Here is a 204,753-nt window from a genome sequence, read left to right as displayed (position 1 = left end):
TGGGACTGGGCACAGTGGCTCACACCTGTAATCCTAGCACTGAGGTCAGGAGTTTGAGACCAGCCTGGCCAACCTGGTGAAACCCTGTCTCTCCTAAAAATACAGAAATTAGCTGGGCATGGGGGCGGACGCCTGTAATCCCAGCTTCTTGGGAGGCTGAGGCAGGAGAATCACTTGAACCTGGGAAGCGGAGGTTGCAGTGAGCCGAGATCACACCACTGCACTCCAGCCTGGGCGACAGAGCAAAACTCTGTCTCAAAAAAAAAAAAAAAAAGCTGGGTGTAATGGCTCATGCCTATAGTCCCAACTACTCAGGAGGCTGGGGTGGGAGAACTGCTTGAGCCCTGGAGGTTGAAGCTCCAGTGAGCCTTGATCTTGCCACTGCAATCCAGCTTGGGCAATAAAGAGATACTCTCTCTCAAAAAATAAATAAACAGGCCAGGCACGGTGGCTCAGGCCTGTAATCCCAGCTCTTTGGGAGGCCGAGGCAGGCGTATCACTTGAGGTCAGGAGTTCAAGACCAGGCTGGCCAACATGGTGAAACCCCATCTCTACTAAAAACACAAAAATTAGCTGGGCTTGCTGCCACATGCCTGTAATCCCAGCTACTTGGGTGGCTGAGGCAGAAGGATTGCTTGAAACCGGGAGGTGAAGGTTGCGGTAAGCAGAAATGATGCCACTGCACTCTGGCCTGGGCGACAGAGTGAAACTCTGTCTCAAAAAAATAATAGTAAGATGGATGGGAGGAGAGATGGAGAAACAGATGAATGAATAAATATGCAACAAAGCAAATGTAGCAAACAGTTAACAATTGTAGAATCTAGGTAATGGGTAGATGAGCATTCACTATACAGTTCTTTCAACTGCTTTATATGTTTGAAAATTTTCATAATATAGTATTGGGAGGAAATCTTGCACAAGCAAAATGCAGCCCAAGCCTGAGCAACATAGCAAGACCCTGTCTCTACTAAACTAAAATAAAAACATTAGCCAGCTGTGTTGGCAAAAGGCTGAGGGGGGAGGATCAAATGAGCCTAGGAGGTCAAGGCTACAATAAGCCATGTTCGCCCGACTGCACTCAAACCTGGGTGACAGAGTGAGACTTTGTCTCAAAAACAAACATATAAACAAAAACCCAAAAAGGCTGGGCACAGTGGCTCACGCATGTAATCCCAGTACTTTGGGAGGCCAAGGCGGGTGGATCACTTGAGGTCAGGAGTTCGAGACCAGCCTGGCCAACATGGTGAAACCTCATCTCTACTAAACATACAAAAATTAGCCGAGTGTCGGGGCATGAGCCTGTAATCCCAGCTACTCAGGAGGCTGAGGCAGGAGAATCTCTTGAATCTGTGAGGCGGAGTTTGCAGTGAGCTGAGATGACCCCATTGCACTCCAGCTTGGGTGACAGAACAAGATTCCATCTCAAAAAAAAAAAAAAATGCAGTCGATTTTCACAGATGAATTTCCAGTCCCTGATCCATTTGCAGCCAGCTCCATCTTCTATTGTTCCTCTTTTTTGGGCTACAAACTAGCATGACTTTATTTACAAAGTTCCTTTCTCCTTGCTCTTTTCCCAATATTCCTCCTAATCGGGTTCAAGTTCCCTTCCTACTATTTATTTGCCATGTGACCTTGCCTCTCTGGGCCTCTGCTGACATCTGGAAATTGAGGTCAAATGTATTTTTTTTTAAATTTATCTTGACGCAGGAGTTTGGACCATTTAATCTGGGAAGATTTCCTCCTTCCTCCCTCCCCAAACCATAAGCCTTTTTTTTTTTTTTGAGACGGAGTTTTGCTCTTGTTGCCCAGGCTGGAGTGCAATGGTGCGATCTTGGCTCACTGCAACCTCTGCCTCCCGGGTTCAAGCGATCCTCCTGCCTCTGCCTCCTGAGTAGCTGGGATTACAGGCATGCACCACCACGCCCAGCTAACTTTATATTTTTAGTAGAGAAGGGGTTTCTCCATGTTGGTCAGGCTGGTCTGGAACTCCTGACCTCAGGGGATCTGCCCACCTCAGCCTCCCAAGGTGCTGGGATTACAGGCGTGAGTCGCTGAGCCTGGACTATCCATAAGCCTTTCAAGGAGAAAGAGCCAGTCTTGTCCATACTCATGTGTCTTCTGGCACGTAGTGACACCTTAAGGGTGCTCAGGAAATGCTTGAATGAAACCTCTCTGTAAACAGAAAGGAGGAGACAAGGACATATATTGAGTGCCCATCGTGTGTTTATGAACTAGATGTGCCTTTATTCATCCCACAGCTACCCAGTGAGGTAGGAGTCACTGTGATTCCCACTTTCATAGAGGAAGAAACAGGTTCAGAAGGCTAAAGTGACTGGCCAAAATTCACAGTGAATGCAAGAAACAGATCTGAGATTGGAACTCAGGACTGTCTCTTTCAACTTCATCACAACTGCCTCTTCCTGAATCAATGATAGGAAGAGTCTCTTTTTCTGTATCCTTCAAATTTTCTATACTGAATTAGAAGTAGGAAAAAAAAAGTTACAGGCCGGGCACAGTGGCTCATGCCTGTAATCTCAACACTTTGGGAGCCTGAGGTGGATGGATCGCCTGAGGTCAGGAGTTCAAGACCAGCCTGGCCAACATGGTAAAACTCCACCTCTACTAATAATACAGAAATTACCCTGGCATACCATGCCTGTAATCCCAGCTACTCGGGAGGCTGAGACAGGAGAATCACTTGAACCTGGGAGGCAGAGGTTGCAGTGAGCCGAGATCGCGCCATTGCACTCCAGCCTGGGTGACAGAGCAAGACTTCATCTCAAAAAAAAAAGAAAGAAAGAAAGAAAGAAAGAAAGAAAGAAAGAAAGAAAGAAAGAAAGAAAGAAAAAGTCTGGGCATAGTGGCTCACGCCTATAATCCCAGCAATCTGAGAGGCTGAGGTGGGCGGATCACGAGGTTAGGAGTTTAAGACCAGCCTGACCAACATGGTGAAACGCTGTCTCTACTAAAAATACAAAAATTAGCTGGGCATGGTGGCGCGCACCTGTAATCCCAGCTGCTCAGGAGGCTGAGGCAGAAGAATCGCTTGAATCCAGGAGGCAGAGGTTGCAGTGAGCCAAGATCACGCCACTGTACTCCAGCCTGGGCAATAGAGCAAGACTCCATCTCAAAAAAAAAAAAAGTTATAAAAATAGATCACCATAAGGAGCTCTCAGCACATCCCCCTGCAATTTTGGGGAGATTTGAGCTTCAGAGGGGCAACTGCAAGACTAAAGAACAGCCTTAGATAATAATCAGCATGTCAGAGCTTCTTCTAGTCCTGCTCATTATCCTCAGTTCCTTCTTTTCTTGTTCTCAAACCTAAAGTTATCCTTCTTCCAGGAAAGCCCCATTGGCCTATCTCTACAAATTACAGACCTGAATAATGTCTTGCCTAAAGTTCTCACTGGAGATTTCAGTCTCAAAAACAAACAAACAAACTTAACCTGCCTTACTTGCTTTTCTTTTTTTTCCTTTTAAAAATTTTTATCAGGCCGGGCGCTGTGGCTCACGCCTGTAATCCCAGCACTTTGGGAGGCCGAGGCGGGCAGATCACGAAGTCAGGAGATCGAGACCATCCTGGCTAACACAATGAAACCCCATCTCTACTAAAAATACAAAAAATTAGCCGGGCGTGGTGGCGGGCGCCTGTAGTCCCAGCTACTTGGGAGGCTGAGGCAGGAGAATGGTGTGAACCCGGGAAGCGGAGCTTGTGGTTAGCAGAGATCGCGCCACTGCACTCCAGTCTGGGCGACAGAGCAACACTCTGTCTCAAAAAAAAAAAAAAAAAAAGAATCAGCCTATATCATGCTTTGATTTGTTTCCTTTTAGTCACTTGCTTCTAGTTGATTTTAAAACCTATATAGCTAAAAGTCACATAGCTAAGCAGTATATAACTAGACTTCCACAACTTCCTTATAGATAACATCTCTGATGTATAGGTCACTGTGACAGTGGTTGCTTAAGTTGTTTTTCAGGAACTCACAGTCAGTTCTTATCCAGTTCAAGATAGCTGAGCCCACCGACCCTTCACCTCGGCCTGCTTGAGTATCTGATGGGTGACCTTTCGATGTTAGAGTGCCAAAAAGCCCTAAAGTCCATCCTTAGATCGTACTAATGATGTCATTTTGTGAACATGCATCCTATGAACCATAAAGCTTAACTGTGCTTGCACAGATCACCAATGGCCCCACTTTTCTTTACCTCCAATCACCTTTCCCTACACCTTGGACCACCTTGCTTCTTTATCCCATAAACATCCCTAAACCCTGTTTTCAGAGATGCAGATTTCAGACATGTTCTCCTATCTCTTCACTGGGCTGCCTTGTGAATAATCTCTTTATTGGCTGCAAAACTTATCATCTCAGTGATTGGCTTACTGTGCAACAGGCAGAACGAACCTGGTTCGGTAATGTTGATTTTTCAGCTGAGGCAACTATCCCAGAGTGGTTAGGTGACTTCCCTGAGATCAGCTAGTAATTGATGGAATCAGGATTCACATTTGATCGGCCCGACCTAGAGCCCTCACTCTGAACCTTTAAACCAACATCTTTCAAGGGGTTGGGCAGTGACAGATGTACACAAGATGATTTTAGGTGGTGCCATAAATGGTCATTTAAAACAACTTTTGCTGGGCGCAGTGATTCACATCTGTAATCCCAGCACTTTGGGAGGCTGAGGTGGGTGAGTCACCTGAGGTCAGGAGTTCAAGAGCAGCCTGGCCAACATGGCAAAACCCTGTCTCTACTAAAAATAACAAAAATTAGCCAGGTGTGGTGGCAGGCGCCTGTAATCCTGGCTACTCGGGAGGCTAAGGCAGGAGAATCGCTTGAACCCAGGAGGCGGAAGTCTCAGTGAGCCAAGATTGTGCCATTGCACTCCAGCCTGGGCAACAAGAGTGAAACTCCATCTCAAAAAATAAATAAATAACTTTTTTTTTTTTTTTTTAAATAGAGACTGGTTTTGCCATGTTGCCCAGGCTGGTCTCAAACTCCTGGGCTCAAGTGATCTGCCAGCTTCAGCCTCCGAAAGTGCTAAGATTATAGGCATGAGCCACCGTGCCCAGCCTAAAAATATGTTTTTATTGTGAAAAATATCAGAGATAGATAAGAAAAGAGAAAACAGTATAATGAATTTCTAGTGTCATAAGCTTCAAATACCAGTAACAATAGTTTTCAGACTGGGCATGTTTGTTCACACCTGTAATCCAAGCACTTTAAGAGTCTGAGGTGAGAAGATCACTTGAAGTCAGGAGTTGGAGATCAGCCTGGGCAACATAAAGAGACCCTCATCTCTAAGAAAAGGCTGGATGCGATGGCTCATGCCTGTAATCCCAAACTTGGGGAGAATGAGGCAGGCGGATCACTTGAGGTCAGGAGTTCAAGACCAGCCTGGCCAATATAGTAAAACCCTGTCTCTACTGAAAATACAAAATTAGCCAGGCGTGGTGGCGCATGCCTGTAGTCCCAGCTACTAGGGAGGCTGAGGCAGGAGAATGGCTTGATCCTGAGAGGCGTAGGTTGCAGTGAGGTGAGATCATGCACTGCACTCCAGCCTGGTGACAGAGCAAGACTTGGTCTCAAAAAGAAAGAAAAATAGTTTCATCTACTACCTCCATTGATGGCTTATTTCAAAGCAAATCCCAGACATCATATAATTTCTTCTGTCAGTATTTCAATAGATTGTGTGGTAGCTTTTTATCTTAGCAGTTGCATTCCTTAGTAATGTATGTACTGAAGCAGTGGGTGGCTAATGCATTGAGCTGGTCATTTCACAGATATTGCTTAGGATGTGGCTAAAGTAGGATTTTAGCTATTAAAACTATGAGATGCCATGTTTTCACTATCAGATTGGTCAGGAACAAAAAATTTGCTATCTCAACAGTGTTACCAAGCAAGTGAGAAACAGCCATACTCCTGATTGGAGTATAAATTGATGTGATGCCAATTGTGTGGTGGAAGGACAATTTGGCTGTATCTATCAAAATTTTAAAAATATATGTCAGGACTGGGCACAGTGGCGTATGCCTGTAATCCCAGCACTTTGGGAGGCCGAAGTGGAAGGATTGCTTGTATCCAGGAGTTGTGGACAACCATAGGCAACATAGCAAGACCCCATCTCTACAAAAAATAAAAAATTATTTGTGCATAGTGGCGCAGGTGTGTAGTCCCAGGTACTCAGGAGGCTGAGGCAGGAGGATTGCATGAGACCAGGAGGTTGAGGCTGCAATGAGCTGTGATCCTGCCACTGTACTCCAGTCTGGGCAATAGAATGAGACCTTGTCTTAAAAAAAAAAAAAAAAAAAAAAAAAAAAAAGACATAGGAGAAAATCTTCAAGACCTTGGGTTAGGCAAAGATTTCTTAGATATGGTGGTAGATAGAGCTCCCTCTCCCCTCTCCCCTCTCCCCTCCCCCCTGTCCCCTCTCCCCTCCCCCCTGTCCCCTCTCCCCTCTCCCCTCTCCCCTCTTTCCACGGTCTCCCTCTGATGCCGAGCCGAAGCTGGACGGTACTGCTGCCATCTCAGCTCACTGCAACCTCCCTGCCCGATTCTCCTGCCTCAGCCTGCCGAGTGCCTGCGATTGCAGGTGTGCGCCGCCACGCCTGACTGGTTTTCGTATTTTTTTGGTGGAGACGGGGTTTCGATGTGTCGGCTGGGCTGGTCTCCAGCTCCTAACCGCGAGTGATCCGCCAGCCTCGGCCTCCCGAGGTGCCGGGATTGCAGACGGAGTCTCGTTAACTCAGTGCTCAATGGCGCCCAGGCTGGAGTGCAGTGGCGTGATCTCGGCTCGCTACAACCACCTCCCAGCCGCCTGCCTTGGCCTCCCTAAGTGCCGAGATTGCAGCCTCTGCCTGGCAGCCACCCCGTCTGGGAAGTGAGGAGCGTCTCCGCCTGACCGCCCATCGTCTGGGATGTGAGGAGCCCCTCTGCCTGGCTGCCCAGTCTGGAAAGTGAGGAGCGTCTCTGCCCGGCCGCCATCCCATCTAGGAAGTGAGGAGCGCCTCTTCCCGGCCGCCATCACATCTGGGAAGTGAGGAGCGTCTCTGCCCGGCCGCCCATCGTCTGAGATGTGGGGAGCACCTCTGCCCTGCCGCCCCGTCCGGGATGTGAGGAGTGTCTCTGCCCGGCCGCCCTGTCTGAGAAGTGAGGAGACCCTCCGCCCGGCAGCCACCCCGTCTGAGAAGTGAGGAGCCCCTCCGCCCCGGCAGCCACCCCGTCTGAGAAGTGAGGAGCCCCTCCGCCCGGCAGCCACCCCGTCTGAGAAGTGAGGAGCGTCCTCCCTCCTCATCTGGGAGGGAGGTGGGGGGGTCAGCCCCCCGCCCGGCCAGCCGCCCCGTCCGGGAGGTGAGGGGCACCTCTGCCCGGCCGCCCCTACTGGGAAGTGAGGAGCCCCTCTGCCCGGCCAGCCGCCTCGTCCGGGAGGGAGGTGGGGGGGTCAGCCCCCTGCCTGGCCAGCCGCCCCGTCCGGGAGGCGAGGGGTGCCTCTGCCCGGCCGCCCCTACTGGGAAGTGAGGAGCCCCTCTGCCCGGCCAGCCGCCCCGTCCGGGAGGGAGGTGGGGGGGTTAGCCCCCCGCCTGGCCAGCCGCCCCATCCGGGAGGTGAGGGGCGCCTCTGCCCGGCCGCCCCTTCTGGGAAGTGAGGAGCCCCTCTGCCCGGCCAGCCGCCCCGTCCGGGAGGGAGGTGGGGGGGTCAGCCCCCCGCCCGGCCAGCCGCCCCGTCCGGGAGGGAGGTGGGGGGTCAGCCCCCCGCCCGGCCAGCCGCCCCGTCCGGCCAGCCGCCCCGTCCGGGAGGGAGGTGGGGGGGTCAGCCCCCCGCCCGGCCAGCCGCCCTGTCCGGGAGGTGAGGGGCGCCTCTGCCCGGCCGCCCCTACCGGGAAGTGAGGAGCCCCTCTGCCCGGCCAGCCGCCCCCTCCGGGAGGGAGGTGGGGGGGTCAGTCCCCCGCCGGGCCAGCCGCCCCGTCGGGGAAGTGAGGGGCGCCTCTGCCCGGCCGCCCCTACTGGGAAGTGAGGAGCCCCTCTGCCCGGCCAGCCGCCCCGTCCGGGAGGGAGGTGGGGGGTCAGCCCCCCGCCCGGCCAGCCGCCCTGTCCGGGAGGGAGGTGGGGGGGGGTCAGCCCCCCGCCCGGCCAGCCGCCCCGTCCGGGAGGTGAGGGGTGCTTCTGCCCGGCCGCCCCTACTGGGAAGTGAGGAGCTCCTCTGCCCGGCCACCACCCCATCTGGGAGGTGTACTCAACAGCTCATTGAGAACGGGCCATGAAGACAATGGCGGTTTTGTGGAATAGAAAGGGGGGAAAGGTGGGGAAAAGATTGAGAAATCGGATGGTTGCTGTGTCTGTGTAGAAAGAGGTAGACATGGGAGACTTTTCATTTTGTTCTGTACTAAGAAAAATTCTTCTGCCTTGGGATCCTGTTGATCTGTGACCTTACCCCCAACCCTGTGCTCTCTGAAACATGTGCTGTATCCACTCAGGGTTGAATGGATTAAGGGCGGTGCAAGATGTGCTTTGTTAAACAGATGCTTGAAGGCAGCATGTTCGTTAAGAGTCATCACCACTCCTTAATCTCAAGTACCCAGGGACACAAACACTGCGGAAGGCCGCAGGGTCCTCTGCCTAGGAAAACCAGAGAACTTTGTTCACTTGTTTATCTGCTGACCTTCCCTCCACTATTGTCCTGTGACCCTGCCAAATCCCCCTCTGCGAGAAACACCCAAGAATGATCAATAAAAAAGAAAAAAAAAAAAAAAAGATTTCTTAGATATAACAACAAAAGCTTAATCTATAAAAGGAAAAATTGGTCAATGAAACCATCAAAATTCAAATTTTTCTGTATCTTAAAAGACACCATTTGCTTTCTGTGCTACCCACGGAGGGGTCCATGTGACATTGTTCTGGATTCCCATTGTAACTTCAAGGGAAACTTTCACAATGTCCAGAGCCCTTGATGTCCTGCCAATGAAGAAAGAGGATGCCTTCAAGTTCCTTGTAGCAGGATAGCAGGAACCCACTTAGGTGGCATCAGCCTTGACTTCCAAATGGAACAGCACTTTTTTTTTTTTTTTGGAGACAGTCCAGCTCTGTCACCCAGGCTGGAATGCAGTGATGCGATCTCAGCTACTGCAACCTCCGCCTCCTGGGTTCAAGCGATTCTCCTGCCTCAGCCTCCCTAGTAGCTGAGATTACAGGTGCCTGCCACCATGCCCAGCTAATTTTTGTATTTTTAGTAGAGACGGGGTTTCACTGTGTTGGCCAGGCTGGTCTCGAACTCCTGACCTCATGATCTGCCCACCTCGGTCTCCCAAGTGCTGGGATTACAGGCGTGAGCCACTGCACCCGGCCACTTTTTTTTTTTTTTTTTTTTTTTGAGACAAAGTCACACTTTTGGCCAGGCTGGAGTGCAGTGGCGCCATATCGGCTCACTGCAATCTCTGCCTCCTGGATTCAAGCGATCCTCCTGCCTCAGCCTCCTGAGTACCTGGGATTACAGGCACACGCCACCATGCCTGGCTAATTTTTGTATTTTTAGTAAAGATAGGGTTTCACCATGTTGGCCAGGCTGGTCTCAAACTCCTGACCTCAAGTGATCCGCCTGCCTCAGCCTCCCAAAGTGCTGGGATTACAGGCATGAGCCACTGCGCCTGGCCAGAATAGCACATCTATAAGAGGAAAAGTGACAGCATCTACATCGTCAATCTGAAGAGGACCTGGGAGAAGCTTCTGCTGGCACCTCTTGCCATTGTTGCCATTGAGAACCCTGCTGATGTCACTGTCCAATCTTCCAGGGACACTGTCCAGCCAGCTGTGCTGAAGTTTGCTGCTGCCACTGGAGCCACTCCAGTTGCTGGCCACTTCGCTCCTAGAACCATCACTAACCAGATCCAGGCAGACTTCTGGGAGCCACGGCTTTTTGTGCTACTGACCCCGGGCTGACCACCAGCCTCTCATAGAGGCTTCTTAGGTACACCTACCTACCGTTGATCTGCATCACACAGATTCTCCTCTGTGCTATGTGGACACTGGCATCCCATACAGCAAGAGAGCTTCCTTAGTGGGTTGAATGTGGTGGAGCCTGGCCCGGGAAGTTCTGCACATGTGTGGCATCATTTCTCGTGAACACTCGTGGGAGGTCATGCCTGATCTCTGCTTCTACAGAGATTCTGAAGAGACTAAAAATGAAGAGCAGGCTGCTGATGAGAAGGCTGTGACCAAGGAGGAATTTCAGGGTGAATGAAGACTGCTCCAGCTTCTGAGTTCACTGCTACTCAGCCTGAGGTTGCAGACTGGTCTGAAGGTGTGCAGGTGCCCCCTGTGCCTATTCAGCAGGTCCCACTGAAGACTCAGCCTGCCATGCAGGCCTGGTCTGCGGCTTCCCCTGCTCAGGCCGCTGAATCACTGAATGGGTAAAAGCAACTATCGAATGGTTTTAAGGTATTGTTGCATGGGCTCTTAAGCAACCTGGAAATAAGGTTGATAGAAAATAAACACCAGTTTCTAAAAAAAAAAAAACTAGCTAGGCACGGTGGCTCATACCTGTAATCCCAGCACTTTGGGAGGCCGAGGCGGGCAGATCACCTGAGGTCGGGAGTTTGAGGCCAGCCTGGCCAACATGGAGAAACCCCATCTCTACTAAAAATACAAAATTAGCCGGGCATGGTGGCGCATGCCTGTAATCCCAGCTACTCGGGAAGCTGAGGCAGGAGAATCGCTTGAACCTGGGAGGCGGAGGTTGCGGTGAGCCGAGATAGCGCCATTGCACTCCAGCCTGGGCAACAAGAATGAGACTCCATCTCAAAACGAAACAAAAAAAAGGACCATTAATAAGTTGTTCATAGGCTGAGTGCGGTGGCTCATGCCTGTAATCCTAGCACTTTGAGAGGTGGAGGCAGGAGAATTGCTTGAATTCAGGAGTTTGAGACCAGCCTGGGCAATATAGCAAGACCCCATCTCTAAAAAAATTTTATTTTAATTGTTCACTTAAAATGTTTATTTATTTTTTTCCTTGAGACGGAGTCTCGCTCTATTGCCTAGGCTGTAACCTCCTCCTCCCGGGTTGAAGCAATTCTCCTGCTTCAGCCCCCCGAGTAACTGGGATTACAGGCTTGCACCACCACACCCAGCAAATTTTTATATTTTTAGTAGAAATGGGGTTTCACCTTGTTGGCCAGGCTAGTCTTAAACGCCTAACCCCAAGTGATCCGCCCACCTCAGCCTCCCAGAAGGTTGGAATTACAGGCGTGAGTCACAGCGCTGAGCCCTAAAATGGTTAATTTTATGCTATGTGAATTTTACTTTAATTTTTTTAAAGTCATCATCAAGAAAATGAAAGACAAGCCACAGACTAGGAGAAAATATCTGTATAATAAGTATATGATAAAGGACTTATAGTCACAATATACAAAGAGCTCTTACAACTCCGTAATAAGACAAACTACTCATTTTAAAAATGGACAAAAGACCCGAATAGACATTTCACCAAAAAAGATCCAGAAATAGCTAATAAGCACATGAAAATATGCCCGACATCATTAGTCATTAGTGAAATTGGGGTCCCTTTCTCTAAATCATCTTTAGACAAAAGCACAGACCTGCCTCCCTGGCATGTTCTTAACCTTGGCAAAATAAACTTCTAAATTGATTGAGACCTGTCTCAGAAACTTTTTGGTCAACACCAGACACAAAATATCGCATAGTCCATGTATATGGAATGTCCACAATGGGATGCCATTTTATTATTTTATTTTATTTTTTGAGACAGAGTCTTGCTCTGTTGCCCAAGCCAGAGTGCAGTGGCAAGATCTCAGCTCACTGCAAACTCTGCCTCCTAGGTTCAAGTGATTCTCCTACCTAGGCCTCCCAAGTAGCTGGGATTACAGGCACGTGCCACCACACCCAGCTAATTTTTTTTTTTTTTTGAGATGGAGTTTCACTTTTGTTGCCCAGGCTGGAGTGCAATGGCACGATCTCGACTCATGGCAACCTCTGCCTCCTAGGTTCAAGTGATTCTCCTGTCTCAGCCTCCTGAGTAGCTGGGATTACAGGCACCCGACACCATGCCTAGTTAATTTTTGTATTTTTAGTACAGACAGGGTTTCACCATGTTGGCCAGGCTGGTCTCGAACTCCTGACCTCAGGTGATCCACCCGCCTAGGCCTCCCAAAGTGTTGGGATTACAGGCATGAGCCACTGTGCCCAGCCATATATTTTTTTTTAATTACATAGAGACAAAATCTCACTATGTCACCCAGGCTGGCCTCAAATTCCTAAGCTCCAGTGATCCTCCCGCCTCAGCCTCTGAAAGTGCAAAGATTACAGGGATGAGCCACTTCACCCAGCCTATAATTTGAAAAAAAAAAAAAAAAATTGGTACAATTTACTGACCACCCCATGAATACATAATTGACTTTTCCCCTACTAGCTTCTTTTTCTCTTGCAACATGTGGATTCAGTAATGTGACCTCACCCTTCCTCTTTCCCCTCCAAGCCTGCTTTTCCCCTTGAAATATTGAAGCCCTGAAAATCATCTTTGGAGAAAGGCACAGACCTGCCTCCCTGGCACATTCTTAACCATAGCAAAATAAACTTCTCAATTGATTGAGACCTGTCTCAGATACTTTTTGGTTTAAACCAGTCACAAAAATATCACATATTCCATGTATATGGACTGTCCAGAAAAGGCAAATCTACAGAAACAAAAAGTAGCCTGGGTGAGGTGGCTCACGCCTGTAATCCCAGCACTCTGGGAAGCTGAGGCGAACAGATGGGTTGAGCTCAGAATTCAAAGCAGGCAGATGGTTTGAGCCCAGAGTTAGAGACCAGCCTGGACAACATGGTGAAACCCCATCTCTACAAAAAATTCAAAAATTAGCTGGGCATGGTAACATGCGCCTATAGTCCCAGCTACTTGGGAGGCTGAGGTAGGAGGATTGTTTGAGCCCAGGAAATCGAGGATGCAGTGAGCCATGATCTTACCATGGCATTCCAGCCTGGGTGACACAGTGAGATTCACTCTCAAAAAAAAAAAAAAAAAAAAAGGAAGCATAGGGGCATAGGGTGTCATGAGACCATGAAGAGCTAGCTTTTTTTTTTTTTTTTTGAGACAGAATCTCACTCTGTTGCCCAGGCTGGAGTGCAGTGGCATGATCTCGGCTCACTGCAACATCAGCCTCCTGGGTTCAAGCGATTCTCCTGGCACAGCCTCCCGAGTAACTGGGACTACAGGTGCCCACCAACATGCCTGGCTAATTTTTGTATTTTTTTTTTTTTTTTCTGAGATGGAGTCTTGCTCCGTCGCCCAGGCTGGATGCGGTGGCACAATCTCGGCTCACTGCAACTTCTGCCTCCCGGGTTCAAGCAATTCTCCTGCCTCAGTCTTCTGAGTAGCTGGGACTACAGGTGCACAGCACCATGCCTGACTAATTTTTGTATTTTTAGTAGAGACGGTGTTTCACTATGCTGGCCAGGCTGGTCTCAAATTCCTGACCTCGTGATCAGCCCACTTCGGCCTCCCAAAGTGCTGAGATTGCAGGCGTGAGCCACTGAGCCCAGCAATTTTTGTATTTTTAGTAGAGATAGGTTTTACCATGTTGACCAGGCTGGTTTCCAACTCCTGACTTCAAGTGATCCACCTGCCTTGGCCTCCCAAAGTGCTGGGAATACAGGCGTGAGCCACTGAGCCCAGCCCTAGAGCTAGCATTTAATCCAACTTAGGGGATAAGGGAAGTATCTTAAGCAATAAGAATATATTTTGTTGGCTGGGCGCAGTGGCTCATGCCTGTAATCCCAGCACTTTCGGAGGCCGAGGCAGGCGGATCATGACATCAGGAGATCGAGACCAGCCTGGCAAATGTGGTGAAACCCCGTCTCTACTAAAAACACAAAAAATTAGCCAGGTGCAGTGGCATATGCCTGCAGTCCCAGCTACTCAGGAGGCTGAGGCAGGAGAATTGCTTAAACCTAGGAGGCGGAGGTTGCAGTGAGCCGAGATTGCATCACTGCACTCCAGCCTGGGCAATAGAGCGAGACTCTGTCTCAAAAAAAAAAAAAAAAAGAATCTTTTGTTAAAATATTTGGCCTTTTGTGCTAGATCCTTGAAGCCCCTCTTGGAATAGCTTCAGTGCCAGAAGGTGAAAGATAAAAATATTGTTATTTAAAACAATCCCTTTTCAAACACACTTGAGTTTATATTTTGTTTTGTTTTGAGAGGGAGTCTCGCTCTGTCACCAGGCTGGAATGCAGTGGTGCGATCTCCACTCACTGCAACCTCTGCCTCCCCGGTTAAAGAGATTCTTGTGCCTCAGCCTCCTGAGTAGCTGGGATTACAGGCACGTGCCACCATACCTGGCTAGTTTTGTGTATGTGTGTTTTTTTTTTTTTAGTAGAGACGGGTTTTCACCATGTTGGCCAGGATGGTCTCAATCTCCTCACCTCATGATCCGCCCGCCTTGGTCTCCCAAAGTGCTGAGATTACAGGTGTGAGACACAGCGCCCGGCTGAATTTATGTTAATGAGAGGATTCGGGGAAAGTTCCAAGATAACCACAGGATGGGAGAGTGGCTGCCAGAGGATCCAACCATTAGTTCAAAGGGTTGAAACTTTCAGCCCCACCCCCAACCTCCAGGGAGGGTCTCTGAGTGAAGTTAATCACCAATGGCCAATTATTTATCAATCATGCTTACCTAATGATGCTTTTTTTTTTGAGACAAGAGTCTCACTCTGTTTCCCAGGCTGGAGTGCAATGGCGTGATCTCAGCTCACTGCAATCTCCACCTCCAAGGTTCAAGCAATTCTTGTGCCTCAATCTCCCGAGTAGTTGGGACTACAGGCACCTGCCACCACAACCGGCTAATTTTTGTATTTTTAATATAGATGGGGTTTCACCGTGTTGGCCAGGCTGGTCTCGAATTCCCGACCTTAGGTGGTCTACCTGCCTAGGCCTCCCAAAGTGCTGGGATTACAGGTGTGAGCCTCTGGGCCCAGCCTGACGCTTCCATTATAAACCAAAGCGACTGGGTTCAGAGAGCTTCTAAATAGCTGAACACCCGTAGGCTTCCAGGAAGGTGAATGAGAGCACATCCACACGCAGGAGGAGGAGGCGACACCCCATCTCCATAGGGATAAAAGCTCCCGTGCTCCAGACCCTTTCAGACTTTACCCTTTGTTCTCTCCATCTGGCTGTTTATTTGTATCGTTTGTAATGTATATGTTTCCCTGAGTTCTGTAAGTCCCTCTACCAAATTAATGGAACCCAGGGAGGGAGTTGTGGGAATCCTGATTTATGGCTGGTTAGTTTGAAGTTCTGGAGGCCTGGACTTATTACTGGCATCTGAAGTGAGGACAGTCTTGGGGACTGAGCACTCAACCTATGGGACCTGGTGTTATTTTCAGGTGGATAGTATCAGAGTTTATTTGGACTAGAAAACACCCAGCTGGTGTCCACTGCAGAACTGACTGATTGCCTGATGTGTGGGGAAAACCCCTATACATCTTGTGTCAGAGGCCTGTTGTGAGTATAGCGGGAGAAACTGAGTTTGTTTTTTCTGGTCATGGTGGTTGTACAACTCAATAAATTTACTATAAATCATTCAATTATACACTAAAAGTGTGTGCATTTTATGGTATGGCAATTATACCTCTATAAAGATGTCTTCAAGGCTGGGTGCAGTGGCTCACGCCTGTAATCCCAGCACTTTGGGAGGCTAAGGCGGGGGCGGATCATGAGTTCAGGAGTTCAAGACCAGGCTGGCCAACATGGTGAAACCCCGTCTCTACTAAAAATACAAAAAAATTAGCTGGGCGTGGTGCGTGCGTGTAATCCCAGCTACCCGGGAGGCTGAGGCAGGAGAATCGCTTGAACCAGGAAGTCAGAGCTTGCAGTGAGCAGAGATTGCGCCACTGCACTCCAGCCCGGCGACAGCAAGATTCCATCTCAAAAATAAAATAAAATACATAAAATAAAATAAAGATGTCTTCAAATATAAGGCCTCGGCCAAACGCCGTGACTCACATCTGTAATCCCAGCACCTTGGGAGGCTAAGGAGGGAGGATCGCTTGAGCCCAGGAATTCAAGACCAGTTTGGGCAACATAGGGAGACCCCAGTCTCTATAAAATACACAAAAATTAACTGGGTGTGCTGGTATGTGCCTGCCGTCCCAGCTACTCTGGAGGTTGAGATGGGAGCATTGGTTGAGCCCAGGAGGTTAAGGCTGCAGTGAGCCATGATCCTGCCACTGCACTCCAGCCTGGGTGACAGAGCGACACCCTGTCTAAGAAAAAAAAAACAAAGACTTCAACCTGGGAAGGTTGATTGTCTGCCCTCCCCGCCAAAAAAAAAAAAAAAAAAAAAGAAAAGAAAAGAAAAGAAAAACCAGCCAGTGGTTCCTAGCCATTTCATCTCTAAAAATTTATCTCTTAGATAAATATGCAATGAACAAAATAACTGATGAACATGGTTATTTGTCATAACAATGTTTGTAATAGGTAAACATTGGAAATAAAGTCAATGTTCAACAGTGGAGGACTAGATAAATTATGGTACTAGAAAAACTATGCAGGAACTAAAAAAAAAAAAAAAAAAAGAAGAAGAAGGCGGCAGGTATAGTGACATAAGCCTGCAATCCCAGCTACTCAGGAGGCAAAGGTGTTGAGAACTTTGCTCCTTAGTTCAGCTAAAACCAGGTCCTTGTCACACAACCAGGAAGAATTAGGAAAGTGGAGACATTGAAGGGTGAGGAGAATGGAATTCACTGGGTGAAAAGGAAAAAAGAAAAAAACTCTCAGCAAAGCGAGAGGCGAGAGGCGATCCTGCTAACGGGCCCCTACCTAGCAAATTGATTACCAGGCCACCACACAGGAACTGGAGAGGCTAGGCTACTCTCCGGGCATCCAGCTCGAACTTCCTGTGGCTCCACCCTGTTCTTCCAGTGTACAGGCAGGCCTTCCCCTTATCTGCCTCCTGCATCTATCAGCGGGAGGAGAGTTTCAGCCCAGGAGTTCAAATCCAGCCTGGGCAACATGGCCAGATACCATCTGAAGAAAAAATTTAAAAGGCCGAGCACAGTGGCTCACACCTGTAATCCTAGCACTTTGGGAGGCTGAGGCAGACGGATCACGAGGTCAGGAGTTTCAGACCAGTCTGGCCAGCATGGTGAAACCCCGTCTTCACTAAAAATACAAAAATTAGCTGGGCATGGTGGTGGGCACCTGTAATCCCACCTACTTGAGAGGCTGAGGCAGGAGAATTGCTTGAACCTGGGAGGCGGAGGTTGCAGTGAGACAAGATGGAGCCAATGCACTCCAGAGTAGGCAAGAAAGCAAGACCCCGTCTCGGGGGAAAAAAAAAAAGAATGAGGCATATGTACGAATATGATTAGTATTCAAACTATTTTATTTAGAAAATAGGCCGGGCGCAGTGGCTTATGCCTGTAATCCCAGCACTTTGGGAGGCCGAGGCGGGCAGATCACGAGGTCAGGAGGTCGAGACCATCCTGGCTAACACGGTGAAACCCTGTCTCTACTAAAAATACAAAAACCAAAAAAAAAAAAAAAAAATTAGCCAGGCATGGTGGCAGGCGCCTATAGTCCCAGCTACTGGGGAAGCTGAGGCAGGAGAATGGCGTGAACCCGGGAGGTGGAGCTTGCAGTGAGCCGAGATTGCGGCACTGCACTCCAGCGTGGGCAACAGAGTGACACTCCATCTCAAAAAGAAAAAAGAAAATAAATAGCCTGGCAAGGTGGCTCATGCCTGTTATCCCAGCACTTTGGGAGGCTGAGGCAGGAGAATTCCTTGAGGCCAGGAGTTTGAAACCAGCCTGGGCAACATAGTGAGACCCTGTCTCTACAAAAAATAAAAACAAATTAGCTATGCATGGTAGCTCGCACATGTAGTCCCAGCTACTCAGGGGTGGGGGTGCTGAGGTAGGAGGATTGCTTGAACCTAGGACGTGGAGGCTGCAGTGAGCCATCATCATGCCACTGCACTTCCAGCCACAGAGTGAAACCATGTCCCCCCACCAAAAAACAAACAAACAAACAAAAAAAGGCCAGGTGGCTCACACCTGTAATCCCAGAGCTTTGGGAGGCCAAGGTGGGCGGATCACCCGAGGTCAGAACTTCGAGAGCAGCCTGGCCAACATGGTGAAACCCCATCTCTACTAAAAATACAAAAATTAGCTGAGCGTGGCAGTGGGCACCTGTAATTCCAGTTACTCAGGAGGCTGAGGCAGGAGAATCACTTGAACCAGGGAGGCAGAGGTTGCAGTGAGCCGAGATTGTACCACTGCACTCCAGCCTGGGTGACAGAGGGAGACTCCGTCTCAAAAATAAAATAAAATAAAATGAATAAATAAATTAAATAAAATAAATGAAGTGAGTCAATTTAAAGAAAAATATGAGGCCAGGCCTGGTGACTTACACCTGTAATCACAGCACTTTGGGAGGCTAAGGGGGGCAGATCACCTGAGGTCAGGAGTTGGAGACCAGCCTGGCCAACATGATGAAACCCCATCTCTACTAAAAATACAAAAAAAAAATTAGCCGGGCGTGGTGGTGCACGCCTGTAATCCCAGGTACACGGCAGGCTAAGGCAGGAGTATCACTTGAACCCAGGAGGCGGAGGTTGCAGTGGGCCGAGATCGTGCCATTCATTGCACTCCAGCCTGGGCAAGAAGAGCGATACTCCATCTCAAAAAAAGAAAAAAAAAGAAAAAAAAAAAAAACAAGAACAACTATTGCTACTTGCAAAAACAGGAGAATTGCAGAAACATAATGATAGTGAAAGAAGCCAGACCAAAAAAATGCATACCATAAAAAATATACTTTACAATTTTATTAATTTATTTATTTTGAAACAGGATCTCTCTTTGTCACCCAAGCTGGAGTGCAGTGTGTGATCATAGCTCACTGCACCCTTGCACTCTTGGCTTTAAGTGATCCTCCCACATCAGCCCACCCCAAGTAGCTGAGACTACAGGCGTGAGCCACCACATCTGGCTAATTTTTTAAAAAGTTTTTGTAGAGACAAGGTCTTGCTGTGTTGCCCAGGCTGGTGTTGAACTCCTGAGCTCAAGTGATCCTTCCGCCTTGTACTAAAATATACCCTACGTTGCTGGGATCACAGGCATGAGCCACTGTGCCAGGCCTACTTTGTTTAAGTGTTTTAAGAACAGGCAAAACAGGCCAGGTGCGGTGGCTCACACCTGTAATCCCAACACTTTGGGAGGCAGAGGTGGGCGGATCACCTGAGGTCAGGAGTTCAAGACCAGCCTGACCAACATGGCAAAACGTCATCTCTACTAAGAATACAAAATTAGCTGGGCGTAGTGGCACAAGCCTGTAATCCCAGCTACTTGGGAGGATGAAGCAGGAGAATCACCGAATCACTTGAACCCAGGAGGCAGAGGTTGCAGCGAGGCGAGATTGTACATTGCACTCCAACCTGGGTGACAGAGTGAGACTCCATCTCAAAAAAAAAAAAAAAAAAAAGAACAAAAGAACAGGCAAAACAAACCTAGGGTGACAGAGGTAAGAATACTGGTAACTCTCAAGTGTCAGGAATTGGCTGGGAGAGATCACAAGAGAGGCTTCTAGGGGATGGGAAATGTTTCTTTGTTTGTTTGTTTTTTGAGATGGAGTTTTGCTCTTGTTGCCCAGGCTGGAGTGCAATGGCGCGATCTCAGCTCACTGCAACCTCCGCCTCCCGGATTCAAGCAATTCTCCTGCCTCAGCCTTCTGAGTAGCTGGGATTACAGGCATGTACCAACACACCTGGCTAATTTTTTGTATTTTTAAAAGAGACAGGATTTCACTGGGTTAGCCAGGATAGTCTCAATCTCCCAACCTCAGGTGATCTGCCCGCCTCGGCCTCCCAAAGTGTTGGCGTTACAGGAGTGAGCCACTGCACCTGGCGGGAAATGTTTATATGTTGATTTGGTTACACAAAAATCTATACACACACATAAATTATTTGAATTGTACACTTAATATTTGCTCAGTTTATTATATGTATATTATATTTCAACAGAAAATTAAAAATAATATGCAACAGGGAATGATGAGCATAAGGTTCAGGAGGATGGTTACTAGGGTTGGGAAAGAGGTTGGGTGGGGAGGGAGGTATATAGTCAGATGTAGGTTATTGTTAAGGTTCTACATTTTATTTTGGGATGGTGGCTTCACAAGTGACTGTCATTACTTTAAAAAACTAATTAAATAAAAAATTATTTCAAAATAATACAAATGGTACACATACTGATAGAGTTGTTATGCAGTGTGTCAATCAAGATTCTTAGTTGCAAACAAAACAAACCAACTCACTTCAGTTTAAACAGGAAAGAGTTATTACAGGATGTTGGGTGGCTCACAGAATCTCCATGAGGGGCAAAGCCATAGTATTGGGAGCTATGCATAGGTAGGAACAACTCCTAAAATCACCCTGGGGAGTCAGGCCAGAGGAGATGCCAGGATGCAAGGCAGAGACACTACAGCTTGTTCTGCCAACCCTGAGTTCTTTCTTTTTTTTTTTTTCTTTGAAACGGAGTCTCGCTCTGTTGCCCAGGATGGAGTGCAGTGGCGTGGATCACTCAAGCCCAGGAGGTCGAGGTTGCAGTGAGCCATGATCACGCTACTGCACTCCAGCCTAGGTGACAGAGTAAGACCACTTCTCAAAAATAAATAAATAGGCCGGGCGCGGTGGCTCACGCCTGTAATCCCAGCACTTTGGGAGGCTGAGGTGGGCAGATCATGAGGTCAGGAGATCGAGACCAGCCTGGCTAACACGGTGAAACCCCGTCTCTACTAAAAATTAGCCGGGCGTGGTGGCGGGCGCCTGTAGTCTCAGCTACTCTGGAGGCTGAGGCAGGAGAATGGCGCGAACTCTGGAGGCGGAGGTTGCAGTGAGCCGAGATCGCGCCATTGCACTCCAGCCTGGGCGACAGAGTGAGATTCTATCTCAAAAAATAATAATAATAATAAATAAATAAATAAATAGGAATAAAAATAATTTATCTTAAGCTGGCCTTGGTCATAAGAAGGAGGCATTCAGTCAGGCACATATGCTAGTTACTGCTGAACCCCTGATGAAAGAGATAAAATCTCGTTAAAGTTCCCTGATTAAGCCAGGTGCTGTGGCTCACGCCTGTAATCCCAGCACTTTGGGAGGCCGAGGCGGGCGGATCACCTGAAGTCGGGAGTTCGAGACTAGTCTGACCAACATGGAGAAACCCCATCTCTACTAAAAATACAAAATTAGTCGGGCATGGTGGCACATGCCTGTAATCCCAGCTACTCCGGAGGCTGAGGCAGGAGAATTGCTTGAACCTGGGAGGCAGAGGCTGCGGTGAGCTAAGATCCCACCCTTGCACTCCAGCCTGGGCAACAAGAGCAAAACTCTGTCTCAAAAAAAAAAAAAAAAAAAAGTTCCCTGATTAAAAAACAAAGCTGCCAGGAGTGGTGGCTCATGCCTGTAATCCCAGCACTTTGGGAGGTCAAGGCGGGTGGATCACCTGAGATCAGAAGTTCGAGACCAGCCTGGCCAACGTGGCAAAACCCCGTCTCCACAAAAAATACAAAAATTAGCAGGATGCGGTGGCGCAAGCCTGTATTCCCAGCTACTCAGTAGGCTGAAGCACGAGAATCGCTTGAACCTGGGAGGTGGAGGTTACAGTGAGCTGTGATCGTGCCACTGCACTACATACAGCCTGGGTGATAGAGGGAGACTTTGTCTCAAAAAAAAAAAAAAAAAACAAACAAAAAAAACAGAGGCCTGGCCTGGTGGTTCATGCCTGTAATCTCAGCAGTTTGGGAGGCTGAGGTGGGTGGATCACTTGAGGTCAGGAGTTCAAGACCAGCTTGGCCAACATGGTAAAACCCTGTCTCTACTAAAAATACAAAAATTAGCCAGGCATGGTGGCGGGCGCCTGTAATCCCAGCTACTCAGGAGGCTGAGGCAGAAGAATTGCTTGAACCCGGGAGGTGGCGGTTGCAGTGAGCCAAGATCACACCACTGCACTTCAGCCTGTGCAACAGAGCGAGTCTCCATCTTGAAAACAAAAACAAAAACCACGAAAGTTGGTGTCAAGCCCAGCACAGGGCAGAGCCTGCATGTGAGAGCTAAGTGGCTTCCGCTGTGGGGAGAAGCTTCCTGGGGCAGGGCAGGGCGTTGAGCAGCACCTGAGAGTCCGGAGGCATTGACAATTTATTATTTCCATCCAATAAAGCATTCATACCTTGCTGTCTTGCTTCATTTTCTTCCCCCAACAACCCGGAAGCAAATATTCGCTATTTCTGCTTGGCAGACGAGGAGATGAGGCTCAAGGGGTTGAGTAACTTGACAAAGGACAAATCAGTAGCAGAGCTAAAATTTTTGTTTAGGTCTTTTTTTTTTGAGATAGGGTCTCACTCTGTTACCCATGCTAGGGTACAGCGGCGCCATCACAGCTCACTGCAATCTCCACCTCCCGGGGTCACGTGATCCTCTAACCTCAGCCTCCTGAGTAACTGGGACTACAGGCTAGTGTATCACAGGACCGGCTAATTTTTGGTAGAGACGGGGTTTCCCCATGTTGGCCAGGCTGGTCTTGAACTCCTGACCTCAAGTGATCTGCCTGCCTCATCCTCCCCAAAGCGCTGGGATTACAGGTGTGAGCCACTGTGCCCAACCCAGCAGAGCTAAAATTTAAACCTGCTTCTCAGAGATAAATTAAGGAGCAAAGGAAGGCTTTGTTGGATAGCTTCCAGAGGTTGGGAATGTCCCTGGAAAGTGCTGAGATGGAGTCAATTCTGTTGACTGGGGACTCCTAGTAGATAAGCAAGAAATTAGTTGATAAGTTCTAGTGGTGGGGATGATGAAGACTGAGCACCCCAAGGGGAATGCTTGCGGAGTGATAAATAGTCCCTACACTGCCTTCTAGGGAGATCAAGGTTCCCCACGGGGCTTCTGTCTTAGGAGGTTCTATGAAAATGTAGTCAGAGCTGAATTGCCAGGAAAATGAAGAGACTGGGGGTTGCTACTTCATCTTTCCTTTTGGCCCTTCCTCATATAGCTCTCAACCTCTCCTCTTGATTAGTGGAGACCATATAATAATACAGCAATATTGGTTCCTATCTGCTGTGCATTTGCTATGAGCCAGACTCTTCTTATTTTTATTTATTGGTTTATTTATTTTTTGAGACAGGGTCTTGTTCTGTGGCCTAGGCTGGAGTGCAGTGGTACAATCACAGCTCACTGTAGCCTCAACTTCCCAGGCTCAAGCGATCCTCCCACCTCAGCCTCCCGAGTAGCTGGGACTATAGGCGCACATCACCATGCCCAGCTAATTTTTGTATTTTTTGTAGAGACGGGGTTTCGCTGTGTTGCCCAGGCTGGTCTCAAACTCCTGGGCTGAAGCGATCCACCTACCTTGGGCTACCAAAGTGTTGGGATTACAGGCGTGAGCCACTGCACCCAGCTTAGCCAGATTCTTTTCATGTATCATATGGAATCCTCATGATTATATAAAGCAAGTCCTCCCATCATCCTCATTTTAAGGAAAAGGAGGCAAAGTGTGATTGTATTCATTGTCTGTTGCTGTGTCAGGAATTACCCCAAAACTAAAAAGCTTAAAACAGCAATAAACATTTATTACCTCAGGTATTTTCTATAGGCAAGAAATTCAGGAGCTGATTAGTTGAGTGATTCTCACCAGAAACATCTCATAAGGTTCAAGATGTTGACCAGGGCTGCAGTCATCTGGAAGCTGGACTGGGGTTGGAGGATACAGTTTCAAGCGGGCCCGTGCACACGGCTGGCAAAGCAGTTGGCTGTTGGCAAGCAGTCTCAGTTACTTCTTGCTGTGTGAGTCCCTGCATTGGCTGTGCTTATAACATAGCATATAACATTGAGTGTGCTTATAACATAGCAGCTAAGTTCCCTTAGGGCAAGTGATCCAAGAGAGCAAGATGGAAGCTGCAGTCTCTTTGTTTTTTTGTTTGGTTTTGTTTTTGAGACGGAGTCTCGCTCTGTTGCCCAGGCTGGAGTGCAATGGTGCGATCTTGGCTCACTGCAATCTCTGCCTCCCAAGTTCAAGCAATTCTCCTGCCTCAGCCTCCTGAGTAGCTGGGATTACAGGCACGTGCCACCACCCCCGGTTAATTTTTGTATTTTTAATAGAGACGGGGTTTCACCATGTTGGTCAGGGTGGTCTCGAACTCCTGACCTCGTGATCTGCCTGCCTTGGCCTCCCAAAGTGCTGGGATTGCAGGCATGAGCCACTGCGCCTGGCTGTTTTTATTTTTTGAGACAGGTTCTTGCTCTATTGCCCAGGCTGGAATGCAGTGGTGTCATCTCAGCTCACTGCAACCTTGACTTCCTGGGCTCAGGCGATTCTCTCACCTCAGCCTCCCAAGTAGGTTGAGACCACAGGTGCTAATTTTCTTTTCTCTTTTTAGTAGAGGTGAGGTCTCGTTATATGGCTATGTTGCCTGGGCTGATCTCAATCTCCTGGACTCCAGTGATCCTCCCACCTTAGCCTCCCAAAGTGCTAGGATTACAGGCATGAGACACTGTGCCCAGCCTTGCATTGTCTTTTCTGACCTGGCCTCAGAAGTCACACCTGTTTCTGCAGTAGCCTGGTGGTTATGTAGGAAGAGAGAATCATTGAGGGCCATCTTGGAGGCCACTACCACGATGATAAGTAATTTGCCCAAGGTCACATACATGGGAAGCGTTAGAGGTGAGCTTTGAAGCCAGGAAGTTACTATGTCACAGTAAATATTAGTTTGAAGGAGTAGGGGCAGGCATGCACCCACAGGTCTCCTCTATCCTGGAGGCATTCATGCTTGAGATCCTGAGCTTCTCATTCCAATGGGCAGGTGAGTCAGACACTATCTGATGTGTCAGACAGACATTTTGTACAAGCAACATAATTTGACATTTTCTTTTTTTTTTTTTTTGAGTCGGAGTCTCTCTCTGTCACGCAGGCTGGAGCGCAGTGGCGTGATCTTGGCTCACTGCAACCTCTGCCTCCCAGGTTCAAGCGATTCTCCTGCCTCAGCCTCCCGAATAGCTGGGATTATAGGCATGTACCACCACGCTGGCTAATTTTTGTATTTTTAGTAGAGACAGGGTTTCACCATGTTGGCCAGCCTGGTCTCAAACTCCTGACCTCAAATGATCCACCCACCTTGGCCTCCCAAAGTGCTGGGATTATAGGCGTGAGCCACTGCGCCCAGCCTATTTGGGCATTTTTAAAAGACAGAAACAAACAAACAACAAAAAACAGCAAAAGATCGCACAGACTTGCACTTAATGGTAGACATGCTGAATTAAAGGGAATCTGACTGTGGCTCCAGCTTTGCCACTGACTTACTGAAGGACCTTAGGCAAGCTCCAGCCCCCTTTGGGGCCTTTGTTTTCCCATCTGTACAATGGAGCAGTTTGATTCCATGGACACTGAGGTCCTCTGGTTGGGTGATTCTGGGATTCTACGTAGAGAGCTGTTCACGGAGAAAGCCCAGGGAGTTCTTTCTCCACTTTCCCTGGCTTCATCTGTCCTTTGCTGAAGGGGAGCGGACCCCTCAGGTGCAAGGGGCACTCTTCTGGACCCAGGCCAGACCCAGCCAGGCTGTTCAGCCTTGTTTCACCCGAAGCTGGCTGGCACCATTGTTCCCCCATAAAGCTGGGCCCCTTTCCAGCTGCTACTGAACTCAGGGCAGGGGAGAGGCTCAAAGGACTCAGTTGTGTGGATTTCCTCCCTCCCCCAGGGCAGGCCTGGGTCACCCAACAGGCTGATTCAGCCCTTACAGAGGAACAAAAGAGATGAGATATGGTTTAGGGACAGAATTTGACATTTACCATTTTCCCTCATAAAAGTTAAAAGTAATCATCTTGGGGAAATCCCCTTATGCTTATTTATTTTACAGTTCAGGGACATTTTAAAAAATTGGGGCAAGGGCATTGTTTCCAATTTCAGTGCTTAGGGACTCATATTTTAATGATTCTATGATGCACATTTGTTTACCTTTTAATATCTTTGAAATTGGAATGCATGTAACAGTTAATGACATAATAAGCTAATTGCAGCATTTAAAAAGTACATAGGCCGGGGGTGGTGGCTCATGCCTGTGCCACCAGCACTTTGGGAGGCCGAGGTGGGCAGATCACGAGGTCAGGAGTTTGAGACCTGCCTGGCCAACATGGTGAAACCCCGTCTCTACTAAAAATACAAAAATTAGCTGGGCATGGTAGCGCATGCCTGTAGTCCCAGCTACTCTACTCGGGAGGCTGAGGCAGGAGAATCACTTGAGCTCGGGAGGCAGAGGTTGCAGTGAGCCGAGATCGCGCCACCACTGCACTCCAGCCTGGCGACAGAGCAAAACTCTGTCTCAAAAAAAAAAGAACATAAAATAGTGGTGTATATTACAATGATGGATCTTAAATTTGATGAACTAGGATAATTAGCTTCTGTTCTTGGATTCTAGGCCTGCTGGATCTTGGACCCCCCCTCAACCCCACAACCCAGTCTTTTCCACCACCCACAGGCTTGTCTTTATCCTAGCGTCATTGTCTTAACCCTCTGTCTCCAATATAATCCTTTGCACTTTTTTTTTAACTCAAAAATCTTTTTACAGAAACTCTTAAAAGGGAGGGGAGGCCCACCCAGGAGCTGGGGGCGCTGCTCAGCCACAGCCACGTTCCGTGTGGGCTGGGTATGGTGGCTGCTTCCCTGCAGAGGGCATGATTTCCTTATTTACTTTTGACCTTTACACTTTTTTTTTTTAACAGCTTTTCCTCCGCATAAGACCCTGAAGGAATGGTGAGGGGAGACTCTCCCCAACTTCTGATCAAGACAGAGATTATTATTATTATTATTATTTTTGAGACAGAGTTTCACTCTTTTTGCCCAGGCTGGAGTGCAATGGTGCGATCTCGGCTCACTGAAACCTCTGCCTCCTGGGTTCAAGCGATTCTCCTGCCTCAGCCTCCTGAGTAGCTAGGATTACAGGCATGTGCCACCGCCTCGGCTAATTTTGTATTGTTAGTAGAGACGGGGTTTCTCCATGTTGGTCAGGCTGGTCTTGAACTCCTGACCTCAGGTGATCCACCCACCTCGGCCTCCCAAAGTGCTGGGATTACAGGTGTGAGCCACCATGCCCAGCAAGACAGAGATTATTTAGTACCATTCGTACTAAATATGTGACATGAAAAGTCACAGAAGAAGGAAAACAAATTTAATTCCAACATTGTAGCAGGCACTACTATTCATGTTTTATCATGTTTTATGTATGTTAACTCACTTAATCCTTACAACCATTTATCAAGTAACTACGAGTGTGTCCCTATTTTACAGATGGGGAGCCTGAGGCACAGAAGTGCTACAGTCTGCTCAAGATCACATAGGTAGTTAGTGACCAGAGTCCAGGGGAAAAAAAGCAACATTTCTCTTTTGGCTTTTCTGCCAATTCTGTTTTTTTGTTTTTGTTTTTTTTTTTAGACTGGGTCTTGCTCTGTCACCCATGCTGGAGTACAGTAGCACAATCTCAGCTCACTGAAGCCTCAACTTAACCAGGGCTCAAGCAATCCTCCCATCTCAGCCTCCCAAGCCTCCCAAGTAGCTGGGACTACAGGTGTGTGCCACACCTGGCTAATTTTATTTTTTTTGCAGAGACGAGGTTTCACTATGTTGCCCAGGGGGGTCTCAAACTCCTGGGTTCAAGCAATCCTCCTGCCTCAGTCTCCCAGAGTGCTAGGATTACAGGTGTGAACCACCACACTCAGCCCCTTTCTGCCAATCCTTGCCCCAGAGATAACAGGTCATAAATGTGGTTTATATCCTTCTGATGCAGGGTATTTCTCAGCCTTTTCTTTTTTTGGACTCACGGCAGGGGCGCCCTGTCTACTTGGCCTGCCGCACTCACCCCCTTACAGGAGGGAGCACGTGAGTGAGTGCGGGATCTGGCCAGCCACTCCAAGCACTGACACAGGAGCAAGCTCCATGCGGGCCCGTGGACACACCAGGTGTATTGCCTCAAGGGGGACATGGCGGCATCCAGGCAAGGATGCCTGCGACCCTGAAGCCCCAGAGAGGGTATTAGTGTGCTAATTAGCTCTTTTAGTTCCACTGTCCACAGCCCCCTGGATGGTCGGTGTGTTAGCAGCTCAGTCGGCCCCTGGCCCTGTCACTTGGGGTAGCTGCCGTCCTAGAAGGGCAGAGGGCCAGTGTGACAGCCTTTCAGGGTACCCGCACTTGGTGGGTCCCGAGCTCTTGTCCAGTGTTCAAGAAGAATGAGGTCACGTGGAGGACTGAAGGGTGATGAGGGCAGATAATTTTACGGAGTGACGGAACAGCTCACAGCGGAGAGGGGATGCGGGGGTGGGGGTGGTTTCTCTCTCCTTGTGGCTGGGTCTGGGGCTTTTTATGGCCTCAGAATGGGGACTACATGCTGATTGTGAGTATGCAAAAAAGGTTAAAGCAAAGACATCACTCAAAGGTGGGCATGGACAGTGTCAAAAACCAATTAGGAAAGGGTAGGTAAATGTAAACTAGGTGAAGGGTGGGGACCAATCAGAGGAAAGCGCACCAAATAGGAAGACAGGTTCTCAGTCTCATTCGTGGATTTGACTTGTAGCTTGGCTTTCAGGCTTCAAGCTGTCTTTGTCTTGGAGGTGGAGTTTCGCCAGGGACCTGCCCCGTCTGCCTAGGCGTTTGTCTGCCTCCTGCCGTGATCACTTCCAAATCTTATTTTTATGCATTTGTGGCATAAACATGTAGAAATACATAATTTTGCTCTACATGGGGGCCATGTTGTTCTGCAACTGGCTTTTTCTACTTAACCCCGTGACTAAGAGATTTATTTTCTCTCTTTCTCTCTCCTTTTTCTTATTTAATTAAATTAATTAATTTCTTTATTTTAAGAGACGGGGTCACACTCTGTCACCCACGCTGGAGTGCAGTGGCATGATCTTGGCTCACTGCAGCCTAGAGCTCCTGGGCTCAAGTGATCCTCCTGCCTTAGCTACCCAGTAGTGGGGACTACTACGGTGAGTGCCATCACACCCAGCTAATTTTTTTGTTTGGTATTTTTTTTGTAGAGATGGAATTTCACCATGTTGCCCAAGCTGGTCTTGAACTCTTGAGCTCAGGCAATCCGCCCACCTTGGCCTCCCAAAGTATTAGGATTACAGGCATGAGCCACCATGCCTGGCTTCTCTCTTTTTTCTTTTTTTTTAAAATAGAGACAGGGTCTTGTTATGTTTTAGCAGACTGGTCTCAAACTCCTGGCCTCAAGTGACCCTTCTACTTCCACCCGTCAAAGGGCTGGGATTACATATGTGAGCCACTGTGCCTGGCTGAGGTTTCTTTTCTATGTAGATACATATAGAGTTACTAGTTTTTTTTTTTTTAGATGGAGTTTCAGTCTTTCGCCCAGGCTGGAGTGAAGTGGCGCAATCTCGGCTCACTGCAACCTCTGTCCTCTGGGTTCAAGCGATTCTCCTGCCTCAGCCTTTCAAGTAGTTGGGATTACAGGCGCATGCCACCAAGCCCGGCTAATTTTTGTATTTTTAGTAGAGACGGAGTTTCACCATGTTGGCCAGGCTGCTCCTGAACTCTTGACCTCAGGTGATCCACCCACCTCAGCCTCCCAAAGTACTAGGATTGTAGGTGTGAGACACCTTGCCCAGCCAAGTTACTAGTTCTTTATAACAGCTGCACAGTATTCCTTAGTATGTATATTATGAAAATACACTTAATGAGGCCGGACGTGGTGGCTCACGCTTGTAATCCCAGCACTTTGGGAGGCTGAGGCGGGTGGATCACGAGGTCAGGAGTTCGAGACCAGCCTGGCCAACATAGTGAAACCCTGTCTCTACTAAAAATGTAAAAATTAGCTGGGCATGATGGCGTGCGCCTGTAGTCTCAGCTACCCGGGAGGCTGAGGCAGGAGAGTCTCTTGAACCCAGGAGGTGGAGGTTGTGGTGAGCCGAGATCGTGCCACGGCTCTCCTGCCTGGGCAACAGAGCAAGACTCCGTCTCAAAAAAAAAAAAAAAAAAAAAGCATCATTATGTAGGCATGATTGATAAATAATTGGCCTTTAGTGATTAACTTCACTTTGAGCCCCTCCCTGGAGGTTGGGGGTGGGGCTGAAACTTCCAACCCTCTGACCAAATGGTTGGATCCTCTGGAAGCCAGCCCCCGTCATCCTGTGGTTATCTTGGAACTTTCCCCAAATCCTTTCATTAACGTAAACTCAAGTGTGTTTGAAAAGGGATTGTTATAAATAACAATCTTTTTATCTTTCACCTTCTGGCACAGGAGGCGGAGGTTGCAGTGAGCAGAGATCACGCCACTGCACTCCAGCCTGGGTGACAGAGAGAGACTCCGTCTCAACAACAACAACAAAAAAAAAAAAAGAAAAGAAAATACAACCAAGGGCCTCTGTGGTACCAGCCTCCATCCTCCATCCTCTGTGCTTCACGTGTCGCATTTCCACCTTTCCACCACAGTCTGTGCTCATAAGCATTTTTCCTTTTTTTTTTTTTTTGAGACAGGGTTTTTATCTGTCACCCAGGCTGGAGTATAGTACAGTGGTAGGATCATCGATCACTGCAGTCCTGAACTCCCAAGCTCAAATGTCCCAAGTAGCTGAGACCACAGGTGTGTGACCACCACGCCCTGCTAATTTTTAAATTTTTTTTAGAGATGGGGTCTCCCTATGAAACTAGTCTTGAACTCCTGGGCTCAAGCTATCCTCCCTCCTCAGCCTTCCAAAGTGTGCTGGGATTACAGGCCTGAGCCATTGTGCCTGGCTCTCTCTCTCTCTTTTTTTAAATTAAAAATTTCAACCTGCAGATTCTCACCTTCTTGTCTTTTAAATAAGGATAATAATCTCAACTTTGTAGGGAACTGTGAGAATTAGAGGGAATGTTTTTAAGGTGCCTGGCATTCAGAAAGTGCTTAATAAACAGTGCTTAATAAATGATGCCCAGTAAATAGTTCTGATTTAATTGTGAGATATTAAACGGGAACACTCTTGGCACCTCACTCGGAGAGGCTGATCACACATTGCTCATGGAAGAATACATTCCTTGAAGCCACAAACGTGAGGAAAAGGCCAAGAGAATCACAGAGACATTGGCCGTAACACTGTTAAGCCAGTAAAATAACATGAGCAGCTCCTGGGCCGGAGTGCAGTGGCGCCATCATCACTCACTGCAGCCTCGACTTCCCGGGTCTCAGGTGATCCTCCCACCTCAGCCTCCCAAGTGGCTGGGACTACAGGCATATGCCCCCATGCCCAGGTAATTTTTTTTTTCATGAAGGGCATGATAGTTTATTTTTTAAAATTGTACCACACTGATCATGATGACCAGCGTACACATGATAATGGCTTTTCTCTTGGGTTTAACATTACAGTATTTCTGCATACTGCAATGTTTCAATAGGACCAAGAATGTTAGAGAAAAAAGATCTTAGATGAAAATGAACACTAATAATTCTAGCGTTCTCCCCCATAGAATTAATGTAAACCCCTTATGAGTCAGTGGCATTATAATGTTATGTGGTTATGAAGAATGAAAGTTCTCTTAGAAGTAGGCAGCATGAATTTATACTTGTATAATTTATACTTATGCTTCCTTGTACTTTCATCTTTAGTTTTTATAATTTAAGCTATGTCCACCCTGGTTAAAGTACAATCATACAATACACCTCAGATAATTTCCATGCTACCATTGCACAAGTTTAGTGATTTTACTATTTTAAAAAAATAATAAATTTTTTTTTTTGAGACGGAATCTTGCTGTGTCACCCAGGCTGGAGTGCAGTGGTATGATCTCAGCTTCACTGCAGCCTCTGCCTCCCAGGTTCAAGCGATTCTCCCATCTCAGCCTCCTGAGTAGCTAGGACCACAGGCACATGCCACCACGCCCAGCCAATTTTTTTTTAAATTATACTTTAAGTTCTAGGGTACATGCACACAACCTGCAGGTTTGATACATAGGTATACATGTGCTATGTTGGTTTGCTGCACCCATCAACTCATCATTTACATTAGGTATTTCTCCTAATGCTATCCCTCCCCCAGGCCGCCACCCCCTGACAGGCCCCAGTGTGTGATGTTCCCCATCCTGTGTCCAAGTGTTCTTTTTGTTCAATTCCCACCTATGAGTGAGAACATGTGGTGTTTGTTCTTCTGTCCTTGTGATAGTTTGCTGAGGATGATGGTTTCCAGCTTCATCCATGTCCCTGCAAAGGACATGAACGCGTCCTTTTTTATGGCTGCATAGTATTCCATGGTATATATGTGCCACATTTTCTTAATCAAGTCTATCATTGATGGACATTTGGGTTGGTTCCAAGTCTTTGCTATTGTGAATAGTGCCACAATAAACATGTGTGTGCATGTGTCTTTATAGTAGCATGATTTATAATCCTTTGGGTATATACCCAAAGGGGATTGCTGGGTCAAATGGTAATTCTAGTCCTAGATCCTTGAGGAATCACCACACTGTCTTCCACAATGGTTGAACTAATTTACACTCCCACCAACAGTGTAAAAGCATTCCTATTTCTCCACATCCTCTCTAGCATCTGCTGTTTCCTGACTTTTTAATGATCGCTATTCTAACTGGTGTGAGATGGTATCTCATTGTGGTTTTGATTTGCATTTCTCTGATGACCAGTGATGAGCATTTTTTCATGTGTCTGTTGGCTGCACAGATGTCTTCTTTTGAGAAGTGTCTGTTCATATCCTTTGCCCACTTTTTGATGGGGTTGTTTTTTTCTGGTAAATTTGTTTGAGTTCTTTGTAGATTCTGGATATTAGCCCTTTGTCAGATGGGTAGATTGCAAAAATTTTCTCCCATTCTGTAGGTTGCCTGTTCACTCTGATGGTAGTTTCTTCTGCCGTGCAGAAGCTCTTTAGTTTAATTAGATCCTATTTGCCTATTTTGGCTTTTGTTGCCATTGCTTTTGGTGTTTTAGTCATGAAGTCTTTGCCCATGCCTATGTCCTGAGTGGTATTGCCTAGGTTTTCTTCTAGGGTTCTTATGGTTTTAGGTCTAACATGTAAGTCTTTAATCCATCTTGAATTAATTTTTGTATAAGGTGTAAGGAAGGGATCCATTTCAGCTTTCTACATACAGTTTTTCCAGCACCATTTATTAAATAGGGAATCCTTTCCCCATTTCTTGTTTTTGTCAGGTTTGTCAAAGATCAGATGGTTGTAGGTGTGTGGTGTTATTTCTGAGGCCTCTGTATTGTTTCATTGGTCTATACATCTGTTTTGGTAGCAGTACCATGCTCTTTTGGTTACTGTAGCCTTGTGGTATAGTTTGAAGTCAGGTAACGTGATGCCTCCAGCGTTGTTCTTGTTGCTTAGGATTATCTTGGCAATGCAATGCCCAGCCAATTTTTATATTTTTAGTAGAGATGGGGCTTCACCTTGTTGGCCAGGCTGGTCTTGAAAGCCCGACCTCAAATGATCCTCTGGCCGTGGTCTCCCAAAGTGCTGGGATTACAGGTGTGAGCCACTGTGCCTGGCCCCTGGCTAATGTTTTGGGATTTTTTGTAGAAACAGGGTTTCACCACATTGCCCAGGCTGGTCCTGAACTCCTGGGCTCAGGTGATCCTCTGGCCTCCGCATCCTAAACTGCTTGATTACAGGTGTGAGCCACCATGCCTGGCCTAAGCTTATGGGTTTTTGATGATACCATGAAGCTGCCATACCAGCCCTGGATAGCCTACCCACAAGCCAACCTCCAACTGCTTTGTCCGTGAGAAGCGTTTCTTTCTTTCTTTTTTTTTTTTTTGTGAGATGGAGTCTTGCTCTGTTGCCCAGGCTGGAGTGCACTGGCACAATCTCGGCTCACTGCAACCTCTGCCTCCCAAGTTCAAGTGATCCTCCTGCCTCAGCCCCCAAGTAGCTGGGATTACAGGCACGCGCCACCATGCCCGGCTAATTTTTGTATTTTTAGTAGAGACAGGGTATCGCCATGTTGGCTAGGCTGGTCTCGAACTCCTGACCTCAGGTAATCCACCAGCCTTGGCCTCCCAAAATGCTGGGATTACAGGCGTGAGCCACTGCACCCAGCCACGTTTCTTTTTTAATACACTTTTATTTTTTCCTTTCTATTTTATGCAGCTGAATCTAGTTTTTGTTGACACATCAACATTTAGTTTAGTCAAGGTTAGGCAATGTAATTCTGGTCACTAGGGAAGTTTATTTTATTTTATTATTATTATTATTATTTTTTGAGACGGAGTCTCGCTCTGTCACCCAGGCTGGAGTGCAGTGGCATGATCTCCACTCACTGCAAGCTCCGCCTCCCAGGTTCAAGCCATTCTCCTGCCTCAGCCTCCTGAGTAGCTGGGACTACAGGTGCCTGCCACCACGCCCAGCTGATTTTTTGTATTTTTAGTAGAGACGGGGTTTCACTGTGTTAGCCAGGATGGTCTGGATCTCCTGACCTCGTGATCCGCCCACCTCGACTTCCCAAAGTGCTGGGATTACAGGTGTGAGCCACTGCGCCCGACCTAGGGAAGTTTATTGACAAGTAGTGGGAGTAGGAGGAGAAGGAGAGCACATCTGGAAAAGTTTTCCTATCTTCTGACTCTGGCCATTGTTATAAAGGGGTGATAGTTTCGTCTGGAGTAACGTGAACATGTAGGGAGCCAGTTTGATGAGAGAGTCAATACCTGAGGGCAGGAGAATAGAATGACAGCAAGAACCTGGGTCCTTGATGAAGTCCACAGAGCGTCCACTGAATTAATATACCCTTGAGCCACCCAGCCTCCAGATTCTTGTTACATGGGATAATAGCATCCACTCTGTTGTTAAACCCACTTTGAGTTGGGTTTATGTTATTTGTAGCCAAAATTGTGACTAGAGCCAGCAGTATGATACGGTCCAAAGTGTGGCCATTGCAGTGGGTGGCGGAGACAAAGTGGAGGCCAGGGCCAAGGTGTGTGATGGGTCAACCTCATGGGATGTGAAATCGCCCGAGGAGACAGCAGGCTTGGGAGGAAAGGAAGAGTTTGGGGCAGGGGCTGAAGTCCTCAGCAAACGGAGAGCGGGAGGATGGCAGGAACTGCTTTTGTCTCTCTTGACTGGAGCAGGGGAAGAACACAAAAAAGAACTGGGAAGGCACGGTGGCTCATGCCTGCAATCCCAGCACTTTGGGAGGCCAAGGCAGGGTGATCATTTGAGGTCAGGAGTTCAAGACCAGCCTGGCCAACATGGTGAAACCCTGTCTGTACTAAAAATACAAAAACTACCCAGTCATGGTGGCAGGCGCCTATAGTCCCAGCTACTTGGGAGGCCGAGGCAAAGGAATCGCTTGAATCCGGGAGGTGGAGGTTGCAGTGAGCCCTGATCGCACCACTGAACTCCAACCTGGGTGACAGAGCAAGACTCCGTCTCAAAAAAAAAAAAAGAACTGTTTTTATTCTTTTTTTGTTTTTTTTGTGTGTTTTTTTGAGACGGGGTATCTCTCTGTCTCCCAGGCTGGAGTGCAGTGGTACCATCAGGGCTCACTGCAGGCTCTACCTCCCAGGCTCAAGCAATCCTCGCACCTCTTTTGGAGTAGCTGGCAATATAGGCGCCTGCCACCACACCTGGCTAATGTTTTACTTTTATTGTAGAGTGAGGGTCTCTCACTCTGTCACAAGAGCAGAAGTTTTGATGTGAAGAGGAAGAATGTGTCAAGCAAGATCGAATTGATTGTAAGAAACAGAGAATAATCCTGCCCCTCAGAGATCCTGCTTTGTGAAATGCCTGTTCAAGTCCTCTGCCCAGTCTTTCTTCCTTTCTTCTTTTAATGAGATTTGTCTTTTTCTCATTGACCTATAGGGATCCTGGTGTCAAGAAGGAAAAGGAAAGGAAGGGGCATCATCCTCCCTGCACACAAGCTCACAGACCTCTGTCCCCTGGCTGCTTCATGACCTAATTTCCTCCCCTCTGCCCTCAGCTCACTTTACTGCTGATTCAGCAACCTCCTTGCTACTCCCGGAATGTCCCAGACACATTCTCACCTAAAGGTCTTTGTTCTTGCTGTTTCCTTTGCACAAAATGTCTTTCTCCAAACACTTACTTTGGCCCTCAGTTCTCTGCCCTGCAAAGAGGCCTCCCAACACCCCTCCCCACAGTGTCTCCTACCTCCTGGTCACTCCCATCTCTTTTAGTTTTTTTCATAGCACTCACTGCCACCTGACATTATATGGTTCATTATATATTTAGTTTTTTGGTTTTTTTAGAGACAATGTTTCACTGTGTCACCCAGGCTGCAGTGTAGTAGCACAATCATAGCTCACTGTAACCTTGAACTCCTGGGCTCAAGCAATCCTCCCACATCAGCCTTCCAAGTAGGTGGAAGTACAGGCATGCACCACCATGCTCGGCTAATTTTTACAATTTTTTGTAGAGACAAGTCTTGCTGTGTTCCCAGGCTGGTCTTGAACCCCTGGCCTCAAGCGATCCTCCCATCTTGGCCTCCCAAAGTGCTGGGATTACAGGCATGAGCCACTGAGTTCCACCATATTTGTGTATATCTATACACAAATATCTTTATGTGTGTGTAGATAGATATGTTTTCATATATATTATATATGTAATATACATTTATATATGTAATGTTTATACATATGTAGTATAACTATGTAATGTTTATGTATGTGTAGAATAACTGTGTAATGTATGTATGTGTATGTATATATATATATATATATCCCCTCTAGGACATTAGCTCCTCAAGGACAGGGCTTTGCTCACTGCTGTAGCACAGTTCCTGGCCCTTAGTAGTGTTAAAAGAAAAACTAGCTGAATTAAACGTAAAAGAGTTTAATTGAGCAAAGAATGGGCAGCCTCCCAAGCCAGTGTAGGCTCAGAGACTCCCACGCAGCTGTCACTGGAAAGGGGTCCTAATCTAGACTCCAAGAGACGGTTCTTGGACCTCACGCAACAAAGAATTCAGGGCAAGTCCATAAAGTGAAAAGTTTATTAAGAAAGTAAAGGAATAGGGCCGGGTGCGGTGGCTCACACCTGTAATCCCAGCACTTTGGGAGGCTGAGGCAGGCGGATCAAGAGGTCTGGAGATTGAGACCATCCTGGCTAACACAGCGAAAGCCCGTCTCCACTAAAAATACAAAAAATTATCCAGCCGTGGTGGCATGCACCTGTAATCACAGCTACTCAGGAGGCTGAGGCAGGAGAATTGCTTGAACCTGTGGGGCAGAGGTTGCAGTGAGCCGAGATCGCGCCACTGCACTCCAGCCTGAGTGACAGAGTAAGACTCGTCTCAACAAAAAAAAAAGAAAGTAAAGGAATAAAAGAGTGGCTACTCCATAGGCAGAGCAGCAGCATGGGCTGCTCAACTGATTATACTTATCATTATTTCTTGACCATATGCTAAACAAAGGGTGGATTATTCATGAGTTTCCTGGGAAAGGGTTGTGCAATTCCTGGAAGTGAAGGTTCCTTCCCTTATAGAGTAACTTCCAGCTGTTGCCATGCATCTGTAAACTGTCGTGGCACTGGTGAGACTGTTTCTTAGCATGCTAATACATTATAATTAGTGTATAATGAACAGTGAGGACGACCAGAGGGCACTTTCATGGTCATCTTGGTTTTTGGTGGGTTTTGGCTGGCTTCTTTACTGCATCCTGTTTTATCAGCAAGGTCTTTGTAACCTGTATCTTATGCTGACCTATCTCATCCTGTGACTTAGAATGCCTAACTTCCTGGAATGCAGCCCAGCAGGGTCTCAGCCTTATTTTACCCAGCCCCTATTCAAGATGGTGTTGCTCTGGTTCGACCTATGAGTATAGCCTATGACACAGCCACGTGGTGGAAGAAGATTTATGAACAGAAAAAGGAAAATGTTGTTTCTGTAGAAACAACCAGATTGGTTATAGCATGGCGTTTTTGTCTTATTTGAACACGGTTTGAATAGCTGGCCACACCTGATTGGCAAAACTCGGTGACTGGCACAAGAGTAGGCTGCAGTCTGTTTACAATTCCATTTAGGTTATAGTTCACCATGTACAGAGAAACCTTTAGGCTGAACTTCAAAATATGTGAGGAGTCAGGTTTAGGCTAAACTTCACTTAGAAGTCAGTACTGAGTAAATGTTTGTTGTATGAATGAACAAATTAACCACTAATTATGATGGGAATGAGGAGGAAGAAGGCCCAGATGTGCAGCTGTCATCTAAACTAAGAAGGCAACTGTGTGTGGGAAGCACTTGACCCTAATAGGGTCCCTGGCTCCTTGCCTGAGTGAGATTAGGAACTTCAGAAAAGCTTTTCTCCACACCCCTCCACCTGGCTCGCCTCATCTTCCCAGCTGGTCACAGTCCCCAGAGGTTCATTTGCTTTGAACATCTCTGTAAAGCTCTGAAAGTGTTCTTTGTTTCGACATTTTCTCATTTTTTGCAAGTATCAGGCATGGACAAGCACCTTCTGGAAAACACATAACACTCATACACACATACACACTCAATCTAACACACATGCTTGGCCATATCTCATACTCTTATAACCCTCACCAGCTAACTTACCCACACACAGTCCTAATTATGCACAGTTGTAGACACACATGCTTACACTTGACCTCAAGGTCTCACTCCTCTGTCCCACACACTCACAGACATCCATAGTGTTACAGGAAAGGGGTCCCGATCCAGACCCCAAAGAGGGTTCTTTGATCTCACGCAAGAAAAAATTCAGGGCAAGCCCATAAAGTGAAAACAAGTTTATTAGGAAAGTAAAAGAATAAAAGAATGACTACTCCATAGGCAGAGCAGCCCCAATGGCCGCTGGTTGCCCATTTTTATGGTTATTTCTTGATTATATGCTAAACAAGGGGTGGATGATTCATCCCTCCCCTTTTAGACCTTATAGGATAACCTCCTAACATTGCAAAGGCATTTGTAAACTGTCATGGCTGCAGTGGGAATGTAGCAGTGAGGACGACCAGAGGTTACTCTCGTGGCCATCTTGGCTTTGGTGGGTTTTGGTGGCTTCTTTACTGCAACCTGTTTTATTAGCAAGGTATTTATGACCTGCATTTTGTGCAGATCTCCTATGTTATTCTGTGACTTAGAATGCTTTAAACCTGCCAATCACGGTGGCTCACACCTGTAATCCCAGCACTTTGTGAGGCCAAAGCAGGCAGATCACCTGAGGTCAGGAGTTCGAGACCAGGCTGGCCAACATGGTGAGACCCCCCCCCCCCAGGTCTGTACTAAAAGTACAAAAAATTAGCCAAGCATGGTGGTGCACGCCTGTAATCCCAGTTACTCGGGAGGCTGAGGCAGGAGAATCGCTTGAACCTGGGAGGTGGAGTTGTAGTGAGCCGAGATCACGCCATTGCACTCCAGCCTGGGTGACAAAAGAGAAACTCCACCTCAAAAAAAAAAAAAAAAAAAAAAAAAGAATGCCTTAAACCATCTGGGAATGCAGCCCAGCAGGTCTCAGCCTCTCATTTTACCCATTTCCTCTTTAAGATGGAGTCCCTCTGGTTCACACGTCTCTGACAATAGCACAGCATGTGCCCTCATGTATGTAAACCCCTGCCCAAGTTTCCACTTATACACCCACTCACACTGACAAACACATACACACACTCATTCATTCCCTCAAGCTCAGCTCCCATGGCATGTGCACATGGACCCATTCGAACACATATCCTTGAACACCTCTCCAGGTTTCATAACACACATACAAACAGGCAATGGCCTGGGGCAGTGAACCACACTGCTCAGAGCTTAGTATGATGACCTGTTCCAACAACAGTGATACCCACTGAACATAGGTCATGGGCTGGATATCCTGCACTTTGGGTCTTTATCTCACTCAATTCTCACAATAATCCCCTGAAAGCAGTGCTACTATCAGTCCCATTTCATAGATGAGGAAACTGAGACTCATAGGCATTAAATAGTAAAGCTAGGATTCTAATCCAAGCATCTGACTCCAGAGCTCACCCCCTTATCTGGTACGACAAAGTATATTTTTCAGAAATGGTCACAACATCTCCCATCCCTCATGCTGTTTGTGAAAAAGCAAAATCTTGGGACCCTAAACTCACTAAGCCAAAGGGAAAAGTCAAGCTGAGAACTGGGTCACGCAAACCCATCTCCCATCTCCCATTTGGTTCCTAAGTCAGAAAGCTACAAAGACAAAAGCTACATACCTCTCTCACAATTTGCCCATCTTTACCCTAAAACAGTTCTGTTGAATTTCACTGTGGCAATGTAAATTGATCATTATATTCACAGGCTTTTGACAAAGGACAGATAGAACTCAAAGGCAGCCCTGTGCTCACCTGAGACAAACGCATATCTGATTGCTTCCTCTGCCCTATTGTTTACATTATCTTATATAAAAATGCAGATTCACTGAGCCAGACAGAGGCATAAGTTACTATTTCTCTACCCCACCTCACATGTAAATTGTGTATTCAGTGAAAGGCTGATCAAAGACTCAAAAGGATGTAATCATTTGTCTCTTATCTAGCCACATCTTCCTCTCCCCCAATATCCACCCCTTCCCCTGTAAATACTGAAGTCCTCAAAATCACCTTTCGAGAAAGGCATAAACCTGCCTCCTTGGTACACATCCTTAACTTTGGCAAAGAAACCTCCTAAAATGATTGAGACTTGGCTTGGTCATTTTCATTGATTTACATCTTTTTTTTTTTTTTTGAGACGGAGTCTTGCTCTGTCACCCAGGCTGGAGTGCAGTGACACAATCTCAGCTGACTGCAACCTCTGCCTCCCGAGTTCAAGCGATTCTCCTGACTCAGCCTCCCAAGTAGCTGGGATTACAGTCACTCACCACCACACCCAACTAATTTTTTTTTTTTTTTTTTTTTGGTGAGACGGAGTCTGGCCCTGTCGCCCAGGCTGGAGTGCAGTGGCGTGATCTCGGCTCACTGCAAGCTCCACCTCCCGGGTTCACACCATTCTCCTGCCTCAGCCTCCCGAGTAACTGGGACTACAGGCGCCTGCCACTATGCCCAGCTAAATTTTTGTATTTTTAATAGAGACGGGGTTTCACTGTGTTAGCCATGATGGTCTCAATCTCCTGACCTCGTGATCCACCCGCCTCAGCCTCCCAAAGTGCTGGGATTACAGGCTTGAGCCACCGCGCCCGGCCACACCCAACTAATTTTTATATTTTTAGTAAAGACGGGGTTTCACCATGTTGGCCAGGCTGGTCTCAAACTCTCAACCTTAAGTGATCCACCCACTTCGACCTCCCAAAGTGTTGGGATTACAGGCGTGAGCCACTGAACCTTTTTTTTTTTTTTTTTTTGTTATTGAGATAGGGTCTTATTCTGTCTCCCAAGCTGGAGTTCAGTGGCATGATCACAGCTCACAGCAGCCTTGACCTCCCGGGCTCAGGTGATCCTCCTACTTCAATTATCTTTACATTAGGTAAAGATTATCTTTACAGGTGGGTGCCACCATGCTTAGATAATTTTTGCAAAGACAAGTTTTGCCATGTTTCCCAGGCTGGTCTTAAATTCCCGGGCTCAAGCAATCTGCCAGCCTTGACCTCCTAAAGTGTTGGGATTACAGGTGTGAGCCACTGCTCCCAACCATTTATTGATTTACATCTTCTAGAACCTTGTCACTCCCCCATCAACAGCTAGTTGCTGCACTTTGGATGTTTGTCTTCTCAAACTTTATGTTGAAAGTTGATCTCCAATGTTAGAGGTGGGGCCTAATGGGAGGTATTTGGGTCATGGGGGTGGATCCCTCATGAATGGCATGTTGCCATTCTCGTGTTAATGAGGAAGTTCTCGCTGTATTAATTTCCACAAGAGCTGATTGTTAAAAGAACCTGGCACCTTCCCCCTCTCTCCTCCATCCATTCTCTCACCATGTGATGTCTGCACACGATGGCTCCCTTTTACCTTCTGCTATGAGTGGAGCAGCCTGAGGCCATCACCAATCACCAGAAGCAGATGTGGGCACCATGCTTCTTGTACAGTCTGCAGAATCATGAGCCAATAAACTGATACAGCAGGTAGAAAGAAATTATGTAGGCAGATAGTGAGGGCAAAACAGTCCTCTGCAGAGCATCCCTTTTAACAAAAAGCAGCTCAAGAAATTATTTTTTTCTAACAAAGAGAAGCCTGAAAAATTGAGCTGCAAACATAGATAAGCAAGCTGGAAGCTTGCATGGGGAAATGCTGGCAGCTGTGCCAATAAAATTGGGCTACCTAGGCACCAGGGATATCCAACAGGGAGGCTCCATCTTTCCTTTGTTATCACGTGTACAGTAAAGGAATGGGCAACATGGGTAACAGGCCAGGCAAAGAACCTACCTGCATAATAAAAGATAAGGGTGGGGGCTACCAGAAATTTGTGCCCTATGCAAATGGCATACCTGGTCCAACCAATCTTTCACACCCTATGTAAATCAGACACTGTTTCCTCACCAGGCATCTATAAACTCCCTTGCATTTCACCGTGGATCTGGCAACCCATTTCTCTGGGACCCCTCTCTCCAGCAGAAAGCTATTCCCTTTCTTCCGCCTATTAAACTTCCGCTCTTAACCTCACTCTTTGTGTGTCCATGTCCTTTATTTCCTCAGCTGTGAGACAACGAACCTCAGGTATCACCCCCCAGACAACAAGGCCGCTTCAAAACCACTTTTCTTGATAAGTTACCAAGCCTCAGGTATTCCTTTATAGCAACATAAATGAACTAAGACAATAGTGTATGGCCCCTTCTCTTGAACTTGGGTGGGTCTTTGTGACTACCTCAACTAAATATGATGGAAGTGATGCCACATGACTTCAAAGTCTAGGTCATAAATGGTGATACAACTTGTGCCTGGCTCTCTCTCTTAGGATGCTTATCCTTGGAACCCTTGGAACCCAGCTACCATGCTGTGTGGAAGCCCAGGCCACATGGAGAATCCACATATCATATCCTTGCTGGAAGCCCCATCTGAGGTCCCAGGTAGCCAGCATCAACTGGCTATCAGGAGATCTTCAAGCTGACTCCAGCCCAGCCACCACCAGACTGCAGCCATATGAGAGACCTTGAGCAAGAATGGCCTAGTTGAGTCCAATCAATGCTCTCTCCCCAAGAAACAAAAGAAATGAATAATAAATGATTGTTGTGGCCAGGCCTGGTGGCTCATGCCTGTAATCCCAACACTGCGGGAGGCCAAGGCAGGTGGATCGTGAGGTCAGGAGTTCAAGATCAGCCTGGCCAAGATGGTGAAACCCCATCCCTACTAAAAATACAAAAATTAACCAGGCACCAGTAATCCCAGCTACTTGGGAGACTGAGGCAGAGAATCACTTAAACCCGGGAGGCGGAGGTTGCAGTGACCTGACATGGCGCCACTGCACTCTAGCCTGGGTGACAGAGCGAGACTCCATCTCAGAAAATAATAAATAAATAAATAAATAAATAAATAATTGTTTTATGCCAATAAATATGGGTGGTTTGTTATGCAGCAATGAATCACTGAGGCCAGGGCAGAGAATTACCCACAATCAGCCTCAGACCACGATGGGGAGGTGATGCCAATCTTTGTCCCTTTCTGGACCCTCTGCTTTTACCTCCAAGGTCCAGGATCTCAGACCACAACTCCCCATGATGGGCTCCTTCATAGCAAGTGAACACCGGCGCAGCAATCTCCCTATATGGGCATGAGCTCTCCAGGCCCCAGGCTCTCATCCACAGTTGACTCTGTGGTACTTTAGGCAGGTGCTTATCCCTCAGTTTTCTCTTCTGTAAAATGCACTGTCTGATGATCCCAGCCCTGCCCACTCACTCAGAGGCTATGAGGAGCCATCCTTGAAGCTGAAGTTTAAGGGGTTATTGCCAATGTTTGCATTTTAAGATCCAGGTTGGCAACTAGAACCACACAATGTCCTAAAAAGACCTTTCAGGACTATCGTATGCAGCATTCTATATATTATAGAAGGGGAAACTGAAATATTAATTGTGAACACAGTCCTGGCTCTGAATAAATGCTTATGAATATGAGGAGGTGCGAGAAGGGAGAAACAGGCAGCACTGGCCGAAGGATCCAACTCTTAATTCTTGAGAAGCCTCACTACTGCCCTCCTCCTTCTCTCTGCTCCTACGGTTCCCTGCCCATCTCCCCTTCCCCTTTTGGGTTGCCCCTCTGCCCAGGCCTGGAATGGGCACCTGGTGTGAACTCCTGAACTTGGGATGCCAGCCCTGGCTGATTTGCCTCCCTAAAGGCTCACTCCACCACCCTCCCAAGAGCTGTTGCCTTAGAACACTTCCTCCATGTGCTTACAATAAAAGGCATTTGAGAAGAAACCCATGGCTCTCCAAGATGACTCATTTCCTGGGAGGCATTGGAGCCCTGGGGTGCTGGTTGGGATGACCGCCTGAGCCACTCTTGCTGTTGCCCTTAGCACTTCAGCCTTCTCCATATTCTCCACCTCCAAGGCAGGACAAGGGAAACTGAGTCACCAGAGTCACAAGATCAGGCTTCCGCCCCACCTATCTCCCCCATCTTCTCTTCCCGTTTCCATCTGTATTAGACTCCCAGAGCTGCCATTATGAAGTACCACACATTTGGTGGCTTACAACAACAGAAATTTATTCTCTCACAGTTCTGGAAGCCAGAAGTCCAAAATCAAGGCATTGGCAGGGTGGGTTCCTTCTGGAGGCTCTGAGGAGAGTCTGTTCCCTGCTTCTCTCCTGGTTTCTGGTGACTGTTGGCAATCCCAGGTTTCCTTGGCTTGTAGATGCAACACTCAATCTGCTTCTGTCTTCACCATGTGATCTTCTCTATGTCTGTCTTCTTCTCTTTCCTTGTGTTGTAAGGACACTTGATGCTGGATTTAGGGGCCACCCTAATCCAGAATTGTCTCAACTCAAAATCCTTAACTTAATTACATCCACAAAGACTTTTCTTCCAAATAAGGTCACATTCGCAGATTCTAGGTGAACATATCCTTTGGGAGGAGGACCATCATTTAACTCAGAACACCTCTTTTCCCCGTATTTCTGGAATAAGGTAGAAAACCCTCCTAGTTCCTGGAAATTGGCAATTGACAGTGTTAGTGGTTCCTGGAGTAGCCCCTTCCTGTGGATCCTACTCCTGTTTTTGGCTGGATGGGTTCAACTACATTAGGAAGAGAGCAGGGTATGTGAGGTGGCCTCATTGACATCAGCAATAGGAAGAAGACAAAAGGAGGAGATAGGTAAATCATAAGCAACACAAGAATCCTGCAACGTGAGGACATTGAATGTAGAGGAAAATGACTCAGTTGGTGCTATGCAAATGAGAACCAAGGTTATCTAATGACAACCAATGCTCATTGGGATGATCCTGGGCCACTGAGAAAACTTCAAGTCAGGGATCAACAACCGATATGGGCCAGGGATGGGGACATATGTTGGCCTCGAGAACTTATGCACCATTCAAAGAAGGCAGCTAACATTTAGCTCACCCACCCATTGCTATGACAACATAAGTCCAGTTGCTAGATAATTTTCTCAAGAGAAGCTGGAAATATGGGGCTCCATGCAAACTCCCCCAGTTTTTATATTTATTTATTTATCTGAGACAGAGTCTCGCTCTGTCGCCCAGGCTGGAGTGTAGTAGCATGATCTCTGCTCACTGAAAACTCCACCTCCCAGATACAAGTGGTTCTCCTGCCTCAGCCTCCCAAGTAGCTGGGATTACAGGTGCCTGCCACCATGCCTGGCTAATTTTCATATTTTTAGTAGAGATGGGGTTTCGCCATGTTGGCCAGGCTGGTCTTGAACTCCTGACCTCAGGTGATCCTCCTGCCTCAGCCTCCCAAAGCGCTGGGATTACAGGCGTGAGCCTCTGTGCCCAGCTATTTTGTCCCCACTTTCTTACTCTGCCATGACTTTGCAAATGTGATCCCCACACCTGCACAGTTCTCTCTCTACCTGACTCATTTTGAAGACTTTGGTGGACGCCTCTTCCTCTGAGAGGTTCCCACGGCCCCTAGGCCTAGTGAGTCACCCTCTCCCCCCACCTTGGACTCTCTGCTCTGACCTGCCCTGGCATCCATGATCTGCATCGTGAACATTGGTGAGTCTTTTTTCCCCACTGGCTAGGAAATTCCTTGAGAGCAGGGCCCAGGTCTGAGTCATCTGTGTTGCCTGCCCTGAGTGGGGAGTTAACAATGTTTGTGGGATGAATGGAAGGGAAGAGGAAGGGAGTGGTGTCACAAACAGCTCTCAGATTACTAGCTGAATCTTGGGCTCCAGGTATCTGGCAGTTAAAGCACAGGTCAATGTTATAGGGATGATCTTAGCCGGCTGTGGTGGCTCACGCCTGTAACCCCAGCACTTTGGGAGGCCAAGGTGGGAGGATCGCTTAAGCCCAGGAGTTTGAGATCAGTATTGGCAACATAGTGAGAGACCCTTACTCTACAAAAATTTTTAAAAAAATAAAAAGAGCTGATTTTTGTCTAACCTAACAGAGTGTGTGCAAAGGTGAGGGTCTGAATATGTGTGAGTACTTGAGAATGTGTGAATGTATGTATGAAGTGTATGAGTGTGGATATACATGTGTGTGTGTTTGAGACGGAGTCTCGCTGTGTCGCCCAGGCTGGAGTGCAGTGGTGCGATCTTGGCTCACGGCGACCTCTTCCGGTGGGTTCAAGCTATTCTCCTGCCTCAGCCTTCTAAGTAAGTAGCTGGGTCTACAGGTGTGTACCAGCATGCCCCGCTAATTTTTGTATTTTTAGTAGAGACGGGTTTCACCATGTTGGCCAGGCTGGTCTCGAACTCCTGACCTTCAGTGATCCACCTGCCTTGGCCTCCCAAAGTGCTGGGATTACAGGCATGAGTCACCGCACCTGGCCTTATTTCTGTACTATGTATGTACATAGGTGCATGAGCATGAGTATTCGTGTGTGATGGTGGGATGTGTGAATGAGTATGTGTTTGAAGGTTTGTATGGATGTATCTGTAGGTGTAAACATGTTCACTGAATGGAACTCCATGGGAGCAGGGACTTTGTCTTGTCCTGTTTTTTTGTCCTTGCCTCTAGCACACTCAAATGAACATGTCTGGCACGGGGGTTGCAGCAGGGAGCATGATTGCAGGAAGGGTAGCCCAGTGGTTACCAGCAGCGACCCTGGAGTCAGACAGCATTGGTGCTTCCTAACTGTGGGCAAATCAACCACTAGGAGCCTCAGTTTTTCCATGTGTTAAATGGGTACCTACCTTATAGGGTAGCACCTATAAAGTAGGGCAACATCTACCTTACAGGGAAGTTCAAAGAGCTTAGAATTGTGTGTGGAGCATAGGATATAATAAATTTGGACTAGTATCATTATCCTGGGTGTCACTGTCAACACCCAGCAGTCCCAACAATGTGGCTTATGCCTGTAGTCCCAGTACTTGGGAGGCCGAGGTGGAAGGATTGCTTGACCCCAGGAGTTTGAGACCAGCCTGAGCAACATAGTGAGACTTTGTCTCAAAAAAAAAAAAAAAAAAAAAAGCTGGATGTGGTGATGCATGCTTGTAGTCCCAGCTACTGGGGAGGCTGAAGCAGGAGGATTGCTTGAGCTCAGGAGTTTGAGGCTACAGTGATCTCTGATGGTGCCATAGCATTCTGGCCTGAACAAGAGTGACACCCTGGCTCAACAAAACAGAACAGTACAGAACAAAAACATCCCAACAGATGCTTCCAAGGGCTAAAGCCCCTTCAAAACAAGTCCAAAGACCACTTACTAGCAACATTCATTGTTCTTCTCTGAACCTCAGTTTCTTCCTATGGGAGGGAGAGATAAGCTGTACTTTGCTTTCTCCCAGGGCAGCTGGGAGGTTATCATCACAGCGCTCCAAATCCTGCCCCTGGAGGGAAGGGTTTGCACTGCAGCAGTCTGAAGCCAAAGCTGGGAGCAGGGTGCCCTCTCCTGGCACAGTGGAGTCAAGGGCGACTCCAGCTGCAGGGCACAGGCTGACCTCGGAGGTCCAGGGGTGCTATCCGCAAAGGAAGGTGGGCAAAAGGGAGCGGTCTGGGGAGGGCACCTTACAGCTCCCTACTCTTGCAGCGTGGAGCCCGTGCTCCCTTTCTGTGGACTGAGCTCCTCTGCCTTAGGTCTCGCTCCAAGGACGTCTCCCACCCTGCCCCCGCCCCGTCAGACTGGACCAACCCCCCACTCCTCCCCATTACAAGTTCTCAGAGTGTTCCTTTTGCTTTTCTATCATCTGAGAAATGAAGGGCAGGGGCAGAACCCCTGGCTGTGTGACTCCTAAGGTCCTTGGACGAGGCTCTTAGCAAATATTAGGATAAAAGGGGCGTGGAAGCTCAGACAAGGCTGGGAAGTGAACCCAGAGGCCATCCAGCCCCACTGGGGAACGATCCAGCCTCAGCGGGGGACGTCAGAGACCTGGATTAGGGGACTCCCTGGCTCCACCCTGAGGAGAGCCAGGACTGTGGGCTGAAGCCAAGGGGCACCACAGCGTGGGTTCCGGGGCAGACATCTGGGAACATTAATTCATTCCCAAATATTGTGTGCAGTCTGTGTGCCAGGCACTGAGCTGGACCCTGGGGACACAGCAGCTGGCAAAGCCATACAGGTTTCTGTCCCTCCTGGAAGTAATGGGACAGGCACATAGTCAGATGATTTCGATATAATGATATAGAACCACACCACCTCACATCCCCCTTTTGGGGTGCCTCTTAAAGCCTGTGGCTTAGAGATGGCCCGCGGCTAGGGAGGGGCGCTCTCTTGTATTCTACGAGTCTGGAGGGCTCCCCCAACGGAAGAAACCCGGGGATGGGTGGGCCGGCAGCTCCTGGGACGCCCGACTCACAGCGGAGCCGCCTGGGATGAGGATTGAGGGAGAGAGGGGGGCCCTGTCCCAGGGTCTCTAAGAAGTCCCCCACCTCTGTACTCCCCAGCCCAGCGGTGAGTTCGAGGTGGGCCCAGGGGGCCTGGAGGGAGGGGCGTGGATAGAGCGGGAAAGGAGAGACCCCTAGCGGGGTGGACAAGAAGGGAGGAACTCCACAGAACTGCTTAATCCGGCTCCATCCCCATCAGCGGGCTTTCTCAGCGCCTGCACCCCTCTCTATCCCATCTCGAAGCCTCCAATTAATCCAGAGTGAGACGCAGGACCGCCGGGAGGCGAGCGGGGAAGCTGAAGCTAGGGCAGGCTAAAGCCCCGCGGCCAAAGGGCAGGCTCGTGCGCCCTCCGCCCCCTCTCCGCCCCTCCGCGCCCAGGACCTAATTGTTTGCAAAAGCAAACACGGAAAAGGCAGGTACAAAGGTCGGGAGGAGGGACCGGGACCTGCTTCTGCCTGGGGTTTCGACCTTCCAGCCAGAAGCTCCACTGGGGCCTGGACCTGGAGAAGGGACATCAACAGTTAACGTCCAGGGCAGCTTTCAGCGGCGTGGGCGGGGATCCCCAGGGAAGCCCTGTTAGCAGTTTCTTGTACATCCAGCCTGGTATATTTTCTGCATGTATAGGCAAATACCTGTTTGTGTGTTCTTTTCTTTCTTTTACATAAATAATCACATACTAGGCGCACCGTTCTGCACTTTGCTTTTTGTCCTTCATTATATGTTTTGTTGTTGGTTTTGTTCTTGTTGTTGTTTTGTTTGTTTTTTAGACAGAGTCTCACTCTGTTGCCCAGGCTAGAGTGCAGTGGCCCAATCTCGGCTCACTGCAACCTACCGGGCTTAAGCGATTCTCCTGCCTCAGCCTACTGAGTAGCTGGGATAACAGGCGTGTGCCACCACGCCCGGCTAATTTTTGTATTTTTAGTAGAGACGGGATTTCGCCATGTTGGCCAGGCCGATCTCGAACTCCTGACCTCAGGTGACCCGCCCGAATCAGCCTTCCAAAGTGCTGGGATTACAGACATGAGCCACCACGCCCGACTGTCGTTTTTTTAAAATACGGACAGGGTCTCGCTTTGTTGCCCAGGCAGAGTGCAGTGGCGCTTAGGCCTCAGGCTTGGGCCATCGCACTGGGCCACCATATCTTGAAGATCATTCTATATTGTTAGATAAACAGCTCATTTAAACAAAAAAATGGCTATCTGCATATTCCATCATGTGGACTGTACCAATATTTATTTAACAAGTCTTCCATGGAAGGACAATCTTTTGTTCTTAACGTCATTTTGCTCATGTGTGCAAACATCTTTGGAATAAATTCCTAGAAGTGGAACTGCTTGGTCAAAGGGCATGTGGGTTTGTAATCTTGTTAGTTATTACCAGAGTGTTGTTCATTAAGGTTGTGCCAATGTACAATCCCAAAACCAAAGTATGAGGAGGCCTGTTTCCCCACACTCTTACCAATAGTATGTTATTAAACTGTAAACTTTTTATCCATGTGATAGTAAACTTAAAAATAAAATTAATCAGCCGGGCATGGTGGCTCACGCCTGTAATCCCAGCACTTTGGGAGGCCAAGGCAGGTGGATCACGAGGTCAGGCGTTCAAGACCAGCCTGGCCAACATAGTGAAACCCCATCTCTATTAAAAATAAAAATAAAAATAATTAGCCTGGCGTGGTGGCAGGCACCTGTAATCCCAGCTACTTGGGAGGCTGAGGCAGGAGAATCGCTTGAACCTGGGAGGTGGAGGTTGCAGTGAGCCAAGATCGCGCCACTGCATTCCAGCCCGGGTAACAGTGTGAGACTCTGTCTCGAAAAAAAAATTCATCATTCAATTTCCCCAAGCCACATAGGGAGCCTGGACTTTCACCCCCAACCTGGCACTAAGAAGGCACCCCTCCACCTCCATGGTTCTTCTATTGTTTCCTTCCTTCCTTTCCCTCCCTCCTTCCCTTCCTTCCTTCCTTCTTTCCTTCCTTCCTCCCTCCCTCCCTCCTTCCCTCCCTACCTCCTTTTCTCCCTCCCTCCTTCCGTCCTGCTCCTCCTCTCTCTTTTCTTTTCTCTTTTTTTCTTTCTTTAATTAATTAATTCACTTATTTATTTTGAGACAGAGTCTTGCTCTTGTAGCCCAGGCTGGAGTGCAATGGCACGATCTCGGCTCACTGCAGCCTCCCCTTCCTGGGTTCAAGCGATTCTCCTGCCTCAGCCTCCCAAGTAGCTGGGATTACAAGTGCCTGCCACCACGCCAGGCTAATTTTTGTATTTTTAGTGGAGACAGGGGTTTCCTCTTGAAATCCTGACCTTGTGATCTGCCAGCCTCGGCTTCCCAAAGTGCTGGGATCACAGGCATGAGCCACCGTGCCTGGCCTAATTTTTTATTTTAAGAGAGGAGGTCTTGCTGTTAATATATTGCTCGGGCTGGCCTTGAATTCCTGGGCTCCAGCGATCCTTCCAACTCACAAGTAGCTGAAGTTACAGGGCGCACCAAAACTCCTGGCTCATTTTCATTATTAATGATAAAAGGTCAATCAACTAAGAAAACATAGCACTCCGAAGTGTGTATGTATGGAAAACAGAGCTGCAAAATATGTGAAGCAAAAACTAATAGATAGAAATAGATAAATCCGGCCAGGCGTGGTGGCTCACGCCTGTAATCTCAACATTTTGGGAGGCCAAGGCAGGTGGATCACTTGAGGTCAGGAGTTCGAGACCAGCCTGGCCAACATGGTGAAACCCTGTCTCTACTAAAAATACAAAAATTAGCCGGGTGTGGTGGTGCATGCCTGTAATCCCACTTATTTGGGAGACTGAGGCAGGAGAATCACTTGAACTCAGGAGGTGGAGGTTGCAGTGAGCTGAGAGTGTGCCACGGTACCCTAGCTTGAGCAGCAGAGGGAGACTCCATCTCAAAAAAAAAAAAAAACAAAAAACTGGCCAGGCGCAGTGGCTCACGCCTATAATCCCAGCACTTTGGGAGGCCGAGGCAGGCAGATCACCTGGGCTCAGAAGTTCAAGACCAGCCTGACCAACATGGTGAAACCCCGTCTCTACTAAAAATATAAAAATTAGCTGGGCATCGTGGTGGGTGCTTGTAATCCCAGCTACTCAGGAGGCTGAGGCAGGAGAATCGCTTGAACCCGGGAGGTGGAGGTTGCAGTGAACAGAGATCGCACCACTGCACCCCAGCCTGGGTGACAGAGCAACTCTCTGTGTCCAAAAAAAAAAAAAAAAATTGCCAAATTAATTACCCTTCAGAAATTTGGTTCCTAGTCTTGATACTCTCCAAAATTGGGTATAATTATGGATTTCAAATACTTAAAAAAGATTTTCTTTTTCTTTAGACAGAGTCTCTCTCTGTCACCAAGTCTGGAGTGCAGTGGCATAATCTTGGCTCACTGCAACCTCCACCTCCCAGATTCAATCAACTGTCCTGCCTCAGCCTCACAAGTAACTGGGATTACAGGTGCATGCCACCATGCCCGGCTAATTTTGTATTTTTAGTAGAGATGGGGTTTTGCCATGTTGGCCAGGCTGGCCTTGAACTCCTGACCTCAAGTGATCCACCTGCCTTGGCCTCCCAAAGTGCTGGGACTATAGGCCTGAGCCACCACACCTGGCCAAATCTTTTAAAATTTAACAGGTACTATTCACAATAGCAAAGACATAGAGTCAACCTAAATACCCATTAATAGTAGACTGGATAAAGAAAACGTGGTACATATACACCATGGAATACTATGCATGCATACAAAAGAACAAGATCATGTCCTTTGCAGGAACATAGATGCAACTGGAGGCCATTATCCTTAACAAACTAACCCAGGAACAGAAAACCAAATACAGCATGTTCTCACTTATAAGTGGAAGCTAAATAATGAAAACACATCAACAGAGAGAGGGAACAATGGACATGGCCCCTATTTGAGGGATGAGGGTGAGAAAAGGGAGAGGTTTAGAAAAAAAAAAAACTTAGGTGCTGTGCTTCGTACCCAGGTGATGAAATAATCTGTACACCAAACCCCCAAGTCACCAGTTTACCTATGTACCAAACTGGCACAGGTACCCCTGAACTAAAATAAAAGTTAAAAAAATTTTTTAATTTAATGGGTGACAAAACTTTGCCATACACTCACCAACAATGAACATTATCATTTTTAATTAAACCTTTTATTTTGAGATAATTGTAGATTCATGTGCAGTTGTAAGAAAACACAGGGGGCTGGGCACGGTGGCTCACGCCTGTAATCCCAATACTTTGGGAAGCCAGGGCGGGCGGATCACCTGAGGTCAGGAGTTCGAGACCAGCCTGACCAACATGGAGAAACCCCATCTCTACTAAAAATACAAAATTAGCTGGACACGGTGGCACGTGCCTGTAATCCCAGCTGCTCAGGAGGCTGAGGCACGAGAATTGCTTGAACTCGGGAGGAGGAGGTTGCAGTGGGCCAAGATTTTGCCATTGCATTCCAGCCTGGGCAACAAGAGCGAAACTCCATCAAAAAAAAACAAAAAACAAAAAACAAAAAAACCTCAGCATGTTGGGAGGCTGAAGCAGGTGGATCATTTGAGGTTAGAGGTTCAAGACCAGCCTGGCCAACATGGCGAAAGCCCATCTCTACTAAAAATATAAATATTAGCCGCGTGGTAGCGACATGCACCTGTAATCCCAGCTACTCAGGAGGCTGAGGCAGGAGAATGGCTTGAGCCTGGGAGAGGTGGAGGTTGCGGTGAGCCTAGATAGCAGACCCTGTCTCAAAAAAAAAAAAAAAGAAAAAGAAAAAAGAAACAAAGAAAACACAGAGAAATCCCAATGCCCTTTGCTCGCTTTCTCCCAATGGTGACATCTTGCAAAACCATAATAAAACATCTCAACTAGGATACTGACAATGATAAAGCAAAATCCAGAACATTCCATCACCACAAAGTTTCCTCATGTTGCCCTTTTACAGCCACATTTACCTCTCTCTTGCTCCCGTCCCCTACCTAATACCTGGCAACCACTAATCTGTGGTTCATTTCTATAATTTGGTCATTTCAAGAATATTATAGAAATGAAATAATATACTATGTAATATATTGGAATTGGTTTTTGTCACTCAGCATAATTCTCTAAGGATTCATCCAGGTTGCTGCATTTATCAAAGGTTATTCCTTTTTATTGCTGAGTATTATTTCATAGTATGGCTGTACCAATTTGTTTAACTGTTCATCCATTAAAAGAACCTGGCTGGGCGTGGTGGCTTACACCTGTAATCCCAGCACTTTGGAAGGCCAAGGCGGGAGGATCACTTGATGTCAGAAGTTCAAGACCAGTCTGGCCAACATGGTGAAACCCCGTCTCTATTAAAAATACAAAAATTATCCGGGTGTGGGAGCGTGTGCCTGTAATCCCAGCTACTTGGGAGGCTAAGGTACGAGAATCACTTTGAACCTGGGAGACAGAGATTGCAGTGAGCCGAGATCACACCATTGCACTCCAGCCTGGGCAACAGAGCGACACTCTTTCTCAAAAAAAAAAAAAAAGAAGCTGAAATAATAGGAAATTGGCTATATCAATTGCAATATATCCATAGGCTAGAACATTCTGCTGCTAGAGAGGTTGCATAAGGCCAGACTAAGGTGCTTGGACCTTCTCCTGAGACCAGCAGTCTCCAAAGTTTTGTTCATATGAACTTAACGGTACAAATATTAGCAAATATCTCATTAGCTGATATCTCAAAGCACGATATACAGTGAGGATGAGAGTCATCATTAATTAATGAGAGGGCATGTAAATTCACATTTCTTTTCTTTTTTTTTTTTTTTGAGGCAGTCTTGTTCTGTCACCCAGGCTGGAGTGCGGTGGCGCAATCTTGGCTCAATGCAACATCCGCCTCCTGGGTTCAAACAATTCTTGTCCCTCAGCCTCCTGAGTAGCTGAGTTTACAGACGTGCACCATCACGCCCGGCTAATTTTTGTATTTTTAGTAGATACAGGGTTTCACTATGTTGGCCAGGCTGGTCTGGAACTCCTGACCCCAAGTGATCCACTCGCCCCGGCTTCCAAAGTGCTGGGATTACAGGTGTGAGTCACTGCGCCTGGTCTGTAAATTCATATTTCAAAGTGTCTTTTTCATTGTTTTTTCAAATTTTATTACATTCCTTACAACATGGCTGATAAAGACCAGCATTCATACCAGAAAGAGACCTGTCAGCTGTGTCCTTTTCTACTTGTTTGCTGTGCTGGTAATTTTCACAGTATTTGGAACTTGCCATTTCTTTGCAGGAATATTTTGAAGCCATTTTTCTGTTCTCGTAGGAAAACCTAGTAACATGATCCTACGTTTAGTTAGACTGACACGACTCACTACACACTGCAATGCACTGCAGAATGCTGAAAGGGATGCGTGAGGACCCTGCTGCCCACCTCCCAGGCGTGGACCCTCGTTCCCTCAGGAAGTCTCTGCTTGACATCGGCCCTCATGACTCTCAGACAGAGATCAGATGTACAGATCAAGTGAGACCAATACATTTACTATGTCATAGAAGACCTTAATTCTTATTTTTATTTTTTATTTTTTGAGACAAGAGTCTCCCTCCGTCGCCCAGGCCGGAGTGCAGTGGTGCGATCTCGGCTCACTGCAAGCTCGGCCTCCCGGGTTCACGCCATTCTCCTGCCTCAGCCTCGCGAGTAGCTGGGACTACAGGCTCCCGACACCACGCCCAGCTAATTTTTTTTTTTTTTTTTGTATTTTTAGTAGAGATGGGGTTTTACCCTGTTAGCCAGGATGGTCTCGATTTCCTGACCCCGTGATCCGCCCGCCTCGGCCTCCCAATGTGCTGGGATTACAGGCGTGAGCCACGCGCCCGGCCAGAAGAGTTTAATTCTTTTCTCATTTTTAGGTTAAAAAATGAGTAGAGGCCGGGCACGGTGGCTCACGCCAGTAATCCCAGCACTTTGGGAGGCAGAGGCTGGCGGATCACCTGAGGTCGGGAATTCGAGATTAGCCTGACCAATATGGAGAAACCCCGTCTCTACTAAAAATACAAAATTAGCCAGGCGTGGTGGCTTATGCCTGTAATCCCAGCTACTCGGGAGGCTGAGGCAAGAGAATCGCTTGAATCCGGGAGGCAGAGGTTGGAGTGAGCCAAGATCATGCCATTGCACTCCAGCCTGGGCAACAAGCGCCAAACTCTGTCTCAAAAAAAGAAAAAACAAAATTAGCCAGGTGTGGTGGTGCGTGCCTGTAATCCAAGCTACTCGGGAGGCTGAGGCAGGAGAATTGCTTGAACCCGGGAGGTGGAGGTTGCAGCGAGCCTAGATGGTGCCACTGCACTCCAGTGTGGGCGACAGAGTGAGACTCCATTAAAAAAAAAAAATTCAGGGGAAAAAAAGCAATTAAAAAAACATAACTATAAAAATAATACAAATTACAAAACAACTATTTACATAGCATTTACATTATATTAGTTATAAGTAATCTAGAGATGATTAAAGTGTACGGAGGAATGTGCATAGGTTATATGCCAATACTGCCTCATTTTATATGAGGGACTTGAGCATAGAAGGGTTTTGGAGTCCACAGAGGTCCTGAAACCAATTCCCCCTTCCCATGCCTAGGATGACTGAATTATACAGCAGCAAAAATGAATATACTCAAGCTATATGCATGAGTCTCATAAATATAATGCTCACAGAAAAAAGCAAGTTGCAGAAGGGTAAATACGGTTGATATATAAAGGTGCTAAACACAGAAAGAACTATTTAATGATATACGGATGCAGTAAAAGTATAAGAAATGTATGCAAACTTACTTAAATTCAGGGTGGTGGTTACTTGGAGTAAGGCGAATGTTTGGGATGTCAGTAGGTACCTGACAAATGGCAACTTAACTTTGTTTTGGTTTTTTTGAGATAGGGTCTTGCCCTTTCGCCCAGGCTCAAGTGCTGTGGTGGGATGATAGCTCACTGCAGCCTCGATCTCCAGGCTCAAAAGATCCTCCCTCCCGCCTCAGCGTCCCAAGTAGCTGGGACCACAAGCGCGCGCCACCACGCCCGGCTAATTTTTAATTTTTTTTTGTAGAGTTGAGGTCTCACTGTGTTGCCCAGGATGGTCTTGAACTCCTGGGCTCAAGCGATCCTCCCGCCTTGGCCTCCCAAAGTGCTGGGATTACAGGTGTGAGCCACCGCGCCTGGCCTGCAACTTTACTTATAATAATCTGTGTGGCAGATGTCATTTGGCCCATTTTATAGATGAGGAAATTGAGGCACAGGGAAGTGAACTGGCGGAATTTCAGTTCCGCTGGGTTTTGACACTGAATCAACTGGCTGAACCAGCGAGAGGACGGCCCGGCTGGCTCTCAGGCCTCTCCCGGCGCTCCCTTCCGGACCGGTGAGTGAGACTCCTGGGGCCACGCCTTGTGAAATTCTGAGGCTTCTTTTCAGGGATCGAAATCCCCTCCCGGCTCCGCCCTGCGCGTTGGGCCCCGCCCCAGCGTGTCATGAATATGCAAGTGCGAGGAAGATATTTAAAGGCGTCGGCGCCACGCGCATATCCCTGCCCGGCGCTGCCCGCCCAGTTCCTGTTCCCAGACTGAGGCCCAGCCCCCTTCGCCCGTTTCCATCACGAGTGCCGCCAGCATGTCTGACAAACTGCCCTACAAAGTCGGTGAGTCCCAGGACCTGCAGCCGGTTGCGGCCGCCCGGGGCTTGTTCGTGGCGGGGGCTGCAGGGCCGACTCGGGGCGCTCTGGACCCCCTGGAATCGCAGCCTCGGCGCGTTTCTGGCCGCGCGAAGCCACCTGGAAGTTGGAGTTCTCGCGCGGCCATGAGCGGGCCGTTCCGGGTGGCCGTGGACTACAAGTCCCAGCATGCCCCGCGACGCCGGGGCCGCCGCGCGGTCTGCGAGCCGCAAACTGGCGGCGTGCTCCGCGGGAGAGCACACCTGGCCACGGCCTGGTACGGCTGGCACCTGCCGGACCCTGCTCGGGGGGCCTGCGCCCGGCCTCCTAGGCCTGGACCGGACCCTGTCCAGCTGGGCGGCCCCGACGAGCGTCCACCCCTCTCTGGGCCTCCTACAGGGACGGCGAGGGCACCCCGGAGGGTGTATGAGGAGAGGCCTGGAAAGCGAGCCCCAGGCCGGCTCGGGTCCTCCTCTCCCCTGGGACTTTGGGCCAGTTACCCAACCTGTGGGGTCCCCCACCCCGCCAGCAGGGGCAGCCTTGCCGAAATCTCGAAGAAAATTTGGAGTGGTTTGAAAAATCCTGCTGTCCCACCGATTGAAGTGTAATACAGGGATAGTTAACGTTTACTTAGTGTTTCCTGTGGGATCGGCACTGCCTTCTAGCTTTATTCTAGTCTCATGGCTCTGTAGGGAAACTTCTCATTTTATGATGAGAATCCTGAGGCAGAGGTAACTTGCCCTCAGTCTTACAGCTGGTGGTGATGGAGCAAGATTGGAACGCAGGCCATCTAGATCTCTGAGCGCACCCTTTCACCACTGTGTGCAAGCGAATACACGCGGAACAATCCTAGTGAATTTTCAGCAAAAACCAGTTCAGTTTGGCTGGTAGCTTTTCAAGTAACTTTGACACTATTGGACTGGGTGTGGTGGCTCACCCCTGTAGTCCCAGCACTTTGAGAGGCCGAGGTGGGCGAATCACTTGAGGTCAAGAGTTTGAGACCAGCCTGGCCAACGTGGTGAAACGCTATCTCTACCAAAAATACAAAAACTAGCTGGGCGTGGTGGCGGGCGCCTTCATTCCCAGCTACTCGGGAGGCTGAGGCAGGAGGACTGTTTGAGCCGGGGAGACGGAGGTTGCAGTGAGCCAAGATTGCACCACCACACTCCAACCTGTGCAACAGAGCAAGACCCTGTCCCAAAAAAAAAACAAACAAAAAAAGACACTATTAAGTCTGGAGAATGCCATCCACATTTATGGAAACACTTGCTGTATATCTGGTGATTTACGTGTGTTTACACAATAATCTTCATAGAGGTGGACGTAATCCCGTTATATAGAGCATGAAACTGAGGCCCTTGGGAGGTGACTTGCAAAGATTCTGTTGAAGTAGTTCATCAAGTTGCTACCAGAGTAGACTGTCTCCATTGTGTGGATGCTGAAACTGAACCCAGAAAGGTTATGTGAAGGTCACATCAATAGTAGAGCTGGAATGGGGGCTTGTCATACTGTGGAGAGATTAGTGGGTCAGGATTGGGGCCATTGGGTTGTGTGGGTGGAGATAAAGCTGGATTTGGGAAATGGGGAGCTTAGCTGGGTGGGGCTAGAGGAAGGAGGCCCTGCTGTATGCCAGATCTTGATCATATGGCATTATCTTTACTTAAGGCGCATAGCAAGCTAGGGATGATTATCCACACTTTACAGATGAAGAAACTGATGTTTACAGGGGCTCTTGCTGTTCCTCTTGGCTTGTCCTGGGGACAGGTGTTCCTGTGACTTTTGCAAGTCCTTAGCTCCAGAGATTGCAGCATCTAGCCTCTCCTGTGCCTTTGGAGTTGAGGGTCCCAGGGAAAACTGTGGGGCTGGCACAGTGTCCTCGAGGGCACTGAAGGAGTTATTTTTAGCTGGAGGGACATGTGGTGGTGGAGGGGTGGAGCTTAGCAGCACAGGGCATAACCCATTGTCCCATACAGCCGGGCCCCTCCCAGGAGGGGCCTTGAGAGGGGCCTCTGCTCTAGCCCTGCCTGGCTGCCAGTTCTGGTTCTGCGGTTAATTGGCTATGGAACCTGCAGCAAACTCCTCTCTGGGTCATTAGTAAATGCTGGGACTCAGACTAGGTTCAGATTTGTGTTGTTTTTCTTTGCCACCCTTGTCATGTGCCAGCCCCTCTCATGGATCTTTCATTCAGTTCTGACGACAGATATGGTCAGTAAACAGTTGCTGACCCCTTCTCTGAGCCAGGTCGTGCTGGAGACACAAAGGTGACCCAGAGACAGGGGTGGCACAGACATGCATACAGATAAAGTAGTATTGTCTCCATTTTATGTGAGCAGATCTGCCACTTGTCTGTCTCCACGGTCACCACCCCAGTCTGGTCTCTCTCCTTGCAGGTCTCCCTGGATCTCTTGCTCCACAGATCCACACAGCAGCCAATGGGGTCTTTTCAAAAGACAAATCTGGTCTCTGAATGCTGGTCCCTGAAAACTGTAGGTTCCCCACTTCACTGGGACTGAAGTCCCAACTCATCTTACGCCTCTATTTGAGTCACCCTGGTGCACTCTTGGTTCCTCTAGCACGGATATAGTAGGTTCTTTCTGTTTCCAGGTTTTTTTCAGCACCTACTGTGTGCCAGGTACTGTATTAGGTGCTTGAGAGGAGCCTTCCAGGCCGAGAACTGCTTGGGTTAAAGCCCTGAGGTGGAAATGAGTGGAGCTTGCCTGAAGTCAGTCAGGAAGCCTGTGTGTTGAACAGCTAGTGATGGGGGAAAGTGGAGAGATGGAGGAGGGGCAGGCAGTCATGCAGATAGGGCCCGAAGATTGAGGGAAGCCATTGGAGGGTTTGCTTGTTTAGTTTTGTTTACTTTAGTAGAGTAATGGAGGTGATGTAACTTAAATTTTTAAGAGCCTCCCTCTTCTGGCTGCTGTGGGGAGAATGGCATGTTAGAGCATGGGACCAGTGAAGAGAGTGTGGCAGTGTCCAACTGAGAAGTGGCAGTGTATTTATTTCTTTATTGTTTTTTTTGGAGACAGAGTCTCCCTCTCACCCAGGTTGGAGTGCAGTGGTGCTATTTTAGCTCACTGCCACCTCCGCCTCCCAGGTTCAAGCAATTCTCCTGCCTCAGCCTCCTGAGTAGCTGGGATTATAAGTGCCCACCACCATGCCCAACTAATTTTTGTATTTTTAGTAGAGATGGGATTTCACCATGTTGGCCAGGCTGCTCTCGAACTTCTGACCTCGGGTGATCCGCCCGCCTTGGCCTCCCAAAGTGCTGGATTACAGGCTGTGAGCCACTGCGCCCAGCCTGAGAAGTGACAGTTTAGATGAAGGTGGTGAGATGCAATTGGATTGCTTATATATTTCACTTGTTGAGCCAAAAACGTGCTGATTGAGGTGAAAGAGGAAAAGAGGAATCAAATCTTAAGTTTTTGGGCAGAGTAGCTGGTTGAATGGTGGTTTCATTTCCTAAAATGGGAAGATTGGGAGAGTAACCAGTAGTGGGGGCAAAGGAGCCATGAGGACTCCAACATGACACATAATAGATCCAACTGGACATCCAAGTGGAGGTGCTGTGGAGGCAGTTGGATCACATCGAGTCTCAAGTTCAGGGGAGTAGTTTGGGCTGGAGATAAATACGTGGGAGTCATCCACGTAGAGAAGGTATGTAAAGCCATAAGACTGGATGAGCTTAATTGGTAAACATAAGAGAACTGGGAGATGATGGAGCCCTGAGGGCCCCCAAACCCTAAAGTCTGTTAGCTAAAGAGGAACCAGGAAGGTAGGTGGAAAAGCACAGGACAGTCACAGAAGCCAAGTAAAGAAAGGGTTTCAGGAAGGAGGGCAAGTCATTCATGCAATCTGTGCTGCTGGTAGAAACATGGTCTTAGGTAATTTTGCATCAGGTATGGAGATCAGGCTGGTCTTTGGACGAAAGAGCGTTTTAGTGGAGTATGGAAGTCCTTAAGGAGGAGAGGGGATATGGAATCAGGCCCCATGGAGCAGGGACAGTGTAGTGACCAGCCCCACAGGGTTGGTGGGTCTCTCCCTGTGTGCGGCGACGAGAGAGTGTAGAAATAAAGATACAAGACAAAGAGACAAGAGAAAAGGCAGCTGGGCCCGGGGGACCACTACCACCAATGCGCGGAGACCGGTAGTGGCCCCGAATGTTGGGCTGCGCTGTTATTTATTGGATACAAGGCAGAAGGGGCAGGGTAAAGAATGTGAGTCACCTCCAATGATAGGTAAGGTCATGTGGGTCACGTGTCCACTGGACAGGGGGCCCTTCCCTGCCTGGCAGCCGAGGCAGGGAGGGAGAGGAGACAGAGAGAAAGACAGCTTACGCCATTATTTCTGCATATCAGGGACTACTAGTATTTTTACTAATTTACTACTGCTATCTAGAAGGCATAGCCAGGTGTACAGGATGGAACATGAAGGCAGACTAGGAGTGTGACCACTGAAGCACAGCATCACAGGGAGACGGTTAGGCCTCCGGATAACTGCGGGCGAGCCTGACTGATGTCAGGCCCTCCACAAGAGGTGGAGGAGTAGAGTCTTTTCTAAACTCCCCCGGGGAAAGGGAGACCCCCCCCCCCGCCGCCACTTCCCAGTCTGCTAAGTAGTGGGTGTTGTTCCTTGACACCTTTTGCTACCGCTGGACCACGATCCGCCTGGTAACGGGCGTCTTCCCAGACGCTGGCGTCACCGCTAGACCAAGGAGCCCTCTGGTGGCCCTGTCTGGGCATAACAGAAGGCTCGCACTCTTGTCTTCTGGTCACACCTCACTATGTCCCCTCAGCTCCTATCTCTGTATGGCCTGGTTTTTCCTAGGCTATGATTATAGAGCGAGGATTATCATAATATTGGAATAAAAAGTAATTGCTACAAACTAATGATTAATGATATTCATATATAATCATATATAAGATCTATATCTAGTATAACTATTCTTGTTTTATATTTTATTATACTGGAACAGCTCGTGTCCTCTGTCTCTTGCCTCAGTGCCTGGCGCCCACAGGACAGCTCATCTATTTTATTTTATTTTTTTGAGACCGAGTCTCACTCTGTCACCCAGGCTGGAGTGCAGTGGCATGATCTTGGCTCATTGCAGCCTCTGCCTCCCAGGTTCAAGTGATTCTCCTGCCTCAGCCCCTGAGTAGCTGGGATTACAGGCACCCACCACCACACCCGGCTAATTTTTGTATTTTTAGTAGAGACGGGGTTTCACCATGTTGGTCAGGCTGGTCTTGAACTCCTGACCTCAAGTGATCTGCCCACCTTGGCCTCCCAAAGTGTTGGGATTACAGGTGTGAGCCACCGCGCCCAGCCAACTCATCTGTGGTAACAGGAAAGAGTGCCTGGTCTGAAGCTGTAGATGACTGCTATAGGTGACTAGTGGATTCCATAGGGGAAAAGTGGCCTGGTTCTGAATTCATCTCAGTGAATTGGGAAGTGAGATTGTCATTCAATGGGGAAAGGTGTTGGAGGGTTGAGGAGAGTAGAAAATGGGAGTAAATTTACTAGGAAAATGTCATAGGATTGCTGCAATGTGCTATGTGTCTTTTATGGTCTTAATAAATGTGATATCTTGGCCAGGTGTGGTGGCTCACACCTGTAATCCCAGTACTTTGGGAGGCTGAAGCAGGTGGATCACGAGGCCAGGAGTTCAAGATCAGCCTGGCCAACATGGTGAAACCCCGTCTCCTCTAAAAATACAAAAATTAGCTGGGCATGGTGGCGAGTTCCTGTAATCCCAGCTATTGGGGAGGCTGAGGCAGGAGAATTGCTTGAACCGGGACCTGAGAGGTGGAGGTTGCAGTGGGCCGAGATCGCGCCACTGCACCCCAGCCTGGTCTACAGAGCCAGACTATGTCTCCAAAATTATTAATTAATTAATTAAATATGATGTCTTGGTGGGGTTGTGATTGTCCTCCTGCTGGGTTCAGTGGGTCCGGTGCAGTGGAGGGTCGGGTTTAATTGGGCTGAGAGTTTTGCCAAGTGAGTTCTCAAAGGGAAAGGGGGTAGAAGGGACACTAGAAATTGGTAGGATGAATTGAATAGAAGTTCTCACCTGACAGGCCACAGCCTTGTTGGAGCTTGGCCTCTGGAAGGAGAAAACCAGAAAGATGAGGCGTGGCTAGAGTTGGGTGCTTGAAGTCCAGATTTCCAAGGAGAGCTATCACTGGTGATGGCCTACTAGGGTAGGAGGGCTGGGATGGGTGGCTTGAGTTGAGGCACAGCCGGAGTGGTCTCTCATGAGGGAGGCGTGTTTCATCTCTGAAATTGTTAAAATGCACTGTAGGAAGCTGACTGACAGACAATTTTATTGATTATTAAATTCTTAGATTATTAAATTCTCTACAGAGTCCTTTGCCTCCCACCGCCTACCTCTTTGGGTGTTTGGCAGGATCTCAGCTTCCCTAAAGATAAAAATCACCAGGAGTCTTAGACCTGCTGAATCAGATTTTCCAGGGGAGATTTACAAGCATGCCAGAGGAACATCCCTTATCGGGGAAGTCTGCAAACTTTGACCTAGGGACTGACCTAGGGTATGACCTTGGAAATGGACCAGTGTGGTAGGGGAGAGAGGAGGGTGAGATGATCAGAGGGAAGAGTATTGAGATAGTGAGTTAGCTCATAATAATATCCTTCTTTCCTGCCTGAGAATTTGAACAAATTCGAGACATTTTAGGTGGCAGATAGCACCTGAAATACTTTTTGTTACTAGTAACCACGAAGCCAGAGGATGTAGATTAGTATTTCAGGTGGCAACACCTGAAATATTACCTTTTATTACTAATAACCTCAAAACCAGAGGATATAGATTAATATGAAATCCAAATGATCCTGCTTATTGAACCCCCAGATTCAGCAGTTACCCAATCAGTTGCAGGCAAGGTGGGCCAGGGTAGGTTGGTCTCTGGAAAAGCAGAGAACACCAGCTTCCTGCAAGTGGGCAGGTGAGTGCTTGCTTGCAAAAAGAAGGGAGAGCTAAGCTGAGCACACCATTTTTTCCTCTCCGTTTTACTGGTCAGACAAGCTCACCCCACCTCCCCTGGGGCAGAGAGGCCAAGAGCATTCGTTATACGGATGAGTTCCTCCAGGTGGAAAGAAACATCAGGAGTGGGGAAGCATTTTTACATCTAAAAGGAGATCAAGGAACTGTCAAATCCAAAATGTTAGATAGTATTTATAAGTGTTGAATCACGGAGAGTGATGACTGAGAGAGGAAGATGGAGAACCAGCAGCTAACATCTTTAGGGAGTCTTTAGGGAGTGAGGAGTGGCCTGGAGGTTGGTAGGTGTCAGCAGAAAGGCAGGGTAGTGGGAAGTATCATGTGAGCTATTTTTCAAAGGGACGCTTCTTTATGTTGTAATTTTTGTGTCCCTGTGTGATTAAATGTGTTCTCCCACAAGTCAGAAAGGTGCAGGTAGGCAGGGACCATGTCTTTCTTGAGTACTCTGGCTTCATAAATACTTGTTGCATGAGTGAGAGAATGCGGTGACAGAGTGCTAAGCCCTAGTGTGTTGAGTCCACACGTGGATTGGGGTCCATGCAGTGACCGCCCCTCTTGGTTGGTGGGATGAGGGGACTCACGGAACTCCCACCTGTTTCCTCCCGTAGCCGACATCGGCCTGGCTGCCTGGGGACGCAAGGCCCTGGACATTGCTGAGAACGAGATGCCGGGCTTGATGCGTATGCGGGAGCGGTACTCGGCCTCCAAGCCACTGAAGGGCGCCCGCATCGCTGGCTGCCTGCACATGACCGTGGAGACGGCCGTCCTCATTGAGACCCTCGTCACCCTGGGTGCTGAGGTGAGGCCCACAGCTGTATCACCCCAGAGTCCTTGCCCTCCCTGGGTTCAGCCAGGGAAGAAGACGACTGTGCCAGGGTGGGGACCTTCCAAGTGTGGAGCTGACCGCGGGCCTGGAGGGGCTCCTCCCTCTCACTCGGTTTCCTCCGTTTCCCAGTGCTGCCACCCCTTGTGGTGAGTGTTCTGCAGATTTTCTCCCTGGCTGGGAAGGTCACTGTTGGCTACCCTCAAGGCATCCTCCTGATGGATGCTCTGGCAGGAAAAATTCAACACCCATGTCCTACTTAGTCTCGTAAGGGCCAGCTTGCCTTGGCCCTTCGGGGGTCACAGGCCTACCCTGGACCCATCATGGCTGCTGGATGATGGCAGCTCTGATTGGTTCAGCCTGGGTCATGTGTGCCAATGATTAACAGCTCTCCTAAGGTCTCAGAGAGTCAAGAAGCAAGCTGGTTTCCCAAAGCAGGGTAGGGCAATGGAGCCAAAATCCACAGAGGGGCTCAGGGCTGAGTCCTTGGACCTCTTTTTTCTTTTCAGCATTCACTCTTGGTGGTCTGATTTTATAGCTTTAGACACTAACTGGTGATGACTGTCATATTTTTGTACTAGCCTGGACTTCTCCTGGAACTCAAGACTGGCATATCCAGGAGCGGGGGCGTTGACGCTCCCTGGAGGTCTAGTACTCATCTCAGGCAGAACGCGTTCAAACAGACTCAGGATTTTCTGCCCCCTCTTCTTCCCAAAGCCTTCCCCACCTGAGTAAATGGAACCTCTGTTCCAGCCTTCTGGGTTCTCTCAATTCACGAATCTGGGAGTCATCTCCTCCCCTCCCTTTCCTCCCCACTCCCAACTCCCTTTACTCCAACAAGTCATCCCTCCGCAAATCCTGTCAGTGCAGCCTTCGGAGTAGACCCAGGATGTGACAACTTCTCATCATCTCCACTGCTACTGTCATATTTCTTGTCTGGAGTCTTCTCCAACAGTCTCTGCAGTTGTCCCCTTGCTTCCACCCTTTCCCTTCCACACAGCACTGGAGTGAGGTTTTAAAACCTGAGTTGGATCTCGCCCCTGCTCTGGCTCCCATCTGCCCACCCAGCATCCCCAGCCTGTGATCCTAGAGCTTGCTGTGCCTAGATCCCAAGCCTCTTCCCACTACCCGAAGCTCTCCCTTTTCCTCGCCCAGCGTCCCTGGTGCTTTTGAGCCATCAGTGACCAACAGCCTTGTTTTGATGGCTCTTCTAGGTGCAGTGGTCCAGCTGCAACATCTTCTCCACCCAGGACCATGCGGCGGCTGCCATTGCCAAGGCTGGCATTCCGGGTAAGTCCTGCTTGCTTCTGAGACATGTGGAATTTGTGAAGGGATTCTGCCCTCTTTGCTTCACTGACTGCTAGAGCAACAGACTTCCTTACATATCAGAAAGGGAGAGGAGTCACCGCCACAAAATCCTAGCCCAGCGACTCCACAGGAAAGAGCTGCTTTGTCCCATCATCATCTAAAATCCTGTGGAAGTTGTTTATTGACCCAGGTCAAGCCGTGTAACCAGGAAGAGCAAGATCTTATGATTGGGAACTACATGATGAAGCGGAGGGGAAGTTCATTAAAGGAAGGATGTGGATCTCTTTCCAAAGAACTGGGGAGGGCTACGGGACAGAAAAAGAGGTTCACTGCCTAGGGTATGGCGGTCTAAAGGACTGAGGAAGGACCAAGACTAACGAGAATGGAGTTTTCACAGGCTGGGCACATGTCTGCTTGGACTTGGGGAGGGGAGTGGTTAGATCTGACCCAGTGATTAGGACATTCAAGATTGCTTCTAACCAACCACAGGTGGACAGGAGGGGGTGGCACAGCACTCCTTCACAGACTGACCAGGACTGAATGGGCATGATCCCCATTCCTCAGCCTTGGCACCGTGGCTTTCTTCTTTTTTTTTTCTTTTTGAGACAGAGTCTTGCCCCGTTGCCCATACTGGAGTGCAGTGGTGCGATCTTGGCTCACTGCAATTCTTAAGACTATTGTCTGCTCCAGTTGTGGGTAGAAGCAGCTGGCTCTGCTTGGCCAGCGTCCTTTGCTCACAAGAGGCTCCTGGGAACCCCACACCTGTGCCCTAGTCATGCCACATGGGAGGAGTGTGGGCTGGTGGTCAGTAGCCCTTAGTTCTGGTGTCTATTCTGGAATTTCATGTAGAGTGGCCTAAGTGCGTCTTAGCTCCTCTCTGGGCATCTGTAAGTGATGATAATGGTCATGCCTGCCTCACAGGGTTTCTATGAGGAAGAATGAGATGGGGTTTGGAGGATTTAGAGTCATGTCTGGCAGAAAGCAAGTACCCCACACATGGTAGCTGCTCGTAGTCATTTTTTGGCCAGACTTTGCCTGAGATTCCCCCACACAGAGGCTGCTAGTGCTCCAGTCCTTTCAGTGCAGAGCAAACCCTGGATCCTGCCTTGTGGATCCTGCTGAGGGGGAGGCGTTGTGGGGCATCAAGCCCTGGTCACTCAGGGTTGATGCCTCAGTCCTTGGCGCCCAGGCAGAAGGGGATGGGAAAGGAAAGAATGATTTCCTGATATCTATATCTGGGGCGGGGTTCTGTACATGGCTTCTGTCTCACTTAATCCATACTATTGTGAGCCCTGTTTACAGAGGAGAAGACTGAGGCTCAGAGAGGTGAAGTGATTTGCCCAAGGTCACACAGCTGGCAAGTGGCAGAGCCAGGGTTTGAACTCAGATCTATCTGGCTCCAAGTTGTGTCCTGACCACTGCTGAGTTTTCAGAGGGGCTGGAGGTGGCTGGGGATGGGAGTTGGGAAGGAGGTAGTTTTGGCTCTGCCAGGGTTGTTCCCTGGAGCAGGTACCAGTTGGGAAGTGCAGGCCCTGATGTGCCACTCACCCTCCAGTGTATGCCTGGAAGGGCGAAACGGACGAGGAGTACCTGTGGTGCATTGAGCAGACCCTGTACTTCAAGGACGGGCCCCTCAACATGATTCTGGACGATGGGGGCGACCTCACCAACCTCATCCACACCAAGTACCCGCAGCTTCTGCCAGGTGAGCAGGGCGGGGCATGTGGGCTGGGTGCTGGTGGCCTGGGTGGGGCCTGTTTGCCCACGTGATGGCCGCAGGCCTGGCAGGACTCCCATCACCTCAAGCAGCAGGATCTGGAAGATGGGAGGATGGCAGGCTCTGGCATTCATGCTGGGGCCTCCTGACTTCTGAGGGTGTGAGGCTAGGGCAGCTGAGCTGATGGCCCAAGGGCAGGCACAGACAGGGCCATGGTTGGGAATAGCTGGGAGAGAGCCAGCTTTGTTCAAAGCAGGTACGCAGAGTGCAGAGGCCCTGAGGCAGGAATGGCTGGAGTGTTCAGGAAACAGAAAAGAGGCCCACAGGATAGCAGTGAGCAAAGGGAGCCTTCACTGGGGGTATGGTGTGAACTTCGTGAAGACCAGATGTGTCAGGGCCTAATAGGCCAATAGAAAAGTGTTTGACCTGATTTGCAGAGCAAGGGGAAATAACTGGAGGGCGTTGAGAAGATTTCTCTGAGAAGATACATGTTAGAAATGGCTGCTGCATGGAGGATGGGTTGTGGTAGGGAGACTGGGAAGAAGCGACAGGGTCACGGACTAGAGCAGCGGCAGTGAGAATAGAGAAGCTGGGAGTTGTTCGGAGGCAGAGTCACTAGGCCTGGTGGTGGCTTCCCTGTAGGAGGGCGTTGGGGACTCCTCCCTCACGCGGGTCTGGGTGATTGGGGGGCCTGTGGGATCAGTCACAGAGATGGGAACCCAGAAAGAGGAATGGCTTTAGGGGGTAAAGATGAGGAATTTGCATGAGCACAGGTGTGGCATCTCTGAGGCTTGTCCTGTCCCCTCTTGTTTAGGCATCCGAGGCATCTCTGAGGAGACCACGACTGGGGTCCACAACCTCTACAAGATGATGGCCAATGGGATCCTCAAGGTGCCTGCCATCAATGTCAATGACTCCGTCACCAAGGTGAGCCAAGGGGCAGTGACAGCTCCCGCTACAGTGGCTGCAGCTCAGGACGAGGCCTCTGAAGAAGAGTGCCCAGGAAGGCTGAGGTTAGGGACATGAAGCCCTCATTTGAGGGGGCAAAAGCGGTTCTAGACAGGCTAATGAGTGCGTTTAAAAGGGGTGTCAGAGCTGGGTGTTAGGAGCTTTATGGCTTTGGGAAGAAGAGCTTTCAAGTTAAGCAAGGTCTTTGACCGGGCAATCTCTCCTAGTAACTGATGCCTAGGAAGGCTCCACACTGGCAGAGAAAGATTAGAGAGAAGCTCTTTGAGCCGATCGGGGTGAAGGGCTTGTGGGGGCATTGGGTGCTGGAGGGGTTCAGCCCAGGCCGGGATGCTTGGTGGGCCCATGATGCCTGGGCTCTTCAGAATACTCTGAGGCCAAGTTGTCCTGGCCCCAGGGCCTTGCCTGCCCCTATTGTCTCCTTACCCCCTTTCCTTTCAGAGCAAGTTTGACAACCTCTATGGCTGCCGGGAGTCCCTCATAGATGGCATCAAGCGGGCCACAGATGTGATGATTGCCGGCAAGGTAGCGGTGGTAGCAGGCTATGGTGATGTGGGCAAGGGCTGTGCCCAGGCCCTGCGGGGTTTCGGAGCCCGCGTCATCATCACCGAGATTGACCCCATCAACGCACTGCAGGCTGCCATGGAGGGTAGGATAGGGCAAGGGTTGGTTGTCAGCCACTGGGGCCAGAGGGAGGGGCAAGGCCACCGTAGATGACCCACAGCCACTGTCTCTGCACAGGCTATGAGGTGACCACCATGGATGAGGCCTGTCAGGAGGGCAACATCTTTGTCACCACCACAGGCTGTATTGACATCATCCTTGGCCGGTAGGTGCCAGATGGGGGGTCCCGGGGAGTGAGGGAGGAGGGCAGAGTTGGGACAGCTTTCTGTCCCTGACAATCTCCCACGGTCTTGGGCTGCCTGACAGGCACTTTGAGCAGATGAAGGATGATGCCATTGTGTGTAACATTGGACACTTTGACGTGGAGATCGATGTCAAGTGGCTCAACGAGAATGCTGTGGAGAAGGTGAACATCAAGCCGCAGGTGAGAAGCTCCCGCCTTGCCAGTGGGCTGGGCAGATGGGAGTGCAGAGGAGTGCTGGCTGCCAGGGAGGAGAGCTGAGGAGATGGTGGCAACCTGTGCAGGGGGGTGGGGAGAAGAGGGCCTAGCATCAGAGCCAGCCAGACATGGCAACCTTATCCTGCGGGCAGCCGGCATCCCTGAAGGTATCAGGCAGATGAGCTGTATGTGGTGAGGCTGTAGTTTTAGAAAGATCACTCTAGCTACTGTGTGCAGAATAAAAGCAACAATGGCGGGTGGTGGGGAGAGAGGCTTTTAGAGGAGGCGCGTAGAATCCCTGCAGGGGATGATGGCCGCCTCGGCTTAGGGAGTGCTGGGGTGGATGGACGGCATGTGGGGTCAGGATGAAGGCAGAGTAACAAAGGACACAGCTTTGGCCGGGCATGGTGGCTCACACCTGTAATCCCAGCACTTTGGAAGGCCGAGATGGGCGGATCACCTGAGGCCAGGAGTTCGAGACTAGCCTGGCCAACATGGTTGAAACCCCGTCTCTACTAAAAATACAAAAAAATTAGCTGGGCCGGGTGCGGTAGCTCATGCCTGTAATCCCAGCACTTTGGGAGGTCGAGGCGGGCGGATCACATGAGGTCAGGGGTTCGAGACCAGCCTGACCAATATGATGAAACCCCATCTCTACTAAAAATAGAAAAATTAGCCGGGTGTGGTGGCGGGCACCTGTAATCCCAGCTATTTGGGAGGCTGAGGCAGGAGAGAATTGCTTGAAGCTGGGAGGCGGAGGTTGCAGTGAGCCGAGATCGCACCCTCGCACTCCTGCCTGGTTAATAAGAGCGAGACTCCATCTCAAAAAAAAAAAAAAAAAAAAAAGGCCAGGTACAGTGGCTCATGCCTGTAATCCCAGCACTTTGGGAGGCCTAGGTGGGCAGATCACGAGGTCAGGAGTTTGAGACCAGTCTGGCCAACATAGTGAAACCCCGTCTCTACTAAAAATACAAGAAGTTAGCCGGGTGTGGTGATGTGCACCTGCAATCCCAGCTACTTGGGAGGCTGAGGCAGGAGAATCACATGAACCCAGGAGATGGAGGTTGTAGTGAGCCGAGATTGTTCCACTGCACTCCAGCCTGGGTGACAGTGCGAGACTCTGTCTCAAAAACAAACAAACAAAAAAATGAGCTGGGCATGGTGGTGGGTGCCTGTAATCCCTGCTACTCGGGAGGCTGAGGCATGAGAATCGCTTAAACGTGGTAGGCAGAGGTTGCAGTGAGCCGAGATTGCGCCATTGCACTCCAGCCTGGGCAACAGAGCGAGACTCCATCTCAAAAACAAAACTAAAAACAAAAAACAAAAAACAAAAAGGGACACAGCTTGAATCGCTGTGTGAGGAGCAGGCCCACGCACTGAGCTGGGAAAGAACAGGTTTGCATTGGGCATTGGGGCACTGAAACTGGAAGATGAGTTCTTATAGGGGGTGTGAAGTTTTACTTGAGTTGCAATTATTATGAGTTTATTTTTTTCTCTGATTATAAAAGTAGTATGTTTCTGGAAGACATTTTGGCTTTGGATATCAACAGCTTTAAAGTTAAGCAACCTCTTTGACTGGGCAATCTCTCCTATAATTGGTCCTTAGGATAATTAAATATGTATGTAGAGATGTTCATCATTTTTTTTTTCTTTTTTTGAGATGGGCTCACTCTGTTAACCAAGCTAGAGGGCAGTGGCATGATCATGGCACACTGCAGCCTTGACCTCCTGGGCTGAAGGAGCTGATCCTCCTGCCTCAGCCTCCCAAGTACCTGGGACTACAGATGTGCACTACTACACCTGGCTAACTTTTTATTTTTTGTAGAGACGAGGCCTTGCTGTGTTCCCCAGGCTGGTCTCAAACTCCTGAGCTTAAGTTCTCTCCCAAAGTGCTGGGATTATAGGCGTGAGCTGCCATACCAGGTCCACCACATTTTTTAAAGGGAGAAAAGCCCACTTATGTGAGGTTCTTTGAGTTGGTGCTGTGCCGTGTTTGAGATATGATAAGGAAGATACAGACACAGAGTTGGCCAAAGCCCTGACACCCACCCAGTCACAGCCACACCAGAAGCCCAAGTCCCAGAGAGGCAGACAGGCAGCTCTATGAACCCACATCCCCTACACTGCTCCTCTTGGGTGCTCTGCTCCTGCGTGGGAGTTCTCCTTGGCTAGGTCCTGCGCTAGTCTAGGGTGTCAGTTCCCGGCTAGGCAGAGGGCACCTCCATCTCTGCCTAGAAGGCCTGGCACTCATCACAGTGTGGGGGTGGCCAGGGTGTGCTTCTGTGGCAGCCACACCCCTGACAGCCATCTGTCTAGACCTCCTTTTGCAAAGGCATCACAGGTGAAACCTGCTACATTGGGGTGATGGGCACCTTTCTGCCAAGCTGCCCTCCAAAGCTGGACTCTATGCCCACCCTCAACATCCTTGACAGTCTTGCCAACCTTCTGCCCAACATTATCTCTTGTCCGTCCTCTCAAGGGCCTCTGTACTCAGGCCATAATTGACCACTCCCTGAATACCCACTGCAGCTCCTACTTCTGCTCATCTGTCCAGACAGCTGCATTTGTTTGGAACAGAACACATGCCCTTCTCCTTGTTCATCTTCTCAGCCCAGCTCAAGAGACCCCCTTCCGGCCAGGCGTGGTGGCACACACCTGTAATTCCAGCACTTTGGGAGGCCGAGGCAGGCGGATCACTTGAGGTCAGGAGTTTGAGACCAGCCTGGCCAACATGGTCAAACCCTGTCTCTACTAAAAATACAAAAAATTAGCTGGGCATGGTGGCTCATGTGTATAGTCCCAGCTACTCTGGAGGCTGAGGCAGGAGAATCGCTTGAACCCAGGAGGTGGAGGTTGCAGTGAGCTGAGATCACACCACTGTACTCCAGCCTGGATGACAGAGTAAGACTCCGTCTCAGGAAAAAAAACAAAAAAAAAAAATTAATAAAATAAAAAAGAGACCCCCTTCCTGGCCAGCTCCTCTGGCAGAGGCAATGCCCACACTCTTAGTACAGACCCCTAGTGCAGCATCCATCACTGGCTTTGGTCTCTGACCCCACTGTTGTACCAGGAGGGTAGAGTCCAGGTTGATGTGTCCCTGCAAGGGGCTTAGATGGGTATCAGTGAGTGCTTATTGATTGAAGCATCAATCAATGCCTGATGGTCATCAGAGACCTTTTCTTGGATCGGTACTAGGCCTCTGGAGCAGCTTGGAACCTGGGCTTTTGGGGAAATGTTTGGGAGGCTGCCTGAGGGTGGAGGGATGGCAAGGGAAGAGCTGGGAGTGGGGAGAAAGCAAGTTTGTGTGTTCAGACAGCTGGGACAGACGGAGGACTGGGGCACTGAGGCTGGGGATTTCCATGTCACGTTCACTCACTAAACCAGGAGTTCTCAACCTTGGCAGTCACCTGGGAGCCACACTGTGGGCCACAGGAATAGGAGTCTCTGGGAATGAGGCCAAGGTATCTTTTTTTTTTTTTTTTTTTGAGACGGAGTTTCGCTCTTGTTGCCCAGGCTGGAGTGCAATGGCGCGATCTTGGCTCACCACAACCTCCGCTTCCCAGGTTCAAGCGATTCGCCTGGCTCAGCCTTCCTGAGTAGCTGGGATTACAGGCATGTGCCACCATGCCTGGCTAATTTTGTGTTTTTAGTAGAGACAGGGTTTCTCCATGTTGTTCAGGCTGGTCCCGAACTCCCGACCTCAGGTGATTCCCCCCGCCTTGGCCTCCCAAAGTGCTGGGATTACAGGCATGAGCCACCGTGTGTGGCCTGGGTATCTTCATTTTTTAAAGCTTCTGAGGTGATTCCAATGTGAGTGCCACGGCATTCAGCTTTTACTAAGCTGCATTCAAAACTATTTCATGGTTATTGAGAACATGGCATCTGTCCTCAGACCGTCCAGACTCAAATTGTAGCCTCCTCTTAGTGTGTGGCTCTGGACAAGTGACCTAACCCTTGTAAACTTCAGTTTCTGAATCTGAAATGGGGATGACAGCAGTACTGAAATCACAGGGTTGTTTCTGGGATGAAATGTGGTAGTTACCTGTAAAGGACTTAGTACAGGGCACATGACAGTGATCATAACGATAACATTAGCTGCTGCTTACTGAGTGCCTCATATGCGCCAAGCAAGTGTGAGCACATGAAGTTCTCACAGCAGAACTGTGCAGTCTGCAGCTCAGCATTTCTTTGTTGTTTTTTTTTGTTTTGTTTTTTGTTTTTTGAGACAGAGTCTCGCTCCGTCGCCCAGGCTGCAGTGCAGTGGTGCGATCTCGGCTCACTGCAAACTCCACCTCCCAGGTTCACGCCATTCTCCTGCCTCAGCCTCCCGAGTGGCTGGGACCACAGGCACCTGCTACCACGCCCGGCTAATTTTTTGTATTTTTTTTTTAGTAGAGACGGGCTTTCACTGTGTTGGCCAAGATAATCTCGATCTCCTGACCTCATGATCCGCCTGCCTCGGCCTTCCAAAGTGCTGGGATTACAGGCGTGAGCCACCGTGCCCCGGCCAGCTCAACATTTCTTAATAAATATTGGCTGTTATTTTTGTGCTAAGCCATGTGCTGGAGGTTGTTTTGGAGCAGTTCGGACGCCTCATGGGCACTGTTGGAGGCAGAGAGGCCTGCCAGATCAGAGGGTGGGCTGTGGGAGCGGGGCCCTGCCTGCCCTCACTGTTGCCCTGCCTGCGTGTAGGTGGACCGGTATCGGTTGAAGAATGGGCGCCGCATCATCCTGCTGGCCGAGGGTCGGCTGGTCAACCTGGGTTGTGCCATGGGCCACCCCAGCTTCGTGATGAGTAACTCCTTCACCAACCAGGTGATGGCGCAGATCGAGCTGTGGACCCATCCAGACAAGTACCCCGTTGGGGTTCATTTCCTGCCCAAGAAGGTGGGTTTATTCTTCTACCTCAAGCCAAGGGTCACGTGTCTAATCCTGGGATCCCCACACAGGGCTTGCCAGAGTTTATAAAGTGCTTGCCTGTCTGCCCTCTTAGAGGCCCTCATGGGGTCCTCTACAGTGCAGAAGTCATTCTCCCCATTGACAGAAGAAGAAACTGAGACCCACAGTGGGGAGTGGCTCCCTGGAGCACAGCAGAGTGGCAGGACCAGGTGGTGAGGAGAGCCTGGGCCTTGGAGCGGGACACACCCCATTTTGAATCTCAGCCCCACCACTTACAGGCTGTGTAATCCAGGCAAATTCTTTCTCTGTGTCTTCATTTTCTCATCTGTGAAATGAAGGTAATAGCAACCCCCTTCAGGATTGTAAGGATTTCCTGAGATCATGAACCCACACACCCACAGGGGCTAGGCAGGTAAATGAGTGATGCCAGCTGAACAAGGACTGGAAGAGCTGAAGGGGTAAAGGGCTGGTTGCCACCTAGGAACCCAGGTCCGTCTGACCAGGGCTTCTAACCTTTCAGGAGAGCCAGAGATACCAAGATCTCTATACAAAATGATTTTCAAATACAGGCAACTCATTAAAATTTTATTTTGATTTTGATTTTTTTGAGATAGAGTCTCACTCTGTTGCCCAGGCTAGAGTGCAGTGACATGATCTCGGCTTACTGCAACCTCCACCTGCCGGGTTCAAGCAATCCTCCCACCTCAGCCTCTTGAGTAGCTAGGATTACAGGCAGATGCCACCACACTTGGCTAATTTTTTTGTATTTTTAGTAGAGACGGGGTTTTGCCATATTGGCCAGACTGGTCTCGAACTCCTGATTTCAAGTGATCCACCCGCCTCAGCCACTGTACCTGGCCTCATTATAATTTAAAAAATAACTGGGTGGGTTAACTTGGACATGTGTATAAGCTGAGTGCAGTCTGCAGGCTGCACGTTGTGGCCTTGTAATAAGATGATACATCCCTGGCCAGGCGCGGTGGCTCACACCTGTAATCCCAGCACTTTGGGAGGCCGAGGTGGGCAGATCATTTGAGGTCAGAAGTTGGAGACCAGCCTGGCCAACATGGTGAAACCCCATCTCTACTAAAAATACAAAAAAATGAGCTGGGCATGGTGGCGCATGCCTGTAGTCCCAGGTACTTGGGAAGCTGAGGCAGGAGAATTGCTTGAACCCAGGAGGTGGAGGTTGCAGTGAGACGAGATTGTGCCACTGCACTCCAGCCTGGCAACAGAGTGAGACCCTGTCTCAAAAAAAAAAATGATACATCCCTAAGCATGGCATCTCACTATGGTCGTATGGTCTGCATAATCATGAAGATGAAGTCCTCTGACATGAAATCCAGTGCTCACCCTAACACCCCATGCAGTCCACCCTTCCCTGGGGTCAGGACAGATGTTTTAGTCCTGGCTCTTCTTGGCAGTTATACAGGTGAACTTTGCTTTGTCCCTTACCCTGTCCAATCCTCAGTCTCCTTATGAGCTAAATGGTAAGAGTAGCTCTTGCTCTTCCAGCCTTTTGCTGCTGGAGAAGCTGTGATGGGGTCTACATACCATCCCTTCATCTTTTGAAAGGCTGGTTCTACCAATTGAGGAAGACGCAGGAAGAGGCCTGGGGCATCTGCCTCCAGGGCCAGCCAACAACTAATCTCCCTGGAGCAATGTCTTGCTGGACCAAACATTTTACCCATAAGGACCTCAAGGCGTACCTTGTTCTGTGCAGCTGGTTGTGGGGTTGAAAGATTCTCACTTGATCCCTATCTAATCCCAGTTGGGAGAAATATGGCTGTGAGTTTGGTGAGAAATTGGTCAGGCCTTTGAAATGAGGGCAGGGTTGGAAGTGAAAGAGGCAAAGCTCCCGCCTCAGCACCTGACCCTGTCCTTACCACTTTTCTTCATCATTGCTAACATGTGGCTTGGGGACAGGACACTCTTGGCATCATGCCTCACATGCTGTATGCAGGCAAGGGACTAGGTACCTTGGTCAACAATGACAGAGAAGGCAGCCACCATTTATTAAGTCACCTACTGCACGAATGACTCTGAGTAGCACTGATCTTTGTAACAGCCTTGAGAGATGAGTGATCCATCCATCCTGCGAATGGGGAAAGTCAGGTGTAGAGACCGACTTGCTCTCACAGATGTTAAGTATCAGGCCAGGAATAGAACCTAGCTCTGTCTGTCCAAGGTGTTGACCTTAGGACGTGACACACACCTTCTGGTTCAGGGTGCTGGGAGAAGGAAAAGTTCTGGGCTAGTCCAGGCCAAGCAGAAGGTTGATTTCAATGTGTACTGTGGGGGTTGGAGGCCATCGTTCTACCTCTGGAACTGACGTGGACTCAGTTCTAGGCTGGGCCCTGGTCCTACTGTTGCCCGCCTCTCTGCTGAGCACATCACCTTCTGCAGGCTCTTTGCTTCATCTGAAGATACAAGGATAAACCGCACCCATCCTACTTCTTAAGGGTGTTTGGGAGGCTCTAATGAAACAGTAGATGTGAAACCACTTGGGAATGTAAAAGCTGTGGGCTGAGCTGTGGTCAGAGGCCGCCATGCCATCATGGGACAGGATGGGGTCCCTTAGGGGTAGGGAGAGGCCTACCTCATGAGAGAGTTAGAGGCTTGCTTGTATTTAACTCTTGCCTCTGTCCTCTTCGGTTTCTGCATAATCTCTTCAAAGCTGCTCTAGAGGCCATAAGCTGGGATGCTTGAGACACATTTTGGGGCTTTGAAGCCAGATAGACCTGGGTTCAAATCCTAGCTCTGTCATTCACTAGCTTGGTGACCGTGGACACGTCATTTCACGTTTCTGAACCTTGATTTCCTCATTTTATAAAAGGAGGATGGCAGTGGATTAGAATCCTTTTGGTCACAAGTGATAGAAACACTATTCAAACCAGTGTATCAGTTATCTTGCTGCATAACAATCTAACCCCTAGACTTACTGGCTTCAAATAATAAATATTTATTATTTCAGTTTCTGTGGGTCAAGAATTTGAGATCAGCTTAGCTGGCTGCTTCTGACTCAGGCTCTTTCATGAGGTTGCGGTCAAGATTTCTGCCAGGGCTGCAATCATCTGAAGGTTTGACTGGGTCTGGAAGATCCTCTTCACATCGCTGTTGACAGGAGGTCTCAATTCCTCATGCATGGGCCTCTCCAGAGGGCTGCTTATGCATCCTCAGGAGATGGCATCTGGCTTCCCCCAGAGTAAGTCATCCAGAGGAGAGCAAGGAGGAAGCCACAGGGTCTCTATGAACTTGTGTCCAAAGTCACACACCATCACTTCTGCTTTCTTCTATTCATTAGAAAGGAATCACTCGGTGGGGTGGGGGGAGGCGGTGGGGATTAGGCTCTAATTCTTAAAGGAGTATCAAAGAATTTATAGATACATTTTAATCAAAAAAAGCAACCAGTTTAATCCAAAAAAGAACTTTATTCTCGAATCTGCCAGGCGCGGTGGCTCACGCCTGTAATCCCAGCACTTTGGGAGGCTGAGGCAGGCAGATCACCTGAGGTCAGGAGTTCAAGAACAGCCTTACCAACATGGTGAAACCCCATCTCTACTAAAAACAGAAAGTTAGCTGGACGTGGTGGTGCACGCCTGTAATCCCAGCTCCTCGGGAGGCTGAGGCAGGAGAATCACTTGAACCTGGGATGTAGAAGTTGCAGTGAGCCGAGATCACGCCACTGCACTCCAGCGTGGGTGTCCGAATGAGACTTTGTCACAAAAAAAAGAACTTTATTCTCGGATCCAAACACTGGAAACCTAGGATTCCGTGTCATCATGGCTCTGTCCTTCTGTCTCTCGGATCTATCTTCATTTCACTTGTAAAATAGACTTGGAACTGGTGAGCTGAGATTGATAGATACCCTTCCCTGTTTAGGAATCCCAGTGGGGTTGGAGCACCTTGTCTCTGCCTGTCATGGAAAATATGTCCTGTGCATAGATCAATTCCAGAGAAGCGTTTTGGTTAGCTGCTTGAGTTGAAGAATGAGGAAGGAGATGTGATTGATGGTCCTGTCAAGCCACATGGAGGGGAGGGTGTGGCATGGTTCCCTTTTGAGGGGGGCTGGGCAGCCAAAACAACACATTAACTGAGGCTGGGTGTGAGGATAGAAAGAGTTAACATGAGTACCACACATGGCAGAAACCCTAACGGAACACTTCTGCCTCTATTGGCAGCCAGACGCGTGTAGGGGTCCCAGAAAATGGCACTGATTCCCGGTCTTCCTTTGTTTCTCCCCAGCTGGATGAGGCAGTGGCTGAAGCCCACCTGGGCAAGCTGAATGTGAAGTTGACCAAGCTAACTGAGAAGCAAGCCCAGTACCTGGGCATGTCCTGTGATGGCCCCTTCAAGCCGGATCACTACCGCTACTGAGAGCCAGGTCTGCGTTTCACCCTCCAGCTGCTGTCCTTGCCCAGGCCCCACCTCTCCTCCCTAAGAGCTAATGGCACCAACTTTGTGATTGGTTTGTCAGTGTCCCCCATCGACTCTCTGGGGCTGATCACTTAGTTTTTGGCCTCTGCTGCAGCCGTCATACTGTTCCAAATGTGGCAGCGGGAACAGAGGCCCCTCCTCAAGCCCCAGTCATGATGGAGGTCCCAGCCACAGGGAACCATGAGCTCAGTGGTCTTGGAACAGCTCACTAAGTCAGTCCTTCCTTAGCCTGGAAGTCAGTAGTGGAGTCACAAAGCCCATGTGTTTTGCCATCTAGGCCTTCACCTGGTCTGTGGACTTATACCTGTGTGCTTGGTTTACAGGTCCAGTGGTTCTTCAGCCCATGACAGATGAGAAGGGGCTATATTGAAGGGCAAAGAGGAACTGTTGTTTGAATTTTCCTGAGAGCCTGGCTTAGTGCTGGGCCTTCTCTTAAACCTCATTACAATGAGGTTAGTACTTTTAGTCCCTGTTTTACAGGGGTTAGAATAGACTGTTAAGGGGCAACTGAGAAAGAACAGAGAAGTGACAGCTAGGGGTTGAGAGGGGCCAGAAAAACATGAATGCAGGCAGATTTCGTGAAATCTGCCACCACTTTATAACCAGATGGTTCCTTTCACAACCCTGGGTCAAAAAGAGAATAATTTGGCCTATAATGTTAAAAGAAAGCAGGAAGGTGGGTAAATAAAAATCTTGGTGCCTGGAAGAATTTTGAGCCTTTATTTTATAGATAATCCTCTGCCAACAATGTATGCCATGAATAGGGGGTTATAGTCGTGCTGATGAAGCATTCACGGGGTACTCTGCAGTGGAACGGCTGTCTGTGGTCCTTAGGCTTGAAAGAATGGGTAAAGTGAAGAGGGAACTCTTTCGTTTTTTTTTGAGACAGAGTCTCGCTCCGTCACCCAGGCTGGAGTGCAGTGATGCAATCTCGGCTCGATGCAACCTTCGCCTCCTGGGTTCAAGCGATCCTCCTGCCTCAGCCTCCTGAGTAGCTGAGATCACACCCAGTTAATTTTTTTTGGGTATTTTTAGTAGAGACGGGGTTTTACCATGTTAGCCAGGCTGATCTTGAACTCCTGACCTCAAGTGATCTGCCTGGGATTATAGGCGTGAGCCACTGTGCCCGGCTGTTTGCAGTATTTTTAAAAGTGCACTAAGTGGGGACTCACATTAAGTTCTAAAGATACAATGTCAAGTAAAACCCTTAAGTCACACTCAATGGCCCATGATCAGTGAGGCATGAGGGGCTGAAAACTGCTCACTCTGGCTTAGATGCTCATCAGTGTGTCCTGCCTGACAATTAATTCTTACCTTTTCTTTTTCCCTGAGTGCACATAGTTTAAGTTGCATAAGTTACGTGTGTATGTGATGTGACTCTGCTGTAAATAGTGTACAGACTTTGGTACTTCAACTATTATTAGTACCGAATGACAGGGCACCCACTCCCAACTGACCACAACACAAGTGGTCAAAACAGGCTGAGATCTTGCACACTTGGGTGACAGGCATGGTGCAAGCATCTTTTAGAGTTGTTGTTTTTTTTTTTTCTAGACAGTCTCGCTCTGTTGCCCAGGCAACAGAGTGCAGTGGTGCTATCTCAGCTCACTGCAAGCTCCACCTCCCAGGTTCATGCCATTCTTCTGCCTCAGCCTCCCGAGTAGCTGGGACTACAGGCACCCGCCACCACGCCCGGCAAATTTTTTTTTGTATTTTTTTTTAGTAGAGATGGGGTTTCACCATGTTAGCCAGGATGGTCTCGATCTCCTGACCTCGTGATCCACCCGCCTCGGCCACCCAAAGTGCTGGGATTAGAAGCGTGAGCCACCGTGCCTGGCCTTTTTTTTTTTTTTTTTTGAGACAGAGTCTCACTCTCGTCGCCCAGGCTAGAGTGCAGTGGCACAATCTCAGCTCACTGCAACCTCTGCCTCATGAGTTCAAGCAATTCTCCTGCCTCAGCCTCCCAAGTAGCTGGGATTACAGATGCTCATCACCACACCTGGCTAATTTTTGTATTTGTAGTAGAGACAGGGTTTCACCATGTTGGCCAGGCTGGTCTTGAACTCCTAACCTCAGGTGATCTGCCCACCTCAGCCTCCCAAAGTGCTGGGATTACAGGCATGAGCCACCATGCCTGGCCTTAGTGCACTAAGTGGGGACTCACATTAAGTTCTAAAGATATGATGTATCTTTACATCATATGTAAAAAGGTATGGTCTTATTTATTCCTCATAGAGACTGGAATTCCCGTGTCTGAGGCTCTGAGAGGAGCCATAAGCATGAGCTGACTTTTGTATGTGGTAGGACTTAGACCAAAATCCAAGCCCCTTCCACACCAGCAAGGTCAGGTTTAGGAAGGGAGCCTGGATTCAGATTTCCCAACATTAGATCAGGAACTCTGGAACTGTAAACCAGAGGGCTACCCAGAGCCCTGCCTCAGTTCTTCTACTGGGGTGGCTGCTGGGACGATGACTTCACAGTAGAAAAAAGGAGAGGCTGCTGTTCTTCTAAGCCAGAGAGGTTGAACGCCTTCTGCTGCACAGCCGCTGCCTGTGTGTGCGCATGCTCCCTTCCCTCTAGCGTGTCTCCTCCCGGATGTGGGAAATGCTGTCAGAATGCTTCCTCCTGCCAGATCCCATGTAGCCCCCCACCTCCCTTCTTCCAGGAGTTCTGGTTTCTGTTATGCCAGCCTCTTCCTTTCCTGTTCGGAGGTGTCCTGTCAGTTCCCAGAACCTTTTGTTTCAGAAAACACAGCCCCTCTTTTCACATCTGGTCTCAGACTTACCTCTGATTTCAGGTCTGCTAATCTGTCACATGTGTGACACTGACCGGGTACCCACAATGAAAGATGATGTGTCTCCTGCTCCACCCCCAATACCCCAATACTCCACTCCTGATATCCGGGCTGCCCCCATCAAAGCTTCACGGAGAAAGAAGGAATTGGTCAAGGGTCCTGCAGTATCCAGGCCTAGCCCTGGTTGGGTTTTTTCCAGGAAAGAGATGAGAAGATGAGGCCTGTGGTTGGTGGAAAGTGGCTGTTTATGGAGCAGTGGACTGAACTTTGGAAAGAGGAGCCCTGGGTCTGCTGCTGACTCACTGTGTTCCCCGCAGGGACAGAAATACCTACTTCAGATGGCTGTCTTGACGCTCGAATGATAGAACATTAGTGAGGAGTTTTTATGCTGAGTTTTTTTTTGTTGTTTTTTTTTTTGAGACGGAGTCTTGCTCTGTCGCCCAGGCTGGAGTGCAGTGGCGCGATCTTGGCTCACTGCAAGCTCCGCCTCCCAGGTTCACGCCATTCTCCTGCCTCAGCCTCCCGAGTAGCTGAGACTACAGGCGCCCGCCACCGTGTCCGGCTAATTTTTTATATTTTTAGTAGAGATGGGGTTTCACCGTGGTCTCGATCTCCTGACCTCGTGATCTGCCTGCTTTGGCCTCCCAAAGTGCTGGGATTACAGGCATGAGCCACTGTGCCCGGCCTTTATGCTGAGTTTTAAGGACTGTATGAGACACCAGGTGGTGGGAGGGAGCTGTTTTGAGAGCAGGGAATTTAGGATACTTAGGAAATTAGAAAATTAGAGAAGTCATAGGATCTTGGAACTAAGGGAGAACCTTAGAGTCCTGTGGAGCAGAACCCAGCATTTGTATGTGGAGAAACGGAGGCCCAGAGAAGTTGTGACTTATCCGGGTCACTCTGCAGGTCTGGGTGTCCCACCCGAGTCCATGTCAGGGCTCTTTCTGCACACCAAGCCCCATGCCCACCTCTGTGTGACTGGCTGTGGTGGGAGGGGCCTCCTAGGCTAGAGGTGCTGGGATCCCTTTTCAGTCCAGAAATAATGAGCTTAGAGTGTCTGGAAGTAGCATGGACTAAAACCCAGGAAGGATCCACGGGGACTGTTGATGCCAGTGAGGACTCCAGGAAGCCGCTGTTGGGACAGCCCTGCTTTGGGAGTCTGAGGTTCCAGGAAACCCCAGGAATCCAGATTCTCATCCCTGAGACCTACTCAGGACTAGCCCAGGGGACCGAGCTAGGAAACCTGCTTGAGGTGGTAGAGGCAGCCAGGGGTGTGCAGTGGTCCGGGCGGGCTTCGATCAGTTCCAGGTTGGTTGCTTCTCCAAACTGGCTCCAAGACAGGCATGTGGCTCAAGTTGGTCTGGACTCAATCCTGGGACTTTAGGACTTTTGCTAGAAATCTGGTGTGGTGCAGGAGCGACTCCAGGATTCACTCTGTGGGCTGCTTGGACTCAGACTCCCCCAGGACTAGAGGCTGCTTCTCCCTGGTGGGAGGAGTTACAACCTTGCAAGGGTTCTAAAGACCCCCGGGTGCTGGGTGGTGGGCTTTTCCTGACAACTTCCATAAGTTATTGGAACCTAAATTCACACTGCTTAGCATCGTAATAGTCTGATCAACCCTGCTCAGTGTTCTCATACTTGCCCTATTACCAGGGAGAGAAATAGAGAGGTGGGTGCCTCCCTAGAGTATCCACCCACACTGTGTCCTGAATGCCCCTCCTCAACCTGTCTCTCGTGGGGACCTGCACCTGCTTTTCCTACTAACTGCTGGCTTGTATTTATTCCCCTAAAGCCTGTTCCGTAACCCAGTGTGGTTCTTAGACTTGAGCAAACCTCAGAAACACCTGGAGGGCTTATCCCCAGTCCTGATTCTGTAGGTCTGGGGTGAGGCCTTATAGTGTGCATTTTAACAACTTCCCCAGTGTTTCCCAATGCTGCTGGTGCACACCAAGTGTAGAATTTGCCTCTGTGCCTGTTGCACAGTAGGTGGAGGTGGCAACTGTAAAAGAGACCCAGCTATCCTAAAAACAGAAAAGGTACTGTCTTCAGTGGGGCTGCCAGGATTGGAAGGAATGTGAGCCTGTAGCTGCTCCTTTGCCCCCACGAAGGCCAGCTTGCCTTAGGATGAAGCCAACACAGACCGGGTGCAGCAGCTCACACCTGTAATCCCAGCACTTTGGGAGGCCAAGGCGGGCAGATCACCTGAGGTCAGGAGTTTGAGACCAGCCTGGCCAACATAATGAAACCCTAGCTCTACTAAAAAAAAATAGAATAAAAAAAAAATTAGCCGGGCATGGTGATGCACGCCTGTAATCCCAGCTACTCAGGAGGCTGAGACAGGAAAATCACTTGAACTGGGAGGTGGCAGTTAGAGTGAGTTGAGATCACACACTGCACTCCAGTCTGGGGGACAGAGCAAAGCCTCATCTCAAAAAAAAAAGGTATAAAGCCAACACAATTGAGAGAGAGTGACACATTCCAGAGAATATTTGAGTAGCTGAATCTAGACATGTTTTACACTAACTGGATCTAGCCCCTTTTTAGTGAAATGAACCCCCCAGAAAGTTACCTTCTTTCCCTAAACCCATCTCAATAGGTTGCTGTCTGACAATTCTGAGTCTCGCTGTAGTGGAGAAGACATTGAAGACACCAGGTTATAGAAAAACAACAGAGAAAAGAAGATAGAGGGCTGGGTGTGGTGACTCATGCCTGTAATCCCAGCACTTTGGGAGGCCGAGGCAGGCAGATCACCTGAGGTCAGGAGTTCGAGACCAGCCTGGCCAACGTGGTGAAACCCCGTCTCTACTAAAAATACAAAATTAGCCTGGCATGGTGGAGCACACCTGTAATCCCAGCTACTTGGGAGGGTGAGGTAGGAGAATCGCTTGAACCCGTGAGGCGGAGGTTGCAGTGAGCGGAGATCAAGCCACTGCACTCCAGCCTGGGTGACAGAGCGAGACTCCATCTCAAAAAAAAAAGAAAAAGAAAATAGAGAACTTGGGCCAGGTCCCCTCCCAGCTGCACCACGAAGGGACTGGATTCGCCCCCAAGACTGCCTTGTCCAATCCCTTCACGGTGCAGCTGGGAGGGAATTTTGCCCAAGGTCATACAGCAGTGAGGGGCAGTGCTGGAACAGGAATTTGTACCACCTGACTCTTTTAAAGAGACAAAGTCTCATTTTGTCATCCAGGCTGGAGTATAGTCACATTCATGGCTCACTGCAGCCTTGAACTCCCGAGCTCAAGCGATCCTCCTGCCTCAGCCTCCCAAATAGCTCAGACTACAGGCGTGTGCCACCACACCTGGCTAATTTAATTAAAAATTTTTTTTTTGTAGAGATGGGGGCTCGCCATGTTGCCCAGGCTGGTCTCAAACTCCTGGGCTTAAGCAATCCTCCTGCCTCGGCCTCCCAAAGTGCTGGAATTACAGGAGTGAGCCACCATACCCCAGCCCCTCTTGATTCTTTATCAATGCCCTATCCTGTACCTCTCATGGCCTCTTGAGTAAGTACTGACCCAAGAAAAGAAGATGCAGCTGCTTCTCTCCAGAAGCTCCACTAGTGAGACTACTCCCTGGGGTGGTGTTGACAAGGTCTCATTAGAGAGCTGGGGAGTCACATGGGGAGTCTGTTGGGTACACCTCTTGGGCCGAGTCTCTTGCAAGGTGTTGGCTCTACGCAGGCAGAGTCCCCTCTGCCTGGTTTTCAGTGGCCTGGTGTTTAAGGGCCTAGGCTCTGGAATGACATGGGCTGGATCTGAATCCCCATGCTGAGGTGTGAGGTCTATCTAGACACATTGCTTAACATCTTTGAGCCCCAGTTCTCTTATTTACAGTGATACTTAGGTCAAGACGTTAATTTGATAGTCTTGGTGTCATGCCTGGCATGAAGTAGCTGCTCAATAAATAATCACTGTTAGTATGGCACTATGATAACTGCAGACCACACAGGCCTCGAACAGTGAACAGCAGCCCAATATTTACTATTGCTCTGGTAGTCTATACAGCCATAGAGTCCACGAATTCTAAAGAGGAGCTCTGGAAAGTGTGAAAGCCTCTGGACTCCAATGAAGCTATTTGCTGGGCTCCCCAGGCAACAAGAAGGCATAATAATTGTCAACATCATCATTCTCACCATTAGAAAGTGCCACCTCCCAGACTCTACAACTCGTATATCCAGCTGGGAGAGCTTCTATTTCTCTGCAGGCAATCAATTAATAGAAACCTCCTTTCTGTAATGAACATGAAAGCATTTGACAGTTTTAAAGGATTTTACCAATTAAACAAAAGTCATTCCTTTTCCTCCTTCCTGAACCCAATACCCCCTCCCAACATACACACCTTCTACTCTTGGTACATGGAAGAAGAAAGGGTAACTCGTCTACTCTAGACTCATCTTAAATTGACTACAGATGGTTTGGCTAATTCAGTTCAAATTAAATTCTTTTCTTGCCTATCCTGTCCTCTTCGCAAATGGGAATTGGCCCTTGCAGTTAAATTTCTTTCTAAAGTTCCTACTGTATGACTGGGGTAATTTCTCAACAATGGCTGGTGATGTTAGATCTGTGGTTGCTCAAAAAGATGGAGGGGCTGGCTGCAGCGGCTCACGCCTGTTATCCCAGCACTCTGGGAAGCCGAGGTGGGTGGATCATTTGATCACCGTTCTGGGATTACAGGCTATGAGCCACCACACCCAGCCTGAACAAGTCACTTTTGATGCTACCATTTCCACGTTTACAAAGTGAGAAGTAAATCAGTCAGAGTATATTAGTTGCAAACAACAGAAACAACTCTAGCTAGCCTGAGAGAAAAAAAAGGTAGAGGGTTAGTCTCCTGGAGAGATTTGGGGACCTCAAAGGAAAGATTATACAATGTGCCTCCAAAAAAAAAAAAGGGTCACCACAAGGGCAAATGCATGATTTAATGGAGTTGGGACTTTCAGCCCCATCCCCCAACCTCTGGGGAGGAGAGAGGGACTGAAGGTCAAGTTGATCACCAATGGCCAATGGTTTAATCAATCATGCCTACGTAATGAAGCCTCCATAAAAACCCAAGAGGACAGGCTTCAGAGAACTTCCTGATAGCCAGACATGCTGGGGTTCCTAGAAGGTGGCAGGCCCAGGGAGGACGCAGAAGCTCTGCACCCCTTCCCATACCTCACCCTATGCATCTCTTCATCTGCAGCCTTTGTAATAGCCTTTATAATAAACTGGTGTGTTTCCCTGAATTCTTTTTGGTTTTTTAATTTTTGAGACACAGCCTGGAATGCAGTGGTGTGATCATGAATCACTGCAGCCTCGACCTCCTGGGCTCAGGCGATCCTCCTGCCTCAGCCTCTTGAGTAGCTGGGACTAGAGGCTTGTGCCACCATGCCTGGCTAATTTTATTATTTATAGAGATGGGGTCTCACTCTGTTGACCAAGCTGGTCTTGAACTCCTGGGCTTAAACGATCCTCCCACCTCGGCTTCCCAAAGTGCTGGGATTACAGGTATGAGCTACTGCACCTGGCCTTGCTTCCCTGTGTTCTGTGAGCCTCTCCAACAAATTAATTGAGCCCAAAGAGGGTTGTGGAAACCCCAACTTAAAGCCAGTTGTCAAAAGTTCTAGAGGCTCCACTTTTGACTGGTGTCTGAAGTGAGGGCAGTCTTGGGGACTGAGCCCTCAGACTGTGGGATCTGATGCCATCTCCAAGTAGATAGTGTTGGAATTGAATTGGAGGACACCTAGCTGGTGTCCACTGCAGAACTGATTGTTTGCCTGCTGGTGGGGGGAAATCCCCTCTCATTTTGGGGTCACACAAGTCTGTTGTGTGTTGATGACTGTTGTGGTGGTGTGAAAGCAGAGGGAAACATGGTTTGATAATTTTTTCCTGAACAATGGGACTGTCAGTCAAGGTGGACCACCCTTTCTTGGCCCCACATCAGGTGAATCAGCCTCTCCTGGGAATTACTTTGAATGGTCCAGTGCAAGGACTGAAGAGGTTGGAGCTGACATTCCTGTGGCTTTGCTTGGAAGACATTGTCCACTTGGCTCCTCTAGCACCCCTCAGGGGCTTTTTTTTTTTTTTTTTTTTTGGAGGCACGTTGTATAATCTTTCCTTTGAGGTCCCCAAATCTCTCCAGGAGACTAACCCTCTACCTTTTTTTTCTCTTAGGCTAGCTAGAGTTCTTTCTGTTGTTTGCACCTAAAATACTCTGACTGATTTACTTCTCACTTTGTAAACGTGGAAATGGTAGCATCAAAAGTGACTTGTTCAGGCTGGGTGTGGTGGCTCATAGCCTGTAATCCCAGAACTTTGGGAGGCTGAGGTGGGCAGATAGTTTGAGGTCAGGATTTTGAGACCAGCCTGGCCAACATGGTGAAACCCTGTCTCTACTAAAAATACAAAAATTAGCTGGTGTGTTGGCGCATGCCTGTAATCCGAGCTACTCGGGAGGCTGAGGCAGGAGAATCACTCGAACCTGGGAGGCAGAGGCTGTGGTGAACCCATATTGCGCCACTACACTACAGCCTGGGTGACAGAGCAAGACTCCGTCTCAAAAAAAAAAAAAAAAAAAAGGCTTGTTCAAGGCCACACTATGAGAACTTTGGGCACAAGTTTAAGGCTATGCCCTTCAGGAAGAAATGATCCTGAATCAATCAGTGGCCACAAAGGTAGGGCAAATCTTCCTAGGTCAAGTTCACCCTATGTGTGTGAGACAGAAATAGAATGAATAATGGTGTTGGAGACGGCGTTCCCAGATTCTCACAACAATCAAACCATAACTCTGAGTCACAAATGTGAGTTTCAGTTCTGGTCATTAGACCAGCAGAGTTTTGAGAGGCCCAGGACCATGCTCTTAGCACTTTAGGCTTGAGGAGGAATTCTGAAAAGGAGAAGGAGGTGGGGCGTGGTGGCTCATACCTGTAATCCCAGCACTTTGGGAGGCTGAGGTGGGTGGTTCACTTGAAGCCAGGAGTTTGAGACCAGCCTGGCCATCATGGCGAAACCCTGTCTCTACTAAAAATACAAAAATTAGCTACTTGGGAGGCTGAGGTTGGGGGATAGCTTGAGCCTGGGAGTTGGAGGCTCCAGTGAGGCAAGATTGCACCACTGCACTCCCACCTGAGTGACAGAGTGAGACTCTTTCTCAAAACAAACAAACAAACAAACAAAAGCAAGAACTGGCTGGGCCCAGTGGCTCATGTCTGTAATCTCAGCACTTTGGGAGGTTGAGGCAGGAGGATTGCTTGAGGCCAGGAGTTTGAGACCAGCTTGAGCAACATAGCAAGACCCCATCTCTAAAGAAAAACCAAAACTGATAGTCTGAGGGAATAGACCACATATGCTAACAACGGTTCTAACCTCTAACAAGAGACAATGGCCATGGGTCACTGGCCCATAAGCTCTGTAAGGAGAGGATCCATATTGGACTTCTTCACCACTATGTCCACAGCACCTGGCACACACTAGGTGCTCAATACACATTTGCTGAATGAATGAATGAATGGGTTGGTCTTCCATGTGGTTGTCTGGACCCAGCAGCCAAGTGGCTTTGTTACTAATCGACTGAGTCTTTAGCTTTGCATCCTGGCCTCACCCCTGGGGGCCAAATGGTGCCTGCTTGGTGAACAGTGTCTGGAAAACACGAGGAGTGACTGCGGTATCTTCCCAATATGACATTTACTCAGCAGCAACTGTGGTACGAGGAGTGACTGCGGTATCTTCCCAATATGACATTTACTCAGCAGCAACTGTGGTACAAGGAACAAAAGGTTCTTGCCCTGTAGGACTGCAACCTAAATAACAGAAAACAAAACAAGCATCTGGCAGCTTTCCTGTGTGGGGGTGTGTGTGTTTGTTTCTTGTGTTAAGGAACAGAGAGGGAACAGGACACTACCTTGGATTTATAACAAGAACAGGAATGATTATTTCCTTTTTTTTTTTTTTTAACCAGAGTTTCACTCTGTGGCCAAGTCTGGAGTGCAGTGGTGTGATCATAGCTCACTGCAGCCTCCAACTCCAGGGCTCAAGTGATTCTCCTGACTTAGCTGCCTGAGTAGCTGGGACTACCGGTGCACGCCACCACACCCGGCTAATTTTTAAAATTTTTTGTACAGACCGGTGGGGTGGCGGGGAGTCTCTCACTATGTAGCCCAGGCTGGTCTTGAACTTCTGGCCTCAAGTGATCGTCCAGCCTCGGATTTCTTTCTTTTTTCTTGTTTTTTTTTTTTTCTTTTTTTTTAGACAGCGTTTCGCTCTTGTTGCCCAGACTGGAGTGCAACGGCGTGATCTCAGCTCACTGCAACCTCCGCCTCCCGGGTTCAAGCGATTCTCCTGCCTCAGCCTCCCAAGTAGCTGAGATTTACCGCATGCGCCACCACACCCAAATAATTTTATATTTTTTGTAGAGACGGGGTTTCTCCATATTGGTCAGGATGGTCTCGATCTCCAGACCTCAGGAGATCCGCCCGCCTCGGCCTCCCAAAGTGCTGGGATTACAGGCGTGAGCCACCGCGCCTGGCCTCTTTCTTTCTTTCCGTTTTTTTTTCCCCCTGGGGAGAGGGGAGCACCTAGGAGGAAATGTGTGAGACTGAAAGGCTGTTCCTTTCTTCCTGGCTGGTCTGAATTTCCTGGTTTTGGAGGCAGCCTCGGGTGTTCCCAGGTTTAAAGGCAGGGGATAGCCTCGTTCCTAACCCCCAGGTCGGCAGCAGCGGTGACTGGGAGTGCAGCTGTGAGGCTGGGACGCCCGGGTTTCCTGAGCCCCGGGAGAGCAGCGCGGGACTCCGTGGCGAAGGGACCGAGAACTTTCGGGACCTTTACAGAAACAGCCGCACACCTTCGAGCAGCGTATATATATTGTATTTCGATTTTAGCCCAAGCCAGGTCTCCCTGAAGTCCCATCTCCTGGAACCTCCGCCCGCCTGCAGCCCTGGGAAGCCGCCCTGTTAGGGATCACCCGCCCGAGAAGCGCCCCGCGTCCCCGAAGCCCTGCCCGCTCGCGGCCGGGAGTGGGGGCGCTCAGCAGTTGAGGCTGAGCACGCGGCAGGAGCAGGCGCTGCGGAAGAAGCGGCACTGGCAGGAGGCGCACGGGTCGCAGCAGGCGGGTGCCGGCGGCTTGCAGCTGTTGCGGGTGGCCACGCAGGGCGCAGATAGGGGGGTCCGGGGCCGCGCCACTTTCTTCATCGAAGCCTCCTTCTGCGTGGGAAACGCCGGGGCTTTATGAGCCGGCCACGCCCACCCCTCCGGTCCTCACCTCTGCCTGGGAGCTCCTCGGGCTAGGGAGATCCCGGACCAGAGGTTTCCCCGCTGGCTTGCCCACCGCCCACCGCCCGCTCCCCCAGTCAGATTCCCTCACCTCCATCCCCATCCAGACTTACCTGGCTCTTGCCTGGCCCTGGTCGTCTTCTCCCTAGTTTGTGTTTTTTTTGTTTGTTTGTTTTTTGTTTTTTTTTTAGACAGGGTTTCACTCTGTCAGCCAGGCTGGACTGCAGTGGCGCGATCTCGGCTCACTGCAATCTCGATCTCGGGCTCAGGCGATTCTGCCACTTCAGCCTCCCAAGTAGCTGGGACCACATGTGCGCACCACCACGCTTGGCTAAATTTATTTTTATTTTATTTTCTATTTTTTTATAGACGGGGTCTCACTTATTGTCCAGGTTGGTCTCAAACTCTTGAGCTAAAGTGATCTGCCTGCCTCGGCCTCCCAAAGTGCTGGGTTTACATTACAGGCGTGAGCCACCGCGCCCGGCCTAAGTGGTTTCTCTTTGAACTTAAAATGAAACATGAACTTTCTTTTGGCCTTTGAGATTTGGCCTTTGCTTGCCTCTCCGACCCCTGTTAACTTCGCTGCCCCGCTGTGCACGGAACGCAGCAGGTGAGTTCCTGCTGCAGGAACCCAGCAGGAGCTGTCTTGGACACTGCTGCCACAGCTTGCTGCTGCTTTTCCTGGGAAGGAAATAGCCACTGGTTTTTGTACCTTCGATACAGGTAGCCACTGGTCATCTGTGGCTACTGAGTACGTGAAATGTGTCTAGTGCAACCTAGAAACTGAATTTTCAAATTTAATTTTAATTAATTTAAATTTAAAATGTAAAACTGAAGCAATATAAAAATATTCTTCCTCTTAAACACAACTTTTTAGTTAGAACTACATTTTATGCTTGTCAAAACTGAGCATTGGAATGAGATGTGCTGTAAACTATGCACCAGATTTCAAAGATTTAGCACAACAAAAAGAATAAATTATTTCAATAACTTTTTAAATTAATCACATATTGAAATGTTAACATTCTGAATACACTAGGTTAAATAAAATATTACAATTAATTGCACCTTTTTTTAAAAAAATATGGTTATCAACTGGGTGTGGTGGCTCATGCCTGTAATCCCAGCACTTTGGGAGGCCTAGGCAGGCGGATCACCTGAGGTCGGGAGTTTGAGACCAGCCCGACCGACATGGAGAAACCCGTCTCTACTAAAAATACAAAAATTAGCCCAGCATGGTGGCACATCTGTAATCCCAGCTACTCCCGGGAGGCTGAGGCAGGAGAATTGTTTGAACCGGGGAGGTGGAGGTTGCTGTGAGTAGAGATTGCGCCATTGCACTCCAGCCTGGGCAACAAGAGCAAAACTCTGTCTCAAAAAAAAAAAAAAAAAAAAAAAAAAAAGTGGCCATAAGCAAATTTAAAACTATGTAGCTCACATCACAGTTCTTTTTTTTTTTTTTTTTTTTTGAGAGCCAGTTTCACTCTTGTCGCCCTCCCAAAGTGCTGAGATTACAGATGTGAGCCACCGCGCCTGGCCTCACATTGTATTTCTATTGGACGCTGCTGCTCTAGGTTACTGAGTTTTTCACTCTATTTAAATGCTACTTCCTTACAGAGGCCTTCCCAGACCACTCTTCCCTTCAGTCTCATTACCGTGCTGTAATTTCTTTGCACTCTTTAACATCTGAATTTATTTACCTATTTATTGATTTACTTGCTGTTCACCTGTTTTCTCCACAAGAATGTAAACTCCATGAGACCAAGGATAAGATATATCTTTCTTATTCACTGCTATGTTCCCAGTGCTTAGCATATAAATATATTTGTCAGTTATATATTTTTATCTGTCAATAATCTCATCTTGCTTGTTCACTTTACAGCCAACAAAATAGGCCTAGAAAAGAGCAGGGACTTTCAAGATCACACAGTGCCAGATCCTACCTCCTAATACCTAATCCAGTGCTCCTTGCTTTGGTTACAGTTGATATGATAAACTGAGGCACACTAAGACAGGAATAAGGTGTGCATTTCAGCAATGCCTCAGTCCAGTATTTCCCAAAGTGGGAACCTGTGTTAATGGTGGTATGATTTTAGGTGGTACGTGAATGTTAAATGATCCTGAATTATACAATAAAAAAGGATTCTTTTTTCAATCTTTTTCAACTTGAAAGGGTCAGTTTGGTGCTAACGTGTCCTTAGTGCCTTTCTAACACTTTCTAATCTGCCTTTTTTGTTTGTTTGTTTGTTTTTGAGATGGAGTCTTGCTGTGTCACCCAGGCTGGAGTGTAGTGGTGCCATCTCGGCTCACTGCAACCTTCATCTCCCGGGTTCCAGTGATTCTCCTGCCTCAGTCTCCCAGGTAGCTGGGATTACAGGCGTTCACCACCACGCCCAGCTAATTTTTGTATTTTTAGTAGAGACGGGGTTTCACCATGTTGGCCAGACTGGTCTCTAACTCTTAACCTCAGGTGATCTGCCTGCCTCAGCCTCCCGAAGTGCTGGGATTACAGTTATGAGCCACCGTGCCTGGCCTAATCTGCCTTTTATTTTTTGTTTTATTTTATATTATTTTTGAGACGGAGTCTCGCTCTGTCACCCAGGCTGGAGTGTAGTGGCACGGTCTCGGCTCACTGTACTCTGCCTCCCGGGTTCACGCCATTCTCCTGCCTCAGCCTCCCAAGTAGCTGGGACTACAGGCGCCCGCCACCGTGTCCGGCTAATTTTTGTATTTTTAGTAGAGACGGGGTTTCTCCGTGTTAGCCAGGATGGTCTTGATCTCCTGACCTTGTGGTCCACCCACCTCAGCCTCCCAAAGTGCTGGGATTATAGGCGTGAGCCACCGCGTCTGGCCATTATGCCTTTTAACACAGAGATTTAGGCCTCAAATTTAGAGCCTTTGGTAGGCAATACCATCCATTCACCCAGAATTCACTAACAATGTTTTAACTTCCCCCCCCTCCGCTTTTGTTTTTTTTGAGACAGTCTTGCTCTGTCGCCCAGGCTAGGGTGCAGTGGTGTGATCTTGGCTCACTGCAACCTCTGCCTCCCAGGTTCAAGTGATTCTCCTGCCTCAGCCTCCTGAGTAGCTGGGATTACAGGCGTGCAGCACCATACCCAGCTAATTTTTGTATTTTTAGTAGAGATGGGGTTTCACCATGTTGGTCAGACTGGTCTTAAATTCCTGACCTGAGGTGATCCACCCTCCTTGGCCTCCCAAAGTGCTGGGATTACAGGTGTGAGCCACTGTGCCCGGCCAACTTTACTTATTTTTATAGTTACCTTCTATTTATGGTAAGTGATACTAGTTTTCTATCATAATTATATACAGTTGACCCTTGAACAATGCAGGGGTTAGGGGCACAAACTCTTTACACACAGTCAAAAATCCTTTTTTTCTTTGAGACAGGGTCTTATTCTGTTGCCCAGGCTGGAGTGCAGTGGTATGATCACAAGTCACTGTAGCCTCGATATCCCAGGCTCAAGCGATTCTCCTACCTCAGCCTCCTGAGTATCTGGGACTACAGGAGCACACCACCATACCCAGTTAATTTTTAAAATTTTTTGTAGAGATGAGGTTTCATCATGTTGCTCAGGCTGGTCTTGAATTCCTGGACTCAAGTGATCTGCCAACCTCAACCTCCCAAAGTGCTGGGATTATAGGTGTGAGCCACCGTGCCTGGCCCTCATATTATTTTTGACTCCTCAAAAACTTAACTACTAATAGCCTACTGTTGGCCAGAAGGAAGCCTTACTGATAACATAAACTGTGGATTAACATCTTTTTATGTTATATGTATTATATACTGTACTCTTATAATCAAGTAAACTGGCTGGGCATGGTGGCTAATGCAGGTAATCCCAGCAGTTTAGGAGACAGAAGCAGCGGATTGCCCAAACTCGGAGTTTGAGACCAGCCCGGGCAACACCGCAAAACCTCATCTCTACTAAAAATACAAAAATCTGCCAGGCATGGTGGTGCACACCCGTAGTCCTAGCTGCTTGTGGGGCTGAGGCAGGAGGATCACTTGAGCCTGGGAGGTTGAGGCTGCAATGAGCCGAGATGGTGCCACTGCACTCCAGCCTGAGTGACAGAGCGACACCCCATCTCTAAAAAAAAAAAAAAAAAAAAAAAAAAAATCAAGTAAACTAGGGAAAATAAAATATTATTAAGAAAATTATTGGATAAGTAGAGATCGATTATAAGAAAGAAAATATAAGGAAGTGAAAATACATTTACAGTACTGTACTGTATTTATTGATACCGTAAGTTTACTTCATCTGTTTACAAGATGTATTGTCTGTCTGAAATAGCAACCAAAGCTGCAGACCTCAACCTATAGTATCAATCAAGTAATTCAAGCAACTTTTTCTTGTAATGTCATGACTCTTCTTTGCTTCTTGGGAACACTTCCAGAATCACTAGTAGCACCTAGTATGGGTCCCTTGGTACTACTCAAGGTTTACAATATTGCATTAAACACATTGAAAAATACACGAGAACCTTGAGGGACCACATTTTACTGCAGTATGTGATTTCCTGGTGAGACTCCTTGTGCAGAGATGATTAGCTCACAGATCGTTGTAAGCACGTACTCGCAACACCTGAGCACGCCGCAATGGCAACAGGAGGTATCTTCACAATTATGATGGTAGTACAGTATGTACTGCAGTTGTTTACACAGTTATGATTTAGTACTACATCTTTACATTTGGTTATTTTCTTTCTATTTTGAATGGTATGTACTGTCTGTGTGTACATATGTTTTGGGAAATTTTAATTTTTTATAATAGATTTATGTATATTGTATGGTAGCAAGTGATAAAATAGACTAGTATCTACATATATTTTATGCATTAATGACATACTTTTTTTTCATTTTTAAAATATTTCTAGGTAACAAGATTCACCTGTTTTTTCTAATTGTCAATCTTCAAAAATATTTTCCAATTTAAAAAGTCAGCTGGGCAAGGTGGCTCACCCCTGTAATCCCAGCACTTTGGTAGGCTGAGGCAGGTGGATCACCTGAGGTCAGGAGTTCGAGACCAGCCTGACAAACTTGGCGAAACCCCATCTCTAATAAAAATACAAAAACATTAGCTGGGCATGGTGGCATGTGCCTGTAATTCCAGCTACTCGGGAGGCTGAGGCATGAGAATCGCTTGAACTCGCCAGGTGAAGGTTGCAGTGAGCCAAGATCACGCCACCAAACTCTGGCCTGGGCAACGAGAGTGAAAACTCCATCTCAAAAAAAAAGAAAAAAAAAAAAAAAGACATAAAATAACCGATGTATAAGTGGACCCATGAGCTCAAACACATGTGTTCAAGAGTCAACTGCATTTTTTAAGTTTTAATTTTTTGTTGTTGTTGTTTTGAGACAGAGTTTCACTCTTGTCACCAGGCTGGAGTGCAATGGCTCAAGCTCACTGCAACCTCCACCTCCCGGGTACAAGCAATTCTCCTGCCTCAGCCTCCCAAGTAGCTGGGATTACAGGCGCCCACCACCACGCCTGGCTAATTTTTGTATTTTTAGTAGAGACAGGGTTTCACCATGTTGGCCAGGCTAGTCTCGAACTCCTGACCTCAGGTGATTCACCCACCTTGGCCTCCCAAAGTGCTAGGATTACAGGCGTGAGCCACCGCATCCGGCCTAAGTTTTAATTTTAAACAAATAATGTTAAATAAATAGGTGGAACTCAGATATGGCAAAGTTATAAATGTGGTTCTGAAATGACTGAGATTTGGGAAACACCACATTCATCCAAAAGTATGAGTGATGGTGAAATTTCAGGCAGGGGCTAACTAGTAGAGGAAGTTGCTTTTCGTAACCTATTTTGCTCAGTGGACTTCAGCTCCCTGGGCTTCTGTGGGTGTCTGGCTCAGAGCTCAAGCCAGGAAGTCTTTAGTTGCTTTCAGTTTCTTTTGTTAATATAGGCCTGAAAAATCTTTCATTTAGTTCCTAGCCAGAGCCTGGGGGTCCTCCTTCTTTAAGTCCAGTCTCACCCCAACAATGAGAACTCCCAGAACTTCCCTGCCCTTACCTTAGAAGATCTTTTCTTTTCTGCTTCTTTTCTGCCGATCTGTTTGGATTTCTTGTTCAGCGCTTCAAAGAGAGACAAAAGGAGCAAAGTCAGATGTTTCTGGGGACGTTGAGCTGCAGTGAAGTGAGAGGGGCAGAGGGGGCTTGGGAAGTCACAATGTCAGGGAGAGGAGAAGAAGCGTGCTGGATGAGTCACACTGTAGGACTCAAGCCAGTAGGTTCTTGTTAGCCCGGCTGCTGATCTGGAGCCAGGCACTGATAGCAATGTGTCCTCTGAGGGAAGGCAAATGGGAAATCCAAGCAGGCACTGGGATCTGCCTGTGACGCTCTTGTGGGGCCTGGTCCCTCGACCTAGGTGAGCTTGGGCCACTCAGAGCCACCCCAGGTGCCCCTTCCTTCATCTCCATTGTGGCAGGCACAGGAACATTGTGATACCCAGAAAATGGACTCCTGTCTTTGTACACAGATGCACCTGTGTTTCCTATTTTCCATTCCTGAGAGCTCTGGAGCCAGGAGGACCTGATTTGAATCCTGACTCTGCCAATATAATGACTATGTGGCTGTGGGTAACTTACTTATCCTCCATGAGACTCAGTTTTTTCATCTGCAAAAAAGGTTCCATAATACCTGCCTTGCAGTATTGTCTTGAGGATAAATGAAGTCTGTTTATAAAGTGAAAAGTCTGTTACACTGAAGATCAATAAATGTTGATGTTCCTCCACTTCCCTGTCTGATATGTGTAGAATATCCTCTTTTCTTTCTTTCTTCTTCTTCTTTTTTTTTCTTTTGAGACAGAGTCTCACTCTGTTGCCCAGGCTGGAATACAGTGGTGCGATCTCGGCTCACTGTGACTTCTGCCTCCTGGGTTCAAGTGATTTTCCTGTCTCAGCCTCCCAAGTAGCTGGGATTACAGGCATGTACCACCACACCTGGCTAATTTTTGTATTTTTAGTAGAGATGGGGTTTTGCCATGTTGGCCAGGCTGGTCTCAAACTCTTGACCTCAGGTGATCTGCCCACCTTGGCCTCCCAAAGTGCTGGGATTCGAGGTGTGAGCCACTGCGCCTGGCCGATTATTTATTTATTAAAAAATTTCTTTTTTGAGTCAGGGTCTGTCTGTCACCCAGGCTGGAGTGCAATGGTGTGATCATAGCTCACTGCAGCATCGACCTCCTGGGCTCAAGCAATCCTCCTGCCTCAGCCTCCCAAATAGCTGGAACCATAGGCATGCACCACCATTCCCGGCTAGTTTTTGTTTGTTTGTTTTTGAGACAGGATCTCACTCTGTCACCCAGGCTGGAGTGCAGTGGCACAATCATGGCTCATTGTAGGCTCAAACTCCTGGGCTCAAGTGATCCTCCTGCCTCAGCCTCCCAAGTAGCTAGGACTACAGGCGCATGCTACCATGCCTGGTTAATTTTTGTATTTTTAATAGGGACGGGGTTTCACCCTGTTGACCAGGCTGGTCTTGAACACCTGAGCTCAAGAGATCTGCCCGCCTCAGCCTACGAAAGTGCTGGGATTACAGGTGCATGCCACGTGCCTTGCTAGTTTTTAAATTTTTCTGTTGAGACGGGGTCTCCCTATGTCGCTCAGTCTGGTCTTGAACTCCTAGGCTCAAACAATCCTCATGCCTCCAGCTTCCCAAAGTGCTGGGATTACAGGTGTGAGTCACCTCACCCAGCCTCAAATATCCTCGTTTCCTAGCAAAAGCCGAGGTAGTAAGGGATATTAGTTTTGAGCTTAGGTTCTGGAGTTAAGTACCTGATTTTGAATTCTGGCTTTGCCAGTTAAAAACTGTGTGATCCGTGCTAGTTACTTAATTCTCCTAAGCCTCAAGTTCCTCAACTGTGAAATATGAATAAAGACCATACTCACCTCACAGTGCCTACCACACGGTATGTCTATGATTATTATCAGGTGAAGTCAAACCAGATCTCCAATGCCAGGCTCCAGTGACCCTCATATTTTCCCCTGAGCCTTCATTCCCAACCCTGACATGACAGGACTGGTCCATCCCAGACTTGCATATGTTCTGGAGCATTTCCTGAAGTTTGTTACTGTTGATAGGAGTTCTGTGATTCATTAAGTTTCAGAAATGCTAAATTAAACAAAGTTCACCAAGTGTCTTAACTTCAGGCCTTTCAGAGCCTCTACCATATGCTAAGCTGCATATTAGACTGGTGGCATGCAGAGCTTTCCCAAACCAAATGAGTCAAGGGCCACCTTATTCTCCCAGGATTATTTCCTGGAACGAGCAAGAAGGAGCCGTGATCATGGCGGTGGATCCTGGTAGCACCCTGGGAAGCATGCTTGATCTCCTGCAGCCCCTCTCCTGGGCCAGAGCCCAGAGGCTAGGTGACTTACCCACAATAGAGACAGAAGGGAAATCCAGTAGGTTCACAGAGGAGTTGCTTCTCAGGCTCCTGTCATCTCGGAGCTTCTCCTCAGGTGGCAGGTGGCTGTTGGCAGTGAAGAAGCAGAGGAAGACCAGCAGGGTGGCCAGGAGTAGGCGGGTGACATCCATCCCAGGAGGCCTGAGTGGGACAGAGAAGGTGGTCAGGTGGGTGGGTCAGGGGTATGGTAAGAGGCCTTCCTGCTTTCTTTGTGCTTCTTTGGGCTGGTGTTTTGACCCTGTTAGGCAAGTGTCCTGGTGGAGCTGGAGGATTAGCAAGGCTTAGGATGGGGAAGGGGAATTGATGAGGGAAGAAGAGAGAAGAGAGATGGGAAGAGGAAGAGAGAAAGACAAGGAACAGAAGGAGATTGGAGCAAAGAGAAAAAGCAATGCATTGCACTGGTCTCTGCTGTCCAGAGGGTGGTGTGTTGGCTGCTTCTGTGTGTTTTTTTAATGTCTGTGGCCCCAGGAGACCCCAGGCCTGGGCAGAGTTGTTGAAAGGCCCCCAGTAGGGCCTCACAGTAGCAGAGATTTTATTAAGATGCACAGAATAAGGCTAATAAATTAAGTCTCAGTGAGAAAGATGAAGAGGTAAGTGGCTCCTTCAGACAAGCATATATGTTGGCTCATATCCTAGATTCCCAAACCCAGAGAGAACGAATGCAGGTATAGTTTGTGTCAGGAGGATGGACCTGTTGACATAGGCCCCCTGGATTTATGTATTTATTTATTTGCTAGCTGGATTTTTTTTTTTTTTTAGATGGAGTCTCTCTCTTGTTGCCCAGGCTGGAGTGCAGTGGCACAATCTCGGCTCACTGCAACCTCCACCTCCCAGGTACAAGTGATTCTCCTGCCTCAGTCTCCTGCCTCAGTAGCTAGGGCTACAGGTGCCCATCACTATGCCAGGCTAATTTTTGTATTTTTTGTAGAGACAGGATTTTACCACATTGGCCAGACTAAGCATTTTATATTTTCTAACTCTTTTTATTTTTTCTGAGACAGAGTCTTGCTCTGTCAGCTAGGCTGGAGTGCAGTGGCACGATCTTGGCTCTCTGCAACCTCCTCTTCCCAGGTTCAAGAGATTCTCGTGCCTCAGCCTCCAGAGTAGCTGGGATTACAGGTGCCCACCACCACACCTGGCTAATTTTTGTATTTTTAGTAAAGACGGGATTTCACCATGTTGGCCAGGCTGGTCTCGAACTCTTGTCCTCAAGTGATCCGCCAGCCACTGCCACTGCACCTGGCCTATATTTTCTAACTCAAGCTCATATAGTTTTTTTCTGTTGTCATTGTTTGTTTTGAGACAGAGTCTCACTCTGTCACCCAGGCTGGAGTGCAGTGGCACAATCTTGGGCCACTGCAGTCTCAACCTCCCAGGCTCAAGCCATCCTCCCACCTCATCCTCCTGAGTAGCTGGCACTACAGGCATGTGCAAACACACCTAGCTAATTTAAAAAAAATTTTTTTTTTTGTAGAGATGAAGGCTCACTCTATTACCCAGGTTGGTCTTGAACTCCTGGGCTCAAGTGATCCTCCCACCTAAGCCTCCCAAAGTGAGCCACCACTCAGCCATATTTGTTCATTTGTGTGTATGTGTGTGTATATATATATACACTATATATATAATACTATATATATAGTATTATATATCATATATTATATATACACACTATATATGTAATACTATATATATCATATATATAGTATATATATAGAGTATATATATAGAGTATATATATAGAGTATATATATATATATACACATATATATATATATATAGCATCCCCCTTCTAAGACATTAACTCCTCAATGAGAGGGGCTCTCCACCATCATTTCCAGCTTTATATTTTCTCACAGGAAGTAATAAATTCCAACCAAGCTTGGCTACTTCCTGGTCCCCATATGATGCTTGTCCTTGCCCACTGATCGCAGTGCTTAGCTTGCTATACAAACATTTATTTACTTATCATTTGTTAATGGTCATCAAAGCCCAAATGAGTGACTACAGTACTTATTTGCCCTTCTCACATTTCATATGGCATTTATCCAGTCTGGAGATAAGAATGGTTTTTACATTTTTAAATGATTCTATTAAAAAAAAAAAAGAATATCCAACGGAGACCCTGTGTGTTCCACAAAGCATAAAATATTTACTATCTGGCCTTTTACAGAAAAAGTTTGCCAACTCCGTCTAGATTGTAAGAATCATGATGGATTGGAACAAGAACATCATGTTTGCTCCATCAATATCTATTAACCGATAGAGCACTTAACTATTTCTTTTCTTTCTTTCTCTCTTTTTTTTTTTTAAGATGGAATCTCACTCTGTTGCCCAGGATGGAGTGCAGTGGTGTGATCTTGGCTTACTGCAACCTCTGCCTCCCAGATTCAAGCAATTCTCCTGCCTCAGCCTCCCGAGTAGCTGGGACTACAGGTGCTTGCCACCACGCCCAGCTAATTTTTGTATTTTTTGTAGAGACAAGGTTTCAACATGTTGGCCAAGCTGATCTCAAACTCCTGACCTCAAGTGATCTGCCCGCCTTGGCTTCCCAAAGTGCTGGGGTTACAGATGTGAGCCACCGCACCCAGTCCAACTATTTCTTCAGGTAAAGATATTGATGACCTTTATTAAAAGGCTAATGTGCCAATAATATTTCTCATTAATTTATCAGACTTCAGATTTGTTTTAGTACAGGACTGGGTCCTAATGAGACAAGAGCTAGGACTGGTAAACTTGGATTGTGGAGGCAGAGGAAAAATTACATCATGAATAGTTATCATAATGTTTTGAAACTTATTATTATATCATGCTGTCTAGAATTCATAAAGATTCAATATAGTAACATTTGGAATAGAAATATGAAATATTTGTAAACTAGATAATATTTTAGTTACATAAAATTAAATATATATTTAAAATTTTTATTCTGTATCATTGATCTCTTCCAAAAGCAATATTGTTTTTAATTTTTAGCTTCTGATTGTTGCTAAAAAGACCATTTTTCAAATAACAGCATCTAGCTTTAATGGGCATTAATTAGGAAGGCAAATTAGAAATAAATTCAACCCGGCTGGGCCGGCTGCTCACGCCTATAATCCCAGCACTTTGGGAGGCTGAAGCGAATGGATCACCTGGGGTCAGGAGTTCGACCTGGCCAACATGGCGAAACCCCGTTTCTACTAAAAATACAAAAATTAACCAGGTGGTGGCCTCCTGAGTAGGTGCCTATAAATCCACCTACTCAGGAGGCTGAGGCAGGAGAATCGCCTGAACCCAGGGGGAGGAAGTTGCAGTGAGCTGAGATCGTATCACTTCACTCCAGCCTGGGTGAAAGAGGGAAACTGTCTCAAAAAACAAAAAAAAAACAAAAAAAAAAAACAAAAAAAAGAGAGAAAGAAAGAAAAAGAAAGAAAGAAATTCAACTTTAAAAAACAAGGAAAGTAGTAGCCACTACCCAAGTTAAGAAATAGAACCCCCTCTCCCTCTCCCTCTCCCTCTCCCTCTCCCTCTCCCTCTCCCCCTCCCCACGGTCTCCCTCTCCCTCTCTTTCCACGGTCTCCCTCTGATGCCGAGCCGAAGCTGGACGGTACTGCTGCCATCTCAGCTCACTGCAACCTCCCTGCCGGATTCTCCTGCCTCAGCCTGCCGAGTGCCTGCGATTGCAGGCGCGTGCCGCCACGCCTGACTGGTTTTCGTATTTTTTTGGTGGAGATGGGGTTTCGATGTGTCGGCCCGGCTGGTCTCCAGCTCCTAACCGCGAGTGATCTGCCAGCCTCGGCCTCCCGAGGTGCCGGGATTGCAGACGGAGTCTCGTTAACTCAGTGCTCAATGGCGCCTAGGCTGGAGTGCAGTGGCGTGATCTTCGCTCGATACAACCACCTCCCAGCCACCTGCCTTGGCCTCCCTAAGTGCCAAGATTGCAGCCTCTGCCCGGCCGCCACCCCATCTGAGAAGTGAGGAGCGTCTCCGCCTGACCGCCCATCGTCTGGGATGTGAGGAGCCCCTCTGCCTGGCTGCCCAGTCTGGAAAGTGAGGAGCATCTCTGCCCGGCCGCCATCCCATCTAGGAAGTGAGGAGTGCCTCTTCCCGGCCGCCATCACATCTGGGAAGTGAGGAGTGTCTCTGCCCGGCCGCCCATCGTCTGAGATGTGGGGAGCACCTCTGCCCTGCAGCCCCGTCCGGGATGTGAGGAGTGTCTCTGCCCGGCCGCCCCGTCTGAGAAGTGAGGAGACCCTCTGCCTGGCAACCGCCCCATCTGAGAAGTGAGGAGCCCCTCCGCCCGGCAGCCACCCCGTCTGAGAAGTGAGGAGCGTCCTCTCTCCTCGTCCGGGAGGGAGGTGGGGGGGTCAGCCCCCCGCCCGGCCAGCCGCCCCGTCCGGGAGGGAGGTGGGGGGATCAGCCCCCCGCCGGCCAGCCGCCCTGTCCGGGAGGTGAGGGGTGCCTCTGCCCAGCTGCCCCTACTGGGAAATGAGGAGCCCCTCTGCCCGGCCAGCCGCTCCGTCTGGGAGGGAGGTGGGGGGGTCAGCCCCCCGCCCGGCCACCCGCCCCGTCCGGGAGGGAGGTGGGGGGATCAGCCCCCCGCCCGGCCAGCCGCCCTGTCCGGGAGGTGAGGGGCGCCTCTGCCCGGCCGCCCCTACTGGGAAATGAGGAGCCCCTCTGCCCGGCCAGCCGCTCCGTCTGGGAGGGAGGTGGGGGGGTCAGCCCCCCGCCTGGCCAGCCGCCCCGTCCGGGAGGTGAGGGGCACCTCTGCCCGGCCGCCCCTACCGGGAAGTGAGGAGCCCCTCTGCCCGGCCAGCTGCCCCGTCCGGGAGGGAGGTGGGGGGATCAGCCCCCCCGTCCGGCCAGCCGCCCCGTCCGGGAGGGAGGTGGGGGGGTCAGCCCCCCGCCCGGCCAGCCACCCTGTCCGGGAGGGAGGTGGGGGGGTCAGCCCCCCACCTGGCCAGCCGCCCCGTCCGGGAGGGAGGTGGGGGGATCAGCCCCCCGCCCGGCCAGCCGCCCTGTCTGGGAGGTGAGGGGCGCCTCTGCCCAGCCGCCCCTACCGGGAAGTGAGGAGCCCCTCTGCCCGGCCAGCCGCCCCGTCCGGGAGGGAGGTGGGGGGGGTCAGCCCCCCGCCCGGCCAGCCGCCCCGTCCGGGAGGGAGGTTGGGGGGTCAGCCCCCCGCCCGGCCAGCCGCCCCGTCCGGGAGGGAGGTGGGGGGGTCAGCCCCCCGCCCGGCCAGCCGCCCTGTCCGGGAGGTGAGGGGCGCCTCTGCCCGGCCGCCCCTACCGGGAAGTGAGGAGCCCCTCTGCCCGGCCAGCCGCCCCGTCCGGGAGGGAGGTGGGGGGGTCAGCCTCCTGCCCGGCCAGCTGCCCCGTCGGGGAAGTGAGGGGCGCCTCTGCCTGGCCGCCCCTACTGGGAAGTGAGGAGCCCCTCTACCCGGCCAGCCGCCCTGTCCAGGAGGGAGGTGGGGGGTCAGCGCCCCGCCCGGTCAGCCGCCCCGTCCGGGAGGGAGGTGGGGGGGGTCAGCCCCCCACCCGGCCAGCCGCCCCGTCCGGGAGGTGAGGGGCGCTTCTGCCCGGCCGCCCCTACTGGGAAGTGAGGAGCTCCTCTGCCCGGCCACCACCCCATCTGGGAGGCGTACCCAACAGCTCATTGAGAACGGGCCATGAAGACAATGGCGGTTTTGTGGAATAGAAAGGGGGGAAAGGTGGGGAAAAGATTGAGAAATCGGATGGTTGCCGTGTCTGTGTAGAAAGAGGTAGACATGGGAGACTTTTCATTTTGTTCTGTACTAAGAAAAATTCTTCTGCCTTGGAAAAAAAAAAAAAAAAACAAGGAAAGTAAAGGATGGAGATGTGGTGGAATGTGGTGGGAAGCTCTGATTAACAAAAGGCTCTTAGCAGGGAGTGGCGGCACAAGACTGTGTTCCCAGCTACTCGGGTGGCTGAGGTGGGAGAATCACCTGACCCCAGGAAGTTGAGGCTACAGTGAGCTGTGATTGTACCACTGCACTGTTACCCAGCCTGGGCAACAGAGTGAGACTCTATCTCAAAAACAAAAACAAATGAGCTCGATTAAGGCAAGTTACAAGAGGCATGTTATAAATTAGGAGGCGGTACGTGTAGTTATTTTGTGTCTTTGGGTTTTCCTTACCATAAATAATATACTCATGGGCCAAAAACTGTAATGGGAATTTCTACAAAGAAGTGAGAGTGGCCGGAAAATCTGAGTTAGAAAAAGAGGCCAGGCATGGTGGCTCACGCCTATAATCCCAGCACTGGAGGAAGCCACAGGGGGAGGATTCCTTGATCTTAGGAATTTGAGACCAGCCTGGCAACATAGAGAGACCTCATCTCTACAAAAAATTTTTAAAAAATTAGCCGGGTGTTATAGGGTCCAGCCCTACTGGGTCTGTGGGTTTTTTCTCCTCGTGTGGAGACGAGAGATCGTAGAAATAAAGACACAAGACAAAGAGACAGAATAAAATACAGCTGGGTCCGGGGGACCACTACCACCAAGGCACAGAGACCAGTAATGGCCCCGAATGCCTGGCTGTGCTGTTATTTATTGGATACAAGACAAGGGGGCAGGGTAAGGAGTGTGAGCCATCTCCAGTGATAGATAAGGTTACACAAGTCACGTGTCCACCAGACAGGAGGCCCTTCCCTGTTTGGCAGCCGAGGCGGAGAGAGAGGACAGCTTATGCCATTATTTCTTCTATGCATTTCAAAGACTTTAGTACTTTTACTAATTCTGCTACCACTCTCTAGAAGGCGGAGCCACGTGTACGGGGTGGAACATGAAAGCGGACCGGGAGCGTGACCGCTGAAGCACAGCATCACAGGGAGATGGTCAGGCCTCCGGAGGCTGCGGGTGGGCCTGACTGATGTCAGGCCTTCCACAAGAGGTGGTGGAGCAGTCTTCTCTAACTCCCCCTGGGAAAGGGAGACTCCCTTTCTCGGTCTGCTAAGTAACCGGTGCCTTCCCCGGCACTGATGCTACCACTAGACCAAGGTCCACTAGGTAATGGGTGCCTTCCCAGGTGCTGGCATTACTGCTAGGCCAGGAAGCCCTCTAGTGGCCCTGTCCGGGCGTAACAGAGGGCTCACACTCTTGTCTTCTGGTCACTTTCTCACCGTGTCCCTTCAGCTCCTATCTCTGTATGGCCTGGTTTTTCCTAGGTTATAATTGTAGAACAAAGATTATTATAATATTGGAATAAAGAGTAATGCTACAAACTAATGATTAATGATATTCATATATAATCACATCTATAATCTATTTCTAGTGTAACTATTCTTATTCTATATATTTTCTTTATTATACTGGAGCAGCTTGTGCCCTCGGTCTCTTGCCTTGGCACCTGCGTGGCTTGCCGCCCACATGTGTGATAGTACACACCTGTGGTCCCAGCCTCTTGGGAGGGTGAGGTGGGAGGGAGGATTGCTTGAACCTGGGAGGTTGAGGCTCCAGTGAGCTGTGATCATACCAAAAAAGAAAAGAAAGGAAGAAAGAAAAAGGTGGCAGGAGTTTGGGGAAGATTAACTTAGACCCAGGAACAGGATTGAGAACGAGGGGGCTGAGTCAACAGTCCAGTTCAATATTCACAAATCCAAGGGGTAGTGGGACAGCTCATGACCAGAGGCCAATATCCATGGGACTGGATGTCCGTGGACTGGCCAAAGTCCACAATGATCACTTGCTCTGAACACTTCATAATGTAGGTACAAGCTCAGTTCACCATCAGAGCAGCCACAAGCCTAATGTAAACACTAGTCACTGCACAATGGGTAGGCAAGAGATCTCACCAGGTCAAATCCCCAGCCTAACTCAGGACAAGTGAATCCTGGGGGTTAGTTTAAGACAAACAGACCAACCCCCGGCAAAACAGTTCTCCTGGTAGAACCATACAATTGGACTGAGTCTTGGATTGGTAAAGTCTCAGTGGAGTAAATCTTATTTGGGTATAATAGGGAGAGAGTTAAAGACCAGTATTCCTTACCTCAATTCTGGAGGGATATGTATATTCTAAATGTAATACAGGTCCATAATGTTTAGTTGTATTAGGATTCTTGGGGTCAGATGTTTTTTAGAATTCAGAACTTTGTGAACATTAGAAAAATAGTATCATCCATATATTATGTTAAACCACATATAATGGGTCTGGGAGAACCCTATAATGAAAATATTAATGCTTCTTTAGCAAAAAGGCATGGATCTTCATAATAGGCAGGATGAATACAGACTATGAATTGATTCACATCAATTCGGGACGGGTTTTGTTGCCAAATGTCTTCAGGTAAGTTCAGATTTTGCTGCCAAATGAGTTGCCAAAGGGGGAACAAAACCTTATACTTTTCAGGTTGTTGGGATTTTGCAATTACAGGTAAAGGTTTTTGGATCTGTACAGACCTTGTTGCTGTTATTACTCATTAGAGAAACACACTCCCTGCTATTAATACAGGACAATAATGCTAGGCCAGGCCCTGTGGCTCACGCCTATAATCCCAGCACTTTGGGAGGCCGAGGCAGGTGGATCACCTGAGGTCAGGAGTTCGAGACCAGCCTGACCAACATGGTGATAGCTCGTCTCTACTAAAAATACAAAAATTAGCTGGGCGTGGTGGCGCATGCCTGTAATCCCAACTACTTGGGAGGCTGAGGTAGAAGCATCACTTGAATCCAGGAGGCAGAGGTTGCAGTGAGCAAAGATTGTGCCACTGCACTGCAGGCTGGGTGACAGAGTAAGACTCTGTCTCAAAAAAAAAAAACAACGAAACAAAACAAAACAAAAAAACAGGACAATAATGCTGACAGCAATGAGTAGCTGTGTAACTGGGTTTCTCAACTGTCTCTCCACTCTGCAGTGATGAAGACTGTTATTTGATGTGTGATATCTCTGATGACAGTTCTCCTTTTAAATTCATCATCTGTATTTAGGACTTAAGATGAGTTTCTCTTCAGCATGGTGGATAAAAAGAAGGATCCAGACACACGAGTCAGATCACTTGGATGAACCTGTCATTTAAATGGCTGCCTGACCCTAGGTCCACCTGGGTCTCAGCTTTCTCAGTTTTAAGGGCCCGGCACTCACGCCTATAAGCCCAGCACTTTGGGAGGCTGAGGTGGGTGCATCACTTGAGGCCAGGAGTTTGAGACCAGCGTAGCCAACATGGTGAAACCCGTCTCTACTAAAAATACAAAAATTAGCCAGGCTTGGTGGTGCATGCCTATAATCCCAGCTACTTGGGAGGCTGAAGCAGAAGAATCGCTTGAACCGGGAGGCGGAGGTTGCAGTGAGCTGAGATTGTGCCATTGCACTCCGGCCTGGGCAACGGAGCAAGACTCTGTCTCTAAAAAAAAAATAAATAAATAAATAAAATAAAAATAAGAGCGTAGGGAAAAGAAAGAGAGATCAGGCTGGGCGCGGTGGCTCACGCCTGTAATCCCAGCACTTTGGGAGGCTGAGGCAGGCGGATCATGAGGTCAGGAGATCAAGACCATCCTGGCTAACATGGTGAAACCCCGTCTCTACTAAAAATACAAAAAAATTAGGCGGGCGTGGTGGCAGACACCTGTAGTCCCAGCTACTCGGGAGGCTGAGGCAGGAGAATGGTGTGAACCCAAGAGGCAGAGCTTGCAGTGAGCTGAGTGAGCCACTGCACTCCAGCCTGGGCAACAGAGCGAGACTTCATCTAAAAAAAAAAAAAAAAGAGAGATCAGGTTGTTACTGTGTCTATGTAGAAAAGGAAGACATAAAAAACTCCATTTTGATCTGTACTAAGAAAAATTGTTTCTGCTTTGAGATGCTGTTAACCTGTAACTTTAGTCCCAACCCTGTTCTCACAGAAACATGTGCTGTATTGAATCAAAGTTTAATGGATTTAGGGCTGTGCAGGATGTGCCTTGTTAACATGTTTGCAGGCAGTATGCCTGGTAAAAGTCATCGCCATTCTCCATTCTCGATTAACCAGGGACACAATGCACTGGACACAATGTCCGCAGGGACCTCTGCCCAAGAAAGCCTGGGTATTGTCCAAGGTTTCCCCCTACTGAGACAGCCTGAAATATGGCCTCGTGGGAAAGGAAAAACCTTACCGTCCCCCAACCCGACACCCATAAAGGGTCTGTGCTGAGGGGGAGTAGTGAAAGAGGGAGGCCTCTTTGCAGTTGAGATAAGAGGAAGGCATCTGTCTCCTGCTCCTCCCTGGGAATGGAATGTCTCAGTGTACAGCCGACCATTCCCATTCATTTTATTCTAAGATAGGAGAAAACCGCCCTGTGGCTAGAGGGGAAATATACTGACAACAATACTGCTCTGTTACTCTTTGCTACACTGAGATGTTTGGGTAAAGAAAAACATAAATCTAGCCTACGTGCACATCCAGGCACAGTACCTTTCCTTGAACTTACTCATGATACTAATTCCTTTGCTCACATGTTTCCCTGCTGACCTTCTCCCCACCTGTTGCCCTGCTACACTCCCCTCACTAAAATAGTAAAAATAATAATCAATAAATACTGAGGGAACTCAGAGACCGGCACCAGTGCGGGTCCTCTGTATACTGAGTGCCGGTCTCCTGGGCCCACTGTTCTTTCTCTATACTTTGTCTCTGTGTCTTATTTCTTTTCTCAGTCTCTCGTCCCACCTGACGAGAAATACCCACAGGTGTGGAGGGGCAGGCCCCCTTCATAAGAGGATAGGACTATATGACTCACTATAGAGTCTGAGGCACAGAGTGGAAACTTGACAAAAATTTGTTATATGAATGAAAGAATCTACCTTCTATCCTTAAATTCTATGAATCCTGTCTTAGTCTGTTTAGGTGACTATAACAAAATATCATAGACTGGGTGGTTTCTAAACAATGGAAATTTATTTCTCACGGTTCTGGAGGCTGGGAAGTCCAAGATCAATGTGCAGGCAGATTCGATATCTAGTGAGGGCCTATTTCTTCATAGACAACCATCATCTCTCTAATCTCACAAGGTGGAAGGGCTTTCCCTTGGGCCTCTTTTGTAAAGGCACTAGTCTCATTCATGAGGGCTCTGCCACCATGACCTAGTCACCTCCAAAAGGCCCCACCTCCTTACACTATCACCTTGGCAGTGAGGATTTCAACATCTGAATCTGAGAGGGCATAAACATTCAGAACATAGCAAATTCCTCATTTCCAATTCTTGCCTCCCTGTCATTGTGCCACTGGGCAGCTTAAATAGTTACACAGAGAAGGTCAGGCGCGGTGGCTCATGCCTGTAATCCCAGCACTTTGGGAGGCCGAGGCGGATGGATCACGAGGTCAGGAGATCAAGACCATCCTGGCTAACACGGTAAAACCCCGTCTCTATTAAAAAATACAAAAAAAAATCAGCCGGGCGTGGTGGCGGGCACCTGTAGTCCCAGCTACCTGGGAGGCTGAGGCAGGAGAATGGTGTGAACCGGGGAGGTGGAGGTTGCAGTGAGCCGACATCACGCCACTGCACTCCAGCCTGGGCGACAGAGCGAGACTCTGTCTCAAAAAAAAAAAAAGTTACACAGAGAAAGATTTATAAGGGTCACTTATTATGCTTCCTTAAGAGCTGAAGAATTTACAAATGCATAAGTGTGACTGAATCTGACTAAGTTGTGGAAAAGAGGGCATGGAAAGTCATGGAAAGTTTGTACAAGCCCACTGCAATTGTATTAATAGCAGTGAGTGTGTTCCTCATGAGTAGTAACAGCAATGAGGGTTTGTACAGGTCCAGTGCAATTGGTTGATGTAACCCAGGAGTCTTGTTGACGTGCGTGCACACATGTATGCTAATGTGCAAGATCTCTGCTTGAGGGAATATAAGAGACAACAGTGTTGAGATCATCCCTGAGTAGGGTACACTCAGCGTCCTGAGTGTGCACTGAGGGCATCCCCTTAGCGACAGCACTGGGGAGAGTATTGTATCTTAATCCTTCAGGGATAAGGCCTTGTTCCCCACAGCAAAGGAAAGGACTACAGTCTCCCAGTCATGTGGCATGGCTAAGTACCTACTGAGACAGAGGTGTAATGAGAGATGAGAATGGAAGAAGAGGCAAAGGCACCTCCACCTCCCGGGTTCAAGCGATTCTCCCATCTCAGCCTCCTGAGTAGCTGGGATTACAGGCATGCACCACTACGCCCGGCTAATTTTGTACTTTTAGTAGAGATCGGATTTCACCATGTTGACCAGGCTGGTCTCAAACTCCTGATCTCAGGTGATCCGCCCGCCTCAGCCTCCCAAAGTGCTGGGATTACAGGCGTGAGCCACCGCGCTCGGCCTTTTTAATTTTTTTGAGATGTGGTCTCACTGTGTTGCCCAGGCTGGCCTGAAACCCCTGGCCTTAGGTGATCCTCCTGCCTCAGCCACTCAAGTAGCTGGGACTATAGGGGCACCACTGCACCTGGCTCCCCTTTTAATTTTTATTTTAGCATTGTTTTAGTATTTTTTGTTTGTTTGTTTAAGTAGTCTTCTTGAAGACAGTGAACAGTGTCAGCTGCTGACCATACTAGGTGTTCATGAGGCACAACTCTGACAGCCTGCCCTGGGCTTTGCTAGTGGCACTAGTCAAGGCAGCCAGAGTGTCTGGGTAGCCAGCAAGCTGGCATTGGAGGGGAGGTGACTGGGCTCAGTTAGTCATAATAGTGGCTTCCACCAGCCCTGCCAAGCACCAATGGCCAGAGACCTGGGGGTTCTGTGTGAAGCTCATCCCTGTGAAGGACAGTGAACACAGATCAAGAAGTATCAGCTGGACCCCAGCACGGAGGAGCAACTGCAGACTTCAGCAGACTCATTCAGGTTAGTTAAGATGAAGGCAGGCTTTCCTTTGATCAGGCTTTTGGAAAAAAGCATATACTTGGGAAGAAAGGGAAATGATAGAGCAAGAGGGAATTCTTGACCTTGAAATCGTCTGTGAAACACTGTGCATATGTGATTTTTCAGGGGAGAGGGTCCGTAGCTTTCTCTGGGTCCATAATGGGTTCTCTGGGTCCATAATGGGTTCTCTGGCCCTGAAAAACTGAATCAAGTTGCTTTATGTTCTGCATATGTGAATAACGGATGCCCTACCTTTAAATGGCTTTCAGTGCTTCAGGGAAGAGAGACAAGTAACTAACAAAAGGAGGAGGGGGAAGTGTTAGAGTTGAGGCACAATTTGCCAGGCCCTGTGAAAAATGAAATGTAGGACCCCTTGTTAAAAAATTAAGAGATGGTGACAGGAGAGCATTAAACCAAGCCATTGGCCCTTTAAGCACGAGGCCTGGTGCAGCTACACAAGCTGCATGCTCATGAAGCCAGCTGTGGTTACAAGATTGAGAAAGTTGACACTGATCATATGACACAGTGGTTATGAAGAAGTTTGCGGATTAGGGGAAACACTACATTACACTCAGTAAAGTTTCAGCAGTAAGTCATATAATAATGAGACTGCTTATAGACATCACCTTCAGCTGTCTAACCAGGGCTCTGGGCATCGGATATCTCAGTGGAGGCGAGGAGATAGGGGATTGGGGGCGGGGGATGGGAATGCGTTTGGGGAGTCAAAGAATGAACCAGCATGTAAAAACCTGGGTTCTGGTCCCAGCCCTGCCACTAGCTCCCTGTGTGACTTCTGGCAAGTTACTTTCTCTCTATGGATAACTTTTTCTTCACCTGTATGAGAAAAAATTTGCATTATTAGATTTTTTTTTTTCGAGACAGGGTCTCACTCTGTCACCCAGGCTGGAGTGCAGTGGTGCCATCTCAGCTCATTGTAACCTCTGCCTTCAGGGTTCAAGCAATTCTCCCACCTCAGCCTCCCTAGTAGCTGGGACTACAGGCATGTGCCACCACACCTGGCTAATTTTTTTTTTTTTTTTTGTATTTTTGGTAGAGATGGGGTTTTACCATGTTGCCCAGGCTGATGAATTATTAGATTTTTAAGTTCTCTTCTAACGTTGACTTGCTGTTATTCCAAATGAGTGGCATCCCCTTCAGAGAGGCTACAACATATTCTGCTGAATATTTCTTTCTTTCTGTTTTTATAGATAGGGCCTTGCTCTGTCACCCAGGCTGGAAGGCAATGGCAAGACCATAGCTCACTGCAGCCTTGACCTCCTGGGCTCAAGCAATCCTCCCACATCAGCCTCCCAAGGAGCTGAGACTACAGGTGTGAGCCACCACGCCAGGCCAATTATTTTTTTAGTAGAGGTGAGGTCTCACAATGTTGCCCAGGCTGGTCTCAAACTCCTGGGCTCAAGAGACACTGCCTCCTCGGCCTCCCAAAGTGCTGGAATTACAAGCGTGAGCCATTGTGCCTGACCTGAATATTTCTTTTATGGTGAGGATTTGCCCTCTGAGAATAAATCTGACCTCTGAAAATAGACAATGATTTCCAGCTAACTCTGGTAAGAATAATAATGTTTTTGACTGAAAATGAGCTGTGGCCTAAGTAATGGGATTTTTATAACTTAAAAGTGGTTTTAGTTTTTAGCTAATATAACCAGAATTGAGACAGTCAGTAGAATGTTTTTCCCCAAAGTTGTAATATTGAGATGTCATAAGTTCATTCTAATGCTGCAAGTAGCTTAAAATATCTTTGAATTCTAGACATACCTTCAGAGGCAATTTTTTTTTTTTTAGATGGAGTCTTGCTCTGTCACCAGGCTGGAGTGCAGTGGTGCGATCTTGGCTCACTGCAACCTTCACCTCCCGGGTTCAAGCGATTCTTCTGCCTCAGCCTCCTGAGTAGCTGGGATTACAGGCGCCCATCACCATGCCAGGCTAATTTTTCTATTTTTAGTAGCGACAGTGTTTCACCATGTTGGCCAGGCTGGTCTCGAACTCTTGATCTCAGGCGATCTGCCCTCCTTGGCCTTCCAAAGTGCTGGGATTACACACATGTGCCACTGCGCCCGGCCTTCAGGGGCAATTTAAAAGTCATACAAGACAGGGCACCATGGCTCATGCCTGTAATCCCAGCACTTTGGCAGGTGGAGTCAGGAAGATTGCTTGAGACCAGGAGTTTGAGACCAGCCTGGGCAACACGGCAAGACCTCATCTCCACAAAAATTTAAAAAATTAGCTGGGCATGGTAGTTTCAGCTATCTTGGGAGGCTGAGGCAGGAGGATCACTTGAGTCTAGGAAATCAAGGCTGCAGTGAGCTGTGTTTGTGCCACTGCATTCCAGTTTGGGGAACAGAGTGAGACCATGTCTCAAAAAAAAAGTCATATAAGAAAAAGCATCGGCAGGGTACAGTGACTCATGCCTGTAGTCCTAGCACTTTGGGAGGCTGAGGTGGGTGGATCACGAGGTCAGGAGTTCAAGACAGCCTGACTAACATGATGAAACCTCGTCTCTACAAAAATACAAAAATTAGCTGGGCGTGGTGGCATGTGCCTGTAATCCCAGCTACTCGGGAGGCTGAGGCAGGAGAATCGCTTGAACCCGGGAGGCGGAGGTTGCAGTGAGCCGAGATCACACCATTGCACTCCAGCCTGGGCAACAGAAGGAGACTCTGTCTCAAAAAAAAAAAAAAAAAAAGCATCATGTAATGTAATAATCATAGCTTTCGTAATAAGATGGAAACCTGTTTCAATTGAGGACCATGTGAGGCAAATATCAATTTAAATCAGTCTTTTCTAAAAATAGCTATTTAGGAGAGAGGCATATACAATGTTAAACACAACGGGCTACATTGGCTTATGCCTGTAGTCCCAGCTACTTGAAAGCATGAGGCAGGTGGATCACCTAAGCCTGGGAGGTTGAGGCTGTGGTGAGCCATGATCATGCCACTGCACTCCAGCCTGGGTGACAGAGTGAGACCCTGTCTAAAACAAAAAACAAAAAACAAAAAACAAACAAAAACCAACAACAACGACAACTAAAACAAAAAAAACTAAAAACATAAAATGTTAAACTCACTAGATTTTTAAATTAAAGGGAGGAGTATAAAACAGGCAGAAAAGGAAAGGAGAGAGGAGAAAAGTACAGAGGAAAAGAAATAAATAGAAGAGTTGTGGGAATTGGACTTAATCAGTAAAGGGAGCTTCAAGTTTATCTGCAATTTTAAAAAATATAAAAGATGAAGGCCCGGCACAGGGGCTCACGCCTGTAATCCCAGCACTTTGGGAGGCTGAGGTGGGCAGATCACTTGAGGTCAGGAGTTCAAGACCAGCCTGGGCAACATGGCGAAACCCCATCTCTACCAAAAATACAAAAAATTAGTCAGGCATGGTGGCATGTGCCTGTGGTCCTAGGAGGCTGAGGTGGGAGGATTGCTTGAGCCCGGAGGCAGAGGTTGCAGTGAGCTGAGATTTCTGAATCCAGTGGGGCTGATTGCAAAGGAGACCCAAGGAACAGTGCCAAGTTAGATGCCAATTACCCACTTCGAGTCCTTTATTGTGGAGTCTGTTCATTACCAACAGAGTACTGTGAATATATGCCTGATGTTGCTCATTGTAGACAATGGTTAGAGAAGAATTTTCTAAATGAACTTGCAAAATTTACTGTAGAAAATTCACCCAAACAAGAAGCTGGAATTCGTGAGGGTCAAGGAACAGCAGGGGAAGAAGAGGAGAAGAAAAAACAGAAGAGAGGTGGAAGAGGCCAAATAAAACAAAAAAAGAAGACCATACCACAAAAGGTTACTAAGGCCAAAATTCCTAGAGCAAAGAAGAAATATGTGACAAGAGTGTGTGGCCTTGCAACTTTTGAAATTGATCTTAAAGAAGCACAAAGATTTTTGCTCAAAAATTCTCCTGTGCTGCCTCAGTAATGGGGAGGATGAAATTATTCGGGGAGACTTTACAGATGACATAATTCATGTCATTCAGAAAGATGGCCAGAAGTAGATGATGACAGCATCGAAGATCTTGGAGAAGTAAAGAAGTGAATTTGAAAATTTGTCTGCATTTAATGGCCTGAACTGAGAGTTGATATGGCCAAAGGGAGAGAGGCCTTTATATATACATATATATATATTTACTGTAGAATATATATATATTCTACAGTAAAACTGTAGACTGCCCTCGTCCTTGGCATTTTCACTGTTCTGTACAAGGTTGCTTGTTTTTTTAATTGCCAAAGTCAAATAAACAGGGAGACTGTCATGCTCATGCATGAATAGAATTTAGTCAAATAAAAAATTTTGGTCATTTGCTGGGCGTGGTGGCTCATGCCTGTAATCCCAGCACTTTGGGAGGCCAAGGCGGGCGGATCATGAGGTCAGGAGTTCGAGACCAGCCTGGCCAATATGGTGAAACCCCGTCTCTACCAAAAAAAATACAAAATTTAGCCAGGCACGGTGGCGCACACCTGTAGTCCCAGCTACTCAGGAGGCTGAGGCCTGAGAATCGCTGGAACCCGGGAGGTGGAGGTTGCAGTGAGCCAAGATCTGCCATTGCACTCCAACCTGGGTGACAGAGTGAGACTCTGTCTAAAAAAATAAAATAAAATTTGGTCATTTGGTACTGACTTTCTCTTTGTCTCTCTCTCTTTTTTTTTTTTTTGAGACAGAGTCTCGCACTGTCGCCCAGGCTCGAGTGCAATGGCGTGATCTCAGCTCACTGCCACCTCCGCCTCCCAGGTTCAAGCGATTCTCCTGCCTCAGTCTCCTGAGTAGCTGGGATTACAGGCGCCCGCCACCACGCCCAGCTAATTTTTGTATTTTTAGTAGCGACGGGGTTTCATCATGTTTGCCAGGCTGGTCTCGAACTCCTGACCTCGTGATTTGCCCACCTTGGCCTCCCAAAGTGCTGGGATTACAGGCATGAGCCACTGTGCCCGGCCTGACTCTCTCTTTCTGTCTTTTTAACTTTATTTTTTGAAAAACCCGGTAGACTTTTTATGTGGAGCATTTTTGTTGATTATTTTACTGATCTAAAGCTGAGTGATTTTTAAAAATAATTTGAATTTGGCTTCCTAACCAGTAATACGTCTCCTTGCTTCATTGACGTGACAGTTTTGAGATGGGTGTGAATCTAATAAATTTGTGGTTGAATTTGCTTTGTTGTTACAAAGTCCACCCTACGGGCACAATAACATACTGTTGGTAGGAGTTGTTCGAGCTATTCTGGAGATTATTTGATAAAGTATGCTAAAAGCCTTACAACCATGAATGTGCACTGTTTGAAACAGTAAGCCACTTCTTTGACATTAGAAGACGTTAGAAGAAATAACCAGCCTTGCGTAAAACTTATGGATGAAAGTATTCATCACAATATTATTTATAATGAAAAATTGCAAATGTTACAAATGAACAATTGGAAAATGATTAAACAAGTGATGGCACATTGTGTGGTAGAATATTATGCATATGTTTAAAGAATCATATTTTCTAAGATTACTTGGAAACATTTTGGTAATGTCAAAGGTGGGCACCTCAGACACATTTTAGACATTAATCATCATCACTGTTCTGAGTGGAAGGCCATTCAGAGAGGCTAGAGGTTCTTATTCTGGCTATAAATTATGTGAGTAAAATTCCGCTAACCAATGAAAAATACTGTACACCCATGCTCAAGATATAGTCCTGGAAATAGCAATTGAAACATGTCTTCTCACAAGAGAAGTTTTAATGACAAGAGAAGTAAAAATGACAGTTTTAATGATGCATTAGATGAATTTAAACTTTAAATCAGATGCTGCAAATTGGAAGGAAGACTTGCGGTGTTTGTTCTAAATTGCTGCGGACACTTCTAAGAAACTTAGAGCCCACAAAACCATTGTTTATTGTCATGCAAATTACGATCTTGAATGAGAGTTTTTTTGTTTGTTTGTTTGTTTTGAGACGGAGTCTCACTCTGTCGCCCAGGCTGGAGTGCAGTGGCGCAATCTCGGCTCACTGCAAGCTCCGCTTGCCGGGTTCACGCCATTCTCCTGCCTCAGCCTCCAGAGTAGCTGGGACTACAGGCGCCCGCTACCACGCCCGGTTAACTTTTCTGTATTTTTAGTAGAGACGGGGTTTCATCGTGTTAGCCAGGATGGTCTCGATCTCCTGACTTCATGATCCACCCGTCTCGGCCTTCCAAAGTGCTGGGATTACAGGCGTGAGCCACCGCGCCCGGCGAGAGAGTTTTTTTTTTTTTTTTTTTTTAATACAGTATTAGAAAAATGTAAAGTATTAGAAAGATGTAAAATTAAAAAATGAAATTCTGCATTAACTGTGAATTCTACTAAATAGAATTACTGGTGGAGCAAATTTATCCATCGAGACTATCTGGTATGTGTTACATATGTATTCTGTTGGTGCTGGCAGATGTCTGTGTGCCTGTATCAACATGTGCTCCATAGTTCTTAGCAAATGCAGTTTCAATCCATAGCTAGCCAGCAGTGGATGTTACCACAGGAAAATGCAGGACTAAAATTGTCCTTGTGTAAAAAAAAAATTCAGAATAATTTTTTCTCAACAACACTAAAATTATTTGATCTCTTGGGCTGTATCTACATACACGTACCGATTTCACTATTGTGACTGAATTGGCTAGTCTAATTGTTATGCCTAACAAATGCCAAATTGAATAATATTTTAATGGGTGGTTTGAATCTTCTGTAGACAACCTGCTTCAGAACTCTTCTTTGAGACCAAGAACCATATGGCAGGCCCAGACTGCCTGAGGGGTCCTGAGTTAGAACTTGAGAGAAGACTTGAGGCTGTGTCCCTTCTCAAGGGACAAAAGGACAAGACTCCTTCAGGCAGCTGTTTGTCAGTGTGAAATCTGTCTCCCTGTTCCACTGAAACAGGGGTCAGAGTCCAGGCTTCCCAGATGTTCATTCCCACAGTGTACAAGGAATACAATGCTGATAAGTGATGCTAAATGATTGTTTTAGATCTCCTGACATCATTCCCTTTAGGCTGTTTTATCTATCATTACTCAACAAAGACCTTAGTGGGTACTATATTGGTTTTGTTTATGCTCTCCAGAAATCACTTCTCTGCCTTTTCTCCTTCTCAGTAATCATGTCTTTTGATTTCTGAGTTCCTTTACCTGGGGTGCATTCTGCACCAGCACTCATTAAGCATAGCTGAAGCTGAGCTGATAGTCTGTGACATCTCTCAACAACTTTACAGCAGAAGGAGGGAAGAGGCTTTGATGTGAGATGAAATTTTCTGCAGAAGAGGATTAAGTCAGAACCAAGGAGATATAGCTGAGCAAATCTTAAGAATATGTATGCATTAGTTCTATTTGGAGAAAGTAGAAAAGGTTTTGAGACAGACATTTATGAAAGTGTTTTTCATTTGTTTTGTTTTGTTGTTTGTTTGTTTTTTGAGTGGGTCCCAGTAAGGCATCCAAAATAACCAAAGAAAACCCAAAATGAGTGGCTGGGTGCTGTGGCTCACGCCTGTAATCCCAGCACTTTGGGAGGCTGAGGTGGGCAGATCACCTGAGGCCAGGAGTTTGAGACTAGCCTGGCCAACACAGTGGAACCGTGTCTCTACTAAACATACAAAAATTAGCCAGGCGTGGTGGTGTGTGCCTGTTGTCCCAGCTACTCAGGAGCCTGAGGTGGGAGAATCGTTTGAACTCAGGAGGCAGAGGTTGCAGTGAGCCAAGATCGTGCCATTGCACTCTAGCCTGGGTGACAGTGAGACTCCGTCTCAAAAATAAATAAATAAATAAAATAAAATAAAATAAAATAAATAAAATAAAATAAAAAATTTAAAAAGGAAACCAAAAATGACTTCACTATGCCATCCCATTTAGCCTCTTTAATCTCCTCCAATGGAAACAGCAGAACAAAATGTTCCATATCACTGAAGCAGAGTGAACTCACCTACAATTGAAAACATTAACCTGAGCTTCCTTTAATGGGCATTAAAATGTGTGAATATGGATATCCATTCAGAAAAGTCAAACATTTACAAAGGAAAAGGAGAGTCTGCAATAAATGGAATTTTGGTCATCTGTTTCATCTCTAATAAATATGAAATGAACAAATGCTACACGTGCAGACTGATCCCTAAATCCTAAATTCTGCTCTGTAAGAGTTATTAGAAATCTGAAACCACAAGCAACTTTCTGAAGACATTTAAAGAAGCACTAAAGTGTGACTTTGGGGTCAGGGTCGATATTTAGGAGTACTTCTTTCTTAGATATACATATAGATATATTTATTTATTCGTTTACTGCTAGGCAATGGAAAAGGCACAGAGTAAAGAGAAAGAAGAAGCCACTAGTTAGCAAAAGATCAACTGCTTTCTTCACACTGAACTCCTCTTAACTACTCTGACCCACAAAAGTGAATCAAAAAAATCTGTTTAACTTTCCAAGAAAGGAGGGATAACTGTTAAGTCCTTTCAACTTTCCAAAGTAGCAGCAGCTTCACTCCTGAAAGCAGATTAAAGTTGCCATCTAAACTCACATCCTTTCCCGCAAAGAGCCCAGGCCAAGGAACTTCCTTTTTCACCTTGCAGCTGTGGAGATTTGCTGCTTGCTCATCTATAACTTCAAAGACAAGAACAAGAAAACAACCAATCATACTACAAAATTATTTCAAACTTCACCACATCTCGCAGGCAGGAAGGTTCTTTCAGATCCACAGTGAAAATAGGAAATGTTTCATCAGCTGAAAGGCAGCTGCAAGCAGATCAAGAGAGGTTTTACAAAAGAAGCAAAAAGTAAAGGGTATCCTTTATTTTACAGAGGAGCTCTCTAGCAACCCAGTTCATATAAAAGTTAAACTTAGAGAAGAAAATAGAATCTCTATAGGCGGCAGAAGAAAAGAAAATTGTTTCCTCCTACTTACAGTGCAAGTGACTGTGCCTCTATTAGCCCCTCTAAGGGTAGCCAAAGCAGAGCGTCTTTCCTGTCCTTGGATAGCAGAGGCAAGGCGTGTTGCTCTGAGATTTTTTAAAGATCCCAGGATCTCCCAGAGCTGGCTTCCCCACCTCATCTCTTTGCTTTCAGCCAAGCAAACGTCATGCCTTCATACTCATTCTGGTTGCCAGAAGTCTTGTGGTCTGTTCTTCCCATATTTCTCCCCATTCTTTAGAATTGGAATTGATGTTGACATTGAGGTTACAAGGGATTGGAAGGGAAGTGGTTGCATCAAGGATACTCCAAGGGCAGAGTTTAATGAAAATTTAATTCAGAATGGATCCCAAGAGAAGGAATAAAACAGTCTAATTGAGTTAACCTAGAAAAACAAGTCCTGCCAAAGAAGGGTCTAATTCAGCTTGTTTCAGAAATTCCGGGTGAGTTAAGGAGTAGTTGGTGGAGAAGCTAAACTCTTGATGGGCAGATTGCTGAGGCCGAGCCCACCTTATTAGTAAAATCTCTTTGGGACCTTTTTTTGCAGGAATATTGGTCTCATAATTTTCAGATTTCAGTCAAAGGGCTGTACTTACACGGACTCAAAAACTATGACGCTGCAGTTCTTTTCTTCTCCTTACTTAGTTGGTTTTCCTTGGACCAACTAGAATTTACAAGGTTATGTGAAAGCTGATCACACAAACTGGGTCATTCTTGTCATACCCAACTAAATCAGAGTCTAGGGACCAGGAGGGAAGAAGCACTTGGGGCACAGCACCTGCTCCATGAATTAAATTTTTCACAAGCCCAGCTGCTAAAATGGCCTGCTGTAACCCCAAGACTAGTTTAGTAGCTGCTGAAACATGACTTTAAGAATAGTTTTGCCTACCACCATCACTCACCAATCAGAGTTTGCCAGCTCCCAAATGCTTCTTTTTTCTCTTTTTTCCCCTTCTTTCCAAATGATTCTTTAGTGCCAATGAGCTTTCTTTCAAAACAGTATAGAACATTTCTCTAATAAAACTCCCAACCTTCTTTCTGTTCCTCAGACACACTGAAGACCACCTGGTTAGTGTGTATGCCTCAAACTGCAATCCTTGCTTCCAAAATAGAATGCTTTAAAGTTAGAGATTCATCGCTATGTTTTATTTTGACTTCAACAGTCACAATGTATTGCTTCCTGGATAATGTGGAGCTTAGAGGCTCTGCAGAAGAAAGTAGGTTAATATGGGGCCCTGCAATAAACATTGTCTGTTTTCGTGGTGATGGGTGCAGAAGAGTGGGATAGGGGATGGCACACCCCTACATTATCCTTATTTCTAGGAACCAATTTCTTTTGGTGATTTGTAGAGACAAGGGCAACTGGAAAGATAAGTGAATAGGGAGTCAGGAGATCTGGATTCCAGTTTAGGCTTTGTTACTTTCTCTCTGATCTTGGACAAGTCACATAAACTGTCTGAACACTGCTATCTCATCTACCAACCACACTGGGCTGAAAAGAGGATCCAATGAGATAATGTAGATGCCTTGAAAACTCTGAAGCATTCCACAAATGTGAATGTTTTCCAAATTTTAGTTCATTATATGACCCACCAAGTAAGGCTTTGGATAAAGAATTTGATTGGGAGGCCGAGGTGGGTGGATCACCTGAGGTCAGGAGTTCGAGAAGAGCCTGGCCAACATGGTGATATCCCGTCTCTACTAAAAATACAAAAAATAGCCAGGTGTGGTGGCAGGTGCCTGTAGTCCCAGCTACTTGGGGGGCTGAGGCAGGAGAATCGCTTGAACCTGGGAGGCAGAGGTTGCGGTGAGCCAAGATTGTGCCACTGCACTCCAGCCTGGGCCCGTCTCAAAAAAAAAAAAAGTATTTGAACACGGGGTTGGGAGGAGAAGAGGAACATACTGAGTCTGATGGATATTAGGTGGTGAGATGGGGGATGGGAGTGGAACTAAGTGGAAAAGAAAAAGCAGGGAAAGAAAGCAGAAAAGATATCAAGTTTCTAGAGAAAGACTTGGCCCAGGTGTCTTTGGGGGCTTAAATTATTCCCTTAGAAATAATTAGCCAGGAAAGTATTCTGGGAAGATGGCAGAGTAGGAAGCTCTAGGATTCTGTTTCCTTTCCTAACCAAAACTTGTACTGGCAGAATCTGTAACTATTTTAAAGCCATGGAGTCTATTGAAGGCTTGCAACTTCTAGGTGAAGGCTTGGATGGCAAAGTGTCCTTGGCACAGAGATAGCCTATAACAATAAAAAAGAAACAGCAACAATAACAAAAAACAGTAACAAAATAAAGTAAACCCTGAGGGAAGGGGAGAACCTGGTTTCTAGAGTTATCACATTATTAAACTAAAATGTCTAGTTTTCAACCAAAAAGTCACAAGGCATACAAAGAAAAGAAAAAATATGGCACATTCAAAGGAAAAAAGTCAACAGAAACTCTGAAAGTCCTCATGGCAGACCTACTAGACAAATATATTAAAACAATTGTCTTAGAGATGCTCAGAGAACTAAAAGAAGATGTGGAGAGTGAAAAAAACAAGTACAAGCAAAAGGGGAATATCAATAGAGATATGGAAAACCTAAAAAGAAACCAGAAAGTACAAGAACTTTTTGTAGTATTGATTAGTACAATAACCAAAATTTAAACATGCACTAGAGGGATTCAAAGGCAGATTTGATTAGACAGAAGAGAGACTCAATGAACTTGAAGATAGAACCATGAAAATTACTGAGTCTGAGGAACATAAATAAGATTGGAGAAAAGTAAACACTGCCTAAGGGACATGTGGGACACCATCAAGCAGAAAAACATATGCATTCTCTCAGAAGTCTAGCCATCCCAGAAGGAGAAGAGAGAAAAAAACCCAGAATATTTGAAGAAACATTGATTAAGACTTCCAAAGTTTGATTAAAGATATGAATATAAACATCCAAGAAGCTCAACAAACTCCAAGTAAGATGAACTCAAAGAGATCCACACAAAGATACGGTATAATCAAACTTTTGAAAGCCAAAACCAAAGATAAAATCTTGGAAACAGCAAGAGAGATGCGACTCATCACATACAATAAATCCTCAATAAAATCATTAGCAGATTTCTTATCAGAAACTTTGGAGGCCAGAGGCTGTGGGCTGACAAATTCAAAGTTCTGAAAGAAAAAACTGTCAACCAAGAATCCTATATCAGATTATCTCAATTGATGCAGGAAAAGCATTTGACAAACTCTAACATAATTTCATGATAAAAAAAAAAAAACACTCAACAAACTAGGAATAGGAGGACTGCTTCAACATAATAAAAGCCATATATGAAAAACCCACAGCCAACATCATACACAATGATGAAAGAATGAAAGATTTTCCTCCAACATCAAGAACAAGACAAAGATGCCTGCTTTCACCACCTCTACTCAAAATAGTACTGGAAGTTCTACCTAGAACAATTAGGCAAGAAAAAGAAAGCAAAGGCATCCACATTAAAAAGGAAGGAGTAAAATGATCTCTGTTCACAGATAATATGATCTTAAATGTAGAAAAGCCTAAAGATTCCACAAAACACTGTTAGAACTAATAAATCAGTTTAGCAAAGTAGCAGGATACAAAGTTATATCAGTTACATTTCTATATATTAACAATGAACAATCTGAAAAGGAAATTAAGAAAATGATTCAATCTACAAAAGCATCAAAAGAATTAGGAATTAACATAGCCAAGGGGGTGAAAGATGTGTACAATGACAACTATAGAACATTGCTGAAAGAAATTAAATAAGACATAAATATAAGCAATCTACAGATTCAATACAATTCCTAACAAAATCTCTAGGAGGTTTTTTTGGCAGAAATAGAAAAAAAAAACCCATTCTAAAATTTGTATGGAATCTCAAAGGACCCCAAATAGCCAAAATAATCTTGAAAAAGAATAAAGCTGGAGGACTCACACTTCTTGATTTCAAAACTTACTACAAAGCCACAGTAATCAAAACAGTGTGGTACTTGCATAAAGACAAATGTGTAGAAAAATGGAATAGAATAGAGAGCCCAGAAATAAACCTTTACATGTGTGGTCAAATGATTTTTGACAAAGGTGCCAAGGCCATTTAATGGGGGAAAGAAGAGTTTTTTTCAACAAATGGTACTAGGAAAACTGGATATCTACATGCAAAACAATGAAGTTAGACTCTTACCTAACACCATATACAAAAACTTACCCAGAATGAATCATAGACCTAAATGTATTAATAAGACCTGAAACTATAAAACTCAAGAAGATTTTCCCAGGCAAATACAATCACCTTATCTAGAGTTTCCCAAAATTCTTCAGCTGCCTTCGTATCAGCACTTGCATATTGCTCTCTCACATTCACATTATATAATGCATAATGACTTATTTTTAAGATGGGGGTCTCGCCATCTTGCCTAGGCTGGTTTCAAACTCCTGGGCTCAGGCAATTCTCCCACCCCAGACTCCCAAAGTGTTAGGATTACAGGCGTGAGCCACTGTGCCAGGCTGAATAATGATTCTTTTTTTTTTTTTTTGAGACAGAGTTTTCACTCTTGTTGCCCAGGCTGGAGTGCAGTGGTGCAATCTCAGCTCACTGCAACGTCCACCTCCCGGGTTCAAGCGATTCTTCTGCCTCAACCTCCCAAGTAGCTGGGATTACAGACACGCACCACCATGTCTGGCTAATTTTTTTGTGTATTTTTAGTAGAGACAGGGTTTCACCATGTTGGCCAGGCTGGTCTCAAACTCCTGACCTCAGGTTATCTGCCCGCTTCGGCCTCCCAAAGTGCTGGGATTATAGGCGTGAGCCACTGCGCCCAGCCATGGCCATGATTCTTGAATCATTTAAACCACCTAGAGCTAGCAGTAAATTCAATATCATAGTCAGGTTTAGCCTTTTCTTTCTTTCTTTCTTTCTTTTCCCTCCCTCCCTCCCTCCCTCCCTCCCTCCCTCCCTCCTTTCTCCTTTCCTCTCCTTTCCTTTCCACTTCTTTCCTTTCCTTTCTCCTTCCTTCCTTCTCTTTCTCTTTCTTTCTCTCCTTCCTTCCTTTTCTGTTTCTTTCTCTTTCTTCTTCTCTCTCTTTTCTCTCTTTCTCCTTCCTTCCTTCTTTCCTTCCTTCCTTCTTCCCTCCCTCCCTCCTCCTTCATTCTTCCCTCCCTCCCTCCTCCTTCCTTCCTTCCTTCATTCTTCCCTCCCTCCCTCCTCCTTCCTTCCTTCTTCCCTCCCTCCCCCTCCCTCCCTCCCTCCCTCCCTTCCTTTCTTTCTTTCTTTCTTTCTTTCTTTCATTCTTTCTTCTTTCTCAGAGTCTCACTCTGTCACACAGGCTGGAGTGCAGTGGCATTATCATGAGCCCACTTCAGCCACGACGTCCTGGGCTCTAGCAATCCTCCCACCTCTGCCTCCTGAGTAGTAGGGGCCACAGGCATGCGCTACCATGCCCAGCCAGACTTTTCTTTCAACATCACAAACAAACTTTTTGTTTTGGCCATGATTGTTATCGTGCTAAGAAAGATATACTTCTGTTGCCTGGTCTTCAATCTAGGTCATTAGAAGTTTCTCCATATCCCATATAGAACCTTCATGAACTTTTGTTAGTCTCATTGCCTTCAGTGAAGCAGATTCTTCTTTTTTCTTTGTTTTTGAGATGGAGTCTCACTGTGTCACCCAGGCTGGAGTGCAATGGCATGATCTTGGCTCACTGCAACCTCCGCTTCCCTGCTTCAAGCGATTGTCCTGCCTCAGCCTCCCAAGTAGCTGGGATTACAGGTGCCTGCCACCTCGCCTGGCTAATTTTTGTATTTTTAGTAGAGACGGGGTTTCACAATGTTGATCAGGCTGGTCTCAAACTCCTGACTTCATGATCTGCCCACCTCGGCCTCTCAAAGTGCTGGGATTACAGGCGTGAGCCACTGCGCCCGGCTGAAGCAGATTATTTAACAGCTTCGGTCACTTTGCTCTTGCTCTTCAAGATGGTAGCTATGGTGGAATGGGATATGCCTGACTGGTGAGCAATAATCATCACTGACTTTCTACCTTTGTAGCTCTTAATTACTTTAAATTTCATTTCCAGGTCAATCACTTGATGTGGCCTCTTACTGGCAACATTAGCCATGGATTTTGTACGCTTAGGAGCTATGATGAAAAAAACAACACAAGATTAAATCAAATGCGAGAGAAAATAATGTGCAAACAAGAGATGCGGTAAACATGAAATATATGAGGATACTGTGGGTATAACATGACATACTGTTTTACAGTAAACTGTTTGTTGTTGTTGTTGTTGTTTTTCTGAGTCTCGCTCTGTCACCCAGGCTGGAGTACAGTGGCGCAATCTCGGCTCACTGCAACCTCTGCCTCCTGGGTTCAAATGATTCTCCTGGCTCAGCCTCAGCCTCAGCCTCCCGAGTAGCTGGGATTATAGGCGCCTGCCACCACGCCCGGTGAATTTTTGTATTTTTAGTAGAGATGGGGTTTCGCCATGTTGGTCAGGCTGGTTTATAGGACCACTGTCATATATGCAGTCCGTCATATACACTTGGGCAACAGAGTGAGGAAGAAAGAAAGGAAAGAAAGGAAGGAAGGAAGGAGAAAAGAAAAGAAAAGAGAAAAGGAAAAAGAAAGAAAGAAAGCTGATAGCGCCCACTGGATGCCTGGCCTCAACCACAACTCTGGAAGACCTACTGCATTAAGGGTCAATTAGCACAATGGTCTAAAACAAAAGCTACCACCTTTCCCTTAGGACTCACTAGTTATGCTATATTTTTACTGATTCTTAGGCACTAGTGGTCTTGTCTGCTACTTAGAAGATTACAGACTGGCAGATTAAAGGCACTTCTCTGTGGGTCATGAGCCCTGGAGACAAATTGTAGCCACCAAACAGTCTGGATCACTGTTGTGGTGTACATGGTAAGGGCTCATTCTCTGATGAGACCAACTAGAATCAAGCTTTTGATCAAGCTTGTGCCACTCAGATGGCCACAGTTGCCACCTAGATCCATCATAACATTGGACATGGTGACACCATCATCAACTGGGCACAAAGTAAGGGACTCTGTGTTTCTGAATCAGAAGCTACCACTACATGCCAGATTTGTGACCTCTGCCAAAAGTTAGCCTATTTGTCTCATGGTGAAAGAGGCCATATTGCACTGAGTGTTGACTGGCTGCAGAGTGTTGACTGGCTCCTGGTAAATTGGTGACATCAGACCTTTCACCTCTTCCAAGCTATTCCACTGGTATCTCATCCCTGTTGACTTTTTCTCAGGTAATGGTTTTGCTGTTCTAGTCTGATCAGCCAACTGTGGCCACACCATTGTGGCCCTTGAAACTAATCTGTGTCATGATTTTGGCTTTCTGGATGGTGATAATACTGCATTTTTTAGTGCAAAAACTCATCAACAATGGGCTTATAGTCAAAGTATTTGGTAGCCAATTCATTCTCTTCAGACTGGTGGTACCATTGAGAGATGGAATAAACTTTTAATTAAAAAACAGCTTAATTGAGATGTAATTCACAGATCATAAAATTCACCCTTTGGAAGGTTTTTAGTTTATTCACAGAGTTGTGCAACCATCCTACAGTATGTAGTCTTTGTGGCTGGCTTCTTTCACTTAGCAAAATGTTTTCAAAGTTTATCCATGTGGGCCGGGCGCGGTGGCTCACACCTGTAATCCCAGCACTGTGGGAGGCCGAGGTGGGCAGATCATGAGGTCAGGAGATCAAGACCATCCTGGCTAACATAGTGAAACCCCATCTCTACTAAAAATACAAAAAATTAGCCGGGCATGGTGGTGGGTGCCTGTAGTCCCAGCTACTTGGGAGGCTGAGGCAGGAGAATGGCGTGAACCCAGGAGGCAGAGCTTTCAGTGAGCTGAGATCACACCATTGTGCTCCAGCCTGGGCAACAGAGCGAGACTCTGTATCAAAAAAAAAAAAAAAAAAAGCTCTTGTCCCATTCACAGTTGACTCTTCCAGATGAAAAATGTTGGTGTGAGTGGGGAAGAATTGGAGGAAAGGTGAAGTTACAGCTACTGGGTTGGGACACACTGACTTTGTAGCTGTGGAAGGAGAACAACGATCCCAGTACCTGGAGGGAGAACACGTTAAACTCCAGGAAGTGTGGAGAGGTAGGGAACAGTTAATGTTCTCTATGTCCCTTAGATCCAGCGCTGCAACCTGGCAAATAGTTACATGGTTTGTTTGAGGCACACTGTCATCAGGCTGCCAATCTCATCTGCTGCTGGGTTTGTCAAACCAGTCCATGTGCTATTAAAACAGAGAAACTCATGTGGACATGGCCTGACACTATGCCTTCTGTGCCTGGTGCTGTCAAAGGTGGACATACATCTACATACATGTACAAACACAGACTGGCACAACTATGTTTTAAGCTGACTCATACAAAATCATGTGCTTCTCCTGATGCCTGAGTGGCCTTGGTTATGCTATGTATGGTGATTACGACTGGCCTTAAACTATATACTGGATGTCTCAAATAAGACCTACAGATCCTCCTGAGACTTATTCACAGATGGTTGAATCTGGTACTCTGAGGTCAATACTGCAGGTTTGTCTCATCTTGCTGCTTGGGGATTTATTGACAGTGGTCTATGCTGTATGAGATAAATTGGACGGATTTGGTTCCAACCTCTACTAATCAGATTAATCAAAGTGGCCTACAGAATGGCATGCTCAAGTGAAAATCTCTCAAGAAGCCAAGATGATGTAGAACAGACGGTGGATGCTGTTGAGAGACATTCTGCCATGAGTCTCTTATGCTCCTCCTCATCTTATAGAGTATACCAAGAATGTAAGGTATTGACTTCTCTTTAGCCAGGCCATTTCTCAGGATTGTCTTTGCAGCAAGCAACTTTGAGCTGTGAAGTAATATCTCCCTGGGTTAAAAAGCAAGCTCACTTACTGCTTTCTATAAAACGTGGGTTCCCCAAACTCAGTGCTATTGTCATGTAACACATTTACCACATGTGTAGACCTTCATCTGGGCCTTTGTGTTGTCCCTGTTGGACTCAGGGAGCAAGAGCTGATGCAAAAGTTAATGCTCATGCTGCTTGCTGTATGGTGAATAATAAAGTTCATTGTCTCTGACCCGAGTCTCATATCTTCTGTTAGAATTCATGAAACAACAAGCTAACTTACTGGCTTATAAGTAGGGTAAAGTCAAATCCTACCCCTGACATATATGAGAGTTCCATTACTCAATGTCCTTGCCAACACTTGTTATGGTCAGTCGTTTTAATTTGAGAAATTCTAATAGGTACATAGTAGTATCTCATTGCAGTGATAATTTGTATTTCCCTAATGAGCTTATTTCCATCTGTATGAGCTTATTTCAATTTGCATATTTTTTGGTAGAGTATCTGTTCAAATCTTTTGTTCATTTAAAAAACTGGGTAGTGTTTCTTATTTTTAAAACTATATTCTGGATACAAGTTCTTTGTCAGATAAGTTATTTGTATATATTTTCTCCCAGTCAGAGGATTGAATTTTCATTGTTCTTAACAGTGTCCTTTGATAGAAGTTATTAATTTTGACAAAGCCCAATTTAATGTTTCTGTTATTGATTGTGCTTTTCTTGTCATATTTAAGAAATCTTTCCTTAACTCAAAGTCACAAAAGATTTCTTCTATGTTTTCTTTTAAAAGTTCTATAGTGTTAGATTTTACATTTATGTCTACAGTCCATTTTGAATTAATTTTTATATGGTGTGAAGTTATGAATTGAAGTTCATTTTATTGCATATGGCTAACTGTTCCAGTACCATTTGCTGAAAAGATTATATTTTGTACCTTGTGGGAAATCACTTGACCATACATGTGTGAGTCTATTCCTAGACTCTCTATTCTGAACTACTGACTTGTCTATCTTTATAGCAATACTACACTGTGTTGATTATTCTCCAAGTCTGGAAGTCAGGGAGAGTGAAGTCTTCAAACTGTTCTTTTTTGAAGTTGTGATTACTCTAAGTCCTTTGTATTTCCACATGAATTTTAGAATAAACTTGTCAACTTCTACTAAAACCTACTGGGATTTTGATTGGAGTTGTGTTGAATCTATTGATAAACATGGGGAGAACTGACATCAGAACAATATTGAGTCCTCTGATCCACGAATATGGTATATCTCTTTTTTTTTTTTTTTTGAGATGGAGTCTCACTCTGTCACCACGCTGGAGTGCAGTGGCACAATCTCGGCTCACTGCAACCTCCACCTCCTGGGTTCAAGTGATTCTCCTGCCTTAGCCTCCCGAGTAGCTGGGACTGCAGGTGTGCACCATCATGCCCAGCTAATTTTTGTATTTTTAGTAGAGATGGGGTTTCACCATGTTGGCCAGGATGGTCTCGATCTCTTGACCTCGTGATCCGCCTGACTCGGCTTCCCTAAGTACTGGGATTACAGGTGTGAGCCACTGTGCCCAGCCTGGTATATCTCTTTACTTATTTAAGTATTAATTTCTCTCATTAATGTCTTATGGTTTCAGTATATGAGTCTTGCACAGATTTATCATTAAAAATTTAATATTTTTGGTACTATTATAAATGGCATTTTTTAACACGTCAATTTGTATTGTCTTTGCTACAATATAGAAATAAACTAGTTTCTGTATATTAATCTTGTATGCTTCAAACTTGCTAAACTCATTTATTAGTTCTAGCAGAATTTTTAAGGACTTCATTGGATTTTTTACATAAACAATCATGTCTTTTGCAAATAAATAGTTTTACTGTTTCATTTACAAGCTTATTGTTTTTTATTCCTTGTTCTTGCCTTACTGAATTAACTGGAATGTCCAGTAGAGAGTTCAATAGAAGATGTGAGAGCAGACATCCTTGCCTTGTTCCTTATTGTAGAAGAAAACATTTGGTCTTTAATCAAGTATGGGGCCAGGTGCGGTGGCTCACACCTGCAATCCAAGCATTTTGGGGAGGCCAAGATGGGAGGATCACTTGAGGCCAGGAGTTCAAGACCAGCCTGGTCAACATAGCAAGACCCCATCTCTATAAAACATAAAAAAAAATTAAGTATGTAAGTTAGCTGTAGATTTTTTGTAGATGAGCTTTATCAGACTGAGGAAGTTCTTTTCTATTATTAGTTTGTTAAGACTTTTTAAAAAATCAGGCTGAGTGCAGTGGCTCATTCCTGTAATCCTAGCACTTTAGGAGGCTGAGGCTGGTGGATCACCTGAGGTCAGGAGTTTGAGACCAGTCTGGCCAACATGGCAAAACCCTGTCTCTACTAAAAAACATAAAAATTAGCCGGGCCTTGTGGTGTGCACCTGTAGTCCCAGCTACCCGGGAGGCTGAGGCAGGAGAATCGCTTGAACCCAGGAGGCAGAAGTTGCAGTGAGCCAAAGTCGTGCCACTGCACTCCAGCCTGGGTGACACAGCGAGACTCCATCTCAAAATAAAAAAGTTAAAAAAAAAATCAGAATAAATGTTGAATTTTCTCAACTTTTTAAATGTATTTATTGAAAATGTCATATAGCTTTTCTTTTTTAGTCTGTTAAAATGGCAAATTACATGGACAATAATGGTAAGCTGACATAAGAGACACCTCTAAAGAGGTACACGTCAGCTGAGCGTGTGGCTCACGCCTGTAATTCCAGCACTTTGGGAAGCCAAGGTGGGTGACCTCCTTACCTGAGGTCAGGAGTTCAAGAATAGCCTGCCCAACATGGTGAAACCCCGTCTCTACTAAAAATACAAAAATTAGCCGGGTGTGTTGGCACATGCCTGGGATCCCAGCTACTCAGGAGGCTGAGGCAGGAGAATCGCTTGAACCTGGGAGGTGGAAGCTGCAGTGAGCCAAGACTGCGCCACTACACTCCAGCCTGGGCGACACAGCAAGACTCCATTTCAAAAAAAGAAAAAAAAAAAGTAGGTGCACATCTAGTTGTTACATAAGTATTTTAAAATCAGTGGTTTTTGTATATGCCAACAAGAACCCATTAAAAATGAACAAAAACAAATCTCATTCACACCCAAAACAACAAAAATAAAATAATTAGGAATATATTCAAGCAATTATGAGAACTTATACAAAAAAAGCTATAAACTCTACTGAGAGACATGAGAAAAAACATGAATCAGCGGAGAGAGAAGCTATTTTCCTTCATGGTAAGAATTATTATTACAAAACAAGACTTCTCCAGATTAGAACATAAATTTAACATAATTTCCACCTAAATACCAATGTAATTTTAATTTCTTTTGTAAATTACATGTGAAGTTGATCTGAGAAAAACTGTGAGAATGATAAAATATTGAAAAAGAAGGATGATAAGGGGTGCACATCCTGTCAGATGTTAAAAAGTATTATAAAGCTATAATTTTAATGTATGGTACTAGAACCAGAATAGTTCAATAGAACAAAATAAAGTCTAAAAGTAGACAATAATGTTGATAAGAATTTTCTATATAACAAAGGTGCAGGCAGGGCGCAGTGGCTCACACCTATAATCCCAGCATTTTGGGAGGCCTAGGCAGGCAGATCATGGGATCAGGAGTTTGAGACCAGTCTGACCAACATGGTGAAACCCCGTCTCAATAAAAACACAAAAATTAGCGGGGGGTGGTGGCACGCACCTGTAATCCCAGCTACTCAGGAAGCTGAGGCAGGAGAATCACTTGAACCCAGGAGGCAGAGGTTGCAGTGAGCTGAGATTGTGCCATTGCACTCCAGCCTGGGTGACAGAGCGAAACTCGGTCTCAAAACAAACAAACAAACAAACAAAAACAAAGGTGCTATATTTCAGGAAGCCTAGTGGTAGGGCTGCCAAAAGTATAATGATAAAAAAAACATGCAGGATCCAATCTAGAAAGAAGGTTGAGACAAGAGCACAACTTTTAATACAAAATAAAAAGAATTAAGTGGCATATGGGACAAAAAATTAGGGAACTAAAATAATTCAAAGGAAAGAGAAAAAGTCTTGGTCATGTTTGCCAAGCTTTGAATATTAGACCTTGCTTTTTTCCCAGAGATTGTCAGTGCACCCTGGTTGTGCAATATCAACCAGGATTAGGCAGGTGTGGGAGCCACAGAAGCCACTCCACCACACTTTTAAGTCATTTCATTAGAGTCGCCTCAGAAGTCCTGGTGAGACAATCCTAGGAGTCCTCTTTGGCTGTCTTGCTTGATATTCTCAAGCAAGTCCATTCTGCTAGACGCCTGAATCTGGGTACTCCTCCCTTTTTAACTCCAGTCCCCACAGGGTCATTTAAGAAAATGTATGCATGTTTCTGATTCATTACTATATTATGATGATTATCCTTATAAACCCTTTTGACGTCTAAAAGCCTTAGAGCCACTCAACAGTCCTGTTTGGGCCAGTCTCCTGGAATATGAGATTCCTTCTGTATGGCCAGTGGTGCAGAATGGCTTTCAATGGAGAGAACAGTCTGGCAGTCTTAAGGCTTGGTGTGGTAAAGTCACTTGGATCCAGAGAAGGCATATGCACAGACACCAGCCCAGTCATCCCAAGGAGACAGCTTATCTTTCCCTAAGTATTTCTAAAAGGGTCTCCTGAGTAACTTTTGCATTACCATTACCTTAGAGCTTGTTAAAGATTCCTGGGTCCCACTTCAGATCTGCAAAGCAGGATCTTAGAATCTAAGGCCTGAAAAAAATATATATTTTACAAGTTTCTCTGCATGTTAGGCTTCTACAACGACATCTGTTCTGCATCTAGTTTCAGAGTTGCTCAATACGGCCCTCGAAGCAATGATTCTGAGTCATGGGTCCTTACTGGTTATTCAAAAGAAGCTCTGGAGCCCTAAACCACAAACGAAAACACCTAAGGCCTGGGCTACTTATTTGCTGTAGATCATAGCAGTTACAGCCTCATCCTCCTCCATCTGTAGCCTTTTTAAAAAAATTATCCTTCCTCCCTGTAGCCTACCATTGCCAACTCAAATTCTTTTAGGTTCTATGAGCTGTAACTGGGTATTTTCTATGGCAAAAACTGGTATCCTACAGCTAAAGATTCTTTATAGCCACATGCCTGGTCAATCTTTTCTTTATATTTATTTATTTATTTATTTTTGAGATAGGGTCTCACTCTGTTGCCCAGGCTGGAGTGCAGTGGCACAATTATGGCTCACTGCAGCCTCTACCTCCCAGGATCAAGCAATCCTCCCACTTCAGCCTCCCAAGTGGCTGGGACTACAGGCACATGCCACCGCACCTGGCTAATTTTTGTATTATTTGTAGGGACAAGGTTTTGCCATGTTGCCCAGACTGGTCTTGAACTCCTGAGCTCAAGCAGTCCACCACCTCGGTCTCCCAAAGTGCTGGGATTACAGGTGTGAGCCACTGTGCCTGGCCTAATCTCTTCATTACAGTGTCCTTTGCTCTTTTCTTTCTATTCCTTCCGCTATGCCCTAGAGACCTTCACTGCCAGAATTAGGCTCACACACACCTTCTTAGTCTGTATGGTTCCAGTTTTCTTTTTCTAAAATCTTTTCCACCTACTTTCTGCTCAAAAACCTAAAAGGACTCCTGGTATCATCCACATCAAGTCTAAATGTGTCTGTTTTCCAGGCCCTTTATAACCTATCCCATTTTGCTTATTAGACTTTACTTCTAACTATGCTACATATGCTTTCCATTTATTGCCCACATACGTATCCTGCTGATTTCAACCCATGGATCAGATTCATCTCAGTGTCCCTGGAACATGATAAAAAGAGGCAGGGTAGGGCCCAATAAATGCAAGCTGACTGAGTCAACATTTGCCATTTGTTTCCCTTTCTTTTTCTTTTTTTTTCTTTTTTTGAGACAGAGTCTCGCTCTGTCGCCCAGGCTGGAGTGCAGTGGCGCGATCTCGGCTCACCCTAAGCTCCGCCTCCCAGGTTCACGCCATTCTCCTGCCTCAGCCTCCCCAGTAGCTGGGACTACAGGCACCAGCCACCACGCCCGGCTAATTTTCTGTATTTTTAGTAGAGATGGGGTTTCACCGTGTTAGCCAGGATGGTCTCGATCTCCTGACCTCGTGATCCACCCGCCTCAGCCTCCCAAAAAGCTGGGATTACAGGCGTGAGCCATCGCGCCTGGCCCTGCCATTTGTTTCCCTTTCAACATCCTCTTTTTATATTCCACAAATTCTTCAAGTCCCACATTCTGCTTGAAGACCTCCTCAGTTTCTCCAGCTCTTATATTGGACTTCAAGAAAATTTATTTTTTTGCTTATCATAAGACGCCATTTTGAAAGGAATAAATAAGAAATAGACAGGAGACGGCCCCAGCCCGCGGGCTGCCGCCCGCACTCTCCATGAGACTGCTGGCGCCAGCGCCCGCCCGCGCGGCACCTGCGCGGAGAGGGCGCTTCGCGCTGACTCGGCGGCGGCGGCGGCGTTAGCTGGCCCTCGCGCTCTTTCCCTTCTTGGGGCGCTGACCCCGCCCGCTTGCTTGCTTGCTTGCCTGCCACTCAAGAGAAGGTGCCAGGGGACGCGGAGCGACGAGAGGCGTGCAGTCCCGGCCAACTCCGTCTCTGGCGTTGGCGCTGCGGTCGTGGCAGAGGACTACGGCGACAAGGACGAGGGCCGCTGTCCCAGCTCTCTGCGAGCTGCGCCGCTAGGCTCCGTTCCGCTGGCTGACCATGGAGTGCAGGCTGGGAGGCGGGCTGGAGTGATAGGGAAGATGTTTATAAATTCTTCTGTGGGATCAGAGGGCACGCCTATTATAACCAGAAAACTCCAAGTATAGCAGCAAGGATGGATAAACAGGCTCTATTAGGGCTAAATCCAAATGCTGATTCAGACTTTAGACTAAGGGCCCTGGCCTATTTTGAGCAGTTAAAGATTTCCCCAGATGCCTGGCAGGTGTGTGCAGAAGCTCTAGCCCAGAGGACATATAGTGATGATCATGTAAAGTTTTTCTGCTTTCAAGTACTGGAACATCAAGTTAAATACAAATATTCAGAACTAACCACTGTTCAACAACAACTAATTAGGGAGACGCTCATATCATGGCTGCAAGCTCAGATGCTGAATCCCCAACTAGAGAAGACCTTTATACCAAATAAAGCCGCCCAAGTCCTCGCCTTGCTTTTTGTTGCAGAATATCTCACTAAGTGGCCCAAGTTTTTTTTTTTGACATTCTCTCAGTAGTGGGCCTAAATCCAAGGGGAGTAGATCTGTACCTGCGAATCCTCATGGCTATCAATTCAGAGTTGGTGGATCGTGATGTGGTGCATACATCAGAGGAGGCTCATAGGAATACTCTCATAAAAGATACCATGAGGGAACAGTGCATTCCAAATCTGGTGGAATCATGGTACCAAATATCACAAAATTTTCAGTATACTAATTCTGAAGTGATGTGTCAGTGCCTTGAAGTAGTTGGGGCTTATGTCTCTTGGATTGACTTATCCCTTTTAGCCAATGATAGGTTTATAAATATGCTGCTAGGTCATATGTCAATAGAAGTTCTACGGGAAGAAGCATGTGACAGTTTATTTGAAGTTGTAAATAAAGGAATGGACCCTGTTGATAAAATGAAACTAGTAGAATCTTTGTGTCAAGTATTACAGTCTGCTGGCTTTTTCAGCATTGACCAGGAAGAAGATGTTGGCCAGGTTTTCTAAGCCGGTAAACGGAATGGGACAGTCATGGATAGTTAGTTGGAGTAAATTAATTAAGAATGGGAATATTAAGAATGCTCAAGAGGCACTACAAGCTATTGAAACAAAAGTGGCACTGATGTTGCAGCTACTAATTCATGAGGATGATGATATTTCTTCTAATATTGGATTTTGTTATGATTATCTTCATATTTTGAAACAGCTTACAGTGCTCTCGGATCAGCAAAAAGCTAATGTGGAGGCAATCATGTTGGCCATTATGAAAAAATTGACTTATGATGAAGAATATAACTTTGAAAATGAGGGTCAAGATAAAGCCATGTTTGTAGAATATAGAAAACAACTGAAGTTAGTGTTGGACAGGCTTGCTCAAGTTTCACCAGAGTTACTACTGGCCTCTGTTCGCAGAGTTTTTAGTTCTACACTGCAGAATTGGCAGACTACACGGTTCATGGAAGTTGAAGTAGCAATAAGATTGCTGTATATGTTGGCAGAAGCTCTTCCAGTATCTATCTCATGGTGCTCACTTCTCAGGTGATGTTTCAAAAGCTAGTGCTTTGCAGGGTATGATGCGAACTCTGGTAACATCAGGAGTCAGTTCCTATGAGCATACATCTGTGACGTTGGAGTTCTTCGAAACTGTTGTTAGATATGAAAAGTTTTTCACAGTTGAACCTCAGCACGTTCCATGTGTACTAATGGCTTTCTTAGATCACAGAGGTCTGTGTCATTCCAGTGCAAAAGTTCAGAGCAAGATGGCTTACCTGTTTTCTAGATTTCTCAAATCTCTCAATAAGCAAATGAATCCTTTCATTGAGGATATTTTGAATAGAATACAAGATTTATTAAAGCTTTCTCCACCTGAGAATGGCCACCAGCCCTTCCTGAGCAGCGATGATCAAATTTTATTTATGAGACAGTTGGAGTGATGATTGTTAATAGTGAATACGCGGCAGAAAGGAAAGAAGCCTTAATGAGGAATCTGTTGACTCCACTAATGGAGAAGTTTAAAATTCTGTTAGAAAATTTGATGCTGGCACCAGATGAAGAAAGGCAAGCCTCTCTAGCAGACTGTCTCAACCATGCTGTTGGATTTGCAAGTCGAACTAGTAAAGCTTTCAGCAACAAGCAGACTGTGAAACAATGTGGCTGTTCCGAAGTTTATCTGGACTGTTTACAGACATTCTTGCTGGCCCTCAGTTGTCCCTTACAAAAGGGTATTCTCAGAAGTGGAGTCTGTACTTTCCTTCATCGAATGATTATTTGCCTGCAGGAAGAAGTTTTTCCGTTCATCCCATCTGCTTCAGAACATATACTCAAAGATCGTGAAGCAAAAGACCTCCAGGAGTTCATTCCTCTTATCAACCAGATTACGGCCAAATTCAAGGTACAAGTATCCCCGTTTTTACAACAGATGTTCATGCCCCTGCTTCATGCAATTTTTGAAGTGCTGCTCTGGCCCGCAGAAGAAAATGACCAGTCTGCTGCTTTAGAGACAGACTTTTTCAGTGTTCACTTCAAAACTGTCCCAGTCTCTACCTATGACTCAACTCCAAAGCCACTTTCACATTTTTCAGGTGTTGGTTATAGCAACACTCCACTCTCTGGCATTAACTTTCTGTCTTAGACTGTTTTGTGCTGCTATAAAAGCATACCACAGACTGGGTAATTTATAACGAAAAGAAAGTTATTGGTTCACAGTTCTGGAGGCTGGCAAGTCCGAGATAGAAGGGCTGGCATCTGGTGAGGGCCTTTTTTGCTGTGTCATAACATGGTAGAAGGCATCACATGGCAGAAGGATAAAGAAAGGATGGAGGAGAAGGAGCAAGAAGGGTGAACCCACCCTTGCAATAATGATAGCAGCATTAGGTCTATTCACAAGCGTGGAGTCCTCATGGCCTAATCACCTCTTAGAAGTCTCACCTGTTGATACTGTTACAATGGCAACTAAGTTTAAAGTGACTTTTGGAGGGATAAACATTCTAGGAGGATTCTTGCTTGTAGTAGTATGTCAAGTGCTGACTGGTAAGTCCTACAGTCACTCAAAAGCAGTGCTGGAGTTGGAAAATCTTAATTTTGCAACCATCATAGTAAGAATTGATTCAAGTAAGAATCATCAATAGATGCAAGATATATGCACGTTCTTAAAGTATTTCCCCTACAGATTGCTTATTAGTTATAAGGGTAAAGAATGGAAATATCTCAATGGAGTGATCAAAATTAACAAGGGCAGGTGGGAAAACATCAGATAAACTCAAAATTAAAATAATTCTATCACACAAAAGAAGAATTTTTTTTCCTCAAAAATGTCAATGTCATAAAAGACAAAGAATGGCTGAGGAACTGCTCCAGATTAAAGGAGATTGTACTGAAGGAAAATAAATACTATATAAGACATTATTGGGTCAATTGTTAAAATTGTAAAATAGACAGTAGATAATGTATTGCATCAATATTAAAATATACTAAATAAGTTTATAGAAGTGATAACTGTACCATGGTTACTTAAGAAAATATTCTTATTCTTTGGAAATTCACAATGAAATATTTAGTAGAAAAGGGTCATAATGTATATGTATGAAATTTACTCTCAAATTTTATGTGTAAAAAAATGTGTGTGTGCATGAATGTGTGTGCACATTTGAAGAAAGAGAGTGAACACACAGGCACAAAATAATAAAGCAAATGAGACAATCAGAGATTGGGTGTATGGGAGTTGTTGCAATTTTTCTTACTAGTCTTGTAACTTTTCTTTATGAAATTATTTACAAATAAAAGTTTAAAGAATAATCTATTAGGTGAGTTTAATAATAAATTAGACTCAGCTTAAAGCAGAATTGGTGAAATGAAAGAAAATTCAGAAGAAAATACACAGACTAAAACATGGAGTTACAAAATGATGAAAAATACAGAAAAGAATGTAAAAGTCATATAGGACATAGTAAGCAGTTATAATCTTAGAAGGATAAGAGAGAGAAAATGGGACACAAGCAATATTTGAGAAGATAATTACTGAGAATGTACCAAAGCTTTATATACTTGATATCTTTATCTGGTTACAGATTCAAGAAATGCCACAAAGCCCAAGCAGCATAAATGTACACCTAGGCATGTGACTGTACATCTATAAAAAGCTAACGACCCAGAGAAAAATCTTAGAAGTAGCACAAGAAAAAAGTCAGTTTACTTGCAAAAGATCAAAAAGTAAGACTGACTGCTAATTTCTCAAAGGAAACAACATAACTCAGAAAACAATGGAATGATATCTTCAAAATGAAAGAAAATAACTAAGTTGGGATTCTACATTCAGCAAAAACATTTTTTCATAAATGAAGGTGGAAATAAAGACAATTTCAGACAAATAATACCTGAGAAAAATTTGTCACCCGTAGACCCATATTAAAAGACATTCTAAATGGTATTTTTCAGGCAGAAAGAAGTAATCTCAATGGAAGCACAAAACTGAAAGAAGAAATATAGAACAACATTAAGTTAACAACAGTGGGTAAATCTTAACAAATGCCAATTGTATAAAACAACAGCACTGACAACAATAACAACAACATTTTGTAGAATTTAAAGTATATATAAAATTAAAATATATGGCAATGAGGCCGGGCACGGTGGCTCATGCCTATAATTCTGGCACTTTGGGAGGCCGAAGTGGAAGGATCATTTGAGGAAGGCCAAACTGGGAGGATCATTTGAGATCAGGAGTTTGAGATCAGCCTGGGCAACAACAGTGAGACCCTGTCTCTATAAAACATTAAATAAAAATCAAGCCAGGCATGGTGGCATGCTCCTGCAGTCCTAGGTACCTGGGAGGCAGAGGCAGCAGGATTGCTTAAGTTCAGGAGTTCAAGGTTGCAGTGAGCTATAATCAAGCCACTAAGCTACTATACTCCAGCCTGGATGACAGAGCAAGACCTGTCTCTTTAAAAAAGAGAGAGAACACTACAAGAGAAAAATTACATATCAAATTTTAAAAATAATATACATGTAAAAATCTTAACCAAAATATTAGTGTACCCAAACTAGAAATATATAAAAGGACTAATACTCCATGACCAAATTGGGTTTATTCCAGGAATACAAGATTAAGTTATCATTCAAAAAAATCAGTCACTGTGGTTCATCATAAAATGAATAAGGTCCCCACAGCTAACAGCATGCTAAATGGGGAAAAACTGAAAGCCTTTCATCTAACATCTGGAACAAGATAAGGATGACTGCTTTCACCACTTTTATTCAACCTAGTACTGTTGCAGGATCCTCGGGGTGTCACTTTTCTGGCTGGAAACCTCTGTGGCTGGCGGCACCTTTGCCTGAGTTTTACTCAGGCCCGCTGGTTTTATTCTGCCCACTCAGCCTGGCAGGTTGTGCTTGGTCCACACTACTGGCCTGGATCCCATGCCTGCCAAAGGCAAGCCTGGCATGGAGTGGCAGCAGGTGTGTGAGTGAGCAAGCATGGGGGTCTGGCCACTGCGCACAGTCAAGCATGTCAGCTGCTGTGGGGCAGGCAGCTCCAGGTGCTGACATGGGTGCTGACTCTCTGTGAGGCTGCAACTGGACCAGGCACACTGCAAGCAGCTTCCACACCTGCCACTGGGGAATGTGGTGGCTCCCAGAAGCTTGGAGACTCCAGGAGTCACAGGGCCCCAAAGACGGAGTCATAGCCCTGGCTCAGGGAGCTCCCAGGTCTGGGCTCCCCAAAGGGCCACAGCTCTTCTATCCTTCTCTTCATCCTCAACATGGTGAGCAAGGGGCGTTTCAGCCCTGTTTGTGTTACACCTCTTTTAGTCCCACCATTTGGTAGGTCCCGAGTTCTTGTCTTGCATCCAGGAAGAATGAGGTGTGCAGACAAATGGAGGGTGAGCAAGGTGAAGAGAAGCTTTACTGAGTGACAAAATGGCTCAGAGGAGGCCCTGGAGTGGGCAGCATCTCTCTGCAGCTGGTTGTCCCAAAATCTGCTCAGCTCTGGCTGAAATGGGGGCTCTTATGGGCCTCAAAAGGGAGGAAGTGCACACTGATTGGTCCATGGGCAGCCATGGGTGGGCTGGGAAAGGCACCACTATTTCCCATTCTGGTCTGTGGGACTGGCAGCCAGGCTCCCAGCCTTCAGGCCCTCCCTTCCACCCAGGAGCCTGTCTGCCTCCCACTGCTGTCCATGGCACCCAGGTTATCATGCCAAGGGACACCTGCAGGCCAATGCCAAGCTTCCCTCGGCCCCTCCTTAGCTTCCCTCCCATTCTCATTGGTGCCCCAAATCCAGAGGGGCCCAAGGCAGCAAGGGACTGTCATGTCAACACTGCCCCAAGTGTATGCACACACGGCTGGGTTGTGACAGTGCCTGGGCCCAGCCCCAACCTTACTCCAAGACTGGAGTGGGTGCTGGGAGCAGGGAGAGGCCAGGCAGTGGGAGCAGACTTCTCTGAGCCTGGTTGGGGGTACAGGGGGGTCTTCCCAGGCTGCCAAGAGTGCAGAGATGCCTGGCTCTGCAGCTGTGGCTTGGGTGGCTGTAGCTGCATCCAGGAGGGTGGGGCTCCTGCCTGCTCCTGGACCACCCAAGAGCACAGGAAGGCCCAGGTCAGTAGCCACAACTTGGGCAGCTGTAGCTGCACCCGTGAGGGTAGGCCTCCTGCCTGCTCCGTGGAGTGGGAGGCCTGAGTCTGCAGCCATGACTTGGGCAGCTGTAGCTGCACCCGGAGAGCTCCCACCCCACCAACTTGGAAGGGGTAGGGCTCCCACTTGTTGCCAGCTCCCACCAGCTCTGTGCAATGTGCAGCTGGAGTGATGGCAGCAGCTGCTCCAGATGGACCACTGCTATCATCAGTACTACAAGTCCTAGCCAGAGCAACTATACAAAAGAAAGAAACAAAGGGCATCCAAATTGGAAAGGAAACTGTCCAAACTGTCCTTGGTTGCAGACACTATGATCTTATGTTTAGAAAAGCTAAAGACTCCACCAAAACCCTATTGGAACTGATAAACAAATTAAGTAGCAGGATACACAATCAACATACAAAAATTAGTATTATAGAATTTCTATATTTCAACAGTGAACAATTTGAGAAAGAACACAAAGCAGTCTCATTTACGATAGCTACAGAAAAAAATACTTAGGCATAAACAACCAAAGAAGTGAAAGATCTCTACAATGAAAACTATAAAACATTGATTCAAGAAATTGAAGAGGTCACCAAAAAATGGAAAGCCATCTCATGTTCATAGATTGGAAGAATCAATATTGTTAAAATGTCCATACTACTTAAAGTGATTTACAGATTCAATGCAGTCCTTATCTACACACCAGTGAAGGCCAGGTGCTGTGTATCGCTCATGTGTATAATCCTAGCACTTTGAGAGGCCAAGGTGGGAGGATCACTTGAGCCCAGGAGTTTGAGTCAACCGAGGCACACAGTAAGACCCTGTCTCTTCAAAAAATAAAAAAATTAACCAGGAGTAGTGGTGCACACCTGTAATCCCAGCTACTCAGGAGGCTGAGGCAGAAGGATTAATTGGGCCCAGGAGGTAGAGGCTTCAGTGAGCCGTGATCACACCACTGCACTCCAGCCTGGGTAACAGAGGGAGACTGTGTCTCAAAAACAAAACAAAACAAACAAAAAAATACCAATGACATTCTTCACAAAAATATTTTTAAAAGTCCTAAAATTTATATGGAACAGCAAAAGACCCAGAATAGCCAAAGCTATCCTGATCAAACAGAAAAAAGCCATAGGCATCACAAACCTGATTTCAAATTATACTACAAAGCTATAGTAACCCAAACAGCATGGCACTAGCATAAAAACAGATACATAGACCAATGGAACAGAATAGAAAACCCGGAAACAAATCTATACATTTACAGTCAACTCTTTAATAAATGGTGCTGGAGGCCGGGTGTGGTGGCTCACACCTGTAATCTCAGCACTTTGGAAAGCCGAGGCGGGTGGATCACGAGGTCAGGAGATCGAGACCATGGTGAAACCCGGTCTCTATTAAAAATACAAAAAATCAGCCAGGCGTGGTGGTGGGTGCCTGTAGTCCCAGCTACTCGGGAGGCTGAGGCAGGAGAATGGCATGAACCTGGAAGGCGGAGCTTGCAGTGAGACCAGATCATGCCACTGCACTCCAGCCTGGGCGACAGAGTGAGACTCCATCTCAAATAAATAAATAAATAAATAAATAAATAAATAGTGCTGGAAAAACTGGATATCCATATGAAGAAGAATTAAACTATACCCCCATTTCTCACCATATACAAAAATCAAATCAAAATGGATTAAAGACTTAAGTGTAAGAACTGAAACTATGAAACCACTAGAAGAAAACATTGTGGAAATGCTTGAGGATGTTGGTCTGGGCAAAGATTTCTTGAGTAAGACCTCAAAAGCACAAGCAACCAAAGCAAAAATGGACAAATGCAATAATATCAAGGCAAAAACCTGCACAGCAAAGGAAACAATCCATAAAGTGAAGCGATAACCTACAGAATGGGAAAATATTAATACACACTAGTCAACTGACAAGGGATTAATAACCAGAATATGTAAGGAACTCAACTCACTGGTTTAAAAAAATCCAATTTAAAAATGAACAGGCATTTCTCAAAAGAAGGCATACAAAGGGCCAACAGGCATATGAATAAATAGTCAATATCACTAATCATCAGGGAAATACAAATCAAAACCACAGTGAGATTTCATCTCATCTCCAGTTAAAATGGCTATTATCAAAAAGACAGAAAATATCAGCAGTAATGTTTGGGAAGAAGGAAAAGAAATTAAAAAAATAACAAATGCTGGTAAGGATGCAGAGAAAGGGGGATGCTTGTATTCTGTTAATGGGAATATAAATTAATACAGTCACTATGGAAAACAATATAGAGATTCCTCAAAAAACTAAAAATAAAACTACCATATGATCCGGCAATCTCACTGATAGGTATATTTCCAAAAGAAAGGAATTCAGTGTATCAAAAAAATATCTGCACTCCCATGTTTATTGCAGCCCTATTCACAATAACGAAGATATGAAATCAACCCAACTGTCCATCAACAAATGAATGGATTTAAAAAATGTGGTATATGGGCCAGGCATGGTGGCTAATCCTAGCACTTTGTGAGGTCGAGGCAGGTGGATCACGAGGTCAGGAGAAGTTTGAGACCAGCCTGGCCAATGTAGTGAAATCCTGTGTTTACTAAAGATACAAAAATTAGCCAGGCGTGGTGGCTTGCGCCTGTAGTCCCAGCTACTCTTGAGGCTGAGGCAAAAGAATTGCTTGAACCCGGGAGGCGGAGATTGCAGTGAGCCAAGATTGCACCACTGCACTCCAGCCTAGGTGACAGAGCGAGACTTTGTCTCAAAACAAAAACAAAAACAAAAACAAAAAAGTGGTATATGTACACAGTGGAATATTATTCTGCCATAAAAAAGAATGAAATTCTGTCATTTGCAACAATATAGATGGAACTGGAGGTCATCGTTAAGTTAGATAAGGCAAACACAGAAAGATAAATGTCACATATTCTTACTCACGTGGAGTTAAAAAAATCGATATCAGAAAGGTAGTGAATGGAATGGTGTTTTTGAGAAGGTGGGAAGGGTAGTAGGGAGGAAGATATAAAGTAGGGTTGGTTAATGAATACAAAAATACAATTCCAGGCCGGGCGTGGAAGTTCATGCCTGCAATCCCAGACTTTGGGAGGCTGAGGCAGGCAGATCACTTGAGGCCAGGAGTTCAAGACCAGTCCGGCCAACATAGTGAAACCCCGTCTCTACTAAAAATACAAAAAAAAAAAATTATCTTGGTATAGAGGCAGGCACCTGTAGTCCCAGCTACTTGGGAGACTGAGGCAGGAGAATTGCTTGAACCTGGGAGGCAGAGGTGGCAGTGAGGCGAGATGGTGCCACTGCACTCCAGCCTGCGTGACAGAGCAAGACTCTGTCTCAAAAATCAAAACAAAACAAAATACAATTAGAATAGAAGAAATAAGACCTTGTGAGAGGTGAAGCTGGCTGGGCTTCTGGGTTGGGTGGGGACTTGGAGAACTTTTCTGTCTAGCTAAAGGATTGTAAATGCACCAATCAGCACTCTGTGTCTAGCTAAAGGTTTGTAAATGCACCAATCAGTGCTCTGTGTCTAGCTAATGAGGTGGGGACTTAGAGAACTTTTTTGTCTAGCTAAAGTATTGTAAATGCACCAATCAACACTCTGTGTCTAGCTAAAGGATTGTAAAAGCACCAATCAGCACTCTGTAAAACGCAGAAATCAGCGCTCTGTAAAATAGACCAAGCAACAGGATGTGGGTGGGGCCAAATAAGGGAATAAAAGCAGGCAACCAGAGCCAGTAGCGGCAACCCGTTTGGGTCCCCTTCCACGCTGTGGAAGCTTTGTTCTTTCGCTCTTCGCAATAAATCTTGCTGCTGCTCACCCTTTGGGTCTGCACTACCTTTATAAGCTGTAACACTCACCGAGAAGGTCTGCAGCTTCACTCCTGAGGCCAGCGAGACCACGAGCCCAGCAGGAGGAATGAACAACTCCGGATGCGCCGCCTCTATGAGCTGTAACACTCACCACGAAGGTCTGCAGCTTCACTCCTGAAGCCAGTGAGACCACAAACCCACTGGGAGGAATGAACAGCTCTGGACATGATGCCTTTAAGAGCTGTAACACTCACTGTGAAGGTCTGCAGCTTCACTCCTGAAGTCGGCAAGACCACGAACCCACCAGAAGGAAGAAACTCCGGACACATCTGAACAACTGAAGGAACAAACTCCGGACACACCATCTTTAAGAACTGTAACACTCACCGTGAGGGTCCATGGCTTCATTCTTGAAGTCAGCGAGACCAAGAACCCACCAATTCCAGTCACACTTGTACTTGGTAGCACAATAGGGTGAGTATAATTAAGTATAATTTATTGTACCTTTCAAAATAACTAAAAGAGTAGATTTGGAATGTTCCCAACACAAATAAATGATAAATGCTTGAGGTGATGGATATTCCATTATCCTGATTTGATCATTACACATTGTATGCTTGTATCAAAGTATCACATGTACCACATAAATTGTACAACTATTACCTATCCATAAAAATAGAAAATAAATAAAATGAATAAAGTGTAAAAATCACAGGCTCATTTTAACTGATGAGAAAAATACATTTCATAAAATTCACCATCTGTTAATGTTTAAAAATTATATCAAACTAGAATTAGAAGAAAAATTCCTCAATCTGATAAAGAGTAACTACAAAAAGTAAACTTCAGCAACCATCATATTTAACTGAAATTATTGAGTGCTTTCTTTCTATCAGAACTAAGATAAGGATGCCTGCTATTTTCACTTTTATTCAGCATTGTTCTTAAGGTTTTACCCAGTCCAATAATTCAAGAAAAAGAAGTTAAAAAACGGGCCGGGAGCAGTGGCTCACACCTGTAATCCCAGCACTTCGGGAGGCCAAAGTGGGTAGATCACCTGAGGTCAGGAGTTCAAGATCAGCCTAACCAACATGGAGAAACCCCATTTTTACAAAAAATACAAAATTAGCCGGCATGGTGGCGTGTGCCTATAATCCCAGCTACTCAGAAGGCTGAGGCAGGAGAATCGCTTTAACCCAGGAGGCGGAGGTTGCGGCGAGCCGAGATTGCACCATTGCACTCCAGCCTGGACAACAAGTGCAAAACTCCGTCTCAAAAAAAAAAAAAAAAAAAGAATTTAAAAAATAACTATCTGAAAGAAATCACTACACACACTACACATACTACATGATTGTGAATCTATAAATAAACTATAAGAATTATTAAGTTAATTAAGCAGAGTTGCTGTATGCAAGTATAAATACAAAATGTTAATTATTATGTCAATATGCCAGCATCAAACAACTAAAAATGAACATTAAAATATGCCATTTATAGCCGGGCGTGGTGGCTCACGCCTGTAATCCCAGAACTTTGAGGCCAAGGCAGGTGGATCACCTGAGGTCAGGAGTTCGAGACCAGCCTAGCCAACATGGTGAAACAACCCCGTCTCTACTAAAAATACAAAATTAGCCGGGTATGGTGGCATGTGCCTGTAATCCCAGCTACTTGGGAGGCTGAGGCAGGAAAATTGCTTGAACCTAGGAGGCAGAGGTTGCAGTGAGGCAGGATCGTGCCATTGCACTCCAGCCTGGGCAAAAAAGAGCGAAACTCCATCTCAAAAAATAAATAAATAAAAATTAAAATTAAAATACACCACTTATAAGGCTGGGTGCATTGGCTCATGCCTGTAATCCCAGCACTTTGGGAGGCCGAGGTGGGAGGATCACTTGAAGTTAGGCGTTCGAGACCAGCCGGGCCAACATGGCGAAACCCTGTCTCTACAATAATGCAAAGATTAGCCACGTGTGGTGGCAGGTGCCTGTAATCCCAGCTCCTTGGGAGGCTGAGGCATGAGAATCACTTGAACCCAGGAGGCAGAGGTTGCAGTGTGCCAAAATCATGCCACTGCACTCCAGCCTGAGTGACAGAGTGAAACGGTGTCTCAAAAAATATATATATAATATACATATATGTATGCCACTTATAAAATAAATAGAAAATAATTAGGAATAAATCCAATGAATGATATACCAGGTTTCTACATAGAAAACTATAAAACATCAAAAAATTTTAATAAGACTTCAACTAGTGAAGGGATATACCATATTCATGGATCAAAAAATTTAATATTATAAAGACTTTCATATTAATTGATGGACAGATTTAATGTAATCCCAGTAAGAATTCCAGCAGGGTTTTTTTGGTGGAATTTATAAAGTTATCCTAAAGTTTATGTGGAAATATAGAAGTTCAAGAATAGCCAAGGCTCACGCCTGTAATCCCAGCACTTTGGGAGGCCGAGGCAGGCAGATCACGAGGTCAGGAGATTGAGACCATCCTGGCTAATGCGGTGAAACCCCGTCGCTACTAAAAATACAAAAAATTAGCCGGGCGTAGTGGCGGGCGCCTGTGGTCCCAGCTACTCGGGAGGCTGAGGCAGGAGAATGGCGTGAACCTGGGAGGCGGAGCTTGCAGTGAGCCGAGATCACGCCGCTGCACTCCAGCCTGGGCGACAGAGCAAGACTCCATCTCAAAAAAAAAAAAAAAAAAAAAGAATAGCCAAGGCAATCTTGGGGAAGATGAGAGGCATGAAAGACTTATTCTACCAAATATCAAAACTTATTGCAAAGTTACAGGAAATGGAAACAGGGTGCAAGTGGCAGAAAGACAGACTAATGGACAAATGGAAAAGAATGGAGATTCCAGAACAACACACACATATTAGATAGACAATGGATTAATAATAAAAGTGGGAACATAATAGTGTTTTCGGTACATGATGCTGGATTGATTGAATATCCATACAGAAAAAAAAGGGAAACTTGACCTCACATCATACCTGAAAATCAATTCCAGGTGGAACAACATTGCCAGAACTACATTGCCATTCACCACAATTCATCTAAATTAATTAAAAGTAAATAAAATTTAAAATTCATTTCATCGTATGTACTATTTCAGACAAGATTGACACAATTATTTTGGAAAACTGACAATATCTGTAAAATATTTCAGGGTGGTATGGCCGTAGACCATATGTAGTATTTCAATTGCTCAATAGCCATATGTGGCTAGTGCTATTTCAAGCGCTCAATAGCCATTCAGTGGCTACATGTTGGACAATGCAGGTATCAAATATTTCCATTATTGCAGAAAGTTCAAGTGGACAGTGCTTGCTGTTCTAGAAGATATAAGATAGAATATCTTTAAGACTGGGTAAAACAAAATTTGTTATAAGGGATTTTAAAAAGGCACTAATATTTATTTTGTTTTTACAATTTTATCATTATTTTAATCAAGTAACTTAGCTGTTTGAAACAAATCCTTAAGACAGTTCAATAGAACAAAATGAAGAATTACTCTATTAGGATAACCTGTGAACCAAGTTCAGATTATGTGAATTTGAATTCCATTGGAAGTTTGGCACCAGACTGAACACTGTTCTAAGTCAAAATTTTTAGTGTTCTAGAAGCCCTGAACATGTTTTCTCTCAGATTAAAAGTAGAAGCTTTATAACAGAACCTCATTAGCTTGACACTGAGTATGTTGAATGCAACTTAGCTTAGGTCACCAGTATCTCCTATAAAATTCCAGTTAGTGAAAGCAAATCAGCCTTGAGGCAAAGAATTTGAAACCTAGGCAACATGCGGGTTTGAAGAAAAAAAATCCTCTTTGGTGTGACAAACCACATTCCCTCCAGGTATATGGCTCCAGCTCCACTCGCACCCGAATCTATCAAAGGCAGCTGGAGACCAATTCTTGTCTCTCTAGTAAGATTGCTAGATTTCAGTTCCTTAAAATATCAAGCCAACAAGGTTTTATTACATCAAATGTTTGTATCATTTCAATGTGAAATTTTTTTATGCCTGTTTGTTATTAAGGTCTCATTATCTGTGAGATAAGTCACAAAAAAAGAGGTGAATGGTATAAGCCACTGCTCCAAAATTAACCCTATCAATTCTCGATTTCCACTGTGCACTTTGTGAAAAGCCGTAACTGCCAACAGGTTTAACCTTTACTCAAACACAGTCAGAATCCATATTGAGTTTAGATCAGGCAAGGAGTTCATAAGGAAGTTATCAACTCTTGTATGTCCAAATCTAAAGCCCTGCGTGGGCTCTGTCAGGTCCTTGTCACCCGCACTCCGGTGGCCATCAGACTTCTTGGGTGCCTGTCTATATTCAATGTGAAGTAAAAAATATCCCAAGTGTTATACCAAAATAGAGGCTGTAACTTAGAAGTATACTTTTAGCTTTCTTTTTAAATAAGACATTCTGGAGGAAAAAAGAAAGAAAGAAAGAAAGAAAATCAAGTTTGAAACACAGCTAACACTTATTTTGGCAAGATAGCAACCAAATCTAAAAAGCATAAACTAGGTGTCCAAATGTAAAAGGCATTAAAGAACAAACCACAGGGGGGGAAATTAAAGCCACACTGAACGAAAAGATACAGTATGTCTAACATTTTGGAATTGTAATTTAAACCTTAAGGGCAAAAGCTGAAAAATTATTCTTAGGTTGCTAGTAAGTGCACCCTTCCCTGTTTCTCCCAAATAAAATCAGTTTATTGTTTAATTGCACCCCAAAGCAAGTTCTCTCAGTACAAAGTAACTACTACATACACACAAAATGCTTGTTAATGTAATAATTTCCCTGGCTTATCCAACGTGCAATGTACATGACTTCAAAAACTACAATTTGGGGCAAGTGTACATGAAATGAGAAAACAGCTCTCCAAGTTTCAAAACCTGCTCTTACATTATTTATAGGACACTCAGATCATATTTACTTCTTGGTAAGATGTTGCACTGTCATTTGATTATCAGTCTACCCCACAATGTACATTACCAGATGCCAATTTGAGGGATGCCAATTTGAGGGACTAGAGATAAACCTTTAGTACTGTATTTCTTAATCGGCAGAATAAAGTAATTACAATTAAGTTTGCTTTACATCCTGTTGAAGACCTCTTTACAGCCTGAGGACCTAACACTATCTAGCAGGCTCCAAGAAATGCTCATCAGGTGAAATGATGGCACAACATTTAAAAAAAGGAACCAGTTACTTCAGCTTAAGTCATTCAGAGCCAAACATCTGAAGAATGACCAAAATCAAATCTTTATTTTTATAACTGTATAAATGTGATCCAAATGAAAAGGCACTAATCTTAAAAGCTTGAACATTTGGACTTCATTAGATTAGAAACTGCTTTTCAACAAATAACAATATATATTAAAGAGCATGACAATGCAAGACACAGAATGGGATGGGCCAGGATTGGGGTGAGGCAAGTGAGGCTCTTGCCTTGGACACAGTTCTTTAAGGGGGTGACAAAAAACTCAGTAATCAGGAGAAATAAACATTTGATGCAATATTTTAAAAAATCAAATTTAATGCAAAAAAATCCATGGTGAACAAAATATCAAAATCTAAAATAAAGACAGGAATCAGGATTTTTATTTTTTCTTTTGCCTGAAGCTCCAGTGTGACTCGACATAGCCTTGTGGGAGATGACATTTGCAACATGTACACAACAAAGGGCTCATATCTATATTTAAAGAACTCTTATAGGTCAATAAAAATGTCGGACAACCTAGTAGAGAAATGGGTTCAAAATCTGAACAGATATTTCTCAAAACAGGATAGTCAAAAGGCCAATAAATATGTAAAAAGATGCTAAACGTCATTAGTCTTCAAGGAATAAAAATTAAAATAAAGAAGCATTCCACTATACACCCATCAAAATGGCTAAATGTAAAAGACAGACAATACCAACCACTGATGAGGATGTAAGAAAAAACAAATCTCAGACATTGCTGGTGGGAGTGTAAAATGATACAATCATTTTGGAAAACTGACAATATCTGTAAAAGCGGAACACACATGTCCTATGATTCAGCAATTCTACTTCTAGATAGAAATGCACTCATATGTTCTTTAAAAAAAAAAAGTATTCACAGATGTTCCTAATGCTTCTGTTCAGTAATAGCCCCCAACTGCAAACACTCCATGTGTCCATCAATAAGACAATGGATAAATAAACTGTGGCATTTATCCATGTAAATTGTAGATAAATAAATTGTGGATAAACAAATAGATAAACAAATTGTGGTATTAATTCATGTAATACCACACAATAATGAGAACAAATAAAATATTACCATATACAACATAAATGAATCTCACAAACTTAATATTAAGCGAAAGAAGCCACGCATAAAAACACCTACACACACATATAAAGCCCCCAAACAGGCAAAATTTAATGTATGGTGTTAGAAGTCAGGTTAGTGACTAACTTTGGTAAGAAAAAGGGACATGAAGGGGGAATGAGGAGGCTTCTGGGTGCTGGTAATGCTCTGTTTCTAGATCTAGATTCTAGTTTTCTGGGCGTGTTCACATAGTGAAAATTCATCAATATGAACACTTTTCTGTAACTGTATTTTAAATCAATAAAAACTTAAAAGAAAATAAGGGGCTAGGCATGGTGGCTCAGACCTGTAATCCCAGCACTTTGGGAGGTTGAGGTGGGAGGTTCACTTGAAGTTAGAGACCAGCCTGGGCAACACAGCAAGACCCTATCTCTACAAAAAATTTAAAAATTAGCTGGGCATGGTGGTGTGTGCCTGTAATCCTAGCTACTTGGGAACCTGAGGGGGAGGATCACTTGAGCCCAGGAGTTCAAGGCTGCAGTGAACGATGATCACACCACTGCACTGCAGCCTGGGTGACAGAGGGAGATCCTGTCTCTGAAAAATAAATACATACATACATACATAAATACATAAAAAAGAAAATAAAAGTGTATCCAGGCCATTTAGGAGCCCAGGAAAATGGAAGATGAGGATTTAAAACGTTAAGCAATGACCGGGCTCGGTGGCTCACGCCTGTAATCCTAGCAGTTTGGGAGCCCGATGTCGGCAGATCACCTGAGGTCAGGAGTTCAAGCCCAGCCTGGCCAACATGGTGAAACCCCGTCTCTACTAAAAATACAAAAATTAGCTGGGTGTGGTGGCATGTAGCTGTAGTCCCGGCTACTTGGGAGACTGAGGCATGAGAATCGCTTTAATTTATTTACCATTGAGGAAATGCAGAAGCAGATCCTGGAGGCGGAGGTTGCGGTGAGTTGAGATCACGCCACTGCACTCCAGCCTGAGTGGCAGAGTGAGACTCCGTCTCAAAAAAAAAAAAAATTAAGCAATCAAGTAAAAAAGTTAGCTACCACAACATCAAGGGTCTGACCCCATTCTCTCTTCCCCAGCTATGGCAAATACTTTTAACCTGTCATGGTATCTACAAGAATTCTTGCTAGTAGAGGAGGCGAGTCTTTGTTTTCCCATTTGATTCATAGGAAGATGGAACCCCTGAGGCGGTCAATATGTAGATTAAAGTCTCACAGGTAGTTATACGCAGATGCAAGCCTGACTCTGGTCTCTTAATTCCTGATTATGAGCTTGGTGCACTACAGCCAGTTGTCAGGCTGCATGACCTTGCGGAGTCTGGGTTCCAAGCAATGAATGCCTTCACTAGGAGCCAGCAAGTTTTTCTCTGTGTCCCTAATTTATAATAATGCTGAGGATGAGAAATTTGTCCCTAACTTATAGAAATGCCAAGGACTAGGTATCTGCTTTAAGTCAGTTCTACCATGAAATAAGCAGATACCCACTCAGTGGTCACTGCGTACACTTCCCTGGACACACACGGGGTGTAGCTACAGGACATAAGGAGGCAATTTTACATAAATACTTTTCCTCTTTCTAAAAGCCCAATTACTGACTGTATTGAACAAGTCCTGAAGGCACTTGAGAGGAGGCTAACCCGAAGGAAGAGTGAAAATGCGTAACACCTGGGATCCCGTCTAGTACAGCTACTTCTTTTTTTCTATTTTTGAGACGGAGTCTTGCTCTGCTGCCCAGGCTAGAGTGCAGTGGCACGATCTCTGCTCACCGCAACCCCCGCCTCCTGAGTTCCAGCAATTCTCCTGCCTCAGCCTCTAGAGTAGGCACCCGCCATCACACCTGGCTAATTTTTGTATTTTTAGTAGAGACAGGGCTTCACCATGTTGGCCAGGCTGGTCTCAAACTCTTGACCTCGTGATCCACCTGCCTTAGCCCCCCAAAGTGTTGGGATTATAGGCGTGAGCCACTGCACCTGACCTGCTATGGCTATTTCTAAACAAGCCAAGAGAATCACACTTCTCATCCTTCCATCTTTTAAACAAGATTCAAATTGTGGGTTTGAATTAAAAAAAAAAAAAAAAGAATGTTTAAGTTCAGTATTTTTGCTTCAAGCTGATTCTTCTGAAAAATACCTGAATGTCAAATCCATAAGCACAAGTTTGGGGAACAGATGGAGACGGAACTGGTGACTCTCTAGCAGGCAATTTATAGCTGGATCCTACCTTTGTGGTGATGATCAGAGGGGCGTATGCCCTCCATAACACTCCCATTCTTCATCTTTTTCCTCAAGACAGCTGCCCTGTGAGCAAAATGCAGACCTCTAAGGGCTCTAGGGAGTACTTCACCCCTCAGAACCGGCTACGCAGGTATGGGAACTAATTACAGACTCTAGCTTTATAGTTCTTTCCAATTTCTTCCCAAAATCTGAATAAATCTCCCCAACACAACCAAAGTCAGGTTTCTCTCAACTCACAGTCTCTTTGTGTACATTTCCCCTATGAATCGTACTCTTTTTTATTTCAAAGATGACGTCCCGCCCGCATCTCCTCCCAGACATCTGAACTTTTTGTTTCCTATTTTCTATAAGAAATCTTCCTTTTCAGCCGGGCGCGGTGGCTCACGCCTGTAATCCCAGCACTTTGGGAGGCCGAGGAGGGTGGATCATGAGGTCAGGAGATCGAGACCATCCTGGCTAACACAGTGAAACCCCTTCTCTACTAAAAATACAAAAAATTAGCTGGGCGTGGTGGCGGGCGCCTGTAGCTACTCGGGAGGCTGAGGCAGGAGAATGGCGTGAACCCGGGGGGCGGAGCTTGCAGTGAGCCGAGATCACGTCACTGCACTCCAGCCTGGGCGACACAGCGGGATTCCGTCTCAAAAAAAAAAAAAAAAAAAGAAAGAAAGAAATCTCCCTTTTCAATGAGAGTTCTGGCTCTGGTTCCTCATCTCTTTTGCCCAACTCTTGGCTCCTTTTATTTCTCCGTGCCGGACTGTAATGGCATCTTTGCTAGAATGCTTACCCATAGGCAGAAGTGCTTGGAAGAGAAACACTCATAGTGGAACCAAGATATGGCAAGTTTTATGTTATTTTAACTTTGAAGTTTCCTGCAGGCTGTCTCAAAGAAGCAGAAACAGGCCCTTTCCCAGACTGCCTTCCAACCCAGAGCCAGTTACAATATATGGGGGTTATGGGGGTTACTGCGCTGGACAGTAAAATAGACTATTAAAAGTAATTGTTCCTCACTCGAGCTACTCCAGCAAAAAAAACAAAAAAACAAAAAAAACAAACAAAAAAAAGGTAATTGTCTCAATTTTGGCTATACCTGTCCTTATGTACTTGAATTTGCAAGAGCTCCAAAGCAACAGAGTCTGGTATATTCTGTTTTTTCAAAGCCCCAACCTGACAGAGGCTGAAACCAAATCCTTCAACCTGCAATTTGTCACTTTTAGGTAAATGTCGGTCAGCTTTCTTACATCTGTCTAACAGTATGTTGGAGTGACCAAATCAAAGGGCTGTAATGGGCCCACCATTCCTGGTAATTATCTTTGCATGGGGCCATCCTGCTGAGGGTTGTGCCTAAAGTGAAGCCATCAGCGTAAGTGCCCTGATCCTCAATGAGATCCCTGTGGCTTGAGGAGAGGAGACACAGATGCACTCCTTACCTTCATCGTGGATCAGATTCTTCCTCATTTTCACAGAGCCACTTGGCCAAAGGAACCATCTTATTCTCAGGGCTCAGCTCAGTTGGGAGACTCCCAGCCAAACGCTTCCAGGGCCTGGTTCCATTTACGCCCTGGGTTTGCTCTTTCCATTGCCCGTGTTGTCAGCTCAGTACAACATGGCTGCTCCTTCCATGAGGAGCAGCTCAGTAGGGTTCTGCATTCCTACAGCTCAGTAGGGCTCTGCATTCTGGCACAGTGAAGGGTACAGACCTGCAGCCTTTTTTTTTTTTTTTTCTGGTACCTTCTCAGCTGCCTGTCTACAAGGCATGGGCAGTGGCCAGCAACTACAACAATAATTTAGGCACTTAAACACTTTTGAAAATTCTGCACCCAAGCAAGAAACTGTGATTCTGAAACTCCAATTAGCAGAATGTACCAGGCAAAAATCATCCAGGCACATTGGCTTTCAGAAAGTTTTACTATAGAAGAAGCAAATAAACAACAACAACAAAAAAAATAAGGAGATGAGGAAGGAGGGGGATGGAGAAAGAGGAAAAAGAGGAGGAGAAGTCAAGCCCATAGATGTATCACTGTAGCATAGATATTGTACTGTACCAAAGCACCCGCTCAGAAAGTGAAAGAAATTTCTTCTTCCCTCCCTGGAGCTCACCTCTCTCTATACAGGGCCCTGTTCCAGGAAATCGTCAGTGGCTGCTCTCTGTGGTCAATAATAGATAATTCCAGATCAAAAGAAGTGTTCTGAAGTCAAGACGTAGTTTTTAGATCAATGGTTTTACAAGTGGAATCTGGGGGTCTCTGGTGGGCCTGCAAAATTCCTTCCAGTCGTTCAGTGGGCTGAGTCGAAATGCAAGCGTGTTGGGTGGTTCTTTCCTTTTTTTTTTTCCCTTTGAAACATATTTTCCACTGCAGATTTGAATGCACCAAAGCAAATATTTTTGAAAGGAGCTATAAATAATCACAAGGGATTCAGCAAAAACACCTCAAAGGTGTTTTTTGTTTGCTTGTTTGTTTATTTAATCTAGTAAATAGGTGAGACTCTTGTTCTGCTTAAGTAGTCTAAAGACTAAAAATTTCGAGACTCACCAGATTAAAAGATGAAAAGATGAACCTTGCAAAGTGCATCTTTTTCAGGGGAAGAAAGTAAGATTTTTTTCTTCTCTGGGTTTCCCATTTCCCAGTGTCATTTATTCCTGGTTCTCTCTCTCAGCACTGCTTTCTAGTTCAGGCCCACAGCTTGGAGTCAGGAGCAGCCACTATCAAAAATAATCCCTCTCTGCTGCCACTGGTATATTTATTTAGGGTTTTCCTCCAGGGAGCAGAAGTTCAGTTGTGGGGTAAAGGGGATATTAAATGTGGCTGCAGCTTGGGGAGATCTGTTTTTCTTTTTTCTTCATTCTAGTCCCATGGGAAGAGTTAACCTCAGGAAACTCTGGGCTGCTGGAGAAGAGTTTTGTGAGTTATCTAATAACCTGGTTGTCGGCCACATGGCACAACAAAGCTGTCCAGACATTTAGGTTCCTCGGTTGCCATGAGATAAAAATTTGCACTTATGCCTGCATCTACTTTTCCCTTTCTAACAGAGTAACATGCACATTTGGCTATTTGTTGGACTGATTTGCACGGCCATAGTTTCCTAGAAGGATTTTAAAACAGACTGGGCTGCGTACACTGCAGATAAACAGTTTGGAAGCTGTACATTAAAATGAACTTAGAGGTCTCTAGTTGGATTTTGGTGAAGTGTTTGCAACACCATTTACCTATCTGGATAATTCTGTCATGTACGAAGTACTCTCCAATAATTCAGATGTCCAATAATGCAGATCCTGTATTACCCATATGCTGTTAGCCCTTTCAATTCTTTGTGCAGGCTTACCTAGAAATAAAGGAAAAAATGTTCTCCCCACCTTGCTTGATAAGATAACAACAATGTGTTTGGTTTTTAATGTAACTGGAAAAAAAAAAAAGATGGAAGAAAAAAAGGCCAATTCCAACATCTGGATGAAATTTATTATATACCTCTCTGGGACCCCCTGGTTCCTGAATGATTTGGCTTATTATCCCTTTTCCAAGTCTTCAGAGACTCAATGACTCGAATGTCAGGGAATGATACTTTGCTGCCGGATACTACAAAGTTGGTTTAAAGAGGTTGTAGAAATGCTGTAGCTGTAACCAAGCTCCTCATAGGGGGAGGTGGGGCAGCACATGCCATGTAAGCATGCTCACATATTTCTGTGTGGATACCCAGTTGGAAAGTTATTTGCCACTTCTGGAGAAGCTGGAAGTTGTCGACTATACAGACAGATAAAGAGAGGGGTTGGTTAATGGGTACAAAAATACAGTTAGATACAAGGAATAAGATCTAGTGTTGGGTAGCACAAAAGGGCAACTATAGTTAACAATAATTTATTACATATTTCAAAATAAAAGCGTAGAATTGGAGTATTCCTAACACAATGATAAACGCTTGAGGTGATGGATATCCCAATTACCCTGAGTTGATCATTATATATTTTATGCATGTATCAAAATATCACATGCACCTTATAAAATGTACAACTATTATGTATCCATAAAATTTTTTTTAATGTTTTAAAGCTTGGGGGATCCAAGTTTGCTGCTTACTTCCAACCTGATGCATCACCAATCTGAGGCAGGCCCCAAACTGTGGCAACAAGGTATGAGGTAAGCACCACTTTAGTGCAGGGAGGGTAACCTGGTTGAGAAATTGGCTGATTTTCTGTAGTGTCTGCCATTTCTGTTCTTCACAAAAGAATAGACCATTCCTATCTTCCTCCACACTCACAATCCCAAAGGGTAACCAGGGCTTTTTGTTCTGGAGATCAGGCTTTCTCTCATCTCAGGAAAAAAAAAAAAAAAGAAGAAGAAAAAAAAGGAAAGGAAAAAGAGAAAGAAACAAAGAAAAGAAATTGAGCTGCGTGTGGTGGCTCATGTCTATAATCTCAGGAGATTGAGGCAGGAGGAGCACTTGAGCCTAGGAGTGAGCTATGATCACACCACTGCACTCCAGCTTCGGCAAGAGAGCGAGACGCTGTTTCAAAAAAGAAAGAGGCCAGGAGCAGTGGCTCATGCCTGTAATCCCAGCACTTTGGGAGGCCAAGGTGGGTGGATCACCTAAGGTCGGGGGCTTGAGACCAGCCAACATGGAGAAACTCCGTCTCTACTAAAAATACAAAATTACCTGGGCTTGGTGGCTCATGCCTGTAATCCCAGCAACTTGGGAGGCTGAGGCAGAAGAATCACTTGAATCTGGGAGGCAGAGGTTGTGGTGAGCCGAGATCGGGCCATTGCACCATGGGCAACAAGAGCGAAACTCCATCTCCAAAAAAGAAAAAAAAAGAAAGAAATCAGGCCAGGCACAGTGGCTCACGCCTGTAATCCCAACACTCTGGGAGGCCGAGGCAGGTGGATTACCTGAGGTCAGGGATTTGAGACCAGCCTGGCCAACATGGTGAAACCCCGTCTCTACTAAAAATAGAAAAAATTAGCTGGGCATGGTGGTGGGCACCTGTAATCCCAGCTACTCAGGAGGCTGAAGCAGGAGAATCGCTTGAACCTGGGAGGCAGAGGTTGCAGTGAGCTGAGATTGTGCCATTGCTCTCCAGCCTGGATAGCAAGAGTGAAACTCTGTCAAAAAAAAAAAAAGAGAGAGGAAGGAAGGAAAGAAAGAGGGAGGGAAGGAAGGGAGGGAAGGAAAGAAAGCGAAGAAAGAAATCAACAAGCTTTTGTTTTAAAAAATTAACCCAGTCTTAGAGGCAATAAAACTGTTTTGTCTGAGAGGAGGAAGGATTTGTAGGATTAGAAGAGGGCAGAGGAGAATTTCCTGAGCCTGGCTTTGAGGCATGGTGCTGAGGAGCACTGCAGCCTCCTTTTGTGGCCAGGTCCTGCTCCAGGCCTCCCACAGACCGCTGGGACCAGAGGGCCTTCAATGGGGATGACAGTGTGCTCAGGGAGGTAAGCAAAGGCACTGCTGATCCCGAGCCTCAGCAGAGGTCTTCATGCCATAGAGACACCTGGAGAAAGGGTCGTAGAATTGTTTTGGGCAAAGAGCGCCAGGGGTGACAGGCACCCTCAACTAAGAGACATCTTCCCCCCAATATGTGTAAGCTCCTGATAAAGGACCAAGATTGGATTTGCTACTCATTGTTGGATGGAAGCCAAGGGTATTTAATTTAGAAAATTAAAGAAATGTGACATTTCCACCACCTGTATGTCAGGGAACAAAGTAATACCTGTTTAACACCAGGCTCCACACTTTCCTTTAAAGTCTTTTAGGTTTCCTGGCTCAAAGAAGCCTCCAGCTTGATTTGTTGAACTGTGCCTCTCAGGAGCTGAAGGCAGGCAGTGTTCCAGGATATGTGCATATGGGGGTGCATGCTGCTCTGTGAAGGAGCTTTGCACTTGGGCCCCATTCCAGTCCCTCCCTTACCAATTCAATAGGAGCCTGAGTCAATGGTGGACTCAGACAAAGACATTCCCTGAAAAAGAGAGGAAAGGAAGCTGGGCAGAAGTTGCATGCAGGACTGGGATTGATCAGGATTGGGGCTCCCGAAGCCTTGCTGCGAAACACATCCTCAAGTCTGCGCTGCCTCCCGGTGGCCACACCAGAGCTCAGCTCTGCACTTGGTATGGAGAAAAGACTGCATGGGATGTGTGTGTTTCTTCCAGCTGGAGCTCTTTGGAGACTCATTAGAAACCTTGATGAGATACAGAATTCCGAAGGAAGAGGAAGCCTTAGTGAGGAAGGGGGTGAGTTCTGTTTACTCTGAAGTATCTGTGGAATACACTGAAATATAGATATCTAGGAATCTGTCAAAATAAAAATCTAAAGGTCAGGAGAGAGATCTAAACTAGACACGCAGATAGGAGTGTTATTATCATATACGTAGTAATTAAAACCAGGGGAACAGATGAGATCACCCAGGGAAAATGGGAATAGAGACAAGGGCTGAGTTCCAAGGACTACACTCTAGAGTGGGCGGAAAGGTTTGGTGATATCATCTTATGTATTTTTCTGGGGCTTTGGAATTTCTCAACTCATTATCATACTCATTATCTTTCATACTCATTACCTTAATTCTCATCTGGGAGGTTCTGTAAAATACCTGGTAAAACGAGGTGTGACTGGGATGATGCCAACACTGCAAGAAATCCAATCTGTCGGACAGGCAGGAGGTGGGGCCTGGACACAGTGTCACAAGGGATAGTGATTCCAAATGGTAGGCTTGAAGCCCCAGGTTAGCATCACACGGAATGACTCCTAAGAGCACTTGAAGCTCTTGCCTAGGCTATTGGTGAAGAGCATAGCTGGTCCATGGCGCTGGGTTAGAAAGGCTGTTGCGGGACAGTGGCCGACCTGACAAAAGCTCTGCAGCGGGAGCTTATCTCCAGAAGCAGATGCAGCCTGCCTGCCTCTGCGTGTCCTACAGGCAGCAGTCCACCGGACCGAGCTGAGGAATGGTCTTCCCAACTGGGAAGACAGGCATCCTTTCCAGAGACAGAAATATGGCAGCCAGAGTACTTGCTCCTTTCTGAGTGACTGGGGTTGGTGGGAGACATGAAGGCTGACCTGACCCTACAAGGAGGTCTGTAAGGCAGAGGGGTAGAATGCAAGGCAGAGATAAATGCAATGAGGTGACTCCTTTGGTAGAGTCCCCACTTCCTTCAATTGGTCTCACCTACTCTGAACGTACTTCCTCCCATAGTATTTCAGAGTTTCCCTGTGTTATAATGTGTTATTGTGCACCTATTCACATGCTCCCTTGAGTTCCTCAGGCTGTTCATCCGTGTGGCTTCTCCAGGGTTTGCCTAATACTTAGGGGGAGCAGGGCCAGATGTGGTGGCTCATGCCTGTAATCCCAGCACTTTGGGCGGCCGAGGTGGGCGGATCTCCTGAGGTCGGGAGTTTGAGACCAGCCTGACCGACATGGAGAAACCCCGTCTCTACTAAAAATACAAAATTAGCCGGGCGTGGTGGTGCATGCCTATAATCCCAGCTACTCAGGAGGCTGAGGCAGGAGAATCACTTGAACCCGGGAGGCAGAGGTTGCGGTGAGCCAAGATCACACCACTGCACTCCAGCCTGGGCAACAAGAGCAAAACTCCGTCTCAAAAAAAAGAAAACAAACCTTAGGGGGAGCAGTTAAGCTACCCACATGGCCAGAGGTTCTAGGCACTGGACCGTGGCTCTGCTCCTTATTGCTTGAGGTTTTGTTTAACCTCCCTGAACCTCAGTTTTCTCATCTGAAAAATGCCTCACGGTCGTTGTGAGAATTAGAGAATACTCAAAAAGTCTAAATGACAGCACTCGATAGCGTCATTATTGTGACAGTTTCATCTACTACAAATATATTATCCTGTCTTTTTAGAAATTTCCACCATTAAAATGACTCTTTAGGTTAAAGATCTCAGAGCCCTATCATAATGCTTATAGGGAGAAGTATGGTTCTTATTATATTATTGGTCATTATCATGATCCTGAATTGGTTTAGGTAAAGTAGAGGGCAGGAATGGGTCACAAATAGTAATTTTGTTTGGGCTCCGGGTGGGGGAAAGAAGTGTCTCCCAAACTTCAGTCATTTGAATAGCAACGTCAGGATTTCAACCATATCCCCAACCCAGCTATATTATTATTTACTCAATATTTTTCTTTAAATCAACTAATAACTTTTTCAAAGCTTAAATACATTTGTGTAAATTGGAAAATTTATAGCATGTTACTGTCATTTTTCATAAACAGAATATAATCCTAGAAAAAATTAATAATACAATGTCAATAAATTCTAAATAACTACTGTTACCAGGAGAACACTCCAGGCCTGAGGTCTATTTTCTTGATTAAAAAGGAATATGTTAAAAGGGAATAAGTTTTGGAATACGTTAATGATACATCAACCCCCACTGAGACTTTCTTCTAGATGAATCCAGGCTTGAAAGCAAATTAAAAAGGAAATTACTTTTCCATGATGTGATAATCTTATGCTTGTCCATCTACCGCCTAAAGTCATCTTCTGTTTAACTTAAACCATCTCACATACCACCAGCAGTACATGTTCTAAGCTTTCGGAGACAAAAGGGCTGAAAGCAGGCTAATGAGTTCCCCAAGTAAACTGAAAAAACTAAACTGGCCAACTTCACCTCCTTTACGATTTTGTGTAAATGCTCTACCATCTTGTGTATAATTTCGTCTTTGTATCCCCTTTGGGAACTAGGATAGAATGGCACACATAAATATGCTCAATAAATATCGGGATGCTGGGTATGGGTAAAATGGTAGCAGAACAAGTCGATCCGAATAGGACCCTGGAAGTGCGAGGGGAAGATGGGTTTTCTGAAATACACTCCCTCATCTCCCACAGCCAAACAATAACAGGCTCAGCCTGAAGTCTAAACAAGATGTGGAAATGCCATACACAGCAGAGGAGAATTGGTTCTAAGGACTGAACTATATGAATAATAGTTATTTCTCTCCTTTTGGACTTGGAGATCTGGCTTTTCATAAATAACTATATTTACTCTTGTAATGGTCCTGCCCCATTTTCAAGTGATGGAGTAACTCCGAAGTATCTTTCCCTCTTAAAGGTCATTTACAGTAAGTGATGTGCTTCAGGAGTGTCTTGCACTGAACTGAAAACAAACCATCAAGGAACACTCCTCACCTGCCATATCCAAAAGGCACTCTAGGTTTGTATCCACTGTAATATATCTTCTTGATTTTGTACAGATAACATTAGCAATGGATACATAACATCTGTCACTGCCATTTATAAAATAAAATATCTGAGTCTCTCAAAGGCAGTTTAGGAAATTCAGGATCCTCCTAAGAGAAAGACGAAAACACCATCAGTAGATTCTCAGCCCCAGGACAGGCCAGCTTAAAGTGATTGGGCTTGTGGACAGAGATTAAACTGACAAACCTTACACACTTGGCCCTAGCCTGGAGCAGGGGATTGATTTTTTCTCTGAGAAGAACTTTAGAGGCCAAAGGAAAAGACAAGTTGAAAAGAAATTCCTCTCTGAACAGTTACACAGCTAAGGCAAAGATTTCAGAATTCTGGCCCGAGAATCTTTCTTCCCAGCCTAGTTTAGTGCTATGACCAAATACAGAAAAAAGAACCAATTTAGGACTACCACCAGAATTATTTATTTATGACTCTCACACCCCTTTGTGGATCACTGATGGCAAGTTCTAAGTGACTGATTGATTGGTTCTCCTTTGTACCTCATTGATCAATCAGGGCATTCCCAAAGACTACTAATTATTTCAGTTTTCAACCCAAGTTAAACATAATCAGGAAGTTAAATCCTACTGCTTCGGATCATGAGGTCAGGAGATCGAGACCATCCTGGGTAACATGGTGAAACCCCGTCTCTACTAAAAATACAAAAATTAGCCGGGTGTGGTGGTGGGTGCCTGTAATCCCAGCTACTCAGGAGGCTGAGGCAGGAGAATCGCTTGAACCCAGGAGGTGAAGGTTGCAGTGAGCCAAGATCGCACCACTGCACTCCAGCCTGGCAACAGAGCGAGACTCCATCTCAAAAACAAAAACAAAACAAAACAAAACAAAAACAACCTACTGCTGCCAAAGCTACCCCAAATTCCAAAGTCAAATATAAGTGAATTGTGGATTGTCTACTGTCTAGAGAATTCTTACCAAGCTCCCAATAGAAAAATGAGAACTGGCCTCATTATTAAATCATGTCACCATCACTGGCCCATTTTCTTTCCAGCTTTGGTGATGACATCCTTGTATCAGCAGAGCAGAGTTAAATTGTCAGATTCCCAAAGCAATTTCCCTTTGGACTTACCTGTAGATATTACTGAGTAGGAAGGATCGGTGAACTCAGGGTCCAGGCTTTTGTTCAGTGACTTTGGTAGCCTGACCAAAGCTGTTCACTCCCTTCGCATTGCTTTTTATGCAACCCCGGACTATTAATGACTTCCAGCTGTGGGGCGATCCCTCTGACCACTCTGCCTGGCCTCCCAGATCTTCAGTGCTTTCATGTCTAAGAGGACTCTATATTTTCCTGCTCCATGACCTTCTCTGTCTCAGGACTCCTACCACCCAGGGTGCTGACAACTCAGCAAGGGTTTCCTTGGTGTGAGTTCTTTTGCTTATGGCACCTGAGCTATCACATTTCTAATCAGGAGCAGCCTGAAATTACGGTGCAAAAATTAAATTGTGGAGACTAAAGGCATTTGGTGCAACTGAATTTCAGGCAGAGTCTGAAGTTCCCTGGAGTAGAGCTTGCTGTGTGGGGGCCTCCTGCCCATGGCTTTAGAGCACTTTGATAATCTGAAATGTCTTTTAGCCATATTAAAGCTCTGGTAGAGCCAGCATCCAACAAATTTTCTGAACTAGAACTCCATCTGCTACCATTCTCCAAGCCTGAATCATGGCTTTGCCACTTACTAGCCGTGACCTCAGACAAGTTATTTAACCTCTTTTGGCCTCACTTTCCTAAGATGTAAAATGCGGGCAATGAGACTTACTCTACAGTGCTAATGTGAGCTTTAAACAAGCTACGATATGTATAGTACATGGTAGATGCTCAATGAATTTCACTTCCCTTAATTCTACCCTCTACATTTTAGAGGAAATCTGTTTACCTGCCTTACCTCTTGCTTAGTAGACAGGATGAGGCTTGGGTTGAAGAATATATTACTCGGGCAAGTCTAGAAAGGACGTGGGGTGGATACTGTAGATAGTCACAGGGATTGGTGTTTCTCTTCCTCAAATCCTAGGTTGTAATGATAAGACCAAGTGATTCTTTGACTTCAAGAATGCTTGCAATGTTCATTTCTGGGACAAGTCTCTCAGTAGGCACGACCAGAACTCCTTGTTAACATAGCCCAGCCCAGAACCTTGAAGATGGCAATGATTTTAATCTTACAGTATGGGGTGGAATAAGCTCAGCCACATATATACATGGCTTTTATATATGGCTCTTAAGAGCATAAGTAGTTGTCACAAGAACATGACATTTCCAGATCTATATTATGGATAATAATTTACGTGACTATCAACTTTTGAAGCAGGAATCGTCTCTTCTTCACGTTTATTCTCTTAAGTACATATTGCTTTGCATGTTGAAGTTGTTCATTAAATCAAATTGAATTGATTCAGTATCAAAGGACATGAAACTGAAGGAAAAAATGGAACTTAAAATTGTTGATGAGCAAGATCCAGACTGACCAAAAGAACCGAGAAGAAACCAAAGCTGAGCACTATCTTTTCTATATACCGGGCTTTGTTCATATAACTTTTATCTATGGACTTTCATTATCTTTTAGAAAGTTATCATTGCATTGGAAGACTAGCTTAGGAATGTGTTGTTAGTAGGATAGCTGGTTAGAATAAGGGCTGGAATAGATAGTTTTATTCCTAAAGCCATCCCTAGTTACCAGAAAGTGAGACTCTTCCTCACTGATTCCCTCCATGGAGTGGGTTAAGACAACAGTGTGCCACCAGCCATTATTTTCTTTTTCTCTTCATTTTTTTAGTAGAGATGGGGTCTCACTTTGTTGCCCAGACTGGTCTTTGAACTTCTGGCCTCAAGTAATCCTCTTCCTGCCTCTGTCCCCCAACCATGCCTGGCCCCACCCGCCATTGTATATTGCCACAGGGCTGAGACTTTGGCGGAAACCCGTCTGCCTGCTCTGCCTGGGAAAAGCACTATCCCTTAGGAGAATTTAAGTTTTAAGTCAGTTGTTACCTCTGCTGTGTTTTGTCCTTGGGGCTTATAGGGTATTTGCTGCAGTAGTTCATTAGTTAAAATTCTCCTTTTCCTTTTCCCTGAAGGCTTGGTTTTGCTACTTTCAGGCTTATTGGTATGATAATGAGAGCTGAAATGTAAGTGTTCCAAACTAGGGGAGAGAGAAGTAGAGAAAGTGATTTACTCTTAGAATGGATTGGGGTGTTTATAAACTGTTTTTTGTTGTTGTTGTTGTTTGAGACAGAGTTTAGCTATTGTCGCCTAGGCTGGAGTACAATAGCATGATCTCGGCTCACTGCAACCTCAGCCTCCCGGGTTCAAGCGATTCTCATGCCTCAGCACCCCAAGTAGCTGGGATTCCAGGCACCCGCCACCACATCTGGCTAATTTTTTTATTTTTAGTAGAAACGGGGTTTCACCATATTGGCGAGGCTGCTCTCCAACTGCTGACCTCAGGTGATCTGCCTGCCTTGGCCTCCCAAAGTGCTGGGATTACAGGCGTGAGCCACTGTGCCCAGCCCAGGGTGTTTATTCACTACCAGTGGTGTTGTTTCCTCTATTAGATTTTAACTCCTGAGTTCAAGGGCTGTGTCTTATTCACCTGTGTATCCCCACTGCCTAGGGGGTCTATGGTGGTGGTTCAATAAATGCTTACTGATTGATATATAAGTCAAATATAAGCAACATTCCAAAGAGTTACAGCTGTGAAATTGGTGGTACAGGTAATAAGCACTAGAGAAGCTCAGAAGAAGAAGTCATTGTGGGCCAGAATGGTCAGAGAAGGTTCTGCAGAAGGGGTAGAAATATTTCATGAAAGAATTTGACTCTCTGTACAGAGATGGAATGGAATATGGACAGTGCACAGACTTCCAAATCATTTAAACTCTGAGAGCCTCAGTTTCTCATCGATGCAAAAAGTGTTTTTAAAATGGGAACAGTAAACCTACATCATAAGCAAAGAGTAAATGAGATAGTTATATAAAGTAATTAGCACAGAATGTGATACACACAAAAGAATTTTCTTTCCTCTGTACTTTTTCTTTTACTGACCTGTATAGCCATCCCATTGGATTTGAAAGCTTTCCTGAGTCTTCTGGAGCTCCTGGTGCCATTTCCTTCATAGCTCCAGGAGCTCTCCAGACACCAGAGGAGATATTCCTAAGCCAGGGAGGCTTTGTTCACTCTCTATGGATAAATAAGATAGATAAGCACTCTAAATACTTTTTATTGTCTATCCTTGAGCACATATGACCATGTTGGGCATAGGGACTTTGGCTAGGCAAAACATTTCCAATTTTATCTCCATTTCTACTTCACAGAACTTTATTATTAGAAGAGCTCTGATAGGGCTCAGTGGCTCACACCTATAATTTGAGCACTTTGGGAGGCCAAGGTGGGAGAATTACTTGAGGCCATGACTTTGAGACCAGCCTGGGCAACATAATGAGACCTGCCTCTACAATTAATAAATAAATTAGCCAGACGTGGTGGCACATGCTTGTGGTCCCAGCTAGTCTGGAGGCTGAGGTGGGGAGAATTGCTTGAGCCCAGTAAGTCAAAGCTGCAGTGAGCCATGATCATGCCACTGCACTCCAGCCTGGGTGACAGAGACAGACTTTGTTTAAAAAAAAAAAAAAGTTCTTGGAGATAATACAGTATATAACTTTTATTTTACATATTTTTAAAAAACCAAAACAAATTTAGCCTAAAGCAATTAAGTGATTAGTTAGTGGCAGAACTGTGAAGTATAGTTGGGTGTCTTTTGATGTCTTTCCCAGTGCTCTTTCCAATATATCAGGCTATTATATACTTCTATATGTTGGAAAGTCCCATTCACTTTTCACATTTCCATCAACATTGGCAACCCAGTTTTTCGGCGAAATTCAGAGACATCCTATATGGGACCTTTGGCTTGTTTACCAAAGGACTAGGAAGATCAAGTGATTGATACAAGTTGAGAATCACTAATCTGAAAATCTGAAATGTTCCAAAAGCTGATGCTTTGTAAGTGCGGACATGAAGCTCAAAGGAAAAGCTCACTGGAGCATTTTGGCTTTTGGATTTGGGATGTTCGATCAGTTCATTGAGTTAACCATTTCTCTAAGGAGTCCTGGTTCCATGAATAATTTTTTAGGCCGGGCACGGTGGCTCATGCCTGTAATCCCAGCACTTTGGGAGGCCGAGGTGGGCAGATCACTTGAGGTCAGTTTAAGATCAGCCTGGCCAACGTGGTGAAACCCCGTTTCTACAAAAATTAGCTGGGCATGGTGGTGCACGCCTTTAATCCCAGCTACTCAGGAGGTTGAGGCATGAGAATCACTTGAACCTGGGAGGCAGAGGTTGCAGTGAGCCAAGATCATGCAACTGGACTCCAGCCTGGGTGACAGAGCAAGACTCCATCTCAAAAAATAAAAAATAAAAAAAATTAAAGAAAAGCAAACATATAGTAAAATGGAATTTTACGGTGTACAGTTCATTTTAATACAGGTCTAGATTCACACCACCACCACCACAAACAGGATATAGAACCGTTCCATCCCCACAAAAAGTTATCTTGTCTTTTTATTTGTTTATTTATTCATTTGAGATGGAGTCTCACTTTGTCATCCAGGCTGGAGTGCAGTAGCACAATCTCGGCTCACTGCAACCTCCGCCTCCCGGGTTCAAGCAATTCCCCTGTCTCAGCCTCTTGGGTAGCTGGGACTACAGGCACCTGCCACCATGCCCGCTAAGTTTTGTATTTTTAGTAGAGATGGAGTTTCATCATGTTGGCCAGGCTGGTCTTGAACTCCTGACCTCAGGTGATCCACCTGCCTTAGCCTCCCAAAGTGCTGAGATTACAGGCATGAGCCACTGTACCTGGCCTTGTCTATCCTTTTGTAGTCATATTCCATGTCTTCACCCTCATCCCTAACTAACCCCTGGCAAGCACTCATTTTGTCTCTATCACTATGGTTTTGTACTATAGTTTTATCTCTTTGAAGATGTCATAAAAGTGGAATAATACATTCTATGAACTATGAAATCATCAAGGAGTAGAGATATCTTTTTCTGGTAGTTTTTTAAACTATACACAACACACACACGTGCGCGCGCACACACACACACACACTCTTCAATCTTCTGAAATGACTGAAAGCAATGACACCCTGATATCAGGGTATGTGTATGTGTGTATATGTCTGTGTGTACTAAAACACAGCTATATACACATCTATATTTATCTTCTGTATCTATCAACTTACGTATATATTAAAAACATGACATCATACCGATACCTCCAGTTCCAATCTAACCCCACAGAATTCATTCTGGCCTGCCCCTTGTCTTTATAACTTCTTTCTCCTACATGATAAACCTGGTTCTCCTTATTGAATATATTTAGTTATTTGTTCAATCTTAATATGTACATAAAAGTAATTTAAGAATGCTAACCTGTACCAATGTAAGGAATAAATTTACTAATGAGTACAGTATTTACATACAATTTTTCATCTTTAACCTTCTAGATTATAGTCAAAATACTGTTTTCCAAAATTTCTTCTGTTAGTTCTTTTCTTTTCCATCCACCTCAGTGTGATAATATTATTCATTTGTAATAAAGTTAAGTTCATTTGTTCCTTTTTATTTCCATGTTGAGTTCGCCTCACAACCTGATTGATTTTTTAAAAAATTCTTTATTTCTGTGTATGTCAAATCATACCAGAGTATTATTTCGTACACTTATTCTTTTATTATTATTATTATTTGAGATGGAATCTCTCTCTGTTGCCCAGGCTGGAGTGCAGTGGCACAATCTCGGCTCACTGCAACCTCCACCTCCCAGGTTCCAACAATTCTCCTGCCTCAGCCTCCTGAGTAGCTGGGATTACAGGCACGTGCCACCACACCCAGCTAACTTTTTAGCAGAGAGGGGGTTTCACCATGTTGGCCAGGCTGGTCTCGAACTCCTAGCCTCCAGTGATCCACCTGCCTCAGCCTCTCAAAGTACTGGGATTACAGATGTGAGCCACTGTGCCCAGCTTACTTATTCTCTTATTCTAAGAGTCAGACAACAAAGTATACTCTGGGAAGAATCGTTCCCCTCCTCCATCTCTGCTACCCTATTCCATCCCTCATTCTTTCCACCGACCCCCTGTAGGTAAACAATTTTATTAATGTCTGGTTTATCCTTCCTGTATGTCCTTTGCACAAATAAGCAGATACATGTATATTTATTATATCCTTTATTACATAAAATGATACATGCTGTATTAGTTTGCTAGAGCTGCCATAACAAAATACTACAAACTGGGTTGGTTAAACAATAGAAATGTTAAGCAACAGAAATGTATTGTCTCCATTCTGGCAGCTGGAAGCTCAAAGTCAAGTTGTTGACAGGTTTGTTTCTTCTGAGGCCTCTCTTTGGCTTGCAGATGTTTGCTTTCTGACTGTGCCCTCACATGGTCTTTCCTCTGTGCACGTGCTCTTGATATCTCTCTGTGTGTTCAAATTTCCTCTTCTTTGGCTAGAATTACAGAGTAAGAAAAAGAAAAAGGTTAAAAACAAAACAACAACAAAACAAAAACAAATTTCCTCTTCTTATAAGGACACCAGTCAAATTGAATTAGGACCCATCCTGATGGCCTCGTTTTAATTTAATCACCTCTGTAAACCCTGCGTCTCCAAGTAGAGTCGCATTCTGAGGTGGTGGGTGTTAGGACTTCAACATATACATTTTGGCAGGAGGGACAAAATTTAGGCTATGACACATGCTGTAGACACTCTTTTGCACTTTGCTTTTTTTCACTCATGGAAATCACTCTATATCAGTTAATAGACATCATCCTGATACTATTTTACAGCTGCATAGTACCCCATTGTGTGGCTATTCCTTGATTTATGCACCCACTGTCCTATGCATAGGTATTTAGGTTGTTTCTCGTATTTTACATATACAAACAATGCTGCAATGAATAACTGTGTGCATATGTATTTTCATATTATTGAGATTCTTAAATGTAGGATTGCTGGGTCACAAGGGAAGTGCATCAGAATAGGCAAATTCATAGACAGAAAATAGACTAGTGGTTGCATGGTGGTGGGGCAGAGTGAGATTCTGTCAAATAAATAAATAAATAAATACAAATTCTTTAAAAAATTTTAAAAAATCATCATTTTTTTGCCCCCACTCCATCCTCTTGCTGCGGCTGTCTTCCTTTCACTTATGGAGAACCAAAATATTATGTGATAAAAAAGACTAGCATAGCACAGTCATCAGATCTGGGCTTCAAACCTGCCTGTCTTTCTGGAAAGGTCTTGGGACTCTGAGTAAAGTTCTTGGGGAGTCATAATAACAGAACTTATCTCAGTGCTGTTATGACAGAAGAGGTAACATGTGTAAAGTGCTTAGCACATCACCTTGTTCACTTGTTTCTTCTTTCATTTGACGAACATGGATGGATGTGTAATTAGAATTGTTCTCAGCGATGTCAGTGGGATGGATGGGCGGTGGAGAAGTATGGCACATGATTTTTTGGGGGACTTACTGTTTTATTCACGTTAAGCTCTAGGTTAAATCATACTTTTTGCTTCTTTCTCCAACAACTAAAAGGACATAGTTCTTTCTCTCATTTCTAAAATTGCTAACAATGTTTCTGGCCAGGACAGGTGGTTGTGCACATAAGAGACCGTTGTTAGGCCGCCCTTTTTTGTGTTCCCTCAGGGTACGTATCAAACAGAAGACAACTGATTTCTTGACTGTCTTTCTTAGTAGAAAGTAAGCTCCTCAAGGGCGGGAACTACAACTGGCTTATCTTTGAGTCTCAAATTCCCAGCAGAGTATTTGCTACATATTTCACATTCAAGAAATATTTATTTATTTATTTTTATTTTGAGACGGAGTCTTTCTCTGTCACCCAGGCTGGAGTGCAGTGGCGTGATCTCGGCTCACTGCAAGCTCCGCCTCCCGGGTTCACGCCATTCTCCTGCCTCAGCCTCCCAAGTAGCTGGGACTACAGGCGCCCGCCACCACACCTGGCTAATTTTTTTTTTTTTTTTTTTTTTTTTTTTTTTTTTTAGTAGAGATGGGGTTTCACCGTGTTAGCCAGGATGGTCTGGATCTCCTGACCTCGTGATCCGCCTGTCTGGCCCTCCCAAAGTGCTGGGATTACAGGCGTGAGCCACGGCGCCCAGCCAAGCGAAGGGATGGGTTGCCCCTCCACACCTGTGGGTGTTTCTCGTTAGGTGGAACGAGAGACTTGGAAAAGAAAAAGACACAGAGACAAAGTATAGAGAAAGAAATAAGGGGGCCCAGGGGACCAGCGTTCAGCATACGGAGGATCCCGCCAGCCTCTGAGTTCCCTTAGTATTTATCGATCATTCTTGGGTATTTCTCGGAGAGGGGAATGTGTCAGGGTCATAGGATAATAGTGGAGAGAAGGGCAGCAGATAAACACGTGAACAAAGGTGTCTGCATCATAGACAAGGTAAAGAATTAAATGCTGTGCTTTAGATATGCATACGCATAAACATCTCCATGCCTTACAGAGCAGTATTGTTGCCCGCATGTCCCACCTCCAGCCCTAAGGTGGTTTTTCCCTATCTCAGTAGATGGAACATACAATCAGGTCTTATAGAAGACATTCCATTGCCCAGGGACGGGCAGGAGACAGATGCCTTCCTCTTGTCTCAACTGCAAAGAGGCATGCCTTCCTCTTCTACTAATCCTCCTCAGCACAGACCCTTTACGGGTGTCGGGCTGGGGGACGGTCAGGTGTTTCCCTTCCCACGAGGCCATATTTCAGACTATCACATGGGGAGAAACCTTGGACAATACCTGGCTTTCCTAGGCAGAGGTCCCTGCGGCCTTCCGCAGTGTTTGTGTCCCTGGGTACTTGAGATTAGGGAGTGGTGATGACTCTTAATGAGTGTGCTGCCTTCAAGCATCTGTTTAACAAAGCACATCTTGCACAGCCCTTAATCCATTTAACCCTGAGTTGACACAGCACATGTTTCAGAGAGCACGGGGTTGGGGGTAAGGTTATAGATTAACAGTATCTCAAGGCAGAAGAATTTTTCTTAGTACAGAACAAAATGGAGTCTCCTATGTCTACTTCTTTCTACACAGACACAGTAACAATCTGATCTCTCTTTCTTTTCCCCACAGCCAAGAAATATTTGTTGAATATGTGAATAATAATATAATAATTGGAATAATCTCCTGTGTTTGTTCTGCTTACCACCTCCCTCAGTCTATATACATGAATCTGATCACTCAACAATTCAACCGTTATTGACAGCCTACTAGATGCCAAGCTATATATGCAGTGGACTGGAGGATACAGGGATGAAGGCATGCTCCCACCCTCAGGAAAGTGACATCAATTATTTAAGTTCAAGAATCATATTCTTCCTCTCATCAAAATGTTCAGTGGCTCCCTGTTGCTCAGAGAATAAAATCCAAACTCTTTAGTATGAAATTCAAGGCCTTTTTTCAGACTGGCCTTAGCTCTTCTTCCTATATTATATATTACTCCTGCTACCCATATGGTAGTGGCTTTTATTTCTGTCTACTCGGTATCCTTCCTAACAGATCCTCCCTCTCAGGCTGTGGTGACTGAGAGGTGGGATCCTTCTTTCTTGAGGTCTGATTCTCTGAATGAAAACATTCTTCCTTTTGCTTAAAAGAGCTCAAACATGAGCTGGGTGTGGTGGCATGTGCCTGTAGTCTCTGCTACTTGGGGGGCTGAGGTAAGAGGTTCACTTGAACCTGGGAGGTGGAGGCTGCAGTGAGGTGACATTGTGCCACTGCATTCCACCCTGGGTGACAAAGTGAGACCCTATCTTAAAACACAAAACAACAAACAAACAAAAACTCAAACAGTCACTTATTGACACACAAATCCTCCTGTTTAACCGACTGGTTTCCTTATTGCTTCCTGCATATAGCTGCTATTTCAGCTAGTACATTTATTCAGTTCCTCCTTTGGGAGGTCCTCTTCTCTCTCTCTCTCTTTTTTTTTTTGAGACGGGGTCTTACTCTGTCACCCAGGCTGGAGTGCAGTGGCACAATCATGGCTCACTGCAGCCTATCCGCCGGGCTCAAGTGATCCTCCCACCTTAGCCTCATGAGTAGCTGGGACCACAGGCATGCACCACCATGCCCAGCTAATTTTTTTTTCTTTTGTTTCTAAAGACAGGGTCTCCCTATGTTGCCCAGGCTGGTCTTGAGTTCCTGGTCTCAAGTAATCCACTTGCCTTGGCTTCTCAAAGTGCTAGGATTACAGGCGTGAGCCATGGCACCTGGCCTGGAAAGCCCTCCTTTAAGATCTCCACATATTTTTGTCCTATGAGTCCTTCCAGGCCAAGCTCAAATCCTACTTGCTTCCCAAAGCCTTTCCCTCCATCCTTTCCCCAGCATTACTATAGCTTCCTATGCTGAAATCCCTTTCTTTCATCAGCTGGAATATGCTGCTTATTTTGTTATTTTCCTTTTCACACATAGATCCTTTTTCTCTGTATGATTCCGATTTTAGTACATATGCTGCCGAAGCAAGCACCCTTTTTCTCACTGTAGAACAAGGGTTCTCAAAGTATGGTCCAGGGATCCTTGAGGGGTCCTTGAGGACCTTTCAGTGAGTACATGAGGTCAAAACTATTTTCTAGATGATACTAAGACAGTAGTTGCCTTTTTCACTCTGTTCCTCTCACAAGTGGAATTTTCTAGATAATATATGGCATATGATATCACAACAAGTTTTTTTTTTTTGTTTTTTGTTTGTTTGTTTTTTGTTTTTTTTTAGACAGAGTCTTGCTGTGTCACCCAGGCTGGAGTGCAATGGCACCATCTCAGCTCACTGCAACCTCCGTCTCCAGGGTTCCCAGAGTGTTGGGATTACAGGTGTGAGCCACTGCGCCCAGCCTCGTATCACAACAAATTAAATGCAGAAGCAGACATGATAATCCAGTTGTCTTACTAAGCCATACATTGAAGAGATTCACAGAAATCTAAAACAATACCAATCTTTTCACTACTTTTTTGTTTTAGAAAATATAGTTTTCAGCTGGGCGCAGTGGCTCACGCCTGTAATCCCAGCACTTTGGGAGGCTGAGGTCAGGAGTTTGAGACAAACCTGGCCAACATGGTGAAAACCCGTCTCTACTAAAAATAAAAAAATTAGCTGGAAGTGGTGGCACAAGTCTATAATCCCAGCTACTGGGGAGGCTGAGGCAGGAGAATCATTTGAAACCGGGAGGCAGAGGTTGCAGTGAGCCGAGATCGCGCCACTGCACTCCAGCCTGGGAGGCAAGAACAAAACTCCACCTCAAAAAAAAAAAAAAAAGGTCCCGAGACCAAGAAGTTTAAGAACTGCTAGTCTAGATTATAAGAAGGTGGAAAATGGGTCTAATGCTTCTTTGTATCTCCTGTAGGGGTAAAAGGAAAGCTACCCCTCTGCCCTCTGAAGATTCTGAAAATGAACTGAAAAAAGGCAGAGTCATAGGACAAAAGGCATGCACAATTTATTTTAACATGCATGAGAGGAAAATGATTGGGGAGTGATAACTTCACAACCCAATGGGGTACAGATGCTTATATACTCTTCTTCATAAGAGAATGGGAGATGGGGAAATGTGGATGATTTTGGGGGTAGAGTAAATGATTTTTAGGAGAATTCAGTGGGCTTGGAGAACATACAATGTCTGTTGGGCCTGCAGAGCAGACAGTGGTTTTGTCCTGAACAGAACAAAAGTCTGTTCAGCTGTGTTGATAAAACTTCACTCTGTCTTCCTGTGATGCGAGTTAAATTAATGAAAATTCAGAAAAGGGACCAGAGGTAACTCTTTTCTTCTTTGTCAGGTCTGGAGTTCAGGTGGATAAGGGAATAACAGAGTACAGCTACTTCTAGCATCTGCTGGTCTCCAAAGGCCTTTAATTTAAAATAATCAGCATACCAGGACGCCATATTTTGGGGTGAAATTCTCTGGTCTCCTTCACTTCATTGCCATGTACGTTGTAAGATTTCAATAAATTCCATAACATAATAAAATTAAAAAGTAAAAAAGAGGCCGGGTGTGGTGGCTCATGCCTGTAATCCTAGCACTTTGGGAGGCTGAGACGAGCAGATCATTTGAGGTCAGGAGTTCGAGACCAGCCTGGCCAAAATGGTGAAACCCTGTCTCTACTAAAAATACAAAAATTAGCTGGGCATCGTGGTGTGCACCTGTAATCCCAGCTACTCAGCAGGCTGAGGCAGGAGAATCGCTTGAACCTGGGAGGCAGAGGTTGCAGTGAGCTGAGATCATACCACTGTACTCCAGCCTGGGTGACAGAGCAAGATTCCGTCTTGGGGGAAAAAAAAAGTAAAAAAGAAAAAAGAAAGATCTCAATAAACATTAATTGATTATGAAGGTGTGGGAATCTGGGGGCACAAATGTCAATAAATGAAAGTTTTTTTTAGGGGGAACATTTTGTAATCATTGAGGCAGGAAAATAGGGTCTAGAGGCAGGGAACATAAGGCCAATTCCCACTTCAGCTAGGACAGGAAATATCCTCTCCATAGGGCATAGGCCAAGTAAATAGCTTTGTATCTTTACTTCATCCTCTCTATTTGCATAAGGCATACCTGAAGTAACCAATAGAATCCTCTAGAGGGTATTTAAACTCCCCAAAATTCTGTAATGGGGCCCTTGAGCCCCTACGCTCGTACCTGCTCCCACACTGTGGAGTGTGTACTTTCATTTTCAATAAATCCCTTCATTCCTTCCTTGCTTTGTTTGTGCATTTTGTCCAATTCTTTATTCAAGATGCCAAGAATCTAGACACCCTCTTAAATGTGACAATCATCTTAAATGTTACATTTTTTTTCCCTGGGTACAACTCTCCTAGGTATAATAATCTTACCTGTTTCTTCTGCTGAGTGTTCATGTGTGAAATAAAAAATGAGTATAAGGAACACTTTATTGAACCTGAGGGTGCTCATGGACTGTCAATATAGGGGAGAAGATATTGCTCAGAAAAATTTAAACCCTGCAAAAAGTTTGCCGGGAATGTTGATTTGAAAGTGCCCCCACCATAGAATGAGAGAGCTTTAGTGAGGAGGGCAAACAGCATCATGTAAAGTGCCCAAGATTAAGGAGAAACAGCTGGATGGCACAAACTATTTTAATTGTGTGGAAGATAATTGGCCCAACTGGTTTGTGAAATATTAGGAAACAAAGGCACACCAGAGAAAAACAAATAATGATGCAAAACTGCTGAAGCGCAACAATGAGATTCATTTCAACCTAAATTATGCCTTAAGGCACAGTCTCTGCAAACTAGGAAAGTATTTCTTTTTTTTTTTTTTTGAGACAGAGTCTCGCTGCATCGCCAGGCTGGAATGCAGTGGCGCAGTCTTGGCTCACTGCAACCTCTGCCTCCTGGATTCAAACGATTCTCCTGCGTCAGCCTCCCAGGTAGCGCGGATTACAGGGATGTGTCACCATACCCAGCAAATTTTTGTATTTTTAGTAGAGATGGGATTTCACCATGTTGGCCAGGCTGGTCTTGAACTCCTGACCTTCTGATCCGCCCGCCTCGGCCTCCTAGAGTGCTGGGATTGCAGATGTGAGACACCGCGCACAGCCCAGAAAATATTTCGATTAAAGTTTTCTAAACCTGCTTTGGAGCTTTAGGAAGTTGTAAATATATCAGATTTTGAAAAATGGTCTCCAATAAAACTTCAGTTCTCTTCCTTATTAGAGGATTTTATATTGTCTTGTTGTTTGATCAAATTTTCTATAAAGGCTTTGTGAGTTATAAGGTCTCTGTGACAGCTACTCAACTCTACTTGTCCAAAAGCAGCCACAAAGGTTTGTAAACAAGTGGGCACGACTGTCCAGTAATACTTTATTTATGAAAAAAGGGGGTGGGCCAGATTTGGCCTGCTTGCTGATGTAGTTTACCAACCCCTGATCTATCTGATCAAACCCAAATGCTTCACTCTGGCAGAACATTTCATCATTTGTCTCTGCCTAATCTTTCATTGTTTTCAACATTTAGTCTAGTTCCAGTCCAGATGTCCTCCCATCTCCCAAATGCTCTGCTCATTCTTGCTTTCAGAACTTTGCGTATGTGGATTCCTCATCAGCCTCTTCCCTACATTCCGCCTTTTCAAGTCCTACCCATCCTTTAAGTGTCTGACTATAGCTTCTTCATGATGCCTTTACGGGTAACTCCAACAAACATCCTTTCTCCTTTTTCTCAAGCTTTTGTGACTATCCATAACTCTTAGTATAGCAAAATATTTTGAACTCACTGTGGGGCCGTAATAAATCAATAAGTTAATGGAACCAGGAAGGAACCAGGCTGGTGGAATAGGGACTTAACCCGGTTTGTAATTCCTTTAAAGGGTGTGGAAAAACCGCAGCCACTATCTTGCAACTCCAGAAATGAAAGGCATGCTGGTTGCAAGATGGCTAAGAACAGCAGAGTGTTTCCCTTGGGCACCTGCAGAGGAAAGGCCTGGCAGTGAAAAATCACTGCCACGTATTCTTAGTATACAGCACAAGCTCACTTGTACATAGATCTCTCCAACACTGTCCTATAAAACCCTCTTGCCGGGCGTGGTGGCTCACACCTGTAATCCCAGCACTTTGGGAGGCAGAGGCGGGCAGATCATGAGGTCAGGAGTTAGAGACCAGCCTGGCCAATATGGTGAAACCCCGTCTCTACTAAAAATACAAAAATCAGCCAGGTATGGTGGCGAGTGCCTGTAGTCCCAGCTACTCAGGAGGCTGAGGCATAAGAGTCGCTTGAACCCAGGAGGTGGAGGTTGCAGTGAGCCGAGATCATGCCACTGCACTCCAGCCTGGGCGACAGACCCTGGGCGACTCCGTCTCAAAAACAAAACAAAACAAAAAACCCTCTCACATTTCTGCCTCTTGGCAGATAGCAGCTCTCTCACTACTGCCTGTTGCTGCTATAAAGCAGCATTCCCCTAATAAATTTCCTTCTGTTTTCTTTTGTATCTTTTTTTTTTTTTTTGAGATGGAGTCTGTTTGTGTTGCCCAGGCTGGAGTGCAGTGGCACAATCTTGGCTCGTTGCAACCTCCCCCTCCCGGGTTCAAGCGGTTCTCCTGCCTCAGCCTCCCGAGTAGCTGGGATTACAGGTGCCCGCCACCACGCCCGGCTAATTTCCGTATTTTTAGTAGAGACGGGGTTTCACTGTGTTGGCCAGGATGGTCTCAATCTCCTGACCTCGTGATCCGCCCGCCTTGGCCTCCCAAAGTGCTGGGATTACAGGCATGAGCCACTGCGCCCAGCCGCTTCTGTTATTTTATTTCTGTCTTAGTAAATTATTTTACTACCCAGGACTGTCACTGCACACGGCACTTATTTCAGGCACTTCAGTCAATTATAGTATGACAAAACACTAGCTTATATAGATCTCTGTCTTTTTATTTTTATTAAGAGACAGGGTCTCAACCGGGAGCGGTGGTTCACGCCTGTAATCCTAGCACTTTGGGAGGCTGAGACGGGCAGATCACAAGGTCAGGAGATCGAGACCATTCCTGGCTAACACGGTGAAACCCCGTCTCTACTAAAAATACAAAAAATTAGCCGGGCGTGGTGGCAGGCGCCTGTACTCCCAGCTACTCGGGAGGCTGAGGCAGGAGAATCACTTGAACCCGGGAGGCAGAGGTTGTGGTGAGCTGAGATCGGGCCACTGCACTCCAGCCTGGGCTACAGAGCAAGACTCTGTCTCCAAAAAAAAAAAAAAAAAAAAAAAAGGAGAGAGACAGGGTCTCACAGCCAGGTGTGGTGGCTCATGCCTGTAATACCAGCACTTTGGGAGGCCGAGGTGGGCAGATCACTTGAGGTCAGGAATTCAAAACTAGCCTGGCCAACATGGTGAAATCTCATCTCTACTAAAAATACAAAAGTTAGCCAGGTATGGTGGCACATGCCTGTTGTCCCGGCTACTTGGGAGGCTGAGGCAGGAGAATGACTTGAATCGGGAGGCTGAAATTGTGCCATTTGCACTCCAGCCTGGGCGACAGAGTGAGAGACTCCATCTCAAAAAAAAAAAAAAAAAAAAGAGAGAGAGAGAGAGACAGGGTCTCACTCTATCATCCAGGCTGGAGTGTGGGGTGCAGTCATGGCTCATTGCAGCCTTGAATTCCTGGGCTCAAGAGATCCTCCCATCTCAGCCTCCCAAGTAGTTAGGACTATAGGCATGAGCCAATTAGCCCAGCTATTTTATTTTATTTTTTTGTAGAGATGGGGTCTCACCCAGGCTGGTCTGAAACTCCTGGCCTCAAGCTGGTCTTAGCCTCCCAAAGTGCTGGGAACCTGGCCTCTAATTGTCTTTTTCAGGCAAATCCTGACTGGATGGCAGAAACCCACTCAGAGCTAGATTTACTGTAAAGCTAATTTAGCTTTAAAGAGCTTTGCTTGCTCAGTTTTCTGTACTTAATTTTGTATCTATAATTCTATATTCTCTTACTTAAAGAGGGCCTCCAAATTTGTACATGCTCCAGGGTCCATAAGCTCTGGGCTCACCACAAGGTCTTGTACAAAGTTGGTACAGCAGAGATTGCTAACCATCCCTCAATATCCATTTTCCTTGCTGGAATGCCAATCCTTCATGTTGTTGTGTAAGGAAAAAATACACATTTATCTTGTTTAAGTCACTGGTTTTTTTTGTTTTTTGTTTTTTTTTTTGGTCTCTCTGTAATAGCAGCTTAGATCTTGCATCATAAGCTGGCCACAGTAAGTGCTCAATAATATTTATTAAATTAAATGTGGCCATTAACTGCTGGGCATAGTTGCACTTGTAGTCCTAGCTACTAGGGAAGCTGAGGCAGGAGGATTGCTTGAGCCCAGGAGTTTGGGACCAGCCTGGGCAAGACCCCGCCTCTAAAATTAAAAAAATTTTTAAATGTTTTAAATGTGGCCATTAATTAGGAAATTGATGCAGACCTGCTATTCAGAATCATTCAGCTCCTCACCTTCCCAAAGAATTTTTGCTACGTTTGCATTTTATAGAATATAGATAGAAAGATAGGATATATTTACATCATAAAAGAATGTGTAGTTATAACTACATTTTCTCTTTTAGAGAGGCAATTTACTTTTGGAGCAACTATATAAGGCAAATTGGAGTAGCAGATTGTATAGGTGACCACTTACTTTGTTCGCTTGGGCACAGGTTATCAATACTTTGCTTACCAACTCCTAACTCGGCCCCCTGTTGTGTGGTAGGTGAATGGGGTTAATTGTACTATTCTCTCTACTTCTGTGTGAGACTAAAATTTTCCATAATAAAACGTTTAAAAATTACTTGGAACATCTGTAAAATATTTAGATTTCTAGGCTCCTCCCGTACCCCACCCTGCCATTTGGAGATTCTAAATTAGTAAATCTGACATGGGATTCAAGAAACTGCAATGTTAATAATCTCTATTTTTGTCCAGACCCAACCCCTGGCCCTCACCCTCAACCCCATCATGCAGTTGTTCCTCAGACCACTCTCTGATAAATAATCTAATAAAATGTCTCTTTCATTTCAAGCAACGCTTTGAAATGGAGATTTTTTCATTACAGATACTTGTTATTCTGTTAGATATTTTGCTTTGATTTTAAAATAATGCCCCTGCAGAGAGATCCCTCTACCCTCCAAGAATGACTGAATATGTTAGCTGTAGATCTCTCCCACTGTTCTGAAGGTAAATTGCCAAGAAATTTGTCAACTGACACATTAGAATACATCTGATTCCCTGTACCTGTTAGAAACCTTTAGGTTCAAACCAGATTTTGGGCTATTTTAATGATCTTCGCTGTACTTCTAAAATGTGTATAACCTACTCTTGAGCACTCTTCATATTTTGCCCTCCTCCTTTACTCTTGTTTTGTTACATTTTCCGGTTCCCCTCCAGAGAAAACCCCATACTCAGAATCAAAGGCAGTGATCTGTCTAGAGAGTCTAGGCAGATGGTTTTTTATAAAAGGGAAGGAAGAGCCAGTAGGAGATATTGTAGGGTATGTTTAGGAGGAGGACAGGATATATTTTGTCCTGGTTTTCAGCTCTGATTTGAAGTCTTCAGCAGATCACAGTACACTGCTTTGAATGTGAGTGGTTATTCTATGTCACAGCCTTTTCCATTCTCCTCAAGCCTTCTTTGCAGCACATGACCTTGTCTCCTACTTTAGGAAGGAAACGAAACTGCCAGTAGTAAATTCCCTTAAGCTCTATCTCCTCCACTTCTTTCTTTCAACTCACTAAAAGAGGAGTCACTCCCTCTGTTCAAGCCCACCCTTCTACTAGACCTCTTTGTTACACCTCTTTGCCCATCTTTTCTCTCTTTTTTTTTTTTTTTTTTTAAACGGAGTCCCGCTCTGTCGCCAGGCTGAAGTGCAGTGGCACAATCTGGGCTCACTGCAACCTCTGACCTCTGCCACCCAGGTTCAAGCGATTCTCCTGCCTCAGCTTCCCGAGTGGCTGGGACTACAGGCACATGCCACCATGCCCAGCTAATTTTTGTATTGTTTAATAGAGACGGGGTTTTACCGTGTTGGCCAGCATGGTCTCAATCTCTTGACCTCGTGATCCTCCTGCCTCGGCCTCCCAGAGTGCTGGGATTACAAGCATGAGCCACCATGCCCGGCCTTCTCTCTTCTATATTTACCTTCTTTGTGGAAATAGAACACTTTGGCTAAGCTCTTCAGTCTTGTTCTTTCTATTGTTCTTTTCTCCCTTCCCTCCTCCTGCCTTCCACACCCCTTCTCAAATTCCACTCTATTTCCTTTTTCAGCCCAACACTGCAGTGAAAAAGAGACAGTCTGTCGTCTTCCAGGAGCTTAGAGATTAGTGGGGGCCACAGATTAATAAACCAAGGAAGAGAAGGACATTCCAGACAGACAATAGCATATGTAAAGGCATAGAGGCCAGAGCAGTACAGCTCTTTCCACGAACTGTACCATGTGGTTAGAGGACTGGGAACAGATGTGGAGGATAGGGTGCCGAGATTGGAGAGAGTGAAAAGGGTCACATATGCCATGCTAACAAAGCTTTACTTGCAGTGCTAAGAGCCTGGATTTTAGTCAATGGGCAGTGAAGAGTTCTCTAACAGTGGTGAAGAGGAAAAGACTGGTGGGGAATTATATTAGAGGCAGGGCAATTAGTTGGAGATTATTGTAAAAGTTCAGCTAAGAAATGAAGAGGACCTAACCTAAGGCACTGGAGATGAAGAAGATTTTTTTCTTTAACAATAGCTTTAAGCAAATTGATTATAAAGTTCCTTGGTGTCATTTTCTTCATGCTTCCCATGTAGGGTTTGTTGAACTTCTTGGGTCTATGGGTTTATAGTTTTCATCAAATTTGAAAAATTTTGGGTCTTTATCTGCTCATTACTATTTGGTCATTATTTCTTTTTTTTCTGTACCCTCCCTTCTCCTTTGGGGTCTCTAATTACACGTATATTAGGCCACCTGATGTTGTCTCAAGGCTCGCTGATGTGCTCTTTTTAAAGTCTTTTTTCTCTATGTGTTTCATTTCTTATTGTTTTTATAGCTATGTCTTCAAGTTATTTAGTCTTTCCTTTGGCAATGTTTAATTTGCTGTTAATCTTATCCATTGTATTTTTCATATCAAATACTATATTTTTCATCTCTAGAAGTTAGACTTAGATCTTTTAAAATAACTTCCATGTCTCTACTTATCATTTTCAATCTTTCCTCTAGCTTCTTGAACATGTGGAATACAGTTATAAGAACTGTTTTAATGTCTCTGTCTACCAATTCTATCTTCTGTATAATTCTTGATCTGTTTTATTGATTTGATTTTTCTCCTCATTATGGATCACATTTTCCTGTTTCTTTGCAGGCCTGATAACTTTTTTTGAATGTCAGACATAGTGAATTTTATCTTGTTGGGGCTGGTACTCTGAGGATTGTTCCTTCTGCTCTTTTCTGGTGCTACTTTCTCCAGCCTCAGGTAGTTTCTTCAAACTTCTGTTCTGATCAGCACTAATTTCAGGAGGGGGACTAGAGAATAGGAAACAGGGGTAAAAGTCCAGGAAGTAAGTACGCTTAACTTTCTGAATTTCTCATATTGTTAGGCTAACAGAATTAAGTCTCGCTAGGATTCTTGGTAGATCTTAAGGAAATACTGCCATGCTGTAAAAGGACTGAAAAAAGATCAAACTTTAAGAATAGGTCACAGCCTATGATGAGAAGGGTCAAAAGTCAATTCATAAATAAATGACCCAGGAAGTCCCTGGATTGTTCTCTCTACTCTAGAGTCCTTTCTTTATTTGCACGACTAGGTGCTAACTTTGTTCCAGGTCTAAAACGTTTACCTCCTAATTCTAAGGGTGATGATCTTATCAACTCTAATCCTATCTTAAGGGACCAATTTGATTTTTGTATCTCACTGTATGAGTCAGAGAAAAAAGATTTTCTTTGTACATTTGAAAAGTTATTTGTGATTAAGACGTTACTGCTAAGCCCATATTTTTGATAACTCGCCAGGGATAGATTCTATTGACAATTATGAGTGTATGATGCCTTAATTTGTAACTTTTTTTTTGAGATGGAGTCTCAAAGTCTCCCAGGCTGGAGTGCAGTGGCATGACCTCGGCTCACTGCAAGCTCCGCCTCCCGGTTTCACGCGATTCTCCTGCCTCAGCCTCCCAAGTAGCTGGGACCACAGGCGCCTGCCACCATGTCTGGCTAATTTTTTGTATTTTTAGTAGAGACGGGGTTTCACCCTGTTAGTCAGGATGGTCTCGATCTCCTGACCTCGTGATCCGCCTGCCTCGGCCTCCCAAAGTGCTGGGATTACAGGCAATGAGCCACTGCACCCAGCCAACTTTTTATTTAAGGATGAAAGTGTGGGAAAATGTAAGCTGTTCCTGGAATATGATGAATATACTTTTCAAATCAACACACTCTTTCAGAGACGTTTTTCTTTACATAGAAGAGCAACTAGGCAGCCCTAGCACATTTTAAGAAAAGGGTTTAATAGCAGAAGCTCCAAGACTACCCCAAAGTAGTCAGATTCCAGCAAATCTTAGGAGGGAGGACAAGCCAAGGCATCTTCAAACAACAAGAACTGTAAATCAAAAAAGTGTCTAAGACAGGTCTCAATTGATTTAGAGGTTTATTGTGCAAAGGCTGAGAACACACCCAGGAAAAAGAGAAACAACTTACTACAGATCTGTGGCTTGTGTTGTCCAAAGAGGGTTTTGAGGACTTCAGTATTTAAAGGGGACGGAGCAGGCAGGAGGGGAAAGAGGAACAGCCAATTTATCTGGCACTCAGTAAATCTGCATTTTCTGTAAGATAACAAATATAGAGTAGAGGAAGAAGTCAAATATGCATTTGTTTCAGGGTGGCCAGAGGGATGATTTCTATTTTTATTTTTTTATTTTTTATTTTTTTTTTGAGACGGAGTCTTGCTCTGTCGCCCAGGCTGGAGTGCAGTGGCGCGATCTCGGCTCACTGCAAGCTCCACCTCCCGGGTTCACGCCATTCTCCTGCCTCAGCCTCCCCAGTACCTGGGACTACAGGCACCCGCCACCATGCCCGGCTATTTTTTTTTGTATTTTTTAGTAGAGACGGGGTTTCAGCGTGTTAGCCAGGATGGTCTCGTTCTCCTGACCTCGTGATCTGCCCGCCTCTGCCTCCCAAAGTGCTGGGATTACAGGCGTGAGCCACCGCGCCCAGCCTGGGATGATTTCTGTTCTTGTCTTTGTCCTCTACCTGGGAAGATAAGCGGTTAATTTACATTATTAGGGTGAGGGATATCCCCACCTGGGGATATTGGTGGCTTCTACATTGAAGTTATCTGTTTAGAAACGAAAGCAAGGCAGTTTTTTGCATGACTCAGTTCCCGAGCTTAACTTTTCCCTTTGGCATAGTGAGTTTGGGGTTCCAATATTTTCTTTTCTTTTCACAAACCCAAGCTTTCTGTTGAGCCTTCTTTTTAGAGACCGTGTTTGTCCTTTAATGCCTGCCTGACTTGGCTGTAGGAGAAAGGAGGAAACTGTCAGTAGCTCCGTGTTACCCTGTAGGAGGCACAAGAACGTTTGACAAATGGTTTTCCTACTTTGAAGACTAGCTGTTCTCTCCTCAGATATTTTCCAGTCAAAGTAAATTTCTACATCCCTTTAAAGAGCCGCAGCTTTTCTATAATGGAGAAAACTGGTGCCAGCTTCCAGAGAGGAAAAAGCTTAAATCTTCTAAAATCAATTATATATCAGGAGAAAAGACTATGGCCTGCACTTTGAAGTGTTCTATTTCTAGGCCTTCTCCCACTTGCTTAGAAACTTTACTCCATCCAAATCTCCCCTCCAAAGCAGATGTCAGTGAGAAAGAAGGGACACAGCACAAAGATATTTTTCTGATAGTAATTCCCAGATGTGAGCTGCCCAGAATGATGAAGTGCAGCCCTGCTGTCAAATCCCAGGGCAATCATGCTCTGAGTTCTCTTGACACATGCTTTCATGCAGTTTTAGCAAAAGAGGCCTAAACGGCCAGGCGCAGTGGCTCATGCCTGTAATCCTAGCACTTTGGGAGGCCGAGGTGGGTGGATTGCCTGAGCTCAGGAGTTTGAGACCAGCCTGGGCAACACAGTGAAACCCCGTCTCTACTAAAATACAAAAAAAAAAAAAAAAATTTAGCGGCTGGGTGCGGTGGCTCATGCCTGTAATCCCAGCACTTTGGGAGGCCGAGGCGGGTGGATCACGAGGCCAGGAGTTCGAGACCAGCCTGGCCAACATAGTGAACCCCATCTCTACTAAAAAAAAAAAAATATATACAAAACAAAAAAAAATTATCTGGGCGTGGCAGCGTGTGCCTGTAGTCCCAGCAACTCGGGAGGCTGAGGCAGGAGAATTGCTTGAACCCGAGAAGCAGAGGTTGCAGTGTGCCAAGATCGCACCACTGCACTCCAGAGCCCGGGTGACACAGCAAGACTCCATCTCAAAAAGAAAAAAAAAGAAAAAGGCCTAAACTTATGAACAGGTGACAGAATTCTATCCTTTTGACCACTACACTCTCGTGCTAAAATGACCTTTTCCACCCAAATCAAACATGATTTGTGGATGGGCTGTGATCTAAGGTGAGGATAATTAAAATATAACTGAGTTTTAGGTTTTTGTCCTAATGTAGTCATCCTAATATTTCAATGAAGGTGATGATAAGAGCAACACAATATATGCAGCTCTGTGCTTGTAGGTGACATGATGAGGCATTTTTAGAAAAAGCTGTAAGGAAAGCTTGACAAGAGGCTGAGTATGGTGTGAGCAGATGGACTAAGGTGTATGACGCGGAAGGGAATGGGTAGTCTGGACATTTTTTGCAGGCAGATTTCAAAGTGGTACTTTAGTAGTTGGGGTTCAAGAGGCTCTGAAGTGGGCATTTTTAACCCAGAAGTTAGGAATAACTGTGGAATGTAGCTTGGGAAATTGCTACTTCTACCATGGCTAGAAAAGTTACGGGTGGAATTCTAGTATGGGCTGGGAATAGACAAGGAAGTTATCTGTAAATAACTGTAAAAGCACGATCTATGTGTAAACCCATGCCAAACTGAAGTAATATGATTGTGTGTATAATTAATTGTCTATGGGTTAACTAATATTGCTATAAAGAAAATGAATTCAGGCTCTTTAAAAAATCTCCTTACTATTGGTCTAGGTAATTTAGATGGCAAAGGGATGTTGTTACAGGATGTCAGCTATGAAGGATTATGGTATTAATAGTCATTAAATGTTAACTAAAGTAGCAGCAAGTAGAACACCTGGGAAACATGGGCAGAGGGAGAGAAAGGATATGTAAAGGCAGAGGAGGGAAAGCTTTTCCTGGGCTTTCCCCTCAGAGGAGTGGCTGGCTGTGGTCTAGAGGTGAGTGCTCATGCCAGAAAAAAGAAAGAAGCCAGCAGATACAGAGAAGACTGGGAAGGCATGCATTCCTCTGACCCTATTGGTTTTAGGGAGCAAGTTTGGCAGGCTTCAGTTTGTTCTGCCCTGGAAAGAAGGTGAATATGGAATTTTATGGTTTGGCTTTTTGATTTTTTTTAAACCTCTGATTCCACTATCAGAAAAAATATAAGTTACAAAAGATGGCTGAAATGCAAATATTAAAAGAATCAGGCTGGGCACGGTGGCTCACATCTGTAATCCTAGCACTTTGGGAGGCCGAGGCAGGCGGATCACCTGAGGTCAGGAGTTCGAGACCAGCCTGGGCAACATGGCGAAACCCTGTCTCTACTGAAAATACAAAAATTAGCTGAGCATGGTGGCGCATGCGTGTAATCCCAGCTATTCAGGAGGCTGAGGCAGGAGAAACACTTGAACCTAGGAGGCAGAGGTGGCAGTGAGCTAAGATCACGCCACTGCACTCCAGCCTGGATGACAGAGGGAAACTCTGTCTCAAAAAAAAAAAAATAGATACAAAATAAGGCCGGGTGCGGTGGCTCACGCCTGTAATCCCAGCACTTTGGGAGGGCAAGACGGGCAGATCACGAGGTAAGGAGATCGAGACCATCCTGGCTAACATGGTGAAACCCCCATCTCTACTAAAAACACACACACGCACAAAATTAGCCAGGCGTGGTGGCACGCGCCTGTAGTGCCAGCTATTTGGGAGGCTGAGGCAGGAGAATTGCTTGAACCCGGGAGGCAGAGGTGGCAGTGAGCTGAGGTCACACCACTGCACTCCAGCCTGGGTGACAGAGCGAGACTCCATCTCAGAAAAATAAAAATAAAAAAAAGCCCAGCATGGTGGCTAACGCCTGTAATCCCAGCACGTTGGGAGGCCAAGGTGGGTGGATCACAAGGTCAGGAGTTCGAGACCAGCCTGGCCAACATGGCGAAACCCCGTCTCTACTAAAAATATAAAAGTTAGCTGGGCGTGGTGGTGGGCGCCTGTAATCCCAGCTACTTGGGAGGCTGAGGCAAGAGAATGGTATGAACCCAGGAGGCGGAGGTTGCAGTGAGCTAAGATCGTGCCATTGCACTCCAACCTGAGCGACAAGAGAAAGACTCTGTCTCAAAAACATGAATAAATACATAAAATAAAAAATAAATTAAAAAAAAAGAAGCAACCTCAAATGTAGATCATTAGTCAGTCACCTAGTGTAAAGATTTGTAGACAATACCTACCTTTTCCAGTTTTGTTGAAGAAACCTGGGAGTGAAGAAAGCTAGTGGTTCTTTAGAATCTGAATTTTTTTTTTTTTTTTTTTTTTGGGACAGAGTCTCACTGTGTCTCCCAGTCTGGAGTGCAGTGGCGTGGTCTTGGCTCACTGCCAGCTCCGCCTCCTGGGTTCACACCATTCTTCTGCCTCAGCCTCCCAAGTAGCTAGGGCTACAGGTGCCCGCCACCACACCTGGCTAATTTTTTGTATTTTTAGTAGAGACGGGGTTTCACTGTGTTAGCCAGGATGGTCTCGATCTGCTGACCTCGTGATCCGTTTTTATTTTATTTTATTTTATTTTATTTTTATTTTTTTGAGATGGAGTTTCTCTCTTGTTGCCCAGGCTGGAGTTCAATGGTGCGTTCTCAGCTCACTGCAACCTCCACCTCCTGCGTTCAAGTGATGCTCCTGCCTCAGCCTCCGGAGTAGCTGGGATTACAGGCATGTGCCACCACGCCTGGCTACTTTTGTATTTTTAATAGAGACAGGGTTTCTCCATCTTGATTGGGCTGGTCTCGAACTCCCGATCTCAGGTGATCCACCTGCCTCACCCTCCCAAAGTGCTGGGATTACAGGCATGAGCCATTGCGCCCAGCCTAGAATCTGAATTTTAAGACAGGATCAGCAGGGCATGTTGGCTTATGCCTATAATCCCAGCACTTTTGGGAGGCCAAGGTGGGATGATTGTTTGAGACTACCTTGGGCAACACAGTGAGACTCTGTTTCTACAAAAACAAACAAACAATTAGGCATGGTGGCACAAACCTGTGGTTCCAGCTACTGGGGAGGCTGAGGCGGGAAGACTGCTTGAGCCCAGGAGTTCAAGGCTGCAGTGAGCTATGATTGTACCACTGCACCCCACCCTGGGTGACTAAACAAGACTCTGGGTCTCTAAAGAAGGGATCAGGGCCAGGCGCAGTGGCTTATGCCTGTAATCCCAGCACTTTGGGAGGCCGAGGCGGGCAGATCACGAGGTCAGGAGATCGAGACCATCCTGGCTAACACGGTGAAACCCCGTCTCTACTAAAAATACAAAAAATTAGCCGAGCGTGGTGGTGGCGGGCGCCTGTAGTCCCAGCTACTCAGGAGGCTGAGGCAGGAGAATGGCGTGACCCCGGGAGGTGGAGGTTGCAGTGAGCCGAGACTGCGCCATTGCACTCCAGCCTGGGCGACAGAGCGAGACTCTGTCTCAAAAAAAAAAAAAAAAAAAAAAGAAGGGATCAGATCAGAGAAAGTGGATGCCTCATCATTGTCTACAACTGTATTTAAAACTTATTAGCCTGGTATTCAAAGCCTTCCATAAATTAGTCTTAACCCCTCCAACCTTATTTTCCTTTACTACCCAGTCTAGACCACTGATGAGTAACTTGTAGCCCACTAGCTTCCCAATCTAATTTCAGATTCAACCTTTCAGCTGGAAGAGTCCTAGGAACTTATTTAATCTGCTATGGGGAAAATTTTCTTGTCTTACTCTGGCTTGATATATTTCTTTGGTTGGAACTTCACCATCCTTTTGTGAAAGTGTAGGCTCCACAAGGGCAGGGACTGTGTCTGTCTGGCTCACTATGCATCTCCAGTGCCTAACACAGTGTCTGACACATAGTAGATACTCAATAAACATTTATTGAATGAATGAATAAAAGAATGCCCTAAAGGCCTGGAAGACTATAAAATTGGGATGGCCAGAGAGTGAGTTGGGGATAGGAAAAGAAGTATACTAGAAAGGCAGAACAAGGGCAAAGTCTGACGTAATCTTAAGGACGATACATTCTGGGCCAGGCACGATGGCTCAAGCGCGTAATCCCAGCACTCTGGTAGGCAGAGGCAGGCAGATTACTTGAGGTCAGGAGTTCGAGACCAGCCTGGCCAATATGGTGAAACCCCCATCTCCACTAAAAATACAAAAAAATTAGCCGGACATGGTGCCTGTAATCTTGGGAGGCTGAGGTAGGAGAATCGCTTGAACCTGGGAGGTGGAGGTTGCAGTGAGCTGAGATTGCACCACTGCATGCCAGCCTGGGCAACAGGGCAAGACCCATCTCAAACAAAACAAAACAAAAAGAATGAAGAATGATACCTTCTGTTTTGTTTGTATTGCTTTTAGAGACAGGGTCTTGCTCTGTTGCCCAGGCTGGAGTGCAATGGCATGATCATGGCTCCAGGCAGCTTTGAAATCCTGGCCTGGAGGGATCCTCCTGCGTTGGCCTCCCAAAGTGCTGGGATTAAAGGAGTAAGCCACCAGGCCTGGCCCAAGGATGATGCATTTTTGAGGCCTACAGGTGAGACAGCTTTGTGGGAATTTGTGGACAGAGAAAACGGTCAGAGCTAAGAAAGGGGCAGAATTAGAACAGTATTCAAAGAGGACAAATAATGGCAGAAACCCGAAGGACAGATTAAGCTGGATGAGGCTGGAGTCAGGAAACTAAGTAAAGAACCTAACACAGTCCGTGGCCATAAGAATAGACCAGAGGTAACTCATCAGAGAGACAACACAGAGGTGAAATCTATTGTTCTTATAAAGGACAGAAGAGTCAAAGGTGGCTTTAAAGTGCCTGGCTGGCCAAGTGTGGTGGCTCACGCCTGTAATCCCAGCACTTTGGGAGGCTGAGGTAGGTGGATCACGAGGTCTGGAGTTCAAGACCAGCCTGGCCAACGTGGTGAAACCCTGTCTCTACTAAAAATACAAAAATTAGCCAGGCGTGGTAGTGTGTGCCTGTAATCCCAGCTACCCAGGAGGCTGAGGCAGGGGAATTGCTTGAACCTGGGAGGTGGAGGTTGCAGTGAGCCAAGATCGCACCACTGCACTCCAGCCTGGGCGACACAGCAAGACTCCGTCTCGGAAAAAAAATAAGAAATAAAGTGCCTGGCCTAGTAAACAGCCACAGAGGTGATGATGGCAGCAGGAGTGGCAATCACAGAAACAGGGGATGCTGAAACTAGACCGGTCACCAAATCACCAGAAAAATTAACACCATAAAAAACTATAGTAGTAGGCCGGGCGCGGTGGCTTACGCCTGTAATCCCAGCACTTTGGGAGGCCGAGGCGGGTGGATCACGAGGTCAGGAGATCGAGACCATCCTGGCTAACACGGTGAAACCCCGTCTCTACTAAAAATACAAAAAATTAGCCGGGCGTGGTAGCGGGCGCCTGTAGTCCCAGCTACTCGGGAGGCTGAGGCAGGAGAATGGCGTGAACCCGGGAGGCGGAGCTTGCAGTGAGCCGAAATCGCGCCACTGCACTCCAGCCTGGGCGACAGAGCGAAACTCCGTCTCAAAAAAAAAAAAAAAAAAAAAAAAAAAAAAAAAAAAAAAAAAAAAAAAACTATAGTAGAGTGTTAAGAAAATAAAAACAATTAAACTTTAAACACTCTACCTATGAGGGCATACTAGCTGGGTGTGGTGGCTCAAGCCTGTAATCCCAGAACTTTGGGAAGCTAAAGTGAGAGGATCCCTTGAGCCCAGGAGTTTGAGACCAGCCTGGTCAACATAGTGAGACCCTGTCTCTATAAAAAAAAATTAGCTGGGCAGGGTGGCACACCCTTGTAGTCTCAAATACCAGGGAGGCTGAGGCGGGAGGATCACTTGAGCCTGGGAGGTCAAGACTGCAGTGATCCGTGGCTGTGCCACTGCACTCCAGCCTGGGCAACAGAGCAAGACTGTGTCTCAAAAACAAAAACAAAAAAAGGGAGAGCTATGAATGAGGACATACTGAATAAATATGCTGGATCCTTGAGTTCGATTTTTCTCCTCTCCTCAAATCTCTTTGTCCTCACTGGGGCAGAACTAGTCCTGGCCTCATGGGTAGCTGTTTCAACTGTTAACAGTTGTTCGAGCCTGGACACCCAAGACACTTAACAATTAGTGTCAACTCTAAGCACATGAGACACAAAAGAAGAATTTTTTTTTTTTTTTTTTTACCAAGTTTTGCCTGCATAGACTCCCGAGATCTGCCACATGAGCCTGCTTTGATGAACTCCACGATGAACTCTTTCCTGTCTCAGGGCTATAAACATGGCATTTCCTCTGCCTGGACTATTCTTCCCCCATTCTTCTCAGAACTAAATCTTACTTATCCTTCAGGTTTCAGTTTCAAAGTCATTTCCTCAGCAATCCCACATCTGAAGGATTTGAGTGATGTATGGAATTTATAGAAATGCTAATTATTATATGTAATAACAAACTCAAGCCAAAATTTTCTGGAATCATTTGTTGTAACAACAGTATTACTAACAATATGTTGACATTCACTATGCATAAATTATATTAAACAGAATAGTTCTTCCTCAAGAGACAACAATGAGAAATGAAACATGAATACAAAGTCTGAAATAGGAGACACTTGGGAAAGTCTGTTTTTCCTTTTCTAGTGTCTTTTCTAGTTTTTGCTTTTTGTTTTCATGTTCCTTCTGAGGCTCTCTTTCTCTTTTTTTTTCCTTCTTTTGTCAATGTGCTCTCTTTCCTTTGTCTTAGTGATACTAAATCTGCCCCTACAAATTCTAGCATTTATTGAAATCAAACCACATTTTTTTTCTTTTCTGGTAATCAGATCCAAATAGCCCACAGAAGAGTCATGTTTTTCTCAGATGTTGATACAACTACTACCCAACCAGCTCCTGTGACCTAGGGATCCCTTCTAGAAGAAAGAGGTACTCTAAGGCTCACATCTAGGACTCATAGCAGGCAACTCAGTAAATCATAGCCACTATTGTTCTCTGTAACAAATATCTGCTTCCCACTCCCACCTACAGACATAAAAGTATCTTTTAGGGATATCAAGTGCAATAAATAACATGTGTACAGATATTTAAAATACTTTTCATGGGCTGGGTGAGGTGGCTCATTTTATCTCTCTGAACTTCCATTTTATGATATGTAAAATGGAGATGATAATTTCTACCATGCAAGTTTGTTAACATAATTAAATGAGATCAGACCAGGCACGGTGGCTCATGCCTGTTATCCCAGCACTTTGGGAGGCCGAGGTGGGAGGATCGCTTGAGCCCAGGAGTTCGAGACCAGCCTGGGCAACATAATGAGATTCCGTCTCTACAAAAAATTAGCCAGGTGTGGTGGTGAGCACTTGAAGTTCCAGCTACTTAGGAGGCTGAGGTGGGAGGATCACTTGAGCCTGGGAAGTTGAGGCTGCAGAGAGCCATGATCACGCCACTGCACTCCAGCAAGATCCTGTCTCAAAAAAATAAATAAATAAAAATAAAAAATAAAAGTAGTTTTCATTCATGATGTCATTTAATTTTGTTTTTTTTTTTTCTTTCTTTTTTTTTTTTTTTTGAGACGGAGTTTTGCTCTTGTTGCCCAGGCTGGAGTGCAGTGGCGCAATCTCAGCTCACTGCAACCTCTGCCTCCTGGGTCCAGGCAATTCTCCTGCCTCAGCCTCCCGAGTAGCTGGAATTACAGGCGTGCACCACCACACCCGGCTAATTTTTGTATTTTTAGTAGAGACGGGGTTTCGCCATGTTGGCCAGGCTGTTCTTGAGCTCCTGACCTCAGGTGATCCACCCGCCTTGGCCTCCCAACTTGCTGGGATAACAGGTGTGAGCCACCTTGCCTGGCCTGATCTCATTTAATTATTTTAACAAACTTGCATGGTAGAAATTATCATCTCCATTTTACATATCATAAAATGGAAGTTCAGAGAGATGAAATGACTTTCCCAAGGTTATTCACCCAGTAATTCCAGAACGTAGAATCCAAATAGGGCCCAATTCCATGTTTTGTGGATTTTTTGATATAGGAGTTAAAAAGAAATTATTTAGGCAGATAGTAAGGGTGAGGAAGTCCTCGGTAAGGTTTCCCTTTTAATAAAAAGCAGCCCCCAAATAATTTATTTTCCAACAAAACGCAGACTATAAAATCAAGCCGCAGACATAAGCAAGCTGGAAGCTTGCCTGGGTGAATGCTGGCAGCTGTGACAATAGGAAAAGCCTTTCTCCCTCTTCAAAGCAAATGTGCATAAACATCCTGTATGAAATAATTCATCCTAGTGGGAAGTCATCAACCGCTCATAAGCCACTCTATCTATAGGTGATTTATATTCTAATCAGGTGTCAGAGAGTAGGCTAATTCAGGCTTTTATCATTTATTTGCCTGGGAAATTCCAAAAGACTCTAACAAGCCTTCATACCTCTTCTCTTTTCCTCCTTCAGTCCATTCTCCACACTGTTACCAGTAATGTTTTCAAGTATAGATCTGTTCTTGCCCTTCTCTACTTAAAAGTTTTCAGGCTGGGCACGATGGCTCACACCTGTAATCCCAGCAATTTGGGAGGCTGTGGTGAGTGGATTACCTGAAGTCAGGGGTTCGAGACTAGCCTGACCAACATGGCAAAAGCCCATCTCTATTAAAAATGCAACAAAATTAGCCGGGCATGGTGGTGGGTGCCTGTAATCCCAGCTACTTGGGAGGCTGAGGCAGGAGAATTGCTTGAACCTGGCAGGTGGTGGTTTTTCTAAGCCGAGATTGCACTACTGCACTCCAGCCTGGGGGAGAGCAAGACTCTGTATTAAAAAAAAAAAAAAAAAAAAAAGTCTTCCATGTGAACTAGGCACAGTGGCTCATGCCTGTAATCTCAGTGCTTTGGGAGGCCAAAGTGGGAGAATTGCTTGAGCCCAGGAGTTCAAGACCAGCCTGGGCAACACAGTGAGACTCCATCCCTACAAAACAAAAATTTTTTTAAGTCTTCTATTCGGCTGGGTGCAGTGGCTCATGCCTGTAATCCCAGCACTTTGGGAAGCCAAAGTGGGCAGATCACGAGGTCAGGAGTTCGAGACCAGACTGGCCAACATGGTGGAACCCCATCTCTACTAAAAATACAAAAATTAGCCAGGCGTGGTGGCACGTGCCTATAATCCCAGCTACTCAGGAGGCTAAGGCAGGATAATCGCTTGAACCCGGGAGGTGGAGGTTGCAGTGAGCCAAGATTGTGCCACTGCACTCCAGCCTGGGAGACAGAGCGAGATCCCATCTCAAAAAAAAAAAAAAAAAAAAAAAAAATTCTTCTATTCATCTTTCCAGGGAACATATCTGATTGGTCTTAAAAAACTAGACAATTATGTAAATGGTGGCTGGAACATCTATTTTTCTACAAAACTGAAAAAATGAACCTGGTTCTAGAAGAATATACAACAAAATAAAACATATGAAGTAGTGGAAAAAAAAGTCTTTGATGGCTCCTCTTACGGGCTGAATTGTTTTCCCATAAAAATCCATATGTTGAGGCCTGGCATGGTTGTTCATCCCTGTAATCCCAGCATTTTGGGAGGCCAAGGCAGGTGGATCACTTGATGTTAGGAGTTCAAGACTGGCCGGGCATGGTGGCTCACACCTGTAATCTCAGCACTTTGGGAGGGGGATGTGGGCGGATCACGAGGTCAGGAGTTCAAGACTAGCCTGGCCAACATGGTGAAACCCCATCTCTACTAAAAACACAAAAAAATTAGCTGGGTGTGGTGGTGGGTGCCTGTAATCCCAGCTACTTGGGAGGCTGAGGCAGGAGAATTGCTTGAAATCAGAAGGTGGAGGTTGCAGTGAGCTGAGATCGCGCCACTGCACTCCAGCCTGGGCAACAACAGCAAAACTCCATCTCAAAAAAAAAAAAAAAGGAGTTCAAGACCAGCCTGGACAACATGGTGAAACCCTGTCTCTGCTAAAAAGACAAATTAGCCGGGCGCGGTGGCACACACCTGTAATCCCAGCCACTTGGGAGGCTGAGGCAGGAGAATTGCTTGAACCCAGGAGGCAGAGGTTGCAGTGAGTTGAAATCATGCCACTGCACTCCAACCTGGGTGACAGTGAGACTCTGTCTCAAAAAAAAAAAAAAAAATTCATATGTTGAAGTTTGTTGAAGTTCTATGCCCTAGTACCTTAGAATGTGCCTGCATTTGGAGACATGGTCTTTAAAGAGGTAATTAAAGATGAGGCCATGGCCAGGTATGGTGGCTCATGCCTGTAATTCCAGAAATTTGAAAGGCCAAGGCCGGAGGATTGCTTGAAGCCAGGAATTTGAGACCACTTTGGGCATCATAGTGAGACCCCATCTCCAAAAAAAATTAGAAAAATTAGCAGGGCATGGTGGTGCACACTTGTAGTCCTAGCTACTTGGGAGGCTGGCATAGGAGGATCACTTAAGCCACAAAGTCCAAGGCTGCGGTGGGCTATGATTGCCTCACTGCACTTCAGCCTGGGAAAGAGAGTGAGACCCAGTCTCAAAGAAAAAAAAAGGCCCTAATCCAATATGACTTGCATCTTTATAAGAAGAGGAAATTTGGCCACAGACACATAAAGAAGGAAGACCAGGTGAAGACACAGATACAGGGAGAACACGGCCGTGGGCAAACCAAGGAGAGAAGAGAGAGGCTTCAGAAGAAACCAAACCTGCCAACACCTTGATCTCAGACTTCTAGCTTTCAGAACTATGAGAAAATAGATTTCTGTTGTTTAAGTCACCCAGTCTGCAGTACTTTGTTATGGTAGCCCTAACAGACTGATACAATTTCCCAATGTCTACAACATAAAATGCAAACTTCTTCTTTTCTTTTCTTTTTTTTTTTTTTGAGACAGAGTCTTGCTTTGTCACCCAGGCTGGAGTGCAGTGGTGTGATCTCGGCTCACTGTAACCTCAGCCTCCCAGGTTCAAGTGATTCTTGTGCCTCAGCCTCCTGAGTAGCTGGGATTACAGGTGTGCACCACCACACCCGGCTAATTTTTGTTTGTTTGTTTGTTTGTTTTTTGTTTTTGAGACAGAGTTTTGCTCTTGTTGCCCAGGCTGGAGTGCAGTGGCGTGATCTCGGCTCACTGCAACCTCTGCCTCCTGGGTTCAAGCAATTCTCCTGCCTGAGCCTCCTGAATAGCTGGGGTTACAGGTGCCCATGACCACGCCCAGCTAATTATTTATATTTTTAGTAGAGATGGGGTTTCACCATGTTGGTCAGGCTGGTGTTGAACTCCTGACCTCAGGTGATCCACCCACCTCGGCCTCCCAAACTGCTAGGATTACAGGCATGAGCCACCGCGCCTGGCCAATTTTTGTATTTTTTAATTTTGTATTTTAATTTCAGCCGTATCTGCTATGTCCATTCTCTTCTAACCTCTAGTTTCTTCTTTATTAGGTTTATTTCAGACTCCCAATTTTGTCTAAACATGAGTGTTCCTGTCTGGCATAAGTCTAATTTATGGAGGAGGCAGGGATTCTTTCTGTCTCCCCCACCCCATTTTCTCTTACTCATTGTTCTGTTATGCTTAGACTGTTTGTTCTTTAAAGAAGACTACTAGAGTCCAGAGTCAAAGCTAAGCGGCAAGGATCTTTACTACAAGTTCGAACCTGGTCCTTCTATTTCACCGCATACAAGAGGGCCTTGAAAAATGCAAGTGTTTGCTTTTTATAGCCTGAAAGTTACAGGGGAACAAAGGAATTCTTTTGGTTCCTGCTCTTTCAGTAAAACTTTAAACGGCTGTCCTTTTATCGGAGACTTTCCTGGTGGTGTTTGTACTGGGCTCAGGAAGTTTGAGAGATATATGGCAATATGTGGTGGGATGGGAGGATGGGATGTGTTTGTACTGGGCTTGTTTGTTTTGAGCTCGGGGCTGAGGAATGTGCCTGGCTCCTTTCATTTCCTCCTTCTTCTTTTCAGGTATTTTTAGAGCCAATCTTGGGTCTTATAAGTCTGATTCTGTTTCAGCGTTTACATGTTGGTATTGGGCTCTGAGTACTATGAGTTGTACAGTGTCAAACTTTTTTTAACGAACCGCAAAATTCTGTTAACAACACAAGGTCCTACGGTAAGCAGAAATAGTAGACTTAGCAGGGGTCCAAGGAAGGGGGCTAACAGAGAAAACATAGATGAGTTCTACCATTGGTCTGCAGCTGAAGCAAACTGCCGTGTTCTTACTTCTGTGCTTAACTTGCGTAACTGTTGGACCTGGTCTTCTACAAGCCTTGATTCATTTATGTAGAAACAACAGTCTTCTTTTAGAAACATACACGTACTTCTTTTTTCAGCAGTGAGTAGGTCTAAGGCCCTCCGGTTCTGCAAGGTTACCTGTGCTAGGGACGTGAGCTGCCGCTGGAGGGAGGCAAGGGACTTAGCTGACTCCTCCATAGCAACGGCAAATTGTTGGTACAGCTTGTTACTTTCTATGAGGGTGTGACTTAGGGCTCCTCTAGCCAGTCCGGCCGCCATGAAGGATGCGGTGAGGGAGATTCCTGCAATGAGGGGGAGAAATATGGCTTGTGCAGGTCTCGGTCTAGGGTCTGGGTGAATAACAGCACTAGTCCAGTTACTGGTATACCTTAGGAACTCGCCGGCAGTAAGTAGAGTTAACCGGGGAACTAATGTGACAGGAAGACACAGTAGGTTGGTAACAGAGGGGCTTGATAGGTTTTTAGATAATGTTCTATTACACCAGAAGAATATGCCTGACGGAGCCCTTAAGGTGATGTTAGGGGGCGTTGCAGTGATGTTGCAGAGGCTGGAATTAGTTCTTGAGAAACAGTAGGGTCTTGACTGGGGTTTAGGTATAGTGGCACGTTAGGGATAGGGGCATATGAGAGGTTTTGGTGGTTGTTAGCTTGGGCAGAGGTGGAGGATCCTCATGGCAGGGGGACAGCGGTTAGCGGTGGACGCCTTAGAGTGGCACACAGAAAGCAGCCAGACAGGCTGTGAAGTCTTGTAAGGTTGGCAAGTTCTAATCTTTCTTGCAATAATTTTAACTAGGAAAAAGGACGTAAATCTTGTGTCAGGCGGTTTTCTTGTCGCTGGATATTTCCATGGACCAGGGGCCGTACCTGCACTAGACCTTGCCACAGATAGAGGTGACTGCTAGGCCATGTGGAGGCGGAGGAGTAGTATACAGCCTCGTGTTGAGGCGTGGTCTAGCGGGAGTTCTAGGGGTCTTTAACTATTCATGTATATGAAAGGTCTCTATCTTGTCTGTGATGGAAGGGCCATCTGGTATCTCTCTGTTCTTTTCTACCTCACCATTGGTATTTATGGATGTTACAATAGTTATAAGGGCAGCCGGCACTTTGGTGCCACCAATAATGCTTACAATTGTATTTAGTCTGATCATACTTGAAGCATATTATTGGTGCCACTGGTTTGGCTACTGGGAAATCGGTAAAATTTAGTAAAATTGGGCTATTGTACCTTGAGGAGGGGCAATCTGCACTGGCCACTAGTTTCCTGGGCTTATGAGGTTGCCTAGGGTGGGTTTGGTTTTCATAAAGCCAGAATCTCCAGATAAAGGAATTAGGAGCTGGCTTTTATGTTTTCTCCAGCGGCCACTAGGGCAACCAATGTTAGAGTTAGACTACCTAACTGCATGTTTGCAGTGAGCTATGCTGCCGGCGCAGGGTGAGTTTTAAGGGGTTGTTCTTAGCTCTGTCCACAGTCCACGTGTCCGGTGCTTCAGCCGCCGCCATGATTGGCCTCAGAAGGTCGGAGGTTGGGTCCACTGGCTTGACGTGGGTGTAGTGGATCCACGACGCAATGCCTTCTACTTTCAGGGCGGTGGGTGTGGTCAGGAGTACTTGGAGTGGTCCTTTCCACCTGGGCTCTAGGGTCTCTTGTCAGTGTCGCTTAACTAGGACCTAGTCTCCTGGCTGGTACGGATGGGGTGTCGGTGGGGGACTGGTCTCATATAGCTCTTTCAGCTTGGGCCAGATTTCTTGGTGAATTTTCTGTAAGGCTTGTAAGGAAAATAAGAATTTAGAGACATTTTCTGTTTCAGACTTAAGCAGGTCATCTTTTAAGCTAGGAACTAGGGGTGGAGGTCTGCCATACATGATTTCGTAAGGGGTAAGGCCTAGTTTGTAAGGGGTATTATGGGCCTGGAACAGAGCATAGGGGAGAAGGACTACCTAATTAGCGCCAGTCTCTATAGTCAATTTAGTTAAGGTCTCTTTTAAGGTCCGATTCATCCTTTCTACCTGTCCTGAACTCTGGGGCCTGTAAGCGCAATGTAGTTTCTAATTTGCCCTAAGGATGGAAGCTAAGTCCTGACTTACTTTAGCGACGAAAGTGGGCCTATTATCTGACCTTATCTGGATGGGGAAGCCATACCTGGGAAGGATATCTTCCAGAATTTTCTTTGCTACGACTTGAGCAGTTTCTCTTTTGGTTGGGAATGCTTCAGTCCACCTTGAAAAAGTATCTACAAAGACAAGTAAGTACTGGTACTTATACTTTCCTGGCTTTATTTCAGTAAAATCTACTTCCTAGTGGATACCGGGCCTGGTTCCCCTGAGCCTTGTTCCTGCTGCAGCTTGAGATTGGGGGTATGCGTTGTTAAGCTGGCAGACTTTGCAACTTGTCACGATACTGCTGGCCGTCTCAGCTATATGTCTGATTTTGAGCTTGGAGCGTCTGATCAGGTCTATCATCCGCCGGGCCCCCAGGTGGGTGGTTCGGTGGATGTGTTCTAACACTTGTTGTCTTAATTTTTCTGGTAGGATGGTTTGGTCATTGGTATCAGTCCACTACCTATTCTGGATTTGTTTCAGGGGAAGTTTGTCAATACACTGGAGATCTTGTTCTGAATATTCAGGGAAATATGGCAAGTCCTGGGGGCCCGGGTCAGGGAGCTGGAGTGCAAGGAGTCGGCTGGGAGCCTTCGCCACATTCCTTGCAGTTTGGTCTGCCAGAAAGTTGCCTTGAGCAGTTGGAGTAGTTAGTTTCTGATGCCTTGGGCAATGTACAATGGCTAATTTTTCTGGCCTCCATAGGGCTGTTAGCAGGGCTAGGATCTCTTGCTTGTTTTTTTATCTTTTTTCTTTTAGTCGTCAGTAACCTTCGCTCCTTGTAAATGGCCTTATGTATATGCGCTGTTGCAAAAGCATATCGGCTGTCTGTATATACTGTAAGCTTTTTCCCCGCCCTTAAGGTAAGAGCTTGGGTGA

General features: G+C 46.0%; 3 protein-coding genes and 1 pseudogene across 19 annotated transcripts; 3 read left to right on the top strand and 1 right to left on the bottom strand.

The window, feature by feature from the left end:
* Positions 1-57,298: 57,298 nt before the first annotated feature.
* AHCY (adenosylhomocysteinase) lies at positions 57,299-107,392 on the top strand. Of its 15 annotated transcripts, XR_010154004.1 has the most exons (13): positions 57,719-58,938; positions 65,093-65,283; positions 66,522-66,597; positions 68,171-68,320; positions 69,147-69,259; positions 69,740-69,947; positions 70,040-70,127; positions 70,229-70,346; positions 75,054-75,248; positions 79,506-79,644; positions 102,647-102,776; positions 104,011-104,473; positions 106,921-107,392. XR_010154004.1 is itself a non-coding variant. In XM_024352005.3 (11 exons), exons 1-10 carry the CDS (start codon positions 57,430-57,432, stop codon positions 79,635-79,637), a joined length of 1,299 nt encoding a protein of 432 aa, XP_024207773.1. In that variant the 5' UTR covers positions 57,299-57,429; the 3' UTR covers positions 79,638-79,644; positions 80,021-80,403.
* On the bottom strand, positions 89,141-158,792 carry ASIP (agouti signaling protein). 3 transcript variants are annotated; one of them, XM_054674289.2, is made up of 4 exons: positions 158,594-158,792; positions 100,143-100,312; positions 97,778-97,839; positions 89,141-91,667 (listed from the first exon to the last, which is right to left on the bottom strand). In XM_054674289.2, the coding sequence occupies exons 2-4, from the start codon at positions 100,300-100,302 to the stop codon at positions 91,491-91,493; spliced, it is 399 nt and encodes a 132-aa protein (XP_054530264.1). In that variant the 5' UTR covers positions 100,303-100,312; positions 158,594-158,792; the 3' UTR covers positions 89,141-91,490. The 3 variants fall into 3 exon arrangements, with proteins under 3 accessions (XP_054530264.1, XP_063658566.1, NP_001129099.1); XM_063802496.1 differs by lacking the exon at positions 158,594-158,792 and adding an exon at positions 121,884-121,957; NM_001135627.1 differs by lacking the exon at positions 158,594-158,792 and having other exon boundaries at positions 91,491-91,667; positions 100,143-100,302.
* Positions 116,446-117,288, top strand: LOC104003569 (density-regulated protein-like; annotated as a pseudogene).
* On the top strand, positions 137,493-140,133 carry LOC104003568 (exportin-T-like). Its single transcript, XM_054674656.2, is given in 5 exon segments — positions 137,493-137,991; positions 137,994-138,475; positions 138,477-139,002; positions 139,004-139,391; positions 139,394-140,133. Coding segments are annotated over 5 exon segments (2,490 nt in total). The 5' UTR covers positions 137,493-137,622; the 3' UTR covers positions 140,119-140,133.
* Positions 158,793-204,753: the final 45,961 nt, after the last annotated feature.

The sequence above is a fragment of the Pan troglodytes genome, chromosome 21, assembly GCF_028858775.2.
Source record: "Pan troglodytes isolate AG18354 chromosome 21, NHGRI_mPanTro3-v2.0_pri, whole genome shotgun sequence".
Classification (NCBI taxonomy): Eukaryota; Metazoa; Chordata; class Mammalia; order Primates; family Hominidae; genus Pan; species Pan troglodytes.
Note: the sequence above shows the minus strand (reverse complement) of the source record. Positions and strands in the feature narration are given on the sequence as shown.

Coding starts and splice junctions, on each gene's coding strand:
- ASIP (XM_054674289.2), bottom strand. CDS start 100,302: ATGGATGTCACCCGCCTACTCCTGGCCACCCTGCTGGTCTTCCTCTGC. Junction 97,840..100,142: donor CCCTTCTGTCTCTATTGTGG/GTAAGTCACCTA, acceptor CTCTCTTTGAAG/CGCTGAACAAGAAATCCAAA. Junction 91,668..97,777: donor AAAAGAAAAGATCTTCTAAG/GTAAGGGCAGGG, acceptor TTTCCCACGCAG/AAGGAGGCTTCGATGAAGAA.
- AHCY (XM_054674216.2), top strand. CDS start 58,905: ATGCTGAAACTGAACCCAGAAAGGTTATGTGAAG. Junction 69,260..69,739: donor TCAATGACTCCGTCACCAAG/GTGAGCCAAGGG, acceptor CTTTCCTTTCAG/AGCAAGTTTGACAACCTCTA. Junction 75,249..79,505: donor TTCATTTCCTGCCCAAGAAG/GTGGGTTTATTC, acceptor GTTTCTCCCCAG/CTGGATGAGGCAGTGGCTGA.